The sequence below is a fragment of the Anopheles maculipalpis genome, chromosome 3RL (genome assembly GCF_943734695.1).
Source record: "Anopheles maculipalpis chromosome 3RL, idAnoMacuDA_375_x, whole genome shotgun sequence".
NCBI lineage: Eukaryota > Metazoa > Arthropoda > Insecta > Diptera > Culicidae > Anopheles > Anopheles maculipalpis.
In genome coordinates this window covers 5,587,137-5,830,929 of record NC_064872.1, presented here as the reverse complement: position 1 = coordinate 5,830,929, position 243,793 = coordinate 5,587,137, and the positions used below count along the sequence as shown (strand labels likewise).

Sequence of the window (243,793 nt, the reverse complement as noted above, 5' to 3'; positions counted from 1 at the left end):
AAAAGATTTCCCAACTAGAAAAAGGCTCATCACCCTCTGTCACTTTCGGCTTTTGCTCCCATGAAACGTGTATCGACACCAATTCACACTCCTTTACTCGGGAGTCTTTTATCTAACTAATTTCTAGAGTTTCTTCGTGTAACATCTAATTTATGCTTACCAATTACACGCGAAAAGAAACATTCGAAAATTGCATGCCTTCACGTACTCAATATATTGAAACTCGGGACAAAATTTACGAACCACAGCAACTTCTTGGTGGTGGCTGCGAAATTAGAAACCCTCCCCACTGTACCGGATTTATTTGCAATCTGTATTGTTGTAGCAGCGTTTATGTGCTCGACATGGGCATCGATCGAATGGAGCTATTGGTAGTGTTGGACCAATAACAAATTCAACACAATATTTGTGTTTGTGTCCATTTTGCGTTTTTTTTTTTTTTTTTGTTAACTACTAGTGGACAAGTGTAGTATGAACAAAAAACAAACACGTTCAAGAAACAGCTACCACATTTTCTTTCCAATCCAATTAAAACTTGCCGTGCTTTTTCATTTAGCTTCTTTCGTTCGGATTCGTTTTCTCACAATTCTCTCTTGTTGGATATAAGTTTCCTTTTTTCAGATCGCATTTTTTAGGAGGAGGTGTTGGCTCAGCTTCGTTCGAGATGAAAGCAAGATCTGTAATCGGAAACAGAATCGATTTTCGGGACAGAGGAACGAGCCACAAATTGTTAGAAAAAGGAAAGGAGGTTCGCAGTTTCTTGGGGGTTGTTGTGCAGATTAAAGAAGGATTGTATTGGTTCCGTTCATCAGAAGAATATGGTTGAGGTGTCAGTGTTCGATGGTCAAGAAGACGACACAAGCACACAAATTACAATCGTTCTCGGTGTGAATTGTCTACCACAAAAATGGCCATCGATGATTGGGGGTTTTCGCTACCCTAATTTGGTCCTTTAAGTGTAGACTCATTTTCGATTGATTTTCCATTCGAGGAGACGCTCATTGCCTTGGGAAAGGTCCCGGACGATGGTGATGTTGAGGATGAGGATGGATGATTTCACGTTTTTTCTCCCAAGCTCCAGTTCAGTTTCCCAAACGGTAATCAACTGGTTGGTACAACGCAAACTTGATGCACAAAAGACAGGAAGGATACGATCCTTCCGCGCTTCGGTAGCCAGCGTGACATGACATTGTCTCACCACCGGTTGACCTCAACTGCTACTACACAAAGAAAACGAATTTTGTTTGTTTGTTTGAGCTGAGTTTTTACCGATTTTTGGAGCAGAAGTTTGTTTCCTTTTCTCCAGGGTTGTGGCTGTTGTTGACCACGGCACACACAACCTACACACTTTTCGAAACAAACCACCCTTCGGGGACGGGACATTCGAATCGAGACAGTCTTCCGGCTGTCAGTCTCCGGCGACATGCGGGAGTCAAAACGTTGGAATCAAAAGTTTTTCGGCTTCGACCCGGAAGTGAACTTCTTGAAGGCAAAAACTTTCTTCATGGGACGATCGAATCACTCAAGTCCGTGCTTGGAAAGAATATTAGAAGACGAGCTAGTTAATGGTTAACATGTATACCAGCTGTACACAGACGTCAATAGAATATGAATTTTCCCTCCATTTCAAGTACGCTTTGAGCCTTGCGAGGAGAAGGATTTCTGAGCGGACATCCCGAGAGGCCAAAATTGACTTAATTTGATAATTTGATATGGATATCTCCAAAGGACATTGGGTGTGCGGTCGACAGTAGTTACATCGAACAGAGTCTGCTTTACACTAGCCCGGAGAATCGCCTGAATCGGAATTAGAATTCATTCCCCGTAAGCTCTGTAAGCCGGGATGCCTCAATATCAGGATTAAATAAATTGTGCTCCGGCAGACAGGAGAAGCGTGGTGACGGTGGGGTCCTACTCCTGGTTACCGGCACCAATCAAAAAGTCAGCAAAATCCGGCACCACACCCCACCCGAGAACGACGTTCTAGACAGCACACAACAACAACAACAGCAGAAAACACGCTGGCCGAAAGCCCCCGGAATGGCGCCACGCTGGCGAAAATGGCAGATTTGATGCGTCACGATGGCGCCCACAAACTTTTATTTTCATCTCCCACCCGACCGAACCGTGAGCTGGGTGGGCTCGCGTCGCGGGCAACGTCACGGTTTTTATTATTGTCCTTTTTCGCCCTCCCCACGGGTAGGTTTGCGGGGAGGGTTTGCGGGACGAAGTCTCTGGAAAAGGGATTTTTTTCGCGATGCGACGACAAGCAAAAGCAACATGCTGCCGTTGTTGGTGAAGCAGAAGAGGATGCTGGTGCTGCTGTGTGTGTGTGTGAGGGTTTGAAACTCGCCGATGCAATGGATGCAATTTTTAGATGAATAACCTGTTCTTTGTGAAGTTTTGCCTCTTTTTTTTCCTCTTCCTATTCTCTCGCCGTTTGCTTTGAGTTCCTAGCAATCGAGTGTACCGGTTTCACTATGGGATGCATGAAGGTGTTTATTTAAGTTAAAAAGTTCACCAATTTCAAAAGCTTTAACAGGTTCAAAGTCAAATTAAAAAAATGATTTTTAAAAATTCATTCATTTGTAACAAGTTAAAATTTAACACGATGTTTCCTCGCTCATAAAATACATATTTTCAATGGATTCTTTGCACACACAGCAAAAGAAAATGTGATCATTTACAGAATGGAGGCGCCCAGTATTTTGAAGAAAATTTTTAAATTATCCTTTTTGATAAGACATTCTAGTGACCTAATTTTTTTAATTATAAAAAGAGCATATTATTATAATTCATTTGGTTGTTTGTAAAATAAGTATGATCAGTGAAAAAAAATGTTTGTTACGAATTATGGGGTGAATATGAGCGAGAACGACGGTGAGCAATTTTTAAAAATTGTTCAATTCACCTAATGGTCTTTTGCTCGCCTGTTGTTCTGTGTATTATAAGTTTTTTCTTAAATATTTTTATAAGGTTGCTCTTATACTTATCATAACGCCTTCTCCTAGCATTTGATATAAATTTATCGTTTATAATTTTTTTTCATTTTCTCTCGTTCTGTCTTTCTTTCTTTCTTTCTTTTACTTCTATTTTTTTATGTGAATTGTATTTCTCTTTCTTTTTCCAATGCAGTTTCCAGAAGTGATATGTTATTGCACTTTATGAATTAATTATTGCATTTGTTATATTTTTTATATTAATTTATTTCATTTAGCTCGTTTTGTGATTGACCATTTCATAGTGCTTTTGGAGCGGTGAGTGATAAAACTTTCCATTTTTCATTGATTGCGAACGTGCTTAATGTTAGTTTGATTATTTTTACTCACACAAAATGCTCGGCACATCCTACCCGTGATTGATAGTTCTCCGCTAGCAGTTTTACCGTGCATAAAGTGACGAATCGTGTCGTTGTGTGCGGGAGATTTTCGAAATGCGAATCTATTCAACCGTAAAAAAACGATGCAATTTAGTTCGCTCTAATCGTTCTATTCCATTTCCTATTCCAACTGAAGCGAAAGTGCCATTTTACTGAACCATTTTTACCACGAATGCACGCAAAACCGGTCACAACAGTTGGCCACAGTTCAAAAAGTGCATTTACGGTGCGTAATCAAGTTGCGAACGGAGAACTTACTACTGACCTCACCCGGTGAACGTGAGAAGCTTAGAAGTGTGACCACTTCAACCAGCAACAGGGAAACAGGGCTCCAAACCCCAAAAATGGAAATGAACTCGCAATGAGGAAAGTGTTTGGCTTCCATTTGCCTTCCATTTAATTATGCAACTCTGTAATGAACTTTTGCTGACTTTCCGCCGGTCTTTTTGCACGCTGATCTTTACTTTCGTGGGTTGCAATAAGTTAGCTTGTGCGGTGTAGTTGCACCTCTCTGGAGCTGGAGGAATAAATTTGCCCCAAAAAGTTCTACACATGCAGCACGTGAGCGGTTAGTTTAGTGAAAATTCAATATCCCTGCTATCTGGGTGGAAGAACCAAAGCAAAACGGAAGCAAACGGAATTGCAGGTCAGTTTGTGTAAAGCTCATTTACTAGTTTGATTAAATTAAAATTATATGTTTTATATGGCACAGTACTAATCGGCGTGTTTCGTACTTCTTTTCTCGGAATTCAATTCACCTTTATACAAACCGTGCAACACCTGGGTGCATTTAATAGACCCACTAATTCCTGTTGCCCGTTCGGTGAGTTCCTGTATATTCTCTTCCAAGAATTGCATCACACTACCGGCTAGCTCTTGGCAATTCAATTAGTCGCCAGCTGCACTGCCATCATAAATCGAGCGAGTTATATGTTTGATTAAATATTTGCTGCTGGGTCACTAGTCCAGCATCATCTCACCCTTAAAGGGTGAGAAAATGTAGGATTACGGCTGGCTCCACTTGCTCATACCCGTACGTACGGGTAGCTTCAACCCGTCGAGAAAATTAGTTTCTGCACACCATACGTGCAAGCTCTTGTACAGCAGCTCTCGTGATCCGTTGACTGACACGGCGGCACACTGTAGTGAACGATGGAAATTTATCGCCCAAAGGGCTGTTGCCCTAGAAAATTTCACACCCGACAGCAGTCTCGATGAGGCTTCTGTTAGCAACTTTCTTCCGGACGGAAATTTATGTCCATGACCGAGTGAAAGAGTGCAGCGTGAAGAAGGGTGGGCCCGATGAGATGGAAAAATTGTCAACCAGAGCAGCCAATGTCGCCAGTTTTAATGAAGTCATAAAATTGGGTAGTTTCCCATAAATACTAATTCCCATATGCCAGACCAGGAGCAGCAAGAAGAAAGAAAATGGAAAAAAGCAAATTAACTTGGCATAGATAAGAGATTCGGTTTTGGATTTGTGTCTTTGGGGATGACAGCCACCGTAAAAAGTGTAACTAAGCTCAGAATGGAAAGCGATTGAAGGGAGTTTCAACAAATCTCCATAGTCAAGTCTTTAACATTAGGCGAATGGATATTTGCTACGGGGCAATTGTTTCAGAACCAACTACTATTTAACCAAATTGAGCTGGGTATTACTTCAATCGTATAACGTCAATATTTACAGTAAATTGATTCTTTTCAAATAACTGATATTGATAAAGGTGTTGCAATGTACATACAGCAAGGTTCAATTTGAGCTAATGATAGTAATTGAGCTATTAGTATAAATATAGGCAACGTTTCAAGGATGCACTATATTTTATTGAGTCATGATTTACTCAGAAACAGATTGAATACTACATCAATACTTGGCAATTCCGGTTAAGAAGTCCCATACGGACCACTTAAACTATTTCTTAAAGAAATGATTGCATAAATGCAGGCGCTGAAAACGGCTGGTGGATCTCAGCGAGAGAGAAATAACACACTGATACCGGACTATTTACGATTCTTTCGCTAATAAGGCCTGAATCGTATCATTTTGCTCCTAATGAGCGCAATTGAAACGACGTTTGTTTGATTCTTTTACTCGCCGTTTGGGTTCCGCTGGATCCATTCTCGATCACCAGAAGCTCAATCGAGGATGTCCTTTTTTCGCAGGTCCCATCAATACCTCGAGCTAGGCTACAACCGAATCTACGAAGTGTTTCATTGGTTTCTCAGAATTACTCTGCTCCGCATCTTCGACGATGATTTCTTGGCCACGCCGATCACGACCGCTTTGTTTCAGTTTTACGTATCGGAAATCGTCATCTCGCTGGGGGCAGTTGCGATGCACATAGTTCGCTACCGTACCGATCTCGACACGGTAATACTGAGCGTTTCGGCATTTGCTGCTGCTTTGGAGGTGTTTCTGAAACTTAACGGGATGGTGTACCGGCGAAAGGAGATCAGACAGATGATCGGTACGGTGCTGAACGATCGTAGCTATCTGAACGGTTCGCTGGAGGCCGCTATCTGTGGGAAGTATATGCGATTGGCAAGGTAAATAGGCAGTAGGAAAGCTACATCATAAAGGAATATTTTAAAGTGACATCTTTAACCCAACTTGCAGGAAGCTTTTGTTCATCACGATCCTGTCTTATCTTACAACGGCAACAATGCTATTAATCTACCCAATACTGTCGGGAGGACTTCGAGAACGCATCCTTCCGGTGGGCTTCTCGATACCGTTCGTGGATTACCGTAAAGATCCATGGTATATGCTCAACTACGTGCTACAGATCGTCCAGGTAAACTGGGTCGCTTTGGTATTTGTTGGGCTGGATGGACCATTCTATCTGTTTGTCTGCTACTCGGCCTCACAGCTAGAGATACTGATTGTGTATCTTCGTCAAATTGGTCAAAGGTGAGCATGGGTACGTTGTGACAGAACGTATGTTAATTGAATCTTCATGACTTTTTGTTTTCTAGTCCCGATGACGTAGAGGAACAAAGAAGATTGATACGGAAGGTGTACGCTATGCACACAGAACTTTCAAAGTAAGTCATCATTTTGTTGAAGGAAAAGTTCCAAATTAATCGCTCGTTTTTCGCTCTTTCTCTCGATAGATTCCTTTCGAAATGTTCCTACATATACCGGGAAGTTTACCTGATGCAAGTCCTCTGCTCGATCACGCACATCTGCGTATCGCTGTTTCACATCCAGCTCAAGCTGAAAAACGGTTCCTACGGCATGCTGCTGACCAACGTCAACAAGATGTGGCTTTTCTGCTACTGTGGCGAACTGGTCGTAAGCAAAGCGGCCGATTTCAGTACCGCTGTCTACACCAACCAATGGTACCAGCTGTGGAATCGTCCCGATCTTCAGGATGTACTCTTTATGCTACAAAATGCTCAGCGCAACTATGGCTTCAGCGTTGGTGGGTTTGGATTTCTTTCCTTTGCCCTCTTTACTGCGGTAAGCATTCGCTGGTGGTAATGGTCAACGAAACCAATTAACAATTCTTCCCCTTCACCACAGGTCATGAAAACTGCTTACAGCTGTAACGCGTTCCTGCACCGAGTGATGAACTAGTTTTCGAGGATGGCGGTAAGTACAGTGGACCGTTCGTATCTTCTTGTCCTTACAACTTTATTCACCCTTCACAAATGGGCATACCTTCAGCAGCGATGCCTAGACACCTTCTTCTCACCGAGTATTGCGTAAATAAAGTAATTTGCATAACAACCGGAAATTATTTCTTGCCAGCGTAGCAAAGCTTGCCCAAAACTTTGCTTCCTAGCTTCCACCGAAAGGTAAAATTTGGCTGGCGAGCTCCTTTAGGCGAAACTAGGAGCAGCAAAACGTTAATTTAGCAGGAAAATAAATTTTCCCGGACAAAACTACCTCGTCCTTGGAACTTGGCATTCGTAAAGACCGTGGATAGTGAGCGCCAGTGATAGGGGAAGTCTACAGTACGTTAACACCTAGAAAGACGTGATAATGAGAGCGTTTCTTGGATGGTAGGGTGGTCAGAGACAAACGGCCAAGTCTATCTAATTTTGACTCCATTGACATACGGTCGTTAAAATTCGTCACCAGCGCACTTATCACGCGTTCTCCGCTGACGTCACGAAGCAAACTTTAGCTGCCAAAAACTGCTTTGTTTGTCGTCCCAAAGTCGTAGCTTCATAAGTCGTCTTGTGACATTCCTCTTGCGTTTTTTCCCCTAATCCAACCACAGAAATTGTGACTTTTAAGTGAGCTTCAGGCGAAAAATATATGTTCAAACATTTTTCAATTTCCATCATCAAGAAGAGGTGTAATTTGTCTCCTTGCGGGTGTGGGGCGCTAGACTCTGGTCCACAAGTACCGTTCCTTAGGAAATAAATCGTACCCAAGATGCTAATCGGTATGGAGCACGCTTGTGGAGTATTTTTCTAACGCTCCTGCTCTGTCTCCTGGTGTTCTTCGACAACCTGTACCAGCGTTGCCTTCCGATATCGGAGTCGAGCACTTGCCGCCATTAAAATTTACTTACCGTCGACCATGACCGCCTTTAGAGGGTGGATGGTGAAGCATCTCGGGATGAATCGATTCCATTACTCTACACAAACAAAGTGGAAATCGCGAAATGAGAAGTGTCCTGTGTCGTGGCCACGAATGGCACGATTTGAATTGCTGATGAGTCTTGCGAGTCTGTTGTCTTTCGCGCACGCACGCACGCACGCACGTCGATTGGCGGGGATTGTAGTTTTTGGTCACATCTTCTGCGTACAGAAGCTCGTCGTAAAAGTCAAACTCCGGATTCCATCTCGAGCGAGCCAATCTGGCACCAACATGTGTTTGTGTGTCTGTGTGTGGTGTAAATTTATTCCATCAAGCGGACAGTGTTGTTAAAATGTGTTTTTTTTTGTTGGTTGGTCCCTAGTATCACGCTATGCGGTGTTTGAATCCTAGCACCAGCCCAGTGAGACACATCACCATACCCAGCACACGTGACACAGTGATCTGTGATCCTTCATTGCAGCCATCGGTAAAGCACTGGCACACCTGTTCCTCGTGGCCACCGTTTTCCACCTTGTAACAGGGTCGCCGAGCTCGGTCGTAACCACACTCACGTGTCACGCGCGTATGATCCGGTACGCTTCCACCGATCACTACAATCAAGCAAAAGAAAATCGAGGATTGTATCGGGAACATTACAGAATCATCCAAGGCTAGGCTTCCCAATTACTTCCAACTTACCCAGTAAGTTCACCTTCCTGCAGAATGGCTCACGGCCCATCTCATCGGGTGGACACTCGACCAGCAGTCGGGCCGGTACGGTACTGTTGTCCCGCAGATCCTCCTCGGTAAAGTTTTTCGGTGGTGCAAAGCATTCCGAGTTGTCGTACGAGTTGCAGGTGTAGCAACGGAGTGCACTTACTGAAATGGGAGGGAACGGGTCGGTCTTATCACACGTACAGGGTTTTCTCTTTTAAAGATCACAGGGATGATCGTACTCAAATGAAACCTCTGGAATATGGACCCCAACTCTATCTGAAGCACCAATAACCTCACTAATCTGAGCTCATCTAGCTTTGTTACCATTTCTGCAGATTGGTCATAGAAATGGATCACGAAAATCTAACCCATTCAGGGCTTTATCTTCTAACTTCGTCTGCTTGAGAATTTTGGGTAACAGGAGAGCATCAAAACGAGCAAGTAATATCTCGATCATCAAGCGAGACTAAGTTCGAGGCTGAAGGCCATGTTTGAAATATCTACAGTCGCCAAAGAAGTCTCTGAGGTGTTCGTGTCTAAAATTGACTTCAATTCCTTAGCCAGGATCTGTGCACTGATCACGCTAGGCTCTGGGCCGAGGGTACTAGCTAAAGCTTATCGTTTAGTGGTAGAAAAATGTGACCTTTTGTTCTTTAGGCGAGCGTTGCTCGGGCCTATTACTGGTCCTAACCAAATCAACTCGAAACCCATTAATTATTACGCGCAAAATAATAATACTCTCTCCCCGTGTGCTGTGTACCATAAAGAGTGACGCACTCGTGCCTAACAATTAGCTCCCAATGTCACGGTTTACTTTTATTTCACCACCGAAAGCACCGAAAGAAGAGGGTAAGGTAATTCCCAACGGTGTACTATTGGGCGCATGCTTTTCCCAATTTTTCTAGGGTGGAAATGGGTAAGAGAAGAGTGATAGTTAATTTCCAATTCATTGAGCATGTAGTTTAATCACGCCCGTTATTCAGTACGGCACACCTCAGTGCGAGCTCTAGCGAGGCTAATTCCTGCTAAGTTTGTTCTGCGTTCCTGCGTGAACCGTGACCCCGAACCGGAAGGTTCTCCAAGTCGCATAAAAAATTGTTGTGGTTCGGAGCATTAATGCGTGATGGAGCAGTGAAAATTTCATTACCACCGCTTGGTTTGAATAAGGGCGACATTTGAGTAGCACCCGATGGCGAACCAAGTCTAATCGAATTCTCAATGAGCTATTGTGCCTGTGGTCTGTGGTGAGGTGGACGACTTGAACACTGCTAAAAAGGTCAAATGGTTTTTGCAATGGAAAAGCGTTTTCACTAATCGATATTTTTTGCTGGGATATTCAATTGCGCCCGTCACGCTCTATCCATAGGGGGTGGCACGGTGGTCGATTCACTCGATAGCACACTGTCGATTGTTTATCCAGCCTTCTCTCTCAGGAGCTGAAACTCTGATATCATGAATTATTAATACGAAGGTAATCTACCACGCACACGTGGTCCTACCGACCACCTGTCAAGTCCTGTATACATACCGCGTGCCGGCCAAACGGCTGAAGTGAGTGCAAACATTTTTCCAATCATGAATTTCCAAATGAGTAAACAGAGAAAAACATTCCTGTACTACCACCACCAGGTGTCGATTACGGTGAGATCTGGTCCAGGCCTTCAACAGATCCAACAAAAAAAAAAGGAGAAACAAACCCACAAAACCCCGTTTTAACGAGCGCTGTGTGTGTGCACGGTGTTAATGCAATGTCACGCTTATCAGTCCGCGGACAATCTTCACTCCAAAAAATCCTCCGCTCGCAAGGGGCTGAGAAAATGTTGACAGCATGTCATACCGACACGGTTACACCGGCAAACATACGGTAATGGTTCGGCACGATAAACGGACATACGGCACACCACACTGTGTCGTGTACTTGACCGCTCATCAATCAAAACCTCTGGTCCATGGGGAAGGAACCCGTGTTGATTCCGGATAACGCGGAACGGTTATGACAAAATGGTCTTCCGTGAGGGAAAAAGTGATTCTATTAATTATTCACACACCGGACGACGGTGAAGGTGTGCCATACGGGAATGTGATCGTGTTAGCTGATAAAAAGACCTTGTCAAACGACCTTGTGAAGAAGGTGACAAGGCCGAAGGCCGTATCGTTCCTTCTTCCTGTATCTACACTTTTCAGAGTCACACACTTGCACTCTTAAACTTACCAGAACTCGCCGCAAGTACAGCAAGCACGACTGTGAGTGTAAATCCCAACCGATCAGTAGCCGTCATTGTAGTGCAGCAGGTTGGCTACGAGATGTCTGCAGGTCGACACCGAACAGTTCCGTACAGCACACACCGGACAACTGATCGGAGCAGATTGGACGATCGGCTATCTTATGTCGAAAATTCGATCGTACTAAGCTCGATCGCCAAATCAAATCCCCACTCCGAATAGTATAGACTAAAGCGTGGTGTTAATCATAGCTCCGTAGGACATGTGATTTTGTGCTAATGGGCGAATATGCTTAACAATGTTCATGTTATCCAAGATCTTTTTGGCTGTCCCTCCGACGAGTGGTCAGAAAGGAGGAAATGTTGTTAATTTAAGATCGAGTTTTAACCGACGTGCTTCACGAGCTTCATCGGTTTACGGATTAGACCTTTTATCCGTTAAACGTTGTCTTTCCATTACTAGGTTTGATAAAAAAATATGACGCAAAAAGATAGAATGTGACGCTGCCATCGGACATCGCATGACGTTAAAGTCAGACAGACATTTTCTTTCCCAATGCGCGTGCATTCCGAGTCCGAGGTTTAGTCATTCACCGGTTGTCACGTTACGGCGATGCTTATTAACGGGGAGCACAATTGCTTCATTCTTTTTGCAAACGATGCAAGAGTGAACCACAGTCCCTCACTTTGGTGGTGGTTGAGATGTGTATTTACAAACATACGTTGGGATCGAGTGCTTCTCTTTCTTCCGCTTGAGGCTCAGATCAGCATGGAAATATGAGATCCGATTGCGAATTCGTTTCCATTCCTGCTGCATGCTTACAGTTACAACTTGAACCCAACCACGACTGGTTTAAAGCCCCTGCTTGATCCAACCAGGCTTCATCAAGAGATCGTAGGGCGTCTTATCGTCTACAGAACCACATGCTCCACGCGAACTTCACAATTTTGAATTCACTTCTGGGCGCAGGTTTGTAGTAGAGTACTCGGGACAACAGTATTCAGGACTCCTATCACTCAAAGGTAGTGTCTAATGAATGAATTCAGTAAATTCCTCCACAAAGAGCTTTTACAACTCTTTTTTGATTCGAATCGCAAAAAAAGTGTTTAAACTCTTTTCCGAATATGTATTGTCAAACACACTCTAAACGAGTTAATATTCGCCAGAGGGATTCGAATCATAAGGACACCCTTCCAGTAGGGAATGAGTAAAAGTGAATCAATTCCTTAAAAGGGTTGTTATTCCCATCACTACTGAGAAGTTATTGGAAAGAGCCTCTTTCTCTCTCTCTCTCTCTCTCTTATCTCAAAGAACTATGATTGACTTTTTGACTTCATTTGCTCTGAGATATCTCTGATATCAGCTACCTGTTCGACGATTAAATTTTCTTCATTTTATATGTAGTTTTATCATAAAATTTATTGTGTAAAAATGTTTACAACAAGATTGCAAATACCGCGTACTTCGATGCGTACATCATCCGCCCGCCAAGCACTAAACTCGAACGTCGTCAAAAGATGGCGGCTAATCGTATGGCGTCGTCGATGTCGAGGTAGTATTATAATGTACAATTAATTATCAACAGGCCACGAATACCGGCGCAATATGCATCCGATTTACATAATTGTTAGTTGATGCTGTTCAGTTTAAGAAAATCCGTTAAGGAACGTGAAATGAATTTTGATGAATCAATTCTGCACCGAAAACGTGTCTACTTTTTTACCACCGACACTCCGACGTCAGTATAAGGGAAAACAAATTAAAATCGTTATAGGCCTATTCGTGTACTTATACGTCTAATATCTTTCCACTGCCGGATTGCGTTAGTCGATCGGTTTACGACACAGTTGTGCCCTCATGCTCATCGGCAAACTCGGCATCGTACATGAGCTGTTGAATTTGCAACCTAACCAAAGCGTTTCGCCTTCGCGACAGGCGCTTCATCGTGGTCAGACAGCTCAGCAGAAACTGTTCGTCCGTATCGATCGTTCGCCACGATACGGGCCGTCCTTCGTACTCTTCCTGTTCGGTACCCTCGTTTGTCGCGGACGGTGTCCCATACAGACCCGATGATGATTGGGCCGTGTGTGCGATTTTGACTTCCGTACTGGTCGTGGTAGTTTCCTGCGTGTAGCAATCCTTGTCAATACGCAAAATTTGTGGCTCTTCCTTCGTTATCGAATCAACCGACATTGCGCGTTCTATCGGTGTCGGTAGCTCCTGGTGCGCAGAGGCAGCTCGTGATAGATGAAATAATTCTCGCCTTTGTGGCATTTCGTGCGGTTCCTCGACTGCTTCCGGTTCAGACTCGGGCAACTCTTGTGACTCTTCCATCTCATCCTCATCCGTTATGCATTGGATCGAGTCTTCGCTGACTACTTCCAGCGATGCAGCGGGCTTGATCGAAGAACTTACAATTAAGAAAGCAAATAGAGCTTTAGCATCGAAACACGCTCGGAAGCAGTACAATAGCAATAGCAATATGGAAGTTAGTCAAACACTTACCGACTGTTGCGGAATGAATCGATCATAAACAACATATGCTCGCGGTACGGCCAAACCGAATGTTTGCTGTTAGCTGTACCTTTTCGCATGATCTGCTTACGGAAGGTTGCGCGAAGCGATTTCCAACGGCTCCTGCAACGGGAAACTGTGAACGAAACGGGTTGTTATTGCACCTAGATGCCGCTATTACTGACCAAGCTACACCTACCTGATACGTTCATTTTTTTCGCCAAAGCATTCCAAGCTTGATTCCATTCATGTTGGTTTGCGGCAAAGTTGGCCTTGCTGAATAAGCCGTACTCCTTTACAGCCATGATGAGCTTCACTTCGAAGTTGTTGGTCTTTGCTATTTTTCTGTTGTTCATGGTTTGCTGATAGTTTGCCGTACTGTTTCGCAAATGCTGTGCTGTTGCTGTGTAATATTACTTATCTTGTGCAGTATTTTATGTGCTCATCGAATCGTCCTCATCTCGTTTGGGAGGTTTTAAACTTCAAACACAAACAAAAGCGAGCAAAGGGTTGACAGTTGCAAGGGATCAAGGTGTGTATAAATAGGTGTGCTTATCGTGAACGAGTGTATGTGTGTACCTTGTAACGGTAAGATTCGAATCGAATATTCCGTTGGCGCGTATCGAACGAATAATTTTACTACGTTGGTAAAAATCTTACTTTCAGCTTGTACTAAGAGAAATCAATAGAAGAAAACTCGAAGCTAGTGTTTTACAATAAGTGCTAATACAACAAAATGAAAGAAAAATTCTACCGATAGGCCCAAAGCGAACATGAAAGAAAATGTAATTCATGTTCCAGGTGCGACTGGGGATGGTACATTTATTCTTATTCGAGATTAAACTATCTGAAACGGGAGAGATAAAGGAAGTTTTGTAGTATTTAATAAAAGAAAGATCGATTTTAGGCAGTTTTTTTTCGATGGTTGGGTGTCTTAGCGAACCACTTCATTATCCATTATTTTTTGTATCACGTCTCTTGTGACCAGATTTAAAACATAGCATCATCAAGAGATTCCAATCAAATGGGACATCAAAAAATAATCCTAGACCTACGTTCGGATATTTGTTTCTACGAGCTGCGATATCCGTCAGCGAAGCAGTTGCAACTTATCATAGTCATTTTGGATTTCACAAAGTGTGCTCCCTTCTGGCCATTTTTTTTTGGCGGTCATCATGACCGGTGGTTTCATTGTTTCACATTTTGCACAAAATGATCCTGAACAAGATCGGGATTGTTATGCAAAAGCTCCGAAAAATGTTGGTGATTGCGTTGTTATTTGAACATCAAGCGATCGCATTCTCTATATGAGGATGAGGAGATGAGGAAATTTGGGGGAATCCAACCATACTACAAGATATAGAGTGTTGCACGTCAAGTTGGATCCCTGAAATCATCAGTGATTCAACTTAATTAGAGATCGATCGAATCGATCGATCGATACGATACGAGATCGAATAATCTCGTGTAACTAGCACAACAAACATGTACGATTCCGGTCATAGGTTAGGTAATTAATTTATTTCACATCTCGGATTTTAACTGTAGCAAAAGGTGATTATTTGTCATGTTTAAAAAACGTGTTGGTGCTCTCCGGGGTCTCCCCCTGCAAGAGCTATCGTAGGTGTGTTGCGTGAAATGGCTTGTATCATTTTGTCTGTTGTGAAATGCAGTCTGGTAAAGTTAGCATTATTTGCGTTCTATTTCTGATGATGTTTTATTTTGTTAGATTGAGATCCTCTTTTTACCGACCATCCGACATAACAACAACGATGCAAGCTATCCCAACGACGTACCGATTCAGGGCGCTTAAACCAACTTAAATTTATTGCTGATTGTTCTATACACTACCGAATTTACTCATTTCTACTTTTTGGTTGTGCTTTGCTATTGGGGCTAGGTTAGTGTCTGTGTGTACTTCGGCGACCATTCGCCAACTAGTTCCTTCAAAAACATGCAACAAAACTGCAAACATCTTCCACCGATAACAAAAAGTAAATGTGAATATTTTTTTCCATATATTTTTCTCTTCTATTTTATTGAACTTCATGCTCCGGGGGTTTCCACCCGAAATCTCGATTCTGCAGTAATGTATGCGCAATCGACAACAACGTGACAAGTCGCGTTCCGATTGTATCGGTTGGGTAATTTAAAATCATGCTGTAGATCAACCTGCTGCCGACCATCGAAAACAAAAGAGACTGAAGCCGTCGGTACCCTACAACACTATACGCACGCGTGGCGAAGAAGCGATCCTGGCAGCTTAGTGTTTTGTTTTGTTTCTTCGGCCTTTCCATCTATAACCAAATTTCCCTTAGCTCGAGAGGGGCTCTTGGAAAAAGGACACGGTGGCGCACCTCAGTGACATCTGCATTTATTTGACTACATTTTATTTCTGATTTTGATCTTAAATGGTTTTTCTATTTTTTATTTGTGTAAGCTTGTTTCGGGTGTTTTTTTTTTTGTAACGGAAATCATCTAAACTCTAACTCTGATTTATTGAACACGCGGCAATCACGTTCTGCGTTTTTTTTTATCGTTTTAAACCAGCCGAACTACTTCTCTGGTTCTCTCTTTCTCTTAAAATAGCGTAACGTAGAAATTGTTTCTTTACAAAAAACGGTCATACCTCTCGGATTGTAAGGTATTTTTTGTATGTATCAAAAACTTTTCGAAAAAATGGGGAAACGAGCCTCGTGGAAATGGACATTTTTAGTCCGGAATCAATACACCCTCGCGAATTAGGACAAATTCAAAAAGTCCTAAAGGTGTATGATAGAAAGTGAAAACAGTGGAACAGTGTTCCTTCACCGATTAACAGCAACTTAAAGCTAACCGAGTATCCTCGAACGTATGGATTTCTTTCCATGGCGCACAAGATGGGAATCTCTATTTCCATATTTCCACCGACTGATCATGCTCTCTCGATTAGCGAAATAGCGAAAATCTCCTTACTTCGAAGAAAGGAGGATAAATTAGATAAACACAAAACTAGAATCTGTTCCCCATACACTACTAGTTGTAGGCGGCATCGGTGCGGTGGAGATATGTGCCGGAATGGAACCGTTGATTGGATTAAGCACGAATCAGGAAAGCGACTGCACCGAACAGCAGGACACCGAAGGTGACGGACAGTGTGGATGCACCATTGCAATTGTCGTCGTAGCAAGCGCACACCTCCTGACGTCCACCGAATCCGGAACGCTGGTAGCATTTGCCCTGCAAAGAGGATGAGTTTTTGTTGCTGTTGAGAATCAAAGAGCTAGCGGACAGCATGTATCGTACCTTGTAGGAGGACTCATCCCAACCGCATCCACGGATCACTCGGTTGTCTGGAGGAACTGTTGCCGAGGGGATAAGAATAGGATGGATATATTAATGGGACACACCATGACAGCAACGAACAGCGTCCATCTTAACTTACGATTGTTCACCGGGAACTCGATGATCTGGACGATCTTCCGGCAGAAGGTGTACTTGTTGCCATCCTTGTGATCGTTACAGTCGACCGACATCGTGTCCGGTGGGTTGTCGTGCGAGCAGGTTGAGTCCTCTGCACTGTTGCACTCAAAACAACGGATAGCATCACCTGTGTAAATAGAGGATAGAAAGCGAGAGAGAGAGATAGAGAGAGAGAGAGAGAGAGAGAGAGAGAGAGAGGGGGGGGGGGGAGATGTACTTCCATTAGTAACGCACACTCCAAGTTGGGTTACTTTTCGAATTAGCTACCTCGACTGCCGACCAGTCTTATCAGTCTCGGGCAAGAGGCTACATGTTTACAAATTCATGCTTGAACAGCATTCAATCGGAGGACACAAGAAAATTGTGATTTGAAAAGACCGCCAATAATCGGGGACAATCGGGTTTTATGTACGTGGCGACATTAAGATTACCCTCAGCTTTGCTACTGGTGATCTGCGTCAGTGAGGTCATTCTTCCAGGGTCTAATCTTGTCTTCTTCCCTGCATCAGAATTACTTCATTGGTCGACAGTTCGATTTGTTTCGAATACGAGAATACAATTAGCGACGACTTCATGGATGCCGGACTGAATAAATTTAGCGCAATGGCGGTAGAACAGTCATTCACGTGGGATCCCCGCTCCGCGCCAACGTAACCGATCGAATGTCAACAACACGACGTGCTTCAAGATAAAAATGTATGCACTTTTACACTCTCGAACACAGGTTATTGGTTAACATTATTCGTAACTTAGAGCGTGTACTTTCAGAGTATTGCTGATTATTTAGCGACCGCGTGACGCATGCAAGCTGTTAAAAAGAAAACATCGTCCACTTCCAGCAAACAAAGTTTGTAACCGTGGAGAACCAAGAACTAATAATTTCCTTCGGAAGTATGGAGAAGAGTTTTTTAATTGGTTGACATCAGCGTTAATCTAATCAACATGTCTTCTCGTTTGTTTAATTTTTAAAATGGGTGCTAATTGTACGTAATGGACGCAACATGACCTTGAAATACCCGAAAAAGGAGTTCTAGTCACTACTGAACAATGATAATTCCCATCGATCTAGTTACCATCGGAGAAGGTATATCGCCACAGACACTCATAGGCACATACACACTTCATCATATGTTTGCAAAATATCGATCCAAGGAGCTTAGGGTAGTACCAGAGTACGCGAAAGTACGTACCTCCAAATTTCTCTCCATGACCCCACCAAACCCGCCACCCGAAGAGAACTCACGGACTACCGACCTTTTACTACTGCTTACATAATCGGTCCTATTTTCTCTTTTTAGACCAGCGCTGCATTGCGCGAAAGGTTAGAAGAATACGCGACAAGACCACATCCACATGGGGGTCCAACAGTCGGGTTTTCATCGCCGTACTCTTGGGGCTCTCGAGATATTCCAAAAGCTCTCTTCTCTTGTGTTCAGAGCATCAGGGAACCAAGCTGTCTCCACCGTAGATGAACTGACCTCGTGTGAATCACGGAACTCGGTCGAACGTTGGTCCCGTTCTTTTCTTTTTTTCTCGCTTCTCGTAATATTCAATTAAGGCCTGAATTGGATAATATCACGTCACAGCCGTGCCGTCGTCTGTTTAGCCGTGGTCGGCGTCGTTCGTTGCAAGCATTTGCGATACGGGGAGACACCTACAAGATTGACCTCCGAGGGCAGTAAGACATAAATCACTGTTCAAATCTATATTTGCAAACGGGTATTTACCGCAATCTGGCGACATCTTTTTCGAAAATGATTTTTTTCTTTCTAGCTAGCTTTTCACCTTAGAGATAAAAAAGTGCGTTTAATCCACCTTTCTGCATACGAAATTTGTGTCAGGGTTATACAGAGATCCGGATGGAAGAGATGTGCTAACTTACCCTTGTGGATGAATACCGCAATCACCAATAAACTAACGAGAAACACGGACTGCAGCGAGGACATCATCATCATTCCGTTTGGTGCTACTTAGGATTTAGTACTGGAAACTGTGCTATAGAAAGGTGAGCCCTCGTTCTGTTTGGCGCCACTGGCCTTTTTGCACCTGCTTGCTTCCTTGCGTAACTACTTCGCCGTTAAACCTGCCAAAAGAAAGCATACAATACACTTACACACAAACACAACCACACACTGGTCACACGAGAGAACTCAGGATGTATTGGGATCGATTAATATTTCGTTTTTCCATTTTCCCAACCATGCGCATAAGCCACTAGGGAAGTTGGATAAAGGAAAACACCGACAGGAGGAGACAGGGGCCCACTACTGTTGCACAACTTCTGCTAGGCATTTTTCGGTTTGTTCAGCACAAAAACATTTTTTTAAACATAATTCGTTTGTTTCACTGGTAGAGAAAACTCTGTTGCATAAGACGCTAAAGTCCCAGGGTCGAGTTAATTCAGGTTGTATGGGTCACACCATTCCACTGACTAGATCCTTACGATTTCGTAATATGCTTGAACACTCAACACACACACACACATACCAACACAACTGGAATTTAGTTAAATGTCCTTCGGGGTAGAAGAAAAAACACCAAGGTGCTACCGTGCTGTTACACAACCACGAAGAATTCACCCGAGGACTCTTCGAAGTCTCATAAATTGCACAAATCGTGAAGATGTCTCTCAATGTTTTCCTCCTTTTCTATGCAGTGTCCTACGGATTCAAATTATTCCTACAGCTATCACCGGAAGAGTCACCCGCCCGGTGTGCTTCTACGGTGCAAGAGGTGTCACGAACCTTGAGAAGCACGACGCTGCCACGAGACTATGGGGTGGTCCAAAGCACAACCGTACACTGTCACGAGTAACGACGAACTGTGCAAATATGGCCACTACCGCAACTAACAATCGGCTCTCGGGGCAGTTCCAAGGGTTTGGACGAAGATTTGAGTGCACATTTCCCCGCCGTGCTCGAACTCCGTCTTAGAAGTTGAGATGCTCTCTCCATGGTTCTCTCGCATGGTGGGCTCTCCAAGATTGGAACCACCTTCTGATGTCATAACTTGTGCAGTTGAAGCAATCCTCGTTATCGCACTCCGACACGTTACACGTGATTTTGAGTTTCATTTTTTTTAAACATCTTCCCCAGTGCCCAGATCAAAAGAGTTCAAAAACTATAAACAAATAAGCATAGCTTATGCACATATTATAAATAACTTCTACTTATGATATTATCAAACTGCTGCAACCTCACTCATTCTGGTGGGTTTTCTCGTGCCAAACCTTAAGACACATTAGCACAACATACGGGGACGCTAATCGAAAGCTGGTTCATAATTATTACATCGAGAGCTATTTTTCTGCCTCGAAGAGCCAAACACAAACATGTGCTTGTTAGCAAATTGGCGGTGATAACCAAACCGAAAGCCTGTAAACACTTCGATTTGAAACAACGGCAGACGATCGATAGCTGTGTTCCACCCGATTAACACGTTTCATGATCTTTTTCGATCGACTAGCAAGTCGTGTGTGTCGTTTAGGAACGTTCCGATTTATTGCTACGAGGTTAAAGTTATTGGGAATTATAACAGGTCATTTAGAAATAGGAATTGAACAATTATTAGCTCCTTACTGCAGAGCGTGTGCTAATGATCAACTTAGTGTATCAATTCAATCATTATGTTAATTCCTGTAATAAGAAGCATGTAGCGTTCAATCATTCGGGTCAATATGTCAATAGCAATCCATATGTCGCGTTCAGTATCGTAAACTTGTTCTGAGGAGAACATTCATCCAAAATTATACCCGTTGCTGCGATTCGACACCATCATCCGTGCCACAATTAAGCGATCGACCACCATCCGTAACACGATCCACCATTATTGAGCGTTCTTTCGCCCGGATCTGGGACAACAGACGTTCCATTTTAGCAATAAAATTTTGAATTTTTGGAAAATTTTCCCATTCCTGTCGCTGTACGGGACTGCAACTGTCCGGAACCGAATCGCTCGGTGTCCAAATCTCGAACTCTGTTGACACTTCCACGTACCGCTTGCAGGTATCTACCATTTGCTGTAAATCATCAATCAGCTCAACCATCATCGTATACTGACCAGCATGATGCTTCCGATAAACTTGGCGTAAGTCTATCATGTCCGGTGCAATCAGATGGAAATCGGGAAACTGAAATGAGCGTTGGAGAATAAATATGCAATGAGCTTATCGAACAATGAGCAGGGAAAACTAAAGGAGAATCAGACATGGGACATGCGCTGAACAGTCTCCAAGGTTCCCCTTTTTGGCGCATACGCCCTCGGGAAAAACGAGAACGAGAAATTGGATTCTCTCTATTTTCTGTTAGTTTCTTTTGTTTGGATAAAATCCAGCAAGCCCGTCGCGATCAGAGATCAAAATAAATGCTGCTAAAAATATGATACTTACATAATTATTCGCAAAATTAATGCAATAGAAGTATTGTCCTTCCTCGATCGCCCGAACTTCATCCACCACCCATTTGATGCACTGGGATGAAGTTTTTCGCAAGAAATTCTCCATCTCCTGACGTGCATTGTTCGGACTGACTGTGTTACCGGATTCATTGCTATTGATAATCGTAGCATGCTTTGGACTAATCGAACCATCCGGCGATTCTTCCGCGCGTTGTTGCTGTCCAGTCGGTATTTTATCCTCGAATCCGGGTGGGGGATTGAATCGATAAATTCCCGCCTTAATGTATGATCCTTCGCCGAGCGTGTTGAGTGACTCAGTTTCTCCGATCTCACCGAGCAGATCGAGCTCACCCCCTGAAGCGCCCTCACCGGAAGATGCAGACGATTGTTCATCGGGTTTGGAAAACATATTCCCACCGCTGCGCTGTTGCTTTGCCAGCTTGTTCAAGTTAGTGAACGATTGTATGAGCGAATGAATGAGCTCGTGCGTTGCCTCATGCCAGCGTCCGAATGCATCCAGAAAGTTTGGACAGAGTTCACGCTGGATCATCAGCATGCCTTCCGGTTTGTTCGTTACGTACCCCTTGATGATAGTCCACGCGTTCATGATGCGGGTAAACACGAAGATGAAATCTTTCACCGCCCAGGCCAACCCCTGCGAGTTGATGTTGGACATTACGTTATCTGCCTTTAGCAGGTCCTGCTTGAGCCGAGCGCATAGACTATCGATCTTCTTAAAGCAGGGCCGTTTCTGATGGTTTTGCGCAAGTTGTTCCGCTTTCTTGCAGCCCTCCATAGCTGTCCGAATTAGCTCTGGGAATTGGTCGAGCAGACACACGGGTGATTTTTTCTCCAATGATATGGTGCTTCTACAAAATCGCTTAAACGATATTAGAAACACTGTTGCAGGTTCAGAGGTATGAAGCTACTCACATTGCGGTATCGGGTTCCGGAACGGTGGCAACCATGTTGGACGGATTGTTCTGGATCATGCTCGACATTCTGAATTCGTATGAAGACGACATTATCGATGATGACGATGGTCCGAGAGCAGATGCAACTTGTTGGTGGTTGCTTAGGAACGAATTACCACCGGACGAGCAACTGAAATTAAACCTACACAGAAACACGCATACAAATTCGAGTATTTTTCATAAAACCTGATTCCACTAATTTCTGTGCGTCTACTCACTGCATCCGGTCATACGCCGTGGGATTTGCGAATAGCCATATCGGAGACATTGGGGACGGAATCATCAGCAGCGGCACACCGTTTGGTGGTGGAATTGTAGGCGGTGGAACAGAAAATAGTTGCAAACTGCCCTGCTGTTCCGGACGATTGCTGGCACCTATAAGAAACAATTGTTTTAAGGTGAAGAATTCAACCTCTCTCTCTTCAAGTTTGATTGATTCTAGTAAGTACTTACAGGAACGTTTGGGAGTTGCATAATTTTGGATATTCATCGTCTCTAGTACTCGGCCCTCGGAGTGGAAATTGTTCTTGAACTTGGATGAAGCGTTAAGAAGAGCCGCCTGGACGAAACTGACCGCTATGCCGCGTAATATTGCCAGAACGTGACATGCTTGCCGTGGTTGCCATGGTAATGTGGAAGATGCTGCTACTACTAGCGGGTATCGGTGGTTTTTTCCAACATTTTCACCGCTTGGCAAAACTGCCCTTTGCTGCCAATATAGGTTTTATTTAGCTCATAATGACGCTCTTACTATTTTTTTACACCAATTACATAAATCCTCCCTCAATTAGAGCAAAACTCAACGTTGTAATATTTTTATTACAGCGATTACACGCCTGCCCGGTACCATTCAAACGACTTTCACGATGGACACCACAACCCGACGCTATAAACCCGCCGCACGCAACGGAACAAATCTGACATCCAGCCACAACTACACGCACAGGCATCTCGTTTGGGTTTGCGGACGGCCAAATAAATACGACAAGAAAACACGGTGGAAGTAACCTGGCCGAGAATATCGCTGGCAGTCCGGACAACCTCGCGATCGAAACAAACGTAGAGCACATCAAGCAATCAACAATACCTTTGCCACAGGCGGCTTCTCGCTGGTTTCCCCCGTGTGCTGCCCCACAAAAACCGATCAACAACTCAGCGGCAGGGTGTTTGGGAAAACCAAACTTTCTCTCCAGCAAAAAGAAGGAAAGCAATAAGAAGCGAAACCTCATCACACACTAAATATGCTGCTGCATCGTCTGTTGCCGTTGTGTCGTCGTAGCTGATTTACATTGGTTTTTAGGAATTAATGCTCCCCGGTTCCCCGGCACGAACGCAAGGAATCGATCGATTATTAGCAATAAGTTTTAGTAGGTGACAACTGATAGGTCAAGAAGCAGAAAAGGAGGTAACAATGAGCGACGTTATCAAGTCCCGGCGTGAGCAATCACAGAAACGAAAGATGCTGCTCGCTCAAACCGTAAGTATGGAGAATCGGTTAATCAGTGAATGGGAATCAAGATGCAAGTGTCACCTTTGTTACAGTTCGGTGTGTCCTGTGTGGAAGATCTGAAGCACGTACTCGGCACCGCGGAAGACTCACCAATCAACAAAGCGCAACGGTACGAGGACGAAGAAGCCAGCTCGTCCAAAACGTCCCAAACGGCCGAAGGGCTAGTGTATCGGGATTCGTCCACCTTTCTAAAGGTACGCCATCTATCTCCCCTAACCCCAATATAGACGGAACAATAATATGCAAAAAAATAATTCGGTCAATCCCCTCCCCTCTACCACCCCACCCTTTTTTTTCAGGGCACACAATCGTCCAACCCGCACAACGATTACTGCCAGCACTTTGTCGACACCGGCCAACGGCCGCAAAACTTTATCCGTGACGTCGGTTTAGCGGACCGGTTCGAGGAGTACCCGAAGCTGCGCGAGCTGATCCGTCTCAAGGATGAGCTGATCGCGGAAACTGCCACCCCGCCTATGTACCTGCGGGCGGACCTCAAAACGTTCGATCTTAAAACCCTCGGCACCAAGTTCGATGTCATTCTGATTGAACCACCGCTCGAGGAGTATGCACGGGGCGGGGCAGCTGTAGCGGCCGGTGCCCCGCGCAATTTCTGGTCGTGGGATGAAATACTCGCCCTAGACATCGGTGAGGTAGCTGCCCATCGAAGCTTCGTTTTTCTGTGGTGTGGCAGCTCGGAAGGGCTAGACATGGGACGTAATTGTTTGCGCAAATGGGGCTTCCGACGGTGTGAGGACATATGCTGGATACGAACAAACATCGATTCTCCGGGCCATTCGAAAATTCTCGAACCGAAAGCAGTTTTCCAGCGCACGAAGGAACATTGTCTGATGGGCATCAAGGGTACGGTGCGCCGTTCGACCGATGGTGATTTTATACACGCAAATGTGGACATCGATCTAATCATCTCGGAAGAGGCTGAGTTCGGCAGTTTGGAAAAACCGATCGAAATCTTTCACATAATCGAACACTTTTGTCTTGGACGGCGCCGGTTGCATATCTTTGGGCGCGATTCAACGATACGACCCGGCTGGGTAACGATCGGACCCGAATTGACCAATTCAAACTTTAACAGTGAGCTGTATGCTAGCTCGTTCGAGGAAAGCCCAACCACAGGCTGTACCGAGCGGATCGAAGCGTTGCGACCAAAAAGTCCGCCAGCAAATGGGAAAGTGTTACGTGGACGGGGTCGTGGTTTTCCTCGTATTCGGGGGAGATCGCGTGTGTAGAACTGGTAACCCGATAACAGAAAAATTCCTTCCATTATGTGTTTTTTCTTTCTTTCCATTTCATTTCATTTTAACAAAACCACCACCAGCATATAAGGAAGTAGCAAAAAGCAAGAAAAAAGGCGCGAAACAAGAAGCGAAATTACGCAAAATTACAAAATAAAAATTTAATATTTTCAAGAAAAAAACGCTTTATCCTGCTTTGGGCAACCAGAAGAACCCGGAATATACCCGGTTAGCTAGCAACTTTTAGAGGCTTTTAACTGTTTTGTACGTAATCCTTTATCATAACAATATTCTGACGAAAGTGAAAGAAACTCTTCTTCTTTCTATTAAATACGCTGCCTCAATTCGAAGTCATTCGTCATGGGACAAAAAGTTAAAAAAAACAGGAAATTTCAGTGCTTCAACAAAATTATTCAGCAACATGTTTTTGTAAACTACGGATATAATATGATTTTTTTCAGAATTTTACAACGAATCAGTAAAAAGTTAAAGATGTTTTTATTGGAATAAAAACCAATACATAAGATATCGTTCTTCATAGCGAGAAGAAACACGAAATTAAACAGCTCTTATTGTCAAATATACATTCTTTCCACATTTATTTCGCCTAAACAATTAAAATGCACAAATAACCTAAACGGCTCTTTAGTAACGGTTTTTATTGAAACAAAAATGCCGTAATTTCTTTATTACTTGTAGTAAAATTGTGAAAATGGCACACTAGGCTTGTGATATAATCATCTAACAGCTGTAAGAAGCGTTTAATCATGAAAATTGTGCAAAGCACTTAAATAATCATTTTTGACGTTTTTCCATTTTTGCAAGCAACAAAAAAAAACATGTCATCTTTGAATAATCATAACTTGAAAACGACTGAGAGTCGAGGCTACGCTTATATGTCAATAGATAGAAGAAAAGTTAATTAAAGTTCCATTAGAATGCAGCACCAAAATTGGGTTAAATATAAAAAAGCTACAAGCCTTCCAAGTTGATGGGTACGAAAAAACAATTCTAAAAAACAGATTTAACCAATTCATAAAAAATTTAGAAAATCTAAAGAAAATGATTACTGAAATCAGCTCATATAAAACAAATTTCAAGTCAATCGAAATTCTACAATCGAACAAAAAAGGAATTGGCTTGTGGTTGCCTGGAACAGGGTTAAACAAGAAAAGATTGGCCGCCCTCAATCATCACTATCGTACTCGCAGTCCGGATCACGGTCCATCGTGCTCACGGTGGGTTTGGCCGCGTCCTCCGCCGCCATCTTTTGCTGCTGCTCCAGATGCCGATTCAGATGGCGCATGTAAATGTCCAAATCGTCTTCACTCTCGTCTTCTTCGCCCGTTTCGATGTGCATCCCGGCATCCTCACCAGCATCCGATTCGTCATCGCGATTGAAGTACTTCTCCTGCTCATCGTGATCCACCGTGTCCAGATCGTCATACGCGCTCGAATCGTCTATCTCCGTGTAATCGAACTCTTTATCCTCGCCCGCTAAAAATCTCGCGTGCATAATGCCCACAAACACATCGCGCAACAGATTCCGCTCGCCGGCCGTCATCAGCTGGGCGGCCGGTATCGCGTGCCGTCGCGTTTGCTTGCTACGGCTCTTCAGGGCCGCGACACGTGCTTCCTCTTCCTCATCGAAATTACCCCACTGAGCTCGTGGGAAACTGGGCGAATTTGGACGCGATGGTTCCCCGTCCAGCTGTGCCTCCACCTGCCTCTGTTGCTGCAAATCTTTCTCCGCCTGATCTTTATCGATCTGTTTTAGCAAGATCCCAACGACACTCCGCGGTTCCAATGGAGTTGCATCCCGTGCATGCTTTTCCTGCTCGGTCAGATATTGTCCCACCAGCTGATCGTATAGTAGTGGATCGCGTTGCATCATTTCCGTCTCGCTGAAGTACGTCCCATCGTCACACATCCTCTGGAGTGCGGCATACCGCCGGTTGCGTACTTCGATCGCCCGTCCACCGTTGCGCAGTTTCCGAATTCGCTCCAAATGATGATCGATCTCGTACCGTTCGTCCGGACTGTATGCTAGCGTTTGCTCGTCCTGCTCGAAGTAGCGCAGATGGTCATCCCGCATGAAAAGGCCAAACCGGGAAAGGAATGTGCAGTGACTTTTGTTGAGCACATCACGAAGTATCGTTCGCTTTTCGCTCTCCGTCAGTTCGGGATCGCTGATTTGTTGGCTTTTGTAGAAAACCTGCGGATTAGCGCTGATGTGGTCAAAAATGTCGGATTCAATCACCGGAGCTGGTGGTGGCGATGTAACTGCGAGAGAACCACCATCTCCGCCTGTTGCAGTCTGCTGTAAATAGTAATTAGAATTATATTAGCTTTTGCATCACGCTTTCCTTGTATCGATTAGTTACCTTTGGAAATGTTCCCATCGTTTTTTCTTGGTTTTAAAATTAATTTCTTTTCACCTTGCCACTCTACACAACAACGAACCGAGGCGAGAGCATATCAAAAGATGCGGATTTGTTTACCAACAAAGTAAGCAGTTTTTACATGAGCAAGTGTCTGCGTATGTGTGTGATTGAAGCGTTTCTTCACAAAAAAGGAAGCGTTTGCGACATTTACATCGCATTACAGGCAGCATGGCCACAACATATTCGAAAAGCAAATTAAACGATAATCGTTTCCACACACACATTTAATTGCTTCACAACGAAACCGCACATCATACCGTGTGTCGTGTTTGTACATTCACGTGGTGCATAAATTAGCCATTTAAACGGATGTACTTCGATATTGCTGCTGTTCGTCGATTGAGATGCATGGTGATTAATTGCGGACTATTACCAGGTGCGTCGTATAGGTTCCCACGGCTGAAGGACGACTTTATGCGAGAATAAAGCGCTTGTGTTGGAAAACGATGTTTTAATGTTGTTTAAAATGCAGCATAATGTGTCGTATCGGAGGATTTTTCTGGCGATCTTAAAATCCGACTTTAAGCCATTCCTGCCAGTCTTCGTGTTGTGAAGATTTGATTGGCAAGAGTCAACAGTAGACATGATATATGTGGGGCTGCCTGGTAGGTTCAAGACTAAATTCAAGTCCTATCCCTACCGTTCGTACCTAAGATAGCAGTGAGGATAGTAAACCATTCGATAGCTGGCATGGCCTACTAGGTCGTTAAGCTAAGAAGAATTTATATTATATTATTCTATTATGAACAAGGAACAGGATCACTTGAAGATGATGTCCTTGCACGATGTTCATTACAGATAATCATAATTAAAAGAAATTCTTTTATCGAATTAAATAGTACCGATTCGATTTTTAATTATTTCTCTATGTAGACCAAATACTGAATAAACAATCCTCCGAGGCCACCTTCTATCAATCTGTGCAGATGTTGACGTAAATTGATCACATTGACATGCCTCATGCGGTTCGAGGCTCTCCAATTTAGCCAATGTTTGAATGAAGCCATCCAAAACTTTACCTATCTGGGGTCAAAAGTGAGCATCGAAAACCGCAAAGATGTTGAGATACGCGCAAGGGTGTTGGCTACGGCTTGAGGAAACTTCTCCACTCAAAACAACTGTCGCAACGTGGACAGTATAGAACGTTAATTGTCCTAGTATTTACATCTATTCTACACCGAAACGGACGAAATTCGCCAACCTCTCAGACACGCTGTGAGGAAGACACTCAGAGATTTCCGCGAGCTGAGCTCCTATTACATGGACATAGAGTGGGAATGGTAGGCCCAAACTGAGACGAAGTGATGGCAGCAATGCATTTATTGCAAGCGGTTGTACATCGGAGCGGTTCCTTATACTTATACTTATCAGTAAGTAAAGTGAGTAGGACATGACCCAAATTACGTAATACCGACTTCAAGACGGAATGTGTTAGTAATCCTAAGCTCATCTCCGAGGAGTTATATGATAGCAAAACACAACAATTAACAGGATAAGGCTTGAGTGTGACAACGTTCATTAACTTCAGAAGCTGGAATACACCGATTCACGCAGTAATAGTTGCCAACGTAGCTTAACGTTAAGTCTTGTTTCATACACCTAGACGTCTAGACTCAAAACGCTATACTCTAATTGATGATCTGGACCATTCTGGACCAGCAGAATAAGGCACGAATCCGGTAAGAACTGTTACAAATCCGCCCAGAAAGGCTGATCGTTATTTTTGCTTTTCCATCAAATGAATAGCTGTAGATGATTATTACTTCCGGGACCGGAACTAGATTCCTAATCTAAGTTGCAAATTAGGCGACCGGAACCGGAATCGAAAAAAAGCTCAGCAAGAGCATCATCATGAGAGACGCTTCAAGCAGCTTTCGATTAAAGGAAGAAAACTAAAACAAACACAGTTGTGTGACTAACGCCGCATTCTACAAACATTTCCCTCCCATGACGTTTGCAATTGAATTTTCCTGATTACGTTGATCGATGTAATGGACGTGTTAGGTGGGTTGTGCGTGTGTGTGGTCAATAATTAAGGGGAGAGAATAAAAGAAATCGATACATGGGTGCGTGGCCTGGAAATTGCCGAACAATTAATCGTGGGCACGACGACGCCTTACAGTGGTATTAGTTTCGCACAACAGCGGAGTAGTGGCCAACAGTTTAGTCAGCAATTACAATCGTACTAACGAGCTCGATCGTGGTTTTTGCTGCTTTTCATGCATGCTGTTAGAGCGATGTTAGCTTAGTACCGTTTCCCAGCATTGTTTCATGCGGTGGGAAAGTGTGCATCCGTCCGACCACCCGAAGAAATGTGTGCGTTGTGTTGAGCTCACGCACACCAAGCCATGCTCTAGAAATGAGTTTTAAGAAATCTTTAAGCAGGACTACATCACATCAATTCAAGAAAAGCATGGTCCTTTTGATAGGATATTACACCCAAAGATCCTCAACGTCCTAACAACTTAGAAGACATTAAAAGATTTTCCTTCACGCACACACTTCTATCACGAGAACCTGCGTTGCGCTAATGCAGCTGCTGCTTATGCGTATTGTTTATCAGCGCATCGCGATCGCTACTCGCTTCGCCAATTCATTCCGCGATTCCGGAAAACTAATCAATAAGAAGGCTCCCACCAGCGTCTGTGGGTTCTAGTTATCTCATCCAAGCAGTCTTCTCCCCTCGCACCACCTACCTTCCTTCCCAAAAAAAAAGCTACTTCAGATCGATCAGCTACTCCTCCCAGGCACCCTAGTTTACCTGCCCTGCAACGGATTGCGTAGTATAAATAGGGCAGCTTTACAACCGGATACGTTTAAAACTGTTTTAAAGCTTCCCCAACAAAGTGCAGTTCCTTTAGACCAGTGTATTGACAGGTTGCACGGCAATAGCACGTCCACTAATAGTGTTAACTCCAATGTGTTTCGCGGGAGATTTCATTTTACAGTAATTATGTCTTCAGTGCCAGTGCAAAGTATGTGTAAAAAATGATGTCCAAGGGAAGTTCTTGTTTGTTTTCCCGTGCTGATAGAGGATTACTTCCATTACAGGGATAATGACGTGTGCGGTGTTGGTGTTGTTGGTGGCACTTATCAGTCAAATTAGTGGTCAGACGGATTATTGTGATCCTACGCTATGTAGTAAGTGTCCCAAGCAAAACTTCGTTTTGTGTTGAGAGTGTCGTTGGCTCAATGTTACCTTGTGATTACAGAAAACAACTTAGTCCATGTGGGATGTGGCAAAAGTGAAAACTTTGGTCCGTACTGTCCGGTCGATCGACTACTGGTGCCTATTACGGAGGATGTAAAGGCCTACATCCTAGACCTGCACAACGGGTTCCGTTCCAATGTTGCACGTGGTGAGGTAACCAATTACGCATCGGCCTCTCGAATGCCAACGCTGGTAGGTGATATTGGTTACTCGAATTCCATCTGGTCAGAAATTAAACTCCAACCCTTCATTACGCCGTAGATCTGGGATGATGAGCTACAGAAGCTCGCAGAGTATAATGTGAAGACCTGCATCTACGGACACGATTACTGTCGCAACACGAAGCTTTTCCCACTGGTGGGCCAGAACATTGCGGCCAACTCGTTTTACGGCATGGAAGTAACACCTATCGATACGATGACCGAGCTCCTGTACAGTTGGTACGGCGAGAACGAGAATGCCAACCAGGATTACATCGATTCGTATCCGCTGCTTGGTCAGGACCCACCGTACGCATCCCAAACACTCCACATTCCCTATCAGATCCTGTTGTTAATGTCCCTATTATCATTGTTGCATCGATTTTATCCATCCCACAGGAAGGATATTGGACACTTCACGCAGATTGTCATGGACAAGGCAACGGCTGTCGGATGCGCCATGGTACAGTACACACAGAACGAGCAGGGCCACGACTGGGTGCACCAGAACTACGTCTGCAACTATTCGAACTCGATCGCCCGCGGACATCCGGTGTACGTGAAGGGTAATCCGTGCGAGCTATGCGTGACAGGTTGCAGCACCGACTATCCGGGACTATGCAACATCGGCGAACCGGTGCAACCGACGGCAGCGTGGTGAAGCTGGGAGATGTAATGTTAATTTAATTTATTTTCCAACAAACCGCAGACCGACCCAGACCTTTCTCCCCTAAAACATATTCATTTGCCTACACCAACTCCCACGAGAGCCGTAAGGACAATGACATTAAATGTAAACGATCTACGATACGAGCGCTTAATAATACGACTTCTGTCTCTGTTTTGTTCTGTTTGTACGATGAAGTTTTGCAAGAATTTTTTCCTCAGTTTCTAGTGACCAAGTCAAAGGGATAGTGAATGGGTGAATGATATCTTTTTCCGTCATGTTGAGGAGTTAATTTGCGTGTTTTTATATTTGATTAAACACGTCCATTAACTCTGGTACATGATGATAAAAGCGAGCAGCGAGAAACGTTCATACGGATAAATAGTGGGTAGGTATTATCCCTTTTTTGTTTTATCGAGTGAATCCCTAATGATGCATATTGTGTTCAGTAGTAAGTACAGCTTGGAGTCGAGTGTGGAGTACATTTACTTTTACCTACCTTTTGACGAGCTTCAGTGCAGTCCAAGACAGTTTCCATCACGTTTTGAGGTTATGCCACTTATAATGTTCATAAACTTTCACTAAATTACAGCAAAATTTAAAGAAAAAGCATTCGAACGACGCAGAAAGACCACACAAGGGCTGCTGCTTCTAAATTTGACACTGTGCGGCGCAAGCCGTTTGACAGGCACACCTTGCCTCTAGCGATCTTGTGCCCAACTGTCAAACGGTGCTTGCTGTTGTTTACGATTTTTCCCAACGCGGGTTTAGCAAGCAATTTGTGTTTATTTCAACCCAAAAGGCAGCTTGCGCGCGTATACTTGCTACCAGCCAAGAAAACATCATTTCTATCACAAAAAGATCAATAAGGAATGCAAGTAAGCAATAAATAGTTGTGTTAATCCTGATGCTTTTACCAAATGCGGCTCGTGTGAGTGTATTGTGCGTGTTTCGGTGCCGATAGTGCTGTGGCTTTCCACGCGCTATTTTCTATACCAGGGTGCTCTGTATCTACCCTAAGCAAGCCACAAAACATTGCCTGTTGTGGCGTCGATGCGGCGAAAATTGTGTAGGAAATGCAACGCACCAGCTGCGAATCATCGGAAGCAGCAACGGCCGCCGTGGAAGAGGAAGCGAACGCAAAGTTTCGGCAAAAGTACCGTCGATTAAAACGCTACATGACCGATATGGTGTTTGTAAGTTAAAGTGACCCAAACGAGGGTGACGCCTTTCGGCTTTTGTGGCTCACATACTCTGACCGGGCTTCATTTTGCAGGAAAATGCCGCATTAAGTGATCATATTGCACAGGTGCAGGAGAAAGTTGGTCAGGTTAGTGAAGAGCGACGGTTTCTGCTGAAGAAGCTGCTCGACCATGAGCACGAAACGGAAACGCAGCTTGGGCGAACGTCCAGTAAGCTGAACGAGCTGATCGCAAACAGTTTACCACCGAAACGACAGTACAAGAAGCGCGAAAAAAACGCTACCGTTAATGGAGCGCCGAATGCGAGCACTTCTGGTGAAGGTGGACCGGCGGATGGGCAGCAAGAACCTCAGGAAACTGTCCTGGACGGGACGGATGTAAAAGTGGAAAAGGACGATGAAGCGAACGGGAAATCGGGAGCCAACGAACGACACGGTGGCAAAAATGGTCATCGGATGGGTAAAAAGCGAGGACCAGCAGGGAAAGGCGAACCACCGTCGGAAGGTGGAAAAGGGCGAAGAAAGGGTCGACCGAGCGGTGGGACCGGTAAGAAACGTATGCAAAACATTACCGTTGACCAGTCGGGACATCCAAAGTACCCGTTTACGGTGGGTGGTTTTAGCGTGCAAAGTCTGGGGGATATTGTACCGGACCGGGCAGCTTTTCATACGGAGTGTACGATTTATCCGATCGGATATACGATTACGCGCCCGTACGGACACTACAAGGATCCGGAAAAACGGTGTATCTATACCTGCCGTGTGGTTGACGATGGCGAAAGGCCACGGTTTGAAATCGTACCCGAAAGCACCGATCCTTCCGGTACAGGTGGAGGAGAAACGGGTGAATCGAAAGATATGGACCTTGTGGAGGCGGACATAATCAGCGGTCCAACGACGGACGATTGTCATGCGGAACTGTTGCAAAGGATTAATACAGCGCTCAATGTAGGCTCGATCGATTCACGTCCGATGGGAGATTGGTTTTTCGGGTTGGCACACCCAACCGTTGCGAACCTTCTACAAAGGTTTCCTAGTGCAAAGGGCTGCACAAACTATAGGACCGAGGAAAGGAAGGAAACCGAAGCCAATATGGAGAAGGAGAATGATCCGGCCCTTAGCTACGATGCACTGATGCGCCACATAACCATTTCGACGTATCGTACCGTGCCGGAAATTAAGGAAGAACCACCGGACGAACTGTTTGACCATTCGGACGGCAACTCGTTCAGTTTGTCGGTGTAGAGGTAGTAGGTCGTGTGTTGCTCATATGTACATAGGATGAATATAGACGTTGTGTGAAGAATTTGATAGTAACGATGATGTACCTCTCTCTTCAGGAGTATCTTTTAAACGTGCACTACGCAAAGGGAAAGAACAAAATCTCCAACTCCTTCTGGCCTAACTATCCGATACCAAGGAATCCCAGGCGCCGCGTAACCGTAATAAAGGGCAAAGAGAAACTTTTTCTTTTGCAAAAACTAACTCGAAATGTGAACGTTTTATACGTTATTTTGAGTAAATTGATATATTCGTTTTTAATGGTCTGTTTCACAGTTCACAGATTACTTTTTTTTTGCGCAGCCTAAAAACACGGGCAGTCTTTGTATGTATGCGGCACAAAAATAGGAGAAACGCCACAAAAACAGAAACGATTTACAAAACCCACTTTCCCCCATGTACCTATAAATTCCCCACGTATTGGCGCAATGTGCTGTTGCAACGGAATCGAACCCTGTTTTTTGCATCGTGTAAGCGAAAAAAGGCCCCGAAACGATATATCTTTCACGTCACGTACTAGCTGCTACCGTTGAACCTTTCATTTTATACATCTCACTCCACCGAAAAATAACCCTCGATAAACACACACGCACGTGTTATACTATAAGTGCATAAACACTATGTACTGTTGATCTACTACTTTTTTGTATCGCCTGTTTTATTTCAGGGGTTTTAAGTCCAGTTCAAATATAACAAAAAAAGGTAACAAATTCGTAAAACGCAACATAAAAGAAGCTCGACCGAATTTAAGTTTGGAAAGCCAATTCAAAATCGTAAGTTAGCAGCTTAAAATCGTAACACTATTTCCCAAATCGCTTGTTTGGCCCCAAAAATCCAGTTGTTTGGCGGCTCTTAGTAACTATGGGAATAGAGGAAACCATTAATTTTAGATTTGAACTGCACTGAAAAACCCTATAATCTTTCACATAGGAAATCTAGCCTGCCGGTTTATTGTTCGGCCAGGGCTCAATCAATTCGACAGCTGAAAAGCTCCCTGTCCATTGTTTTTGTCTCAATGCGATTTGTTTGATTGTTTAACGATCGACGGTTAAGATTTGTTAGTACTGTAATTGGGGTAGTAAAATATCAAAAATTATTACCACCCTCAAAGGCTATTCCCTCCGATCACCATAAAGCGGGATCTATTTGTTGAGTCAAAAGAACGAAAAATGAAGTAAAATTGCACAAACGTTCCCGATAGAAAAAAAAAAAAAAATAGTTAGCGAAACCGACGTTTCTTGATTGCTCTCCCCTGGTTTTACTCGTCGTTTTGAGCTTTCGTTCTGTTTTGAGGAGCAAGACTAAGTTTTAAGCCTACCCTATCGCCTTAGCGGTCGATTTAGAACGGTTTGCTGCTGATGTAGCTGAGCCGTTTGAACGGAAGCAAACGATGACGATGCGGCCGACGGAGAGGGTGACGGTTGACGATGGTGCGATCGTTGGTGGTGGTGCTTTTGAGAATTGTGTTGTCGATATTGTTGCTGCTGTTGAAACATAAAAGCAGATGCTGACGATGAGAGGGGTGGTGTTAGGCCACGAGTATTGCTTCCAGCACCGGCACTACCGGGTGTAAGTGGTTGCGATAGGGCCGCTTTACTGGGTTTCGCTCGACCCCTGAAGAGTGCATTGGTAAGTGCAACCACGATGGAGAACAGCTTTAGTGGCGTTTCACTGCAAAAAGGACACAAAATAAGATTTTGAAGTATTTTGTATACGAGAGGTTGAATCCCTTAGTTATCAGATAAAGAAATTAAGCTCAGAGATCTATTTGTACAATCATGATAATTCGGGAATGAAAAAGTTGGAGATCGTGGGGTTCTTTGAGCTACATTTCTAGGGTCTACGATACTATTCTGCACCCTAGGCTCTACTATCGTCAGAGGATCAATCCAAATGATGAAGAAGATCCTGAACAGATTGTTATGTAGAAGCCCCGGTGATTTGTATCTGAACAGTAATTGGGAGGCCTTGAGTACCTCCCTGTTAGAACTCTCTTAGATCTTATCGAAATGGATTCTTAGATGATCACTTCCAACTCTTGTGAGGCTTTGCAAGAGTTGAAAATTATCTCAGGACAGCTCTATTTTTGGAAAATGCTTCTAGAACTTCGAGAGATCTCGACCTATCATATCTGATTTTTTTTTTACATTGACATAGCTTTCCCACTTATCAGATAACAGTCCCAAACACAATCTCTACTTTGCTTATTCTACGTGCCATACTTACCACACATCTACCTTCGGCGTTGCCTCATTAGCGCTGATAATGAACAGTGGAAATAAGACCGAAAACACACACCCACTGATGACGATCGAGTTGGGCAGCTCGGAAAGTACAGCTAGCGGTAGCCCAAAGCCCAAAAAGTAAGGCCAGTTCTGTTCGATGTAAGTTAACCGTTTGTGCAACTCCCAGCCCATATTGAACCACTTGTACTCAAACGCGTACAGCGAGCAGAGCAGACTCATGTGCACCATATAGATAGCGGTACAGGCAAACGGTACCGGAACGGGCAGGTACTTTACCAGTGTGCTCTGCAGCAGGAACAGTATCTGGATCAGCAAACTGATCAGCGTGTCGGCAATAAGTTTACTAATGCTGGCGATTAGTTGTGGACGACCCTTCCGGAACTTGTACGCCGAATCGGCAATGTCCTGAAACCACAGACTGTTGACGATCTTGCTGAGCAGGAACAGTGGTGCAACCCAGAACGAGTTAAATAGCAGCGAAAGGGACGGTTGCATCCAGCCCCAGACGGTTGTCATGGTGGTCGAGTTGCGGAACAGATACCACAGGAAGAGATGCAATCCGGGCAGGACGGCATACTCGAAGAAGAGGATACTCAGCATAAATATGCCACCGTTTAGTAGCGAGCATTGAAGGACACGCTTTAGCACCTTGGATTCTCTGCAGACAAAGGAAGGAAAATGGAATTGACGTTAAACATGGACACGTACAGATAAGGTTCTTCTAACGTCTTGACTTACTCGATACGCTTGGAAACGAGTGAATTGGATGACGGTGTACGTGGCTGGGATGATAAGCTTTCCTTCGTCCGGGGAGTTGATCCCGACAGAAGTAGCGGTTTTGTGGTGGGTTGGGACAGCTTCCGGTTAGCCTCCTTGTCCAGATAGAAGATCACCGTGATACCCTTGATGCTGTCCAGGATACCGTGCAACACGGTGGCACCTACTCTCTGCAAGACACACACACACACACACACACACACACACACAAAGGGATGAAAATGCTTTTTCCGAATCAATACAGCTCGCGGGAAATGTTCATTACTTACACACAACGTTTCCATCGTCTTGACCGGACACCAGTGCTAGTGGCATGTGTTACGCAGGATGATTACACACCGGGTTGTGACTCCTCCGGGTTATAACTTAAACGGGCTGGGTCCCTCGGGGGAAGTAATGTAACTTAGGATGATGAAAACTGCAAAGCCACGAAAGAAGGGAGATGTAAATAATGATGATGTACTACGGGATTACTGTTTAGCACAATGAATCAACAAACAACGCATGAACCACACGACACACACACGCGTAGGGACACGGCATTGAGCGTTTTTTGCGTATTTCAGGAACGAGAAGCGTTTATAAATAAAAATACGTCGTTGAAGATGGAAATCATACCAAAACGATGCAGTGTAATAACGGACACGACACAACAGGACAACCGAACACCTTGCGTGTGCGAGAGTGTGAGCGAGAGCGATACACACCCGGAGAGACACGTGTGCGACCGAGATGGATGACACCTTTGACAGCTTTTGTTTACAGCCAGCGCGGAAGATGAAATTGCGTCGAGAAGTGTCAACAATCTTGTGGGTACGGGCGGAAACTAAAGTTCCAACGAGCGTGTATGCTATTTTCAGTAAAAGTTTAAAACCTTACGGAAATCAGGAGGGAAAACAGTTTTCCACGGAGAGCTGCGTGTTTTTTGCGTTCAAATACAACTGAAAGAATGATCAAAACTATCTGTTTAGTCGACGGAATCCCATTCGGAGTAATTGTTTGGTAGTGTGAGTACAAGTTCATGTGTAGAGCGAAAGAGAGAGAGAGTGAGAGAGAGCGAGTGTTGCTCAAATTCACTGTCAACAAAAGAAATTGAGCAAATATTTAGCAGCTGACATCTGTCAAATGAGAGCGAGATAGGGAGAGAGTTGTCAGGCACAGTTTTGTTTACATTCTTGCGTGTTCCACCAGCAGGGATGTTGTGAAGAAAAAGCGATATTTTTGTGTGGAACGCGATAGTGAATTTATCTGCAAGCATAATTTCTACTACATTCACGGAAATGGTAATTTTCGGCGTGTATATTGTGAACAAATCCGGTGGATTGATATTCAACCTCGACCACAATCTGCCCAAAATCGAGACGGAGAAAACGTTCAGCTACCCGTTGGATATTAACTTGGAGTATGAGCCGAAAAGGATTTCCGTTGCATTCGGGCAGCGTGATGGAATTAATGGTAAGGAGTTAGATCCTTTGGTTTGGAGGAAATAAATACATTTCTATTTGTAGTGGGTCACCACTTGATAAGCGTGAACGGGATGCTGGTGAACGGTGCGGTACTGGAGGATGGGCGTGATGTGAAGGAAATTATAGAAAACAAGGACAGCTATCCATTGTCGCTCAAGTTCAGCCGACCGAAGATGACGACGAATGAGAAGATTTTTTTGGCCAGCATGTTCTACCCGTTGTTTGCCATTGCCAGCCAGCTAAGTCCGGAACCGAAGAGTAGCGGTATTGAGGTGCTGGAAGCTGATACCTTTCGGCTGCACTGCTTCCAAACGCTGACTGGGGTAAAGTTTATGATCTTTGCGGAAAATGTACAGCCGGGCATTGATGTGCTGTTGAGACGAATTTACGAACTGTACGCGGACTATGTGCTGAAAAATCCGTTCTACTCGCTGGAGATGCCGATTAGGTGCGAGCTGTTCGATACGAACCTGCAAACGTTGTTGGATCAGGTGGAGAAAGGTGGATTGGCTAGTATTTAAGGGGTGTCCGAGGGTTCGTTTGGACTTAAATTAATTGAAATAATAATAAACAACGCTAAGTGGGACGGAGTCTTTCCTTTATGTTAAAATACAAATAAAGAAATTTTGATTTGTAATTCAATAAACTCCGTGTAGCTCAAGTGCGAAAACCGTTCTTTTCGAGCATTCAACTTTGGAGAAAAAGTTGACAGCTCTAATCCGCTTTCTTTTTCGATCGCTCACGCACACACTCACGATACCCTGTGTGAACAGATGCACGCATACAGTGGCAGAACAGTTGCAAAGAAAACATGGTCGCCGTGGGTCTGTCAAAAAAAGAGGTGTTTTTTGTCGTTAATGAAAACTAAAGAGAACTCCCGTCGGATGAAATTTTGTGGTCACAAATTGACGCCCCAGCATCGTAGATCCCTGGTGCTACGAGTGCCGTAAAAGGTTCGTGGCCGTACTTCCCATTCCGGGCATCCCCAGCACAGGGACAGAACACGGTAGATACGGTATGTGTGTGTGTGTGTTTGTGTGAAGGGGGAAAGGGAAATCGGGGAAAGGTTCTCTGGCCTGAAGGCAGCGTAATTGAGTGAGGTGAAAAGTGGAACCCAGCAGCTAGCGGTCTGGTTCGCTGGCTTGGCAATCCTACGAAGAGATCGACCAGATCGGGGGGAAGAAAAGGTGATGCATTCAGCTGGATTTTTGTTGCGGTCATAGTAGGAAAATCAGGTGAATACATACGGAAGCGAGAGAGGGAAAAGAAGAGGGAGGGATGGGTAGGTAAGATGCACGTATCGGAAGTAGTTGACCGAATGTGATGTAGGAGGACTCGGAAGAAGAGGGAAAAGGGGGTGGCCACAGGTAAAGTGTGCGAATCGAAAATGGAATTGATTGTTCATCCCCCCCTTGAACATCGTCAACCGTTGTGCGTCGTCTGTGTGCGTGTGTGTGTACCAACCACCCCCCGAAAATGATGTAGCAAATCAAGCGCATGCTGCAAAATTAGCAAAAACGAGTAGAATTGAAAATCTTTACATACAATTGTTTTAATAAATGGTTGTAAGAGGGTTTTGCTCTTACCCATGGATAGGAAGGGGTGAATTAAGGAAGCAGGGAAGACTGTTCTGACAAAGTTGAATGTCAGAATGAAGAACGGCTGTATGTGTGGGGGAGGGGGGGAAGAGGTATTGGGGTAGTAGGGAAAGGAAAAAGGGGTTGGTGGGTGGGTGAAAGGAGAAAGGCGGAGGAACAGTTAGATGACGAGGAAAATGATTGTTTTTTGTTGCTATTTTCGATCGAGGTTGATGTTCCCTATGCGAGCCTCCGCAAAACCGATTGTGGCAAATAAATGAATACTCACAGTGTGCTACCTACAAGTACATACTAAAAACACACTGATAGTGTACTACACGTATAGTGTGAAAAGAAAAACATCTGCAACTGATTCATAATAATTTCTGTGCCAAATGGACCTTTCTTCCTTCTTTTCTTTGACCGTGATCCAAAGAAAGAAAGAAAGAGGATAAACGTCAACACGCACGCACACACACACACACATACACGCGTACAAAGGATCTACCAAGACAAAACTCCCAACCCACCCACCTACTACTCACCCTAGTTTCCTCCTCCTGGAGTCTTTCGTGTGCAGCCGCCATATTCCGTAGCACACACAATAATAAATAACACACTCCTTGGGCAAATCGTTCAACCCTCTTCCGCAGGTCTCGTGTGTCATTGGCCTTGCTTTTCGCGACCCGGTATTTTTCACAAAGAAAAGACGCATCACCCGTTACTACAATTCACTAATAATCGTATTTTCTTTTGCTCTTTTTAGGGACATCCTGGTCCGTACATATGGTGGAGGATCTAATTGGCGGATACATTTTGCCGATAAAGAATTGTGGAAAAAATAAAAAGGAAAGGGATTACTTTCACGATTACGAACGCGTTAAAACATGCATCGAATTATGATCAGGAACAGAAGCCGACATGATCGTACCGCGACCCTAAGAAGGGCACCATGAGATGAGATTTCGGGACCGTGAGAGATAGCACTAAAGTTGGGTTTTAGCGACATTAAATAGAAAAACACAGTAGCAACAATTTGTATAGTGTGAATAGAGTGATCGGCGACCGTCAGGATCAACCAATATCAAATCGAAGTATCCATCCATGGTAACGGGTTGTTCCTGTGTAAGCTTTCCTTGTGCTGCTCCGCTAACGACAATGTGCATAGTTAGGATCTACCAACGGTGTAAGCATACAGTGAATTCGTGTGAGTGTATGTGAATCCGTGATACAGTGGCTCCAAAGGATTTACAAGTGGATATTGCATTGGTGGTTTTGAAGAAGTTGAAAATCGTTGCAAAATAAACAACAAACACAGCTCACGATCAATAACGCCAGCTGGACAGTTTAAGCGGATTTTAAGGCATTCTGGTACGGGTGAATCGCACCGATAATTTAGCCAAAATGAGTCGTGTATCAACACAGAAAAAGGAAGGCAAAATGAGGATCCGTGCCTTTCCGGTAAGTATTGGGGAAGTTCTGGGTTATAATAATAGAGTTTAGTGATAGGATTGCTGTTAAATCGCGCCCAGCAATGTTTCCACTGGAGCTGGTTGATCAGCTGCCGATAAAAAAAATACAATAATTGATAATAGACAACACAATTTTTATCCTCGATTGCTACCACGTCCAAAGAATAAAAAGGCCATACCTTAGCAAAGGGGTCTCGTCTCGTCTCGTCTCAGGCACATAATCATTGAAAATGACCATACAATTAGAATTTTCACAAAAAATTCTCTCTTTGGGGCTGATGAAGGGAATTGGGCATCTCTTCGGTCGACGATGTAGTCATAAACAAGAGCGCTCTGAGCGACACATTTTGTGTGGCTACCATCTACTCGGCTGTTCGGTGGTCGAAGCGGGAGTAGCAACGATCTTCAAATGGCAGGAGATCAAGACCTCTTGAGGTTGTAGAGTCAAAGAAGAGAAAGTACAGCACTGCCCGTTCCGCAGCGTGCATCGTCCTGCAGATAAATTAGAATCCCTGCAGAACGATTATGACATTCAGCTTGATCGGAAGATGTTCTCTTTTAGTCGTCTTAAGCTTTCTTCAGTAGTGTTAAGATGTTGTAAAACCTGAATCGGCTGTAGTTTGTTGTCAGGAAGAAACTAACGATCATTAGCTGTACCGGTCATAGCTAACCCAATGCCCGGCCTTGATCCTACACTGCTTTCAATCTGCAAATTATTAATAACGGTGCCTGTCTACACACGGTAGGTTCGGGTTTAAATCCTTTCGTACCGTTCCCCCGTAGTGAGGATTGACTATCAAAACTACGTGGTATCGGCATATATAGTAGGCTATTCGATTGTCGGCGTGATTTACTAAGTCGTTACCCACTTTGGTGCGGAACACGCTATATTTTCTTTTTGTATGTATTCTGTAAATCATAGCAACCATTGCAGTCCCTTGAATTGGTTACTTTGACAATGTCCAAATCTGGTTACTTTCCTTCACTTCTGGTGAAGTGAAAGTGTTGCTACACTTTCGTTGTTGCTCTATAATCTTTTTAAGATCGACACTGTGTAGGAATATCTTGGGCCCAGCCTTTTTGTCTACATTTTTTGGATTTTTTTCTTTTCTTTGAAATCGTTCAGGTAACGCAATTCTGCTTGATTGCATTCTTATATACTAGAAAGCTTATAGAGGTTTGTGGGATTTTCAATCAAGACATCGATTTGTCAACATCGTCTCATCTTCTTTCACGTATTCTCTTTTGTATCTCTGTGTGTTTGAATGGTTGAAGAGAAGCAGAGAACGGAAAATTTCGCATAGTGTCCGAACACACACCACACATTCACACGCTATAGCCAGAGTGTCCGAAAATCCGCGCCCGCATGTATGCCCTTCGGGGCTGCGTTGGAAGTGTGAAGATTTGTCTGCTACTTCTGTTGGTCGATCGACGGCACAATGTTTCGGATCCATTGGAAGCGGAAGATGAGTCGCGGTACATCACAGCTTGCGATGAAATTTGTTAAACGGATAGTAAGGCAATTTGCCCGATAGAGCATACATTACTGTAGTTCCGTAGTTTTGTTGGTGAACAGATTCTCTAAAGTCTTCTATAACTGTCACCCTTTTTTCCATGCCTCAATTGCAGATGACAATGGATGAGAAGTATGTGGAGTCGATCTGGTCGCTGCTCAAGAGCGCCATTCAAGAGATACAGAAAAAGAACAACTCGGGACTTTCGTTTGAGGAGCTGTACAGAAATGCGTACACGATGGTACTGCACAAGCACGGCGAGCGTTTGTACAGCGGGTTAAAGGAGGTCGTCACACACCACCTGGAGTCGAAGGTACGGGAGGAGGTGCTGCGTAGCTTCAACTGTAACTTCCTACAGACACTAAACCAGTGTTGGAACGATCATCAGACGTCGATGGTGATGATTCGAGACATCCTGATGTACATGGATCGTGTTTACGTGCAACAGAACGATGTGGACAACGTGTACAACCTTGGGCTGAATATCTTCCGTGATCAGGTATGGAGCTGGATGGGTTATTATATTCAAGCGTTTTGCAAATTGCAAACAGATATCTAATCTTCCTCCTAACAATTACAGGTTGTTCGTTATCCACGCATCCGAGATCATATGCGCGAGACCCTACTAAACATGGTCATGTGCGAACGCAAGGGTGAAGCGATCGATCATATCGCGATTAAGAACGCATGCCAGATGCTAATGGTGCTCGGCATCAACCAACGCTGGGTGTACGAGGAAGACTTCGAACGACCGTTCCTGACGCAGTCGGCCGCCTTTTACAAGCTCGAGTCGCAAAAGTTCCTCGCCGAAAACAGTGCGAGCGTGTACATTCGGCGCGTGGAGGCACGCATTACAGAGGAAGCCGAGCGGGCCAAGCTGTACCTGGACGAAAGTACCGAAAGCCGCATCGTGGAGGTAGTGGAGGATGAGCTGATTAAGAAGCATATGCGCACGATCGTCGAGATGGAAAATTCGGGCGTGGTGTACATGTTGCAGAACACCAAGACGGAAGATTTGGCCTGCATGCACAAGCTGTTCTCGCGCGTTAGCGGTGGCCTTAAGACGATCGCCGACTGTGTGTCACAGAATCTGCGCTCGCTGGGGCGTGATCTGGTGAAGGAGGAGGAAAATGGCAGCACGAATCCGATCACGTTCGTGCAAAACTTGCTGGATTTGAAGGATCGCTCCGATCACTTCCTGTACCATTCGTTCAACAATGACAAGACGTTCAAGAACATGATATCGTCTGATTTTGAACACTTCCTCAATCTCAACAGCAAATCGCCCGAGTACCTATCGCTTTTCATCGACGACAAGTTGAAAAAGGGTTGCAAAGGGGTAGGTTTTTTGTCCTCTTTAAGCTAGTGTGTTCAAGCTAAAACTAACATCAAATGGGTTTTTTTTTTGTTGCAGATGTCCGAGCAAGAAATTGAAACCATACTTGACAAAACGATGGTATTATTCAGATATTTGCAAGAGAAGGATGTGTTTGAGCGGTACTACAAGGCCCATCTAGCGAAACGACTGCTGCTGAACAAATCTGTGAGCGATGATTCCGAGAAGAATATGATATCAAAATTAAAGGTATGCGTAACGTTATTAAAACATCAAGTATTGAGAGAAGCCATCAAATTAATTTAACAAAAAAAAAATGAATTTTTTCAGACTGAATGTGGTTGTCAATTTACCTCAAAATTGGAAGGAATGTTTAAAGATATGTCCGTCTCGAACACGGTAATGGAGGAGTTTAAAAATCACATCAACAACGACAATTCAGCACTGGAAGGTGTTGAGCTGACGGTTCGAATTCTAACTACAGGATTCTGGCCCACTCAGGTACTTTGGAGATAAGGAAGTCTGGAAGGAATAAGGAAGTCTCCGATGTTTATACTCATAGTTCGCTCGTACGTTCTCTTCTTTATTCCATTTTTAGTCTGTAACGCCAAACTGTAACATCCCGGCAGCACCACGGAAGGCCTTTGAAACGTTTAAACGATTCTATCTGGCCAAACATTCAGGGCGTCAGTTGACATTGCAACCTCAGTTAGGTAAGTAGTTAGGTACTTGGACCGTGCAGAGTGACGCACTTGCATCATCAACGAATTTTCAGTTGTTGTTGAATTTCGAACGATCTCCTTATGATCCAACTCCCGGAAAGACGCAATTTACACGACCTATATTTATTGCCGCTTTTTCTGTTCACCCATTTGCCCTTTTTCACCTGTTTTAAACCATCCGGGACCGCGGGGGAAGTAATGATCCAGGGATGGTCAATTTTAACCTGACAGTCCTATTCCTAGTATACATTTGAAAGGATGTCAGTCTCCTCTAGAAAGCCTTTCTTATCCTCCGAAAAGCTTTAGATGTTTCCCCATACCTGATTCTAAATAATTCTCTGTTCTGGTCAATTTGTTTTTGTAGGGACGGTGTACATGAATGCTGAATTCTACGGCGTTAAGGCCGAAAAGGAAAAATCGGAAGGCAACTGCAGCAGCACAGCACCAACGTCTGGAAGCAGTAGTGCGCCGGCAGCCGGTGCTGCATCTCTCGATGCTCCCAAACGACATGTGCTTCAATTATCAACGTATCAGGTGTGTGGTCTTAGTGCCGAAGTTGAGGCGCTCACCATTATTATAATCTGTGTATTCGTTATTTTTTATCCACGTTTTCACCAGATGTGTGTGTTGATGCTGTTCAACAACCGTGAACGAATGACGTACGAAGACATCCAGCAGGAGACAGACATCCCCAGCAAAGATCTGATCCGAGCTCTGCAATCTCTGTCGATGGGCAAACAGCAGCAGCGACTGCTCGTTCGGACACCGAAAACGTCCAAGGACATCGTCTCGACGGACGAGTTCTACGTTAACGATGCGTTTGTGTCGAAATTTCACAAGTACGTTTGGCGCCAACGGAAGGGATAAAGTTGTCGAGTAGTTGGGGTGGTCATTTGTAATTATCTTTGCGTTTAAAATTGCAGAGTTAAAATTCAAACTGTCGCAGCCAAGGGCGAATCGGAACCGGAGCGTAAGGAAACCCGAAGCAAGGTTGATGAAGATCGTAAACATGAGATCGAAGCTGCTATCGTGCGCATCATGAAGGCGCGAAAGAAAATGCCTGTATGTATATGGGGACATGACGGAATAGGAATTATTGCTAGAGGACGCATTAACGTTAACATCTTATTCTTTTTTTCTTTCTTCCCAAATAGCACAATCTTCTTGTATCGGACGTAACAACGCAGCTTAAGAGCCGTTTCCTACCATCTCCGGTGATCATTAAGAAAAGAATAGAGGGCTTAATCGAGCGTGAATATCTTGCCCGCACGCCCGAGGATAGGAAAATCTATGTGTATCTAGCTTAAACAAAGAGAGGCAAATTAAATTGTCTAACTCGGGAAAGAGAGCAAGAAAGATAGTGTGGGTTTATATATATTATGTATGTGCGAGGATAAATTGGAAGTGAAAGACAGAGACAAAAGAAGCAGCACAGCAAAACCCCACAAGTATAGTACTAAATACTAAAGCACACACACAGGCGTTCGATATTCGATCATGTGAAAGGCACATAAATACGACGGTATTAAGGAGTTCAAAATGGCTCTCTGCTAGCAATCTGAAGACAGATAGATCAGGTAGAGAGCGTCGGAATCGTGTGCTTTTTTATTACTGGCAGAAGCATCGAACAATTAATTTGTTTTTCGCTTGTAAAAGTGAAGGTACTACAGCTATTTCACAAAAAATTACAATGTTTTGCAAGTCATAAGACATGCGTCTACATGTTTGAAGCAATGCGCGGTTAAAGATCTTTGTTGTCTAGAACTTTGTACATTTGTTTTAAACATGTGAACGCTTGCTTTACGACCTTGGACCTTGAGTGATGTGGAAAGAGTTGTAAACGGCAAACACTCTCGGTTTTTGTCATTGTTTACTGACGAATATTGGAAGAGTGTTTGCGACATCCATGTAGCGAGGGCAAATTGATCCACAATTGTCTTTTTCTGAAGAATAGTCTCGACGATGTTCTGTTAAGCATTCTGGTTAACACATGCCACAGGTGCGCAGGGTTCGTATCTGGCAGGTAAAGCGGCACTTTGGGCGTGAGCTCATGTAAAGATGATCACGTAGAAATAATAACACGAAGAAGGCTCCCTTTTGGCGCCAAACCGCCCCGTGGTTGCATATATATACATACATTACATATAATTTTCAATCTTACCTCCTCCTGTTTCCTGTTCTTTGCAGGGTTTCGCGTGATAGTTTTTTTTATACTTATCAACCTGGCAGATGTCTATTTATGAACAAACAGTCGATAGTTTATGCTTCCTTTTTAATTTTTTTGTTTGCTCAATAAGTAGAAAATTCTGTTAGTTGCACGCCGTGTTGCTTCTTCTTTCTTCCCGTCATCTATGCGCTAACAATAGGAAGATACAAATTGGAGGTGTAAAACAGCTGACTTATTTTCTTTTCGAACTCTTCTAAATGAGAATATGCTCCACATAAATCCATCACTCACCTACCCTTCCCAGGATTTAAATCCACTTCGTTTAGATGTACAGAACTTTAACATTTTAAGCTTTGCTATGCTTTTTCAGCGAGGGCTGATTTACCGATACCCTTCCTTCTGTGTTTACGCATTACGATTGTTTAGCTAATTTTCTGAACAAAAAACTACCACCACCATGAATTGCGTTCTGTGCTTTAGGGTTTGTTTTTGTTTGTTTGTATTAAGTTTTGTAATTTGTAACGAGAGGAGCAGGCACTTTATACATAGATTTAGAAATCTTTTAGCGAGAAATTCTATCAAATTATCATTTTACTCTCGTATCTCCTGCACCTGTTGTTGAGGGGAATAGCAAGGGGAAGAGGTTAGAGAAAAAATGTCTAACGTAAAATTAAACGCAACATCTGTCACAATCGACAGATAAGAATCGTCGAGAAGGTGTGTCTGCATGAGTATAAGAGCGTCAAGTTTAAGTGCTCCTGAGGTAGAAACGTTTTTAAGAAAAGATCTTTTACGTGTTGATATTTTCTGTCGTCTCCCCTTAATTTTTAAAACATACTCCTCCATCGACCTTATCTTTCATCGCGCGCCGTTCACTCTCCAATAAACTCCGCTTTCGTGCGGTGTTTTAGATAATGAGGTTAATCTGTTTTCAAGGGGGACAGAAGAAAAATACTAGAATATCCATTTGTGCAGTAAGTTTGAGCTGCGTAAGCGTTAGGCTGTCTGTCGTCTCTGGCGGCTTGACCAATGCTGTTCAAATGTTGACAAGCTCGAGCTGATTAGTGTGTGCTGAAAAAACACTGCGAAAACCTAACTAAAACGCTATGTAATGTATTTCAAAACGGAATAAATTAAATAACTTATACTTAAGAAAAAAGGTTCACACACACACAAGCAGTAATAGCGAGAACGGCAGCAGCAAGCGTAAACGGTTGCGATTGATTAGTTTTTGAGCGATAGCGAGAGGTGGTGATTACTCAACGGAATGTTGTTATACGGAACGGCATAACTCTGCTACCCAATTGATCATCTTCAGACGTTGTTGCAGGAGATAGAAGCTGAAGAATGGACAGGAGAAAAAACACGAAAAAGATAATAAAAAGAAACAAAGCGAAAATAACGGCTGAAAGGAAAGATTGTTAAAATTTGTGGATTTTTGTAATTTTTGGACAGTCTTTTTCGTACACGTGGACGTAAAAAGCTTATTAGATTGGGATGGATGTCTCAATTGTCTAATAGCTAAGTAAGTAATTGAATCATGCAAACATTAAATTACCCTACTTATCTTAATCCATCGCGCTATACTGCGGATTAGTGTAATTCTTGATTGCGTATGGGACACCCCTGTAATCCCCCTTTGAATTTATCTAGTCAACCCGAGAGCAGTATAAACGCAGCCGAAGCTGCTGACGCAAACGTAAACAAAGCAAGCGCACGCAAGCCTCCCCCCTTTGTGAATGGGATCGAGTGTGCCTTGCCTGCCTGTCTGCTGCTCGGCTTGCACAGCAGTAAAAAAGTCGTCCGCCACAGGTGTCGAGGAAGAAAGAAAAAAGCGCAGCAAGCGTTGCAAGACGGTTCGGTGTTATTGAACGCCGTCACTAGTGCGGACCCCGAGTCCATTTCATTGTTTTGTGTGTGACCGATCGACAGTGGATGCGCTCAAGAGTAATCCGTATTCGGCGATGGAAACTGTTGGCGATGGACACGAATCCCATCCGGACGGTGGTGGCGAATTGGTACGGTCCGAGGTAACCGATGAAGCGGTTGGACAGGAGAGTAAATCCGCAGATGGTGGCAAAGATCCCGTCGATGATGATACGTCCCTGAATGCACGGTTGCTGGACAAACTGAACGAGCAATTCGAAAAGCAGATCCAGCTGGTCGAACACGATCACTTGGACGATGGCTTCAAGGTGAGTACTAGCATAGCAACGCTCCTACACGCACGAAGGTCACTCGGTATGGACTATTCGGAGGGGGATTAGAATCGCATATGCTGCGATGGCCAGCACTGCACTGTCGCCTCTGCCGGTCAAGGTAACCGCCTGACTGCTAGTGATGGGTAAATCCTCGTTTTTCCCGGAGTTGGATTAATCTGGAAGGTAACATAACCAATGATTGCGGTACAAAACAAATCCTTTTTTGTTCGTAAGATGGCGGTTGCGGCACAGGAATTACTCCGGAGTTGACAGCGATTTTGGGTTTAAATCCAAAGTTAAATCCCCAATAGACTCCTCAGTAAACCGCAGTTGACTCCGGAGCAATGCGGAAGAAGCTTCAATTGACTTCACAATCCACTCTGGAGTTGGATCCGGATTACTCCGGAGTTGCGTCCAAATTTTATGCGTCGGAATAGGAGTGGATTAATGAATCCACTCCGGAGTTCCCACCACTATTGCCTGCCTGCCTGGCTGCCTGGTTGGTTTTCTATTATTTATTACTTTTTTATTATGTGCGCCTCTTAACTCGTGGCTCCGTGCCGTGTAGTGTTTCAGTTCCTTCGTTGATTTTTTATTCTGTTCTGTTCCATTTTTGCCTAACGGTGTTATATTTCATATTTTACTACGTCAATTTGGATTTTAGCTGGATGTGTACGCCGAATGGGTAAACAGTTTGCGTACGCTCAACACCGAGCTGGTTCAGTCGTTGCGCGAAATGCAGGACACCTGCATGGAGCGGATGCAGGTGATGCGTGCGACTTATTTGAAGGATTTGGCACGTTTCGGACCGGACGTACGTTTGAAACGGATAGCAAACGCGAGAGACGCGAGTACGGACGGTTCCGGTGAGCATACTGTAGCGCTTGAGCTTAGTTCCAACTATCCGATTGTGCCGGCCACGGATGAGATGCTACTGCAGGAGCTGGACGCAAAAACAAGGTAAATTACTTGTGTTTTTTTAGGGGACCAAAAGGGAAACTTTACGCTATGTACATTCTTTACAGCATAATCGATCAGCAAAAGAAGCAACTGAAGGAACTACGTAAGCAGACGGCCGATACGGGATCCATGCTGGAGCAGTTGCGCAACATGACTCAGGAACGGGACAAACAGTTGGAGGATAAGAGGAAAGAAATTGCTATACTGCAGCATCAAATCGTCTCGTTGAATGAGCAGCTACAGAAAACCAAAATGGTAACGATCATACGTTTATTTTTTGTTCCCCGGAGGGTTCTTGTATTTTCGGGGATTTTTTGTTCAACAGTTCTACATAGGTCCCGCCAGGATTAGGGCTTCGGGTTCATTTTTGATTTCGTCTATTGAACTTTTCTATTCTTGACCGTTGAATTCCCCCATCCAACAGTCGACGACGGCTTCGATCGACAATCGGAGTCTTATATCGGAGATAACCGATCATCACGATAAGATAACGCAGCTGCGCAAGAAGCTGAAGGAGCAGGAGGACAAATTGCGCGAAGCGAACACCGCCATCCAGTTTCGGGATGAGGTGATTTCCGCGCAACGGCAGGAAATTAAACTGTTAAACGAGGTACCAGATATCCAGATATATTTTCGTGCTTCATTTTTGCTCTAACTTTTACTCTTGGTGGTGGTATTATTGCTAATATCATTTGTCCGTTTGTCCGGTTTTGTGGTTTTTAGTCGCTTGAGAATGCTTCTGTGTTTTCGGATCTGTACGATGATGGTGCGACGGGCAGTAGTAGCGAGGAAAGTTTTCCAAGTTCGCTGAGTGGAAGCTTTCGCCATGATGCAAGCCGCTCGAATGGTGGTGGAAAAAGATTCTTGAATCTACTATTTTAGTGTGTCTATATAACTTTTGGAGAAACTTTTTTAAAATTCGCTTCGTCCTGCTTTAAATAAATATTTGGCATCCATCTTGTGTTGAATTGTTTATAATAGTTATTTTTTTCCTTTTAAAATTTATTTTGTATCATTTTTGGGTGCGACTACATGTAGAAACCTACCATGCAGCAGCAAGCATCCTTTACCTCATTCCCATCGGCACAGTCGGAAGAGGACTTATCGTCAATAGTTGATCCCGGCCGTCCTCGATCGCTTCTTGATCAGCTCGGTGCGATACAGCAGGACAGCGAAACTGAGTCAGAATATGTACAGCTGTTGAAGCGTGAACTGGCCGAATTGCGTGCGCAACTGAATCGAAGCCACCGGGGAGCATCGGAACAGTCACTGTTTCGATTAAGGGCAGTCTGTGAGGAACTGCTTCACAGTACTGGGCGATTTTGTGAAGACAGTTGGAGGGAGGACTTCGGCGAGTGCGGTACGGGAACGGAAACAGGAAGTTCGCTCCATTTCGAAGGCGATGAGGAACTCATCAAGGCGATGCGCGATCGCTGTGACGCTCTGGGTCGTCAACTGACAGCATCATCCCACAAGACCAACTGTCCGATCGAGCAGGATGAAGGGATTGGCAGTGCGAGTACATCCCGGTTGGAGCATTCCGATCCTATTGGACAGCGAGAACAGCAGCAGCTGGTAATGGTGTGCATCGAGCAGCAATTGAAGCGATTGGTAAGTGTAAAGTAGATCACTAAACCAACCACACAAATAAGCATCGCCCCGGTTCCACGTTCGCAAGTACGCACTGACCCGGTGCCTTAGTTTAAATAAACATTCCATTTTTTTTTCATCACCTCCCCTGGGGTTTGTAAACAATTCTCCTCGGTAATTATTCTTCCATTCTTCTATCCCTATTGGAGCGTGTAACGCTAAAGGAAGAAGTATTGCTATTTTTGGGGACCACTTGCTGGATGCCTACAATCGGTTTTGGTGCGCTCCACCTAATTACCGGGCGACAAATCGACCGACGGACGGACGCTCTGGAGACGTGTTCGGAGCACTCACCGTAGTCATTGCGTAGTACTAACCCAGTTTCCCGATCATGCATGGACATTTCTAGTATAGCGAGTGTAGGGAGAACGCACGTTCTACACGACACGACGCGTTGCTGGTGTGACAGAGAGTGACAGATTCTATTTTGGAATCGTCATGTGCAGCGTACGGATATCGCTCTAAGCTTGGCTTGCCATTTCGGGTGATCCGGTTGTGTGTTTTTTTGTTGTTTTTGTTTCCATCTGTATGCATTTCCCTTTCGAGGACCCGGGTTTCTTGGAATGCGCCAAATAAGCGCCATTTGGATGATGAAGCTAGAGAATTGCTTCAATTCGTTGGGAAACAAAACGGCACGACAAGGCAAATGGGAGGAGGTTAAGTTTATTTTTACCCCCATCCCGTGTTTAACATTTGCGTACTAAAGGCGTTAATTTACAACCAATAATATCGAGCGATATTTGTATACGCAGCCATTAGTGCCATTTAGGGTGTTGTAGCACTCGTATAACGATAAAAACGTGTTTTGAATGGTTAACGACAAGCTGCAAGCTGCGTGGAAGACGTGGTGTTTGTCGGTGTAGATAGGGTGTAGGTTGCCTTTTTTTCTTTTACTATTTGTTTCTACGACCGCCGTTGGACTTTTTAGGTTGGTAGAGTATATGCATTTGAAAAAAGTAAAATGAATTTAAAAAATTCATTCCATTCTTTTTTGTTTATTTATAGAGAGGCTTTGAGGCTTTGAGACTACACTCGGTTCTCCTAACTTCATCCAATATTTTTTGTTTTGTAGCGTTTGTGTTTGTGTCGATGTTTAAAAAAGTCATCTAGAGATTTAGAAACATGTGAACACTCAACAGACAGTCGTGTCTAGGACTAAAATGTCCACTAATTGGCATAGGGCTCACCGACATGTTAAGTAAAATAATGCTTGAAAGGAGAATATTTAAGTAAGAATGTTTAAAATCCTAATTTAGCATCTGTAAGCTGCATAATACAATCATACAGTCTGTTAAAGGTCGACGTTGGAGACTTACTACCATAGAAAATCTCTTGACCCCTCATATGAATCTTCCTCATTATCCAATGATTTTGAAAACCAAATCTACCGACTACTTCTTACACATTTTGTCGCAATAACGCGTCGTCAATTAAGACAAATTTAGCTCCAAACTCTCTACTCCACAAGCGAAACTGATAGATCTGTTCACTTCTCGACAAGATCTTCGAAACAACGTAACTATTTTAAGCGATCTTCAAAACAACTCCCCCATTTACTCTCCAGGGAGCAAACTACGAGCACCGTACGAGCTAAGAAAAGGGAACTCTTCGGAACGATTCTCAGCGTTTGCTCCGGAGACCAGTTTAGAACCAATTAATCTGACTGTACTTTGGGACTGCGCCATCACCGGTACCGGGCGTTGTTTGTAAACGAACCGAAAGCGAAAGCGTACCGTACCGATAGGCGATGTCATACCGGCATCATGAACGCCCACATCCATCACATCACGGTGAACTCGTGCGATCTCTTCACACACGACTGCAGCAGCAACAGTAACAAACTGCAGCTAACAAATCTGACAGGGTTTCCCGTGTCCCAAGGGGTGGGGCAGTATAGGGCGATGGTGGTGTGTCCTAAAATAACTTCCTCTTAGCACGCGACTAGAACGGGACTTTGAGTATATTTTCCACCCTTTGCTGCTGAACGCGTTTAGGGTGAAAACGATGGATGGACATGTCGTCGTCGGCGTTTTGTTGAAGAGGTAAAGAGTTGATAAGTTTAAAATTTAACTAGTTATCATTCGATGCTGAAAAGACTATTAAAGTTGACGAATTCTATTCCATGCCTAGGAAGCTCTTTTGCGTGGGTTACTTTTCATTTCGCCCACCTGGGTGTGTCTGGCCGCAGCGGATAAGTTTTTCCCTTGTGATTTCTCACTGGCATAGGGTAGAATGCTTGGGTTGGTCTTTTGAGTGCCGCGATTCGACAGACGGATCAGTTTGTGCGTGGATCTCGGGTTGAACGCGTCGATCGTGTAGTTGTGCTCATTTTTTCTCGCTAACGGGACTGGAAATTAAAGTTAATTTGAGTGCTAGAATTAATTATTGACATTAGTTAGTTTATCAAAGTACAAGTGAGACACTTCAATATCATGACCGTTTTCCAGCTAGGAGGAAAGGAGCAGCAAAGCAACAACAGTGCCAGCGAGTCACTGAGCTCGCTTTCGCTCGGACTGGACGAGGGTTGCGCTCTCCAAGGATTGATCGACGATCTGAAGAAGGAGATCGAATCGAAGGATCTTGTATTGCGCGATCGGCACGAAGAAATGGAGCGACTACAGTCAGAGCTATCAAATCGTGACCGACAGTTGAGTCGGTACCGGGAACGCCAAGAATTGTTGGACAGTGAGAAGACGTCATTCCTTCAAAAGGTATGTTTCAGTGTGTGGACTACTTGCCGTTCAGAAACTAGTGGATTAAGCTTTCTTCACATGCATATTTTGTCAGATCGTCGAGCTGGAAGAAAACTTTGACGATCATAATCGTACGATCGCGATGCTTAACATGGAAAAAGTGAAACTATCGCGTCAAGTGGAAGATCTCAAAGAAACGGTATGTGTGCGTTAGTCAGTGATCTCTGTTTCGTGATTTTATATGTACATATTGGTGTGTTTTATTTCTGTCCTTGCCTGCTATCGTGTATGTATCTGCACTCTCCGCGGAAAAAAACAGCTGCAACAGTACCGGGATAATCTGCAGAAGACGAGCGAAGAAAAGGTCGCCATCGAAGACGAGGTGAGTTAGTGTAGGGATGTTGACGTTGAGTGGATTCTCATCAACTGGCAAAATTTGATGCTCTGCGCATGATATGGCGGCAGAGACGCAATCTCTTTTGTGCCAAATTTATTTCTACGCAGTTTTGTTTACATCACTATCTCGATTGGGCAATTGTTTGGATTATTTTCGGTTGTTGATGTTTGGTGAATCATCTACTTCTAGTGCTATGTATATTGATGTTCTTTAAGCTTAAATTTCATTAGATAACGCTAAAAAATCACGAAACAGCATCATCCAAGTCATTAAAACAATGCTCAGTTGTAAATACCAACAAAATGCCCCAGATTATTCGGATTGCTCTGATTTTGAACCTCCTGCCTTGTTTACAATATCTGGACACTTGTTCAATGACATATGGAACAATGTGGTTCTCTCTTGCTCAGGACATCTCAGGACTATTTTTAATTCCTTATTTTTACTCTACTTTTTCTTCATATCGTTGTAATTATTAGTGCAAAAATCTACTCGTCACCATCTCTAATCTGCGCGTTGCGCTCGAGGAAACGAAACGCAATGGCAGCTCATCCGTGAGTTTCTTTTCCGGTCTACGCTACAGTCAACCACCAACAACACCTCAGTCGTATCGCGTCAGTTATTTGCATGCTAACGGCAAGGATAATACAGAGAGCGTTGCCACACCTTCGCCAACCTTAACCAACACAACGGGACAAAGTGCCGTAACGACGGGTAACAGTAGTAGTAGTAGTAATACTGCGGTATCGAGCTCAGGTCCACCCGGTCCAGCACAGAGTGGTGATTATTGGTCCGCTATTGGGCGAGCCCTTTTCAGTGGATTTGAAACGTAGACCGACCGAGAGCCTTATCCTATCTGCCCTACCGATGGGCGATGTGCCAAACAATCCAGATGCCTTATTAGAGACTTTCTCTTACCATTAATACCGACGATGCTGTGAAGTGTTCCTTCGGCTTTGCTCGAGAGTGAACGAATGGACGTATCAGACACGATTAGATGATTAGTAATTGTACTAAACGATCCTCGTAACGAACCAGTAGATGATAAGTGCAACCGGACGTTACGCTCCTGCGTTAGTTGAGCGTAACGCTTTGCATCCTGATCGTTACATTAGCCCAATACTTGTATAGTATAAAATGTAAAGCAGTTTTCTAGTATGTAAAATGATTAGCATGAGTTTGTCTCCAAACTTCATGCTGCCTCAGCATTTGAAGTTTCAAATTGATTGATTTTCAAAAATAAATTATTGTTACAGCCCTTTGTTGCCGCTTACTAATTCCGTTAGATGTCAAGCGTGTGTTTGTCCTTTTTTAACACTCTACTTTACCTTTCCTTTCCTTTGCATGTCCTTGATTTGTTTAAATTGTTGATGTCTTTTGGTACGTTAGATAGTGCGAAAAAGGAATTCTGTAAACTGTTGTTTGATTGATCGTGTTAGGTTAGCGTTCTTCACGAATTGGTGGAAAACTTGCAACTGGAGGTGATCCTTCTCAGTGAACAGTTGAACGACGCTTTCAAAGAGGTCAGTACCGGACCTTTGAAGAAGTACCTCTGAATAGAATTCAGATACTGGACACATACAGCAATAAGGCGACCGGAGCAATTAATTACTTTATTTTGATTACTCAGAACATATCAAAAGACAACGAGCTGGACCAATACCGTGACTCCAATCTACAGCTTCGCTGTCAGCTGGCCGACCTTAGCCGCGAGCTTGGCAATCTGAAGGACATCTCCGATGCGGTAGACATCCGGCAGGAGGTAAGCGTGCTCTGTATCAATCGAAACATTTCTTAAGTAACTAATCTAACGTCCCGAAAAAAACAATAAGTCTCACATATTGCGGTAAAAGTCATCCATCACGGTCACGGAAAAGAGTGTTGGTTCGAAATTACTGCACCAGACCAATCGCGCGTCATTCGTTAAAGGTGTCACGCTGTGGCACTCTGTTTCCTTATACTGGCGGAGAGGATTTTGATTGAGAAATCATATTTTACGACCACCGTTTCGCTTTCCTGGTGTATGTCATTTTCCACTTGCTGCATCACATTTGGTGACGATATTGATGTTTAGCCATAAAATAGCCCCATGGTTGTGGTTTCGGTGTTGAACGTGAAATTTAATCGATTACCAACATGTTGGTCCTACCGGGTCGTCGTCGGCTGGAGCTTTAGTTTCCAAGGCATGCTTTGGGATTTGGATTTGGGATAGTTGCGGAGACTCTTTTATATCCTGCAGAGGAAATTCGCGAAGCAGGGAAAGAGAGAGAGAGAGAGAGAGAGAGAGAGAGTGAGGAAGAGAGAGAGAGAGAGAGAGAGGAAGAGAGAGAGAGAGAGAGAGAGAGAGAGAGAGAGAGAGAGAGAGAGAGGAAGAGAAAGAGAGAAGAGGTCGCTTGTTGCGCTGAAGACAGAATAGAAGTTGCGAGGGAACGCTATTGGAAAGTTATGCAGAAACTTTCTCCTTTTGTTCCTTGTGTAGCGCGTCCTTGCCGGTGCTAAAGAAGCTATCAACACCAATAGTTTACGGAGGTAGGAGGGAGCAGTGCATGCTAAAGTATAATCAGATGTTAATCGCACTCGCCCTCCCATTGGGCACTCATGACGCGCGAGGACGGGAGGACAGAGACTAGTATGTGAAAGGAGAACCACTCCAAGTGGGAGATTTTTCTCCTCCCTCACATTTTGGCATACACCTTGCAGATTGCGTGTCACAAGTGATCCCTCCTTCACCGCTCCAATTTTCTATTCCAGCATGGTGGTGGTTGTTGTCTTGAAGGATTTGGTGGAAGAAGTAATTTCCAACGCGTTGCTTAGTAAATACTACGGCATTGCATGGCAGGTTTACTTGCACCACGATAGGTGGTAAATATTAGGTGGTAAATGAATTATAATTTCTCGGTTTCGGTAGGTTTGGTTACGAGCGAAAGGAGCTGTCCTGGTTTTGTTTTGGTAGATGGTTAGCACCACCAGGGAACAAAGTGGCAGCACGCTAAGCTTAGGGATAGATTTGTTAACTTCGATATGACACGGTTGGGACAGTGGGACTTTGGGCGTTGTAATGAAGAAGCCTCGCTAAAGTTCTTGGCATGATATTGGCAACTGAAGTCTAGATATTTGGAGGTGGGAATTTTACAGTTTTGTTTGAAACATGAACAGAGGGCTTAGAGCAGTAGCTCACCTTGACCTATTTCTTCTATTCAGTCTATCGTTTTGATTTGCATATCTTCAGGTAGCAGGTTGACTTTCAATGAAATTTGATTCATGTCAACAAATCCAAATTGTAATCAATGTTTAAAATGAGCATCAGAGTTAATTCGAAACTTTTTTTGCATCTCGATAGCGATAAAAGTTTATCCATCGAAATGGAATTCGATTCAATTAGGTGAGACAAAGTTTTTAGCCTTGCGGAGCACAGGAACAAATAAAGGGCATCAAATATTAATGGAAAAACTTTCCCTCACATGAGGAGCGACGAGTTTGGTAATAAGTTCTTTGGCGGGGGCCAGTTACCGCCCATATGCATCTGTTTCTTGCACTTCATTCATTCGGCTTGGCGTTCGGCTTCCCAGCAAGGAGAAAGGAAGGAATTCAGGTAATCATACCGGCCGTTCCACTTCCCTTCGCTTCTTCTGGCTCACACGGGGTGCAATGTCCTCGAGCGTTTAGCGTTGCCTGGGGCTTGCGATTGAAATCAGATTTATTGGTACAACAGCAACAGCATGCTTGTTGTTTGTCGTGGTTTGTGCCGTCGTCCTGGTCGTCCTCGTGTCGTGTAGTGCAACATTTCCCTAGGGCACAGGAATACGAGGCGACGAAAACATTGCAACCCGATTTCCATTCCAGCCAGGTGCAGTATGGTTGGGGAATGCAGAGGAGGTGTTCCTTGCAGGATCAGAGGAGCTTTAGAGTGTGCTGGAATGCTGGCAAATCGCGCCAAACATCAACAACTTTGTCGAGGTATGTACGCGCTACGACATGCCCACGAGGACGACGGTTGAATGGAGAGCCGAATTGTTTGGAACTTTAGTAGGAGTTAGACGTTCGACGGGAGAGGACTCTTGCGTTCTGTAGCGGATTAGTGTGGTCTGTGGCGCGCGTGTACTGTGGTGTGTAGAGATATTCTGTACGATTTAAAGTAATTCTGATCGATACATAAAGTTCGCGGACACTAATATCTAACATCAGTGAGCGTTGTTTAAAATTCTAAAGAATTCTTCAATGTTTTTTTTACTGAGGAGTACTGTCATTCTGTTGTTGTAATGAACTGTAGAAACAAATAAAAAAAGAATACTAAGAGCATAAAAATTGTGGACTCTGGTGCGGGTGGTTAGCAAAAAGATATAGAGAGAGACAAAGCAGATTACAATCGGCATGCCATTGCCGTTCCTTCAATGTGCTGCAAAACCTTACGCGAAACCGTTCGTTTCGCTTTTAGTTTCGTTTAAGTTTAATATGTTTTGCACACCCGTCGTTGTCTCGTTCCTCGTTGACGCTGTGAGTAGGCAAATTGGAGTAACAAATCGTAAAACCGCGCGCGGTTCTGTGTATAGACGGTTAGAGTTGGCCAGTGTGTGATCATGAATCCTCCTACAGCGTATCGGTTGTCCTTGTCGGTTGCAATTAATAGGCTAGGGAGCGGGCGCGCTTCTACCAAATGGTCGGAAAATTATAGCACTGGTGCCCCAATAGCGGAGGTTCCTGCTGGATGTTTATTTTTCCAGGTCATTTACACGTTTCGATTTGGTGGGTGTGGGTCGCGTGGTTGTGGTGATGTGGCCTGTGTTGTTTACTGCAACATCGCGTCCTACCTCTCCGTACACGGTTCATCGATTTATTGTAGGAATTTGCAGCTCTGTGTTGGCGTTTTTTCTTCTCACCTTAGGGGAATTGGTTGAATCTCTTTTTTTACGACAAAAAAAAAAAAAAACTAAAAATCTTACGAACGGCTTTCCGTTTGTACATTTATTTACAGCTCGATGAGCAAAAGCATCGACTTTTTGCACTGCTGAAAGATGACGTGAAGCAGCTGCAGGATCAAATGAATGGTGTCCGGGGTGAGATTGTAGCACGTCAGCAAGATTTGGGCCATCTGAGCTACTTCCGGGAAAAGTGTGCCGAGATGGAGCGTCTGCACGAGCTGGAGATTAGTCAGCAACGAAGTAAGCATTCCAGTGAGCTGAAGCAGCTGAGGAGGGAGATTGAATCTTTAAGTAATCAGCTGGCCAGTAGTGCGGATACGGTAGGTTAGGATGTCGAGAATTTCTGACTTCAATTCTGATGATGGTTCTTGTTTGCGGTGCTACGATTTGCAGAGCAAACAGCATGACCAAATGGTGGAGTCGTTAGCAACTCTTCAGACCACCATTCTGAAGCTGAATGAGCATAACCGATTGCTGCAGCAGACTATCCAATCTTACCAGGATAATAGTGTCCAGCTGGAGCAACAGTTGGGTGGATCCCAGCATCAACTTGGATTAGTGCGACAGGAGCTGGAAGATCTCCGAGCGCGTAGCACCGAACAGGATAGCAAAATTGAGAGTCTAAAGGCAGACAGGGAACGTATATCCGGCGAGTTGCTGATGCAGCGGAAGATGTGCAAGTGTGGCTTCAACAACACCAGTGCTAGTGGATCGCGGGAAAGAGTGAGTAATTGAATCTTATTATTTCGCATTATAGATGTTTTCACCATTTTCTATGGATTATTGTAGGCCAAGGTACCATTGTCCCACTCCCTTCAAAAACAGCTGGCACAAAAAACCCTCTTAGCGACACGCATTCAGGAAGAGCTAGTTCAACGTACCGAAGAGTGGAAACGTCGCGAAACGGAATACGTTAACCATCGCGTTCGAGCGACCGAACATGCAACAGAACTGATAGAGCAGCTCAGTGAGCTGAAGGGCCGTTTCGGAAACGTCGAGCAGGTGGCTCACATGAAGGATGAGTTGATTGATCGTTTGCAGCAAAGTTTGCGTGACATCAACCGGAAGTTTACGCTCAGGCAGGATCAGTTTACGGAGCTAGAAGCGAAAAATGTGAATCTGTCTGAGGCATTGGAAAAAGCTCGACAAGAAGCGTTGCTGTGTGAGAAACGATGTACAGAAGAGCTGAGCAATGCACGACGATGTTCGATGGATCAGAAAAACCAACTTCAGCAGTACGAGCGACAGATCAGCCGATTGCGGGTCGAGGTGGACTCGTTGCGGGAAAAGTGTGACCAAATTTCTAATGAGGTTAGTTCGTGTGATCGCGGGTGTGTGTGTGTGTTCTTTAATATGTTATGTGTGAACTTCAATTTTTAGCGCGATGTGCTGAGAGACGATTGTCAGGAGTTACGCGAACGGTTAGCAAAATACGAAGGAAAAGAAAGTGCCCTGTGTGAGGTGATAAAATCGAATCAGGATGAGCTTGCCGTTAAGGCAACGCGAGTGTTGGTAAGGGACATTGAGCAAAAATCCGAAAATTTTATTCTAGATTTTCAATTATTTTTATCCAACTCAACCCAAAGGAACTGGAAGAAACGAATCGGAAACTGTCCCAAAACTACGAACACCTAAAAGATTTTCACGAGGATCTTAGCAAACAGTACCGCCACACTCAGCACGAGATGGAGCAGCTGCGGGAGTGTTCCAAAAAGCTGCTAGAATTTAAACAGCAAACCCTCTCTACCAAAGAACTAACCCGCAAAAGCGTTGCCGAATGGAAGGAACGGGAAGCTCAGTACTGTCAGGAGATAGGGCGGCTGAAGAAGCGAACCGAGCTGCTGGAACAGGATCGATCGAAGCTGATCGGCAAGCTGAATGCTTACCATCGGGACAATACAATTCTCGCCCGGCAAATGCAACAACCACAACCGCCACTTCCGCCATCTCGGCAACACTCGCCCTACGACGACAATCGGAGGTGAAGCGATTTTTAGCTAATGGTTTTATTTTATAGTGAGTTTTTTGTGTGGATACTAATCGTCCCAGAAACCGGCATGGGTATGATTAATTTTTTTCGCCTTTTTTGGAATAAAATCTAACCACGGATCTGCACGTATTTTAGATATGATATGGTTGCTATTGGTATATATATTTAGTCCCCGAATTTTTGGATTCTTGTAAGGAGGACTTTTGTTGTTGTTGTTGTAAATATGTTATTTAATGAATATATTTATTTCTCCATTGTTTTTCACTTTAGAAGCTACAATCTTACGCCACTTCATCAAACCTTTTACCCACCGGATGCGTTCAAATTGGTTCGATCGACTAGCGATCCCAACTGTAACGAGGTACGAAGTCTTAATGCGGATAGCTTAGGTAATGTATATCTATCCTTCTCTCTAACGACGAAATTTGTTTTTCGTTTCCCTGTTTTAGTCGGACGAATTGCTGCAAAAAGTAGAATACACAAGCAGTCAATTACAGCAGATAAGGAGGTTCTGGCACCAAGGTCTGAAAGAGGTGTTTCCAACCGATCCTTAGCATCGGCAGAACAGAGAGCGAGGGTAGTGATGCATGCTGGGGTACACCACAATAATTTTAGATAATTAATTTTCCCAAAGCATCTGGGGAAATTTTAGGATAAGTTAGGTAGTAAAATGTAAACTCCTTTGGAAATCCTTTATATGATGTTCTTGTATGGATTTTATAATGAAAAGGAATATAGGTAACACGATGTGGTATGAGAAAATGAAAATTATTACCGAAACAATCCGAATTCCTTAATAACGTAAAAGTTAACTGGAAAAGAATGTTAAATCTATGCCATTACCAGAAGCAAACCGGTTGATCACGTTTTTGGTGGAAATTTGAAAAGTGAACAGTGCACGATAAGTTTCGTTAAATAATGGTTGTTGTCAATGGTTTCGTTAAAAATCCGTCCCAACTACGGGGGAACGTTTCGGAAGATATTTGAATCGCGATCTTGTCCAGACTAAGTAATATTGAACTTTATACGCTAAAATTTCTATTGATTGTATCAAATAGAAGTAAATAAAGTTAAACCAGACAATACGGCACTGGACCGTCATAATTAATTATAAATAAATAAAGTTAGACCACTGAAAACCGTGGATTGCTCACATATAAATAAAAAAAAGCATCGAACAAAAGCTACCGCCCGCCGACATTCATACTTAACGAAAACGTCAAACGTAACCGGTCAACTGAACGAAGCAACATCGGGTACGCGTACCGTTCGTGCGTTCGGATTTTCCACGAACACCATGCAGCCGGTCTCAGCGATTCGAAACACTTGCCCGCACACCGCGTTTGATGCTGCTCGTGGAAGGTAGTTCGCGTCCGTTCGTAGTGCAGCAACGGCCTTTACTGAGTCTATTTTTTTTAAATAATAATATTTCGTTTGTTTCGCGATTGCGTGCCGGTTTTTTTTGCTTCGATTTCTTAAGCATACACAGTGTGTTATGGTTTTGCTGCAGAACATGTGAGATATGGGTGAGCAGTAATTCGGTTTGGAGTATTGTGATGGAGGAGTTGTACTGCAAAAAATGGTGTCAACAATAGGCAAAAAATTTACAAAATAATCGCAAAAAAGCAATAGATGGGGTTTCGGGAGCGCATGCACTTGCCCGCTTGATACGTTCACTTTCAGCTGGCGTTCTTCTTCACAGGCCGTGTGCAATCGATATTTTGCTTGCGGTGTAGGATGGTGTGTATGCCGTTGCTCCCGGTATCCTGGTCGTGTAGAGTTGTGTTTAAGGGTACATGCAGTTTAGAGAAATGTGTATGCGTGACCGTGGGAAATTCGTTCGCTAGTAGTTGAGTGTGGATGCAGGAAGTGGCCGATTCGATTTGCGGAATTGACATTTTAATATTCCGTACTAGATCCCGGCAAGGCCACAAGTCCTGTTTTTCTGGGTGTGATAATTGGGTCCAGCTGGTCACAATTTTCCGTATGATTGACCGTGATATCCCCAGCTCCCGAGACAGTGTGTTTGTGATGTGTTTATGATAATGTTCTTCCCATATTTTTCTTCTTGTCATCGTGCAGCTTTAACAAAGCAGTCCGTGAAGCAGAACCTGCATTGAAAAGGAGATTCCTTTTCCCCCCTTCCACGTGAATGTGAAGTGAAACATACAGCCACAGCGACCACGTGTGCGTGTGTGTGTGGAGATAGTGTGTCCCCGCGTAACATAAAATGGTCCAGGCGGCATATCAGCCCTCCGTAATATCAATGTTTGCTTAACTGATAGCCAAATTGATGGTTTTCGGATGATCTGTCCATCATCGCAGTACGCAGTGAGGCGAGTTGTGTGTATGTGCGTGCGCGAGTGTGTTTCAGCTGTCATCTTCCAGGGTGACACAAGTGTGCCTGCCGGTGGTGTAGTAGCGAAACGAATCTTTAGTAGCCTTTGGAAAGAAACAGATTCGTCCTCTCAGCTCACCATTATCCATCAAACGGTCGACTAGAGAAGATTTTGCAACGCGAAAGAGCTTAGAAGTGTCACGGTAAAAAAAACCGAAAGGAGTCCCGGTAGTGTATATTAGATAGCCTTCAATATCCGTGTGTGGTGTGTTTTGTGTGTGTGCGTGTATGTGTGTGTGTGTGTGATCAATCGTGTGTCCATTGTGCGTTCCGTGTCGCGTGAAGCCACAACAAGGATGCCTTAAGGGTCCGAGCGAGTCGTCGTAAATAAGAAAAGTCTCATTAAGATGACCGATCTCTGGGTTTCCCATTTTCCGGATGGCAATCGCAAGCATATCTCGAAAGTGATGGCCAAACTCCACGCATTAAGATCACCCGACCGAGCCGGAAGAGTGATTTGGGTGACAACGACGCCTGCATGTTGTTAGAGTCCTTGTTTTTGTTGTGAGCGCGACAAGAAAAAAAAAACGAAATTAAACTTCCTTTCTTTTCCGAAGCAAACTTCCTCTCCCATATACCGTCTCTGATGATGCCCGATAGTAATAGTAGCGTATCTTCTCGTTAAGACTCATCAGACCCAGAGGAATAGATGGCGTCCGAGACGGAAAATTCGATACCGGTTTGCCCTCCACTGCCGGAAGCGGCTAGCGAACGCACCGTGTACCGAAAGAAAGGGCGTGAAGTTAACGGTGATGGTAGTGAGCAACATACTGCCAGTGATAAGCGTTTACAGTGCCGGACGGAAACGGGCCCACTTGAGGGTGGTGGTGGTCCGGAAGGTTTAAAGTACGGCAAATATAGGGTGACAGCTCCCACCGGGGTCACGATGGCCAATGGGGAATGTAATGGGGTGGGAAATAAGGTGACGGTGGCAGTGGCTACCAGCCCGGTGGTTTCGGTAACGCTTGAAGAGATCCTGAAAACGTTCAATGCCCCCATATCGGAGGATCAGGCATGGGCGTTGATCTATCAAGCGTCCCGGATGTTTAAGGCGCGTCTGGAGGAACCTGGAGGCCGATTGCGTGACCTTCGGTTACCGTTACATCCGCACCAGCTGCACGTGCAGAAGGATGGTAGCTGCATCGTGACGGCAAGATCAGGTAAGTTCTCAAGACATTTACACTAAGGTAGTACAATTAAAGCGAGATAAGGGGCCGTTTGATGTTGGTGGGGAATTACCTGTGGGGCATAAAGTCTCTCAATATTTGTTTCCTTGTAACCTGAAGCCGGAGACGGTCACAAATCTGCGAGGGTGAATGAATTTTTGTGCTTAGGGCAGAAGTCTTTGTTCTGTAGGAGACACTTAAGCGTCTCTTTTGGGCTCGGGTTGCTTTTCTGTTTACCGTTTTACTTCCTACGCCTTGAAGAGCGTTAGCTTAGATGAGGATTAACCGCCAAAAACCTTTGGACTTGTTGACAGTGTTAGACAAAGTACCTGCATTATTACATCAGGGTTTAAGAAGTAGGAATCCTAATCAGGACTCTTGAAAAAAAGGGCTTGTTATTTGAAGCTTGAAGTAGTTGCAGATAAACAAAGTAACTTCTCTACTCTGACGCCCTTGCTGAGGTCACACTTCTGAAATACACTTCTGGAGCAGATGAAGTCATTGCATGAAAGAACCTTTTTTATCGCCACCGATCGGGGTGCTCTTGGCAGCGCGATCAGTAATCGCGCTGCACGAGCTTTGAGTAATTGTTTTTTTTCTCTTCTTCCGTTTTCACTATTGTCGCCAAATCTTGAATGACTTTCTTCTCGGTGTTAGTTTTTGCTGCATCGAAACGGCAATCGATTTGTGTTAAAAGGTAAAGAACATGATGTCAGCTTTATTGCGCTATACGTTGAAGGACTTTGTTCCGGTTATGAATATGACCTAATCGAGGGCAAACGTCTTTGCAAAAGACTTGGGAAAAAATGTCTCATAGAAATAATTGATGCGAATGGTTGGCAACAAAACTTAAAGGGAATTGATTACAGTCCCTCTCTCTTTCTCTTTCGTGTCGAGTGATGTGGAATTCCCCCCGGGAGGATTAAGACACCTCTTGGGTGCTTTTCGAGTGATGTGTTTTTGCTTGTTTTCCAATAGAATTCCTCAGTGAGACATATGTTGAGAGCGAATTCTGACACCGATATCTGTCACCCAGGGATGGTGCTAAGATGAGGCACATAAATCAGCTCCGGGTGTTTTTGGCTAGCTCGCGAGCGAGTCACTGGAGTGTGTCCCGACCAAAGACAGACTCCCGCACTATGTACATACTCGTATGTTATGTGTATGTGTGTGTGTGTGTATGTGGTGCAATCGATATAACTCTTCATGAAGCACCTTCCAGACACCGCAGCACTCCCAGGGCACAATTGGACGTCGTTTCTTATTTAGGACATTTTATAACGCCTCCACACCAAACGCCAAGAATTGAAAATTGAACAATAGCAGCGTGTTGTGTTTCGAAAATACGAGTTTTTCGGGGGTGCCCTGGAACACACCGTGCAATTGGTGCTGGGTGTGCACCACCACCTTCTCGTGATGCGTGAGCAGCAAAGCTAGATTGAAAGAATTGTTGGAATGGATTTTCGGAGTTCTATTTGGAGGTGTTGCTGCTACCCATCTGCTATCCACACAGCTCCATCGCAGGATGGTTGCGTTTTGCTTCTTTTAATGCGATAAGTGTGTACTTCCGTTTTTGTTTCCGAAGTGAAGCTCCCTGTATTTTTTTGGGTCTATTTTAAAAATAATTTGAATCGTGTGTTCGGGTTGATTGGGTCCATTTACTTCGACACCTTTTCGAAGGGAGCGCGGTACATATGGATGCCGTTTTTTTAGGTCTGTTCCAGTAAAAAAAAAGACTCACGGTAGAAAATAGAGTCATTGATTTTCGGTTGCGCATGATTTGAAAAATTTGGTAACCATTGCGTTTGGGTGCAGCTGTGTGGCGAGTTCTTGAGTTGCTTCATTCAATTATGTGAATAAACCCAAGACTTCGGAACGTGCGTGGAGTTAATTTTGAACTCCATTTGTGGATGCTTTGCGCGGGAGAAAGTGTTAAATTTTCAGAAGTAAAACATCATCGAGCCGGGAGAACACGGTGCCGATGATTAAGATCGAATAGGAGCAGAAGCAATTACTGCTGGAAGTGTGGTGAAATTAAGGCAATAGAATAGGTTTTGGAAGGTTGTTTTTTGCCAATTTATTTAATTTGTAGCAATAGGTTTAGAATCCGTTAGAATAAACCCGCTAGAATGTGGTCCGAATGGAACGAAATCTATAACATTCCCATCCAAAAAGACCTGGCAAAGGAAGGCTGGAAAGAGCTTAGAAAAAAAACACCACAAAAACAGCACATTTCCGGCTTTGGACACACATGTGGACGCTCGGCAGGTGTTGTTTGTTGTGCACAGAAGCCACGATTTTCCGCAACAACTGTAACTGTGGCCGTGCCTTGCCACGGTAAGTCGAACACAGAATCATCGGTACGCCAATCATATGTTTAATATTCCGTGGCTTGGTTAAATGAGCCCAATCGTTTTGCTGACCACGATTGGAGAAGAGTTAGAGTTAGTAAACTTCCTCTTTAGGACAGCCGTCCAGACTAATTTGGACAGTAATTGTACCGGGCCTCGTTCCGATCAAATGTACGAATTTCCTCCCTTAAATCGGTAAACGGTCAGCAAAACAAGGTAATGATAGAAAGGTGACTCGTGATGCACTTGCCTTCAAGTACTTGCTACTTGATGTTCATCAATGAAGAAGCCCATCGCGAGCATGGAACGTAATGGAAAACATCAATCAAGGGCTAGTTTATGGAAGCATCAAAGTACCTCGTATTGCAAGCAGTACTTTCGATTGCTCTGTGAGACCACATCCTCCGAGAAAAAGCTCTGCCTCCCTAAACCGTTTTGATGGGTCATGATCAAGACCGTGTGCCTCTTCTTGTACGTTCCAAGGTTTTGGCCAATCTCGGCAAGCTTAAGATCTAGCCTCATGGTCACGGTTTTTAATAATGACCGATCGATCTCTAGAGCTGAACCGACGGAGCCCATCCATACGCCCCTGCCTTTCACCGCATCCAAGTCCTCGTCCTGAAGCTCGAATCATATCTTGTTCAAGAATTGATCGACATAGCTGCGGTGCTGCTGCGGTGCTGCTGCGGTGGTGTTGAACTTTCGGTTTGGCCCTAATTGGAAGGAAGTGACTTCCCAATTTCCAAAAGCAAAACTGCTACCACTTCTGTGCCTACTTCTCGCGTGGTGTCTTTCTTTTACTTTCGTCCATTCGAGACGAGACTTCAGCGAGTTTTACGTCATTCGTGTTGGCTCTCTTGGAACGGTGCTGGCCAGGGTCAATCATTCTTGGGTTTTCGATTTTTCACGCTGCTCGTATCCGTCCGGCGTACGTATGCGTGGCTTTGGAGAAGGAGAAAGTCAAACAAAGCTAGCCGCTAAGGACACTGGCGCAGGTTTTGGTAATGAGCCTCAAGAGCAGTTGTTTCGGTCTTTGGAGCTTATTTGGATCAGTTGGGGCAATTTCGTTTGCCGATTTCTAATCAGCTTGATTGCGAATTGCGGAGATTCTTTGCTTAATTTAGAACCTTGGTTTTACTGCTCGAGGAGAATTCTTTTTTTCTTGATTCCAGTTGTCATTTTCCCCAATTTCCAAATCTCACAAAAAACTCTGGGGACTCTTGTTTGTTTCATAGGAACTGAATGGTGTAGTTCTTGCGGTTTCTTGCTTTATGAGCCCTAACCTGGATGTGGTTTTTGGTGTGAAATTATTCAGCATGATCTCTTCTTCTACTCCGAGTAGCCGGATGGGAAGCGAAACTATAAAATCTCAAGGTGAATGTCCGTACTACGAGCGTGTATGCTTAGCAGGGACCCATAGGGAACTACCCCTTTAGAGAGACACCAAAGTCTCCGGTGTAACTAGCACCTGCTACTTGCCCATCACACTGCACGCCCAACGTTTCACGCTTTCTCTTGGGAAGACATTCAAGGAGACATCATCACTTTGACACTTGTGTGGTGTTTTTTTTTCTTCCTGGGATGTGATAGAATATTTCCCCTTGTGTGCCCTCACCAGTAGGAGAAATACTGACTTCCCAAACCTGCTTGGATTGTTTTAAATCCCGCAAGATACTTCCAGGAACCCATATAAGACCCGACCTGACAGCATCTTACGCTTCCAGGGAAATGTAAGGGAAACTCCCGAACACCTTGAATGTCTGTTTGCTTTATCGCCGCAAGTGTCTCCTCCTCGACACCCTCGGGGAGGGTGGGTACTTGCGTTGAACGTTTTGAGTTTATGCCATCATGAGCCAAGTTTTCTAGCCTCATCTGTTGCGCGATTACATTAAAAAGTTCTCATTTGAATATCCGTGGGGTGCCAGCGGAATAAAATAAAAACATCATCTCAAGAATCTGCCGCACCTTACCTTCCGGCGTTTACGTGCGTGAGATGCTGGGTGCGTGCCTGACACTGTGCTGTATTGTGCCTTTGGAAAAAAAAAGTTTTTCAGAAAAGGTGCGTGAAAGCGCATTAAAATCTCAATGAGCTTAAAGTGTGAGATCGGAATGGGTAAAGCGCTACACCTGGCCATTACCTCCTCCCGGTCGTGTGGTTGTGCTTGCTTTTTGCCCTCGCGCCCTTAATTGTTAATTGTTAAGGGCATGCTTTTTTATGGTAATGGTAGTTTGATTTGCCTTTCCTCTTCATCTCTTGAGAGCATCACAAGTTTACGCGCGTCCTGTGCATACACACCAGGTAGCTTTTATTTTCACTTCGGTCCAGGTCGTCTCGGAGATGCCGCACTCGGGAAGACGTTAAGTGTCGTTGTAATCACCACCGAAACAAGAATGATTTATTAGTCAACGAGGGTACCCCGCGATACACTACTCGAGAAATTTACCTTTTTTTTTAAATAAAAAGGAAGTCTTGCCTCGCTCTGGTGCGTGTGCTTGTTATGTGGAGCAAAGATCATAGATCATTTCTTCACGCGAATCATGAAATCCATCGTATAAAACTACATATTTAAAAATGCATTTTGCTTCTCTGCTTTATGTCATTTTGGCACCACCCCGCTCTTAAGTGTACCTGGGGATTTATTGGAGGCGACCTCCCATACGCGTCGTTTTGATGCAAAGATGCCCTCAACCACTCTTGAGGCCGATTAAGTGTGATTATGAAATGTTTCGATTTTCGGGCCTGAAATCCAAACCTCCTCCTCGGCACGTGGTGGGGTGGGTGAATGCAGTAGAAATAGACACGAGATTGCGCTTCGCGAGTCGTTTTTGGGTGGTGGTGGATTTGTGGTCATCGTGTTGTGCGTGATGGTTGGTAGACACTATAATTTAGCTATTTTCTCTCGGTGTCTGCGTTTGATTATTCATCGAACATAAAGGCTTAACGATCGTTTGGCGAAATGCGGCAATATAAACTTCGCAATGGGCCGTAAATCAAACAGTGGGTCGAATGCATTTGCAAGATAAAAGTGTTTCAAAATTTCTCAACTGAAAAACAGTGATTAAGTGGACTGAAATCTTTTGGCAAAAAAGGCTTTCGGTTTACATTTGTACGCAATAAAATTGCGAACAATTTGGGTGCATCACGACTTTTATGAGTTTGACTACTGATGAGGAATTAGGAAGGAGGGGTTTTGAATCCATAGCGCAAGTGAATATCCGAATCTCCGGAACTCCAGACGAATCTATTGGTTTGACGAGAATACGGATTGAACTCCGGATTGAATACTCCGAAATAATCTACAGCAATTTTTGCCTTAAGGGTCCTCAGAATTGGAGTCCACAACTTGGCCTATTGCAGTCAACTGAGAGGACCTGCGATAGTATCTGCATTTTTGAAACATCATCTGATTGTTTCGACGCAATATCTGACGCCGTTGCGCTCTGTGTTGGTATAGTTGCATTATCACCAGTCCTCCCTCCCCTTCAAGTCGTTGGAATTCATCCAAATCTTGATGAATTAGTATTTCACAAGTCCTCACTGTTCATAAAACCATATCCGCGAGCATCCGCGATTTCGTATCCTCACCGGATACGATGGACCGTGGGCGGGGACGGAAACTGCGCGAAATGAGTCAGTGCGCAGCACCCGGGGGTCGATGGCGTTGTGGCGCCTTTGTTGCAGTTGAAAGATTTATTTCTCATTTCAGAGCAAACACATTGCGTGCGTGTGGGTACTGCTGCTCGACCGCTTTATTGTTATTTCTTGCGAGATGATCATCACACAGAGCGAGCGAGCGTGTGGAATTGGGAGGTTCGATTGCGTAGAAGTGCAGTTGGCACGGTATCGATGCGTGCCGTTTTTTGCTGTTTGTTTCACGCGTCTTCTCGCCATTGAGAAAACGGAGAGAAAAATGTGCGATTATGAAATAGTTACGCATTCCTTCGCGCCACACCAACCAGCCCAGCCGGCATCGCCGTGAGATGATGACGAGATGATGCGAGCTTGACGCTTCCTGCCTGTCCTGCTGGCGGCTGTTTCCTCATACCTCCACGAACGAACACTAGGGTGGTGGTTGAGCGCGCACGGTTTGTTGTCACATTTTGGGATGATGTTTTGTAGAAGATGTGGCTGTTTCTTTGCTTGTTTTAAATTTCACCATTTCTCGACGGTGTGACGAAGGAAAAATTGATTTTTCTGCCACTGCGCCTAATGTTCGGTGCGGTTCGTTACCGTGTGTTAATGTGCAGTTCGTTATCTGTCTTGTGGGGTTGATTTGGGTTAATGCAGCGTTATTTAAACAGCATGAAGACCCTTGACACAATTTCTGGCCGACTGTCAAGTTACATTTTTTTGTTGAATGTCTGATCCTACTCGAAGCAAAAGCAAGAGATTTATGGTGTGAAATATTTGGACTAATGTTCAAAGGCATCCTGTCAATTCCAACCAAAATACCTGAAGAACTAATCAAGCAACTCACTTTTTCAATCATTTAGTCTCTTCCTTGGTGGTCCTCACATATGGTGAGGAACTAAAAATATATGTGTCGAGTGTGAAGCTCTCAGATTCTTCAGAGCTCATACCAACCTAATGCATGTGTGTGTCAAACTGCAGTCAACTGCAGTAAATGATGCAATTTGTGACCTCTTTCTAACGAGTCGTAAATACGCTCAGTTCGGTTCGGTTTCGAAGGTGACGTGACACCCTAACAAGACACGGATGCTTTCGAAATTCTTCGGGCTTCAGAATATCTCTCAACAGATTTCTTAAAAGATTTTCTTCCTTCACTCCGATATAACCTTAAAAAGAGAGGACCTCTTAAAGGGGAAGAATTTTGAACAGTTTGAAGAAGAAATGTTTATTTTTTGTCGAATCGTGAATCGAATCTAAGCAATCGATCCGCCGGGTTCATAGATAGATGTTTTTTGGTAATGCTTAGCTGTAATAAAAGCTGGCGTCTTGATACGCCTTCTTCACACGTTCCCCTAATTGGAAAGAGGCTTATTTTAGCAGCTTTGTCGAAACATCTGAAAGCGTTATTCTCTCTCACTGCCCCTTAAAAAGGATCGTGCATCTTTGTTGCTGGCGGGTGTAGATGTTGATGCCTACTTTTTCACATTTAATAAATTGTTTGTTATGCATTTCGAACAATCCTCCGCATCTTGTGGTGTATTATCAGCGAATTATACGACGCGGAAGTCAATAAACCTTGGCTTGAGAGAGAGATAGAGGGACTACACACACACACACGCACAAATTATTGACTAGCGAATGAATTCCACGACGACGGGCGACGTTTATAACTGTTCTCCGTGTTGATTGGATTTTACCATAAATGAGCGATGGGAAGACTTGACTCATCCAGATTTCGCTCGTTCCCCGGCCGATATCGTATCAGAAAATATCGGTCAAACCATGGGGAGTGGGGCCGAAAAATTGCTGTCAGATGTGTTTTAGTTTTACTTTTTGTTTTTTTTTTTTTGGAGGTGAACACACCCGCCTACCGGCTGATCTCATCTCGGGCGGGCGGCTGCTTTCTTTCGCTAATCCCTTTGGCGGACCAGCGGAGTGGAAGAAACCTGACAGAAACGGCAGGGAAAATTTCTACTGCGGCATCATACGCTTTGATATTGGCTTCTTCATTCGCATGCCGGAACAATGTAACTTTTCTTCTCGGTGTTTCGTCACGTGATATGATACAATCCTCCAATGTAACTAGGCAAATATTTTTGTGTTTTTCTTTAGTGCAAAAATTGGAGGACGTATCCAGACTTAAGAAACTTAATGGGAGGGAGCCAAACATGTGCCAAAATTCTTTTAATTTAGATGGCATGAAATGGATTTTATTTAAAATAATTAAAAAGTCAATGACTCTAGATGCTTTGTCCTCCGAGTCCAGTTTTGCGTTTTGCTCATAATCGTGCACAATAACATGCGCCCATTGACCGGTTCTGCGCTGGGAAGCGGTCCATAAAAATGTCACCGGACACCCCACGGAACAGTTTTATGCTTAGTTGAATAATTTTTTTGTTCCCTCTCGCCATTACGGCTCCGACTTTAATCGTTTTGATGAGCTTAGCAGCAGGTCTACAATCCAAACGACGTCTCGTTCCTGTCTCGCGCTGGTGCTTGGAGGATAGACTAAATGCTCCACTAGTCGCCGAACGTGTGCAAACTATTTGTGTGATCCGTGTGTGATGTGATATGTTTCGTTCTCTTGTAAGGGGAGCTCGGAAAAAAAAGATCGAAAATTGGGAACGAAGATACTAGCAGATCAAATTCCACAGCTTCATGTGGACGTAGAGTCGAGATTTCGATATTCTGCCAACGGCTGCTCCTCCCCAATTATTATCTGTTCCCTTTTCTCCACCAAGAAGTATCCTTTTCGCGACCAGGCTGAAACCGGACTGTGTTATCGTCCGATGCTTTCCGAGCTTGCCTCTGCGCTGTCGACGATTATGAATGAAATCGACCAAAAGGTGTTTCATGTTTTTGTACGCTTTTTTCCTAGGTGACCGTTGTTGTTTTCAGCAGCGAATAAAGATAAGAAAGACGAGTGTGTGACAAAGAGGATGTCGTGGTGGTTTGAGCGTGTGCCTAAAAACAGTTATTGCGAATCGGCGAGAGCTCCAGAGAAGAGGGCATTTGATCGTCGTATCTTTCACTGACATGTGACGGGGCACATTCCGAATGAACACGTACCTAAACTCCTTAGTGTTGCTTCATGCGCCGGAGGTCCGCGTTGGGGTTGAGCGTTCTATCAAACCCGGGTGCTTCAGGAATTGGGGTCCGGTGGGCTAGATTTTGCCTGGATAGACATCATATGACTTCTTTAATTTGAACTTGCGAGAAAAGCAAAAGGCTGGCTCGCATCACAAGCAAACCCAGAGAGCATGTGACGTTCACCGGTAGGATTAGCTTTTTGAGGGTGCTCTAGACAAACATCTGATGGGCAAATAAATATGCGTGCAGGTGATGGAAGGAACATGTAGCGCGCATGCCGTTTTTTGGTGGGGGGGGGGGGTTTACTTCTTGGTTGGCCGTTACAAGCTGCGGCATTGCTTTTGGGAAGTGTGGCTCCTTTCCGCAAGGGACGCGATCCCGCAAGCGTTTGACCCAGTTCCCGAAAGTAAGTGAATTAATGGAATACAAGCGATGACGTCCGGGCAGACAGGCTGCGGAATCTATCATCTCGGTGTTGGAGTAGGGAACGAAAACAAATCCGGAGAAGCCGGTGTGTCGGTAACACCGTTGATGAAGCTGGGCGAAGCTCACATAAAGCCGAAACCCGACGGGCCGCGTATCACGAGAAACAAAGCGAAGGAATCCGCTATTGCTAGTAGTACTCCACCAGAACGGCAACAGAAGTTTGCTCCAATTTTTCCCCGATCGCGCCTGCATTTGGTCGCTATTACAGTATCCAAGGCGCGGGAATAGACGGAACCGATGAAAGAAGTTAAATTCGTCTTTTCCGCAACTAAATTTCCTGCCGCAAGCGGGCAACCAGCAAAGGCAGCAAAACCTTATTAAGGTGCTGTTGTTGGAGATTCGGAACAAGACGAAGTGCACAGCAAGTGGGAAGCCGCGCGGTGTGCCGTGTAAATGGTTTTGTTTTTGATCACTTAAGGTGTTGAAGATGAAAAGAATCGGGTGGCGATGGCCGGCAAAACCTGCCGGGAACCAAATTGCTGTAAAACTGTTTGACGAGAAGGAAATTTTTAAATTTTTCTGTGGTGAGCAAAGAAGACAGAGACAGAAAGCAAATCGCTCTGACTAAATCGATCTAATTCGTGGTGCGGTTGACGATTTGTAGTTTTAGTTTGTGGTGCCGATTTGCAGCTGGTGTTGTTGTAAAAAAAGGGAACCGCAAAAAGCAGTACACCGAACGGTGGATTTTTCGGGAAATTGATCTACTTTACTTGAGCGTGTTTCGGGCTTTTGGGGGACTTTGACCATGGAGAATGGTGTTGAGTAATGTTGGGTAATTACTCGGACTCATACGATCAGATTTCATAATTGGGGTACGATAAAGTCGTACGTTGAAATTAGGGTGTGGTTATAAAAAGTAATTCAGAAATTGTTGAGACTTTGCGACGAAAGTAAGTTAAGATTTTTGTTATTTTTGATAGTCGTCTCGACATTTTTTATTTAGGAGGACCCAGCAAGTGTAATTATTCATGATCATAAGCCAGCTAATGAGGAGGCCGCTCGATAGCGTTGTGGTTAGAGGGCCTGGTTTTTACCACGACTGGATTGGGTATCGAATCTTACCTGTGCCGTTCTTTTCCTTTCTCAGGGGCTACTATCCATTGGTGTGTAAAAAAGGAGTAAGGACCTCTTGTTATTGTAATAGAATTATCTCAAAAAGAAGTGCTCTCGTCATCAGGATACTAAAACCATCAGTCCGAGCTTATCTCTATGTTACTAGATTGACCATAAGAGTTTATCCCAGGTTAATTAAATACCCGTTGGAAAACCGATGGGCAATTACTTGGTAGTGACATGTGAGACTTCACTTCTACCAACGTCTTGATTATAGAATGTTAAAGAATTTAAAAGACCATTAGAATAGTCTTTCCCATGCAATAGTTTAACAGTCTTTTTGTTGAAGTAATTTTAACTGTATTTATCCTAACCACCTTCCCGAGAGGCAGAAGGTCGGGCGTAGGTTTTAGCGAATTCCCATGCCAGACGTTGCGAATGTCATGCTCCAGGTCCTCCCGAGTCTTTGTCCTCTATCAGCAACTAAAACGCTCTTTGTGACGACCCTTTTCCGACGGTCCGTGGTGTGTAAAAGAAGGTCCGCTAGGGTAAAGACGACCTCGAGCATTCGCGCACGAGACCTAGCGGAGCCATCGCTGCCTAGGTCGCATTCCAGCACACAAACACACACACACACAAACAGAGCAGCAATCAGAGATTTTCTTGCGCGAATCCCTAGCTTTAAGGCCTACATAAGTTAAGGGGAGGACACAAGCGTTATGCAATTTTCCACCTTCTTGCACAGGTAAACGATCAGTTTAGTTGCGCATCGTCGTTCGCTTCGTGCGCGCAGTTTTCTTGTGAGACGGAGGTCGCTGCGCTGGAGCATGATAGGAGTGGGATCCATGCAAAACCCATCGGACGGTAACGTGGAAAACAAACAAATTTGTGCTTCACTTAAGTGTATCCTACTCTGCCACCTGTGTTTTCGTTCCTTACCAGACCTCGTTACGCTAACGCTGGTTGATGGGTTTTTGCTGATGCTTTATTTAGATGCTTCCGCCGTTTGGACGTATTTAAAACCACGCCACTATCGAATGTGTGGTGAATTTGTATTTCGCTATCTTTTAGTTGGCTAAACAAAAATCTGTGTGTTGCGGTTGGAAAGAACAATGCCAAGGGGGGCGACTTGTTGTTGGTGGATTGCTGATGACAATCCGGAATGGTGCATCTGCTAGATCTCTCGTGTTATGTGGTGCAGGTTGAAGATTGAAAGAAGGATAAGAATTAAAAGGACCGATGTACCGGGACAATGATGCAAAATACAGTTATACAATCGTTTTTTGCATAAGAATCATATCACACCGGTTTGCTGAAATCAGACGTCAGTAGAATAGAGATCGTACGAAGAGATTTGGAAACTGAACCTATTGCAGTTGTTGGATACTGCTTCAGGCTCAATAAGGTCTAGGTCTATTAGCATGCTGAGTTCGCTGTTCGTGCATTGTAGCATTGCAAATGACCCCAAACTTTATGATACCAATAGATTAATTGGCTGTTCATTGCTCCAGTACATGCCCTAATTTACTCACAGAATATACGAAATTTTATAGCCTTAACAAGCGACAGAAAATCCAACATCTAAAAATTGTCCACCAAACTGGGCCTCTTCGTTTTTCATTCGCCTGCCGCTCACACGTTAAATAATGGCAGCTGGCACACAAAAAAAAACCTGCTCTCGCCCGTAGCGAAATGGAAATGAGCCGTCCATCGCTATACAAATTAAAACTCGCACCGCAGCACATGTTCCAGGTCGATCCATGGTCAAGGTCAGTGGCCTGAATAATATTGGCAGCGTGCGAATGACTGTCGCTGCACGGCCACCCTCACGCACCCGATGTTTGCCGATTGTTCGAACACACAAGAACGCACTGTAATGGGTGCTGGAAAGCAAAATTGTGAAGAATAATTTATGCTCAGGCAATTTCGCTTTTCGCAGACAGGGCAAAAAGGGCAAACACATCGACCAAGAACAATGGGCGATGTGCTAATTAGAGCTTTCACACTCAACCGACCGACTGGACAGTGTCGCTCATCAGACTGTCGAGTGTGTCTTTGAATTGTTGTCTTCCGGCGGATGAGTAGGACATGGGCTTATGCGACGTTGAAGCAGAAAAACCTAATAAGGATTGATGCAGAACGAACTTTAGAAGGTTTTTGTGAAGAAATTGAACGGAAGAATTCTAACCCTTTGTAGAATAGGGCTTTTGCTTTTAATTTGGACTTGATGTACATCGCAACGATTAGATCTAGTCCTGTCATGAAGGGTCGTTTTTGAGCTAATTAGACACCCCTTCTTTAAGTATGATTGCCCAAGTGTCAACTAGTCGGCTTAAGGTGTACAGTTAGACTAGGTGATGGTGTTGCGTATCAGACGTTGAAGATCTCGGAAGAGTACTGTGTGAATTTCTTTTATTCTAACGAACAGAGTTGTGTAGTTCTGTTTCGGATCTCTCTTTGCATGCTAGTTTTACGATGCTTTCTTCCCTTGGAAGTGTCCTCATAATTGTTTTCAATGGCGTGAAATCTTCGAACCCTCAACTCCCTACAAACGATAAGATCTCGCGACTTCACTGAGCATGAAGCTACTCGACGAAGTGCTTAAGATGATCTTGACAGTGAAGACGAAAATCGGGATATACCTTTGCTTTTTCACCTTTAAACCGGAATTTGGGACACCTTGGTCGTTGTTAATGGCTTTCCTGTGACACCGAACCTTTACCGCCCATTTGGACACTTTTCCCACACATTAAAGTCCGTACGCTCACGACACTGACGCGCTGGAAAGGCAGATCAACCTGTAATTTCATTGTTTTATTGGTATTATTTAATTCGTGTGATGCATTTTCATCCGCCCTGTCCGTCCCCCACTACTTCTGCGTGTTTGATTTTGGAGCAGAGCGCACATTATTTTGCGCAAACATCCGTAGTGGCAAAATGTAGATCTCCGATCTCGGATCACCTTTCGCCGGGTTGCGTGCCTTTGCTGGTGGTCGGTATGGGCCTTTTCCTGTGGCGCAGGGTAGTTAGTTTTACGACGTTGAGTGATTGCTCTCGTTTCATCGCTTCCGGACGAAGATTTGGGTAGTTGGTGTGCAACGTTGAATGGGCTAATGTTTGTTGTGTTGTGGGGATTGTTGGCTGTTTTTTTTTTGTTGGTGGAGTGCAAAATTACTAAGAGGTCTCTTCCGACATATTTACGTCATGAGGGACGTATTACAGGTGAAGACTCTACAGCCACGCTCCACCGTTGTCCATCAGACATTACTGGCGTGAGAAACAACGACTAGAGAGGCGCCGTTCCTAAAATCATTGAAGCATTCCGGCAGAGTGTATAGGAGTTTGGCAATTGAACGCTAACATTTTGGCTAACTTTGTTGCCCTCCGAGTGGAATATCATCTACCATTTCCACCGAGCATGGCGGTCGCCACGTGACGATGATGGATTCGAATTCCGCTCAGAGACGCTGGTGATGGACGACGGTGATGTTGGTGGTCCGTAAAGTTTTGTTGCTTTTTATGAGATCAATTAATTTATGAGCGCGGCAAGTAGTTGAACAAGCTGGCGAAAGAGACAACGGAAATCCTACAAATTACTGTGCGGAGATCTGACAGAAATGTATGATACATGAGCACTTACTGCTCCGGAGTGGCTTAAAACACCCTTAAGTGATGAATGCCGAAATCAGAAAATGTGATGGGCATGTGTTTTATGGTTATGGTGATTGCTTCACTAGACATGACGAAGTAGTTGATGTGTGTGTGGTTTGATGTTGGGGGTGACGATATTGTGCAATAAATGCGTAGGGAAAACGTCAGATTTGAGCACATCCGTTTTGTCACATGAAATAACTTTTGGAACCTGGGTGTGGTGTGGGGTAGTAAAGAAATGTTTCATTTCTTAGGCCCAACTTTATGAACATTGTCTTGGGGTGTGGAGAAGACCGGAATTTAATTTGGTCTGCTTGGAAATCCAATTAGGCGCATATACTTAGAGAGCGTTTCTGGATAAGCAATCTGAGGGTGTAGTAAATGCCATCTCCACAAGGAACTTCTGGTTCATTTTGATGATCAATCCCAAAAATTGTTCACCATTTCCCATAAGTCGCGCACGCATTCACCCTCCAGCACTTCGATGACACATATCGAGGTGTCCGGTAGTGACAAAAAGAAGGGGAAAAAGTCCCAAACCAGAATTTCCCGCCCTCGAGGTACTTTCTACACACAGTTACTCTTAACGACCTTCTCTCACTTCTCCTGGTGTCCCCACACTGCCCCCACTGGGGGCTGTTTTTTCCCTCATCGAAGCTCAACCAGACCCGTTGGCATGATTGCGTTTCGGCGTGATTTGTGGTACGTTAATTAACAGCAAGATGAGTCGCGTGGAATAGTAGTGTGTGGAACTAGTTTTTTTTCTGTGTGTGTGCCTCCACCCTCAGCTCGTCTTGACTGTTGACAGATAAAGATTAAAAGACACCCATGCATCACCTATCTACTACACTAGCTCACATGCGGACTTGACGTTGATGAGATTTTTTGCTGTTGTTTAGTGTAGTAGATGCTTTCTTTCGGGAAAGCCTGTGAAAAAAGATGTGTATGTGTGTGCGGTGATAATAATCGGGGGTGGGTGGATTTTTGCTGCTATCATATATGGCCGCCCTGTAATGCCCCAATCACCGTGATGATCATCCGAGCCAAGGCAGTCATGTTGTCACTCTTCGCCCTGCATGGATCATGCATTTTTGGGGGCGTGCGTGCGTGTTGCTGCTGCAAGTGAAAGCCTTTCACATCACGGCATGATATGTGAAAAAAGGGATGGGGAAGAGTTTTCCCATGGATCACGGTGCGTCATCTGTTTTGTCTAAACTTTTTTTTGTGATAGGTGGTGTGATCTATATATTGGGGCAGGAGCTCTAGGAGGAGGGGACAGGAGAGTACTTTCGCTTTTAAGAAGCTGGGAGGTAGATGACTCATGAAAATTGAGGAATATTGGATGTTGATGTCACTATGTATGACCCGGATTGTTCGGATTGAGAATTCTGCACATATATCTGCCCAAAACTCGTCCAATCAATTATAAAAATCAAGCCTAATGAATCGTGCCTCCTTGGAACGATCAACTGACTTGAACTGTAACCTTGAGACATAAATTTCGCTTTTCATTGCACGGTTCAGTGAACTAGTGAACTCTCAATTTCATTAAAAGGAGTATATTGGTTACCTATAATTGATTTTGTACCTCGTAATGAAACCTAGCCCATCTTGGAGCATCACTTTGAAATTTTTGTAAACAATTTTTCAACCGCTGAACCTTTCGCTCCAGGTAAAAACAAACTAAACTATGTTGCATTGATGCCACACTGCACACCCCATATCCTCCGGTCGTCACTGTCATGTTGGGGTGCAGGATTTTTTATGCTTTCGAATTAATTAGAAATGTCATTAGGCAATGGAGCTGCGGCTTTGTGGGCTCGAGTTTTTCCCCTCTTCCTCGTGCTTGCTTCAAATTTGCTCAAAGGTAGCGATGGAAAGTTTGAAGGTATTTATATTTTCGGGCCGGTTTGGGGCCGCGTTTGTTTAGGCTTTTCCATCGGCAGGTGGTGGCTTTGGCACGCCATTTTCCCTTCGCATTTTGACGGCGGCATGTTGCGGCTTTTTGTTTTGTTGGTCGTGCTTGGACGTGTTTTTTTTTTCTTCTTTATAAATTACAAATTTTTCACCATCACTTTTCTCGATGCGCGGCCGGTAGTAGTTTGTTATTTAGTTGCCCTTTTTCACTCCCTCCACCGGCCCTGTGCGGGTGGGGTTACCCTTTGTGCGTGTGGGAGACGCTCTTCGGAGGCGGTTTGTTGACGGTGCCGGTGTGACTAATGCGGCACTGTGGGTGATACAACTTTTCCATCCTCCATGGTGCACCTCCACCCGATCAGACTTGTGTTTCACTTTCGTTGAAAGTTGTTTTTTTTTTATCTCGACGAAAAACAAAAAAAAAAAACTACACGCTACAGCTTTCCCGCGCAATGGGAAAAGTGACCTGCGGCGATGAACATAGCCAGGCGGGCCGCCGGGAAGAGGCACGCGCAGTCGATGTTCACTGTTTTGTTGGACAGGTTTTAGCTTCGTCTGATGGTAGAGGAGTAAAGTTCGCGGCGACGGTGCGTACGAAAGCAATTTTTTTTTAAATGAATTTTCCCGCCATCAGTTGTAAGAGCTAAGTGTGGTTAGTTTTCTGGTCGTTAGTTTTTACGGCGACAGTTTCGGAAACATTGAAACCTCTATTTTTGTGGGGGGAGTCTGGGGATGTCATCTTTCGACTACCGTCCCCTCCTTCGCCATTCGCTCGCAGCCTTCCTGGTGGTGATGAAAATTTGTAATTAAATTGCTGTGGGGTTGTGGGTGCGTCTTGTTGTTTTTTTTTTCTGTTTGTACGTCATAAAACAATCAGAAAATGCATTCAGTGCATGTAGGATGATCGTTCAGGCCTCTGGGGACGATGGAGGTGGCGGCTATGGGCGGGGATGATGGATCCGAAAAGTTTCGGAAAGGAAAAGAATATAATTTTTAATAGCGGTATGTGAAGTGTCCATACGTGGGAGAGTTGCATACAATGTCCGGGAAGATACGCGAGACTGTAAAAAAAGTTACGGTGCGTCAAACATCAACATATACAGTTGAGGATTTTACTGTGATTCAAGTTATTGACATGGGACCCTAAATGTGCTTCGAGAAAAACATAATTGCTGGCATGGGGGAAAGAAGTTGAATCTGTTTCGGGGATTAGTAGCATTATATGTCCCGGACATGAAAAGCAGCTTAGGGACATGGTCGTTTTTGTTGAATTACTTGTTCCTGAGTGAAATAAAAATTATTTATAATTTTCCCAAAAAGAGAGAAATATTGGAGAGGTTGTACCGGGAATTGATGGAGAATATTTGTGTAGATGTGCACCAAACGTATCAGAATTGGTATTGCAGGATTCTTTCAGGTCGCAGAGCCAACGAAGACAAATCATAGAGTCGTAGTGTCATGTTGGATATTGGAGCGAATAAGTTATATTTCAAAATAGGTCTACTTTGGCAAAGAATCACGACAAATACGAGAATCTTCTTATCTCCAGAACTAGTCAGAGAACCATTCTACTCAAGCGTTAACTCGAATGATACCGCTACGATCAAAAGCAGGTACGTTCACCTTTTCCGTACGGGAAAGTTTGTAAGCCCTTGCATAAACCGGCTGCCCATAGTTCCTGTTGCTACCGATGGCTTTATTACAGCACTCTGAGTGCATTTTCCCCGGCGTTCTGGCGTTTTTTTTCCCGTCGTTAAAGGGCAGCTGTTTTCCGGTGTACGCGGCGTTGTTGTACGCGCGTTCATCAAAGCGTAACACTTAATGGGGACTCAATTCTATCTCGCCCCCTACTTGCATTGGTGGTTAGAACGTAACTTTTGTTCTGAACATGACTTTCCAAATGTGTACGGTTCCGCTAGCTACATGCATTTGCTTCTGAGCTTTTGGATAGTACCGCGATTCTTCGATGGCGCACTATTCACTCGCTCAAGTCTGGCGTGAAAGATTTAAAGGGTCACGGTCGATGTGTTGCTAAATTGTAATAGGGAGCTTGCAGTCTGCTACCATCTGATTGTGTGCTCCGATGCTCATTTTCCGTTGATAATGCTGTCAACGTTTACCCGTCTCTACCGTTAATTTCGTGGAATCTGGCCTAGTGAGTGCGGTAATGTTCACGAGCTAGCCGGTCCTTTTTGCCGAGAGAGTTGCACCGTACCGATACCACCGTACGAAGCATCCGGATCGTTGTGATGCGGTACTACGCATATGATCATATGCAGACGAATATCTTCCCATGCACCTGCAGCAGGAAGTTGTGTGACCTGATGCTGCATAGCACAACACTCAAGGAAGGACCGGTTCTTTTACCGGGGAGAAAGAATTTACAGAATGTTGCTGTTTGTTGTGGGGATGCGGAGAGGATGCTGCTGCTATTGATGAAGTGTGGTACATTCCGGCAGGTCGAGAGAAAAAAAATGCTCAAGAACAAGTTCTCGACTCATGTAACGAGTTTTGCATGCTTTTTTATGAAAATGAGATAGCGAGAGAGAGACAGAGAGGAAAAAAAGAAATGTTAAACATGAGTACAAAAATATGAAAAAACCGTACTAGCGGTCCGTCCCTGATAATGCTTCGTAGCATCACAAGAATGTTTCGCGTTGGATAAGAAGAAGAATTGCATAAAGGAAGTACAAAAGTGGGTAACGAAGGCAAAGTCCTGGACAGACTTGTAAAGGTGTTATTTTGTCTTGAGCAATAAACATAAACATTTTATTAATAGTGAGTATTAACTAAATATAGTTATAGGAGTTTTGAGATAAGTTTACACGAAGAAATAACAAATTTTTGGTTTATTCTTGACTGATTCTTTTTGCCCTCATAAATGTGTGGCCATTGTCTCAACTGTTGTTTTTCTGGTAAAATTATCCAAAAACCCTCTAATAGGAACAATCCATCAAATAATTCCCCTCAAACGTTGTTATCTGATTGCCGATTGAAGTCATAATTTGTCCAAATGTGTCGGATTCGTTCGTTAAAATTCATCTCATACTAACGAGCCATCCGGTCATTGGCGTGCAATGTAAAACAAAAGGAAAAGCGTGGCTACAAAAACAAACCACAAATTGCAATTTTCCGTGTTGCGAATAGAGGTAGTATCTGTGCACCCACCACCATTCAAAGTTTGATCATCTTCACCGTCTAGCTGACGACTATATTCTGCACTTGTTTTGTTCGATTTTATTTTCCAACACAACAAATGCATTGGAAACTGCTACTGGTGTGCGAATTCACTTGCTAGGTTGAAGATCCATCATCATCCGATGGATCAAACGTAAAACGGGAGAAACAAAATAAAACGGAAGCCTCCGGATGAACATTCATCTTCCGGGAAGAGGGCCATTTGCTAATCACTCTTTTTGCCCCGTTTAATTTCGCATTTGGTGGCCGAAGAAAAATCACTCCCACCCACCAATGTTTTCTCAACATTTTGCACTTCACGTTCGTTTGGTTTTTTTTTGCGTACCTCGGTGCGTGCCTTTGATTTTGGTGTAGCACTTTTTGTTTAAGGAATTTGGAATAAAACAAAAACAACTTAATACTTTAAGAAACAAAACAAAAAAGTCCCTCATGTAAACTGTGGCTTTGGAAAGTGAAATCTAAAGCAGTGCAGGAAGTGCTGATTTATGGCAAACGTAAAGCAATAATGATCTCGCTCTGGTCTGGTGCTAATAAAAGGTACAGCAAAACAAACTGGCAAACTGGTGTGCGTCCATAGCTCGTAGGACACTAATTACACATTTTTGCGCACCGCAGGAGATCGACCGAGCAAAAGAGAGGATTTATAGTTTTTATTCTATTTTTTATGTGTCCAAACTTTCATCGCAATGGAGGATGAGGCACAAAGTAAGGCTTTACATGATGTGTATGATGATTTTTATGTAGCTAAAGTAGGTTAAAGAGAATGAATTAATAAGTCCGAAACAGTTTTTGTTGTAAGCTGATCTGCTCCAAGTCTGTGGAGTGTTTGGACAGCTCTTGCGATCTTATTGACATGTTCACCTGACCGGCGGTAACTCGACACCCAATGGCGAGCCACAGTTCAATACGGTTTCCGTTTCCCTATCGGAGCTCGTCATTTCCCAGCCGGCAGAGATTAGCCATGGTCGATCTGTGACAGCTACCGAAAAAAAAGCACCCGAAGGTGAAGGTAACAACGACTTTTAATTGACTTTCCCCATGCGCCTTTCGGGTGTGTTGTTGGAGGGTTTTGGAGTTTTTTATGTTTGTTTGGGCCCAAAGTAAAAAGGCTGAGTCAAGAGAGTCAACACTCTTAGCCGTGGAGTGAGTTTTGATTTAACCGCAGTTAATTACTATCGCAACTCTCGCAGTAGGGTGTCATCGGATATCGGATTTCGGTTTCCGACACCTATTCTTGTGTGCGGGGAGAGGTCTTTGTTGTTCACATGGATTCTTCTGGTTGAAAACGAAACCTTTTTTCCGTGTCGCAGAAAAACCGTTCATCAAGTGAACGGATTTTGGACAAAAAACTGAAGGTTTCTTTAGATGATCATCCCGGCTCAAGCTGTGCAAAAGCGGCAGTTTTGTCTGTATCATCGGTGAAAGAAAGTGGTCTTTTCCTGTTCCTTTCCTGAACAAAACTCCGCAACAAGAGTGAGAGTGAAGCGATTGTGGGGCAACGGTATGTGTCCTCGCCCCGTTTGCTGTAACTACAGTAGCACACACTTGTTTTTAGCCAGTTAGCCTCCGAGCCCGACCGAGATTATTGCCAACGGCCTTTCGGTAAATGCAATTTATAAATCAATGTCAAGACCCCCGTTCGTCGATGTGTAAACCTCTCTGCGGTGGCTGTGACCTGACACGGCGCGTGTGACGGCTGCATGACGAATGGGTATTGTCGCACGGAGCGAACTTCACTTTTCCGAGGTCTGGCGAGAGATTGCTGCCGCCGCGTCTAGGTCGAGGTTGTCCCCGGGGCTGCTGACGAGCTGCACTTATCCAGCTTAACCGCACTTCCAGTCTTACACGGGTTCGGGCAATTACCCACGGATAAGTAGCGAGAGATGATGATGGTAGCGGCAGTTACATTTGCATGTCCCAATCAACTGACTGCACTGACCTAGCGAGAGAGCCGCCGACTTGTTTTCGTCGTCCGAGAGAACCTTGTGGACAAGGTGGGGTAGCAGGTCCGATAGAGGCTAGTTTAAGGCGCGTGGGGGAGAGGGTGAGAGTGTTGCTGATCGCATGTAGATCTTATCGATCGATCATCGAGCACCGATCGAACGCATCTGTGGTCGTGTTGACCAGTGTTTTCTAAAGGCCCTTGCTATACGACAGTTTGAAGTGTCAGAAGAGATTCCCGACAGCACCTGCAGAAAGGTCCAAATGATTCCACCTCGATTGGTTTAGCTAGATTTGTATCGGATCCGTGTGGTGTGGCATGTTAGCTGTCATCGGATAGTGGTATGTCTATCCATTTTCCTCCGCAGGGCATCTTCATTTAGTTCGGTTTTTCGATCAAGAGTACCTGCTCTGCGTAGTCTCCATGAAAACCAGTAGCAGCCAATCAAGGCAGGCAACAAGAGTTCCAGTTTTGTGCCACCCTAGATCGATCCGATTGGCGGAGGGACGTCCAAGGATTTATTTTTCAAATAAAAATTGTAATTAAATTGTAGCACGATGAAAACGAAGTTCGCAACGCGTTAGATTGGATGTTTCGAAACGGGATGTGATGCGGGAGAGCTTATCGTTAATCGTTTGGCCGTCAACTTTTTCTTTTGACGGCAATAAGGAACAGGAATCAATTTCGTTTGCTGCATACATTGTTTGTTGATTAGTTGTATTTTTAGTTCACAAAACTTTGCACCGTTCTATAAATTATCCTATCATATATTACCGTCAACTAAACATTTCCTGAACACGTGTGTGAACGTTGTGTAGTGATCCGTTTGCGCCCGTATCCTACTTAGTAGTTTTGATGTTCATTGAGTCATGTTTTATTGAACTTAGTCTCACTTGGGATACTTGCTGCACTGCTAAAATGGCACTATTTGTCATAGAGAGTAAAAAAAGGCAGCATTATCGGTGCTGGAGCTGAAAGATTTGTGTGCATTATAAATCAACAGCACATAAAACACTGCACACACGACTGCCAGGTGACGGAAGCAGCACGCTCTAGTGCTGGAGCAAACGAATTGGTTTTGAGTGTGCGGCGCTGTCAATAAAACTAAAAGCGAAATAATCCGTCATGGTTGTTGAGACACTTCACAACACAATCGTGTGTTAGTGTTTGTGTGAGTGGGTTTTAAAAATTTGTGTTTTTTCGCATAAAAGTGTAAATTTGCAAACTGTGAAAACAATAGCCGAAAAAAAAAACAAATACAGGGTTTACCAGCCCGCAGAAAAGGCATTAGAATAGATTAAGCAATGCGGAATTCAAGATAAATTTTCACATGAACGCCGGTGCAACAAAGAATAGTTGTAAATTTAGTGTAAAATGTCCAATCCAAGAACTTTGAAGGATAAACATAGTCATGATCGAGATGCCGAATCTGACTGCGTTCTACAATAATTGCAAGTTATGTTATGGGTTGAAATAGCTTAGCAAAAATTATGTAAGCCCTGTAATGGAAAAAATCACACCCTTTTCGGCTACTCTCTCCACATGAATTAATTTATAGTTTTATAGTTATAGTTTTTGATTGAACAAATGTAAAGCACGCATATCATGGCAAGAATTCAAACAAATAATAATCAAAAAATATGTAACACATATGCGTAGGTTGTAAGGAGGAAATGCCTTATCAATAAGATCATACAATTTATTCAACACAAGCGATGTTGACAATACGGCACTGGACCGTCATAATCAATTGTACATAAACAAAATAAATATGCGAAAGTTGTTCATTTAAAATGAACACTGTTGCTGAAATGGCACTGTTAGTTCGTTGAAACACCTGAAGTCGTTTTATTTTTAAAACTGGTAAACCCTGTATCAATTTTGTTTGAATGTGTAGGACCATTTTATTTGTGTTTACTGTTGACTCTGAGAATTTAAAATTTCACTTTTTTTGTGCATATAAATCGTGCAGATTTGCAGGAAGTTGCATTGTTTTGCGGTGTTGTCCTCATTTATACATCATTCCTTCGTCTGGCTTTGAGGCTTTAATGACCCACTGCACTGCACCAAAGCTCAGCAAAAAGTGTGCAACGAGGCGTAAAATTTATTCGCCTTTAACACAAGTACATAGCGCTAGAGTATTTCAACCAAAACGATATTGTGAGGTTTTGTAGTTATGCATTCGATGCGTAAATCTTAAAATTATCCATTTATAAACCAAATTTTTGTTTACTTTAGTCCAGTTTTTGTTTGCTTTATTGTTGGAGCCGACTTCCTTCTCGTGACCGGAAAAACCGGCTGCACCGTTTTGTTGGATGCAATAGTTTTCGTTCGCGTTCGCTTGGCGGGCTGGCGGTCGGTCTTTGGACATCAAGATGCATCACGCGATTTGACTGTTGATTGCGTACGTGCGCACACGCGTCCACAAACAAAGCTTTGGTTGCGCACTTGTGCACTTGAAGATCGTATGTAACGCCCGGGATGGTGGTGGAAACCGTAAATTCTTAAGTGGCCACTTAGCGAGGGTGACTCGTGACTTGGGGCGGCACACACAGCTGTAAACCACTCAACCGCCAAACTCCCGGTGCCTCTTTGCTCCGCTCGATCCCTGCTCACAAGATCATTATCTCCGTGAACATGATATCGATACGTGAGTAGTGTCACGAATCACGAATACCGAAGAGCCCTTGAATCCGAAACGACCTACGGGCCGGTTCGAGCACAAACACAAAATCAAAACAGAAAAAAGATGTACCATACGCATCCAGAAATTGGTGGGCTTTTCTTCCCGGCACGGGGAGCGATGGTCACCGACCCCCAAAGCTTGAGGGGAGAGTAGAGTGTGGGACCTAGAATAAACAACAATAAACAGAAATCAATGTTTCGTGTAAGGGGTAAAAGCGGTTGAGGCTGGGTCATGATCAACTGAGCGTCCAGGGTGATTGATGAGGTGCGCTTTCACTGGGTAGGAATAAAAAATCAAACACCTTGAACCCACAATATTATTGGGGAGAAAGTCACGCCCTAGAAGAAGTATCCTCCGTATATGCCATGATGCCCATGTTTGTGCTTAAATCGTGACAAAAGGGTGAAGTACAAAGTTTGGAGAACTATAATTCTGATTTGATTATGTTTATCGAGAACTAGAGAAAAAAAAAACGCTTCTCCAACATAAACAGGTGGGCGTACGATTCGTGTACCGATTTTTTATGTCTTAATTCGTTCTGCTCTTGGAAAGGTTGGAGTTTGTTTCGAGCACTATTTAATGTTTCACCCCTCCATTCGAGCTGTTTTCAAGGTCAATCGAGAAGGAAATTGCTTATGCCGTTTTCCGCATTCAGTTGTCGTATTGCGCAAGTGCGACCATTTTCCCTAACTCCAGCGTTTCCCCTCCAGCGTTTCCCCTCCAGCGTTTGACATTTTACGACCGAAAAGCATGACGTCGACCCGCCGATCAACAATGACGTCACTGTGTTCGGTGGTGTGGAGCTTCCAGACAACGTCCACGAAGCTGGGGCAGGTCCATAAAACGAAAGTAATGAAGTCGACTCGTTAAGCAAACATAACTAACCTAGGCAGCAGCAGCCAGCATAAAGGAAATATCGATTTCTCCAACAACGCACAGAACTGCACGTGCTTTAAACTTCTAAACTGTATTGTACCGGACATGTGGGGTGCTAGTTTTCCAACACCGAAGGAAAAACGATTGCTGGTTCGTTTTGTGTTACAGCTCACGGGCTGCTAATCGTGTTCCGCGAGGCCATAACTGTAGCGCATAAACTTTGAGGTTAACGTACGACAATGGAAAAGGGAAAGAGAAGAAGCGTAAAAAGTAGCTCGAACGGTTTTAAAACTGCTCGAAGTCCTTCGTTTTCGTTGAACGAGGCAAAAATTGCGGCAAAATTCGCGTGTCGGCCGGTGTATGTCGCCAGCGGCCTAATATCCCGTCACGGGTGGCCGGTCTCGGCTGCTTTATTGGATTAGATTCATTAGATTCGAAACGATTTGATGATTTGTTAGAACGATGATTGTTTGCAAGGAATGTGTTTTTATGATCAGTTTTTGTATGTCTTTTGTAAAGCTTGTTAATGGACCTTAATAGGCCGGAGAGTTCGTTTGGTGTCGCTTAATGCTATCAATTAGAGCTTGTTGATACAACAGCAATTGATTTTTGCTTGCTGAACTTTTTCTTCGCTTTAAATGTTGTTCTGGGTAGATTTTATTTCACGGGAAATGCGTCTAACCTTGAAGGGGTGTACTCGTTGTTTCATTGTGTAAGACGACCTCATGTTTTCTAGTTATGGTGTTTCATAGCAGGAAGTACGGATGGGATCGGAATTAGTTCAGCATCGTTTAGACACGAGGAATAAACACATAAAACATATTTACTCAATTGGGTTATAGAATGTCTTCACGGCTTTTCACGGGTAGGAAATGTAAACCAAGAGTTCGAATTGGTCTATAAATCGGTAAGGGATAGACGCACTTCTCATATTGTGCAAACGTGTACCTTACGCAAGTGCACGCGGAGCATGTTTAACATCGCACTTCATTTTCCATTCTGGAAGCTGGGCAGTGTAAGGGGGGGGGGGGGGGGACAAACGTTTTCCCAATCCGATGAAAAGTGATCCACACCCCAGTTGTGTGGATTTTTCTCGGCACCAAACACAACACACGCACCACAACTTGCTGCGATGCATCGTACGGGCTCTCGACATCATAATTATGGTTAAGCAGATGCATAACCGAGAGGGTGATGAACGATCTTCCCGCTTACGGAGAAGGAGAGGATTTTCTCCAACGGCGCGCTGCTTCTGGAGCAGGGTTTTCCGCATCGTTATGGAGCTCGGCGATGTTGCTTTCTTGGGCGATGCGCTGGGAAAGTAAAACGATTCGACGAACGGTGCTGCAGCTGCACATTTGTGTTTTGCATACGTATGCTGATGATGGTTAGCTGGCAAGGAAGATGCTAATCAATCATGTTTACCTTTCTATTAACCTACTGCGCGAAGCAGGTTATGGTTTACTTTAGAGCGCGCACAGCACAATTATGTCATGGGATTTGGGGTGCCTATGCTCCTGTTTTCATTGTGCATCAGATCTGTTTAGGTTTTCCTTTCGGTGTACTGTGTGAGCGTTTTGTTGATCTGTTCTCATTACGTGTCCGGGTTGTCAAATACAAATGAAGTAGAGATAGAGTACAGACTTTATGTGTGCTTGAAGATTGGTCCAGTTAAATGAGATGAAGCTGCTATGTGAATGACATCGTCCACATTTTATCCTTAACTATGTTCAAGTTGTGTCAGGAAAATATACCGCAGTGGAGTAGTTGATCTGAAAGCTTATCCTCTGCGTGCGGGGATATCTTCTTGACCATTAACCTTAATACCAGGATGATATCAGCCTCCCTGCTTTTTACTACAATCGCCAATTTAGTGTAAAAAGTTTTCGGTGAAAGAGAAATTCTTGGGCCACATAATTCGGAAGGAATCCATTTTTCTCCAACTCCCAAAGCCCTCACTATTGATGAAGGTACGTGATAAGAATTCTCTCCACTGCTGTGCAACCTGTGATTATTTTTCAACCCTGCTGCACTGCACTGTGTGCTCCCAATTCGACGGATTCCGTTCTCGCAAATGTAAAAGGTTGCACACTGTTGTTATGGGCCTCTTCTGTTGCACTTGTTGCAGTTTTTTGGCGAAAGCCAATTTGGGGTGAAAGTAGCGACGCCGCACCACGCAAGCAACTACCGATGGGGTAGATTAATTACATAAATCATTTCGACGGATATAAATCGTCCATATCCATGGTTGGGTGGGGGGCAGAGGTCTCTTTTTTCATGCCAAGAGAATAACTTAAGCTTTAAAGAGTGTTATCGCGGAAAAAAGGGAACTTAAAATTAATGCTCAGTTTATTACTTTACGTTCCATTGCTGTAGTGTGGTGGCATTCGTGGTGTTCTTGTTGCTGAATTGCATAAAGCGAATCGTAGGAACTGCTCTCACTGTAGCGGGAAATATCTGCTGACACTGGAAGAGGTGCGCTTAGAGTTACTTTCCTGTAACGGGGTACGGCGTGTAACGCGACTATGCGAAGAATTTGCTCAATGAGTGACGCGCCTTCTTGTAGCAATGGGGACTCGGTGAAACCACCTCGTCCAAGAAACTACTGAGCGGGCTTTGCAGCTGATCGATCCGTTGGCTGCACTGTGAAGTGGCGTTCTGTTGTGAGCTTTGCACCGGTTTCTAGAACAATGCAATTGTTGCGCTTTGCTGGAAGTAATTAATTACTGATATCGTAGCCGGGCAAGTGGAACAACTGCTAAGGCTTTCTCGCGGCATAAGTCGGGCACTCCAAGTGCACGTAACAGCAGAGCGGGAAGACTGGATGATGTCACTTTGATGGTGAGCGATAGTAACGAGGCCAGGCCAGGTTTTGAATTACGTGTCTGGCGTGGAATTATATTTTAAGACCAAATGAGTCCTCCAGTTCCCTGCAGAAACGGATCGATTAGTTGGTTTGAAGAGGTTTTGTTTTATAGCTCACCCTCTTCCCATCGATTGCTTCATGTCATGCGCGCACACTAAACGTCCCGGAGCTTAAAGGCTAAATGCTTGCAGGGGATGGTCAATAAAAGTGAGCACACGGTAACTCCGCGAGGTTAGTTTTTGTAGGTTGAGGTTAGAATCTAGGTTAGTGTGGAGATGGGTTTAGTGCAGCCTGTTACAGGCGAATTTCCTGCTTTGCCCTTCTCTGACAGTACGAGGAAGTTGAGAGGAGAAACAGAGAAAGAAAGAGTTCCAAAGAGCCCACTGCAATGTGAGGCTCATCAGACGAAATAGCAGTGATTAGCGGCGATACGATAATCGACGTACGGGCCACGCCAACTCTATCGATTGTCTAGGCGAGGCCAGGGTTTTTAAAATCGCTCAGCCGCGCAAATGACTTCTTCGCGAAGTTGTTGAGGTCCAGCTGTTTGGTTTGGAGGTTTGGAAAAGTAGCTAGCATTATGTTTGGTGGCGGTGGTGGTGGATGGAGCTTGGGCAGTTTCCGCCCCAAAAGTAGAAGATGATGTTTACGTTTTACGAAATCGCGCCTTACATTGCACTCGGTAAACTAGAGCAATGGCCTCCCCCGCTGATGGAGCCGGAGCTGACCTGCAAGATGTTAGGATTTTTTTGGAGGTTACGTTGGTTACGAGCTATTTATGGTACTCGTTTCCAGACGCTGTGTGATGGTAAATCATCAAATACGGGTGTAGAAAGTAGGTAAGGGCTTTCGGAAACATCTCTTATCTTCAATTTATTGTGCTTGCATGGGTTGAAAATGTAGATTAGAATAGCTATTTTCTTAGGATTTCTCATAAATCACACAACTCTTGACTATGGAATAGGTAATTTGATTACGAATTAATTACTCCACTCACACGAGGCTTACAAATGGAGCTACAAGATATATTTTGTCACGACTTTTTTCAAGTGATCAGCCCTTTAGCATCTCCGCAATGTCTTTTCTCGAGAAAACTTCGCTGCCAATGAACTTTAGCAGTATAATACCCACGTCACAGGAAAGACGAGTAGTTGCAGTTGCCAATGAGGCAAAAAAAAGAACAACTTGAAATGCAAAAATGAGAGATCGTTACACTGTGCACACCTCCGATGGCAACATTGTAATCCCACCGGGTAAAGTAAATAATCGTGAATAATTAAGTAAACAAACAAACAAACAAACAAGTCAACCAGCCGCCGTGCCGGTAACAACACCTTTCATTTTTAGCTCACCAACTGCTGTCAAGCTGTCGGTAGCCTTTGCGCGGCTTTCTGCGAGATATCATGTCGCCGTGCTGTCGGTAGCCTGTCAGGCACGGGCGAGGACTCCTGATTCGGTTTGCTGGAACTGCGACTGCGGAAAACAAAGCAACAAACCATGAAGAAAAGCTGTAAAAAAAACTCCTCCAGAACTGCTTATGAGAAGTGATTAAAGTGTTCGCGGTGTGCTGCTGTTGAATAAATTGTAATCCACGTCCGGTGAGGCTGTGTTATGCTGCCAAACTATCTCTCCTACCATCCTCCCGGATGGTGTGTGGGGGTCGATGCATTTGGTGTTGTCCCGGGACAAACGTGGACAGCAATAAATCAGCCCTCGGATATCGGTTGCGAGAGGATGGCCCAATCTTCAGAACCTCACGCCGGGAGGTAACATGAATGGTGGTGGTCTACGGTATCCGGTTTGGCGTCTTGCAACCAACATGTCCCGGTGATATGAAACGACCGGTTTTCCGATTTCCAATCCTTTTTGTGTAGTTCGCTTAATTTTGGAGTGCTTTCGACACTCGTCTCTGAACCCTAGTCGTCGGCGTAAGTTCACAGACAATGTCCACCGCTTGAGGAGAGTTCCGGTGGGCAAGAATTCTTTCTCCGCATGCTCTTTCTGACTTTCGATTGAAAAAAAGGGATTTCTCAGATTCGCTCTGCTTTATTCTTCTGTTTTTTCGGCACCTGTTCTTCGGTTTACGAGACCTCTGCCACAAAATTTAATAGGCGAAGGGTGTAAAAGGCTTCATAGAAAACGATCGAACCCACTGTGGTCTGGGGAAAATACAGCTGTCAGCACATCGCAACAGAGGAACCTTCCCGGGAGAACTGCATCATTACGATGCGTTTTATTTTAATGAGTCGCTCGCTTCTTGCGTGATAAAATTCTTGATTGAAGAAAGAATGTAGCATAGTGCGGGACAATTTATGGCCTTAGTGTGAGGTTATCTCGTACCTGGGAGGGTTGGCTAGATTCAAACACCGGTCACAGCAACGGTCGGAAGGATCTATGAGGCTTGTGTTGATGACTTTGATTGCCTTAATCCATTCTATTCACGCCTCATTAAGACCGTTACCGGGGAGCTAATTAATTAAATATTGAACATATCTTCCGGTTCCAACTGGTCGACAGGATCTGCCATCGATGTATTGTGCCGTTTTTCATGTGTGTTTTTCCAAATTAAAAGCACACGACATCGAAGAACAAAAAAACGCAACTCAAAGCTTTATCACTTGATATTATTTTCGTTGGGGAAGGTTTGTTGGTGTCTCGCTCTCTTCGTCTCTTGATTTTATCACATCCTAAAACAGCCTTGTGCAAGAGTGTCTGATATGTACTAAAGATTGTTTGTTTTCTTGCTCTGCTTTTTTCACCCACAGATAAGGAGCTGTGCATTCCATCGACCCAGAAAAAGGTGAGTATTTGTCGTTATTTTGCCACACTCGACGAAGATGATACGGAGATGGAGGATCCATGCGCGACCGTGCGAAGAGAATGGGGGCCCACATTACGCATTACCACAGATGAGATATGTCGGTATCGCATTCGAGAGTCGTCGTCGTTACTCCCTTCATCTGTGTTGTTATCGCTGACGAACGATTTCACCACCGCGCGAGACAAACATCGTCAACAAGTACGACGATCGCCGTCCTTTCTCAACATCTTCGCTTGCGCATCTACACATATGCGTGCACGCTCGACAGTACGGGACCAAAATCCCCATCAGTGTGACTGCGTTTCAATGTGTAATTAAATCACATCTGATTAAAAGTGGCAGATAAGCCACTCGCGCTATCGTGATCGTGTAATTATAGCCGCTGACCCCGGCCGTACTAAAACTGCGGCTGAATGCCGGACATTGGGTGCCGTTCCGTTTGCATTTCCCGTTAGACGCCGGAACGCGATGTGCGCGGAATGAACGGTTTTTGGTATTTTTTCGGGACTCCGGGACTCCATTCCGTCGTCGTTACCCGGGAATGTAACAGCTTTTAGCGTGCTTGCCTTCTCTCTTTTGGTTTCGCAAATTGTGGCTCATGAATTTCTAGTGTTAGTTTGTTGTTGGTTTGATCCGTTCGATTATTTTGCTAGAGTGGTGGGGGGGGGGGGGGGCGCTTATAGCCACAGGTCGGCGATACCTGCCCCCTGTGATGACCACGGGAAGTCGCGTTGAGTAAGCCGTCACGGTCAAGTTCGTCGTCTGATCGCGTCGAAGTTTCCAAGCCAACCGAACCGTTACGAGCCGTGCGTACGTTAGCTAACGACTATCGGGGGATCCTGAGCGCATGGCCCGGTTTAGAGTGCAATAAAGCTCGCAGCAAAGTGAAGAATGGCTAAAAGGATGGTTTCACTTTCCGTGGAGCGGATTCGCACAGGCAGTGGAAGAGTTGATGAAGGGTTGGTGGGCTTTGAAACACCGGAGTCGGCGTGGTAGCAGTGGTCTTCCTGAGCATACAGTTAGAGGTTTAAGATTGCCAATCTAAATTTCTTTGCAGTTGTTTTGTTGAATGAATGGTTTGCTCAATGGTTGGTTGACGGTTGGCTTGACTGCGAGACGTAAATCGGCGCGCGATCGGTTTACTGGTGTCGCTGGAATGATAATTGAAACAGCAACAACATGCGCAGTGGAATTCGGTGGTTGCGATGCTTATCGCTGATAGGAAAGGGCCTTTCGCTTGTGTAGTGGAAACCATTCAACCATTCAGTGCTAGAATGTCGTGAATGTTAATTGAAAAGTTAAATCCGTGTTAGCAACAACTTGGTTTTATATTTTGTAAAATTTAATGTAAGGTACTGTTAGGTTTAATTATTTGTTTGAAGTGACAAATGATTGATTTTATATTAATTAATTATTTACAGATCCTAATGAATAGATATTAGCTAATTGTTTACAAACAAATATTTTTTGATTGAGGTTAGACGCCTATTATGGAGAACTTCCTTTTCAACTGGTTCCCTTTGAGATTGAGACATTCTTGCCTAAACATAGGATCAAAGATCAAGAATCCGAAGGATTGAATTTTACGAGAGCGATAATTCCAATAAGTTATTGATTCTTTGTCCCTCCTCAAGCGAATGACCTATGGATGTTGAAGGAACACATACAAGATTTAACCGTGGATAGGTCAAGTTCAACAACAAAAAAGGGTTGGGTCCGTGTGAATGCACCAATCCCCAGGGTTGGTTGGATGCTATGGGATAGCGGTAGGCACCTGTGTGTGTGCGTGTGTGATCGTGGAGAAGGCGCGACCGGTCGAAAGGAGAAAGGTCTTAAAATTGGTTGAAATATGGCTAGATTTTTTATGCGTCTAATTGGATGACTATATACCGAAGGATTGTCGTCCCGCAAGATGTTGGTGGTCGCAGCTCACCGGCGTGACAGGTCTCGTGGGTTTGTTTCATCCGTTCACTTCTCCATTTTCTTCCCTTTTTCACAGGCGCTCCAATGCATGCCCTATCGGCGTTGGCCATTTTGTTCTTGTATGTAATTTCCGGTGTACATGTAAGGAACGTATTGATCGTAAAAAGAAGTCCACAACATCTTCGTACTCGTCGTTATTGCCCACTGGTTGGTTAGGACTCGTTTTTGTTTCGTGGCAGTAAAATTTGAAACCTGTAAGGTTATCATTTTATGGCCTTAAATAATCCATTACCGTATTGGATTGATTTATTGCAATGTGTTGGAACCCTTTGGTGGTTTGGTGGGTCAGGTAAAATAAATTTCTTAACGATCAATAATGATAAAATGCATAAAAAAATTGAGTGCAACGCGCATCCAATCATCTGTACATCCTTTCACTTTTGATAGCTCCCAGGCTTGGCTAATCTTCCCGTCCGGTTTTACATAGCCAAGGTTTGGTTTTGAGTGATGAGCAGAGTTAGTGTCTATATTTAGGTAAATTAGTTCGTAACAATTCTGTGGTTTGACTCCTCTCGACCCTTCGACAAATCAGGGTTACATTTCTTTTCTCCATAAACTGGGCCACAACAGGCTGGGGCAATTGTTCCCTCCGGGAGCGTTCATCCTGGAGAAGCAATAAAATTAACCAACTACAGCCATTTCACAACCAATCTCCTTGCTGAGTGAGGCTTTCTTCCTTGCATGGTCCCCAGTCCCTCGGATGACCTATTTATGATTACTGCTACGTGCACCAATCGTCCCTGTGTTCCCGAGACAGTGAGTGGTCCAAGACGTTGATAGGGCGAACAGGTTGTTTCCTGTGCGCGCGTGCGCGGACAGGTCCTTTGTGTGCACAAAAAATGTTACTTTGTTTCTGTTTTCGGTTTGCCCCACAGGCAGCTAAAGTTGCTGTGTGGCAGCAGTAATTGAGATGAAAATCAATGTTCATTGGAGTGTTGTGTAGAAAGCAGATTTGCATAGACCGCTAGGTTGGATTCAAGATCGAGCTCTCTAAAGTGCTGTACTTTCAACGTGCAAGGGCTTTGATAACTGTGCGAGCCTTCTGATCACATTCAGGTTAAACAATCTAGGCTGCGGAGGCGTTCGGTGTCTAATCATTGTGATTACGATGGCATTTAAGGTTGTCCGCAGCATAGACAACGTCCGTGCGGTGTGTTATTTTGAATTTCGATAGTGAACGATACTTCGAACGGGAGTAAAGTATCAGAGTGTGATAGAGACGGAGGAAAACTAGCCAATGACGCGCGTGTATCATTGCCTGTAATCTTGAGCAAAAGGTTCGATGAAGCATGGAAAAAGCGTGTACGAAAGGGAAAGGAGAAGTGATCGAGACTTTGTGCTAATGTGTTTGAAGTTGGGCTTCACAGGTTTCTTCGCTTGTCGATCGATTCTGCCCCGGAGCGAATGGACGAACACCATTCAAGCGGGGAGGGTCATATAGTTTGGAGAGGGGTAGTAATGTTCGGTCGGGGATATACGCCGGACGAACTTCAAAATAGAGCTCCAAAATGCCTAGGAGTCTCAAGACGGTTCGTTCAGGCATGATTCTCGCTCTCCGATATGGAAGAAATAAGTTGGCGATCGGAGTGTGTGCTTCGGCAAAGGTATGATGTCCAGCGAGTGTATGGGAGTTTTGTTTCTAAACAGAAGGAAAAGAAAGCGGTAGAGTCCGGCTACATGAAGCGAAGTTTTCATTCCTGAACATGCTTTTACTGATCTGGACGGTATTGTGTTGCTTCTGGCTATCGGCCAGGGTTGGTAAATGACTCACAAGCTCATAGCGCTGAGAGAAGGAAGGTCTGGTGTTGTTGATCGGTGAAGATTCGCTCGCTGTGTCGATCGATGATGAAGCAGACGGTTAAGCAAGGGTTAGGCATAGTATCGCTGCTCTATGGGAATCAGCAACTTTCTGTCCCCGGAGCTATATGCCTGCACTAGCTGTGTTGCGGTTGGATTATTTCCATATTTTTCTTCAATAAAACTCCACTCAACGGTTTATGGCAAAAACTAGCACTGTACCACCAGGGGCACAACATCAGCTGCAATGGCGTGTGGTTCCAAATTAGCCAGCACACCAACACACACACACACACGGTTCAACTAGTGTGCAAGGTTGGCTCGCACGGGAGGACAGAAAGGCTTTTCTTCTATACCCCTGGGGGCATCTAGAGAGGCTGTGAAATACGGTCCCAGTCAGCTAGGCCGGAGTGAAATTCATGATACTGCTTCTTTCCATCGGTTTGCTATGCATGTGTGTGTGTGTGTATGTGTCGTATCAGAAACTTCCCGAACCGAAGATAATTTCTCCGTTCACGTCCCCAAGGCGCGCTCTTGATCGTTTGGGGGCGTGAGAATAAAGATTCTTTTGACCCATATTTGGGATCTGGCGACTCACGATTAACCATATCTTCCACCAAGAGGGCTCGATCGATTGTTGGTGAGTGTTCGTGGATGGCAGTTGGACTTTTGCATAGTCTGCTAGTTCCGTCCTAGCCCGAACGCGTATCGTGAATGTCCATGCCCATGGGAGCACAATGGTTGATTAGATGAAAGGTGGTTTGGGGGCTTTCGATTCCTTTTGGGGGTCTCACGTCATCGATGCACCGCAACCACGACCTCACTTTTCTCAGCCTACTGGGAGTTGTGGAGGATTGCGGGTGGGTTGTTTTATTTTTATCGATTTAACGACCGTGTTTATGGCCTATTTCAGCCTGCGTTGTGTGCTGTGAGTATGACGCTGGCGGTTCAGGGATGGTCATCGTAAAAGATAGTGTAATCGTGTGGCGTTTTGCCCAGAGTGTTTGGTGGTATATGTATTGATTTTCCAATATGTTTGTCACGCTGACCTATTGGGTGATTCACGGCACCGATTGATAGGATTGAGTGGAAGGGGTCAATTTCTTGGGGTCATGAGAATTATTAGATTAAGTCGTGCATTTATCATCTGTATTTATAAAAACGCACGTTTCAATTCATATAATTTCACTTTTCCGGCACGTATAGCTGCTGCCAACATACTTGGTGGCAAGTCACTGTCGAATTCGTTTAATATCCAATGATGCATTATGGTCAGCAAAAGCGGTAAATCTACTTTTTCCCATCCGAGAGTTCCCCGAGAGAGCGAAAGTTTCCACACAGGAGGACGTTACTCGACCGGGTGTGCGGTCTCGAATTTCTAGATGCACGTTTTGCTGATGGCACAGTTTTTCCCTGATCGTTGTCATCCTTGTCCAGATGGCAGGCTGGCTTTGGCGTGCGTCCCGTTTCGGAATGTGCCGGCTCCTGCCCGCCCGGTCTATGCCCGGTATGATCGAATAGGTCGCGCGATGCATTTTTTTTTTGCATCGCGCAAACGCAAACGAGCGTGATCACGAGATCATGACATGCACTCACACACAGAGTTATGGGTGAAATTGGAATTAAATTCAACCCCAGCCCGGAATTGGACGCCCTGCAATGATCACCCTTCTGAAGCAGGGATGCTGTTTAGTGGTGCGATGCGCGTGAGTTGACACGTACTCTAAGCGCTCCCTACGGGGGCAGTTGTCTTTGCTTTGTGCGCATGTAAACTCGAGTAGGCGAAAGTTCACGGTCATTGTATTGGAGGGGGAGGACCTCTGCTGTAGCGTACGTCGTGGGTAGGAGCAAAGGCGACCAAGGAGTGCCAGCGTATGTGCATGATCGGTGGACGACGACGTCGCTTAACCCCCAGTAACATGCTGTCCGTTCGCAACAATTAGTTGTGGAATTCCAGTGTGTGTAGATACTGTTACTAGCGAGCACACCCCTCTCTAGGCGAGACGGTTTAGGTTGAAAGGTACTAGCGATCAAACTGTCGAGCATAGACTAGAAAAGGTGCTCCATTACGGTTGTCAGAATCCAAAGTGCACAGGAGTAGCGTTAGACAGGTAGCCATTAGTTAGTTGGAAAAGAAAAGTGAAACGTCAAAGGCATGGCGAAGAAATGTTGTCCAAATACTAAGGATATTGTGAACACTGTTGCCGAAATAGTGAGATGTCCTTGCTTTATTCTTTGCAAGAGGTCTCGTTACAGCGTTCGTTAAAGCAGGAGAGAGTCTGCTGAGCACCTTTATTGGTGGTAGAGTTGGTTCGGAGCACAAAGGATGTGAAGTTAGCCTTCAGGCATTCGATGCATTCACCATTAAAATACTATGATTAATGATTATTTATACATACACGCGCGCTTCGCCACCTTCGGGCTTGCCAAGGAGCACTTGCTATGCGGAGCTTCAAGGAGTTAAGGGTGTAGCCTATGGCTGCCGCATTGTTTGGTGTAGAGGTGGGCGCCTGCGAAACAGTTGCGAATTTAATGCAATAACCACGAGCGTACGAGACATCTTGTTGGCTACTGAATTGCTAGGGTTCGGTGTAGTGTGATTATCTCATTGGTGTATTACCACACGATGTTCAACACCGCACACCCAGCTATTAAGTAGAATCAGTAGCTTTCGGTACGTTAAGTGTGGATCTGTTGGACACACACTCACACACACTCGCTATGGTTGTTACCTCCAGATAACGCTTTCTGTGTGCCAAGACGCAATATCGCGCAAAAGCTTCACCACCCGGAGAAAGCCGAATTACGCTGGAAGCTGTAAAAGCATTACCAGCGGTTACACGCACGTTCTACTCACTTGTCTTTTCGCGTTTGCCAGCCGTACTTAAACCATCAGCTTGTGGTATAATTTGGTAAGGTCTCGATGGCCGATCATTGCTCGGTTTGTGTGGTGCATCATTTATTCGCTTATGTGCGGTGTGGTGATTTTCCCATTCCGCCCCTTGATTGGTAGGGTCCGCCCGCCCGGGACAAGACATTTCAAGGGTGCGCATTAGTGTTTGCTTCCATGACGGTGGTCTCCCCGTGTCGACGGGTTAGGAAAAAAAAAAGATTTTGGGGGCCAAGGTGTAGGCCGTAGGTGTAGACACATGTAACGTTCGGCTGTGTTATCGCAACCAAGGCGAAGTTCACTTTCGTTTTCGATACGAAACCACATGGAACCATAGCTGATGGAACTTTGCTGGTTATGCATTTGCGAGGCACCGTGCGAGGTCTTCCGAAGGCAGAGCCTGGGCGATACGATAAACGGTACAACTGCTCGAAAATTGGTCACCGTTGATGATATTTTGCAACACACGAAATTGCGGAGCATTACGCTCGGTGTAAGTTACTCGGAGGAAGTTGGTTGGAAAATTGTTTGCACACATGCGAGCTCTGCTTGCTTGCCTCTTCATAGGAGGGAGATACAACAATGCGGCGGATAATTTCGTGTTGGTATGTTCGACATAATAACATCCTTCTGCATGCTGCATACCGCACCAGATGCTGGATCCTCACTCAATTTCTTGGCCAAAAAAGAAAGTTAGGCTCACGACGTGTGTGTGTGTGTGTGTGCGTGGAAAAGCCATCGTCCATTACATGTAGCCAGTCCATCTTTACCGGTAGGGCGGACACATCCACGAGGACCGCAAACCTTTGTTAGGCGCACTTCCGCCTAACATTTCCGTTGGTCAAAAAATGAAACAGGAAAAAAACGTCCATCTTCGGTACGCAACCTCGTATTACATTACACAGCCGCGTGGAGTGCTTCGTGTGTGTGTGTGCGGGGTTGGTATCAATTTAGCAAACTTTGCACAAACAGCCAAAATAACCTTTTCCGCAGTCGTCGCAGACGCCCCTTTTTTTGGTTGGTGTCGAGCGTCGAAGGCAGGCAACACGGTAGCATGAAAACGCGCAGAAAGTGCGCAATGCAGAGACTAAACATCGGTGGGGAAGTTTGCATTTTAATTGATCACGACAATTAAAATCGTGCACTTTCGATTTCATTGCTGGCAGCGCGCTACGATGGTGCGAGCGAAGAAGAAAGCCCAGCATTTGGCAAAGTCGTCGAATGACCAGCTCGGTTTTGCCGTGTTTCGTCCACGAAAGGGTCCCTGCAAAAAACTGTCGGGGGAGAGGCTTTTGGCTATTGCCACCTTCTGGTCTGTAGGCTGGTGGCCCGGTGAGGTAACTGGTGTTTTTTCGCCAAATAAACACTGCAAAGTATTACCATTTCAAAACGCGAACCAATAGTTTAGCCGCCGATTGATGCCGCTACAGGGTTTTGTGTGCATGGATATTGGTAGCCGCCGGCGTGGAAGGCGTTACGGTCCTTCTTTCGGAACTTCCATAGGTCCTGCCGACCGCCCTCAACTATTTCTCTTTTTGCTGTTGTCTTCCCCAATCGGATCGGTATGTTTGCCAAACTCCTATCTTTGCGAGTTGATTGTGAAGTTGCGCTACCGATCAGGGAGGGGGTGGTCCTAAGCGGGGCTCAGTCCAGTGGGAACTAGTGGTGGTGTCCGGTGGTATATCGGTTAGGAAAATTTCTCACGGGCTTCGACTGCTCGCCGCGACGCAAAGTCATGAAGCTTGGGGCCAGTTTCGGCTGGAGCTACTCAAACGACCTAAGTGTCGCTAAACATGCATCGTTCAATAAGAGCGCTCGGGAGCGCTGCTTAAGATGCCTCCCCGAACCTGGGCTATATCTGCAAGCGAAGAAGAGAGAAGCTCGTTTAAGCGTTAGGTCATTTGACCTGGCGGGGACGAAAGCGAGCAATTTCTCCATCACGCTAGAGCGCAAAAGAGCGCTGCCAGCGGCGGCTACACGATTTTTCATCCAGTGTAGTAGCTTTGGAAAACGGATCCCGGTGCCGGTTTTCTTGTTCGGGCCGCGGGTAATGAGGCTCAAAAGCTGTCAAGCTTTTGACAGCGTCAATGACGAAAGATTGCCTTACTTTGCATTTTTCGTCAATATTGCAAACACAAGTCCGCTGCAGATACTTTATTTTTCTTTTTCGTCTAGTAATACAAGAGGCGGGCCAAAGTTTGGTGAAAAAAGTTTTGATTGAAACCGCTTATTACTAGCCGCATTGCGCGGGTTTTGGTTGTTGCTGTTGCGCGTAGTGAGAGTAAATCAATAATGCTGTTGCGATTCCGGTGTTCCGACATTTATAACACAGAATCAAATTTCACAAATCACGGATCACGAATGCAAAAACATTCCCCCCAATAATATGTCTCTTGCCAAGAAGCCATATCAAATGAATATAATCCAATCGCTCAGAACTCCAAAAATCGTATGACTTACGTGTTAGAAGCCTAGGTTGGGAAATGGTAAAGAAACGATTCGTACTTGGGAGGTCAATCGATGTGACTATTTGTCACATGTTCCAGAAATAGTGTTGTACCTCTCGGCATATGGGTAGACCGTTAGTAGGCCAAACGTGTCCCCAAAATACACCAATTCTCCAAGATGCAATATCTTATTGTGTCTCCGTGTTGCTTGCGTGTTGTAAATGGGGGAAACCACTCGCCCGTTCCGTCGGATATCCTCGCGTGCGTTACATACCGATGGGTCCGGGGTGTGTTCGCTACCGATGTTCGATTAGCCGATGGGAACAAATTTATTTTTAATACCCCAAAGCGAACACTAATTTCACCCCACCCAATCCAATAGAGACCAGTTGGCGGTGTCTTCATCCTAAAATAGCACTTCAGGGAGGTGCGTTGGACTGTTCAAAATGTGTCTTGCGGCACGGTTTGCATTTTTGTTGTACGTCTCTGAAGCACGTGAAGGTGTTTGGGAAATTTAGTTTTTTGTCGTTTTATTCGTACATAGTCTGCATGACATTATGGCAAATTGATGTCTTGTGCGACATTCCGGGAATCACAGTTGTTATCTCGATTTGTGCGTGTTTTTCTCCTGATAACGGAACGTGTGACGTTGTTTATTCTGTGGACTTTTGGAACCACGATGAAAAAACACCAAATAGCAATGATTGATTGTCGTTTTGGAATATCCGGAATTCGGATCGAAAATTTCCTGAGTTTCCTGAAGCAATCATCAAAGTCACCAAAGTGACGTACCGGAGATGATTGTCATAAATTGTTGAAGGAACATGTAGCGCTTCCACACCTTGAAATGGTCCCAATCTGGGCTGGCTGGTCGATGTGTTGACATTACGCTCAGTAGAATCCAGCTTACGGCGAGAATGATGTATTTATTTCGTGATCTACAGCTTCATGATTCATGAGAGTCTCGTTTTCAATTGACTAAACTTGGCGCCAGCCCCAAGGCGCGAGAATCGTCAATCCCGAGCAAAGTTTGTCGGGTCACGCCACTGCTGACCTTTATGCGTCGGGAGTTTTTGCGGCCCCTGGGTTTGCTTGTAAGCCGTGTTGGGGCCGTTGGGGTTTGTCGCAAACTAAGGCGCCAAAAATTGTCACCCAACCACTGTGTTGAGTGTTGCTTTCATACCTCGAGTCGGGCATTGGTGGAAATGGAGTTGGACGTCGTGGTGGGTTTTGCAGAATGGGTTACAGCAAACCCTTGCTAAGTTCCTCAAGGTGTACATCGGATGTGGCGTCCCTGCCGCTGAAAACCAATGCTCGCTGCAGACACGAAGTAAGTAATGGTACATTAAAACAGCAGCATAAACAATACGTCCCTTTCCGATCCTCAATACCTGCCCGCGACTTCCATTTCAGTCACGTTCGGGCAGGACAGTCCGGGGTAGCGAGATGTGAGTTGTGATTTGTAAATTTATGCGTTTTTCTCTGGTTTCTCTGGTCTCTGGTTTAGCAGTCAGCAAAGCATATCCAAAGGTGCCCATCATCTCAAGGGAGTTTTTGGATTAGTGGAAGTATCTTGCCAACACTAATCAGGTCCCATATAGATTTCGTGCTGTGGTTGGATAGTTATTCTCCCAAAAAAGGCGCTTTATGGGTTCTTTGTGTTATGCAATTTGTCTCGCGTCTTCACCATTTTTGTTGCCTCCAACCGGAACAGCAGTGGTGGATATTGACTTCAGGCTATCCTGACGATGGCATAATCGTTCGGGAGAAATCGATTCGGTCGTGTTTCCTAGTTGCCCGTTGCATCATGCAGACAATTGATCGGGACAAAACCAAACCTCACCAGTGCGGTGTGACGATGCACTCTGTCGACTGGTCTGGACGACGGTAGCGAATGTGATCTTCATTTAATATTCTGTCCTCTGGGTACCGCGTGATGTGCATTTGCAATTAAATAGCAAACTCGTGTGTAGCGAAACCTGTTCATTACCTCTGGGGAGCTAAACAATCTATGAGAACTCTGAGAAATGGTCATTTAACTCTTTAACTAGTCTCCCAAGACCGAGTTGGTTCACCTGCGGCGTTGGTGGCTGATCGTGTTCGGGCGGAACACGACCGGACGAGGCGAAGGTTCTTGCAATTTCTAATGCCAAAGAAAGGGATTTGGTGTGGGATGCTGTAAAGCGTTTTGTTTTGAAGATGTACTTAAATTCTTAATGAGTAGCTTCAGGACGCTCTTACTGCTGCTGCTTCATTATTCAGTCTTTAAAAAAAAAACAAATTTGTGCATTACATTTAAAAGGAGTGCTTTTGCTAATTCATTACAATGCTGCATTGTGGCGGCGATGTAAACTAAGAACGAGGATGCCTGGACTGTGTTGATGTTTGATCTGGTAATCCTAAGTGACCATTGTTGATCTTGTCTTGAGTCGAAAGAAACGTGTGGCTGGTACTTCTAAAAGACCAGAGAAGTGTTTCTGGCGCGGCAAGAATCCTACTTGCGCAATCCTGTTGGTAGGTCTGCCAGTTCGCGTTCCTTGCATCGCGTTCAACCCATTACGTCAAAAGAGCTCAAAAGGAGACCGTGTCGCACGTGAATGGTTCGTGGCTGGAGTTAGTTTAATAGTTGCGGTATGAATCATTCTCGCCGTATGTGGCACCACGGCATGGAGGGAAGTTAGGTTCTTAAGCCAATCTCCGGGGAAACCCTCCCAAAAACAGTGGGCAAGGTAATGATCGGCGCCGCTTGGGCTTGGTGGAGGCACGTGGAGGATATGTTGTGTGTTGCTGAAATGGATTCTGGGCAGAAAAAACCGATGAAGGTACGCTGTGTTCGGTGGTCATTGTACGGCGACCATTCGCATTGTTTCGAACGGAAAGCTCAATGAACCCATTTACATGTTCTTGGAGTGCAGCCCCATGCTGGTTGAGCCTGGTGAGATCTGGCGCACATATGGCAGTGAGGCGCAGTTGAAAGAAAAAACACCTCCAATGAACGTTATTTGGCATAACAATACGGATTCTCGATCTGTTTTGCAGCAGCATGCATCGTGGTTGGTAGCGCGTTCGGAACGCTGGATGAAGGTGGTTTACAAATTTTGTAATTGGTTTCAGATTCGTACGCCCCGTATTCTTTAGAAAGGCGAGGCACACACACGAGGCTTCAAGTTTGAATGGGTTGACGCGAAGGAAATAGAAATTGAAGGTTCTTGAGTGCTTCTCGACTTTCCATCTGTGCTATTAGAATGTGGTTGTTCGGTGGTACGATTCGTTCTGTTTGATTTCCGCACTCTTTGGGAGGAGGTTTCCCTTGCTCCTAATTTAGTCGATGATGAGTTCTTTTACCTTTCGTACGGGGTGCTTTTTTTTCTTGGATGGAAAGCCCCAAATTATCTTACTTTTTCAGCTCTATAATAGACAGGCGCCTTATAATAGCGCTCCAAGTTGGTGTTCTCTAAAGGTTTGGAGTTTTGTGTTTTGAGGGGTAATAATTTGGTAAACATAAATTATAGCACCAGTGATGAAGAAGGAGTGGGGTCTGTTAGCTGGACAGGGTTCTAGAAAGTTTGTTCTATGTAATTGTCTCGATTATCGTTCTGCTGTTAGGAAGAAGGAAGTCGTATGTCTTTTCCATTACCACTCATGACTGTGATGTTTTTGGATGTGAAATGTCTGTATTAGCATTGGCACAGGATGCTATTATGATAGTTGAGAGATAAGATGTCCTAAATTATTTCAGATTTCAGATATTAGTTGGCGGTGGTCTGAATTGCTATGTCGTAATACCTGGCGAATAAAATAACTCTTTCTTCGAAGCGAAAGAGCATCAACTATCAACTCCTCTCTGGAGCTTGGGTAATAATTATTAGCCACAAAGCAATTCCAGAGAAGAGCCTTTACGTTTGCCAATCGATAACTAGCCATGAATAATTATCAATCAGCGATCAGCTGATGAGGCAAATGGATACATCTTCAATCACATCTGCAGCAATTGAATCCATCTTACTGGAGATTGCATCATGTGTATTGAGGAAATCGGAGTCGAAGTCGACGTTGCGTCGGATACTGTGCCAATGGACTAGATCCGTAATGAAATTTTAAGATTTGGAGTTGGAGTTGAATTTGCTGATGGTCTGTTTTCGAAGAAATCACCATCTGTTTAATGAATAAGCTGTAAAAAATCGTACATTAAAGATGACGCTGGTTTGTCTAGAACTACCAAATCAATGCTGTTAATGAGCGAGATAGTGTAGTCTTATGCCAACACCGACTCTGAAACAACTCTGTCACTTAATGCGTGCATGATAAACAAGCAGTTCCTCATATAGATAAGAGCGTTGCCAGAGCGGTTGCCAAGCGATCGCAAATGGGTGCGTAGTAGGCAAATATTAATATCACTTACGATATGGCTGCTCGGTTGTGAACATTCACGTGTCAATTATCAACAACACCAGCAGCAGCAAAAAACAAAACAGATGGCCAGATGGCAGACAAGAAGGCCACACAGGAAAGGCCACAATGTTGTGTCCCTTTTCCTAAGACCCTGCTATCGCAATTCTACCTCGTTGACCATATCTTCCAAACTTTATCGTATCAAAACATGTAACGTACACTAGCGGTCGATATGGATACGCAATTTGGCGCTCTCAATCGATCAACTGTGCCGAACTCTGTCTGAAGAAGATCGATTTAGGGCGGTCTCGGGTTGCGCATACACTGGACCTTCAGAATGACAGTCTGTCATTAGGCTGTCATATAGCGGCGGGGAGTCTTCAGCCTACCCACAGCACGCGACGTGCGTACCGATATCGATTGATTGACAGAACTGGAGCTCGTTGTTCCGTGCTCCACCGGGGAAGGAAGATTTCTTTTGCCCAGTTTAGGTCCATTTATCGATTTGTTGTCTTTGTCGGTGGTGAGTTTACGAATGGCGATAAATGTCAATGTCAAAACAGCCCTCTGCTGTGGTACCGTTTGTTTGTTGGTCGTTTGCCACACGCACATTCAAGCCTAGAACCGTTTGCAAACGGAAGAGTGAGTACAATTGTGAGCAATGACCAGCTGAGCACGCACTGTGTGTACACGGACAGAGCTTCCCGCGATCGTTAAAAACCATGACGGAGCTTTGGTGCTTTGCGTTGGTGGTGTCGTTTTGTTTTGGGTCTCGGAGCCTCGGAAGAGACAGGTCAAATCGATCACGGTACGCAAATTGGAACTCTGCGTGACATTTGTGAACTCACGATTTGTGGTTAGCGCGTACCCTACGGTTCATTGGGTGAGGAATTCTGTGGTCCTCTGAAGCAAAACGCCCAAGCACCATCTGTCACCTAGAAAATGTGTCCTACTGACCCGTAAGAAGAGGTCCTGATGGAATAAACTACCAGTCGATACGATCACACAGCAGCCAGATAGCTAGTTAACGGTGGTGCAGTTCCCAATAATCATCGCACGATAATTGAGTGTAGACAGACCACAGAATTTCTGAAAAAAAGAAAAACAGCAACACAGTACACAAAAATTATGGCACGGAGATGTGAAACACCGAACGCGAAAAGGGTGAATAAGTTACCGACAGATACGATCATAAATTATCACGATTGAGTCGCCGCCGTGAGCTCATTGTTCCTTTAGAGTTTTCATTTCTTCCGCCACATCCTTCTGGACCGCACCATCATCGTCACCATCATCCTCGGTTGTACTTGGTGCTGCTAGACCGGAGAGATAAATATACACTCACAACGCGACATGTCTTGAATTGGTTGGTAGTGCCCCAAAGAAGGAGTGATGTTAGGGGTTGCCTGCTTTCAGTGAAGGTGGAGGTTCGGAAGAAATATGGCCAGAATGGTTTCGGAACGTCGAAATTGAGTCGAAATTTCGTCGTAGCCTTTCGTAGCAGTGTTATAAGGTTTCGCAGCATTACAACACACGGCCCAAGGAAGCTGGGACACGATTTCCAGCCAGTCTGGGTTTTGTGCATTTGGAGCGCCGGGTTCTAGCGAGGAGTTGAGTCACTTTACCCAAACATTATTGCCATCAAATCCGAAAAATTATGGCAAAGGAGTAGGGGAGAGTATATTAAAGTGAGCGGAGTCAGAAGTTGGGTTGCGCTGGATAACTTCATCGATAGCGTAACCTTTTAACCTTTCCTTAAAGAGTATAACTATCTACAGGGCATAGTCGCACATTTCGGCTATAGAGCTTGACCCTTATTTAATCTAAGCCGGTATTAGAAAGATCAATATCTTCATCCCCTTTGAGGCTCGAAAAACTATACTTCATCGGTTGCTGATGGATCGAACTTCTCTACCATGAGTCGGTGTGAAATTTTGTATCAATTTCACTTTGAGTAACTTCCGGTTTTACAAGTTTGTTTGATTTTCTTGAAGCAGGCAGGATACCTAATCTTATAGAAGTTGTCTCAAGTGTGCCCCCTTTGTGAAGGGTCGGGTCGGGAAGGTTTTCTCTTGCTTTGGAGACATTTTCCGACAACGTTTGAGAAAAGTGCGGTGAAATTCGAAATGCAACACGCTGGCTGAACATGGCGGTGCTCTGTCGATGGTTTGCTTTGGATTCGACACATCATGCCTTCGGTATCTATGTCCCTGGTTTGTTGTAGGTTGTTACGCTGGATGGAAGCTACCGGCACGCTGCTAGAGTGAATGGTATGAGAGGTTCGTTCGGGGAGCTAGGTTAATAGTCGTCGTATGTCACTGGCCTGGTGAAACGCCGTTTGAACTACGATGACGGCGTGTACGAAGCGCATCCAATTACCATCCTACGGTCTGTTTGCTGGAACTTGCGTACTAGCTTACCATGGGCATGAAGTTGGCACTTCGGTGCCATTCACCTTGTATGTTTATGTAGTTCCGGAAGAAAAGAAGAGGGATTGTTGATTTTTAAACTGAGCCTAACTGTTGTCTAGGAATTATTTAGAAACTCGTGTGGAATATTTTGTGGACAACTAGACAACATTCTCTTTGAAGTTTTGTTTCAGTTTAACAGATGTTTTAGTAAATTGAGTTATATAAATCCACGGAAATCTAAAACACTCTCTATCTTCATCCAACCGATACGAACAGGTTAAGGCCATTAGCGAAATCTATACAAAAAATTCCAAGTGATCAGAAGTTGGCAATCATATACACATGTACAGCACCTAGATCAAAGCAGATAAACCCATGCCACGATTTAGATATCTACACTCAGATACCGACAGTGTTATTTGTAGAAATTGCTGAACTGTGAAAGACCTCATCAAGCCGCGATTGTTTTGCTACCGCGCTACTGCTGGCGCAATGGTGCATCCGTTTGTTTTAGCAAACGGAGAAAAAATGGCGTCTTCTGCGTGCATTACCGCCCGACTTTTACGATGCAACACCGGCACTTGTGCTATGTTTCCCTTGCACTTCTCTATCCCCTCCCCTTGTCTTGTCTACTTAACCTCCATTGTTCGTTCCGCTTGAGGAAAAACAATCCTTTTCAGACCGTATGCCACGGGTTTAGAAAACACGGGAATTGCCACATTTCCTTTGGTATTTGACAAAACCAAAAGAGGCTGGTAGTATGTTCGAGAGGTCCCTAAAGCATCATGTAGCGTTTGCAACGCTGCAAACTTTGAAGATATTTGACCTACGAGATGATGGCTGCTGCTGCCGTGTTGGAGGCAACCGCGAGTGTAGAATTATTGGAGCGAAGAGGTCAGATTTCCAAAGCTGCCAAACGAAAGTGATCAGGCCAGCCCGGTAGAGGTGGATTGTAGGCTGAAGGTGTTGTTTTGGCACTGCTACTGTTAATCCGTACCAATTGGGGCGTTCAGCCGATAAGAAGATGCAAATCTTTAGTGATGTTGCCATTGTGTTGGGCATTTCTTTGTACACGTTGTTTGAAGTGTGAATAATGCACTGATTATTTTGCTATTTCTCTTAAACACGTCGATCTGAATAGAGTTTGAGCCCTTAGGATATTTGAGATATCGACAACTTCTCTACCTATAATTTCTGAAGTTCCAGCACCATAACTGTACGCTTCCCGGCGAGTAATATCTGGGGTGCTAATTGAGTCACAAAGATGTAAACCGTTAATTGGTCAACGCAAGATTATCTAACCGGATTGTAGCCTGAACCTCCCAATGTATCCTGGTAGGGCGGGAATAGCTCATTAACGTATAAGCGTTCTGGTCGTAAATCAATAAACCCAGTCTATATCCAGTGACGGTCAGACCACCGTTAAACGAAGGAATCTAACTGTACCACGTTCAATGTTGTTGATGCTTTATGTAAGGGAATCATTAACAGTTCTTTTGCATAGCTGCATTTGAAGTGGTACGTATAAGAGGTGATTTTACGAAGGTATTCCTGTAAAGATCTTGTATGCATAACCGTTTCGTTTAAAATACAAATGACATCTCTTTTGCCAGTGTTTCCCTCAGTACACCTTGCGACACTGTTCAGGGCCTCTGCTAGGCCATCTCAAGAACATCTAAGCAAATATGGTTGCAAATTGCCGTCGACCTTCTTAACTCCCTTGCCATGCTTCAGACATTCGGCGGGACTCATTAAAGGTGGTCCCAAAATGGAGCCTATAATTTTCTGATGTCTAAGATATTATCCTGCAATCTTTGAACCTTGTTGTTTTTTTCTTCTCGACGTTGTTTTATTCTGATGCCCAAGCAGCCCCCGAATATGCTAGGGCCAAATTCTTGATTGCATAATAATAGACATCAGACAACTTGATACCTTGATGTGCGCACCGGTTAATTTAACGCCACATTGCGCGTTTGTTTCTGCGCCCGCCGCCAATTATGCCTTTAAAGTTGACGAGCCTCAGATGTTCTGGCCGTGGTTTTGTGTATGATTTAGCATCATAGTATTGGGAAGTTTTGTGAATGAACAAAAGCTTACCGTCATGCTGCTGTGGAGCAAGAATGTTTAGGCTAGTATGGTACGAGAATAGGATCACGCGTGCCTGCCTCTTTCTAGTGTTTTTCTCTAAAACTGTGCCAGCGTTCAGTATGAGTTTGCGGTTTTTGTGTGTTTCCGTTCTCCGCTATAGATTGTTACCGCCTTCATTTTATCGTGCTCGATGACTTTCTTGATGGTGTTACGGTAGAAGTTTTTCCCGAAAATTGCGTGCCCGTCGCCATGATTGATGTACGGCTCACGGTGACCTACAACGGAAAATGGCTGCGGTTGCGTGTGTGATTTTACTAACCGGTGAGATGAATAGCAATATGACGATGATGAAATCGAACCCTGGGATAGCTAACGGGAAAATGTCTATGAACAGCTATTCTGACCAGCCGCAAGGTTCAACTAGGTTTGGCGTGAAAATGTTCGTAAAGGTCCGATCCGATGGCTTGTCTGGCGAAACGGTTTGTGCGATTAATCTTTTCAGATAGAAATGTTGGCCTGGTAACGAGCATGTGATTAGAGAGAGATCTGCAATTTTTGGATGTTAACACTGTAGCCACTGTAGCCAGCCAGAAAAATTGTACCAACTTTATTCAAAAAAATTCCAGCGGATCACTCGATGTTGTTCTTCAATCCTCAGCCAGGAAAAGATTAAACTCTCAAAACATCTCAAGGTCTTCTCTTAAGCGGCAAAGGAATGTCTCAATGGATCAGCTCAATATCAGTTCAATAGCAGTACACTACCACTCCCAGTTCGATGGGAATATTCTCGTCTGGTATTCTCGACACACTCCATCCAATCCTCGAGACACGTTTATCTTCTCGTTTGATCATGCCCATCCATCAGCCGGTAATCAGTCGTCGTTGATCGGCTGGTTCGCTTCTTGTTTTACACCTTCTTGGACACGCGGGTTGCTCTTGACACACACACACACACCCCCCCCCCCCCCCCCCCCTATGAACGTGGTCGATATTTACCACCTGCTCATGATTTCTGGTCTGTTTATTCATTTTTCAAATTCCTCGAGTAGAGTATAATCCGTGCAGAGGAAGTTAAAGTTTGGTGGTGGATGAGGAGAGAATGCTTTTCCAGACAGATCAACACGATTGTAGCTTTGTATGTTGAAGAATTCGTGAGGAGGCGTGTTTTTTTTTTCGTCGATGAGATTTTTTAAATTGTGGATCTACATTTTTCACTCTTACTGATCGACGAGAGTCGTGAGATATCAATCGACAAGAAGCTCCCGGAGCGTTTCGATTCTGTTCGCTACGGTATGAAGCAAGTGTTCTGCATGCTGGTTTTAGTTTTTAAGAGCATCTCACACATAAAATTGTGTGGTATATTTTATGATAAATTTACGTTGAAATTGTTTCAGAAAATTCTTTTACTAGAAAACAAATTGCCTTCATTCGTGTTTGCGCCTGTTTTTATGCAATGCGCAATGTGAAGATTTTTAATTTTCAATTTAAATGCTGACGTTTGCGATGTTGTGATACACATCATTATAATTAATGATTGGTTGTGCATAATTTCACTTTCATTCATAAATAATCTTATAATAGATTGTTCATAGATTAAGTTAACATATTAGGGCTTGCATATTGATCTTTTGTTTTTGTGGCTTACAAAGGTAAATTTTCAGGGTTAACGAATGTTTGCCAAATTTGCTTTATTAATGTTGCTTAGTGAAAAATCAATTATAAACTTATTCCAGCAATGCAATGGAGATTATCTTTTAACCATACACGCTTTCTTAATATTTTTCTCCTGAAATATTTTTTTACTCACCAACTTTTCCATTTCAACTTTTAATAAATGAATCGCTACAACGTATCTTATTTATCTTGCTTGATGCCCAAAAAAAAAAAAATCGCCTGTTTTGTGTGCGTCAAGTGATTCATTGCATAGATAAAATTCGTCGAACAAAAAGTATCGGCGAGCATTTGATACCACAAAAAAACTCATGCCTAGTCTATTAATTAGCAAGATGTAGCATCTGTTAATTGTCAAGAGCGGAATTAAAGATGTTTGGATAAATTCGCGCATGAAGACAGAAGAGGGACAGAAGAGGATCAAGCACGTACAAGTGGCTGTTTATGTATTTTTTTTCCAAGTGGTATTTTGGGACAAAAATTATTATGTATTGAGCAAGCAGGTTGAAGGTTATAGAATTATATTGTGCAATAAATGATCGAATACAAAAATTCTTCGATTAACCGAAATACAATATGGTGATTGTGAAGCTTTCATACTAACCTCAGATTTACATTTAGTATGAAAATAAAAATAGAAATTTGGACCAAATTTACTAACCTTAAAAAGTAACACAAATGCAGTTAAAAAAAATCCGAGTGTGAAGCTAATGCGTCACTTATTCGTTCTAGTTAGTTGCCCAATTTTCATTGATCAATTTGGAACGATCAATTTCCGGACAATCGCATAGAAAACGTGCACGTACAACCTTGAGAAAGAGAGGAATAGAAAGGCAGAGGGAGGCTTTGTGAGAAGGGAGAAGGGGAGGTCCATTTGGTATATCAGCCCGAAATCAACCTTGAGGCCTTAACTGGGCAGTGAAATTCAATCCCTAACAAGCTCCGTTCCCGATACGCGCCTTATTTGTGGTTTCGGTGCATTTTCCTCACTATCTGAAGTTTGCCGATTTGTGCTAACAAGCTCGGAAGAAAAAGCTCGGAGAAAAGAGAGAGAGAGAGAGGGATGGAGAAAAGAAAAACTTTGGTGGGTCGCGATACGCTTTCACCTGTTTGCTGTTTGGGCGGGCGCACCACGGTATCGGTCCGAAGGGCTTGCGAACGTTCGTTTCTGCTAGTTGGAAGTGTTCGGTGGCTGCGAGTTTACCTCGATCGGATTTTATGTGTGTGTGTGCACGACGTTTGCTTTACCCACTGACCTACCGACCGGTCGACGATATCTTGATGTTTGTTTATACACCTTCCTGCCCATTGCTCGCTCTTATCGATCGGAGTTTTCACCACTTTTTTTCTGTTCTCTGCAATCCACAGATACTGCTGAAGCTGGGCATCGTCGTGTACCGGGCGCTCGACTACAACCTGCCCACTAGCGAAGACTGCCAGATCTCGCACGAGCTCGAGGAGCTGATTGACTTCATGACATCCGAAGGTAAGTACTTCGTTTCGGGACGAAAAGCAAGCGAAGAGGAGGTTCAGAGTTAATGGATGTCCCGCGATGACCTAATTGTGGACATGGATGAAGGTTGATGATGGGCTCAACCTCATACTCTTCCTTCAACCTACCATACGAAAGATCCTTCACTAGCGTGAGATATATTTTCATTCAAACTTTACAACCGTCCCGGTTGAATCTGGGGAGTTCTTCTTGACAGTACGAGAAACGATTTATTCTTACGCTTTTCGACTACACCATAAACATATGAGTAACAAATCGCGACAACGACTTGACGCAACATGAGGAAATAGCTGCAGGCGCACGTCGCGAATCTGCATTGTGTCGAGATGAACCACAAAAAAGAAGGCGAAAAACAGCCGCCCCATTCCTCAGAATATCCGGACGAGTCCTGCAGTTCGTAAAGTGTGTTCTGGCCTCGACTGCATAGATTTTGTGTGGTGTGTGTGGTTCACCACACAATCTCTTTGCTTTCTTCGTTCCCATGTTCCAGAACGTGTGTCGTGTGAGTAGTTGGTGGAGGTCAGGTACACAGCCTCAGGGTCTATGTTTCAAGCTTGTACCCGTCAAGGGGAACCAAAGAGGAATGAGAGAAAGGGAAAACGAAGAGCACACATTAGCTTTCGTTAATGATCAGCATGATGAAAATGATTACAGGCAAGTTACAGCCACCAAAAACAAAGGGAAAGAATAAGGGAGTAGGTTTGTCGGGAGAGAACGTTCGTCGCTTGCCGTGCGTTGATGTCTTGCGTTTGCGTGATTTCTTTGTTGTTTATCATCCAGTTCGGTTGGTGGTTTCTGTTTCTTTTTTTTGTGTGTACTTGTCCCAGACTAATGCGTTCATTTTTCATTTTTAGCATGAAAATCGTGGGAAAATGAGAACGGGCGAGTACATGCAACGCTGGAGGCTTCTTACGCTGCACGGTTCGGCTATTTCCGGCAGTGTTCCTCGGGGGTGTTTTTGTCTAATGATTTTACCCACATGGATAACTGCAACACCTACGGTCGGGAGTTAACGAGTTGAAGGTGTTTGAATGTGTGGTTTTTAATTAGTTTTACTGCAACACTCTTCTAAACTCAGATTATCTTTCCCTGAAGATGTCAATGAAGCTAATTATACGACATGCACTGCTCGCTTGTGTTGTTGCGAGGAATTATTATGTGTGAACTATGCGAAACTACAGGTCGGAGTTTTCGTAGCATCTTTAAACAAAACTCGAACGAACTCTTGTGGAAAAGTAACGTTTCTCTCATTCTCAATGTAGTAAGAGAAGAAAACACACGCCCCCCTACCGATTCCATCCTTTGGTTTTTATTCTGTCCTTGATTTTCACCACCTTCTTTGTGGACTTGGAGACAAAAGCGCACACCATCAACGACCCGAAAGTGCGCGCGCGCGTGGTAATGTATTCCGTTTGCCAGTTTGAACTGCAGGTGTCAGATGAAGTTTTCCAACATTTCCATAATTTGCCACGAACCTTGCACTCGTACGGGGGCGAAGTTAATTTTCATACACACCACTGATTTCATTATAAGTTTGGGGAGTTTTTTTTAACATTTTCTATTGCGTGGCTGGAACATGGACGCGCGAGTAGGCGTGAAATTCAATGCCGTCACCGGCGAAACCACTAACTACTACTGCTTTGCTGCTTTGCTTTCGGCGAACGGGTTGCCGGGAGAATTTGTTATGCTGAGTAGAAGCTTTCTATTGTGGCATCATGTCCCATGCGATGTTAAGGTCGGCAACCTTGTGAGTGTTAATATTTGAAATTTTTGAACTCCCCCCACTGCTCTCCCCACGGTGGGTGGGAAAATGGGGTTTTTCTATCATAAGTAGCATTAAATATGGATGAGTTTTCGGGGAAGTTCCTTTAGTTGTATGATGCAATGAAGCAAAATCCTTTTAAGGTATGTTTGTGGACGGTTTTGTTTTGCTTTTTTGAATTCCACTGGATCTGAGGGTGTAATATAAATTCATTCGAAAAGAATATGTTTATTAAAGCATAGAATGTGCAAACAAACCACGATCGGAATTTTAATGGGCTGCTCCTAGTCCCAAGACTGTTGTTTGGTTAAACAGATCGATTAGACCACACACAAAGACCGCTCGAGTTGAAAAGTTGTTTACCAAGCTTGATGGAAGAACTCGATTGTCCTCGATCGTTGACCAACGAGCGTCAATATTAAAATTTTTGAATAAATCCCTCAGTCCATAATCAAAAGTCTAGCATTTTCGGATAGAAGTGTACGGATAGAAGTACTAACTGAAGAAGTTCGTCTCGAAAGCTCTGTAAAATCATAATCTTACACAACGCTGAATAACGCAAACCTGTACCTGTAAGAATTTGCTTAACTTCGTCCTGGGTGCTTTGAAGCAAGGGCGAGACATTTTGATTCATGTGCTCACATTTGCGCGCACATGTTGTAGCGCAATTTATTAAGACCTTAATAAACTACCCTACGACGTGTTGTTTTGCGGTGCTCCGATTGAGTAGGAAGGACCCTTCAACCGCTCGATCAATGGTCACGATCTTTTTGGGGCGGTTGTTACTCCGAGAATCGATCGGTATTGGGTGGGTTTTTGCCTATGTGTGCTTTGCTTTTCCCCAGGGGTGTGGTTCGTTCTTGGCATGAGTGGCCGAGCCGAGCTAAGTATATTAGTAGTTAAAATAATTTCGCACTTTCAATCACACGGACACGGCGAGCAATAATCCGCACCAGCGCCAAAAACCGGGAAGGTAAATTGCGGTGACCTTCACGATAATGGAAGCCTCAGGGTAAGATCGATATTTTATTTTATTCACCGCGCTGGCGCTGGGGCACATGTGTGTGTGTGTGAGTACAGTTTGTATACCTTTTTAATGTTTGTTGTACCTAGTAGCCTTGGTTGTGATTCGACTCGGCCTTATTTGGTAGCACAGTTGATAATTTTTTCATCGCTTGCCATTGAAAGCAGTATATTAATTACTTAATGGATAATGTTAACAAAGTTACAAAACAAATTGACATGGGGTGTAGTAAAGATTGCTCATGATATTTCCATGCTACGGAAAAGATAACCTTTAGAAGGTGTGCAATATTCTCGGAAGGTCTTACAAACTTATGGTGATGCCTTGGTTGGATGTTGGAGGCAAACAACTTTGGCTATTATTATTTTTCTGAATGTAAATTCTCCCTTTTGTGCCTGTGTTCTACCTCACCTTGCAACATTGATATAGATGAAGGAGGGAAGAGAAAAAAAAAACCGAATGCAAAAAAGGAAACGCAATCCTACATATCCCCGTGCAAAATGCATTCAGCAAGTGACATGCACGCGAATAAGCGGATGTGGAAGCAACAACAAAACTAAGGGCCATTCAAGGTGGTGCAGTACGGCGACGGTGGTTTGTTTTGTAGTTGCGCGTGCTGTAAAAAAAATGGGCAAAACGATCTAATGAAAACTGTAACAATAATAAATACATCACACACACACACACACACACACACCGTCTGACTGGGTTGACCGAGAATCCCATGGCATTGCATCCAAGCGGAGCGACAGCCGCTTAATCATGCGCCGTTGGGTACTAGGGCAAGCCCATCATCGCGCCCAATAATACTGCAGGTTCCTGCCGGCAGTTCGAGCGGCCAACCGGATAAAGGGCGAAATGTGTGTGTGCGTGTGCGCTAGATGAAATGTGCACGTTGCGTTTTATATGTTGCATGATGCACGATCGCACGACCCAGACCCAGCAAAACGTTCTACAGTGACACATAGAACCGTTTGCTACAGAGTGTACCGTTTAACAGGCAGGAGGAGCAGGCGGTCTTTGCGGTGGGGTGAAGAAACTTGAAAGGCAAAGTTTTGCTATTTTCTTACACTTTAATGCTGGGAGTATAGTTGTTTGTTACGGAAAACAAAAAATAACAAAAAAAGCAAAAGAAAAACAGTTGGAGTTCGTAGCTTAGCCATCATTGAAATCTTTCATTTAAACGGTAAGATAGGTGGATAAAAACTCGTTCACCAGCGTTTTGATCGCCAACATGCACCGTCGCGTTGCAGTGGATCAGTTTGTTTTTCTTGGCTTTTTTTCCTGCGCTCGTGGAAAACGTTTTATGAATGAGTTGGGCTTGCTTGAGATTGTGTATGTGTGTGTGTCAAAAAGGGAAAGAAAAACCGTTGAGTCTTTGAAAAGTGACAGCTCACAAGATGCATTTGCCGTTTCCGAACCGTCTAGGCCACGGTAGTCCATTTTCCCAAAGGTTAGTGAACCTCGGGCAGCAACCGACAATCGTCAGTAAAAGCGGTAAAGAACTTGTTGAAGCTCTTTCTACTCCTTCTGCTGTCGGATGCCGCCCGAGGTTGCGCTGTGGTATGATTCACTGGAATTTGGAGCGTGTGGTGTTTGGCGACAATTTGCATACATTGCACAACACCTATAGCATTTGCGTTCTGCAGTGGGTTTTTTTTTTGTTGTTGTTGCTCTATCTCCTCGGTTTTTCGTATTTGTGTGAGCGCCACAGGCGGCGGGTGTCAGCGAAACATGAAAATAAGTGTGTGGTGCACAGCGCCACAAGCGCTTAAACAAGAACCTTCGCGGGCGAAGGAACACGACTTGGCAAAGTTTCTTGCACGAATAGAACATGCGGGGCGTGAATGTGTCCATGTGCGAGACACTGCACATGCTAAAGATTTATCGATTTTGGCAGGTTTACCACAGCGAAAACACACACACACACACACACACACACACATGCACGCAAGAGCAGAACGTGCCGCGCTGCATGATAATGGCGTGTTGCAATTGCCCGTGTCACACCGAGTCACTTAGGATTCGGTTTCTTCTGCAGGGCCGGTGTAGGAGTGCGCGATTGATTGATCTTTTATAAGCGGAAAGACATGATGGAAGAAAATAAAAACTCACGGAGATTGAACGGACTGAAACCACCTTAGCCGTTGCAGAGTGTGCAGTGTGTGGCCGAGAGTGCAAGCAGACTCACCAACCGCACAAAATCAAGCCGTTACTGGCGATGAAAAAGACGAAAAAGAAGGGATAAAAACGAGCGGTGCAAGGGTTATTACTCAGCGCAAGTAATTGATAGATATTGTGTGCCAATGATTACGTACGGTGCCCATTATTTGTAATGGCGTTAAATAGACTATTGTGAATGAATTTGATGTTTGACGTTCTTGTTGTCACTGTTTGTTTTGTCGCCGGCGCGGATCGCGTACGGTTAAGTGCTTGTAATCGAATATTTTTTTACTATCAATGACACTACTTGTCGGGTTTTTAATGGTGATCGTAAAATGGATGTGTGTTCGGTGTTGGGTTTGTGTAAGCTTTGTGGTTTTACTCATTGAAAGCAATTTATTAAAATTAATTACGTGGGAGTTCGTTCGTGAAATTAATTTTAAAGTTCCTAGACAGTGAGCGATACTGGAGAAAATGGTGGTCAGTTCCCAGCCGGCGGTCCTCTTGTGTGAGGTCTCATGTTGAGGGGCTACACTAGCATACTTCAATAAACTACCGCTTCCTAGCATTTAGAAATCTGGAAAAGCCATCCGTCTGCTAAGGAGCTAGAAGGTAACTTAGCAACATTGTTGGAGCAGGACCGGAGTTCAAACCCTATCTGGACCGTTTCCCTGTAAAGAGGACTGGAAATCTAACTACGTGATATGAAAAAGTCTAGTAAACCATTCGATGTTAAGCCTAGAAGATAAATAAATAATAGAAAGATAAATTAGAAAACTTTTTTGAGGCGACTGATAGATCTTCACCGAGCGATAACTTATGGAGAAGATTGCAAGGCTCTGGCTTCACACAGGGATATGAGTCCTAGTCAACGTAGCGGTGTATCTACTAGGCTTATTAGAGAATGACACTTCCTCAAAAGTCTGACGCTAGAGTGGACCATTCAAGACACAAAGGTGAAAACCTCAGGAACCATTCAATTCTATCAATCCTAAATCATCCAGGAATCAGTTCAGATCCTGATCTGATTTGAGCCTTTCAAAGTAACACGGAGTAGTAGTAAAGTAAAACTCACCTATTTTGGGTTAATAGTTGACATCGACAGCAACACAGATGTTGTGGGGAGTTAGCTATCAAACAGTCACACTCAGTAGCCTGAAGAACTTCTTCATCCAGTATTTTTATGCGACGAACTGTGTAAGACAAAGTCAAGTCTTAATACTTGTATCCGTCATCATTGTAAAGAAGATTAGAAGTAAGTAAGACAATTAAGAAGGATAGAAAATTGGATAAATTATAAAGTAATGTACCCATTTAGTTACACATTGTTCCATTTAAAGCTATCTGTGCTTATCCCAGAAGCTGCCAGAAGTTTCTTTAACTGTTTTCATGATGCTTTCAATGAATTGAAATGTTTTTTTGCAGTAGACTTAATGTTGTATGCGTTGATTGTTAGAGCTGCATTACTCCTCACCAGCAACTTTTTCCCTGCTCTTTCTAACCAGCTAAAAAGATAAATACAATCTCCCTAGCTTCTCACAGTGCGATGAAAGATACATATGTTGCTGATTAAATTTAATATCTACTTAATAAATACCGAGTCATTTTGGGAGGGTGGCTAAGGGTGGCTTATATTTGTCTCTCGTTAGTTCAAGGTGAGTTTGTTTGGGTGATGTTTGTTTTGTCCTGTGTATGTTTTTATTCACCCCTTTTTCCCTGCTTGTTTGAGGCTGGTTATGAGTCGACGTATTCCCTCGACCGTTAACTGTGCAGCTTCTTATAGCGTAGTTGCAACGTATAACATAAATAATGCATTAGTGCTGTTAGCTCATACCATTCTCCATTAGCCAATTGGACTGAACTCCACCTTCTCTACTGGTTGACTGGTTGTCTGGTGTTTGAATTGAGCGCCTTAAAAACAAAAAAAAAAAGGGGGCATTCAGGAACACTCAGGGCTATCAAGAAATTTTTCGTAGCAATTTCAAACCCCTTTAGCGTTCCGCTCCTCAGGCCAAAAGGAAATCGCTCCTCGATCGCTCAGATGAACCCCAGTCGGTGTGGATAAAAATGTGCGTTGCTCTATGTATCTGGAGTGTGCAGGGGCGTGCAGGGGCGAGTGACGAGGCAGCTACACTATCTGGAATGTTAGGACGTCGTTTATCTGCCTATTTTCAAATCAACGGCCTCTGCAGTCAATGGCGATAGCGAGGAATAAAATCCAAGGAAAGGATCGCCGAGCATAAGCATCACGAGCGCGGTACAAGTTATGGGATCATTTATTAACATTATCGCTCTCAACACGGGGTGAAAAACGGTTTCCTCCTTCGACGATGTTTAACGTTTTAGTTGGTGCAGGGGTTGGCGGTTTCGGTTTCGCAGTTATCTGCAACCTGTGCTTGCTATACGGCCGGTGTGCGACTCCCATCCAATCTGCATCTCAGTAGGATCTCTGGTGTTGATTTTGAATATTGTGCATCATTAACCACTCTGTGTGAGTGAAGGAGAAAGGAATGCAAATCTACATTAGGTGAAGGAGGAGCAAAGAGGGGGGGGGGGGGGTAGAGTCTAAGGTGTGGGAAGAGTATGCAAGATAATAAATTCGATCTAATCCAACCAATAAACACGACCGTTAGTGAACGTTTCGAGGCGATGCGCGATGGGTGATATTTAGGTGGAACGAGAAATTCTTTCTAAACTACATATGGGGTTACAACTAAGCACTGGTGTAAGAAATAATTGTCTGGTGCCGTGACCAGGATAAAAATCAGACAAATTGGTAGAATGCACTTGAACGAAGGAAATAAAACCCGATGATTAATCATTATTGGAGTTTGTTTATTTCGTGATGTCGGGGTAGCATCATCTGCAAACAAAGATGAGCCTGAATCGATCTGTTGGAAAGATTTTCGTAGGACCCAATCGATCAGAACCACCTTATCGATACGCGTCAATCCGATAGTGATTGTCTAGTTCAAAAGCCCGCTCGTTGCGTTCTGTTTTCTATTCTCGAAAAACTGCTCGAAAACATCACTTATTTTTCTTTTGTTACTCTCCTCTCCCCAGATAACGACGACGAAGGTATCGAGCGTGACTCGGAAGAAGTGGAAGAGGACCTGGTGACGGTCGACAGCGACGACGACTGCAAGCCCGGCAAGGGATCGCTCGGCCTGGAGGTAGTAAGCGTAGCCGCCAACGGTTGCGGTGGCGGTGAGCGAAAGCATCTCGAAACCAAAGAACTGGATCACGTGCTGGAGGTGAGTGTGAATATATTCGGGGTCCTGTGGTCTGCAACAACAACAAAAAAAAAAAAAGCCAAACCCCGCGCGTTTTTCGCCGGTCCATTCGGTCGATGAATGTGGCCTTTCTCTCAGCGTTGCTTTGTAATCGAGCGCCCCGCATACGGAGGGTGTGCATGGTGCGATTGATCTTCGAATCGTAAGGCGTCAGAAGGGTTGTGTCCACCAGCGCCCAACTACCAGTCAGAGAAATGGTGAAGGTGTGCACACTAAAAGGAGCGCTCTAAATTGTATGGAAATTGTGTTGTGTGCGTCCTGGACGAGTAGCCAGTGAAGTAAGCTACCGGGTCGATCATCTGTGGGGCGGTGAAAGCACGTCTTCACTCTTGGTCGAACAATCGTATCGGAAGGCAAAAGTGTTTTTCTTGGCGGTCCTCGTCAAAGTCGCGCGTCGTATGAACGATTAATTACGCGTACAAAAGATTCGACCCTTTCTTCCTCTTGTGTGTGTGCGTGTCCTTTCTCTTCGTTGGGAGATCGTTGGTTTCGATGGATTGAAGCACCGGTGGCTTAGAGACATACTTTAAGTGTGCTACCTCCTAAACTGTGTATGTATGCGTGCTCTTTATCTAAGGTTCGGCGATTCCTAATCTAATTCAAGGAACCATCCCATTCGTTTGACCATGTAGGTGACATGCTGTGCTTTTATGTCTGTGGGTTTTTTTTTCTTTCTGTGTGAAGTTGTTGCGCCTGCTTGTATGAGATTAAGATGAATTTATCTTGGGAGACTGTTCAAAAGCCTTCCAAATGAAGACATAGACTTTAGTGTTGTGATTTTTGGTGAGGATAATTCTTCTTGGGTAAGTTTTGTTGGCTGATTGTGGGTTGATAGATATACTCGATCTACTAAGAAAGAACGTATGGAAGCCAGTGAGCACACATTGTATACGATATGCTAGAAATATTGGCACACTTTCCCTGAAGGTCTTGTGGACTGTCTTCAGCCGTTGGTATGGAAGTGGAAGTGATTGAAATTGAGTCTTCACTTGCAGCTAACGACCCTAAGTGTTCTATTTCGCTCTCAGTCGCAGTTCTCATTTTTCCCACCCATGCCATCACTCACCAGCTTGTCACTAGGTCTGCAGAAACGGGAAGAAGACGCCTCGCTCGCTCGTCCGAGTCCTTCTTTTCGGTATGTGCCACATTGCCCGAAGCAAGCTAATTGGGGAGCTGTTTTCGCTTTTATTTCATTTCGCCCGACAAAGCGAAAACCTCTCCGATGCGTTTGTCTTGTTGCACCCTTGATGGGGGGATCACTCCCCTGTGTACAAAGTTTCGCCCCCTTGCTCGTCGTGCACCAATTTTCCCGCGTTCGAGTGAGAAAAAGTGAACGGGTTTGCTCGTCGATTTTGTGTTGTTGTCAACGAGTGAAAAAGGAGGCTGATCCACACGTAAATGAAGTTTCGGTACGAACGGGGCCGGGCAACTCATTTTTGCTGCCGCTCTGGTGTGCCACAAACGCATCCAGCGCTTTTTTTGTTCATGTGAACAGTCGAACTTCTAGGTAAAGGGAAACGTGCACTAAGGTTACTGTATACAACTTTTCCCTTTTTTCGTACGAGTTGATGAGTGGAGTTTAGACGTTAGGAGGAAAATACAGATTACTGCCAATTTCCTTCTCCGTTCGGGATGCCTTGTTTGAAATGAGCAAACGATCTCTCGTAACTCTTTACCAGAGTTGTGTGAATGGTTTTCTAAAGTAATCGTGGGAACCTTAGACATCACCAGCGCAGGATGAGACAGGCCTGGAAGATTCATTTCCGGACGTTAACTGATGGGAGGAAACATTCAGTAACGTATCGTCGCGAGGATTGTAGAGGAATTGTCTGACAAATGTTACATAATATTGAGTGACCAAAACAGTGCTCACCTTCACGGTGTCCTTGGAAATCTTTTTTTTCTGAACTTGACCAAATAGTAGGATTGTTTGTAGTCACTTAGCGTGAAACAACTTTAAAAGTATTCTCCATTAAAGTTGTCCTACTAAAACTGGACGACTCTGTTGCATAAAAATGATACCGACACGTATTTTTATTTCGCGTCTACTTCGCTTGTACGCCTGCGGCGCTATGACACGGTTTGTTACTTTGGTGGTGTTCCTGGGTATTCTGCTTTCATCCTAACCGTGTGTGTGTGTGTGGTAGAAGATGTGACCGAGGGAAAATCAAACAATCGGTCTTCACGTTTTATCCGCAACTTCAGCGCTTAGTGAGGTGTGAAAAGGTGTTGAATGAACGTTGAGATATTGGTTACGGTTGGCTGAAAACGAGATGGAAAACTTTACGTACTGGACGCTGATCTCATCGCACTGCTCGTATCCAAATCTTCTAAAGCTTTCATTAGATTAACCTGACGTTTCTCCAATTGATACGGGCGTTAATGTTGGCTAGACACATTGTTTGTTTAAAAAACTAGACAACCAAACTGTCTTCATCACTTTTTCTCTGGGTTTTATTGTTCTCAGCTTCGTACCAAGCTATATGCTCCTATGCTAATGAGCATATAGCTTGGTACGATCAAAAACTGTACGGAACTGTACACCGGGCCGCACGCAAGCCTATTTTATGCAATCCTTATGCAAACAAGTGAATCAGTTCGTACATGCTACTGACTGATGCACCGAAAAGGAGCACATATAGCGAACAGCTCTTTCCATTTTGAACAGCTGTAACGAGGCTTGAAGCATGAATCCATCGGGCGAAAGATAGCCATTCTCCCACGCATCATTGTCGTTTCGTTCACGAAGCTAAATTGCGAAGCTAAGGCCTCTTTTGACTACCACTCTTTACGACCCAGTAGTATGTCTGCAATCGAAAATAGCTACTGATAATGAGCCCACCCGTCAGCCGGTAAATAGGTGGTGGGATTGGATTCGAAGCATTAGTCCTTCCGTTGCCAATTTTAACAATGAAATCAAATCAACCACCACACCTCTGGTGGTGGGCGGAAAAAAGTGAAAGTGAAAAACCACCAGCTGATTGAAAGCTGTTGGTCAACGCCAATAAAAGAGAGGTAGAAAAATATACATCTCGGGAAAACATAAACGCAACTCCTCCCCGCAACACTTCCACCCGAGCGCGCGCCCACCTGGAGAAGCATCTGTGGAAGCGTTCATCCACTTCCGTTTAAAGTTAGGCACAGGCGCCAGCTCATTACGTCAGCGGAACCGTTTCCGCGCTTCCGAGATGGCCTTGGAATTTGCGCGAATGATTGCGAAGCGAAGAGAAGAAAAGCGGGAATGACATAAAAGTAAGTTACGTGTGTAAGATGTGTGCGCATCTGGTGGATTGGCTTCGTAAGAGAATTATTCTTGTGGAGGTGGCCTCATTGGAGGCATTGGACGCTGTACGCATGAGGGCGTCAAAGCGCTTTGCCGTGGAACGAGGTGTCTTTCAGTGTCTTCTGAAGCTGTTGTTCGGCATTTTGGTAGCGGTAAAGTACCGGTATGAGTACAGCTTGTACGCATTGTTTACTATTGACACCCCCAGACACCGGGTTTGGAGTTCTTCGGGACGGTGGGCGATCGTAATAAAAAAAAAGGCAAACAAACGGGCTGCAGTAGTGAGCTATCTGCTGCATTGGTAGGTCAGCTATATGGAAGATGTTTTTTTTTTGGAACTCCTGTGGAGATCTCTGGAAGCCGTTCCCACGTATAGTCAATTGTTTGCTGTTCCATACTAACGGTAGAATTATTGATTTAGACGTTCCCGGACACCTTGTTTGTCCTGTAGCATCTTCAGTTTACCTTCTTTTCTGCGATCAATAATAGAATGAGTTGTTATTGTGGGTCATTTAACAAGCTACTCTCAAGTACAGAAATATTTGTTTTATGGCAGTTGCGGCACACCGTAACTGGGCAGCTCTATCAAGATAAAATTTCTGCAGAGTACTTATTCATAGTTCCAAGTGAGATGTTGCACATTCCAATAGCCAATCTAATAAGACTATGTTAATTTCTTAACGTCCTGGAACCTATCCGCCGTCTGTGAACTATGTTCACGGACTTACGAGGACGCAGATAAATTACATATTAATTATAACCATCAACCACTGTGCACCGGACGGCTCAATTTTAGAGCCACTCCTTTGAGGCACGTCGTCAGCGATTGGCGGCGCCGCTAGCAACGGCGAACGAACGCAGCAGACATGTTCGCGGTTAGCTTAGTATCCATATCGTTCTCGTTCTCCTTGCGTGCCCAACCTGTCGACGATTATATTCTAGGCATGCGGAAATCGTGAAGCGCTTTGTACGGTGTGGCGACAGTGATTTATGACGGCGTAAGGCGACGCTTCGTTGGAGCCGGCCGGTGGGAACTTTAACTTTCTATTTCTACTGTTCGGAAGAATTTGTGTTGATTCTCCGTCGTGTGGTGTTCAATATCCAAACGCTTCTCGCGTTGATTCATTATGTTTGTCTATTAGAAGAAGAAAAAACCCACTCCACAAAGTTAACAAGACATCATCAGGTCGTTTGAAGTTCATATCATCAGTGTGTACAGCGAAACCATTATGATTTGATGTGCAGGAAATATTTTATCAAGCCCTTAGCCAGCCAGCCTTTCCTGCGCAAACAGTGTTGACCTACTTTTTCGATCCGTTTAACCTTCGACATCGATGGAACCAATCGGTTCGTTACGATTGGGGTGGGGGGAGGGGGGTACCTCAAACTTCCAAGTAGGTCCACACAAATCGATTAGCAACGCTGTACCGAAGGAGAGAAAGCTGTAGGGAAAACTTCTAATGAGCCTTAGACGAGTACTGCATTCGAAGAAGATATATTGGTTGGTTCCGTCGGTAGAGTTGCCCGAAGAGCTAAGTGCTTAATGAAAATAAATTACTCATAAATTTCCCATCGACGTCCGAATCCGGTGGTTGCGTATCGATCATCACAAACACAACTCAAAGCAGAGCTAAGCGCATATTGACCTCCTCTTAGGGCTGGGGCATGATCGGTGGTTTGAATCTCGATTGTGGTTTTGCCTATCTCTTATAAAAGCAATTCCGATGGTCTATATCTTGTTACAAAATTAATTAGCAGCAGAATCCGACCACTTCATCCGGTCCGTTCAGATTAAAGTTTGATGTGGTCCAGAAGTAGGACACGGCTAATAATGAATGAGTTTACCGCAGGAATCATGTGCTCACCCAAACAACAAGTTTGAACGATAGCAACCGCAGAACAGCACACGTTTTCCCGTTTTGCAAATCATTCATCTCCAAATCAGTACTAGCGTCGCCTGCCGGTAAGAGATTAAGTCATAAACTTTCTCCTAATTCGATCAAACACCGATCGTCACGGCATGTTTGGCATGCATGGTTGTTGTGCAGATTTCACCTTCTCCCGATCGTTCGATGATGAACGATCTGAATGATTGATCAGAAATAGGTCTGTCCAATAGAGACAGAGGTTTGTCCAAGGTTCGTTGGAATATTTTATGCTTCATTAGGAGGTGCGGGTTTTATATTTGGCTCTCGGGGCACCACAACATAATGAAGATATCTTGTTCCTTCGTTGGGGTGAGATGTGTGAGGGTGTGCTGAAAAGTAGAACATCTTCTGGACTTGAATAGACGCATCCGGAGGTCATTATGATCACTCGGTGACCGTGTGGGGCAGATAATCCTATTCCTAAGTAGTGCATTTTGGGGGGCTTGGTAGTAAAGTGGTTATTGGCCTATTTTCGTAGGTCATCGTGGATGCATCTTGCGCGGTAAACTACCGTGTCCAGATTCGTCTTTTCAGTCAGACGTCTTGAGCAAATGAGCGAAAAGTCCGGTAGCTGATCGGATCGGATTTTTATGGGTAATAATTTAAAATTAGCATAATTTAATGATAAAAGTTGCCCAAGCCATTCGTACAAGATTTGTTGTTGGTAGAAAAATCGCGGATCAAGCTCCGGCAAACACCACCATCATCGGCCGTTTCGGATCGGATGGTTTTGCCGGATAGTTTCGGAATGATTTCTTAGTTTTGACGGGTTTTTATTTTCCACCTCGTGCGATGGTCAATGTTATTATGCTCGTTCATCCAAAGCTTGGAAGTTATTTTCGTAAGATTTACGACGGTACGAACTATTCGGATCCGGGGAGTTGTTCTCCGGCGTGAAATACCGGATGCTGTTTTGGAGTTGGTTGAAATTGGAATGTTCGTCCGTGGAGTTGAAGTTTTTGAAGTCTTGTTTGGCGCTTTCCAAGAAACATGACATCCTCAGCTACTGATTGGAGGATTTAGACTTTACCGACTTTATCGACGGTAAGGCTTCGGCGGCAGTTTTTGAGGGATTAGGTTGTTTGCATAAATTTTCGGAACGAACTACCCGAAGTATGCCGATTTCGTCTTTCAAATTTTAGGTATTTGTGTCTTGTGTACGGATTTGTAACATTAATGGATTTTTTTTTTGTAACAATGATTGGTAGTGCAATACAATCAGGTGAACCAATGTGTGTATGTAATGTTTATATCGTTTTTTTTCCGGTAGGGAGTAATGAAGAAGTTTTCCGCTCGCTTGAGCAGCACTGATGTCTCCATCACAGAGAGGTTTTTCCTTAGTGAACATTTGATCGCTTTCTTGTCTTACATTTGCATGTAGAAAACATTTCATAACGGAACTTGTGGCCACTAAACGCCCGTACAACCTTCCATTTGATCATACTTAAAAATAGGCGGAAAACAATTTTCCCAAAACGCGAAAAGAAAATAGAAACACATTATTCTTCAACGAAAATTTATTCCACGGTTCCGTTCCGATAACGTTCACAATTGTGCGCCTTGCTTTACCGTTTTTCTTTATTTTTTTTTTGCGGAAAAGTCTTCTGGCGTCTTTGCTGTTGTGGTTGAAGCTGCGGAAATCTATTGTTCGGAGACAATTTTACTCCAAAAAAAAAACCGTTTTTCCATCAGCCGCCGTTGTAAAGTATGTCGAATGCTGAACTTTGGAGAAGGAAATTTGGCCAGTTCCCAACTGTTGTACAGTCACCGAATCGGTCGAATCACTCAGCCAGTGTGGACTTGTTTTTCTTCTCCGTTTTTTGCTGTAAAAAAGGGGAGTTTGTTTTCTTTTCTCTTCAGTTTTGTTGATTTTCCACCCACCTCTGGGCAATGGTGTGTTTGACTCGTGCCGACAAACGTAACCGAAAATGGGAAATTACCTGGTTTTTGATTTAAATTACTCAATCGGTACTCTCGCTCCTGGCTCGGTTCCTCCCCACGCCCATGCCCCTTTTTCCTTGTATGACTTCACCATCTTTCTTCCCGCTCAAAAAAGACATCCACGCCCTCGAGGAAGTTAATTCCCGGTGTTCTTGTTGGCCTTCAAGGCCTTTGTTGATGTTTGAGAAGCGAAGCAATATAGCAAATGACTTCTTGTGCACTTCCTGGGTTTCCTGGTTTGAACTTTGGGTCCACGTCTCCCCTTTCCCAACCTTTTTTCCCTTACCTCTACGGCGCTGTTGTCTTTGAACTTGAGTGGTAAAACCGTAATTTAAAACCCGCCCGATCGTACCAACTGTGGGGGGTACCGTTTTTGGGCATTTTTCTGGCGCTGTGCAGTTGTTCTGGACGGTTGGTTTTCGCGCGTCGGCGGCGTCGGCGGCGTCGTCGTCATCATCGTCGGCTTCCTTTAGTTGGTCATTGATGTGGTTTGATTGTTGGTGTGCTGCTGCTGGTAACGGTCAACTAGGGCGTGCATGGAAGTGTCAGATATTTAGTACTTCCAGTACATCGTGTAAGAACCGCTCAATTCAATTCAATTTGATGGAAAAAAGCGGTTCAACTCTTTGCAAGGGCCGGTGTTACTAATGTGCTTGACTGAAATGTGTATTTAAATTTTTTCCATTCCTTAATCGCAACTTACCTCTTTTTCTAGACAGTGGAGAGAATTATTTTTATACACTAAGGTGGGGGGTTTACCGGTAGTTTGCTAACGGTTCGTTCCTATACTTTCGATTGTGACAATGGATGCTGCTTTATTGTCTTTGAGCTGGTGGGTAGCAATGTCTGGAGCAATTCACTGAACCGAAACGCATTTGTTTGATGTGGCGCGCGAACAATCGGTTTGTAGCACCAAAAAAAGTACACGAGTGTCTTACAGTTAGCATTGCTTTATGGAAAGGAAGTGATTGACTTGTAAATCAGTTTGGTTTGTTTTTGAGATTGGATTGCTGGAGGTATTGAAAAGTTTGTTTTGCTTTAATTTAAGAATGAATTTGGGTAAAGGAGGTTAGTTGACATTGTAAATGATAAAGTGCAGGGGGTTTCTATATGTTTATTAAGAAGAGAGACAGTTTTAGGCAGGTCACACATTTAATTTTGTAAAATCAGTTTATTAGACCCCGATAAGATCGCTTTAAGATCGACCGAAATTCGTCTTAAAACCGCCATTTTTTTTTTAATAAAACTTAAACCAAACTGTTTAATATGTGACACCATTCCCACCTTGACTAATCACGTTTTACTGTAGACTTAATATAATTCTTCAAAAATATTGTAAAATCATCCCAAAATACCTTTATTTGGTTCAGTTCCATGCTGCCGTACAAAAAAGTTTAAAGTCTTGAATGGATTTTAAATTATAAATTCTATCCTGTTTTGCCTGTTAAAAGCGAAAGTCATCTCAGCTGTCACGTGACCAATGAGTGTTTCCAATGTTATCAAACAGTGATTAGTTAAATTGAAAAGCGCTCTAGTAGCGCATTTGGATGATTAGTGTAGTCCACGGGGAAAACAACAATGTAAACGAAAGGAATGCCAACTCCCTACCAAAGGAGGGAGGCTGTGAATTATGGTGATCATTTCCGGCCCCAACCGAAAAAGCACAGCTGATTCAGAAGGTATTGAGCACCACAAAAAAAGCAGCCCATCTACGCAGGCCTTCCGATAGTGGAAACAAAAGCATAGCTGCTTCTGCAACTGTGTCTATCCACCGGTTTCGGCTAATAGACACATTTTTTTGACAGTTCTTCTGTATCTGTCGTCCAGTGTTATGCGATACACAGTGTTCAATATTTCCCTTCCATTTCTAAGGGTATTCTCTGACTGATTTTTTTCGCTTTTCTGGTATTTGTTTAGTTTCGTTTTGCTTTTGCTTTCATTTGGCGCCCCAAAAGCTATGAGGCCACCAAAGCTCTGACATAACCTTCGAACATGGCCCAAACACGTGACATATTTTTTTTTGACATCTGCTTTGGTAGCCAGCGCTTTAGGGCAGAGGGAGAGAGATTGTGGGTGGAGAGACGGATTTACCACACCAAATCAAAAGCCGCAAAACAGTGCGGCTAGACGGAACATTCCCTTACACTGTCCTACGCGCGCGCCCGCGTTTGGAATTCGACCTAGCGAGGTCGTTGTCGTCAATGTTGTTGCCGTTGCCAATGGTGGCAGCCGTGAAGACCAGTTTCGTAACCTAATGCCCTACAGTGGACGGAAAACGAAATCTCGCGTCCCTTTTGCAAGTGGGAGGATACGCCACACAACCTCCTCCATCTTCGAGCGGGTGGTCTGGGAATGAAGTTTGAATGAAAACAGAAAGAGAGAGAGAGAGAGAGAGAGAGAGAGAGAGAGAGAGAGAGAAAACGTTGACTGCACCCTCGCGTAGTTAGTCATAAGGAAATAAGACGAATAAAGAGAAAAAAGAAAGAATATTAAGCAGGGCAAGGTTCAACAAACAGGCACAAATTTCTCAAAAAAGCCTAGCAAGTGAATTTCGCGCCTGAAAGATGCGTTGCGCACATCATGGCCCTGTGGCCCTACAGCAGTCATCAGGGCGATTCCACTTGTATTACGCCACCGTAGCAAACCGAGCGAGAAACGCTCAACCGTCTTATCTGCTTCCTGGTGACGAAGATGGCGTCGGTAAATGATGCCACTGATGTGCCCGATGTCACCGATACCGCTTTTAACGGTCCATTTAAATAATCTAGCTCTCGATACGTTTCTTTTTTTTTCTTTGACATCACCACCTACATGCGCGCATCACGGGAATGTTATGATTATTTGTTGGAGAAAAATTTAAAACGAAACTCCCATTACGCACCCGTCTCAATCAGGAGTCTGATGGGTGCAATAAATTGGGAAAAATGCGTCGAGCGAGGACCTGCCTAACAACGAGACGGCCTTGAGTCACAGTTCGAAACGCTAAATCGTGTAAGGAGTGATAATAATATGTGTAATAATAGATCTCTTGTGGTTTCGCCCCCCAGATCTCGTACGGGTGAGCAAAATTAGGTCAACGGAACACCGATCACCCGGGAACCTTATGCGCGCTGATCGGCCATATCGAAATATAGCATAATATTTTATGTCGCCTTATGCCCCCGGCCAGTAGGGTTATGGAATGGTGCGATTATGGCAATCGGGAGTTTCGCTCTCCCGATTTGTAGTTTTGGAGGTCTTTTTTTCGGTTTCGGGTTGTTTTAGAAAGAGAGAGAGAGAGCTAAAAGACTGAGTTGCAGCAGCAGTGAAGCGATAAATAAATTGCATCGTTTACACACTCGGCCAGGGGCATTATTGTGCGCAGGGCTATGGAAATTTAATACCTCAAAAAGAAGCAAAGTGGCGGGCAACGAGGACGCGAGGGTGGGCGGTTCGATTTTATGATTGTTGCGTAAAAATTCGAAGTCACATTACAACGGGAAACTGCGAGATCGCGCTCCAGTATGTGATTGTGGATTTTATTTTAAATTTTTTTCTACATGTTGTATGGTAGCGAGATTTGCAAGAAGACGAGACACACTTTGCCAGCCAAGGTAATGTTTATTGCTTTATTTTCAGCAGAATGCTTTCCGAACATTGTGGTGTTGTGTTTGTAAATAGTTGTTTGTTTTTGGTGGTTGTGCCCAACAGCCCAACTTGCAACGTACGATGGGAACGAAACCGTGGTTTTGTGTTCAATAGTTATAGCTGTTCCGATCACAGGCCAACGCCAGTGCGTGGTTTAAAAATAATATCCAATTTAGTGAATGTTCTCAGTATGTTCCGCCTTAATTTTTAATGGTTCGTGCTCCAAAATTAGGTTCCGTTTCAGATGCATTTTTAATGCGCTCGTTAATGCAGCTCTATTGGACCGTTTTCATTATCGCCTCACCATCGTCACCACAAAAGATTGCCTGTTTTTTTTTACTCTGGCCATCAAAAAGTCTCTTTGCCCCGTTGCCCTTGGTAATGAAAGACGCATGGAGAAGATGTGTATCGCTTCAAACGCTGTACCTTCGGGACCGTTTTCACTTTCCGGAACGGAGATGGTTGGGCTATTTTGGAGTAGTTTTTAACAGCTCCTCAGTAGAAATGTAATGTGACTCCAGAATAGCTTATCAAAACAAAAATTTTAATACCAAATTCAGGGACAACCTCTCAATGGCGATGGTGAACATTGCGACAAAGAGCGAAAATTGTGGGACAAAATTTAGGTTAAACAATAGGATAAAAATCACTATAAAAAAAAGAGATAAAAGAGTCACTAAAAAGAGTCAATAAGAAAAATCGTACATTTGAATAGGACTTCAAAAATCCATATTAAAAGTAAAGACAAATCTAAATTTGTTGGACATTTCAAAAAATAATTTCCGTTTACGTGTTCTTCGCTTTCCCACTGTGCGAGCGATGCGATATAAATCATCCTGTTTACATGTGATCCGATTTTTGTTAAAGGCCACAATTATGAGGGTATTAAATATTTTACTACTTGATGCGACAAATGCACCGCGTCACGCGTCCACCGACTTGGTATCACGCTCACTGCTACTAAAATCTCGTCCAACTGAAGCGTCGCAAGGGTGAATAAGCCATAACCTACTTCAAATCACAGCATCACAACGTTTCGGATTTTGATGAGCAGACCTCCATTTGGACGTCTTATCGTGCATGACACCGAGAGCTACGAAGGGTCCCGTGGGTGCCAGTTAATCCTCACGATCAAGCTTCACCTTCAAGCCGCAGAAACTCGAGAAAGTGAAGAGTTTAATTTTGGAGAGAGATTCTCAAAGGGGGGAAAAACACAGCAGTTAACTTACTTTGTTCACGTTAATCGTACTCAAATCTCAAGGTTATTTTCGGCAGAGGATATCGTTGATACGATAGCATTTCGGAGGTCCATGGGATATGGGATACATTTCAACCACAATGCTGCATAGGTCGTAAAATGGCATCGTTAAGCTAATTTTCCCTCCCATGCAACGGTCAACCGGGTATAAAAGCGCCATAATCTGTGAGACCAGGGCACACTGGGGCACTAGGGCCACACCATTCTTCGCATTTATCGTTAGCACATGTGTTTTGAGATTAGCGGAAGATTTTGACACTTTTACTGTTGCATTAGGCAAGCGAAAGAACCGAGGGTGTGCTGGCAAGCGGCCAGAAAGATCATGTTTCTAAGTGAGTAGCATCGATCGTGCCCTGACTGTGCGCGTGTGTGGGAAATGCATTAAAATGAGCTTCTAAAGGAAGAGGTCATCAGAGGCTTTAACCGAAGGGAGGTTGGGTTGGCCCTAGCGAAGTGAAAGGAAGCATTAAGTGATATTCGAGGCCCTCCACTCAAGCGAAAAGGGACAGTTTTTCCACACACATATCTTCTCTTTACATGTGAAGCATATGCACTTGTTGCAGTTTATATTTTTTTTTGTTTTAGATTGCTTTACACTTTCAATTTTGACAGGCAGACGAAATGTAATGTAAAGCAAGATTTAAAAAAAGCTGGTAGTGGTAATGACCCAAGTGCATATGAAACATACGCATGCCACGAAATTGATGTCACTGTTAATTGTTGACAAGGTTTTTGCACGTTTTGCTCTCCACGGCATCCACCGTGTGTATGTGTATCTGCAGGCACGGTTACTATCGACACGAGTGACAAGCTGTTGACGACCGGATGAACTTTCTTTACGATTCAGGTGGCGGAAATAGATTTATCATGGCCGTTTTCCGTCGTCGTATTGCAATCATCCACAGCAGTTGAAGAAACAGTTTTTGGGTAGTTTATGACGTTTCTTAATGATGCTTGAAATCAATACTCCGTTTTGTAGTAAACGCGTTTAAGAGCTCCTCGTTCCATTTTTAATTTCATGACAGTCCTCTTCTTGGGGGAGTTCCCTGCATGCTCTCGTTTCGATTTTATTTTCCGATAATCATTTTTCACGCAATGCTTTCGTTCCTTCTTTTTTGCTTACAGTACTGTTCGTCACGTGTATCACCCTCGAAGCCGGAAGATCACTATCGAGCCGTGTGCCGGGCGCTCGTAACGGAAACGCTCGAACTGAGAACGTTCCTGCAACGGGTATGTCAAGGAGAGGCGGAGGTCCTGCGGCTAAAGGCTCAGGCGGAAACGACCGGCAAGGAGCTCGAGAAGATCCACTTCAACGATTGGGTGAGTTTTGCTGCTGATATAAAATTTTGTTTTGGAACGATTGCCTTCCAGAAATTGTAGGTCTTAGAGGACTTTAAACATTTGAATTGTTCTTCTACAGTTACAGTTTGAATCGAAGTATGTAGTCAATAGGTTTGTTTGATAGTAATCTAAACTATTTTCAGCAACCAAACTACATACCACACAATAAATCGCTTTGGTTGCCAAATTTCCCATTTGCTGCAGATTCAAATGTTATTATGTGGAACAATTTAAAATTGGCAAACTTCACCCCATGTCTGTCTGCTTCTCTTTGCGTTTACGAACCGGCAAAGCAAACATGGCCCCGCAATCTTCCCATTTCCACCAAAGTTTCCCTTAACGATGTATTTTACTGCAAAAGGTACAGCTTTAATTGAATTATCAATCAAATTGTAGCATAGAAAGTGAGTGCCGTCTCCCGTTTTTGCCGTGTAATGAGATGTTCGACGGAAGGTTGGGCTTGTCGAGGTTCAGAAACGGACATGGAAATGAGAGTTGGAACAATTACAGTGCATTTGGCAGAAAAATGTTATCCTTCCACATGTTTTTACTGTGATCGCTAGACTTGCCTGTGATCACTTCTACGCCTGATGTGCTTGTTTAAAGTGAAGTTCGCGTTGGGAAATCTTTTGGTAGGAAAAAGATAAAAAAACTAACGAAAACGTTTGATTGCAGAGCTCATACTCTGAACTGTGTTTTATTTGATTTGCTTCGTCTAGCTTGAGGGTATGAAGTCTAACGTAAGGGCATCTCTACTCTCCGATGCAACGGGCAGTGTTTGTTTGGAATTAATTTAATTTAATTCAATTACTTTAATTGCCCGTTCAACTCAAGCCCCTGCCACGGCCCCCCCCATGCTAACGGTTGATTGAAAACCGAAGGGTGATGATTAAAAGGGATCGGTTTGCTTTCCTTGCCTTTGATGGTGTGAGTGTAGTGAACGAGCAGTGATAGCGAAGATAATTAAGACGATTGCTGCCTTTACTCGGTGGTGTGTTTCTTCTGCTGTAATCGAGTTTTCCAATCATCTACAACCCGCTGCATACGCTTTGATACGATTGTCTTAAGGGCAAACAAGAGATTGGATCGAATTTGAATGATAATCAACCTTATATTTACTTCTTTTAGGCATTTAAAATTTTATTAATTTTCTTTCAACATGGAGGATTATTTAAAAATTTTCCTTATTATTTCATGAAATGAAATAAATGACATAATCTCGGTAGAAATGGTTAAGTAACGTTTGCCAAACAAATTCACCGACCGCACAATACTGTTTGCCGAACCATGAAAACAAAATAACATAAAAACACAATCCACAACCGAGCCCTTGTTCGCGCTCTTGTTTCCGCACCGGTGCTAAATCGCGATGATAAACAGCAGACAAAAAATTAAAAAAATACCACAAATACATACAAACTCAAAATCAGCACCGCGAAAAGGCGTCCGAAAAATGAACAGGCAGATGGTAGATTGCTTTTGTGAATATTCACAACACCAAAACCCGTGTGCATGCTCCTGCTAAAGCTTCGTGTAGCGGAAGAGATTGCATTTGAAACGCTAACCAGCAGTAGCCAACCTTTCTGTCTCCCTCTCAGAGTGAAAGAATAGTGGCGTGCTCGAAACGTATGATGAAGAAAACCGGGGAGCCAATATGAGTCCAATTTTTGACTGCAGCGAAAAGGCATGGGACAAAACGTCATTACGTGAGTCCTTATTAAAAATATTCCACCATCCATGATGTTCCTTTTGTGACGCCTTCGGTACATAGGAGGACGGTCCGGATGAGGACACTGGAGTACGGGGGCTGTAGCATGTGGATGTGAAAAATTCCATAACTTGCATATCGGTAAAAATGAGTTCATAAAATTATATTTTACTACACTGTATAGGGAATGTGGAAAGACATAACTTTTTTGGGCGAAAGAGATTTGGCAACATTAGCACAGCATGCGATCATTTCCATGACTGGAAGGCAATAGAGACCAAACGTAAGCAAAAAAGAAGAATATGAAATGCTTAAAAACTGATCATCAAATGTATAAAGATACTTACAACATCATGCAAATATTCGTCACTCGTGCCGGCATGCTCCGTTATGCTTTTCTGTTGGCATTATTCACGATCATTGGAGCATGGCATAATTATGCCATTCAGTATGGGATGGATCGAGAGACATAAAAGTCATCTCATAGCCATCGTGGCGTGAACGGTTAATTTATCTTGCTTGCTCTCTGGTGTCCAAAAATCGTAAAATTATATCGTGTCCGCAAATGTATGAACAAGTGTGACGATTGTTAAGATAGGAAGGAAGAGAAAGACAATACCGAGAACCAGAAAAAGTGCTTTTTGAATAATGCAAAAGGTATAATATTTTATTAATGATGAATTTTGTATGCTACGTTTGATTGAAATGTGTGCTGTAAAGAGGATCAAAATTTAACTCAAGAGATGTACGAAAGACTCCGACTCGGAATGCAAATAACATTTCGTTTGAAGTTGAAGCTTGGGAAGCTGTGATGAAAGGTAGCTACAAATAAGGCTCATTAAGAGTACTGTTTCATCCCATGACATTGACTTTGAGGTTCCAAGTTAATTTTCCCAAAGCGATTCCGAAGAAAGGAAAGGTCAGGAGCAACCGAATAGCAACCGAAATCAAAAAGCTCAGTTTTATCGAGCGGCCTTTAAAAGCGGTACGACACAGCAACTACTACCATTTGCGGGGTTTCGCCTATTTGCAGATGCTCCCAATAAAGCTGCTCAGCTCAGTCGGTGTCGGTGAATTACCAGCAGTAGCAATTAAGGGACCAATTTACCTAACCATTTCCTGTCCAGTTCCTAGGTTTGCCAAATCATCTGGGCGTGCTGTGTTGTGCATGGTATGTAATGTTCCAGCCCACCGTTTGTCGAACGTGAAAGTGGCCAACATACATATGTACATCGAAACGCACCAGTTTGACCAGAATTATGCTCAATTACCTTCGGAAAAAGCGTCACTCTTATGATTGTTGTACTTTGTAGCGTTCGTGTGCAGTCCGTCGTTTGTCGCTCGTTGAAATCCATTTTACGTTGGAACTAGACAGTCTGATTCCAGACTGGTGAAGATGATTTCCGAAAGCAAATGAGCCAATGGAATGTGTATTAAAACCAAAATAGGCTGCGTTATTCTGCTTGCCTCTAGGACATAGAATTTAAGGAAGCTTTTTTTTTGTATTTTTACTGGACAATGTAGTTTAACAGCTGCAAAAGGGATTACATTGGTATTGGTGTTTATTTAGCTTAAATTTTAAATTTATGCTTCATTTAAAACTAAAACAAACAGTTGTAGAATTCATTTTTTCCCATCGCGCAGGTGCTATAATTGAACTCGCTTTAAATCAAAAGACTTCAACGAGTGGATTGTGGGGGGCAGAAGACGAACCCGGTTTCGTCTTTCTGTTGAGAGACATCCACATATTCGCAATCAAAAAGACTTAAAAAAAACAACAATATCAATGTTGACAGCTGACCAACCCTGAAGTTGGCATAAATTAAGCTCTTTTGAACGAAAATGAATGTGTCATGTTGATTGGCGACGCAGAAGGCAAGCGAGAAAAATAAAACACAAACTGAATTCCTCCTTTCAGACTTTCCATTTCCTTTCGTTTCGTTCGAAGGAGCTGTAGAGTGTTGGGTTCCATTTCTTTTGCCCTGGAACGAGACATTCGTAAAAAGGAGAGCACCTACTGCAAAAAAAAAAATAAAAAAGGATTCTGATGTCCAATCTTTTGCCATCCGTTCCAACTTACATTCCAAAGGATTTTTGTGCTTATGCGATGTGTCCAGCATACGTTCGGTGCTAGCCTAAAATAAGTCTAAAGGCTCCAGACTGCTCCGGTTCGGTATGATGGCTCTATTCTTCTGTCCAGCAGTTCCAGGATGTGTGTAAGGGCGAGCGTGTAAGAAGTTGCATAAAAGTCCGACGCAAACAGAAAGCACCAGAAGTCTGTCTGTCTGTCATCCTGTAGGCAGCCACCGCCACCTTCACCTGTTCGTCTTCATTGTTCCGTCGACGGGCGACAGCACGCGGGTGAAGGTGAAAGTCCGGTTCCATTTGCAGACATCCAGCACCGGTAGCGGTAGGCAGTGCAACTCTTTTGCTGCATCCGGTAATTAAAGGACTTTGTTTCTTCTCGTGCGATCGCTCGTGCGAAAAACGAGGGGGGGGGGGGGGAGGGAAATACATTATTAAGAAAACAACACGCGTAAACGGGAAACTTGTTCGTTTGCAAATGCATAAAATGCATCCAAAACGAAAAGAAAAAAACCCCAGCAAACCGCAACCGAAAAAAAAGTAAACAACACTGCAGAAATGCAAGTTGCATTCACTTGCATCGTGCAAGTAGTGCCACTGACGAGCGTAGACGGTCGCGGAATCGAAAAGAAATGTTTGCCGATTTCCGAGTCTCGTTCAGCAGTTCCCAGTTATTGTGTATCTCTTTTCTCGGACGCGCGACGATAACGACACGCGAAAGCACCCCATATCGGAAGAAGTAGATGAAAGGAGTTAAAGCAACAACAAAAAAAAGGCGAAATAAAAGAAAAACACACCTCCACCCGCCCGTTAATGCACCGAAATTGTGTGAACGATAAGGTGCCGGACGAAATGGTGTGTAACGATTGCGAAAGAATGTACTTTAATTAATCTTTGGGGTACAAAGTTTTTGCGACCTCTTTTTTATTTCTGGGATGGAGTATTTCAAAATTACTTCAAAATACTTGAAGTAACTTAAAATACAAGAATATCAAGTGTAAAATTGAAAAATTATCAAATACAGTAAATCTGTTGTACTGTACAGCTTAGGATGTGTCAAATAGTTCCTTTTAAAGTAGATAAAGCAATCAAGAAAGCAAGAACTCTACAACTTTTGAGAGTTGAGTCCTCTGATACCTTAGTACTCGTTTAGGACAAATGTCTCTGAGAGTATGGAGAGCTACCTTATAATGACAAAGCTTCAAGGTAGTAGGCGATAGCAGAGCTGTTCTTTGCACGGCAGGACCGATGCACAAATCCCACCCAGACCTTCTCTTCGCAGTGAGGACGGTCTATTCAACTATGTGATACCGGCAAGTCTAGAAAGCCATTTAATCGCTGGCATGACCTAGAAGTTTGTTAGGCCACGAAGAAGAAGCTTCAAAGTGAGGACACAGGTACTTTGTAAGGTCATAACTTTAAAGTCAGGGCAGTGTCTTCTTGCTTTGGGTCAGTCCTAGGGGGAAAGTTTCGGTTGGGATTTTAATCCCGGTCCTGCCGTGTGAGGGCTAGTGCCGCTGTGACCTCTATCTTTAGAAAACTCAAAAATATGCCGTAAAACCCTGTAATTTTTGTTAATGCTTTTTACGATACTTGTCGATTATACTGTGTCTTCTCAGTGTGATCTCTCAAGACAGTTGACGATCGTTAAAAATCAGGCTGGTCTGCGTTTACATTTCCTGTTTTATTTAACATACAGTCACACCGGCTTTTACAGCTTTTTTTCTTTCCTCTTCCTGGGAATGCTGCCCGAATATCTGATTCTCCACTCTCTGCCTCCGATGCTGCTGATTGGTGATGGTAATACATTCGTTCGTTCGTTCATACGTTCGTTCTTCTGTTATTATGTTTCGACTTATCGCCGAAATTGAACCAATTGTGGACTGCTGCTGCAAAACAACGATGTGTCTGGATCCGTTTTATTGTTCGAATTTTTAACCATATCTTTGTATCTGCTACTGCATACCGTATCGAATCCAGTCGGACGATCAAAGAATCTGGCAGGCACTGCAAGTATGAACTTTTTTGTACATTACATTCTTCGGTAACTACATATTCATACAGTGTTCTGTAGAGAAATTTTATGTTCAGTTTTATTTTCTTCTTCACTTAATTCCTTATCCGGAATCGCAAGTTCCACCTTTACCATTACGTTTGTTTAGTTATGAGTTCATATCGGATTTGTTTCAGTGTTATGTTATTTATTATCTTCGATGGTGCAATTTCCTGCTCCAGACGCAGCAAACAAGAGTAGACTCGCATAACCTCACAAATTAACGATAGAAAATAGAACCCTAGGGTGGCATTAAACCAGCATTCCGACCCCTATCTACCCGACTAGACGTTGATTTATAGCGGTGGATCTGGATGAAGCTTGATTAAAAATAAATGACAACCTTCTACCAGTGAGACGATGATGAGTGATCATGATGAAAATCCTCCTCATCCGCTGTTTGGAAAAACTTCGCCGATCCTTATTTCTATTTTTCCTTCCCTACCGGAAAACGGAGTGCACACGCTTGGGCGGTATGTGTTCCATTTGTTTGTGCGCATCGAGTTGACTGGGAAATGATGGATTATGATGTGCGAGATGCTGCTGCTGTTGTTGCTGGAAAACGGTTCTTTTTTTTCAACTCATTCTGCGGATGCTGCTTTGATGTTGAACGCCACCGGATGATGGGCAATAAATAAATGAATTACTACCGGGATTAAGCGGTAACATTCCCTCCTGCGCTTTGGAAAATGGGACGGAAATACTGTGCACGAATCGGTATTTGCGTCAAATGGGATGAAGTTTTCATTCTTCCTTTTTTGCAGTGATTATTACATCTCGTTCTTGTGTTCTATTCTCATGCGATTGAACCGGTTATGACATTTTATTGACCTTTTGGTGAATTTCGTACCGAAATATACCTTCGTTTTTCTCAAACTAATAAATAATAGTCTCGGGGCTCTCGAGGTTTGCCTGCCTGCTTGCGTAGAAGAGAAGTCCCGATTCAGCAGACCGTTTATCTGCCCACATAAAACTGTCCGGGCGTATTAAAAGCTCACCGATGACGCGCCATTTAATGAACCATCCAGCTGCCTAGAAGTGCTAGAAGTTTTGAGTCACTAGTAGCATTTTCGTAAGCGGCTTATACTTAAAAGAAGTAGAGAGCTTTGGGGGTTTATATCTGAGACTAAGCAAACCAACGGTAGGACCCGATGAAGAATGTTTTGCCGAGTTTAGTTTTGGGCGACGCTATAGGCTTCTTTACAGTTGGTGAGTTCTAGATTACGTTCACTTTACGCGACGAAACAGACGAGTTTGGTTTGGTGCAGCGGCATAAATCGCGTCACTGCTCGCTCGATACAGTTCCTAGCATAACTATAGAAACATTGGTTTCTTTGGGACATTTGGGAAAGGCTAGAGATAATAGAAATAATAGTGTTAAGTATTTTTAGAGCTTACTACAACATCATTATTCTCCATCTCTTCAAGTGTACTGTTCCAATCTCTAAAAAGCAGCACTTGTACAGTCGCGTTAGGCACTGTAGTAGAATGTAGACGTTTGGCAACATGCGAAAGGAAACGTTCGTTCGTTTCTTTCCCCTTTTTCCCGCAAAACGGTGCCCATTTTGAGTGAGTCGGTCTGGTTTGGCAATTCGATGATTCATCCAGATTTATGGTGGTGAAATATTGAACGCCAGACTTTGGGTATAAATGATGTTGATAAAAGCAGCAAAGGTTAGACGGAGAGTTCCTATTCGAAAAGGGCAGTTTAAAGCTGATGCTCATTAGTTTTTGTAACTTAGAATACTAGCAAAGGTTAAAAAGCTTCAAAATTCATCTTCATCCCACAAATCAGCTACCGATCGGGTATAAAGCCCCTTGCATTGACAGGGAGGAATTGCCTTCTGATCGAATTCCATTCCGGTTCGAACGGCAGCAGTAGAGTTGTGCTGCCCAGTTTCATAACTATCACAAATTCCATAAATTCTGATACACTCTACTGTCTTGTGACGCTCGCGATCGAGATCAGTTTTTATCGTTTTTTTTTTTTGTGGTCCATCGATCGACGGTGATCGTGATGGAACGTTTCGCTACGCATTCCCCAAGAAGTATGTGACCAAACGAAACATGAGCCCCTCGGTGCATAAGCGCTGCGCGGCAGTGGTAACAGTTTGTGGTTAGGCGCCACTTTGTCAACGCGTGGAGAACACATGCTGGGCCCCCTCCGATGTTGTCATTCGGTTATGATGTGTTGTAATGCGGGTAGAGTTAATCAACGAGATTGCATCGAATTTATTAGTTTTTTAAGTTGGTTTTTGTAGTTTCGATTCTTTTATTTGTTTATTATTACATTTTCAATACAAAATACTTTTTAAAATAATTATTCAGGTTAATAATTCTCATTTGATCTCCATTTCCAATTTTAGGCCCGCTTTTGGATGCAAGTCGTTGATGAGTTGCGTCGTGGCGTACGGTTGAAAAAGATCAGTTTCTCCCGAACACCGATCGAGTACGAATTGACGCCCTACGAAATCCTGATGGAGGATATCCGCTCCAGGTGAGTAACGGTGACACTCGGATCCAGGTCGGGGTCAAGAGCAGTGCTCTCTGTGGTCAGCTGCTTTCGAAAGGGACCAGTGCTCACGTTCGAGTACCCCTTTGAACTTCTCCTGGCGAAACATTCCAAACACAATCATCCAACCATGGGCTTCCAATCACGATTTGTGAGATAATCATATCGATCGTATGGTTCACTGTCGTGCCGTTTTCCCTTTACCTGGACCGATCGACCTTCAGAAATAGAAAACCATGTTTACAAACACACAGAAACGATTGATTGTTCTGTCGTTCTTTTTTTTTGATTGTTCTGTCGTTCTTTTTTTCTGCTCCCGTTTTTTTTTTACAGAAAGTACAATCTCCGCAAGGTAATGGTGAATGGTGACATTCCACCGCGCGTCAAGAAAGACGCACACGCAGTCATATTGGAGTTCATCCGTTCGAGGCCACCGCTACGCAAGGTATGTAAAACAATTGCTTCTAGTATGCAGTTAGGCGGGACCTTTGGACCAAAACATCTCGTCTCTTCTCATTTCAGGCATCGGAAAGAAAGCTAGCTCCAGCACCGCTCAAGCGAGTTTCGTGTCCTCGCGAGCAGTTGCTAGATTCGATACGGAAAGGACGTGTGCTGAAGCCGGTACATCCGAAGCTGAAGTCAAGACGTATGTAGAACGATGTTGAACATTAAGCTTGAAGTTTTATTTTTATCATCTTACCCCTTACTCGTTATAATGATAATCCCAGTCGTGTATAGAATTTGTGTACTGGACATGATCTTGATTTTTTTTTTATACGACTAATTACGTATATCCGTGACCTGCTTTTGTGTCATAAATGATAAATTCCATGTGCGAAGAAGATGAAAAAAGGAACCTCTGTCTACGACTGTTATTACAATATTAATTACGTATAATGTGTTGATCGTTCGGGCGTCTTCTGTGTCGCTGTGGCGCTTAATTGAAGTTTAATAATTTAATTCCATCATCGGCGTGCGCGGATGGTGCTTCCGTAATGGTGGAATGAAACAGGTTTCAACCGGGCTTCAGTGCAACGGCCAATGTGTCGTCCCGTTTTTTTTTTCCACTGCACCATTGGCGAAGGCGCCATTTCCATTTCGGTGTGACAAGACTGCAACGCACGCATGCACGCACGAGACACATGCATCGAACGTGTCAATCAAGGCACGCACGCACGAATGCTTAGTATGGCCGCACGTGAGTGTGCGCAAGCATTGGGCAGGTTGGCTTGAGTCGTGTGAGAGTAAGAGAGCGCGCGGGAAAAGGGCGTAGACAGAGGGCCGAGGGATTTATTAAATTAATAGCAAACCGTCAACAATTTCACGATGATTAATTGTCTCACTTTATCTGACCCTGGAGCAACTTGCAGGGGGAGGAAGTAGGAAAGGTGTGGGAAAGACGGATAGATTTACGCCTCCCTCCACCCCCTTTGAGAGAGGCAAAACGGATAGGCAAACCTTACGCTAGTACCGTTCGTTTGGGCACAGGTTGTTGAACGGAAAAGGGAACCAGTTTTCGTACGATTTGTTTTTGCATGCCCTCGCCACACTCTTTCCTCATCTTTCCCTCTCCCCTTTACGTTACCCTTTTGTAACTCGCTCACCAGGCTTCGTTTTACACCACCAGCATCACCACCGCCGACTATCGCCTTAGGGTAATTGGGCGGCCGTCACTTAGCAGCATTGAAACACGTTTCCTGTTTTTATCCGCTCTCAGAGACCTCGGGTGCGCCGCTTTTACAGCCCTTTTCCACTCATTATCCCGCTTGGCTTTATTTTGCCACCGAGAGCGCAGATCCCGCAGTGTTCGCGTAAATGTACCGTTCGTCGCTTGTTCCGGTGCGTCGTTGAAGTCTTTTGTAAGATTGGCATATATTTTGCAGCCGCACGTGTGTGTGTGTGTGTGCCCGCGATGTTTCCTCTGGTGTAGTTAGTGTCTGAAAGCGTTTATTCATGAATGGAATGTTTCGTTCATGAAGCTCTTAAGCTGTAAAAAAATATTAAAATTAAAAATGAACAAAAAGGAAGTTTTCCTTGAATATCAAATGTCACTCTGGATTACTATATTAGGATAAGGAAATGCGTTTTACTCTGCTCCTTCGGTAGCTGTCATTACTATTGGAAATAACTCTCTGCCGGCGATGTCACTCGGTCGTATAAGAGGATTTAATTATACAGATGCTCAAAACCTTTCACTTTCTACGATGAATATGTAAAATATAAAAAAAATCACCTGAGATACGACAGTTCCCCATACACACTCGTTTGCATATTTCTCACGCATGCACGCGCAATAATGCAAAACTTGCACTTTCTACACTTTATCTGCCCGGCATCCAGCTCAAGGGGCGATTTAATTTCAACTTCGTATGCATACGTCAACACTCATCATAGGGCTTAATTTTGCTTCAAAGTAAGGATGAATTTAACAAACCTCCCCGATGGATGGATGCTGCTCCATATTACTTTCTTTGCTGTGTTAGAAGAGAGAAAGAGAGAGAGAGAGAGAGAGAGAGAGAGAGAGAGAGAGCGAGTGAGTGAGTGTGAGAGAAGATAAAAAAAGGATGCACCGAAATAAATGCGTGGGAAAATGCATGCAAAAAAGCCTAAACAACACATCAGAGAGACACACACACAAAAGCATCCGCCTCTTTCTTTGTTCCATCGGCGAAATGTGTCAGAATAAAAATAAGCTGTTTGCTTGCTGCAACGATCGCTTACGAGCATGATGATGTTGTTAGCAACATTGTTGCACATTAGCTAATCACCGAATGTAAGCTACGATGGGAAGGGTGTTGATTATGATGCCAGAAGATTGAGAAGAAATTTGCAGAACGACCGTGAAGCACTTTGGCTCGATTCGATCGGGCGCGCGCTCGCGTCAGTGTGTGTTTTATTGTACTGCATGTGTGTGCTCTTTGGCTTGGGATAAAGTGTCGAGTACGCGACGTAATGACTTCATTAGGCAGAGCCAGCCTCCCGCTTTTTTATATCTTGCTTATCCCATCCATCCATCCGTCCCGTAGCAGTTGCGCAGAGACTGCGGTTTTCTCCGTTCCCGATCACGCATCGTACAGCGTTATGTGATTAGCATATTTTCATACACGAGTGCGAACGTCGGTTTGTCGGTTGTTTGTATTTCCCATCCCTATCATCATCACCGCAGCTTTTCTCACCGCACATTTTGCACCACTTTTTGGAAGTTTATTTTACCTGTCTCCGGGAGAGAGTGAAGCTCTGCTGCTCGTTGAGGCCAAGGGTGAAACTGAAAGGGTCGTTAGTTTTTGGTAGATAGATAAGTCTGATGAATGGTTGTTGCATTTTTAATTAATCGAAATAGACATCGTATGAGAGATCGTCCTAAAATCAGCTCATTTTGTATTTCTGTTGCAATACGGTACAAGCAGATAATAATGCATGCATGAATTTTGGCACTAAAGAAAGGGAACAGCGCTCTCGTTCACTGCTTTTCATCATCATTCATCGCCATTCTTCTTCATTTCCCCGTTGTCTAGGGTGCGGTTTGTTAGCATTTTCCATCACTATACCACTTCATCCATTTCAGTACATCAATTACAGTAAGTATCGTGTTAGTATTGCGCTGTGCTTGTTTTTGTGAATTGTGTTATAGTTTTGTAATGTGAAAGTCATATTGATGTAGAGTAAATTGTCAAGTAGATATGTGTTTGTTTCGTCTTTACCATTGATTCAACCATTCCACAGTAGCATGCAAATGCATTCTTGAGCCAAAGGAGAGGACATTTTCCATCACAGCACAGTTCTGGTGTTCCAACACACGATCACCATAAAAGTCGCCAACTAATTGTTCCTTCAAGCTAAGCATCGACCAGTCACTAGATGCACCTCAGATGTAATGCTGATGACTTTGACATCGAATGTCGATCAGAGTCGGCTCGAACCGACCTAGGGTGACCCAGATCAGGACGCCTATATGTGTGTTGACGTGCACCGGGGCTACCTGTCAACACACCGTCAGATGTCGAAGGTTCAGGTTTCTGAGGTCTTGTCGCGAGAGCAGCAATAGAAAAGCAGTGCACAGTGTTATTGTACGCGTGTTAAACCATTGCATAAGCCATCGGACTTGCCACAGAATGTGGCAGAACACACCTTAATTTTTGGGATGGGGAATGTTTGGAACGCGGGTGATTGGTGCAGTATGCAAATGGGCGACCCGTTGCACAGAATACTGCACAATACTACTCTGCTTGTGTGTGTCTGTCTTATTGCGTTTGTTTGTCGCTGTTTGACGTGTGAAGGGACGATACAATCAATAGGTCCAAAAACAATCGGCACCCACGGAAGGGACTGTACCATCAAAGTTGATGAACCCCGCGATCAGTGTTCGCTCGGTGGAGGTCAATTTGTGATGCTGCTTTCAGAAAACCCAGGAACAACAGCTCAATAATCATCGGAAGGAAATGAAGTTCCAAACCAATCAATTATAAATCGTGAATGGTTGGAAGTGAAAATTGAAGACCATACCGTGGAAGGAAAGAAGATCATTCCGGTATATCGTACCGCGACATTCATTCGAACAATCTTCTTCCGGTGCTAAACATCCTCAGTGTGTTTCTTCCGGGTCCCCGGGTGTGTATGTGTGTATTGCACCCGTTTTGCTGCCGGAGCTCTTGAACTTCGGTTTTTACGTCTCCTGCTTTTCATCTCGAAGAACATCGGGAGCATCGGGAGATTAATTACCGCGCGTGTACTGCTTTGGTTCACTTTCCCCTTGTAGCGCTGCACGTCCGAACGGATGCTCCGCGTGTGTACGCGCGTACCTTTCATCGAAAGGCATCCGGAAGATCGATGGAATCTAGACGGCCGCAGGAAATCATGATGAACCCCAACGTCTTGTTACGTGTGTACCCTCGGCCGTATTAGAGTCGGCTTTATTATATTGGTCCGATGGGCTCTGGTGGATGTGACTGTTGTCGGAAAGGTTTACCTTCCTGCTTTCTATATTGCCGTATTGCTCTGGACACAAAGTTGTTCGTAAGATGACAAGAAGATGACACTAGATGCTGACACGGTAAATACTACCGGTTTTATATTGGCGGAGGAATTCGACCAACCGAGTGAACAATCTGTGTATTTTAGGTGGTCCTCAAACCACTGAGATGAAGTTCATGTGCCAATTTTTCCTAGAAGTTTGAAGATTTTTTCTCCGGATAATCATAAATTGATGCTTGACTACCGGGATCTTTTGAATATTGGATATTCTTAAACTTCTATAGCATCAGATGTACTTGATAAACAGACGACGAACCCTCATTTCTGCTGAACAATTCTTTATGGAACGCCATCCAGTGTTGTTAGCTGATTTTTCGCTAGAAAATGGGCAGCACACGGTACGGTTCCGTAATGTCTGCCCGTGACTTCGTGTCTCTTGTATCTGCACTTCTCGTGCTTTTCTTCTTTCTTCTACCCATCTACCTCCTCAATCACAAAGCATCTTCAATTTCTCCTGTTTTTCTGCTGTCGGAATGCTTGACGCTTCATTCCTTCCTCCCCAATAACTCTGGTCTAGGTCACTGGGGTGCTTCGGTAGCATCGTGATCGCGATCGATGGCACTGCCACGGCAAAAGATGATGTAAGAGATTGTGCACCACTGTCTGTTCCCTTTTTGCACTTAATCGCTTCGGGAAACTGTGGGAAAAGCTCGGTTCTTCCCAGATTGTGCTTCTACTCGGCGACTCGTCCAATAATTCACGAGTTATTTGGCCGCCGGTCGTGTTTTTTTTTTTTGCAACCGGATTTTACCGCCATTCTCATCGCACTCGCGTCAAGGTTGACTGATGAGAAAGAAAGAATGGTTATTATATAAGAAAGCACTGGGAAGCCATACTTCAAAGAAGCACGCGGGATGTGCTTCCAGTTGGAAATTATCAATTAACCTCGCAACAGGAGGGAGGTGCAGTGCGCAAGGATGCGCTGACCGTGGCGAGAGATAGATAGAGTTAGATAGAGAGAGAGAGAGAGAGAAAGAGAGAGAGAGGGAACGAGAGAAAGAGAGAGAGGAAGTGAGCAAAGAGTTTACAAAGGAAAACTTTTGTATGCCGGGCGGGAAGCACACTGATGCTTGGGGAATAATGATCGAATGTGATTGGTGGTGGAGGAAATTTTCTCAGGGATATTTATTTTCAATGAATCGCGCCGCGAGGTTGCATGGGACGACACGAACGCTTTTCGGAAGCTTTGATCCAAACAGGCAGAGTCACATCATAGTTTTTGGGTAGGATTCGGGTGTTTTTTTGCCGTAGTTATTATTGTGTAATTTGAGTTGTGGAGTTAATTTCATATAATGATGATTGCTTTATAGAGTGGGGGTTTTGCACAGCTAAGGAAAAAGACATTATTTTATTTGTATTGAAGTAAACCCCTTTTCCGACCGCGAATTGCAACTTTCTTTTGTGCCATTTTTATATTAAAACAACCACTTAAGAAGGTTCGTTTCGCGTAAGACAAGAATGAAAATGTTATCTAATCAACATAACCGGGTTTCAATGTTTTCCAATATTCGTTCTCCCTTCATTCGACGCTTAATTAAAACATTTACAGTCAAACGAGGTAGATGCCGTCGAGAAGCCGTGAAGAAATAATTAGAAGCGTAAAATTTATTGACAAGACACCGATGCTGTTCATCGCTTATCATCCCGTAGAAGTCTTCTGTTGCCAGGAGTCTCCCGGAACCCGTTTATTGGATACGCGTTGCTTTCGTGAGCAAAAAAAAATCCACATTCGCATAAATTAAACGTTTTAATTTCATTTGGAGTGAAACGCCACGACGGAGGCACCATAATTTCCACCGTATTATGTGGCGCACACATGTGTGTTTCAGTGTGGTGGTGGACGAGTTATGATTTTTAATATTTTCTTTGCCTACAACGTGCAACAGTGAGGAGCATTGTGGAAAGGTGCTTTTTGCATCGTAATCAAACGATTTCATCAAGTCGAAAGTGAAGCGATGTTTTTTGGGGGGAAGCTCAACAACGACACCTGGATGTCAAAACGAGATCATGTAGAGTGTCGGCTACCTCCTATTGCGCTTTTGAAAAAGAAAAAAAACCCTCCAAACGATGTGTCCAGCAAACTAATCGAACGGGCATCATCTGCTCAAATGCTGATGACCGGTAATTGATGTTCGTGCGTTGTCTTCTACCCGAAAAGCAAAATCGAAAGCGACGAACCCCTTAATGATGATGGCACGCGTCAAAACAAGATTGAAAAGGGCTCTGTTCGGCGTTCGTAATCAACAGCTTGCATCCACTTTTTTTCAGGATGAATTATACAAAACCCTTCACGAAAGCACGTGTGTTCGTGTGTGTTTGTGTGTCTTCAATTTTATACACCCTCCATGGAAGCAATCTGGTCACCAACGCCGATTAAGCTGATGTTGGAACACATGATAATGAAGGTCGTAAAGGTTGCCACTTCGGTGTGCTCTGGGTTTGGCAAAGATGTCAATGATACGCACGCTCCGTTGGCGGCGGGGTCTTACATTAGCATAAAAATGTGCTTTTAATGCACGGTTTGTAGTTCGATCTGTTGCGCCGCAAGTGTGCCAAAGGGTGGTGAAAGAGCACATGTCATAATGCCATGCATTTTGCGTGCTGTGGTGCGTGTGACATCATGCGCGTAAGATATCAAACTTTATCTGTAGCTGTACCAATGGTCTTAGAGTTTTAACGCATTCGGTTTTAATTTTTAACCACCACGACTTGCTCGTAAAAAAACAAAAAACATTGGAATAAAGAAAGGCAGAAAGCACGAAATAAGCACGAAAATGTGTATGCAGATAAGACATTGCAAAGATAACATCAAAACACAACGACTGCAGGAAAAAATGGAAAAGAAACAATAATAATGCTCATGTGAAGATGAAAGAATGGTACAACATGACTCCATCGGATTAGCTGCTCCTCTCGCCAATCAAACCCCAACCCACACATGCTCTGTTGGAATGTGGGTAAAGATATTCGAAGAAGAGAGGGAGGTCACACGTTTGCAACGATGGCGATGCACCCAGTGTGCATGATGCCGGCAAAGCCTCCCTCCCGGTGGAGAGTTGTGCCCCCGGTACCTTGATCGTAGGTCGGGATCGGAGAGAAAACTATTACACACTCGAAACGACACGACTAACCTACATATCCGTGTCATCTTTGTTGCCCCTTCCACACAGCTCCCTCACGGCGCAAGTTCACCGTGTCTCACCGTGGTCTGCTGATTATGATACCTCGACTCATCCTACCGCCAACCAGACATGGGTCGTGGAGTAGGCTCCGGTGAAGGATTTCATTTCTGTTGCCTTTAGTCTAGCTTTCCATGGCAATCTGTACGGTTATGATTCATTATCATCTTGACTGTAGGGAGCGCGTGTGTGCTTGACTATTTTCATTTCCATCTGCTTTCGTGCATTCATGAATATATACAGCATTGTACAAAAGAAGTAAAAACAGGTGAAGTAGTAAGAAAAAGATTAATATAACAATAGCTACTCACTAAATAATTGAATTTATAGTTCAAGTTGAATGATGTTACATCCCGACATCGTGGATTCAATTCGATGTCTCAACGTTCTATACTCGATTCTCCAATGTTTCGTCCTAAATATTTCGTTTTCAATATTTCGTGCTCATCTCAAGAGTTGCACTTGCTTTGTAGAACACTGTGCTGTTGCTTCTTTCGCTCTGTTTCACCATTTTGAAGTGCATTCCTGAATCAGCTTATCGATTATCGTGGATACACATCGTTAGATCTTCCCTGTTGGGAAGGGTTGACGTTAAGCATGGAGTTCCCTTTGGATGGCGTGGACACAGTAAGAGAGCCAGAGAGAAAAAGGGCGCGTGTGATCTTGACATCGTCTGAATCGATTATCGAGCGCTTTGTGCGGCGTATCGATGGATCGGCGTTCAATGATGTTTTGTCCATTCATTCCTTTGACGTCTGATTTGTTTTCCCTCCCCAGTGGGAGGAGAGAATAACCCTTGGGATGGAAAGAAGTTTTGAAGGACCAATCAATCATCGTTTTCCTATTCCTCTCGCCATGGTAATCGTCTTGTAATTGAGAATGGGTCTCCATTCGCTTCTTTTTTTCCTGCGAATTCATGTAATTGATGAAAGAATAATATCGGCTGTGCTTTATCGCCATTTTGCCTACGTTGTTCCTTGCATCATTCGTATCATTTTCTGCATTTGTGGTCAATTTTATCGCATCCAGTCCCCCAACACCTTGACCAATTTTACGCCTTGCGAAACATCGCTCGGTTTCGCGAAAATTGACGAGAGCTTGTTACTTCAGTGTAGTACTAGGGTCAGAAAATGAAGGTTATTACCAGTGGCAGATTCGCCCTTCAATACTCCTTTTTTGCAGGTGTTGAGATGTACAGATGCACCATACTCTCCGGCCACTCGACAAGACACGATAATCGAGACACGAAACGCGAAAAAAAGGGAAAACGCAATGAGGATTTTAGGTTAGCCCGAAAGCAACGTGAGAGAAGCAAACACACATGCAAGCAGACGCGCGCATCTGCATCATAATCAATTCGTAATCAACCTCGAAAAAGGGACGCGTGGTCGTCATGGTGATCACGGTCCCTTGGGATATGAGTGTCTCTCCCACTCCAACAGCAATGGCTACAATTCAACATCAACAACATCATTACCATAAACACCGTCGCTAATGATGATGCTATTTGGTGCTCGAGGTTGTTTGTAACCTTCGATATCTTGCCGCAGATGCATCCTAGCTTCACCACTTTTAATCCTCACCCGTTCTCCGTGGAACGGCCGTTGAGTTCGGAAGATCTTCGAAATTACACCAAAATCCAATCCAGGGAACAATGCACGAATCGAGACGCCCGGGCACTATGTTACTGGGTCTGTAGGTCTCGTGCGATAAGATCTGCTGGAAGGAAAGGATGGTGAAAGAAAGAGAGAGATATATAGAGAGAGAGAGAAAAAGAGAGAGAGAAAATTTCCTTGCTAGCGTGGGTCGAATACGATTTGAAGGCCAATCCCTACCGGCAGATTCTTACACTCTTCCCACCCAGAAAAAGCTTACCGTGTTGTTTCTCTTCAATGTCTCTCTTTCTCTCTCTCTCTCTCTCTCTCTCTCTCTCTCTCTCGCTCTCTTCCCTTCTTTTCGAAGATGCATTTGCATCTGATGTTCCCTTTTATTCTCCTTTGTTTACAGCTAATAATTTTATCTGAAATTATTGATCATAACAAAATTGAATTCCCTTTCGATTTAGTAGGGAGACCCTTTTAGGCTTCATTGGATTAACACACTTCTAACGAGCGTCTCGTGAAGGCGAGAGCGTTTTTCTCCATCCCCAATCTTTACCGAAACACACACATGTAGGGGAAATAAAGGGACCGATGTAAAGATGGGACACGACCGAACCGTGCCACGTGCCACCTTACTTGGGTGGCGTGCGCTTCATCGCGGGTTTGATCAGTTCCACGAAGAGAGATGCGATCGAAATCGTTTCTTGCGTGTTTCTCTACGTCTTCAGTTTGGGAGTTTGGAGTCTTATGGATCCCCGGAGACGGTATTGGAATGCTGCGCGAATGAAGAGGGATGGCTAATCTGATTAATGTTACGATGGGACACTACCACCGCAGGTTGCTAATTGATGTACCCCCGAAGGAGACCACCTTCTTCGCCTGGTATGTAAATGCTTTGCTTTGCTAGAGTGTGTGGTTTGACTACGTTCCTTTGGCTGGAACTAGTTGCCAGATAGTTGCGGGTGCCAATTTAGAGCGAAACCATCGATTGTTTGATTTTGGAGCTTCGATAACAGCTTATTCGTGATCGTGAGCTTGATGTTTATGTGGGACAGCTAATGACCGTCTCAGAATGTCTTTATTTCCGATCGATTTCTATTTTTGTGTCATGGAAAAACGTAGCTTCAGATTGGAAGAATTGAAAATGCAAAATTTTTGTCTTGAATTTCTTCATAATGGGTTAGAAAATGGGAAGTTTAACCAAATGAGGATTCTAGTTCGTTCTACGCCGTAGAAAATATTTTCCCAACATTCTTCACTACAAACATCCCAGGCGCAGAATACAATGTTGCACAATCAAGCCGTCTTATCTAAACATTTCCGTAGCAAAATTCCATATCCATGTCGGTTTTCTTTACTTTTTCTGCTGTGCATTTCACGCGCTCTGTAAGTCACGCTTGTCAATCATATGCAGCCGCAGCCGTGTCTCGTTCGTTCTATTGAAGCATCCATCAACGTACCATCATATCGTATAAGGATAGATGGGAATGCTATTTTCAAACCGCTGCAAAGAATAGCACCAGCTCATCGTTACACAACCGCGCACCGTTGGAAAAAAGGTTCTTCTTTGATCGATGATAGCCATTTAATGTGCAATTTCTTCCCGGGTTCGTGACGTGTCGAAGGGAACACCTCACTTAGCAAAGGTTGTGAAGAGTTTCTTTTTCCTCATCTTAGCGCTCCTTTAGCTTTGTGCGCACTTTGGGAGGTGTTAATTAATTATTAAAAGTGAGACAGGAAAAAGAAGTTTTTTTTTTACTCTCAATGATTAAGACAGTCATCACACATCATCCGTTCAACACCACAAATATGGATAGGAAATGTCTTAATATACTCTTCGTACGTGAAGGAATACGCCAAGTGTGAGAAAATGCATCCACACGATAGAACAACTTTCACCCTGCCAAACAAGGCCTTGAATGCATCGGCAAACGTCAATAGCAAGAAAGTCACCCAAACCTCAACTCATTTCCGAACGAAATTCCGCTGCTTTATGTCCCATGCGTTGGGGAGAGAGGAGAAGTGGGCTTGCAAAAATATTCCACCCAGAGGTTTTGTTGATGAAACCTGTTCATCATCAATATCGGCCGGCTGCTGCCAATCATCCGTATGCAGAAAAGTGCATTTACCGAAGAGTGGCAGGCCTGTCCGAGAGGATGCTTGATGCTTACTTTCTGTTGCAAAGCTTAGCTTCGCGGGCATCTAATGTAGTGATCCCCGTGTGAGAGGTTTGACCCAAAATCGGTCGTTCATTTTGTGTCGAAGCGTTCGGTATGGACATTTATTGACCATTTGTTGGTAATGAGTACGATAAGTGCTATTTGGAAGCCCAGGATATTGCGAATTTAAGAGGACTGACTACATTTAAATATCCTGGCAGTTGCATTCTTCTTCTTCTTCTTTGCATAACGACCTCTATGAAGTATGAAGACCGGCGCCGTTGTCGTCTGCACCACCGGGCCGCCCAACCGCCCGGGCAGTTGCATTATAATCAGCAAAATCAGCTTGGACTGAACTTGATAGATGTTTTATGTGGTTTAAGCAGTTTTCATCTTTTTTTAGAATGTTTTATTTCGTTGTCTTGATAATTATAGACTCGAGATTTTGACAAAAAATTCCAAATCGAGCCTTTAAAAGCTTTCGAATTTATTTGGTACAAAAACTTTACCATGTTTTTGTCCATTTCCATAATATGAAATAATTTCTGAAAAGAGAAATTTATTTTTGTTGACAGCATTTTATGTTCCTAATAAAATGAAAATCATTTCGATGATAATAAGGAAAATTCTTCAAAAGAATGAGAACATATGTGCACCCTCAATTTGATTGCTTACCAATTTCGATTTTTTTACGATGCAAGAATGCAGCCAAATGCATACACAGTTCCCCCCGCTACCCTGACGCCAATCCCAAGTGTCACATTTTTACGATCATCATTATTTAATTCCCAACCCTTAAATTATTCATGGTAATTTGGATTTTGGGAAAAAGATTGAATTCTTAGGCGTGACATGAGAATTGAGCGAAAAAGCATAAAGTTGCGATCGATGCATGGCCCAAATTTTACGACCCTCTGAATGAGCGATTGACCATCCCATTGCTTGCTGCTGGAGGACACTGGTTTGTCACCCAGTCGAAAAATTCGACCTTCGAGCCACCCATGTAAAGAAGAGAAGGGTTTCTTCGCGCTTCGGCAAACCTACCGTAAGGCGATAACGATGCAGCCTGGTCGACACTGCTGCCCAGCAGACACTGCTGTAGGGTCTGGTTTATCATAAAAATCATAGACTGTGACGTTTATGGAAGAGAAAGACGGTGGCTTGTGCTGCAGTCCACTGATTTTGATCGCCCGGGTGGTTAGTTTTTGATAGTTAAATTAAATTAGTAATGGTTTCGAAAAGGAAAAAGGAAGCGATTCACAGAAAAAACGCCTCAGTTGAGACAGCTCATTTAATGCTTTTATGTAAATGATGAGAAAAATCAGTTCTTATTCTTAAAGAAATGAACATACGAAGAAAGCAAGAATGACGCCAGGGGTGCATTAATTGATATTTTTACAGTCTTTTTTAAATTTAATTTTCATTTCTATTACTTTCGCCTAACCTTTAAGAGCCAGTGTGGTTGGTATGCAAATTGTTGCTTTCAAAAGCGAACATCAAACGGGGTGGATGGCTTCAGGCACCGTTATCAGTGAGGTTCATCATCTTGATGGATGGTCAGGTTTGTGTCCGAAAATGTCCCATTCTTTTCATCTCTTTCCGCTGGCAGAAAGGCAATTTTTGTTGTGCTAATAAACAGTGAGACAGTTTATTTTATTTTACTGTATCTTTTGCTGGAACAGAAGACGTCCCAAAGATATAACGCTACAAATTTATTTAGAATTACGAAACGCGCGCACTGCCGGTAAGCGATCAACGTTAATCGTCTCATCACTCGCCTTTTTAAGCGTGCGTCTGGACGTTGTTGCTATCAACTGTCTTTGGTGAATCGATCTTTTGCTTGGAAGGCTCTGTCCTTCAGGGGTTTCGCACGCATGGTATGGGTCGCTCGCAAAAGTCATCCGTGTGGTACATAACCCCCTGGCCAGGAACAATGTCTCATAAACATGTCAAAGACTTTTGCTCATTGCACGCTGGCTTGGCTCATTTGTTCCGACTGGTCACAAGCTCTTTTTTTTGCCGTCCATTTCTCCACACGAAGACGAGCAATTGCAGAAGTTATGTAGCTTTGTGTACGGGTGGAGGCTCGCAGGCTTCATAAATCGTTGGCGGCAAACGCTTGGTACAGCTTTCGGCAAATGGGAAAGATAAGTTAGGTTTTGTCCCGAAAGCGAAAGGGAAAATGGCATCTGCTTAGAGAGTATGCAAATTAGATGCTAATCGTGTACAGAGAGCGTGTAAATCGTCTTTCGAGTATGATATTTTAATTTCAGCTTGTAACACGCGGCAACTAGACGTCGTTTAGGGCAGATAAGATTGATGGAAGGTCTCCTAATAGCCTGTAAATCGTACGTTATAGATGGGAAATTGGCGAATTAGTTTTTGTGCTCGTAGGAATTTCGCTCTACCATTGGAATTTCGCTCTACCATTGGAATTTCGCTTATATTTTGGTAGACGACCAATATGTTTTTCGTTATACTGTTCAAAAAAACTCTGTTAAGTGTGCTAAAAACCATCTTTTTAAAACCCCCAAAACAAAATGCTTAAGTATTAATAATGGTTAAAATCTTAACTAAAAAATAAAAATAAAATAACGTAAATGAGAACAACCCCGTGAACAACATTCCATCAAAACAGAAAGACGCTTCTCTTTTACTACACTAGCGCCACCATTGGCAACGAAGCAAACTATAGGTCAGCGGAAGCTTTCTCGTAAAAGCTTTCGAATGTAGACGCCTGGTTGTTCATCAAATGAAGTTTTCGCAAATTTTTTTTTACCCAAATAAGCTTAGTTGGGATTTTTTGATTTTTAATTTATATTTTTCATGTTGACAATATTTAAAACATTATCTGTTAAAAGAGAAACACTTGAATCCTGCATTAAATAATTTTTTTTTCTAGTGAATTTAGTGCAATCCTGCAGGAGCGTTTAAATGCTCACTCTGGCAAATGCTTTGAATTCCTTATTGCTTCCCATATTTGATTTCGCTCAGGATCATAAAATTCAATTATCCTACTGGAGCGTAGGCCGTTGCTGCTGCTGCTATTTCTGCGGATGCACAGTCCAAGTTCAACCTTAATCTTTCCCTACCGGCGTAACGTGCATTGGATTAACGATGCTAGGATTTCTTCTAGTCGATCCAGGCGGAAGAAGAAGACGGAAAAAACAACATAGAGGAAAGTGAACGAAAACTCATTACACGACAAACCGCAGAAAACGAATCGAATAAATTATTCTCGTTTGCCGGGGTCGCGTTTATTGGCTGTGTGTTGTGCCGACATTCACTTATCCTTTCCACCATATCAAATGGGCTTTGCGTGTTTAGCGTATCCGTTGAAAGGATGGGCTGGAATGAGGTGAACCTCCTTTTGCTTGCTCATTGTGGACTACTTAAGCTGGAGAGGTGAAAATGGAACGAAAAGTGGTTGGCCGCCTACAACGACGCTTTGAAGGACGACGTTAATTGGCAGCCACGAAATCAACCGTTTGCCATTACGATTGTGTAACCGAGGTCATTTTTCTCGCTTCAAGTTAAACCCCTTTTTATTGTTGTAAAAGAAGAAAAAAACTAAACTTTTATGTCCATGTAATGAAATTAAGCTCGCGTGCTCGCGTCATCGAATCGGATCTGCTCGAAAAGCTCGCCCGTTTAAACTGCGCGAATGTAACGAGCATGAATGAGATCGCACAAGCTTTTTGTGCTTTGCCTTACATTCATGCTGCTGCTGTGGCAAGTTTCCCGCGTGGGCAAGAAATTTATGCTTCCCGTGGTATGCCGGTTTCGGTTGGACTTTAGTCGTGGCTGAGATTTGGATCGAGCGCGTGTTCGTGTTGACTGTCTGTTGAAGTTATGGCAATGAAGCGGTTTGGTGCGTGAAACTACAGAAATTATTCTTGTGATTGTGAAATATGAAGTGATATTGTGTTGAATGTAGAATAAAATATTATTAACAACAAGTGCTTCATGAGTGAAACTAAATACATTCCAAGATTTCCACAGTTTCAACTGTACGTTCGTAGAAACATTGTGATGTGATTGCAGACAATCTGTGAAGTGCAGCAATCTAAGAAGATCCAACGAAAGTCTACGATGGATTATATAAACCTCAACGCTAAATTGCGCCAGCTGGCCATGGGTATGACAGGTAATGTACTCTTTTTCCGGAGTTATTCCACTTGATTCTACCCGTCTCAGTGAATCAATAATACTTCCATGGGAATTAGCTCTACAAAAGGGCGCCTCCGAATATGACAGGATACTTGGGGCACGTAATGGAGAGACAGACAGAGAGAGCGGGTTAAGCGGCTTAAATGTCACGTGAAAACACCACGTTGTTTTCCCCCGATAGATTGCCCACGGAGAAAGAAAGGCAGAAGTTACGCCAACGGAAGCATTGGAGAATGACACGTGCTCTTAACGGAGTAAAATGTTGTATCATATGCTCACTCCGAATCATTCCCTAAAAGCACCTTAATCTTGGGGCTCCAAAAATTGGGGTCATTTAGATCTTGTGTGCAAGACAACGCAACATATATTCCCACCCCAGGGAGACACAAACACACATCTCCAGGTGAGGAATAAAAATACTTTCCAAGCATCCATCCGGACGGAAGGGTGTACACCTTTCACTCTTTTTTCGGCAGTTCAGACGAGAAGATAGAATCGGACAGCCTTCGTGGTCCGGGGGCTTTATGTTGGAGATACTACGCAAAAGAGCGGTTTAATGTTCCCGAACCCCGAGGGCTATTTATCGTGATGACCGCGTGTCCCACCTTCTTTTTCGACGACGGGAGCTACATTCGAATATTTAAATCTCACATCGTGGGACAAAGAGATCTGTTTTGTTATTCTTTTATTTCGGCGATTGGAAGTGAAGAGCGTTGCAAATTTTGCGCTTTTCGTTGCTAAATTTCATGCTTTTTTGGGACCAGTTCCTCCGGTTGTGCGGTTGTGTTTGGAAGTATGGGTCAGGTGTCGTCCAACAAAGTTCAGTCTCTTAGCTGCCGGCTTACCAGAAGTGAAAGTGATGCTGAGGTCGGGAAGGATGGCATCCAGCTCGTGAAGTTATGTTTGGAGTTCTTGAACATATGGCGAACGTCGTACATCGTTGATGGTTTATCATCGGTATCTGTTTGTTTTGAACAAGGTTTTCGTCTCAGAGACATGAGGCTTTGCGGAATAGCACGTGCTTCACGGTAAGCTCTTCCATCGGTGTCGATGCACCTGACTGACTCACCGATGGCGACAATAACCTGTTGAAACCAGTTGTGTTTCGTTTCGTTTCACTAAACCCCTGCTAGGAGCGGTCGTCATTCGTTGTGATGCACTTGAAATGATAATTGATTAACACTCAAGCAAGTGGTTTACGTTAAATTGTAACCATCGATTAAGCAGACTGGTTAAAGGCGAGCAGACAAGAAGAGCGGTGTCACTAATGATGATTGTGCGTGATTGATTAGGGAAAGTGCTTGCATTAGAACTGTCTTTAAGTTTGTACAGCGAAGGCGAATGAAAATCGATTTTCATGATAATACAGTGTCTTGGAATTGCCGAAATAGTGTTACGTTTCATCACGTTAAAAAACGCAAGTTTTGTTTGCTCAAAACAAAAAACGCTGTTAGTCCCATATATTTATCATGAAGCATTGTTGCCATTTTGGATCAGCACATAATCTATTTCTTCGCATGGATAATCCATCGAATAAGTTCGTAAAAATGTTAAGCAACTTTTTGTGGCATGGTATAAATCCACGGCAACAAGACGTCTACGAAAGCTCTTTATCCCAAACTCCTTTAACATCGTCCCCGTGGGATGACCTTATTGCGTGAGCATACAATAATAAATCCAATCTCTCCGATATAAAATCCAGGCAGCAAAATTTGCCGTGCCGGGCATGCTCTACGGTCCCAATCACATGCAGTATTATAAATTCGTACCAAAATACCCAATAATAACACCCCCCCCCCCAAAACAAAACCCAGCTTGGCATGTGAGACGCGCATGAGTCCAACAACAGCCTTCGTTATTGTGCCCTTCGATAAGGAGATAAACTTCTTTTTACGAAACTATGACCAACCAACCAGTGGAATAAAAACTTTCACCCGAAGTCATAGCCCGGGTATATTACGAATCGAAAAAAGGGCATCAAAAAGAATCCAAATTTATTCGTTGGAATTTTGGACGAAATTCGGATGATTTGAACCGGGAACTTTGAGTTGGTTCAGCTGGTTTTTTGAAGCAACAACAAGTTTATGTACCGTGACGCAACAGGGAAGCGTAATATGGATGAAAAGTTTCAGACAACTTTAGTCAAGACATCCGGAAGATGCTGTCTTTGATGTATGCTTGATAAGGAACTAAGCTCAACTAAGTATGCTGAGCACGTGTCTTATCGTCAAATCCGATAACTCACTTTAGCGTTGAGATCTGTGCTTTCGAGTAGAGCACCGAGCAGTAAGCTGGATAGAACAGATAACTAGCGTATTCTTGGAAAGAGCAAAAAGAGGTTGAAATGCTATCAATACCTCATAGAATTTGTAACATTGAACAACCAAAGCAACCAAAGTAATACAAATCAAATAATCAGTTGTCTTGCTTCCTGTACGATACAGTGTTAACACATGCTTTACAATTTTATGTGCTCGATAACGGATCGCCGGATGCTTTTTGTTGAAAATCAAAAACAAAAGTATCGTAGCTTCGATAACGATAAGTCTCTGATGTGTTCTGGAAGTTTTATTTAAGTTCAATTGGGTTATTACATGTCTATTATTGTGGTCACTGTCCGTGTGTTACCTTCTCGTTGGAAGGATGTTGATAAGAGAGTGAAGTGTGTCCGGAAGTTCATGTAGCGTGTTGTGACTCATATCAGTCTGAAGTACGTTTGCCGTCTATGCCGACTGTCTGTATCTATATCAGCTACTATCTTTTTGGGGAAACCCTGCCACTCTCATGCCCACCAAACTGTCTGCTTAATTATTTATCAGAATAACCAACACGAAAAGCTTTTTTCACTGTCGCTGTTATTCTGGAAGAAGCGGTATCTCTAACGAAATGCATATTTTATCGATTCTGTCATTCGAGGTTTGCCATCTCGTAGCTTTTCTACATGGAATTTACTTCCCTAGGAACGGTAACATTTCTTGACCGTTCGTAGCATATGGTAGTAGAAGAGAAATTAACTACAGAATGGACACGTTATTGCCAACTAAATGTAACACACCTCCCTTTACATTAGTTTATTGAATTGATTTTTCATGTAAAGTGTGAAAGAGATGTCGATAATGGAAATGCATCTTCTCAGTTGCATAGGGACAGCTTTCGGATCTAAATGCCAAGGTCACAAACGATTGCCAAGCTGGCAAGAAAAGCGCATCCTTGCTGTGCTGGTGTGGGTACACATCACACACACAAACAACTGTGTTGTATGCGCAGGACGTCCTCATTTCCTGGTATTGATTTCCAAGGCATCAAACCATTGACCATGCGATGACGTCATGAAAGGAGCACAAGATGTTTGTTGTTGAACTACAGTAGGAACAGATTTTTTTAATCTACTACTGGAAAAATCACTTCACGCGTTCATAAGTGGTTCTACTCTACTATTGGATTCATTTAGAAAAATCGATACAAAAACGATTGGTTGAACACGTGGGTCTGCCTTGTTATCACATCCGCGAAGCAATTAAGATAAGCTTTGATATGGCCGGCAAGATGTGTAGAAAGATTACAGACAGATAAAATACATGCTCTGGGGTCAAGTATAAATAATGCCATCCAGCGTGACCAACGGTAACAGACCGATACTGACTGTCGTTCTGCAAAGAGAAAACGCCTCACGATGGGACGTCTCAAGGTTCGGAGCGTGTGTAAGAGTGGCCTTACTGTACTATTGTGTTTGAACCTTTTGTGTCAAGTACTCGTAGTGAATTGTGAAGCAATAGACAATGCAACTTTGTTATCATCTGATGATGCAGTTCCGATTGCGATTGATTCATCAGAAAGTGTCGATGAATCGGTAGTGAAGAATTCATGGAACGTAGATAATTCTTCCTCGGATCCGGCAGACACGACGCCTTCATCGAACTCCACAGATATTTCAACCGGTTCCACTCCGAACTGGAATGAAACGACTCCTGGTGGGAATTCTCCTGTGTGGAATGTAACTGACCCACCGTTGAACTGGACGACTCCTGATGTTAACTCCACGTGGAATCCTACATCGTCAACTCCTCTGTGGAATACAACTGACCCACCGTTGAACTGGACGACTCCTGATGTGAACTCTACGTGGAATCCTACTGGATCAACTCCTGTTTGGAATGTCACGGATCCTCCTCTCAACTGGACGACTCCTGATGTGAACTCTACGTGGAATCCCACTGGGTCAACGCCTATCTGGAATGCAACTGACCCACCGTTGAACTGGACGACTCCTGATGTGAATTCTACGTGGAATCCAACTGGATCAACTCCTGTATGGAATGTCACGGATCCCCCTCTCAACTGGACGACTCCTGATGTGAACTCTACGTGGAATCCTACTTGGTCAACGCCTGTCTGGAATGCAACTGAACCACCGTTGAACTGGACGACTCCTGATGTGAACTCTACGTGGAATTCTACTTGGTCTACGCCTGTCTGGAATGTAACTGACCCACCGTTGAACTGGACGACTCCTGATGTGAATTCTACGTGGAATCCAACTGGATCAACTCCTTTGTGGAATGCAACTGATCCGCCTGTCAACTGGACGACTCCTGATGTGAACTCCACGTGGAATCCTACTGGATCAACTCCTGTTTGGAATGTCACGGATCCCCCTCTCAACTGGACGACTCCTGATGTGAACTCTACGTGGAATCCTACTGGATCAACTCCTGTGTGGAATGTCACGGATCCCCCTCTCAACTGGACGACTCCTGATGTGAACTCTACGTGGAATCCTACTGGGTCAACGCCTATCTGGAATGTAACTGATCCACCGTTGAACTGGACGACTCCTGATGTGAATTCCACGTGGAATCCAACTGGATCAACTCCTGTATGGAATGTCACGGATCCCCCTCTCAACTGGACGACTCCTGATGTGAACTCTACGTGGAATCCTACTGGGTCAACGCCTATCTGGAATGTAACTGATCCACCGTTGAACTGGACGACTCCTGATGTGAATTCCACGTGGAATCCAACTGGATCAACTCCTGTATGGAATGTCACGGATCCCCCTCTCAACTGGACGACTCCTGATGTGAACTCTACGTGGAATCCTACTTGGTCAACGCCTGTCTGGAATGCAACTGAACCACCGTTGAACTGGACGACTCCTGATGTGAACTCCACGTGGAATCCTACTGGGTCAACTCCTGTGTGGAATGTCACGGATCCCCCTCTCAACTGGACGACTCCTGATGTGAACTCTACGTGGAATCCTACTGGATCAACTCCTGTGTGGAATGTCACGGATCCCCCTCTCAACTGGACGACTCCTGATGTGAACTCTACGTGGAATCCTACTTGGTCAACGCCTGTCTGGAATGCAACTGAACCACCGTTGAACTGGACGACTCCTGATGTGAACTCCACGTGGAATCCTACTGGGTCAACTCCTGTTTGGAATACAACTGAACCACCGTTGAACTGGACGACTCCTGATGTGAATTCTACATGGATTCCAACTGGTTCGACACCTGTAAATGTTTCAATTCCAATCGAGACTTCCTCGCAGATCCTCTCAACACCACCTTCACCACCAGTATCTCACCCTCACAATGTTCATTTGGATCGCAGACCAACGAGAAGAACTACACTACCCCCAACAACGAAAACTACGAAGCAAGCAATCCGGGTAAAACCCGCTGATCGTACGCCGACTAAGCGCGTTCGCCCCCAGCTCTTACGATCAAAGGCACATTTCGATAGCAGAACTAGATAAAAACGAATACGCACACACATCCGCTTCGATGTGCCGTTGGTTGGCAGATGCATCTGAAGTAGCCGATTCTTTGAAACATATTGGTATCAGATTGATGAACTGATGCGCCAGCGATAAGCAATGAAAGGGGTGACCACAACAGATAGGAAACGGAAGTTTGATGGCGCGTGCAATTGCAAGAAGTGCCTTTAATGTTAATTGAATACATCTTTATCTACAGCAATACACTGGTAGTGCGTAATGTGGTCGGTATGTTGATGGACGAATGATAATTATGATACATTTTGTTTGAGGCCAAGCGATCGAATCGAAAGAAGTAGCAAGAGGGCGCTCAACAGATTAGATGTTGATAAGGTTTTCTAAGTAAAAGAATCTTCTGATAGAGATGTTGTTTACGATTTATGTAGTGTATAATATACGAGCTCCTTAAAAATTGCATAAATATTTTTAAATATTGGACTATATAAATTGTTTTCTGCTTCTTTTTATGTTTCACACTGTAATACATCAGCGCCGGCGCTTCACCAATCCAAATATGTTCACGTTTTCCCCTTCATGTGTTTTCTGGCCACAATCCCTTTGTTGCTGCTACCTTGTAGTAACGGGAGGTAATGTTTTGTTTATGTTGTGCGCTTAGGCGCGAGGCGCTCGTGGAGCGGGTGGCACTACTGATGGGGGTGTCACTGTTGCCACAGACACCAACACCCGCTTCGCGTTACTAGTAGCGACGACAACGACGACCACCACAGTGTTCTACGCGCTCTGCAATCAAGATAATGTGGTAGTTGCGCACGCGCTTCACAGGCCAGCATCAGCTACGCACCAACACAACACTAGCATTGGCATGTTTGACTATTTCAGCATAAAATAAGGCAATGCTCTCTCGCTCTCATACGGTATGCGGCCATTTGTCTCTCCGTCCGAAGGGTTGCAAACAATTCACGGGAACTCATCGCGTACAGTCCGCGAAAGAACGTGAACCACGCGAGACACTAAACTTCCCCCGATCCGTGTGTCCGCTTCGTGAAGCTTTTTTTTTCGCCCAATTTTTCCCACTCGAGGGAAAGAAAAGGGTGCTTGCTATAGAGAACCGGGAACGGTTGTATAGTGAGCTGTGCAAGTGCAGTTGCAATAATTATGGTGGCGTTTGTCCGTGCCCCTGCACTACTGCTCAATGTTCGCGTTTACCTCGACGGCAGCAGCTTCTATTTCTCAAGAGTTGGTTATGTTTCGCGCACTTAATTGGTTTGCATTGGGTTTAGCAATAATTTAGAACAAAAACCCTCTCACCCCAGTTTGTGCTGCTTCTTCCGTTGCTTGTGAGTGAATGGTGGTTTCGTGAATGTAAAGTATATCCAAGTTTCTGTACCATATTGCACAAAGAGGGGTGGCATCATGTTCGTTCCGTACCTGCAGATAAAAAGTTGGAAAAGCAAGTCTACCGTCCTTTTGATTAATCGATAAAGTGTCGTGTCGTGCGGTGCGTGTAGATTTTCCGAACCAACGCAACGCATTACGGTGGTGTCCCTTTTGCAGTTCGCCGTACTTCCCAGTTGTCCCTCACGTGGTGTATTTCTGGTGGTGTGATGAACAACAAGAAAAAGTCACTGCATTTCTGCTTGGTCGTTTTGTGGGAGTGTTTGTGATTTGATGCTACAGTGTGTATGTGTGTACCTTTAAGGAAGAGAGAGAGAGAGAGAGAGAAGGCCAGCATGGATAATAAACATATCCCTCTAGCTTTTTGTTGTGTTCGGAACCTAGGGGCCTTCGTGTGCGGTTTTATGAGTTCCCCAAGGATACACAATAGCACCACGATTGAGTTGTGGTTTGTGGAGTTGGAATCCTGCTGTGCATTCCACCTTGATCCCCTTTTTATTTCACACAGCTGACTCACCGGAGCTGACTCACATCTTTACGATGTTCATCCGTGGCAGGATGAGGGATGTCTTGTAGGTTGCACATGCCAGCAGGATAATAGTTATTTTAATGAAGGGAGCAATTTTCCGATACATCCTCAAACTACATCCAAAGAGCCTTTTCCTTGGTTTGGTATGTTTGCAGCTTGATGCAACTTTTTCTGTCCAGGGAAAACTTCAGGACACGTAAGACCCTCCCTTAAGCGATCCACCAACAAGACGATGACCGGGGAGGGCTAGTTTTGCGATGATGTCATCGTTCGTTACTTCCTCCAGAAAGGGCTTGGCGTTCGGATCAGTCCGTTTTGCCACAACCGACCGGCACGTCGTAACAAGCAGTGTGGACTGTGTCGACCGCAGGTATACACACATCGGTCTAGGTGCATTGAACGTTTGACTTCAACTTTTAGGATCACTTCCTACTTCATCAAACCCATCTCGTTTATCGTTTAGTTTTGTTAGTGACTTGTTCATGAACCTTAGCTAGTCGTGTTTGCGTTTGCATTGATTGCACATTAATTTACACAAGTGTTCGAAAAACAAAGTTACAACCAAATGTTTGTCACGGCGACCGCAGACTGTGAATCACCCGACGGCGACCCGTGCGTTGATGCGGTCCGCGATCTGGCGTACTGTCCGGTGGATAATCCGGCCACGGTACCGATGGCCCCATCGCCACGGAAGCCACCGACACCGGCCAAACACAGGAGCAACAGTATGAGCGGTGGCAATGCTGGTTTGCCACCGATCAATCGTGTACCGAAGGCGGCACCACGTGCAACCCAACAGCCACCAACGCCAAAACCAAGATCAGGTATAATTTTGTTTCCTTTTTTTGGGGGAGTTCTAGGAGCAAAAAAAAACCATCAGTCATTCACAGTTTGATGTAGAAGAAATAATTGGAAGAAGAGTTCTGTTTCTGATTTATGCATGTACCATAGGTTAGTGTGTTGTGTTGAGCGTTTCAAGCATAATTCTAAAGAAAAACGCTCCTAATTTGTTTTGTGGGGCGCGGTGGCCCGTCAAAAATGATTACCCTAATTGCTAAACATGGCACGGCAATCAACTGTAATAGCGTGCAAACAATTTATATCCCGACGGAATTAAATGACGCCACGCGTGTGGAAGAGACAGAGAAATTTGTGTTAGGATTTTTGAGTTTACCTTGCAAATAACTGGAAGGATTTCTTGGAGACAATTAAGGGAAACCATGACTGGAATATCTACCAGATTATTTCGATACGTAAAAGAGAGAAAGATCTGAATTATTGATTCTTGTTGTTGAAGAATGTTTCTCAAGAATTTTTCAACGAAGCACCCACACCCTTGACTGTACAAAGCCATCATTAGCTTACGGAAGCAGAAAACGTAGCGGACTGATGCTAATCATTCCATTGAAATGTACGTACAAACTGGAAATGCAGTTTGTACGCACCCTGCCAAGTTCATTGGCCTGACTGCTGGCCGTTGGTTGAGTTGTTGCTGAGCGCCACGTTAGTAAGTTCCCACCTATGTCCGGGAGTTGCTCTTTTTTTTTTGGTTTGTCACTTTAATTTCCACGACGCTTCTGCTCACAGCCACAGCCGCATCATAAAACGTGTCTTGTTTGGTAATAGTGCGAATCGTTTGGGGCTTCTTGGGCGCCGCTGGTTAGCCATCAAATGCGAGCGACATACGCTTCGACATTTTGTCCCGTCATGTCCGTTTAAAGACGACTCACGTCATCTAAGCTTCACACGCTCAATTTACACGTGACGTCGCAAGCCAAAAATCAAGCTCGTTCCATCCTGCACGATTTCCAAGACGAACGGAAATCTGGTCCATTAGAGGTGTCAGATTTGGTACGGCCATTAAATATGCATTCGTTTTTCCGAATCGCAATCAAATCACGCTTGGTGATGCCGCGCAATGCGACGAAAGTGAGTTGTTGTATGAATCAAACCGCTGCTCGCTGTGACTGTGCTGTGGTGAAAATCGATTGATTTATGCAAGTCCTTTAAGGGAGGAAGATGGTCCCAAATAGTCTGCCAGTGATGCGTTTAGGAAGAGGAGCAAACATCAGGATGCGAAAGAAAAATGAAGCTTTTTCATTGCTTTTCAATGTGCGTAGGAAATGGGGTCATGTTTATTCTGCTCCGCTCATTGATTGAACGATTAGAGCCGTCTCTGCTCTCGAGCTTTCTGCCTTGAGCCTGATTCAGGCCGTACATCTAATGAATATGATGATGTAATGGGTGCTATGGATGAGACATAATGATACGGCAGAGAAAATAGTATCAATGCCAGGGACTTTACCAGAGAGTTAGGATGGACATATGCACGCTAGGGAATAGGTAGAGACTTGTTGACATACACAGTCGCCAAGAAGCGAAAGATTAGCCGAAAACATTGCAAAAGCAATTGAATACGTCTTGGAGCACTGAGTGAGCACTGTTGCTCAATGGTGGTGTACCATATGGTTGGCGAAATAAAGAATCTATTTTATTATTTCCCTCCCTTTTTTTGTACCAAAAGCACCGGGATCGATTCTTCCACACGGTGCATATTGGCAGTTACCCAAAACTAACATAGAAAAGAATCCTATTCTCAGTTTGCCAAAACAGGAGTTCCGGCAAATTGTGGGTACTTGGAAGGCTTTTTCTTTTAGTGCAATGTATCCTCGACTGGCATATTCTTTGCAACTCGTTACGACATCACGTCCGACGAGCTTTTCTCGTTCGTGTGGTTGCACATCCCGATCAACGGAAGTGGAGTTATGGCAAGTGTTCCGGACCACGTCGTAAAAGTGCAATTTTATAAAAATGTAACCCATTAGAGAATTGAGTTCAACTTCACCGGAAGTGAGATGTTGTGCCTGCCACACAAGCCCCAACTCCCATGCTCATGTTGGGTGCTCCGGGAGAAGACATCCACGGATGCTACCGTATTTCTGAGACGTGCAGTCTCGGGGTCCTTAAGGTAACAGATCTCGTTTCTCAGAAGGATCCGTGTGCTCCCCATTTCCAGCACGGTCATGAATTTGTAAACCTAATCGGCCCTAAAACATGTCCGTAAGTCTCTCACGGGTTATGTTGTCCTCTTCCTGGAGGAATTCTTACTTGAGCTAATTTTGTTTTTTCTTTCGCTTACGGAAAATCGAATTTGTGGCTCCCGGGGGTATTGCCATGAAGTAAATGGGTGGTCAAGCATATATGTGGGAGTTTCCATGTTTCGTATGTAAGAAGACGACATCATGGTTTCATGGTGCCCACCATAAAAGCTCCTGCAATGAAGCTAACACTGACAGCAAATGATAATAAATTCTCTGTTTATATAACCTCCACCAAGCACCAATGCGACGAGCAATCGGCAAACAGTTCAAGGGCTTTGTTCTACTCCGAAAACCCCTCTAGAGGAGGAACGGAAAACTATAAAACAATTTTTGTGGGTGTCAGAGCAGTTAATGACTCATTGTGGTACTGCCAAACGTGGTAAGTAATAGATCTTTTTTCCATTGCGTTAACCTTGGAGAAAGAAAACCTCACCGTACCATTGTACATCGAGCGATTTTACACTTGTTGCTTTTGGTCCGGTAACATGATCGATCGACATGAACGGTTATGGTGAAAAAAGACACCTGACCTCAAAGACTTGCTCTACGGATGGGGTTGGTGTAAAAGGAAGCCATTTTTTGTTGGTGTTGCCTAGAATGCCTCCTCTGAGGTTGACCCTCAAGGCGTGTACTTTATAGGCTGCTCTGCCCCACGTTCTCGTTCTAGGCCAGGGCTGATCGAGTGACTTGTCTGTATGTGTGTGTTTGGATAAAACCCGCAGACACAACAACTTGACATGTTCCGCTGGTGGCGGTGATAAAAAGCCATAGGCCGACTGTTACTACATTTATTGATGGAATGAAGGTTCGAAATGTGGCTCTTTTTACCCGCTTTTCCATCGGATCATGACGTAACTAAAAACGTACCAAAGAATTGTTGGTACGCATCGACTGAACTGATAAAAATTAGGTTAAATGTTTTTGCTTCCTTCGGGATTTTTTTCTTCGAGGGGTTCAGGTTGTGTAGCCTTCAGTTCGTTTATTGCATGGTGTGGCAAATGCTGTTCAAAGTTCCATTAGATTAAATGTATAGAGTTTGTTTTTTTGTTGTTGTTGTTAGTCCGTTAGCAAAACAATCTCAATCTCAAATGTGTGAAGACATTGTTTCGCCAGCCGTACAAATGTCTGTACGTCTCGGTAGTGTAGCCTTCACGCTGCAACTAAATCGATCGCTGTTCTTCAACTGCCATCTCTAATTTCTGCTTGTTTCTTTATTTTCTCTCTTCCTATCTCTGGTCTTGTTGCCTGATTGCCTTTACTTTCAGTTTTACCTACCACAACCCAAGTAGATAGCGTAAAGAAATCGTGTGATGATGAAATCGACACCAGCGGTGGTGCACACAGCCTCGGCGGAGTCAGTGGCAGCGGCAGCAGCAGCACCGGCAATGGTAGCAGTAACAGTGCCGCCAGCTTCCACCACGGTTCCAGCTATATCGGCCCAAACTACAAGACGATGACGCTGGGTCGTTCGAGTTTTTCGCACACCAGCGGTACACCCCGTAACACCCTAAGACTGATACCAGTAGACTTTTCGCTGTTCAACGTAAGTACAAGTAATACATGGGGTATGGGATCGTGGGTGGTTGAGCGAAGGGTCGTTCTTGAGCTGAGTTGAGAGTTTGGACAATGTTAGATAACGCTTAACGTTTCGGTCACGAGTTGAAAACTCTGATTATATAGATGTCGATTTGCTCGGTGATATCTGATCATGGATATCTGCAGGCCCTTTCAAATACTAATTTCTAAGCAAAACCCGGCACGAGCGAGGTACTCAGGTAGTTGCTCCACATTTGCACATTCCTTCCCCTCCTCAGTAATGCTAATGAGCTCTTTAACTTCTTTCGGTAGGAAACCTCCTCTTCATCTTCAAGAGCAACCTCCACGAATGATCAAACGTTTAGCGGGACGATTTTGTACAAATTGTGAAGCAATTCGTCCATTATGTGACCTGCCAAAGCTTTTCTCACCGGACCGTTCGTTGACGACAGAAAAGCGAGAAGAACTAGGCGCGTGTTGGTGTAGCGTATGACGCAATGCCACCGTTGTTGGGTCGTTTTGTTTCTGGAGTACTGGAGTACGATACAATCCAAGGTTGTCCGTTATGTTGTGACTGGTGCTGTGAATCGTTTAAATTGTCCGAAGTGAAGGGACCATTCGCTAGAACTTAATGCTGAAGTATAATCCAGATTGAGAAGAAAATCTGGTTTAATGAAGGCTCCAAAAAATCCACCAGTGACCTATGGTGCTACTTAATACCTGATATAGGCATGAGCTCATAATGTAGTAACGTTCTGCTTTATTGTTGCAAAGTCCAACTTTTGAACTTTGTAATATTAGTCTATATGCCCCACCTCGCATGAAGAGAACCACCAGCCCAGGGTTCAAATGGGAGCGTGGAAAATGTTGCATTTTGTGCCCTAACAACACCCCAAGTGTACTGGGAAAGAAACAATTTTCACACATTTGCAACTCACAGCTCGCTTCCGTTTGACTCCGACCGGTCTTGCAAAACTGTTTCATAAATGTTGAGGTCGACCGGGGTAGTGTTTTAACCTTTTTAACGCACACACGGGACGGGAAGCAGCATTCTTTCGGGTCGGGGTGGTACCGCTTTTGCGTCCGAAACGTGATCGGTTATATTTTCTGTTTAGATTTCAGCTTCAACTTTCAAAATGCGTGACCGTGTTCTAAAGCACAGCACGGCTGAGATATATTGTACAAAAAGGTTCCGAACCCTCTTTTCCCACCCAACGATTACTCCAAAAGACTGTGCTCCCAATCTCGGTCGGTCTGTGACGGTGACGTGACCTTCGCTTTTTCGGGCGAACCACTTTTATGCTAAGCGGCTATATTGTTTCGAAACAACAAGCCATTTTTATTTTGTGCTAATTTGATTTTCCCTTTCGTCTTTTTTTTTTTGTTTCGGCATATTGTTTCGACAAACATGGGACCGCGTCCGTAGGATGATGACTTCATTGATGAAACGGCGAACGATGGCGCAGATTCTGGCACGTGCAGCAGCAGCAGCACCAGTGGACAGCTGCAGCGAGCACAGCAAAATGGAGGCCACCGGATAGCGTACGGTAGCGTTGGTGGCAAGCGCAGCAGTACCGACGATCGTGGAATCACCAACAGTGACAGCAACAGTACAAACCGTCTGATGATCGTCAACAACGAGAACAATCAGAACAACATTAACACCGTGCTGCGGAGGACAAGTAAGTCAAGCGGGATTTTTCGGGAAATTGAAGGCTTAGCTTTAAAGCAGCTATGTCCGTCCCCAAATCGTTGTTTTGGTCCCTATATAACTCGATTGTTCCTAACTTCCTCCTGTTGTTTCCTAATGTATCCTCGAATACCTAACATACTTGTTGTTCTTGGATTCCCTAGCGTAATGTCAGCCTAATGATCATCTTTCTTCTACCCTCCATATCCGCTACTAATCCTTCTTTCCGCCGACTACACCGGAACTCTCGTAACTTTACAGAGAACATCATCACCCACGACGAGTATCATCGGTTCTGTGATAAAGCTCTCGAAAGTAAATATTAACTCTCATATCCCGCATGTGTGTGTGTGTGTGTGTTTGTGTCTTGCTTGCATGTGTGCGTGTTTATGCTTTCCTCTGGACATCATTATGCTTGGCTTTTGGTTATTTAATAAGAAGAGGAGATGTTGTGCCGGGTCAGCTGCTCCATTTTGTTTCCCATTTTCATCACGAACATCCGACCTCGCTATGCCGAAAGGCAAGCTGGTTTGGGGATAACACTGGACATTTTTTTATTAGCTTATTTCACCAGGCAGGGAGGGGAGTCGCTAACGGACGCTGGACATCCGTAAAATGTCACGTATTTGTCCGGTTATTGTTTCACGTTCATTGTTCCAAGAACTGGTTTAATTTCGATCGCCATTTTTTTGGTCAAATCATCATAATCGTCGTATTACACAACAGACGGAGAGAGATAAGGCCGTGCATGAGTTAATCACTCCTATTGTCATGTTGATATTGCTGTTATGGATTAATATTTGCTTCTTTTTCATCAGCTGTTTCTCCATTTATGTTCTTTTTACAGCTTGTGTTGTGTGGTTTGACTTCCTTGCACGTTTTTAAATTACACATCGGTTTGTTTTTGGTTTTTCAAAATTGCACTGTTTCACACCAAAAGCTCAATTTCGTTGTGAGTTCTGATTAATTTTAATCTTTCTGTTCTTATTTCTTAACCCACCCCAAAAAGCGTACGATCTTGCCACGCAGTGCGAATCACGACGAGCATCCATGCGCCGGCACACCATCATCGGATGCAATCAAAACTACAAACTCGACCCACTGGCAAGTCACTCGATGCCACCATCGCGACCCGCTTCCCGTCAATCCGATCGTGATGCGCTAAAGAGTGACACGCAACCTGCAACACTCACCACCACGAACGGAGCTAATGGAGTTCCGCCGAAGGAAAAGCCTTCCGCCGTGGTAATGCCACACGTCGTGAATGGGACGTCCCGACCGGCACCGATCGGAAGTGTGGCGACGGTGGGTAATGGAAGTAGCACCACCATCGAGTATGTCAGTGCAAGCAATCTGTCATCGTTGGACACCTGGACCAAAAATTCGCTCGACGAGCACCAGTGGAAGGATGCGTTCAATCTGAACGATCGATTGTCCCTGACGCTGGAAGAAATCGTACATATCCGCTCAGTGATGACCAAGGCCGAGCTTGAAGGGCTGCCGGTGGATGTGCACATTAAGGAGGACGTGGAAAAGAGGAAAGTTTGCTTCCTGTGTTTACGCACCCGGTTCACGCTGTTCGCGCGAGGGATCCTGTGCAAACTCTGCCAGAGGACGGTTTGTAACAAATGCAATACGAAGGTAAGTCGTTGACTTGGATCTTATTTTTAAAGGATCTTTTCCATCTAATGATCTAACGATGTTGTGATGCATGCTACTCTTCTTCAGATGCGAATACCTACCGAACATTTCCGCAATGTTCCTGTGGTGCTGTTGTCACCTTCGCTCATGAATAGTCCGTGTACATCCAATACACCTTCGCCGAGTCATCATGCGCACGGAACTGGCTCGGGTCCTACCAGTATGGTGGACGAATCCTTCCCGCGATCCCTGATGGAGCGACTGTTACGGCCTGAGTTAGATCGAAAGGTAAGTTCCTCCGAAATTTGCAACTCCGTATGGCACTTTTTTGTAATGCATTCTAATTTCCTTCCACTCTTACTAAAAGACTCGAAATACGGTCGGAAGTGCTCCGTCTTCACCAAAGAATCAGCGTTCTGCCTCCAGCACACCGGGCACCACCCTGCATGGTACCGAAACCCTGTCCCTCTCCCTATCGCATCACGTGACCGGTGCGAGCAACACCGCCAAAGACGTCACAGCTCCGGCGAACGTTATCTCTTCCTCTTCTACAACGGTTCAAACCGCTGCGCAGAAGTGCTCGCTCATGTCCCGCAGCATGGAAGGTCCCAACAGTCTTCCACCGCAGAGTCCAGCAAGACCACACTCGAACTGTAGCACGCTGGACAGAAAGTAAGAATTAAGCTTAACAGCGGTTCAAGAGTCCTTAAGGTCAATTTCTAATATGGTCGCCATTTTGTTATAGGAATCGTTTCGCCAAAGCATTTACGCTCACGGCGTCCGGTGGTGGTGGACAAGGTGCCGGTGGACTTGACCCACAAAAGGAACGACTTACCGGGGAGTTGATGGCCGTGTGCAATGACTGTCGCAGCCTGGTGCTGGAAATTATACGATCCTCGCGACAAACCCGAACCACGGCCCGGAACCAGGTGCTGCGCCATCTAACGCTCGACATCTCGCCGGTGTACAAGTAAGAGGTTTTGGAGGTGAAGAAGATTTTGGAGGTGAAAACAAAAAAAGTCACACACTCACAGCGCACAATTGAGGCGGCAGTATTCTGAAGAAGATAACTTTTTTTTACCTCCACAAAATTTTCACTCCAAAGTTTACTCTTCACCATCGAGAGCGAGAGTCAGCAGCGCCCAAGTGTCGCTCCCAACCCCTGTACGTTTAATGACGTTGTATTTATTATACTTATTTATTTAAATCCTCATCAAATCCTCCAAAACATTAGAGCAACGGCAGGTGGAGTGTTACCTACTCCTTCCGAAGTTTACGAAAAGAAAAAGCGCGTTGATGTGGTGGATGCCGGTTTTTGAGGTTTGCCGGCGCAATCTTCGAAACCCAAACATGTGTAAAGACTGGCCTTTGTTGCTATAATACCTCCATGGCATTGTGATTATTATAAGGTTTTTTTTCGTTTTTTGTTTTTGATTTTGTTTGATCCTCCTCTGAATTCCGTATGCGAGGATCGCTGTTTTATTTGTGAAGAAAGAGTTTTAGAAAAACACCCACGGGCGCTTACAAAGAGGGCACAAACAAATGATTTAAAAATGGTGCAGTCATCCGGTGGAAAGGACCTGCATTAGACAACATGGAAACACACACTCACATATAAACGATTATATTAGCCTGATCGTCCTCGCTTTATCGTGTTTTTATCGGATTTCCCTGCTGGTGCGAGAAGTTGGTTAAACGACGTTGTGCCTGAAAGATTGTTTTATGTGTTGTAAAATATGTATATTCAGGTATATTACCGGTTTTGTGTTCCATGTTCTAGCCTTTGCCAGAGGTTGAGTAGGAGCGGTTTCTGTTTGCCCATTCGAATAATCCAAATCTTCCTATGTTACGAGCATAGATTCTATAACGAGCAAGGTTATTGATTCCACCTCGATCGAAATGGTTTAAGCTTTTTTTTTGTTAAAATCAAGTCTACCCTGCATAATGCCTGGAAATCGTTTTGTAAATGTAAATGTTTATGTTGAAATAAATTAAAAAAAGAACAGTTATTTTCTTCATAGACGAAGTGTGGTGGCCGGAATCGTAAATATTACCCAAACAGAAGATTTAAATGGTTAAAGTTAAAAAAGAGAAGAATCCCCATAACAATTGCAATAGTTGAATATTTTATTGAAGTTCTTAAAGGGAGCAAAATAATAACCTAACTAACTAAGAAAACATTTGTTCCACATGGCAGAAAAAAAAACAAACATGGCAAAACATGGTAGAAGAATCGCATTTCGAATCACATATAACAAAGAAAGAAACAAAACGAAACATTTGCTACCAGCTAAACCATATTAGCTACAAAGCAGTTTTCTGGTGCAGATATATGCCAATGAAAGGTTACACGGCGATTAATCATTTAACAAAGATGCTTAGGCGTGTTGGACGAGGTTGGAGGAGGATCCATCCAAAGAAGGATGCTAAATGGGGGAGCAAAAGAGTGACAAAATTACGTTTGCTTAAAAACAATTTTAACTGGTACTCGTATCCTGTATAACCCCAGAACACACACGCATATATAGCGCCCCAAAAAGAGCGCCGAACGTTGATGTTTTTTAGCTGTTTGCGATCCTGTTTGTGGTACACCACGTGGTCGTGTTTAACCGCCATTTTTCTTCTTGGCGGGGTAGAGATAAATTAACGGAGAAAAATTATTTGAAATTTAAACTGCACCTAGTGTAATAGTCTCAGGCAGTCTGAAGAGGGAGAATCAATATATCAATCACAAACAAATATAAAACAGGCTGTCAATAGGAAAGTAATAGAAAATCTTCTTCCATCAGTTGATAGAAATACACTCACACACAAACAACCAGCAAATTAATCATAGAAAGTAACCGTTTTAAACAACATTCGAAATGTCCTTCGGGAATTTCGGCAATATACTCTCAACCTCGTGAAGGAGGTGTGATTCCGGAGGAAGGAATCATGTGAAAGGTAGAACGGATGAAGGAGCTTGTGTGATGGGCCGGATCGTGTGCAGTTATCCGATATAGACATTTGTACAGAATCAGGAAGGATTGCTATATCAGTAAAGAAGAAAATGAAATTAATTATACTTATACTATAAACTATTCGTAATATCTACACCCCCAGGTAAAGAACAGCAAGTAATGTGAAAAAGGCGTAGTGAAAGAGAAATAAACAAAAAAAACCATACTAAACTTACTGAACAATATTTAAACATGTACCAATGAAGGAACAGTTTGCTGCTCCGTTTGTTTTATTACGACGGCTTTTTTTCTCTGCTGGTGGACTCTCAGAAGGTAAATATAATCCATGCTTCTGTTTTCTTTTCGTTAAGCAACAATTAATAATGATAAAAAACGAGTAAATAAAAAAAAACATACAGACGCATCTTTCTGAAGGTTTAACCGGTATTAGTGGGAACGGATGTGAGGATGGATTTTCCTAGCCGGATGATGCTCCTTTTTCTTGATACGATATGATGCCTTTCTCTATTAGATCTGGGACTTCTACCGCTAACCAGGGGGATAGCTGAAAAGGAGCAAAAAATAAACGTATCCTTTCGTTAGTTTTCCAATTTTTCTATTTAAGACTATTCCAGGCAAGTGGGCTACACGGGTAGCTAGCAGACTTGGGGGCTTATAACTTTGGAATACGGTATTCAATATCGATGCTCTATTTTGATGAAAGTTGTGTTAACTCTTCGTCTTTCCATTGATGTAAATGAATGAATGGTTAGATTCAACTCTAAATCGTTTTCGTGTTCTGGTTCTTCAAAGTTGGCATTTGAAAAGTTATAGCATGAAAATGACTAGGATTAGAGACGACTTCTCTGCATCAATAGAAAATAAAACTTTCATCAGAAGGCTCCACCGATATAGGATAACGTATTCTATTAGCTTCCAAGGTTGTTTTTTCTAGTTGCCTTTATGAACGCTAAGGAAACATTTCATCAGTACTCACCCCTAAGGCCATTGCGTGTGCAATACCGAATTTGGGCACGTTTCTCGCCCACAGCGGTTTGAAGTGATCGGTCAGACAGATTTTACCGCCCCGGTACATTTTGGCCGTCTTACCGTCCAGCTCTGGTAGTGCAATTTCGGGCGATGTTGTCGGATACGTGATTGGAATCTATTGGAAAAGCGTCAGAAATTGTCTTCAGCCGTGTTTTAAATGGCAAGCGGATCTAATTAATCTAACGTACATCAAACTCCACATCGAACTCGTACTTGTGTAGATTGTGCATGTACCAACACTTGCCGAACCATTTCGTACCTTCCTTGTTCGACTCTAACCGGAACCAGTCCATGTCTGAGGCTTTGTTATTTTGCACGTACTAAAATCAGTTGAGAGAAGAATTTTATTACGCACTGATGATGTGATTTGCTATTCAATCTATCCTATTACCTTAATTAGTGCCTGGTACTCCTCCTTCAATCGTTGCACCCACAGCTCCTTATCTCTCGGGCCTGCTTTCGTTTTGAGCAGCGGGATGCCACTCAGCGCTTTACGCGTTCCATCATCAACCATGTTGAGCTGTTGAGCTGCTTGAAATACTAGACAAAACAAGGGAATAGTTAACTTTCCACACAATATGCAACACAACACAAAAGTGAATGTTTTCTTTGCGACAGTTCCGATCGACGTGTCAACACGCGATGGAAATCAGCGCACACACACGTCAGCATATCCATAAACGCGAAAAATAACACACAAAGAGAATACGGAAATACTTTTACCTTCCTGAAATGAATAAATGTTATTTCGAGCAGAAAACAGTACGTACCACGTTGGTTTTTAACTAAAAGAACTTCCCTAATTCTTAAAAGCACCAGAACTGCTCACTTTCAGCTGATTGTAAATAAACACAGAGCCGTCAGGCCAGTCTGAAGCAGCGATTCCATGTAAAATTACACCTCACAAAACACTGGCGCCATCTTTCCACAACAAAACGCCTGCAACACCGCAACTCGACGCTATAAACGCATAGCTTCTCAGTGACGATACGTCAGTCGGCCAGTACGGATGGTTCGTGCGCTGCAAAAGAAACATCGGGCAGCAGGATCGAACGAGATTTAGTTGCAAGAAAAGGCAAAACAATAGCGTCGCGAGTGAAAATAACGGTACGGTTTGCCGTGCGGAAAGGGTGGAAAACTCTTTCCCCAAAAGTGATAATTCGGCAGCAAACAAAACCGGGGCGGATCGTTTTCTACGCGCTGGAAGCACGGAAAGCGCAGAATTGTGTGTAGAAAAACCCCGTTTCACCATCGTTCCACACACGTACACACGTCCTGCTGTGGCTGCTGCTGGGTGTTTTAGTGCGAATTTCGGTCGATCGGTCGGTGTGATGTCGGTTTCGGACCGTACACATTTACTGTCCGCGAACTTATTTACGGAAATGTAACACCCGTTCAATTTGTGTGAGAGCAGCGGGAAGGGCGCCCTTTTTCGCGAAATCCACCCCATCGAGAGGGTAGTTTTTCGTTCGGTTTTACGCGGCGAGAATGCGAATCGGATGATTTTCCTTGGCCCGGTTGACAGAAACCACCACCCCGCTTCTCGGCAGCTCCTTTTTTGCGTGTTTGTCCGCTTTTCGCTCGTCCAAGTACGGAAGGACACGGCCGTACCTGCTGCTTCTTCCTTCTACCACACCGTCCTGCCCTTATAACAACTTTTTACTCTCCCCCAAAAATCCCTCGAATGCGGTAAGACCGCAAAAGCTGCCAGGAAAAGCGCGTGCGACGTGAAAAATAGCCATCGCGAAGGCAACTGGTTGTTTGTCGTCGTGCGAGAAGGTCCTACAGTAGCAGACGGCGGTTTTGGGCTTCCGAAAACGCATGGCCGTGTGGTACAGGTTCTGTGTAACTCTTTGGTAACCTCGCTTTTTTACCGAAAAAAAGCATCGCCTACTTTAGTGAACGAATTTCCGAATTTCCAAGAAATAACAGCACAAAACACACACGCTGGAGTGTTTTTTGTTGGTCGAAAATCCAATTGCGTGTGCGTAAGCGCGTGTGTGCGTGTGTGTGTTTGTGTGTGGTTTTGTTTGTGTCACTTCGACCTCGTGCGCGATTGTTGTGTGTTCCGTTTTATCTCATCATTTTACACGAGCGCTTGCTGAGCACAGCGACTGGCGCTATCCTTATCAAGCTTGTTATAAAAAAGTCTTCCCTCTCCCTCCCTCTCCTTTTCTTTGCACAAAAATTACAGCGAAACAACGTGCGTGCGTGCGTGCAAGTGTGTGTGACATTGTTTTTTTTTTTTATTAGCAAAACCTACAAGGCTGTGCTGTGAATCCAACAAGGAACAACAACGACTGCGCGCCATCTGGTCTCCCTGAACCGCGAAATGCTGCTGGATGCGGTTTAACGTTCCCGAGTCAGAGAGTTTTCCTTCTGTAAGCAAACGATATCCGGACCACGCTGTACACACTACGCGTCAGCAGCAGCCCGGGTTGTCTGTGGGGCAGAAAATATGAGCTGGCTGTCGTCGTCGTTAGCAGCATCCCGTGACCAGCGGCAGCCACCAACACTGACCAACCAAATGCGGCGAAGTTTGCCGCCTATCAGCTGCACAGTTTTAGTGAAAAAACGCAGCAACCGCTGCAGCAGCCTGCAAAATAATTGCCGGCATAGCGCGAAGGGTGGTGAAAAGTGAATGACAAATATAAATAGGAAAAGCAGGCAAGAGAGCTGAAGAAGAAAGTGGTGTGTGAAACACAAACGAATATATCCCACACAACAACCGTGTGTGCACGCGTTTTTGAGCCCCGCCGAGTGCATCCTTGACAAAATAGGTCTCCCTGTGCGTGCGTGTGTGTGTGTGCGTATGTGAGTGCGTGCGAGTGTAGTTGCATCCGAGCAGAAGAAGGCAACAGCAGCAGCATCAGTAGCATCAGCAGCTGCTGCCTGAGTGTAAATTGAGTTTCCTTCGCGTGTGGTGACAGAGAAAAAAGTAAGGAAGAAAGAAGAATCAATTAAGAAGAGGTGAATCGTGCGTGTGTGAGGGGGCGTTGCGTGAGGGCAAAATCGACCACGCGGTGTGTTTCGTACCCAGGAGACCACAAGAGTACCGCTCGATCTCCTCTCATCTGTTCCAAGACGGCGTCATCATCACCAAAGCACCACACTTCAGCATGTTCTCAGTAGGCAGTGAAGAGAACCATGGCAGGACGAGCCGAAGCAACAACAACAGTCGACACCATCGATGGACGGCACGATTCCTTGGACTAGTACTGTTGGTCCTGTTGCAGCTTGAATCGCAGGTGCACTTTCCGCCAGTTGCAGCCACACCGGAAGATACATCTTCCACCTCTGCTTCCCCTTCCTCCGCCACCTCCAGCTCCAGCACATCTTCATCACCCCGGGCAACACAGTCCGGTGTCGGTGCGACATCCGGCTCCCAGTCCGGTTCGTCCTCGCTCATAGACGGGATCATACTGGACGAGAACAGCTTGCTGCTGAGCGCGGGACCGAAAATACTCAGCGAGGAAGCGGCAACCCATCTGTTCTTTCATCCGCCCCAGCTTAACTTTGCCGACCGATCGATCGGCGACCCGCACAACCAGCTGGTGGTGCTGTTTAATAGGCACAAAAACCGTAGCGTCTATCTAGGCTCCATTTCGGGCAGTACGGCCGAATTTTCCAGCTCGTACTTCAAGGAGAAGGTTATTCCGCCCGGTGGCAACACCAGCTTCAACGTGGTATTTCTCCCGCGGAAGCTGGGCCCGGCCGATGGATCCCTGCTCGTGCACACCTCGTTCGGTATGCTCCGGTACGTTGTGCAGGGCGAAGGGATCGAATGTCCGTACCGGTTGCGGCCGCTCGTCGGGCTGCAGGCCCCCCTTAACGCAACCCTATCGCCCGAGATCACACTGTACAACCCGCACGACACACCGCTCCAGATAGTGGAGGTGTACAGTAGCGGGGGCAGCTTTCAGCTCGAGCTGCCGAGCGGAGCACAGGAAGGCCCCCAGGCGCTGTGGGAAATCCCGCCACACAGTACGCGCACGGTGATAAGGGTGCGGTTTCATGCGCGCACCCCCGGCAATCATATCGCGTACGTACGGATCAAGATCTCAGGCGGAGCGGCCAACCCGTCGCTCGTCGATAAGATGCTAGTCGTGCCGATCGAGGTAGAAATCTCGAAGGAGACGGGATTGTACTCGCGTATACCATTTCTCGAGCTGGGCATCGCATCGTCCCTGTCCGGGGCGGAGATGGTAAGCAGCACAGCGGCAAGACGTACTACAACGGCGGCGACTGCACTGGCGGCATCGGTAGACGACAGCGAGTTTGGACTGAGCGTACGGAATGGGCGCAATGTGACGCGACTCAGTCTGGACCTGTACAACTCGGGCAGTCAGGTGGTGAGGGTGAAGAGTTGGGTGGTGCAAGCGGATGATGTGGAATCGGTACGATGTTTGCAGGTGCTGGTGGCGGACGGACCTACACTGCATGTAGAGTTCGATTGGTCCAAGTTGTCAAGTGATCGGCGACACATAAGTGGCCGAATATTGCTTAAGCTAGAACGTATACTTTCCTCGTCGGAGGAGGGAGAACAAGCGATGGGAGATGAGGAGGAAACGGAAGAGGATGGAGACCATCATCAGCAACAGCACCAACAGGAGGAACTTCAGAGTCCAGAAGAATCGACGAGTCGGAGTACGTACAAGTACGAACAAGGCGTTATCCGGACAAGCACGAATGAGTATGAAGGTGGAACTGCTACTACCACAGAGGAAGGAGGAGCGGAAGGGGCGGAACGGGCAAAGGTTGTGCCGAGCGTCTACTATATACCGTTTGCCGGTGAGGTGCTTAAAGGAAGCATCCAGTACAATGAGGAAGCGTTACGGTTTCTGCTCCCTTCGTCACAGCACGATCAAGGCACATCCTCCGATGGGAAGATGGATAAGGAAGAGGAGCGAGGACGGCCACTGGTCGTCCGGAATCACTTCAACGTGCCATTGTCCATCACGAACATTAGCGTACCTGAGAACTGTTCGCGATATTTCGCGATCGAGAACTTCCGGCCGGTCGTGCTGCAGCCGAACGATGAGCGCACGCTGCTACGGATTCACCGAATGGCCGGCGTTTACCACCGACTCCTAAACACCTACTTCACCTCGCTTCGGCTCGCGACCAACATCAGCGACTACGAGCTGCCGGTGCTGGGGTACAGTGGACGGTTGGAGCGGTTACTGTCGCCCACGGTCCGGGACGCATCGTTACTAACGCCGACCCGGCTTGTTCAACCGTCGAAGATGGCGGTGGCGGAGGTGGACGGTGATTCGCAGGAGCTAGACTTTGGCGTGCTGCCGATCGCAACGATCGGCGAGGCGCTAGTCGCGTTCCGCAACCCCAATCCCATCCCCATACCGATTATCCACTGGAAGGGTGCGATCACGTCGGAGGCGGCCGTTGGGGCGCCCACCATCACGGTCATTCTGCGGGGCTGTGGGCCGCTCCGGTTGGATGGGTTGGTGTTTTGCCACACGGTGCAGCCGGGCGAGTGGATCGTGTACCAGATCAGCGTGCAGAGCGGCACGATCGACAGCTACCAGGGTCGGTTCACGGTCAAGACGGACTACGAGGAGATCGTGACGCCGCTTCGGTTTACCACGGCCGTCGGCGAGCTGCACCTGATGCGTGAGCGATTGCGCTTTGACGATTGTTTTCCGGTAAGTTGTATGAGCGTTTGTATCATGGGGGTGGGGGAGTGTGTAAGTAGTTGAGCAGAGTGCTACCATGACGAAGCAGTAGTGGCAGATAGCGACATTTATGGCAAAGCTGCAATGTGGGCTAATTGATCAAGGATAGTTCTGGGACCTCTGGATTGCATTTCTCGTTAAGCCTAGTTGTTATTCTTGTTTCCTGAACATGGATTTGGGCGTTAGAAATAGGTTATTTGAGATAGGTTCTAGTGAAGTTTCACTTGGACAGACACAGGATAGTTTGTTACGTTTATAATCTCTTGGCCTTCGAAGTTATTGTTGAGTCTAGAGATAAAAATAATAACTTCTCAAGGACTTTATATCTGTCTGATCAGTTATTATTATAATTCAAAACTTTAACTAATAACTCTTTTGGAGTTTTTATTCCGGTTAAGGATTCTAATCTGTTTGGCGAATAATATCTCATTTACTCTTATGATTGATTTGGGCACCGCTTAATGAGTTGAGCGTAGTTGAGCAATAAAGAGTGCCTCGAAAGTATAAGCACGATTGAAAAATTAGACAAAAAATTAAACCTGTTCTAAAAAATGAATGTTTATTTGATAAACAGTGATCGTGGTGTGTTCTGGACTAATTCCCAAAAAAATAAAAAATAATATTAATAATCAAAAAATTAAATCGTATGCACAGACTTGTCCCGAACGATTTTCGACACTTTCTTCCAATCTTTTTGAAAATTGTCGATGTTCTTCACAGGTTTGAAATGCGATTTTTTGGTGTGCCTTGGTAACTCACGGATCTCGTTGTCACAAACTGTTCGGACATCATTCCGCATTCGCAAATGGCTTGCTACACCACCGCCTTTTTCCGATTTTTTCGAGAAATATAGATTTGTCGGCTTCTTCGACATGCTGGCTTTCAGGTACGGTGTATGATAGACTACCCGTAAGAGTTTTGTAGTCAAAAGTTACTTACGACTCACCGTCAAACACGATGCATGAGGATTGGCGGCACAGCCAGCTTGTCGTACAGCTTCCGAGTCCGAGTCGTTTAGAAATCGCGCTTATACTTTCGGGGCACCCTTTAACTCGATCATTTCTTGTAATTCTATTATATTTTCATAATAATTTTGGTGAGATGATCGTCTTGAGACCAAATCTGATTTGTGCCTACTCCAAAGGAAAGCAAGTATTTATCTTCTGGCTGCTTGATACGTTTAAATCTTGCAAGTCATTAAACGGTTGAGATTATCTAGCACATCGTATCACCAAATAAGGAAAAATCAATCGTCATCCTTGTCATGTGTTTTGGTTATTTATCAACCAAATTTAAGTTATGACGAGCAAAGCACAGAAGTCGTTGAAAATGAGTATCGTTAAATGGCTATTTTCATAAACTGTAATAATTGGAGTAAAAGTAAACTGTAATAATTGGAGTAGAGTCAGAAGAACACAAAGAAAACAATATGGAGTAGAAATGTTGCCCCATTGCCACAGAGTAGTAACTTGACGCTAACGACCAAACCCGTGTGCGTTTGGCTTTCCTTGATCAAGTCTCGATCGGATCAGCATCACCTTCTCTCCACCTCCCTCACCACTCCATTCCAGCGTACAGCATATATCTCCCCAAGATCCGTTTCGGCATTATTTTTAGTTCTGTTGCTCGCTCGCTGAAAACTGCGGTAGGACTTTTTTTCTCCACCGTGTCTTGTTGGAGTGGTTGGTTGAGTTTTTTTTGGGAATGTATTCCTATCAACATTTTCAAGTTGTGTTACAGATGTAGAGAGGAGTAAAGCATCCGCAAGTGGACATAAAATAGGAACGAGATAGGAAAGCGGTGAACAATACTGGAAATTTGGTTACTTTTACGTTGGAATTATTAATAGTCGATACAACTTCATCGGATAGTATATTGGCTTACACAGAATAATGAATTATTCTCTTTTGAGTACTTGTTGATTGTACCGGGACTTATTCGATTAATAATATTGATAAAGCCTGTGATAAGAACTGCGCCGGAGAACGACCCCACTATGACCTTATCGAACGATAAATGCGTGTGAAGAGATGGAGGAAAACACAACACTACAGACCCTTGTGGTTTTGAAGTTCTGGTGCATGGACTTGCGGTTGTTGCGTTAAGGTTTTCCCCCTTTTTTCTTGATTATTTACTCCGATAAAGGCTTCCTTGATGTAGTAGGAAGCACCCTCAAGAAGCTTGGTGGGATTTTTAACTGCTTTTAAATAATTTATTTACTAACTTCAACTCTATTTTGGAGTTTCGATTGAGTGGCAAAGTGTAGGAAGCTTTTGGTGAAGGAAGGAGATCACTCTAGTGAAACTAGTTTGGATGTGATTATAACGAACAGAATGCATTTTTTCTCTTATTTTGCATACTTATGATAAATGGGTTTTTGTTCAAAATCACACAAGAAATCGAATGATACGGAAACGAAACGAAACATGACATTTTCTAGGCCTCTGAACCCAAAGCTGGACAGTTTCAGTATGCAAATTCGTTTGCGCAGATGTGGTTTCCATTTTGAATCCTTGAAAAAGGCAGCCTGCAGTTGAGGTTGTCGTGTGTGTGTGTGTGTGTTCCGATCGTCGAGAGTCTAACGTTGAAGAAAAGACGCATTTTACTATCGAAATCATGTGTGTAACATGTCAATATGGGCGGACTCACGTGTGCGTATTTGATCAGCTTTGTGATGAGCGATGAGGTCTAAAATTCGTGCTGGATTTTTCCCTCGGGCAAATACGCAATTCCACCAATTTTGCACTTGATGATAAATGGCGATGGCGCAGAAGATAGAGAGAAGACTCAAACACTCTCAAACCGTCCATTGAGCGCCGTCTCGAAAGATGGATCCCGGAGAGCCTTCAAGTGGTTGGTGGCTGTTATAAATTATCACTTTTTTGCCTTTTAAGTGGGTGAAACGACACTTATCATTAAGACATGGAGATCAATAGGTTGTAGGGTCCACTCCACATCCAGCTCGAACTGGAATTTCGGCATCGATCTCTTTGAGGCCCGGTTGCCATGAGTGTGGGAATTATGCTACGTGTGTCACCGCGATCCATTTTTGGCTTAGTTTTTAAAGCATACTCACGTGCTCTCCGACATAGGCACGATAAAACACACCTGGACGGATAATGTCTGGTTGCATTTTTATCGTTGTCGTGCGATAAGCGCCATACGGTGGGCGACAGATGTGTGGTGTTGAACGAATTTTGTGTCCCCACTTTCCCATAAACGGGTGCTCTGTCCACTGGAAACAGTCTAGACGAGGCGAAGGTTCAGCCGCACATATCGGAACAGACCAGGCCATCTTATCGGGTAGCGACAGCAAACCATCCCAAAAAAGGAGCAACAATCTGGTGTGCTCAATCGGTTTGCACTTTCAGATGAACTCCTGTCCATTCTGTTGCACGACCGTGTTCCCATTTGCCTGGTGCGTTATGCGGTTTCTGTGTGTGTAGATCTTCTGGAGATCGTGGTTTTGCATTACAATCGAGAGCAGTCGCACGCTCGTTGTGTGATGCTTCCTTATATATCGGCATGGGGGCACGTTTTGTTTGTTCTGGCGATTATCAGCTCCGAATCAAACCCACAGCACAGAGACGCTAGACAACAACAACACAAGTACATGGACAACGAAAAAGAATCGTTCATCTAGCAGACTAGTGGATGAGATATGGTGGCCGAATGGTGGACAATCTAGAAGAAGTGCGCCAAGAGGGGCCAGGAGTGGGGAGTTTTTACGAGGATTGATAAGCGAGGTATGTTTTCGTAAGTGACCTTGCAAGTGGTCATACTTCACACTGTCTCTGTCTCCGTTGTTGGTTCCACTCGGGGGAGCTGTTTTGTAACGTCTCAAATCAGCCATCAATTCGAGCTGATAATGAAGATGATGATTGTAGCACGATTGATCACGGGATTCGCATAGGATTATCAAGTGAACGTCTCTTCCGGGCTCTGCCACTAATCTGCGCCGGATCTGCTAACCCGGGCGCTGTTGTGGATGATGCTGATGCTGACGATAGAAACTGGGCCATTCGGTCCAAAGTGTGTATATGGACTTCGATGGGGAGATGAAGTACGATGGGATATTAGAGCTGGAAAGGGAAGAGGATCTTCGTCTATAGCACTGATAATGATCGTCGACAACATAACGATGTAGATTGTATGGTTGTACGGCGCAGAGCAGAAGGAAATGACTGTTGTCAATCAGGGGACACTTGGCGCCAGGTCCTTGCTAAGCAACATGCTTCAGGCAAGGCAATCGATTGTTGTATTGAATCATTTTGGAGCAGTTTTCTGACCATGGACATCCCAAAATTCTTTGTAGGATCGCTTAAGCTCTGGATGAGTTCTGATATTTGTCAAAGTGTAGAGTTTCTCTCACTCAATGTGTCTAAAAGACGGTGACGAAACATCTTCTTAACCTCAAAATTTTCTGCTACAAGGAAGCCCTGACCATATTGCTGTTTGAATGAGGCATGGAGGTCAGTGAGGAATAGTTGTTATGGTTAATTGAAATTATGACAAAAATAGTCGACGTACGCCATCCTTGGAGCACTTATTGAGCACGAAAAAAAAAAATTGGGTTCTTTTCTTTCCATTCTTCATCATTAATCAATTGCAAATGAACAAGGAGGCAACGGTCAAGTAGAATCGATTTCCTATCGGGCGTTCCTATCGTGGGCTGTAAGTAGGCTTTAAGGCTACGCATAAGAATGTAGTAAGCGAACGTTAGCTTTGTTTTTGAGGTTAGTTCTATCGATTTGATTAATTGTTTTCAGAACAGGGAGACCACCCCCCCGGACATGTTATGCTTGTTTTGTCACCAACATTTTCTCTCACCTTAATCTCGCCCATCGAAATCAAACTGCCGTTCACATATAAATGTGGCAAAAAATAAAGACAATCACGGCGAGAAGATGGCGACAAAAATGAAAAAAAAAAATGGCAATATGTAAATGTCCCTCTGCGCGCGGCTGCATTTCACAATTGCTTTCACTTTTCTCAAACTGGTTTGCATTTGTGTGTGGGTATCGGATGGCCGAGCTTCATTCTCTTTTCTTTTTATTTCCTTTTTTCCAGGGGAAGCTATGCTCACTGTCACTGTTGGCCGCCTCCAGCTTTCCGACCAAGATCCAGATCGAAAGTATCCGAACGGATGTGCCCGGTCTTAGCTACGAGTTCCTGTCGCCCGACAAGCAGCGACCGCTTGCACCGAACCAACCGGTCGCCCTCTATCCGGACACGGTAACTAGCATCGGTCGATTAACGCTCGATCCGAAGGCTCACTGTGGTCCGTCAGATTGTTACAGTAGCTTCGATCTGCTCTCGAAGCCGTTCGGCGTGAAGTGGATGGCCACGTTAGATTGTTATGAGCAGTACAGGCGGCTCGATAGTGATAAACTGTTGCAGCAGCTACAGCAATACGCGGAGATGCGACAGCGGTTGACGAGCGTCCACTTTCAGGTGTTGGCCGAATCGAGCCGAAGGTTCGATTTTAATGCAAGCGTCGGGTTGGTGTGGCCTAAACTGTTGGACGAGAATGTGTTCTTCCCGACGCTCCAGGTAGAGCAGGAAGCAGTCCGACTGATAACGATCAACAATCCCTCGGATCAGATACTGTTCGTGCATTTGGTACTGCACGATGTGGCCCTTCACGGTCGGCAACCTATCGTGGACGGGGGTGGAGGTGCGGGTGGCGGTATCAACTTACCTCCGGAGGTGTTAACCGCCTGTGACAACTGTACGCTGAGCGAGGAGAGCGTGTTTTCCTTCTTCCTGTTCGACAGTGACGACATCTACGTCAACTACGTGAAACCTCAATCGTTTCTGCGGATCGCGATTAAGTTCAGTGCCCAGCTGCCCGGCACCTACTCGACCGTCCTGTACATGCGCAACAATCTCACACTAATTGATGCAGCCTGGATACAGGCACGGGCCGTAGTTCCGCTCTTCAAATTCGGCAATCGGCGACCCGGCTCACCAACGGCACTTCAGTTTGAAATCACGGAAAAGCATGCTCAACCATGTTACGATCGGTATTATCGACAGTTGCGTTCTGAGGGCCGGTTGCGGGAGTACGAAATAGACGCCGAAGGTCATCGGCATGAAGTGGTGCGGCAGGATGAGGAGGCGGCGTCGACGGGTGCAGAGAAAGAGAAGAAGGACTTTATGGTGGAAACGAGACGAACGTTTACGGCTCGCAACTATGGCGAGGTACCGATCCTGGTATCCGCCATCCGTATCGAGGAAACACCGTGCGAAGGTTTCGGCTTCAAGGTGCTGGACTGCACGCCGTTCGAGCTCGCGCCAAACGCTAGCCGAAAGATTGAGATTGCGTTTGCGCCCGACTTTACGCTCTCGCGCGTCGTACGCACCCTGCACTTTGACACGAACATTAATCAGTTTTCGGTGAACTTTACGCTGCTGGGCACGGTACCAATGCACCGGTTGGATGTGTGTAATCGGGCTCTACCACGGCCCTGGTTCGAGTACTGGTTCCGAGCGGTGCTGTTTGTGGTGCTGCCGACCGTATTGTTCGGAACGCTGGCCGTCGCTGTGCTCGACTCGAACCGTGTTCTGAGGATCCATTTTTTGAGCCTCGTGCGCGAGAAAGGTCCGCTGCAGCCGCCGCTTGATCTACGGCAGATTGCTCTACAACACTCGAACAGTAACAGTGCGGAAATGGCAGGAAATACTGGTGGAGGGAAGGAATCCACCGGACGAGTGACTGTTGGATCGGCGAGTCACAACGGTAGTGTACTCAACTCTTCCTCCACGGTGATATCTCGAAACAACCGTAAGCCGGAACGTAAAAATGGAACACACTCAAAGGGTACCGGAGGAGTAGGAGGAGGAGCATTCCAGAACGGAAGTGCGAGCAGTGTAGCGTCTTCGGGGGAAAGCGCGTCCAGTCGATTCAATCGTAGTTGGACGGATTTTACAATAAAGCTTGGTGCGACGGCCAAACCCATTCTTGCTGCTTCACCCACTGGTCAGAAGGCGTTGTCTGGCTCACTGCTGGAAAGAGCTCTTCCTGCATCCCTGTCCAAGAGTCGTCGCTCAATAACTCCGTCGAAAGACCAGCAGCAGCAGCAGTCACAAAGTTCGGAAGTGAACTCCCAACCGGCACCAACCACTAGCGATAACACTGGAGCACCAACCAAAGACAGAACGAAAGCATCATCCCCAACGTCCATATCCGAAACGGAAAGCCTGAAAAACGTGAAGAATGGACCGCTGTTCGGTGGGAAATCGGGATCACCGAGCAGCACTTCAACCAGTGACTTAACCGGCGTGCTTGAATCAAATTCAACCGCCAGCAGCAAGCAACATCACCATTCGACTTCGTCGTCGTCCTCGCTATCATCATCGTCCTCATCATCGGTGACCGCAGCAGAAGAACAACCAGTCGACGTGCGGCACATTTCGTCCACCACCGGTTCGATGTCCCTTTCTTCCTCCTCAACCTGCTCATCGTCATCATCATCATCCTCCGGGTCATCTACGACATCCTCGTCGTCTTCGTCACCATCACCAACGTCGAAGCAGCAACACTATCATCAATCGAAGCAACAGTCCGCAACAACAACTCCAGCGACAGCAACCACCAAAACGAGCGTCAAGAAAACGAAAAGCTTACCACCGGCCGTGAGCTATGAATCGGTGGTAGTCTCATTAGCATCGGTGTTTGCCGTCACCAGCAGCGAACTAGCGCGGTCGGGCAACACCATCACAACCTATACTAGTCAGAAACCGGCGGCGGAAGTAACTACATCGACGGTGGTCACAAATTCCTCCATAGCGTCACCCACTGCTGCGAAGGATGGCGTCCAGATGTCGTCCAAGGAAACGGCGCCAAGTAAGGTACGCACAGGAGCATCCATCGGTGCTAATGGGAAGCAACTGCTGAGTGCATCAAATGGAAATGGAACCACAAAGTCCTCGGTGACTTCCGCCAACAAACAGCAAGAATCGTCAGTGAACTGTATGAAGACGGGCAGTGAGAAGATCAACCCTTTCAGTGGTGCATCCGGAACAGCGGACAGTGTTGGAAAGGAAAACAGCTCCAGTGGCAACATCATCAGCCAACAGGAGAAACTAACCATCGGAAATGGAAATAGCACACAGGTAAGAAGCGTTGCATGGATGATTTTCCATCACTTTTACCTTTAACTGATAATGGTCCGTTGTTTCTCAAAATTGGCGAGATTCAAGTAGGGTTTTGGAGCCTCGCATAATATGAGCCGAAAGTTTCTTTCAAAGATTTGACGTAACTTCAAAACTTCATTGGTTTCTCCGGGTTCAAAGCCGCAATGAAAGTGATAAGGGCTACCACTTCCCTCATGCACTTGCATCTCCATGTGAATATAGCGCATATGAACCCTTTCGTTTATTTACCTAATATGTCACTGCATTGTCTAGTAGGATTTGAAAGGGAGATGGAATCCTTCGATAAACATTTGTCACCAATATCTTCTGTCGTGCCTTCTGAGTGTTATGGATATTAGACTGAACTGTGCTAGACAGGAGCATTAGTTTAACAATATCCATGTTATATAGGATTTTCTTCAAACATTGTAAACCAACGATCAGCGAATATCTACGATATTGTACTACTTCATTCTAGAATAGAGTTGAGTACAAGAACAAACTAAAGAGTCGATAACGCTGTCAAATTTTGTGTGTACACCGACAGGGTACACCGCTTGGAAAATTGCAAAAATCAATCAATTTTAAATGCATACATTATTATAGCTAATCTACAATCACCGGTAGTTCGATTTACAACCCCACTAAAAAATGTGCTAGACAGTGGTGGATTCAGCTGCATTTGTCAATGATAGCTTCATTTATCAGTCGCTTGTTTGAGGAGAGTAAGAGACGTAGCGGGAAACCTCAGGGCTGATTGACGATAGCCGCGAAACGATTAATGGCCCACAATCGTACTCACGACAATGTTTGAGCGATGTCTCCCGGGACTCGCGCGCCTTCGCTTTGTCAGTCGTTTGTTTTTATCTAACGATGCGTTGCTGCTAAAATTGCTGTGTGTGTAGGTTTCATTTTTTGTCTCTCGATTTCGCGCTACTGTTGTTATTCGATCGGGGTACGCATGCGCGCTGCCGGTGTACGATACTGAACGACTCTCGTGCGTGTGGGATGGTGCCGCACGTGAGCGCTCTGATTGCGGGGATGGTTACAGAAGGGGATCGTAGAAGGGTAGGATGGGGATGGGGAAGGATGACGCACGTGGTAGGAGGTAGAGCAGCGTGTTTGGATGGTCATCCATGTGCGCTACCTTCATGGAATGTTACGCGCATTCAGCAGTTAGGCCGCGAGCGCGCGCATACATGCTAAAACGAAGAAACGATTCTTTACGTCGCACTAAAGAGAAGAGCCGTCCGCCGTTGTGCTCTGGCACGATCTCGTGCCACAGAGTCATGCGGTCGTTTATGCGCTAGATTACGCCGCCTGTCCCTGGGTAGAGGAGAGGCATGAGTGTGTGTCACAAAGACGATGGAGTCGGCTATTGAAGAAGGAGTATAGGCAAGTCTTCCAATCACCAACTATATCACCGATCTCACGGTGACATAGACGAGTTGTTGATGGCTTGTGCACACCAAGAATGTTTTTATTTATTTTAGAACTCAAAAACAAATAGCACAACACTCACACACAAACACCAACCAACATATAGTCATGCTTTCTCGGTGGCATTAGAATCGATCCCTCTAGTACAGGGATCGACAAACTTGAAAAGATTGAAAAGGATTGGTTGCATGAGCAGAAATAATATCAGCAAGGATTTTATGGTTTAATCTACAAAATATCACAGTAACTTAAATAAAGTGTATTTTGAAAAACAAGAAATGATAGAAGACGAATACTATTCTACGTTTTTATACGCCGAATAGCCAGTCGAGCCCTGGTGTAATCGATTCGAGGTTTATTTGTTCTGCTTAGCATACATTTAGTGAAGGGCGAAGGAACTCTCAGCTTAACAATCAGTGATGTTGATTGTTACTCGTATGTGTTCTTTGCAGGGTTTCTTGTGTTATAGGACTAAAATTTGGAGAAGTATTGATCTGCTAACCCTTGGTGAGAGCCCTGAGCCCTGAGAGATTAAAATCCACCTTCATCTGGCTTGTTGATCAGTCGAAAGTGACAATGGTTTAATTAAAGTGATCAATTTTGCCTCCTTACAGTATTGTGAATGTTGTGCATGTTGCACAATCCTATGGGAGTCATACGAACACTTCTTGTTTGTGCTGGTAAACTCTGTGCATGTCGTGTATCCGATCACCGAACGCTGCAACATAGGTTTTTCCGATTTCTTTTCAATTGTCGAAAGAAGGAAAACACTGTTGTTCTCTTCGTAATGTCAACAAACTCGAGGCCTCTGATCTCTACTACCGAGCAGACAGCATTTTAAGCCTGCAAAACGGAAGAGTGAACAGCGCAGCGCCGTGTCTTTAAAATTAGATTTCATTTCAGCCTTCATTCTCCTATTTCGTATGGTGATTCTGTTTTCTCTCTCTCGAAAGAGCTTTGAACTTTGATAACATTAAATGCAGCGTGTTACATCATGCATCGTTGTAAACACTATGTTTTTGCTGAAAATAACCTAGCTTGATTGATAAAGCATCAGTCGATAATTCTCCGTGTTTTTGTTTACCTTTTTTTGTTCATCGTTTTAGGCTATCGAATCGTCACTGCAGCAGCAGCATCAGCCACAATCGAAGAAGTTCAGCAAAACACCTGGCCGTGAGCGGAAACCGAACCAAAGCAAGAAAGGCACGAACGGCGGTAAAGGAGGAACTGCGACGGGTTATAAGGGAACGGCGCTACAGTTTAATACCCCCGCTCAGCAACAGCACAAATCGATCACGCTTGGCACACTGCTGCAGAATGCTTCCGTACCAGTGCCGTCGACCGGTGCCACGGTTTGGGGAGAAAACTGTGCCCGATTTAGTGATGTCGTTGCCCAAACTCCGGCTATTACTACTTCTACGAAGTCGCTGGCAGGTGGAAAACAATCCACGGTTAGTTCCATCATGGAAGCTTTGCCATGGCTTTCGGCGGTTTCCGGCAGCAGTCAATCCGCTGATAAGTCGCTAAACCATGCACGTTCTCATGCAAATAATGCGAGTTACGGAACAAGTTCGGCGGTTTCAACTGCTACAGGAAGTGCTCAAAACTATCGAAAATCGTTGCATTCGCATCAGGATTCTATGACCAATGGGCTAACTACTTCCAACACGAGTGGATCGAATCGGACGGAACAAAAAGCAAAGGACGATAGCTATATCGGAGGTACACTCGAGAAGGAATGTTCTGCACCGTTTGTTGCTACCAGTGCATCGCCCGATCTTGGACCTATTGGAACGTCGAAGAAATCGCCTACCGGTGCGAACGGTGCCGATGGCGACGGGGAGGAAATCGATGGAATGATGGGTCATATGGGAAGACTTGGATCGAATGTGGCCAACTGCTGGGAACCGTTTGTTGGTCCCGTCATCCACAATCCGTCACAGCTGGCGAGCGGCGGTTCCGGCTGTGATTCTGGTGGTAAAACGATGAACGGTGGTGGCCAACAGTCGGATAGTTTTTTCTCGCAATCGTTTGCCGATTATCCGCACCGTCAGAGTGATCAGTACCGGGGCATTGCTTCGATGGCGCGAGGTTCGACTGGGATGATGAATGGTATCACTACGTCGTCGTTACTTTCGATTGCTGCTGGGCATCCGTTTACTACGGCTAATGGTGGTGCTAATCAACAAACGGAGGGTAGTGCTGGTAGTTCAGGAGGCACTGTTGAGAATGATTTTATGGAAGCTCACTTCCATTCTTCCGGTCAGCAGCAGCAGCAGCAGCATCTGCAACATCAGCAACATCAGCAGCAACACAATAACCATCACCACGGTGGTTGGAACAACACGAGCACAATGGATGATGGACATCTGTCGCAATGGTCACTATCTTCGCACAAACCGTTGTCCTCTACGCAGTCGAGCGGTATGAATCAAAGCTGGCGCTCGACGGATCTTTGGAACAATCTGAACGCTCAACATCAGTATCAACAACAGCAGCAACAACAACAAATGGCGTACGAATCGGTCCTTCACTTTCATTCTCAACTGGCAATGGCTGCGGCAGGAGCTAATCAGCTTCCGGGGACTTCTCATCCGCTTCAGCAGCACCAACCGCAACCAGTTCCGGATGTTCGGCTTGCTCATCGTGCTTCGAATCTTAACGATGCGTGGCTAGGTTCGGGCGGAATGACTTCCGGTCAGACAACCGTAGCTCCACCGCCTGGTTTTTCCAATCATCACGGTTTATCGTCGAGTCGGATTGTTTATCAAGATCATCAGCAGCAAGCTTACAACATGCTTCTTCAGCACCGATTCCAACAGCAACAACAGCAGCAGCAGCAGCAATCGCAACAACCACAACAACCACAACAACAACAGCTTATCCGTCAACTTTCATCCGAAGAGCCTTCCGGTGCTTCTTCAAGTGGTAGTGTTTCGGCATCCTCTACGGTTGACTCATCCTCTGGTGGGCAGACATCGGGCGCAACGGCAGTAGCATCATCAACAACTTCAACATCCGGAACATCAACTTCCGGATCCTCGTCGTCGACTTCCTCGACGTACAACCCGTTTCAGCTGCCATCGATCTGGTCTCCTGCCAACAATATCGATGTGTGGGCTGCATCTGCTGGACCGTCGGAGGAACTATAGGATGGATTGGCCATTTGCGCCATTTGGGCCGTGAAGACATACAAATATTTAGAATGGAGGAGCTTTCTTTTTAGCTACAACAAGCTCCTCGTGGTTTTTTGGTAGATTTGTGCTGTAAAACGAAACATTTTCTATCTTTTTCGCTCGAGTTTATCGCTCGAAATCTTTCTTTCAGTAGCAGCGGTATGGTGCGGCTTTTGTAAGGCACATCATTTGATTATCATGAAATTCAATTTAGTTGGCCCTTTTTGGCAATATTAATTTTCACAAAAAAATTTTTCTTTTAAAATTGATAGGAAGGAAAAAAAAACTTCGCCTTGCAATTTACACCACAATCTAAGCGCACAATCTAGTTTTTCTCTTAAGCTTTTGTTTTGTTTTTTTAACTTCTTATTTCGTTCTTTTCTGAACCCTCATTATATGGCAACCTCCGCTAGGGCGCGCCGGTCAAACAATATTTTTATACTTTTTAAAATTCACCTTTTCCTTGATGGGAAGAGCGAATTTTAATTTTGTTTTTCAATTAATTTTAGTTTTTTATTCTTTTTTTCTTTAATTCTTTTCTGAGCTTTCGATGCTTATAACACAAACACATATACACGTTTCTAACACGAAGATAAGTTGTGATTGAGTTGCGATAAATAATTTGAATTACATTTGAAATGAATTATGCTGTGTCTAGGTAAAAGTAAATTTGTTTTTTACTCTGATACCGAGAGGGAAAGTAAAATTATAGCTACGATATACTTTGAACAATTGCACAATTGTGTAGAAGAGATACTTTTAATACCCTCGTTTCACGTACGTTTGTTACTGAATGTCGCCGTAGCAACTGGATGAATTGATGAATGTTGTGTTGCACGAGAAACAGCCACTTGAGATAACTATACAAAAACACTATAAGCAACTGAATTATTTGTGCTATCGAACAACTGAACGGTAAAAAAACCCCGCTCTGACCATTCACCCCGAAAGTAACGTTCGTGCGGGTGGTTGTGTACAAAAGCACGATGGCAGAGCTGAACGGGTGAACAAAATATCTACAAAATACAACACACAATATTACATACACAGAATCATAATATTACAGATTTGCTGCTCGTGCTTAAGCATGTTGCGGGCTACTAAAAACAGAAACCTGATGATGAATGATGAGATGAACTTAAAAGTATCGCGTGATGGGAGAAGAAGTGTTGTGGACTATAAACGAACAAAACTTTCGATAAATGATGATACGAACCCGGCACGGCTAGTGGTGCGTGGATGATACTGATACTGATGCTAATGATGATGATTATGAAAAACGGACGAATAATGCGAACCATTGCGCTGGCCCCTGTTGCAAGCACAGTCGGGCACGAAACGATTTGGATGAAATAAAAAAGAAGATAAAAAACGCATGCACACGAAAAGATGTGAAAAAGACGAAATAACCTGCAAACGAAAACATTAGCCAGGAATGGAGTTTATTTTAATAGATTTAGTGGGACAAACAACGAGAAAAAGGGAATTGAATTTTTGTTTTGAGTAAGAGTAACGGTGAATTTGTTGATTTTCAAAAGAGTGCGTTACGAAGCGTTACGCCCATGTTGACAGGTGCACGTTACTCAACATTGTACTAAAAAATTAATTATTATTTTGCTCACCTGTTTTGGTAAGAGTTAACTTTTTCCAATTTCTTTCTGAAATTTACTTAACTGTTCTTTTTTATAGATTTTTCCCCGAAACTTTGTAGAAAAGTTGTCAACTTTGTTGACCAGCTGTGATTGTTTACGTTTGTGAGAAAATGTCAAAGTGTGCTGGATTGTTTACAATTCGCAATGGTGTGAAAAAACGCACAACATTCCTACGTTGCTGCAATTTTGTGTTCCCGTGTGCCGTGTGTCGTCGTTTTTATCGTTCTATGTGTTTCCTCCGTGCGTGATTGAAAACCAGTTCGAATCGAATAATGTTACCGGGAATCGGAATGTTCGGCACTGGCGAGGTGACCCACGTGCTTGTGCCCATTCTGCGTGACAAAGGTTTCAACATCGTGGCGATATGGGGTCGAACGGGCAAGGAAGCGGAACAGGCTGCGCTCGAGCTGAAGATACCGTTCCATACGGCCAAGATCGACGATGTGCTGCTGCGGAAGGATGTCGATCTGGTGTTTATCACCTGCCCACCGTTTCTACACTCGCAGATATCGGTGAAGGCGCTCGGCATCGGGAAGCACGTCGTGTGCGACAAACCGATGACGCTGATGCAGAGCGATGCGCTGAAGATGGTACGCGCGAGCCAGTATTATCCGACGCTTATTTCCATCGTGAATCACTCGTTACGGTTTTTGCCCGCAATCGCGCACATGAAGCGAGCCATCCAGGAAGGTTACATTGGGCCACCGGGACCGTGCCTTGATCAGACGCTGATCGATGTGAAGGTACGAATGGGTCCGTTGTTTAATCGGAAGCGGTACGATTGGCTGTGCGATGAGTCGATGGGCGGTGGAGCGCTCAATCTCGTCGGGAGTCATGTGATTGATTTGGTAAAGTTTTTGACAGAGCGGAAAGCGGTCCGGGTGCACGGAACGGTACGGACGTACGCTATGTACGCGTCACATGCACACACCGGAATAAGGAGAGTGGCGGCACCGGATGTTTGTACCTTCCAGATGGAGCTCGAAAGCGACGGAAGTACTTCGAGTGCGCTCGTAACGGTCAACATAAATTGTCACGAGTCTAATAACGCTTTCCAGCAAGAAGTCGTCATTTACGGGCCGGCGGGTCATCTAACGGTACGTGGAGGTGATCTGGTTGGGCACCGGTTGAATGCCGAAACGGGCGCCATCAAGGAGGAAATGCTTTACGTGGATGTGCAGGATCTGCAATTTTCCACCTCGGACACAACGCTTCCGAGACCGTACGTGAAAGGTCTCTGCAAGCTGGTCGGTGCACTGCGAGATGCGTTCCATCCGAACAAGGAAAGTGCCGGCTGGATTAAAGAACCGGTACAGGCAGCGGCAACGTTTGAGGATGGCCTGTACGTCCAGGCGGTGCTGGATGCAATACGGAAATCGAGCACTGAACGATGCTGGACAAAGGTGAACATTAGCACCGAATCACCGACGAACCAGCAGAAGCAAAATGTGCTCGCCAATGCTGCCGCCCGTATTGCATCCGTGTCGGCTATACGGGCCGATCCCAGTATTAATCATACCGGATACTTTTGAACGTGTATTGCCCGGGTACAGCCCGTCAGCTTGACTCAATCATTTTTTTATACAATTTTGGGCTGGAAACGTGGAAAGTATTGTCCTTTTTTTACACACACACACACACACACACACACACACACACACACACACACACACACACACACACACACACACACACACACACACACACACACACACATACATACAAACACATAGAACCACAAAACTGTGCAAAAATCGATCTATTTATTATGCATTTTTGTGTTATTTTTGCTACTATTACTTCTACTTTTACTAATAACAAACTAGTAATAATATAAATGATGCCTTATGCGAACAACAATGGGTGATCGTGTGTGGCAGCCCATCGCGATCGCGTTTTTCTTAAGTCTTCTTTACACTTGTTCGTCTTTTTATACTCGTGGAGTACAAAACTTTTACAATCAGTTATTTATTTTCTTTTTAAAGAGAGTATCGCAATTTGTTTCTTAATTTATATGCTTGACCGTCCATATCATTTCGTTAATCTATTCACTCATTTCCTTTTCCGTTGAAAGGTTCTTTCTTTTAAAATACCATTGTTTTGTTCGATTTTGCCGTTAGTATTTTAAGGAAGTGTTTGCATTTCGTGTTCCTTTTGGAATGATTTACGCTTTTCCTGTATTTTTTTTTTTCTACACGTAAACATTACAGAACAGAACATTTACAAAAAACACAAAGTATAATAAATTATATATTTATCACCATATTACTAGAATTTTGCCTCAAACGAGCGCGCGGGGCGGGGCTCTTGATCAGTTCAGTAGAAAAGCGAAAGAACAGAGCGCGAAACATGACAGTAAAATGCGCTTTAAGTTAGTTGTTACAAGGAGTAGTTGGTGGTGCAGTCGGTTTACGGGATGCTTGAGCAATCATTTCCGCACGCAACGTTTGATTCTCGTTCGCTAGGGCGCGTACCATTTCCTCCAATTTGGTCAGCTGTTCGCGGTGATGGGCTTCTAGTGCATCGCGATCCTACAGATGATTCGAAAGAGGAGGGGATGGAAGGTAAGTGGAACAATTTAAACATGACTCACTGGGTCAAGTGCAAGCTTTGTTAGTTAATATATTCATGCTGTAATTATGGGGCAGGTGGGTGGTGGCTTTACATTAATCAATTCTGGTGTTGGTTTATAAATTGCATGAATTAGATGCAGCGTGGAGAGCAACACAATATGGGAAATGCGAAGCATTTGCATCCAGATTGTTCCACCTGTTGGGTTTAGCGTTAAACAGATCGATTACATGGTTACATCGCCACAAATGAGTCTAGCTAATATCTCCTTCCTAGCACTAGAACGTTTTAAAGAGCCATTTTGGCTGGTTTAAGATTTTTAAACACTAAGACGATTAATTTGTGAAATGACCCACTTCGGTTGTACTACTCATGTTTGAAGGGCGAATGCGTCGATTTTTTTGTGAAGAAAGGGAATTCACTTATTAAAAGCATGCATAAGAGAACATTTGATCAAAGATTTTTATGCCCAGTTATGCCCGAACGGCTGATTCTGTGAGTGATTGTGTAGTACACTCACTCACAACCAGGACGGCCTCTGCTTGGGAAATTGTGACAAAAAGGTCCATCTTACCAAGGGTCTTGATAACTTTAAAGACGACTGCTCTAACACATGGCCCAAAAATAAGGCAAACACAAGGGTATGGTATTTCTGGGTCGTATTTAGATCATGTCTAGTAGTAGCGATCGAACCAAACCCATTAAGTGAACTCGTATTTTCGTCGTCGTCAGAAGAAAATATTGTAAAAGGTCATTCGATTACAGTTGGTAATTAAGAGCTATTCCCAAGATCTATTTCGATTTCTATTTCCATTCCGAGTTTTTTTTTTACAGTTTCTCTAATATTTTTAAATTCATAAATTCATGTATTTAACATGAGCATAATTAAGAATAAAATCTATCTGGGAAACTTCGTTCATAAAACCTCGGGACGAAACCAAATACCTTTACCAGTCAGAATAATCTAACAGGTCGTTCTAGTGTTCTAGTAGCGAAATTTCGCTGGATGATTCGTTCCTCGAAAAGTTCTCATCGGTACCTATGCTGAACATGGCGTTTTATGTTAAAGGCAAAGGGCCAGATCGACCCTCAACCACAGACCAAACACAATATCGCCTTGCTTGCTTGGAAGTGATCCTAAGGGCTTTAGCATACCCGTGAATACTTACATACTAACATACCTGCCCAGACGGGTATGCAAAGTTTCAATCTAGAATTGGTGTTCCAATTCCATACCCGATAATACTTGGCTCGTGAGAATTGCTCCCGAGGTCACCGCCGTCGAGGAATCGATGGGTAGGTAACTCACCTTTACCACCACCGTACCAATGCCTCATCGCGCTCATTAAGAAAGCAAACACATCAACGCATATCATTATCATCATCATGCTCATGATGGAACAAGACGAATTGATTAGGCGCCGGTGTGTGGGAATCGGTGTTTGGTGGTGTGTTGTTTGGAAGATTCGAACAACCAAACTCCACCAGAAGGTTATCGGACGTGGTACGGAACGGTCGGCTAAGATCATCCGATCCGAATCTATTCAAAATGGTACTTCAAGGGAGCTATTTCGCGTTGGGAGTTGTTTTTGTGTTTTACGTCCTCAATAACGCACCTCAAGCTGATGCAGCAGGATCTCCACGAGGATCACCTTACAGGATTGATCTAGGTGAGTTTTGGAGGGAGAGTGCGTTTGTGTGTGTGTGCCTGCTTAGTGCAACTTTCTTCTACACTCTCCATGGATAGCTCAATACAATCAAGCCCTTCTGCCAAGGGTGCGAACTATCCTAGAAGCGGCGGAGGTGGCCGAAGATCAATACGTTCCCTTCTTCGAACTACTGCCTGAGTATCGGGAACGTTTGAGTGGCAATTTCCTGATCGATGGATTTGCACGTGCTCGTGACGCGACCCGTTGTCTCACCTGCATGTCCAGCTCGTACCTGTTCTTGAGCTTTTACAACGAAACCATCGTAAATGGTCAGGGCGACACGGAACGGGTGTGGACGTTTGCCAAAAGAATCTGTCGACTGCTCGGCTTCAAGCAGTATCTGTGTGAGGGAATTGTGAATCTAAATGGGAAAGTGATTGAGTATGTGCTTCGCAACCGGACACCGTTCCCGGAGCCGGACGATATCTGTCAGGTGTTTCTGCAGGAGCAGGATTGTGTTCGTGACGGAAGAAGTATTACGGAGGCAGCATTGTATCGGTCAGTGGACATGAGTCCTCCGTCGGGCATTCGATGGGAACTGTTTGCATCGTACGAACAGTCTGGATCGTGTTCGAGAGATGATTTGCCACCTAGAAGAGCAACTGGAACACCTTTAACCATTGTCCACCTTACGGATATTCACTACGATCCGGAATATCTGGTCGGTGTTAATGCAGACTGTAAAGCGGAAGCATGCTGTCGTACGCTACCCGATCTTGCACCAGCGACTAGTGCGACTGCTGCCGGGTATTGGGGAGATTATCGTGACTGTGACACACCTTGGCACGCTGTGGTGGATGTGATGGAGCACATCCGTCAGCAGCATCCAAAGATCGACGCTATCTACTTCACCGGAGATATTGTGCACCATTTCACGTGGAATACATCGATCGAAACCAACGAGGTGGCGATGCGTCATGTGTTTGATCTGATGAAGCGAACCTTCCCGGATGTTCCTCTGTATCCAGTGCTCGGAAACCACGAATCTCATCCTGCTAATTTGTACGTAATATCCAACCACTGACAGTAGACATGAGACTAAAGAAGAGATTCATTTTTTTAAAGGTACGCCCCGCATAACGTAGATGAGTCATACCGGACCACCTATCTGTACAATTTCATAGCCGAACAATGGGCAGATTGGCTACCGATCGATGATATTCGGCCAACCCTAGCTGAAGGTGGTTACTACACCGTACGCACTCCTTATGGTGTTCGAATTATAGGACTCAACAACAATCCTTGCTTCGTACACAATTTCTGGCTCTTCTATAGTCTGGATTACTTTATGCCCCAACTGCAATGGCTGCACGATACATTGCTTGAAGCGGAACAAGCGAACGAACGGGTTCACATCTTAGCCCACGTTCCTTCGTACGATAATTCTTGTTTTATCGGTTGGACACGCGAATATCGGAAGATAGTGGAGCGGTTTGCGCATATCATTGCGGGTCAGTTCAATGGACACTCGCACGTGGATGAGTTTAACCTGTACTTTAGAAGGGACGATCCTTCTCAGGTGGTCAGTGTGGCGTGGAATGGTGGATCAACCACTACGTACACCAAGCTTAACCCGAACTACAAGGTGTTTCAGTTTGATCCAGTTACATTTGTAAGTGTGAGGATAAGCCTGTTTTTCTGCTGCTAAACGTCAGTCTTATTGTCTTTCCTCGTAGGTACCTCTGGAGCAAGAGACCTGGATGCACAACCTTACCGAAGCGAACCTAACGCCCGACCGACGACCTTCCTGGTATCGGTCGTACTCTTTCCGAAACTACTATCAACTGCCAGATCTTAGCGTTCGCTCTCTGCAACGTCTTGTGCAACAGTTAGCCTTTTCCGAGCAGGCACTTCAACGATATTGGCAAACGAAGCAAAAATACTCGGATCCACTAGTGCAGGAAGGATGTACGGGGGCTTGCTTAAGGAATGCGCTCTGTGCGATCGTTCGTACCGAGCATGACGACGAAAGAGCATGCCAGTTGTTGTACGAACGTGCCGCAAACGTTACGTCCGCCAATACTGGGAAATAATTTTAAACCTTATGGTGCTTAGTCCGCACTCCGAGGTGAGAAGATTGTAAGAGTTTTTGTCCAAAATGTGTTTGAAAAATGTTTTTACATACCGCAACTGCCTTCTCCAGCTTTTCTTTCGCTTGCCTTGGTGAGATCGCCTTACTGGACAGCCCCAACAGTGCTTCCATTCGGGTACAATCCCGCTGTTTCTCATTCAGCATTTCACGCAGCATGTTCAACTCCGCCAGGAGCTCCATGTTTTCCTTCTTTAGCTTTAAAGATTCTCCCGCATCCTTACGCTGACTGGAAGCCTTCTGTTTGGCGCTCTTGGTTAAGCGTTCGAGATATTCCCGTTGTCGTAAAAATTCGTTCTGAACGTCTTCGTCGAGTGCGAGGGACTTTTGAAGCTCTTTATCATTCGAGTATCGATGGCAGAGATCCTTGACGCTGCGTTTCAGTTGTTCTGGGCGTTGAATTAACCCGGACACGTTGTAAATTTCACCGCACAGCCGTTGGTACTGTGCTTTGGAGGCGCGGAACCGATTCCGTTCGCGACGCAACTCCAGATCGATACCACAGTACTTGTCGCGAAATTCCTGTAGCTGCAGCTCGTACTGTTTATTGTTTTGCTGCAGTTCTTCCAGCTTTTTCTCCATCTCGAGAATGAACTCTTTCTTCTCCTTGATTTCGCGCTCTTTCGGTTCTATCTGTGCCTTCAGTTCAGTTATTTTCATCGAAAGGACTTGTTTGTACTTTTCTAGCTCGGAGTTTTTCTTTCCCAGCTCAAACACCTTCCGATCTTTGTCGCGGATTGTACCGTCACGTTCGGCGAGTTCTTTGCGGAGTCTGTCTATTTCGCGCTGCAGCTCACGGATGCTTTGCTGGAACTTTCCGTGCTGGGCTTGCATCGTTTCAATCTCCTTGCGGTATGCTTCTGCCTCACGGCTTAGAGTGGAAAATTTCTTCTTGAGAACGCCTGCCTCGCCCCGCCATTTGATCGAATTTTCCTCCTCCTCTTGGAGCTTCTTTTCGTACTGAAGTTGCAGCTCCACCTTGTGTCGATCGTTGTCGACGTCTACTTGCCGGCAATATTCGTCAAATTCCGCTCGCTTACGATCCATCTCCTTCAACATATTGTCAATGATCTCTTGCTTCTCGTTCAAGAGTCGTTTTTGGTCTGCTTCCATTGATTCTAGTGGGAAAAAGATAACAATATTGTTGGGTCTAAGAGATTTCTCTTCTTGGCTTAATGACCACTTTTTGATGTGAAGACCGGTCCCCGGTCTAAGAAATTAAATAAGGGAGATTATTCTACGTACCTATAGTGTCCTGCAAACATCCTGCCGAGCGACGCAACTTCACCTCGTACTCCTCCCGCATCGCGTCCATCTTGTTCTTCATGCTCGTCAGCTTATCATACTCGAGGATGATCTTCTCGTGGAACTGTGCCTCAAAGTCCATCATCTCCTTTTGGTGGTCTTCCTTCCCTTGCGCTATGCTGGCCGTGATCAAATTGAACTCTTCCGTGTGGGCCTGCTCCATCTCTATGTTCTTTTTCTGGAAGACGAAAAAAAAGGAAACTTTAAGCGAGCGAACATATTCTTGGAAACACAAGATCCCTTACCTTAAGGTTCTCGATGGCAGCACAATAATCTTTGTGGATGTCACGCATCTGCTCCGAATGAAACGCATCACCCTGCTTCATCTTGTACTGAAACTCCATGCTTTGTTGCTGGATGCGCATCTCCAGCGTGTTGATGGATTCGTTCTTCTCGATCAGTTCTTGCCGTGCGATCAGTACATCCGAACATTTGCCGAGTTCTGGAGCACTGCGAGCCGTTTTACCTTCGTTGTTGAGAATGCGCCAGATGATGAGCGTTCCATCATCCGCCGCCGTTATTAGCGTGCAATCGTCGTACGTGATGCAGATCTTTGTCACTTTGGTGTTGAAGAAGCGAAAGTTGGTACAATTTCCACTGCTTGTGTCGACCAGCGGGACCTGGACGTTGTAGAGGTGACCCTTGACGCTTCCCACGAACAAGATCGCATCGGAACGAGCCAAAGCCATATCGGTGAGCGGTGTCAGCTCGGGGATTTTGAACTCTCGTGCCTTTAGGGCGAAAAAGAAGGTCATTTACAAACTTCCAATAGCAAGAGACTCAACGTACTCACAATATCCGACTTAGCAACTTCACGGATCAGCCCAGTATTGGTGATGGAGTACACCGAGTGTGCATCACTGGTTAGCGCAATCGAACGATACTGGATGCCCTTCTGTACGACCTCCTCCAGCCGCTCACCCGTCACCACGTTCCACTTGTAGATCGCTCCATCATTACCTCCGGACACTAGTACAGCATCATCGGTAGACCATGCCAAGCTAAGAATGCTACCATTGTGCCCTTTCAAATTTTGGACCACTTCGAATGTGAAGATACAGATGAGTGTGATCATTTTCCCGTGGGCAGCAGCCAGCAGGTGTCCTTGGTTGGAGAACTGAAGCTGAGTACAGCTGGCCAGATTGAAGCTCTTTGTTTCCTTCAGGTCGTCGAGTTGGATTTGAAGCAGTCGGAGCAGATCGATAAAGCCAACGGCTGCAAAGAATCCGGAAGGATGTAAGGCGATCACACCAATCTCGATCTGATACTTTTTGACCAGTTCCACCTTCATCGTTTCGTAGTTCCAGACACGGATCGTCAAGTCGCGAGCTGGAATGTAATATCCAGTTAATTATATAGGAGTTGGGCGATCCGTTTTTGAATTATCTTACATGCTGTGAGTACGATCGGCTTCCAGGAACACACAGCCATGCCGATAATACCGCTTATATGCAGTGGTTCGCCCAGATTCTGAAACAATAGCTCACTAACCTTCAGCGTCTCGGGCACAATCAGCATCCCGATGTAAAGCTGCGAATGCATTGTCGCCACCACAATCGTGTCCTGTTCCTGATTCACCGCCACATTCATGATCTTATACTCCTTCTCATCGTACAGCATTATCGGCACTGTTATAACGGACTTTTTTCGAAAGTTGTAGTTCGATTCCCGCTCAAACACGTGCACCACGTTATGGATCGCGTACAGGAAACCCTTCTCGAACTGCGTCAAACATAGCACCTCATGCTTCAGCCCTGCAACTTCCGCCGAAGTGGTGGCACCCAGATCCGTATCTCCTTCCCCCGACAGATCCACCGTCTCGATCATATCCGCCCGCTGCCTTATCTTCAACTCGCCCGATTCGACGAAGATGATTTCCGTTTCAGCCGTTCCGGCGGCCAGCACATCCGACGATAGCCACGTCATGGAGGTGATCAACAGATCGTCTCCTTTGATCGTACCGATCTGGCCAAACCCCTTATCGGTACGGTTCATAATCTTGAGCATGTAATACCCACCGACTGCGACAATCGTGGCATCGTTCGGATTGCAGGACAGATACACGGCCTGGCCCTGCTGGCTCGAGTTGGACGCCCGGCCAATGATGAGCGAATCGTTCTTGTCGAACGAAAAGATCGAGAGGAAGGCGTCCGGTTCGACGGACAGGACCGCCACTCCGCGAGAGTCATGCGTGAAGCAGACGTTACCGATTTGCGTGTTCGGACAGTCGGCCGGAAGTTGGAGGGTTTTCCGTTTCCGGAGCGTTTCGATCTCGTATACGTTTACCATCGATTTGCTGAGATGAGGAAGGAAATTGGGAATATTAGTACATCGGGTCGATAGGATGCCTTTTTGTTGGGCGATTACTTATCGTTGGTTCTTTCGACGACGGCAATGAACTTCCGGTTGGGGCTAAGCACGATCCGTTCCGGGTGACAATTTTGAGGGAATCTGTAACGGATATGGAATAAATTTAAAATTGTATATCTCATCTTTGTAAGTACGTACCTTAAAAATTTCTGCTTGTTGGTGGTAAAGTCGTGGATGGCCAACACTCCCGCAACCGGATAGATGATTTCCTGCTTGAGCGTAAAATGCACATTGCCCTGTATATCCGTTCGTAATCCGTACGCATTTTTCGGAACTATTGAGATCTGCTTCGAACGGTTATTTTTCTCCATGATCAATTATTTTTCGATGGGAAAATCCGGTTCAACGTGTTTCGGAACAGTTTGGCAAACGAAGTGAGCAAAGTTTGAAGAAAAACCAGCAATATAGGCCAACATGCCAAACAAAGTAACCAACAAAAAGTAGCGGAAATTTGTATCGTAGCAACCACATTCCACTGGTTGCTAGTAACAGTAGGGTTCGGTAAACGACTTCCAAAGGAAAGGTAGCAACAGAAACAAACAACGACGAGCAACACGCAACAAGTTGTTTCTAATGGATGCTTTATTAGGGAAGAATAATGCGTTATTTAGTAGTGTGTGTTCGTAAAAAAAAATAATTCCCCTATTTCTTTAGAAGTTAATACTCGATGACAATGATTATGGTTTTACGTTCTAGTAAAAGTACAATTATTTAGTTGTAACGGTTGCATGACTCATCCATCACGCCTGCCCTAGCGGTATGAGAAAACTGATGTTATCGGCAAACTCGCCCCATTCGGTCCGTTTCAGCTGGAAGGTGACAACCCACGCAATGATCGCTACGATCCATACTAACGAACCTACCAGCGAGAATATAACATCTGAAATGAGGAAAATGGAACGGGATTAAGGAACGCAATAAGAATCCCTTCACAAAACAGTATCACCCGTTTGCTTACATTTTTTAATCTCTTTCTGCTCATCGTATGCTGGTTTACGGAAAGCCTCATTGAAGAACCAAATCGTGTTGATTGACCACAGGAAGGGAAGGAGCGCAAATCCGGCTACAAGCGAAACATCACAATAGAACAGTGAGTAATGCACGTATCGACGGAATAGAACAGTGAGTAATGCACACATATAAAGTGCTTCTGGAAGTGGTTTCTACATTTAAACATCTTTACCTTTAAAGTACCATTTACACAAATACAATTTCCTCTCATTTGGTGCCCGAGATAAATCCATTTCGCTCTATATTTTGCTAATTATAAGATAAATACGAGTTTTTCTAGAGGTGAACCGAGAAGCTTTTGTTGTTACTGTGGGCAAATGTAAACAAACACAGCCGTTGTTGACGTTCAGGATTTGACAGTAACGACATGCGTAACACCTCTTGTAACCCGATGTAACGTTTCATTTCAAAAGTTTATGAAATATTTCACAAGGAAATGAAACGACGGTTGGAGCGCTTGCAGCAGCGGAAAATTGTTTGTAAAACATTATTTTGTAAAAAATACATTAATTATTTTCTATAATAAAATTCAGCTGAATCAAGTCTTTTCAATAGTATTTTAAAAAAATTTAAATCAAATTAAATTCTACATATTATTCTCTATTTCACTGTCACATAGCTCTTTATCGATCGAATCGCTTTTTTATAGAGCAAAGGATTCTCTTTCACTCCGAATCAGTGAATGACACAACGCAAAAAGCTGCGATCCTTTATCTTCGAAGCTCTTTTCCAACATTTTCTCCTTCCAACAAAAGGTCAATGAACGATAATGTACTACCGACCGTGCAGGGTGCATCCGGTCACAATCCATTTGCTTTACGCGCGCGGCATACATCCGCAAAATTATTGTTCCATCTTCCCCTATTGTTTGTCCAGCGGCACCGGTTTGTGGTGCCTCCGAAAAACTCGATTCCGTGGCGGCAGAATCGGATTGATCTCTCAAACTGCTGGGTGCGGCCTGTTTTAGCGCGAAACGGAACCACGGGATTGCACACATGGCCGTAGCGCTCCTCAGAGAGATAGAGAAAGAGAGACAGTGAGAGCGACCGACAAATCCTAACCCTCGACTGGAAGTCCAACCGATTCCAGATGCAGAGTCCGAAAAATAAGCAAGCATAACCATAACTACAGGCGTTTCATCTTGGCCAATGCAATAACAATAACCATTACAATATATCTTGCTTCTTGGGGGCTGTTGTTGGTTTCTCCCGGTTACTGTAAGTAGTTTTCAAAGTTTAAAGCTCGGTTTCTCTTTTTGGGATCAGTTTTTAATTCGTTTTCTCTTTCACACACAGACTACTTCTACTAATTCTATAGCTATCGAAATGGATCCTTTAACCGTTTGGGAAGCGTTGAGGGACTTTTCCCTATTTATTAGAAGCATTCCACATTCTTGCTTGATGTCGCTTTTAGAAGGCTACCTTTAAAATGTGTTCAACAGCCAACAGACGATCGTTAGAATGAGTGATGCAGGATATAGCCATTACGGTAAGCACCCGAGGGCCATGGCGACATCACCTTTAAAGTCTAACCTAAAAACCAAAACGATTAGCCCATCATTTAGCTGCTTAAAGCGTATCGGTTTGAGTGTGTGTGTGTTTTTTTTTTCGAAAGACAAATCCCAATCGTAGAAGAAGATGTTTCCTAAATTATAGATTTCTCATATTTCGTCGTTAGTGGCGATGAGTACCGTTCCGGCAAATGGATTTCAGCTGTTTAGTATCCTAATGTTCGGTACAACAAAAACTCAACCCATCTGAAAGTCATGAAAGATTAGTGGAAGATCACAGCCACAGTTACGGTCATCTTTGTTGGGTGGAAAAAATGGCAATACAATCGAGCGCGATCACTGTTTATCTGCGTGTAAAAGTATTGGGAAGCAAAACTGCATCAAAACTGAGGAAGATACAGGTGAGGTGGGAGATATACAGTGTGTGTGTGTGTGTGTGAGAGAGAGAGAGAGAGAGAGAGAGAGAGGGGGAATGCGAGTTAGACATCGTGGTTGTTGGTGTAAAGCTGGGAAATTATTAGGCTCATAAATGGATTAGAGTCGTGATTTTAGGCAATCAGTTAGGCGAAGGATGGTGCTCGATCGGGGTGAATGCACCGTTTCAGGGGAGAGGAGCGAAGGAAGGGAAGGGTGTTGGGACAATAAAATGCAATGGGGAACCGGGTGGATGATATCCAACGGCGAGGGATGACATCCGTCTATACACGCGGAGGACAAACACGAGCTTCCCCTTCTGTAGATCTTCAAGTCAAGTCTTCAAGGTTCAAGTCTTTCGTTTAAAACTAATATTTTGTTGGTTTTTATGGTTTCAGTTCAAAGCTTTATTATTGTAGAAACCTAATTGTGCTTACATTTCAAGAAAATCTTGATTAAAAAACAACAAGAAGTTCGTCGCTTTCCGTACATAATCGTCGAAGTCTTTTCTAGGAAATCACAACTTTTTTTTATAATTTTTTGCGTAGATTGTGGTCGAACATAAGGTTCTTGTCTTGCTGATTTTTTCGGTCATAAACATCCAAACTTAAGAGTGTCTAAGAACCTGATCGAACATGTTTTAGGGATGTTACGTATTGTAAAATTGTTTACATCGAGAAAAACATGGCCGATTATTGAAGTCTTTCGTAAGAAATGGTTATAATTTTTAATTTGGAGCGTATTTAATTAATTCTTAAATTCAAAATTGACTACTAAATAACATACAAATTAATCCAATACACTAAAATTGTCCAAAAGTTCGAAAGAACTCGTTTGAGTTTGTAGTTTTGTAGCGTTCAGGACAAACAAGAACTTCATGTCTGTACGATCATTCAAGTCTTTCTATTAAAATTCATATTTTATTAATTGAAAAAAAAATTGCAAACAAAAAAAAACGACGAAAGCTAGTTTCAATCCTCATCATAAAACAAGATCTAGTTTAGATAAAAAAAAAAAAAAACAGTTTTCCAGCTGATCCAATATAGATCATTCCCCATTAACCGGTCACCCCATTCGGCAGCTATTCATCCCATGATTCCCATTTCGGCAAAACCCATTTGCACCACGAAATGTGACCACAAGTCCGTAAAATTATTATGTGCATATAATTTGCACCGATCCCCTTTCACCCTAGCGCCCGCCCGGACCCGGTCGCTAGTGTTGTTTTTTTTATGAACCTTTCTGATACGTTTGTTGACGAATCGTTTGCAATCGGGAAGCAGCACAAGCGGGAGCAGCAGCAGCAGCAATACGCGGGGCAGTATCGGTTGGCAACGATAGTGAACATTAAACATCCACCAAACCAGAGGGTCGCAAAAACCTGGGAAAGGATCACAGGCAAAAAAATATGGAAGGCAAACGTAAATATACAGCAGAGGAACGGCTAAGCCTGTACAGAACATTAAATGATCGGGTGAGGGTGAAAAGCACGAGCAGAAAAAAAAACAGACTTGTTCAAAAGGCGACTGATCGATACGAAAGCACCCCCGGGACTGGAGATGAGAAAAACATTTCTGGTGTTTTTACTACATTTTTATAGAGCGATATAATATGATGACCACGACGACGACGACGACTACGACGATCCTCTGACGAGAGAAGCTGACGATGATGAGGATGATGATGATTCAGGGATCGAAAGGGAACGCTAGAGTGAAATGTGGTGGGGTAGTCTGGGAGGGAATTGAAGGGGAGAGGGAAAAAAAATCAAAACAACAAACGCGCCAATAAACAAACGGACGGGACGGGGATACTAAAATAAAAGTTTGGGCAAGTGGCCTGCATACCTCCTACCCGTGCGCTGGTCAGCGTCAACACCGATGCACCTCAACGCAGGAAAGCTTTCTTCCAAAAGTGTTGTCATTTCTACACCGTTTGATGTTTAATGTGCCAATCTCGGCCGCCGTCCTCGCGATTGCGAGAGTAAGGGAGAAGGCAAACGAATCATAAAATCGGATATACGACAGAAAAGCCAGGATTGAACGTGTCATACAATATCGCTCATGTCCTTATCTTTATCAGCCTTGTTGGTTGGATTGGTGTTAATGCACACAAAAAAAAATTTCGGTTTGGAAAAAAGGTGAACAAATAGGTCGAATACAGAATTATCTGGATATGTTTGATACTTTCCCTTGGATGCGAAAGCTTCACAATCACCCGCCAAAGAATGTTCATATTTTAATCAGCTTACTTAGAGAACACCTTCTCTGAACTGGAATGGGCATTTCGCCCCGGTACTCGTGTTGCACTCGCTGCTGGCGATAAAATATTTATTAGCATACGACGGGAGCTTCACCCTTCAGATGGATGAGAATTTTTTATTTTTCCTTGCGCAACCGGTTAATGTCTGCTGAGGTGGCGCTTCTACTAGACCACTGGGGTAGTTTTGTGTTTATTGGCCCGGCAATTACACGGATGGATCGATCTGGAGTCTGGTAGGCTGGCTGGGATGTTAATGTGTAATTGATCGAAGGATATTGCTTTGATTTGCTTCGTTTAAATTATTCGCTCTGAAGGGAAAACGGATAGCAGAGGAAGAGGGACAAACTAATTTAATTTACTTGATCTTCAAGAGGTGGTATTGTTGAAGGCTTATGAAAAGAAAAAAGAAAAATACTTCAGATGGAATAATCGACTTATAAAAATAGTAAAATAATTTTAGGTAGGTTCAAGAACGCTAGAACGACTAACGAGCTTTAAAGAGTTTGGAAATTTCAACTACTACTTCACTTCAAACTTCAGAACATCAGAATGTGCTACAAACGGATCGTAATTTCCCTTTGAAGTTATCATAAAATTCACCTATCATGGTGGTTTAATGCGACGAAGATACCTAAAAGTACCTCTCTAACGTAAGCTCTGATCGTGATCGTGCCCGACTCAGCAGAGCATGTGGAGAAGGAGAATGAACTACGAGCTAGTTGAGCTGTTTGGCGGTGCAGATATCTTGACGGTAGTCAAAGTCGGAAAGATACTATAGTTGGAGCACGAGATGATGATGCCCGACAAACAAGGTGCTCGTCAGCGACCTGTTTGACACGAGGAAGCTGACGAGACCTAGACTGAGTATCCCGGCAAAGGATTGAAGACCACACCATGAAAAGAAAAAAATACCTGCCTGCCAGAGACTCTGACCGTGATAGTGTCCGACTCGGAAGCAGAGTATCAGTTGATTGCGACGATCTCGAGGTGGTAGAGGAGTTCTGGTAGCTTGGTACGATCTTACCTTCGGACAACAACGTAAGCAACGAAATCCGAAGGCGCATTGTTTAGGGGAATCGTGCATACTACAGACTCCACAAACTACTGCGATCCAGAAGACTCCAACAACACACGAAATGCTCGATTTACCGCACCTTGATACGACCGGTAGTCCTCTACGGGTACGATTCTTGGACTATGCTGACGGAGGACGCCAATGCACTCGCCATTTTCGAACGGCGGATGCTAAGGACTATCTTTGGCGGTGTGTGCGAGCAAGGCGTGTGACGAAGGAGAATGAACCACGAGCTAGCTGAGCTGTTTGGCTGTGTTGATATCCTGACGGTAGTCAAAGTCGGTAGGATACGTTGGCTGGGGCACGTGATGAGGATGTCGGACTCATGCCCCACCAAGAAAGTGCTCGTCAGCATTCGGCATGATGCTTAGAGGAGCACTGCAAGCTCGTTGGCTGGATCAAGTGGAGTCAAACCTAGAGTTAGAGTCTTGTTAGAGATCGGATTAAGTCGTGGATGAAGGACTGCAGCCCTAGACTCAGGTTCCTGGAAACTGATTGGGGATCGGGCCATGTCTTAGCGACGAGCTCAACCCTGAGCATGCCAAGAAGAATACGAACTACTCTCGTCTACCTGAGCTACATATAACTCAAGCCTTACTCGTTTGATAGAGTAGAAGAACTTCGATGGTCTAGTTTTGTCTTAAGAATGTGACCAGACGTCTGTTAAATCTCCTAATGTTGTCCATCCATAGGCAGAATAGCAGAGGTGTAGAACGATGGGAGTATGACTATTTTTGAGCAACTTCCAGACCTGTATATAAAGTTTACAGCGAAATATTACTACTGAACTTTGCTATTTTTGTGTAGTATGTGCAGGAGTGCTAAAATAATAATTTTAGCACAGAAATTCATTATCAGTAGACGAGAAATAAGAGCCAGTATCAACAAGAATCTAGTTCGAAATTGATCTGCCGTATTAGAAACGTCCAGAGACACATCCCTTCTCATCAAGTTGGTGGCAAAATACAGGTGAATTTCAACCATCGGCAGATGAGTTTGCCAAACTAACGACCCGTACGCGTCGGTACCAAAGAAAGTCATGTCAAAACGGCGCGAGGAGAAAGAATGAGTGAGAAAGGGAGAAACACTAAACAATTTGTCCCAGACTCAAGAGCCAACCACCGGGAACGTTGTTAGGCTAGGCAGCTAGTAAGCCAAACAAACAACAAACGAGTCCATGTCCACACCACACGAGTGACACGAGACAGGCTGTCCAGAAGAGCCACCGGGCAGAAAAAGCGGAGCGAGGAGGCAGCGAAACAGATCGTTTGTTTTTATTAGCGTACAGATTAATTATTACCATCAAATTTTCTAACGATTGCTGCGGAGTTAATAGTGTATAATTTGTCACTAAATTAACGGAAGCCCGTTAGGGTTCCGGCGGTTGCGCGGTCGTTGAAATCGTTCGTTCTGTCGTGGCCTCTTTCTCCCGCTTGCTTATCTCGTTTTTTTGCCCGTATTCTAAACGAGCCGTTTTGGTGTGCGCTTGTTCGGGGTCCAGTGCTAACGGGGGTCTGGTCTGATTGAGATGGCACGCCGCAATCGAGAGTTGTGTCGCGAATCGTGCAAATTACGACGCCGTTCGAGGTAAACTGAAGCTACGTACGAAATGTCAATAAAAATGTGTTTTACAACAGTTTTCGGCTGCCAGCGGTTGGCTTTTTTTCTTGTTCTTGCTGCATTCTCTTTATGCATTTTGAGTCTGTAAAAGGAAAGACTTGCCCGAGTGATACAGCGACGAACCTCGAGCTTCGAGTTGGTTCATTTGCGTTTTGGGTGATCCCACTTGATTCCCACCGGCCAGCACCGGCGAGTTAATCGCTTTGTTTTTTTTTTTGAAAATTGTGTATGCTCATAGCGTTCTATTCGTGCGATCGTCGATCTACACGCTGCAACAATGTTGTCCTGCTTATTGTTCGCGGTGTTGAGATGCTTTCGAGATGCTAAGTGATCGATTAAACGATTTCGGATGCAGATCCAGAGGTGGAATAGTGGAACAGGAAGCCAGAAACAGAAGAGGTAAGAACATAACATTGATTTCTTCATACTCTTCCTCCTTTCTCTTCCCTTTTCTCTTATCTTTTCCTACGAGTGCCTCTGTGCGATCTTCCTCACACGCCGGTGACAGTGCGATGATGTTAAATTTAGACAATTAAGTCAAGCAATTAATTGCTGTCGTTTTGCTGTCGTTCTTCTTTTTTTCGTTGTGCCCCCTGTTCTGCGCCTTCCTCGTGCCTAAAACCATCCAAAGTCGATCGCATCCCGAGTCTGTGCTGGATCTTAATCGCACCAGTTAATGACACACCTTTGACTTTTTCTCACATCCCCTGCCGATTCTCGCACCACCGAGGCATGGACTTGGTGGCTTGGTGCAAAGCACCACTTCTGCTTCTGTTTTCTTCGCACTCTTCTTACATCCTTACCGGTGACTTTTTGCTTTGCATACAGGTATACGATTTGGTTTGATGTTCGTCTTCTGGTTCTGGTCGGCGTTGCAAATGAAGCCATTCGCAGGCGGGCGCATTGGACGGGCGGCTTCGACACGAGCCTCTAAAAGCCACACTTAGCAGGTAGGTGTGTAGGAGCCGGGCATTGGCAAGGGTTAGGATGCTTTACAAACATGCTTAGCGGTGGGTAAATGAGCGCAACTGGAGTATTTGATCTGTTGGTGATGGGAGCTGGGGGCAGCTAGGAAAAAATTCATATTTTTTCTTGCTTGTAGCCATGATGGAACTATTTGATGTAATTTTTATAAAACATTATTGCTGGAAGACCAAATTCAAAACTGCCTAAAGCGTTAGTTTTATATGAAATTGTGTGAGAGTCGGAAACTCTTTCATTTTTCATCATATTTTCAAGTAGTCTATTATGAATTTGAAACAGAAAAAGATAAATGAAAAATGCAACAATCTTAAGCACTCGAACTCCCCTTCTCTCACTGAAAGTTTACGTTCTAGTTGGCATATCTTTAGCGTGCATCAATCCTCATTGCATCTGCGCTGGTACGCTTTTGGGGAAGGGCAATAGAAGCAAACACAAATGCAATCACATAAATACATCTCCACAAATTGTAACGCTGGGTCCAAAACTGGGTCCTTCCACAGACAAATAGTTCAAGCCAAACCACCCTCGCAACAACGTCATCGCCATTCGCCTTCCCGTGTAATAACAATAACAATAATAATAATAAACAAACCCCCCACCCCCTCCAACCTTCTCCACCGCTTCCCTCTCTCATCTTCCCCTCTCCCTCCTGTATGTACATCACCCCATCATCATCATCGTCGTCGTCTTCTCAGCGCATCTCGCGCACTCATTGTGGACAGTTTTGCACCGGACGGTACATATTTTATTCGAACATTTATTATGTCGTAAATAAAAGCACATTATCTCTAATCGCACCGGAGCGAATCTTTTTAAACTCCCCACCGCCCGGTTTCATGCCTTTTGGCAGAAGTTTTGAAATGCAATTATCAAGAGATGAGAGGGAGGGATAGAGAGAGAGCAAGAACAACGGAGCAGAATCAAACGTTCCCGGGGCGATGATTTGAGCGGGCGCATAAGCAACGAACGACATTCGCTCGACCGTTCGGTTGGTGGGAAAGTCGAGCGTTTATTCCGGGGTCATGGATTGGGGGATGTATGCGTGAATGTGTGTGTACGGGGTGGTTCTTAGCAGTTGGCATTCTTGGGATTATTGTGCTGTGGGTGGAGAGATGAGATGGTTTTGCAGATCAGTGTAGGTGCAAGGAGTTGATCGAAAATCGTTGTCTGTTTGCCATGGTAAGCAGGATATGTGATTGTGTGCGGTTGCATTAATTTGTCGACAAAAGGATCTTTGAAAAATGGCGCCTGGAAACAACTGGTAGTAATATTTATGAATTTAAAAATTTCAGACTCGATATTAGCTACTTTCTCGAGTCCCTCGCAGTAGAAAATTGACCCAAAACGGATTGAGTTTCGATGCAGCAACATTTGATAGCAGGCAACAGGAGAACATACCAGACGAGGAGGTAGCAAGTCGAAGTTTAAAAAGGTAACATAATTTCTTTCCATCATGAAAACATTCCCGTGGAAAATCGACTTAACGAACCTTAGATTCAATGTAATAGAGGGCCCCATTTTCCACTCCACAGAATAGACCTTTTCAAAAGCAAACTCAAGTGCAAACAAAATTCCTGCTTATTGATATTATGGGCGATACAGCTTCACAATTAGTGGAATCTGCTTTCGATTTTATTTCGATATCTTCCCTATTCTCTCCTGCAAAAGAGCAGAGGAAAGTGTGACGCATCATGTCGATAAAGGCGATGTAAGTGATCACCGTTTGGTGGATACTGGGTGGGTCAGGTGGTGAAGAAAACAATTTTCTTCCCACTTCTGGCGAGACACCGACTCTGGTGCGAAAAACCATTGAATGGACCAACGTAAAAACCGAAACGACTGCAACTTCGAACGCAGATGAGCACACAGTTCTGTACGGGGTGGGTGAAACGGTCGCGAAAAGAACAAGAAAAAAAGAGAGCAAGCTAGAAGGGATGAAGACACAGGGCACATAATTATGCAGTGATATTTATCATTTTATTAGCATAATATGTTATTCAAAACCAACGATCGTCCCAGAGTCCGAGCGTGAGTTTTCTCTGGTGATTTTATTTTGCTTGTTCCACCATTCGATCACCACCAACCGGAGGGGCGCTTTGCGTGTTTTCGAGGTTGAAATTGTGTGTTGTGTGCCGTTTGTTGTTTCGACAACTGCTTCCCGAGCGGATCGATTGGATTGGTCGCGGTGGGCCGCCTGTAGTGCTGCTGGGTAGCGCACAGTCTATTCGACGTTTGGTTCCTTCTCGCATGCACGGCGGTGATCGCGCACGGTGGTGATGCAGTTTTTGCTCAATTACACTCGAGCAGCGAGTTACGATGCAAGGATAGATCTTCTTCACCATGGTACCACGGCGACCGGGGGCGCTATAAATTTTATTCATGCCAGATCGGCAGGCAGAAACTACATTGTAACATAACATCGCGGCGATCGCGATGTACCAGAATGCATGTGTGTGAGGAGCATGTGTGGGAGGCAGCGGGAGAAAGGAAGTTGCGAAAAAACACAATGACCACCAACCACAACATACGCACACACATACGCGATACAGGCTCACACCGGCAGCTCTATCGGCAATTGTTAATCGAAGTCATAAATGCAATTGAAATATAAATGTAAACACAACATCATATAATCGGACGATTTAGGAGAGGAAGGAGAGAAGATTGGGGAGCTGAAAGAGGGAAGTACCAGCATGCAATAGCATGCCGTTTTTGCATCGTGCCTGCGTCTGGTGATCGCCGTGATATCTAAAAGTGTCTTTTAAATATGATTCTCGCAAAGAAACGTAAACAAACAAAACTTGCGATCCCCCTGTCTGTTCCGTCCCCATGCTTCCGGTACCATATGCGATCACACGGTGCATCATCACGGTGGAGATTGCACCGATTAGTGCGCATACACATACACACATCCGAACAAGAGGGAGGGAAAGAGTACTCAAGCAAGGGTAGAAGAGGCGATGGAATTGAATGATTGCGTTCGGGACGTTTCTACTGGGATGGAGGTTCGTCGCTTCGCGCGCAGCACAAGTCACGCGAGATGGGTCCTCAGGGAGCAATGTTTTCCTAGCCTAGTCTAGCCGTTTATGATTTGATTGCTTCAATTCGCGCAAGGGGGGGCTTTTGGTTTTATTGTTGTTGTGTCCCTCACTGCAGCCACCCTGCAGTAAGAGGGAAGGGATATGGTCGTCTAGCGATAGTCGGTTGTTTGGGGTTCGGTGTGATCGATTGGTTTGTTTAGATGGGTGGAATGCACTATGTTTAGTAGGCACCGGGAGGTCAGGCAATGTCACGAGCCGAAGAAGCATGGCTTCAAGCACACACACACCACAGGACCAGGATACACTGCGTCCACTTGCTAGAGAGCCATTTGCTTAAGTATGTAATGTAGAAATGGAACTTATAATTATCAAAAAATATGTATTATAAGTGAAATAATTAATTTCTTAATATTACTAAATTAACTTCGAATGTTTTATAATATCAAATCGATATAAGACTTGTTTGAAAAGAATAATTTCTGTTTTCTAACCCATATCTTTGGCTCTAATCTATGAGTCGAATAAGATTGAGCATCAAAAGCAATAATTTACAATTTACTTTCTCAGAATTGATTTGTGTGTATATATAATTATTTGATAAGCCTTGGACGTAGAGGGCGCCTCGAAGACACAAATTCGAGTTTTTAATTATGGGCTTTCATGAAAATTACATCAAATAAATCGATGAACTCTGATCGAAGCCGCCAATTTTATAGCCCATAAGGACGTCTCCGAGGCAATTGTGGCCAGTGTCCGTATTGATAGGTCAACATGTTGGTGACCCTTTCTCGGATGGATATTTCCTATGACGCATTGCTGTTTAGCAGCTTTCTACTCCCTAATGCATCGTGCAGAATGTGTGTCTCTAAGAAACGGGACGGGACACGGGAGGAATAACATATTTAGCATACCGTAGGAACCCCGAACATGCTTTCTCCACCCGAACCGGGCAGCTCGTTTCCCGGTGGTATTCCTATTACGGGAAGCCAAAGTACAGCTGAACCGTTTTTTTTTTCGGGGAGGTTTATTGTGCTGTCCATTCCTGGGCGATGCTCCATTCGCCCAAAGTAAGGATTCTCCCTAGCAAGAAAGGCAGCCGCATTGTGCGATGAAAAATGAACTTCCCGCCGACGGTTGCAGGACAGCAAGAGCAGCAGTGAAAGAGAAAGAGTGCACGCACGGCGATCCACGGGTAATGTTGGTCAATCGAGCAACAATGTTGCATTCGGCAATGGAACGATTTTTCGGACGCAAAAACGAACCAAAAAGACATCGCAATGCGTTTTGCAACTGCGGGCCCGTGGTATTTCGAGGCAGATCGATTGCATGTGCAATGGGTCGATTTTCGCACCCGGGTCTCTTTCTCTCGTTCGCCGTCTCTCTGATGCACCGACAACATTGTGCGGAAAGGAGGACTTGGTGGCTGATGCGTGGTGGAGCGAAACGTTGTCACATCAGCCGCGTGAGCCGTGAGTAATGATTCGGCGCCGCTTTTTATTGCGAGCATCGTCTTGCTGTTGGCCGCGCGTTCGCGGGATAAGGCGGCCGGAAAGGGTGGACGGGTGGTGAAGAAAGATTGATTTTTCCTCTTTCGAATGCAAGTGTTTCGGTGTGTTTTGTCGAATTGTAAGTGGTTGTAGAATGGTAATGGGTTCAGCAGTACACGTGGTGAAGGATGCTGGATAAGAAAGAATCCGAACCGGGCAGACTGTGTTTGATCGTTGTGAAGAATTTAAATATCCGTGTTCGATCTGCGTTGATTGGAATGAGGAGGAGCGATAATGAAAATCAATCTTGAATATTATGTTTAAAAAATATTCAAAATCCAGTCGTTTGAAACGGTGCATCTCGGGCCAGAGACATTCATTGTTTCACTGATCTTAAGCAAACGATTAGTAGAAGCGATCGACTAAACAACCAATCGCTCCAACCATCCAGCCAGGGTAATGGCAGCCTCCAAACAAAGAGGTAGAGAAGCGTTTACACGCCTGTCAGGTTGCATTAAATGCGAAATTGATCGAATCGAAACGGAAATTGGCGAGCGAGCGCGCGTTCCTTCAAGTGGCTCTTGCTAGATATTGGCCTCCGTGGTTGTCGTTTGTTGCGCGTGTGGTCTCGAGCCGGTAGCAACACGCCGATGCTGGTGTTAGTTTTCTGGATATATTGTGCATGGAATACTCAAGCAAACAAAACGAAGAACGGATAGCAAAATAAAAAAAAAACTCCAAGGCCTTCGAAGCCTTCGAGGGAAGTATCAGGAACGCTGGAGCACTGCAACCTAACTGCAAACAACAAGTCACGAAAAAAAAAAAACGGTGTTGCTTAGAAGGTTTCTGCGGGACAGTAATGGAGCTGCTGATGGTGGTGCCGCTGCTGCTGCTGCATTGAAATTGCACGAGGCGCTAAACTAGTGCCGCGGCACCGGCGAAGACAAGCCTCCAAGGGAAGTCGGGTTAAAAAGCAATTAATTTTCTGCAATCCTTTGCTGCCCGTTGCCTCCCGCTCGACTGGTGCAACGGTCTGATCGTCCCAAAAGGGGTGTCGGATTTGGAAGATCGTGCATTTTCTCGCGTGCGGGTCAGATGAAGTTGGGCAATGTTTCGCTCAAAGTCATCGACACTGGGATGTGCATGTTTTTCGGTGCATTTTGATCAAATTTGAAGCGTTATATGCTCCCCGGTAGAACAGGGGAATGGAACCACGATTTTGGTTGGTCAATATTCAAAAAGGTCTCATCAATCATCTGCTAACAGTCGCGATTCTGATTGATGAGTGAACGGTCACAAGTGAATGTGTGGCATTACATTGTAGCTGTTGTTGAGGGATAGCCTGGGTTCGCCGATAAGTGAGGTAATTAGTTAATCTGCGTGCAATTTATCTTCAGAATTTGTACATCCATTCAGTTCACATCCATGTACACATTTACATCGACTAAGCTACTGTAACTTGCAACATTTGAAAATAAAAATATGGATGATTGGAACCCTCGGAGAGGAATGAAACTTTTCCACTTAAAGTATCCTCTTCACGCGAAGCTCAAAGCTGGGGCTATACAGAACATTTACAGTCCCAATGCTAGAGTTGCACTGGTGGTAGAAGTAGCAGCTCTTAAGGAGTATCTATCCTTCTGTCCCCTATAAAGTATAGTAAACCTTTGGATGGCCGGCATGACCTTTAGAAGGTCGCTGTTAAGCCAAGAAGAAGTATAAAGGAGGAGGCTTGCTAGGCCTAAGTTGAGATAGGCGTTGATGTAATCATGTAATCAAAAGCCGGGATATCGTATCGAGAGACGATCATGCTAGACTGTGAGCGGTGCTTAGGATTTCTGCATCACATCAAGGCCGCATAAAACGCTTGAAAACTAATTCTCGACCTTATAAAGTGTACGAAGCTCTAGCTAGTGGTCGAAATTCCATCAGCTGATTTTTACCTTTTACTTTAATTTCCTTTGAAACAAGAAACAACTTTAGTGAGAGTGTTTAACACACACAGCGCCCAAAATAGTAAGCATCATGCATTTGCAACCTTTTTGCAACGAAAAGCTCCAAATAACCATTAAAGTTGTGTCAAACTTAAACCAAGAGCGCCAGTACAGCATATTAAACGTTTTTTCTTCTTCTCCTGTAGAATCACACATGTCCGTGTGTCCTCTGTTGTGTTGCTGGTAACATCGAAAGAGCGACCAGTGTCCTTCGCCGTCATACCGTAGCACACTAAATTTCAAATCCATGCTCTAATGTACATGTTTCGCAGGCGAATGGTGAACGTGCCAAATGGTTGCACGGTTTGTTACGGTTTTGCACCGGGTTTCGGGGTTTTTGTTTTAGCCTTTCTCTGATGGGCAAGCAGACATGCGCAGCAATAAAGAGACATGATGAGGGCAGATAAATGAGAGAGAAAAAAATGTAAAAAAAAACACATAAAAATGAAATAAAACGCTTCGGAGCGCTAGGTGGACCACACAGCGATAGCTGCTCTTATGTGTGGAATGGTGGTTGAGTTGTGCTGTGTTGATTTGCAACTTAGTAACAGAAGATACTATTGGAGAAAGGGTCGAAGCAACAAGAATCGAATCCCCAAAGTATAGTAAGTAGCGCAGCAATATTCACATAACTTCTTGCTAAAAGATGTTTCCCACTCATTGCATTCACTGTCAGTGCCACTCGATCTCCTCCCAAAAAAAAAGTGTCACCAACGTGATGCATTGGGCGTATGTCCGCCCAAAGTGTCATATGGAAAATGTATGCCGTACTTACTGATATTGCTGCAAAGTCATCGCTTGTCCCTGCCCAAAAGCCATTCATCTCCTCGTGCTGCGGTTCGTGTTTCAACGGTTTCGTGTGGTCTCGCCGGTCTTTCTAATGACCGGCCATGCCGAGCGGTTCTACATGTGGTTTCGTTCCCGAGTTCCAATTTTTTTTGCTGCTTCCACCGCCTGGTTTGTTGGTTGCTGGATGTAGCTGCGAACGATCGTTCGCATTTGTTTTATTATTTCGCATCGTGTCGTCTCGAAGCCATGTGAGCAAGGGGACCATCATGAGTGTCATTTGCCCGTCGGCAAATGGTGGTGTTTCCTTGGCGGGTGGTGACCCTACGGTGGTTCCCGTTTCCTTGTCACTCGAGGGCAATGATATCGCGATTCTCTTCCCGGTGTGTGCGTGTGTGTGTGTAGCTGGTGGGAGGAAAAGCCAGAAGACGAAAGATAGCACTGGTGGGAGGCTGTTGTTTGGCCCCTTTTTGCGTACATGACCGTGGCAAATGTTAAAGGCACTATTAAATAAAACACTACTCACACACCGTCCATCCCGAACCACACACTTACAAACGAAAACGAGCTTCCAGAGCTCGGAAGAAAAACGAATCACATTCATTACATGTGCGCGTCCGCGTCACGCGTCCGAATGTATGTTTCTCGCAGGTGAGCTATGGCAGCATTAATGGTGCAACCTACCCTGACAAGACGGTGGGTGGAGGGTTGCAAAAGGGAGCTTCAACGCCTGTGCAAAAACCGTGCGATATAGAGTGCGTGAAAATGAGTGAGTGTAGCAATTGTGAGATTGCGGGATTGCGGATTTACCATCCCAGGCCTTCATCTTGGGGCATGATGTCCATTGCTCGAGAACCCGTCGGCAGTGCATGTAGATGGAGGCAGGGAGCAATCATTGTTCTGGTGTCATTATAGTGTTTTTTTTCTCTTACCCTCGTGCGCTCGATCCACCCGCAGAATGTGTGAAGAGAGAGTGTAATGTTTAGACCTATTCTTGGTCCTTTAAATGCGATTGAACAAATGGTTTTCCTTGTTCGAATAAGAACCTAAAGTACCTTAGCGATCAATGGTATAAAAACTGTTAAAGGTTTAAATAGCCGCCAACATACGAAGATCCAAAGACTTGCTAGACCTAACTTAAAAAATCGGTATAGCCTTCAATATTCAAAAATCTACATATCTGTCGCTCTATTGATGCTTCTGAGCTATCGAATCCTTTCCTCTGTCGTTAGTTTTCGGTGTGATCTCTTGTAAAGTACGTAAAATAATGTAAAAATCTGTGTCCTAACTGCTGCACGCTGTTGAGAGAGCTCAACAGTCCATCGAATAAGCAAGAAGAAATAGAGTAAATAAATTGAACATCTACCATTGAAGGCGATCTACTATAGCGAAGCATTCCTTGGACCCTTTTTGATATAAATTTTGACATAAAATTTTACATAAACATTCAAAAAGAGGACCAATGCCTTTTCTTCGTTTCGAAAGGTAAAAAGGCACAATTTACCATCTTGGCCAACTGGTATATTCCGATGGGATCTACACAAGGAAGGGAGACGGATTGAGGAATACGTAAAAAGGGAAACCACATATACGAGGTATTAAGCGAGGAGTACAATATCAAATGATGTATTTGCGATAGGTTTCCATCCCATCTGCACGAGTGGGCCGGTTGAGCGTTTACTTTGAGGGATTTTCTTGAGTGGACAGGGGTGTTAAAGTTAATAGTGGACCTTTTAGAGTCTCGAGAGCAAGAGATGCATTGGCGAGCCGACTTGTCAAGATACGAGTCCTCGGGAAGGTGACATGAGAGAGATGCACTGCGTGTGTCGAAAATACTCTTTCTAGGAGAAATTTCACTCCATTTGGCTGGAGGTCATGTGTGACTTCAGGTGTGACCTCCGCGGCGAACAACTCCCAAAAGTCTCTTTTCAGCTCAATCATTTTAACAACGAGTTTTTGTTTCCCCCCGAACAGTAAAAGGATAAGCGTCGGTGCAACAGGAAACTCTCTGGAAAAGGAAACTGCGAGCAAGAACAACGGCAGCAAGAATAAGGGCGCAACATCAAACGTCCCGAGCACCACGACCCTGGGCACGAACTGCAAGCGGTCGTTTTCATATCTTGATTTGATTGTTTTGTCCTGGTTGCTGTGGTAACTCTCGTAGCGGTGCGGTCGCTGATACCCCAATGTCCCAATGCCGCACAACCTCCACGACGACGACGACGACGACGACGACAGACGCTGGTTGCCGGATGGCATCCTGGTGTTCCACGGTGTTTTGACGTTCATGATCGGGCGAGTGCGATATCGAACCCTAATGAGACAATTTTGAAGCCGTTTGTTCACACCAGTGCCAGAGTGTGTGTAGGCAGAAGACAGAAGACCCACCGCTGCCCACCTCTTCTAGTCAGACCTTCACGTACTGGAAGGGTTGTTATTTATTTTTTAAAATGACTCCACTCACATACGGACACTTTCGCGTGGTTCCTCGGATTTTTTCCTTCCCTTCTGCCGTTATCGTTTGCTTCAGCGCTTTTGTTCACCAGAAGAACACATCCGTGGAGGAAGTTTTTGTTGTTTGTTTGGTTGTTGTTGCGGTAGTTGTTGTCCTGCGTTCATTTTTCCTTTTTCCCAACCTCGGCAGCCCTCGGCCATGCAGCCAGAGTGAGCGGAAAGGGCCTTTCTTTACCTTTTATGTCGTTGGTCGGGATTTTTTCGGTCCAATTTTGTCCCTTTGGCCGTGTTATGCGTTTGCATTATGCTCTTTTTGCCTGCTCTAGATTTCCCTCTCTCCTTCTCTCTCTTTGTTTCTTCTGCAATGCGTCATCTGCTTTTACGGGAACCGATTGCGTATCGATCGTTACGCGGTCGGACATGCGCATCGTGCTCGCGGAATATGATATATTATGTCGCAGGATCAGCCATTTAGTGTCCGTCTGGCAAACGGTGAACCGAATGAAAGGAGAAGCAAGAAGTGCTGAGTCGGTGGCAGTGTGATTGGGGTTTGTTCTCACGATCGTTCGATGCATTCGAGGTCCCCAGGAATGCTTCCAGTGTAGAAGACACAGGTTTTTTCGATGTAGAATGTGGAGCACCTTTTTCTGTTTATTTTTTTTTGGGGAAGGATCGGTTTTTTGGTGAAATATGAGTTCGTTTAAAAGCTTCCAATGCATTTTCTTACTTGTAGGATGAACATCTTTTGAAGCAAGTTTCGCATACAATGTGATAATATGTTCCTTAGGTTGCTTAACCTATTAGGTCACCACTTTCTGTCTTGCAAATGCACCGTAAAACGCATAATCTCTCCACCTAGATAGAAACAACCCTGGTGCAAGAGCAAGAGTCCAAAATTCCTCACGCTTCTCGATGCCAAACACCGACCGGTTCTACGACATGCCGACCACACCGAGTGACCCTTATAAAGCGCAGTTGATGGACCCTTCGGCTTTGGCGGAAGATTTCTTCATTTCCGCAACCAACGTTCAACCAAGACCGGACCGAGGATGCTCCCAACAGTACCTACCAGCACGAGTAGCTAGAAAGTACATATTTTAAGAAAAACAACGCATCCCAATGCTGATCCTAGAGCCGGAATGGAGCCGAAAAGGGGGGAAAGAAGGCAAAAGTGCGAATTGAATGCCGCCAAACGCGGCATTTGAAATGCGTTTCTCGACACCTTCGCAAGCGGCTTCGTCAGAGAAAAGCGGCCTGGCGGCCTGGCATGTGAGTGTTTACACTTTTACACCACGACCTGCCAATTGGGACACACACACACGCACGCGGGCTGGTGGAGGGAGTCGGGTGTTTATTACGTTAAAATGTAGTTAATGGTGCCGTGGTGCAGCAAAAAAAAAAACGAACCCTCCGCAAATGTCCACGTGGCCTTGCACGCCCTCTATCGGCGAGTGCTTCGAGAACGAACCGAAGATAAGGAAATAGAAATAGGAAGCTTAAAAGAGAAACGACCCCAGTGTGGGGTCCCTCAATAGGCAGTTCCTGGTGCTTTTTTCTTCTCACCATGAACAACCTGTCCACCCGCCCATCGCCACCCATCCAGAGGTTTCAGTGTTGGAGCGAAGGGAAGCTCCTTAAGTTATGCGCTTACATGCATTCTTTTGTTTTGTCTATGAAAGATTTATAGCTTTGCGATAAAACCAGGCAAACCGTAAGCGACCGTGAACGGCACCAACCAGCAGACCTCTCTCGATCTTGGTGTGCAGTGTCTCTGTGTGTGTGTGTGTGTGCGCGCCCGCGAGTACCCGTGAAAGCAAAACCATATTTTCTCGCCCGATACCTCCCCCTAATCGGTGAGGCTCACATGCTGAGGCATTAACAAGTTGTCACAGGGATGTTTATAAGTGTTTTGACCGAACCGGTGGCCTCCTACTCCCACCGAATACACACACACTTTGTGGTGAGGTGCGTACGATGAGAGATGATGCGTCCGGTAGCGGAAGAGGATTGGTGGTAAATGGTAAATTGAGGTTGAACATTCCATTTTACACAACGCGATGCGGTCAAATCGAGTCTCAACTCTTAAACCCTTTGTGACATTAGTTGCTTCGGTTGCGAGTTTCACAACACGAGAGAGAGAGAGAGAGAAACAGAGTTCTGTCACACAACGTCACGAGAATGTCCAACTTGCTGCGCCATAGATCCATAAGGTTCCGAATGGTGTCCTCAAACTGCTCGTCGGAATCTTCACCCGACTGGGCAAACGATATAGAATTCGATATTTTAATCTTAATGACTTCATTATCATATCTTTAACGATAACTATTTGTCATAGGAATATTGGAATATCTTGCTAGGGGTGTTCGTGTCTGTGCTGGTGTCTTCTGGTGGTGTATTGGGGTCGGATTCTGACGTGTGTTTTGCTATGCATCTTCTCGCATTCATGGGGTGGATCCGGGTTTTCGGTTCTGGACTAGATGTCGTGAAATCGGAGATGTTGGAGACAACACGGCTTGAAGAGGAGAACCCGCCATCCTGAGCAAGTTATTTTTTTTATAGCTAGCGCTTGAACCGTTAGATCAAATGGCACAGTTGCTGGATTGTCTGTTATTGAGTGGTTAAAATTATGAAACCCATAGTCGAACCGTGGTTGATCGTCGAATGTTAGAAGCGCACACTGTAACTTCATGCCAGTCACTAGTTTCGTTAATCTGATCAATCGCGATGTAGGATTTGGCAAAGCCCAATGACAATTCTACATGATTGATCGTTGATCTTTACACCTCTTTCAAGGTGGTTTATGGATCGACAAAATAAGACAACTGTCAGCAAAGGTTGATTCATTTTTGGTCACCACTCTTGTAACACACCTGTTTTTTTAGTCTGAAATTGGGAAGGTACATCACGATTTCCCAAAAGAATAAGTGTTGATGACGCTTGACATTGCTCGCGGGAAGAAGCTGTCCAGAAATCTGCTGTCTATCGCTCTCATTGAGACATTCGTTACTCGATCGGATAAATCTTTCTTGTGACGTAAGCGAACTGCAAAGCTTGATCTTCGAAACCTTTGGTTAAAATGTAGCTGACAAGGTTTTCCTGTGACCATTCAAATCTTACCCGCTCAAGGCAATCAGTCAGTCAGCCTAGTTCAACCTACAAAGGGGAGAAGCAGTTCACCTGGGCGGGGAGCAAAGGAAAGCGATTTTATGCAAATCTAGCCAACCAGCGTCCAACAACGTCACAGCAGGAGATCCTCCAGATTCCAATACCCAGAAGTTCCTCGGTATTTTTTTTTTATTTGCGCAAAAGATCGATTTGCGACAGCTGCGTGTGATCGCGATTCGAGATCTGATCTGACAGGGACTTAGTCTCGAACAACTCCCGAACCCCATCGAAAGGAGGACGAGGCGGAGCACAATAAATCGACCCCTGTGTGTGCGCTTTTGGAACCTGTATCGGAAGCCACAATCTTCGATCGATGATCGATTTGAGGTGTTTGCCAAAAGATCGAGTTTAAGCGAAGGCTATAAGGGCGGCGAGCCTCATCCCATTGGAGTGTCGGGGGAGTCGGAGTTTCGGTACGAGCAAACTGTCAGTGTGTCTTGTATATCCATGTCCACCACCACCTTGTTGACCGGATCGTAACGATCCGATCGACAATGGGCAACCATCCCCCGAAAGCCCCGAAACAATGGAAGTGCGAATGGAAAGTCAAACAGCAGTCGATGATCCATAAAATGAGCCTCCCATGAGCCCATGCGTTGAAGTGCGCGGGAAAAGCAAAGTGCCAAAAGAACCATCCGATTCCCAGCCATGCAGGCAGTGCTTTCCATCGTAAAAGCCGAAGTTTGTTTCTCTCGTTATGTGAAACATAAACAAACACCTTGTCCGGGCCCTGTTGGAAAACATCTCGTGCACGGGCCGCAGAACGGACGGCCCGGTGTCTAGGCAACCAAAAGTGGGAGAAACACGGAAAGCCCGGAGCGCGAAGAAGAAGTGGGCAATGTTCGTCCCCCGGGAGATCGAAACCGGGGATCGGATGATCCCCGGGTCGCCAGCAGTTGCCGATCCGATCGCTGTCCCTTGCATGGATGGGTCAATCATCATAAATGCGTGTACACAAAACGTATGCTTTTTTATGATGCCTCTAGCTCAACGCGATCGTCGTCCGCTTGGGAATGGACGACGGTGAGAAGGGGCGAGAAGAAATACCGGGTGGAAAGGAATATGTTAAACGCAAACAAGACAACATGCTGTCCATCGATCTGTCTTGGCGAGCTGCTCCTCTCGCGCGGACGCTTTCCTGTCCTGTGGGCTCGCGCTCAGGTTGTGAAGTCAGTGGATCGCTTCAGTGAAGTATTGGACGATGATGGATTTATGGTTCGGTGTTCCAAACCGGGTCTGGATGTGTGTGTGTGTGTGTGTGTGTGTGTAGTGGTGGTTCAGGAATGCCAGTGCTAGAAGAACTATGCACACACAGACAGAAACACACAGGGATGGTTTAGGTGCTTGCTCCTCATCTACGGTGGTTGCTCCGTTTCGAATAGTATAATTGATTTAGGGTCGATCGGACGAAGATGCCTATCACGCATCGATGGATGGATTATCGGAATCGGAGGACGAGAAGTGAGGGGCAACAGAGGGAAAGGTGAGTTGAGTAAGGTGTTTGGAATGTGTCTACGGGGGCATTCCAGGGAGGGAAGTCGTTTCGGACCATTGATACAGTTGTTAAGGTCAACTGAAACAATCATTCTGGAACTGCTGTGCTTAATGTTTGGATAGGAATTCTATAAAACTGTGTGATAAAACAATCTTTTATGAGACGTTATTGTTATATTGGACATTTTTTCTTCTTCTTCCCAGTTTGACACCTTCTGGTGTCATCAGTCCATTGTGACCTCCTGGCTATAGTAAAATTCTTGGACGCAACGAGCTGCTTTGGAATGCTTCGTAATTTCCTCTCGGTAAATAAATATATCCCTTGAAGATATTGATTACAATCAATCTGTACTGACGTTCAGGGTAAATACATAATTTTGGAGACCTTTGAAGTCAAGATGGCGCCATTCACGACGCGAAGTACTGAATGACCTTCTTGAGTCGATGATTCATTAGATCGATCCTGGATTTCAATTTTTTCCTTTCAATTTCCTGAACCAACGGCCTCTACCTGACAATCATCTCAGTTCTATTCTAAAGAGGTCTACAATGATTTAGTTGATTAAGCAATTCTGTAATAAACGCTTGTAATACCCTCATCATAACCTGTAAAAGTAAATCCAGAAATTCACTTTTAGAAATACTAGTCAACAATGGCATTTAAAATCACGTACAAGCTAAATGCTATGTCCGATTTCCACACTCAGTTTCTGATAATCGCAAACCCTCCCTGATCCCAACGGACTCTTCTTGATCAACAGTTTGACCAGCGTCATGGTATGGTGTTTAAGAATTCGAGAAAAAAAAGGTATGATTTATGACCTCACATGTTGTGATCGTTCATCGTTCTCATCGCATCGCCGATCTAGGCGCACACTGGTTGTGCTAGATGCTGGCAAGAACTGTTTGTGAGACTGTCAACGGAATAGTTTAAACTGTCTCCCAGTGACGCTCATATCCCTGGCTGACATCTACACAACCAGCAACACAACCGGCACCGTCTTAAAGATCGTTGGCATTCGCGGACGCTCTTGCGGACGGGTTTTCCACCTCACCCGGCCACGACCCGTTCGACCCTTTTATCATTATTATTATCATTAGTGTTATTGTCTGTATTATTGTCACACAGCGTTCGTTGTGTGTCGTGGTTTTGTTGCTTTCCGCTAGCACCGGACACCGATCACACATGTTAGCGGCGTGTCCCAAACCGTTGTTAATGTGCCACGGTGATGTTGAAGTCATCGTCGTCCGTGCTGGGAACTGTTTGTTTGCTGCGATGGTGGATTATGATTTAGCGTGTGACTAAAGGACGTGAACAATTTTCTCTCCCGATGCTTATCTGTTGACTCCATTCTGACCCACTGAACTCGCCGTGTGTTGAGGGAAGCGGGGTTCCTAGCATCCCGCTGCAAGGAACGGTACACGAGTATCCGGGATTGTACCAGGAGATTGTTTTCACAACGCTGTGGATGCACCGGATTCTTACTCAACTGTAACAACCACCGTTAAACAATCACAATGGGGCTTTTATCACGTAAAGTGGAGAAAGAAAGAGATTCACTTTTCAATTTGTGGGGCGTGAATGAGCGTGAAAGAAGTGGAAAATAAGGGGTAGGTCTTTAGTCTACTCCGATGTGCGCTTTGTTTCTTCAGAGGGAAAGCGAACGTTTGGAGATTGTTCAAGTGTAGGCTAGCGGGAAAATTTGTCACCAGCTTTTATTCGTTGTTTTAGTTGTTTGTTGGATAGTTTGCGACATGACTATCCGATAATGGACCTTTAATGGCTTCATGTTGTGATTATTTGTACCGTGCACACACATCCCACTTACGAATTAAACAGGGAATTTAAACACATATAAGTCATTTGATCGTAAAAAAAAATAATAAAATAAAAAAAGTAGACAAAACTATTCACCAGGTCCATTTTAAAAATAACGCACGCACACCGATGTGCAAAAAGGGCACACACAGCATCACTTAAAAATGCATTTTTCTTAAGTGCACTTATCCACGGCTTTTGTCATCGTCATCGTGTTTGTCCATGCAGTACTGCACGTCGGTTAAGTGTTATCCCTTGTCAGCACACGTACAACTTCCGACACAAGCAACCAGAACCCATCTCCGATTCCAATCGATTGTCGATCGTTTGATCGCGAGTAGAGGAGTTTTTTTTTAACGTGCACCAACCCTACGTGATGCCCTGTTGCCCATTGCGCTCGCAATCCAAAAGGAACGAGTTCTTCGCTGTCGTATGCGGCAATGAATACGGGGTAAACCGGTAGCATTAGTTGCTTGTTGTACGGGTTGTCGAGCAGTAGAATTTGAACTATTAGTCAGGCGTAGAATTGCAAACAAGCAGGAGAACAGGATAGGATGGACAGAACCATTCAGTGCAGCATCGGTTTTGGATGTGTGTGTGTGTGTCTTTTTTTTTTGTATGATTCCCTTTTCTAGTTTCAAGGTGACAATCACTCGGGAAGAGCAAGATTGTTTGCGAGCAGGATTGCTGCTCCTGTCCAGCCTACCATAATTGTCACGGGGATTGATTTAACGAGACAATGACGAGTGAAAAGAAGGCTTGTAATCCCGCCTCGAAGAGTCAATATGTACGAATGAATTAATGAATTGTCTAAGGGGTAGTGGCAAAAAAGGAGACAAAGGGTAAGGAGAGAGGTGCATCTGGTGGCATGTAACTGGTTGTAAACAATAATCCGACAGGACTTGTACATGACGGTGGTGATCATGGACTGCCATATAGAGTAAAAAATAAGCAAAAAATAAATAAGAGTAAAAAATTACTAAAAGCTCACAAGAACAGATTTTGTTTAATTATAGCTACGCAAAATCAAGAAACTTTTGCACTAAAAACATGTTTAGTATGAAAAAATGTTAATTTATTTGTAGAAAGCATGCGTTAAATAGCAAAATGTACCTTCATTTCGTATAAAATCAATCACCAAAATGAAAGACTTCGTTCGAAACGATAAGCGACGAACCTTTCGCTTCGAATGGATTTCATGTGCACGCCACCAACGTGGAGCACGGTTTTCGTCATTCACTTATCATTTCTACACCCTCAAGCTAATGGAAACACCCAACACTGTCTGTAGGTGTGCGCTTTCGACGTCCGAAAGGCACGGAACAGCACCGTGGAAAAATCAATAATGTGCGGAACGATTGAAAAATATGCAAAATAGATCTCACTACTATGTCTTTTTTTTTGTTCTTTCTCCCTCCCGAGGGCTTCGAACAGGAAGGGCCATGCAGAACACGCAGACACTCGGTGCAGTTGGAGATGAATCTAAGCTTCGGTTTGGTCAAGTGCATCGAACTGCTGCATAACGTAAATAATCGAATGCAATGAGGTTCAAGCAGAGAGTGGAAGAGAGAGAAGGAGAGAGAGAGAGAGAGAGAGAGAGAGAGAGAGAGAGAGAGAGAGAGCGAAAGTGGAATCAATTTTTGAGAGAGAAAACAGGACACCTGTAAGATAGCTTTCTTGGTTGGAATGGCTTGCCGGTTCCTTACAGTGCTCCAAACACAAATCCGGACCCTGGGAGCTGGAAAAGTGCAGAAAGAAAGTGTTTATCTTTAAGTATTAAATTCAAATATTCCCACAAGCAATAGTTTTAACTCATCTATCAATAATACAACTTTAGAGTCCTAAGATTGCAAAACATAAGCCTGGAATATAAAGTCTCAGTCTATAAATCGCCCAAAAAGCCTTTCAAATTTTCTTTTTCATAGTATCCAAATTTGTACACGGAGAACTGTGTTTGGATCATCAAAATCGAGGTAAAAACGGTTACTTCCCCGAGTGTGGTTTTTGCTAGCAAAATCGCTAGTTTGTCCCGTTTTGAAATACCCTGACTCAGTGTCGCACGTTCAGTATCAATTTCAATCGCACACCGTTTGACAAATCACGTTTTAGTTTTATCTATTTTACCATAAGAGAAAGAGCCAACGTGTCTCCTCTAGTGGGCGCTGAAGAGGCGAAAACAGAAGAAGGAGCTCCCACTGACCTAGTTCGAATCGAAGAGATTTTTGGCTTCACCGTCTGTAATCGGATGGAGCGAGTGTAATTTCCCGCTGTTCCTTATGGTTCTTAAGGCATGGTGAGTGAAAGAGATAGAGAGCGAACTTGCACTAGCGAAGCTCAACAAACAAAAAAAGGTCTTCCGTGAGATTATTTCAACAACAGCCCGTAGATCGCCCAGAGGATCATGGCAATGGTTTCGCTCGACCGGGATCCGGTCCGAATCTAGTTCCTCCTGGGGTGGTTCCCAGGACTGAACGTGAGCAGTAGTGGTCTGCCGGTCAGGATCTCTCCCAAATCCCTGACACAGCCGCAACGAATTTCCATGGGCAGTTGCAGTAATTACTGCCGATAGTTATGCATATCGACGATTACACGAGCTGAGAAGGTTTGCTGCTGTTTTTTTTTTATTTGCTTTATTATTATTTTCCCTTGGCATGGAAGTATGCAGAGCGACGAAGGAGCAGTATGAACTCGGTATGAATTAAGAACATGCACGCTCGGTGTGCGGCGTGAGCAGGTTTAGTGCGTGTCGATGTGTATGTGTGTGTATGTCCACTGTGCCCTTTTGCGCCAGCACTAGTTTGTTCTCGTGTTCTGTGTTGTTGTGCCGGTGAACCCTTTTTCCCACCTCTGCTAGCTCACCGATCTGAAGGAAACGGGGGAACCAGACACACAGCCAGACGCCATCAACCGACGCGTCACCTTCCGTCTCGCAAGCTCCAAACAAGGCGCTCCAAAGAGGGGGAAAGATTCGCCGAGGGTGGTTTGGAGGGGTGGAAGAGCGAGGGAGAGGAAAGAAAAGACGGGAGGGTTAATTTCATTAGGAAATTCCTTCGGGCAATCACGGCTGCTCTCATTCGCAGGCTCCAACGCCGAGTGTGTTCGGCCGATGCAGTTTTCTGCAATTTCTCGCTCCATCTCTCTCTGTCGCTATTTCTTGCACCATCTCACATCAGGATTTTCTGGGCAGTTTTATGCTGTCCGATGGATTAAACTAAAAGCCCCGTCCCAACTCGTACACCAACCCTTTCCCCAGTCCTGTGGCGAGTCCTGCACCATCGGGAAAAGTCATCCCGTGGAAGCTCTGGTTTTCTTTTCTTCTTTTCGTAATTTATGATTTATTTGGTTGGTTGATCTCTTTCCTTTCGTAGGTATGTGTGTCTGTGCGTGCGTTTGAGCGTGCGCGCGTGTGGCTTAATTCTGGCGTGGCGAGTTTCGCTAATTGGAGCTCGCTTCCCTTCGCGTGGTCGTATCGACACGATATTCCGCGGGGCTCTCAAGAGCGTAATGTCACCCGGCCAAAGAGGGAAGGAGTTGTTGACCTATAAACTGTATGTGTGTGTGTGTTCATATTGGACGCCCTGATAGCGTCACTCTCTAGGCTTACGGGTCAAGTACCGGAGTAGAACCTCGAGTACAACGCCGCTCGAACCTGAAGTGTGATTGGAAATGTTTTATTACCAACCGCGTGCGTCCGTTTATAAAACAACTCCCTCGACTTTCCTTTCTTCCCCACCCCTTCAGAATCGTGCCCCCGGACACTGAGTCGAGACCGGACTGTGCCAGATTCCTGTTATATCTTAATGTTTTGTCGTGTCAATAATTTATTGGACATCGTAAAACAAATGATTTCTTAATAGTTATTATTTATTAGTCAATCTCTCATTAATAACTTCACGCGGTGCGACTACGACTCGCTGTGTGTACGTGTGTTGCGGGAGTGCGATTCTGGCGTGATATTGAAGGGAGCAGCCGGTCGTTGTGAGCAGCGGCAGCAGCAGCTAGAAGATGTACGATCGAGTGCGTTTGATGCTGTGTTCTAGTCATGCCTGTACGGGAAACACTGTATTTCCCTGTTTGCTCTTCTCGTAAGCATCTCAACGCAAGCAAACGCAAGGCTGCTCAACTCAGGTAATGAACTATAGAGTCGAGGACTGTTCCAAGTGGCAGTGGGAAGCTCTATTTTATTGATCTTTGGTAGCGCCATTCGATTGGGAGAGGGGGAAGGAAGGCAAATAAAACAAATCGAACAGCAGCAGCGTGATGGACTCGACCGTTTTGCGATTGAGGGAAGCGGACTAATAAACTGGACTGATCGTTTGAGTCGGTGTTGGGAGGTGGGCGGAGGCGGGTGTGAATGAAGATGAGATGAGTTGTAATGATCGGAAAATTAAAATGTATTCATATAGACAAAAGGGGTGTTATGGGAACGGAAACGGTCGTGATCGTACAGTAATATGTTCACTTTGTACGAGGCGTGCCGTGTGCGTGTGATAAGAAATAAATCTTTCGGGTATTTATCCTTGTTCTGAACATGAGGCAAGCACCACAGGGATGAATAATTTGCAATCAACGGGCATTGTTTTAGTAGCAAATGAAGATGGAATTTGCTACTTTCTTTATATTTTGTTTGATCTGGATCGACGGGTTTCGTTAAATGTTTGTATTTTAGTTTGGTAGATGGACAACTCTCTGTACTTCAGATAGTTTACTTATTTATTTACAATTGTATATGACGGTCCAGTACCGTATTGTCAACTTCAGATAGTATTACGTATGTTTTTACAGAGAATATTTGTTTAAGACCGTGACTGAGATTGAATCTGGTTGAAATGTATTTTATTTAATTCATCACAAATAGTTCGTTTTTATTTATTTAAACCTTTTATTAAGAGTTTAAATCACAAAAGTTTTAATAAAAGAGTTACATGCCGTCACAGTAAAATGGTCAGTTCGGTGGCAGAGGCTACATCAGTCTCAGTCTTCCCATGGTATGATCTAGGTTAAAGGTCACAGAGCACTAGCATACGAAGATTTCATTTTGAAAATCCACCAAGCGTCCAAATAAAACGAAAAACCCACCCACCAAGATGTGATGTATTCCTGCTTTATACGCCACGAGCCGTAATAATTTCCTAAACAGCGTATAATGCAAAACATGGCTTAATATCTTCATCAAAGCATTTTATTACTACCCAGTCGAATCAGAAATGATTACTCTGGCTATCTGCAACCCGTTTGGCGTTTAGAAAGGATCGTATGTGGGAAGCATAATCGTACAGAAATCCATGCAACAACGAACCGTTTTCACTCGATTTATGATACATTCGTGAGTGGTAGCTTACAGACGTTCGAGTTGATGCCCAGTGAAGTTAATAAAGCTTCCATAGCCTTTGGGAATTGGAAATA

At 44.4% G+C, this 243,793-nt stretch overlaps 19 protein-coding genes and 1 long non-coding RNA gene across 29 annotated transcripts; 10 read left to right on the top strand and 10 right to left on the bottom strand.

The window, feature by feature from the left end:
• The first annotated feature begins 5,525 nt into the window (after positions 1-5,525).
• On the top strand, positions 5,526-6,959 carry LOC126560342 (odorant receptor 30a-like). Its single transcript, XM_050216305.1, has 5 exons — positions 5,526-5,926; positions 5,997-6,290; positions 6,356-6,424; positions 6,494-6,842; positions 6,906-6,959. Exons 1-5 carry the CDS (start codon positions 5,526-5,528, stop codon positions 6,957-6,959), a joined length of 1,167 nt encoding a protein of 388 aa, XP_050072262.1.
• A 1,338-nt stretch (positions 6,960-8,297) lies between these two features.
• On the bottom strand, positions 8,298-10,909 carry LOC126566028 (uncharacterized). The gene is made up of 3 exons (XM_050223228.1): positions 10,843-10,909; positions 8,613-8,792; positions 8,298-8,524 (listed from the first exon to the last, which is right to left on the bottom strand). The coding sequence occupies exons 1-3, from the start codon at positions 10,907-10,909 to the stop codon at positions 8,298-8,300; spliced, it is 474 nt and encodes a 157-aa protein (XP_050079185.1).
• A 1,778-nt stretch (positions 10,910-12,687) lies between these two features.
• LOC126566027 (uncharacterized) lies at positions 12,688-13,723 on the bottom strand. The gene is made up of 3 exons (XM_050223226.1): positions 13,567-13,723; positions 13,359-13,503; positions 12,688-13,263 (listed from the first exon to the last, which is right to left on the bottom strand). Exons 1-3 carry the CDS (start codon positions 13,721-13,723, stop codon positions 12,690-12,692), a joined length of 876 nt encoding a protein of 291 aa, XP_050079183.1. The 3' UTR covers positions 12,688-12,689.
• Positions 13,724-16,412: 2,689 nt separating this feature from the next.
• Positions 16,413-18,784, bottom strand: LOC126565573 (uncharacterized). Its single transcript, XM_050222764.1, has 4 exons — positions 18,712-18,784; positions 16,792-16,956; positions 16,653-16,708; positions 16,413-16,586 (listed from the first exon to the last, which is right to left on the bottom strand). Exons 1-4 carry the CDS (start codon positions 18,782-18,784, stop codon positions 16,443-16,445), a joined length of 438 nt encoding a protein of 145 aa, XP_050078721.1. The 3' UTR covers positions 16,413-16,442.
• Positions 18,785-20,452: 1,668 nt separating this feature from the next.
• LOC126566026 (protein mitoshell) lies at positions 20,453-22,688 on the bottom strand. Its single transcript, XM_050223225.1, has 6 exons — positions 22,652-22,688; positions 22,417-22,573; positions 22,158-22,340; positions 21,217-22,093; positions 20,581-20,958; positions 20,453-20,464 (listed from the first exon to the last, which is right to left on the bottom strand). Exons 1-6 carry the CDS (start codon positions 22,686-22,688, stop codon positions 20,453-20,455), a joined length of 1,644 nt encoding a protein of 547 aa, XP_050079182.1.
• Positions 22,689-23,609: 921 nt separating this feature from the next.
• On the top strand, positions 23,610-24,958 carry LOC126564826 (N6-adenosine-methyltransferase non-catalytic subunit). Its single transcript, XM_050221941.1, has 3 exons — positions 23,610-23,675; positions 23,741-23,902; positions 24,008-24,958. Exons 1-3 carry the CDS (start codon positions 23,610-23,612, stop codon positions 24,956-24,958), a joined length of 1,179 nt encoding a protein of 392 aa, XP_050077898.1.
• Positions 24,959-26,150: 1,192 nt separating this feature from the next.
• On the bottom strand, positions 26,151-27,366 carry LOC126566025 (coiled-coil domain-containing protein 97). Its single transcript, XM_050223224.1, has 2 exons — positions 27,349-27,366; positions 26,151-27,281 (listed from the first exon to the last, which is right to left on the bottom strand). Exons 1-2 carry the CDS (start codon positions 27,364-27,366, stop codon positions 26,151-26,153), a joined length of 1,149 nt encoding a protein of 382 aa, XP_050079181.1.
• Positions 27,367-30,324: 2,958 nt separating this feature from the next.
• On the top strand, positions 30,325-31,480 carry LOC126565226 (antigen 5 like allergen Cul n 1-like). The gene is made up of 5 exons (XM_050222383.1): positions 30,325-30,383; positions 30,460-30,549; positions 30,621-30,811; positions 30,881-31,128; positions 31,219-31,480. The coding sequence occupies exons 1-5, from the start codon at positions 30,362-30,364 to the stop codon at positions 31,478-31,480; spliced, it is 813 nt and encodes a 270-aa protein (XP_050078340.1). The 5' UTR covers positions 30,325-30,361.
• Positions 31,481-32,538: 1,058 nt separating this feature from the next.
• On the top strand, positions 32,539-170,740 carry LOC126564726 (transforming growth factor beta regulator 1). Its single transcript, XM_050221820.1, has 3 exons — positions 32,539-32,682; positions 32,763-33,946; positions 170,731-170,740. The coding sequence occupies exons 1-2, from the start codon at positions 32,563-32,565 to the stop codon at positions 33,930-33,932; spliced, it is 1,290 nt and encodes a 429-aa protein (XP_050077777.1). The 5' UTR covers positions 32,539-32,562; the 3' UTR covers positions 33,933-33,946; positions 170,731-170,740.
• On the bottom strand, positions 35,285-37,310 carry LOC126564753 (etoposide-induced protein 2.4 homolog). The gene is made up of 4 exons (XM_050221853.1): positions 37,261-37,310; positions 36,953-37,161; positions 36,195-36,872; positions 35,285-35,639 (listed from the first exon to the last, which is right to left on the bottom strand). Exons 1-4 carry the CDS (start codon positions 37,273-37,275, stop codon positions 35,288-35,290), a joined length of 1,254 nt encoding a protein of 417 aa, XP_050077810.1. The 5' UTR covers positions 37,276-37,310; the 3' UTR covers positions 35,285-35,287.
• On the top strand, positions 38,272-123,344 carry LOC126565370 (trafficking protein particle complex subunit 4). The gene is made up of 3 exons (XM_050222540.1): positions 38,272-38,446; positions 38,500-38,983; positions 123,333-123,344. The coding sequence occupies exons 1-2, from the start codon at positions 38,272-38,274 to the stop codon at positions 38,976-38,978; spliced, it is 654 nt and encodes a 217-aa protein (XP_050078497.1). The 3' UTR covers positions 38,979-38,983; positions 123,333-123,344.
• LOC126564148 (cullin-3) lies at positions 41,388-46,404 on the top strand. Its single transcript, XM_050221095.1, has 10 exons — positions 41,388-41,495; positions 43,136-43,519; positions 43,601-44,359; positions 44,435-44,605; positions 44,687-44,857; positions 44,955-45,069; positions 45,443-45,612; positions 45,697-45,917; positions 46,002-46,140; positions 46,233-46,404. Exons 1-10 carry the CDS (start codon positions 41,439-41,441, stop codon positions 46,383-46,385), a joined length of 2,340 nt encoding a protein of 779 aa, XP_050077052.1. The 5' UTR covers positions 41,388-41,438; the 3' UTR covers positions 46,386-46,404.
• On the top strand, positions 49,210-62,638 carry LOC126563962 (myosin-J heavy chain-like). 2 transcript variants are annotated; one of them, XM_050220833.1, is made up of 18 exons: positions 49,210-49,440; positions 50,111-50,406; positions 50,472-50,661; positions 50,831-51,016; positions 51,445-52,021; positions 54,511-54,767; positions 54,844-54,948; positions 55,069-55,131; positions 55,626-55,700; positions 56,586-56,669; positions 56,777-56,908; positions 60,119-60,385; positions 60,459-60,788; positions 60,855-61,376; positions 61,446-61,577; positions 61,652-62,046; positions 62,326-62,416; positions 62,505-62,638. In XM_050220833.1, exons 1-18 carry the CDS (start codon positions 49,210-49,212, stop codon positions 62,607-62,609), a joined length of 4,038 nt encoding a protein of 1,345 aa, XP_050076790.1. In that variant the 3' UTR covers positions 62,610-62,638. The 2 variants fall into 2 exon arrangements, with proteins under 2 accessions (XP_050076790.1, XP_050076789.1); XM_050220832.1 differs by lacking the exons at positions 49,210-49,440; positions 50,111-50,406; positions 50,831-51,016 and having other exon boundaries at positions 50,484-50,661; positions 62,505-62,632.
• LOC126563913 (protein spire) lies at positions 65,103-180,120 on the top strand. 4 transcript variants are annotated; one of them, XM_050220706.1, is made up of 16 exons: positions 65,103-65,613; positions 96,132-96,166; positions 117,235-117,352; positions 125,392-125,582; positions 138,784-138,978; positions 147,212-147,342; positions 147,691-147,802; positions 147,880-148,003; positions 171,758-171,994; positions 175,537-175,814; positions 177,234-177,489; positions 177,759-177,812; positions 178,507-179,138; positions 179,226-179,426; positions 179,506-179,810; positions 179,884-180,120. In XM_050220706.1, the coding sequence occupies exons 1-16, from the start codon at positions 65,103-65,105 to the stop codon at positions 180,110-180,112; spliced, it is 3,609 nt and encodes a 1,202-aa protein (XP_050076663.1). In that variant the 3' UTR covers positions 180,113-180,120. The 4 variants fall into 4 exon arrangements, with proteins under 4 accessions (XP_050076663.1, XP_050076665.1, XP_050076666.1 ...); XM_050220708.1 differs by lacking the exon at positions 171,758-171,994 and adding an exon at positions 150,873-150,935; XM_050220709.1 differs by lacking the exon at positions 171,758-171,994.
• LOC126565914 (uncharacterized) lies at positions 167,531-169,022 on the bottom strand. Of its 6 annotated transcripts, none has more exons than XR_007607090.1 (7): positions 168,882-169,008; positions 168,639-168,800; positions 168,477-168,557; positions 168,315-168,395; positions 167,991-168,071; positions 167,748-167,828; positions 167,531-167,666 (listed from the first exon to the last, which is right to left on the bottom strand). It is a non-coding gene; the product is annotated as an uncharacterized LOC126565914 (long non-coding RNA). The 6 variants fall into 6 exon arrangements; XR_007607088.1 differs by having other exon boundaries at positions 168,639-168,719; XR_007607091.1 differs by lacking the exon at positions 168,315-168,395 and having other exon boundaries at positions 168,639-168,719.
• Positions 180,121-182,555: 2,435 nt separating the features above from the next.
• Positions 182,556-183,647, bottom strand: LOC126565507 (ubiquitin-fold modifier-conjugating enzyme 1). Its single transcript, XM_050222689.1, has 4 exons — positions 183,519-183,647; positions 183,316-183,447; positions 183,075-183,242; positions 182,556-182,642 (listed from the first exon to the last, which is right to left on the bottom strand). Exons 1-4 carry the CDS (start codon positions 183,639-183,641, stop codon positions 182,556-182,558), a joined length of 510 nt encoding a protein of 169 aa, XP_050078646.1. The 5' UTR covers positions 183,642-183,647.
• Positions 183,648-186,244: 2,597 nt separating this feature from the next.
• LOC126566023 (transmembrane protein 131) lies at positions 186,245-201,551 on the top strand. The gene is made up of 3 exons (XM_050223223.1): positions 186,245-188,790; positions 193,891-196,938; positions 199,506-201,551. The coding sequence occupies exons 1-3, from the start codon at positions 186,247-186,249 to the stop codon at positions 201,549-201,551; spliced, it is 7,638 nt and encodes a 2,545-aa protein (XP_050079180.1). The 5' UTR covers positions 186,245-186,246.
• Positions 201,552-203,492: 1,941 nt separating this feature from the next.
• On the top strand, positions 203,493-204,762 carry LOC126564750 (glucose-fructose oxidoreductase domain-containing protein 1). Its single transcript, XM_050221848.1, has one exon. It carries the CDS (start codon positions 203,500-203,502, stop codon positions 204,757-204,759), a length of 1,260 nt encoding a protein of 419 aa, XP_050077805.1. The 5' UTR covers positions 203,493-203,499; the 3' UTR covers positions 204,760-204,762.
• Positions 204,763-205,599: 837 nt separating this feature from the next.
• Positions 205,600-213,590, bottom strand: LOC126566022 (cilia- and flagella-associated protein 57). The gene is made up of 8 exons (XM_050223222.1): positions 213,410-213,590; positions 213,269-213,352; positions 212,293-213,197; positions 211,695-212,230; positions 211,147-211,632; positions 210,842-211,079; positions 209,633-210,714; positions 205,600-205,758 (listed from the first exon to the last, which is right to left on the bottom strand). Exons 1-8 carry the CDS (start codon positions 213,580-213,582, stop codon positions 205,600-205,602), a joined length of 3,663 nt encoding a protein of 1,220 aa, XP_050079179.1. The 5' UTR covers positions 213,583-213,590.
• A 421-nt stretch (positions 213,591-214,011) lies between these two features.
• Positions 214,012-214,557, bottom strand: LOC126565685 (gamma-secretase subunit pen-2). The gene is made up of 3 exons (XM_050222887.1): positions 214,455-214,557; positions 214,230-214,334; positions 214,012-214,151 (listed from the first exon to the last, which is right to left on the bottom strand). The coding sequence occupies exons 1-3, from the start codon at positions 214,513-214,515 to the stop codon at positions 214,012-214,014; spliced, it is 306 nt and encodes a 101-aa protein (XP_050078844.1). The 5' UTR covers positions 214,516-214,557.
• Between the last annotated feature and the right edge of the window lie 29,236 nt (positions 214,558-243,793).

Coding starts and splice junctions, on each gene's coding strand:
- LOC126560342 (XM_050216305.1), top strand. CDS start 5,526: ATGTCCTTTTTTCGCAGGTCCCATCAATACCTCGAGCTAGGCTACAAC. Junction 5,927..5,996: donor AAGTATATGCGATTGGCAAG/GTAAATAGGCAG, acceptor CCCAACTTGCAG/GAAGCTTTTGTTCATCACGA. Junction 6,843..6,905: donor CCTTTGCCCTCTTTACTGCG/GTAAGCATTCGC, acceptor CCTTCACCACAG/GTCATGAAAACTGCTTACAG.
- LOC126566028 (XM_050223228.1), bottom strand. CDS start 10,909: ATGACGGCTACTGATCGGTTGGGATTTACACTCACAGTCGTGCTTGCT. Junction 8,793..10,842: donor TGTACTTGCGGCGAGTTCTG/GTAAGTTTAAGA, acceptor CTCCCATTTCAG/TAAGTGCACTCCGTTGCTAC. Junction 8,525..8,612: donor CAGGAAGGTGAACTTACTGG/GTAAGTTGGAAG, acceptor GCTTGATTGTAG/TGATCGGTGGAAGCGTACCG.
- LOC126566027 (XM_050223226.1), bottom strand. CDS start 13,723: ATGAACAACAGAAAAATAGCAAAGACCAACAACTTCGAAGTGAAGCTC. Junction 13,504..13,566: donor GAAAAAAATGAACGTATCAG/GTAGGTGTAGCT, acceptor TTTCGTTCACAG/TTTCCCGTTGCAGGAGCCGT. Junction 13,264..13,358: donor GATTCATTCCGCAACAGTCG/GTAAGTGTTTGA, acceptor CTTAATTGTAAG/TTCTTCGATCAAGCCCGCTG.
- LOC126565573 (XM_050222764.1), bottom strand. CDS start 18,784: ATGATGATGATGTCCTCGCTGCAGTCCGTGTTTCTCGTTAGTTTATTG. Junction 16,709..16,791: donor CGAGTTCCCGGTGAACAATC/GTAAGTTAAGAT, acceptor CCTCGGCAACAG/TTCCTCCAGACAACCGAGTG. Junction 16,587..16,652: donor GGGATGAGTCCTCCTACAAG/GTACGATACATG, acceptor TCCTCTTTGCAG/GGCAAATGCTACCAGCGTTC.
- LOC126566026 (XM_050223225.1), bottom strand. CDS start 22,688: ATGAATATCCAAAATTATGCAACTCCCAAACGTTCCT. Junction 22,341..22,416: donor ACGGCGTATGACCGGATGCA/GTGAGTAGACGC, acceptor GTTTCTGTGTAG/GTTTAATTTCAGTTGCTCGT. Junction 22,094..22,157: donor CCGGAACCCGATACCGCAAT/GTGAGTAGCTTC, acceptor GCGATTTTGTAG/AAGCACCATATCATTGGAGA.
- LOC126564826 (XM_050221941.1), top strand. CDS start 23,610: ATGAGCGACGTTATCAAGTCCCGGCGTGAGCAATCACAGAAACGAAAG. Junction 23,676..23,740: donor AGATGCTGCTCGCTCAAACC/GTAAGTATGGAG, acceptor CCTTTGTTACAG/TTCGGTGTGTCCTGTGTGGA. Junction 23,903..24,007: donor ATTCGTCCACCTTTCTAAAG/GTACGCCATCTA, acceptor CTTTTTTTTCAG/GGCACACAATCGTCCAACCC.
- LOC126565226 (XM_050222383.1), top strand. CDS start 30,362: ATGTCTTCAGTGCCAGTGCAAA. Junction 30,550..30,620: donor TTGTGATCCTACGCTATGTA/GTAAGTGTCCCA, acceptor TTGTGATTACAG/AAAACAACTTAGTCCATGTG. Junction 31,129..31,218: donor CTGCTTGGTCAGGACCCACC/GTACGCATCCCA, acceptor TCCATCCCACAG/GAAGGATATTGGACACTTCA.
- LOC126564726 (XM_050221820.1), top strand. CDS start 32,563: ATGCAACGCACCAGCTGCGAATCATCGGAAGCAGCAACGGCCGCCGTG. Junction 32,683..32,762: donor ACATGACCGATATGGTGTTT/GTAAGTTAAAGT, acceptor TTCATTTTGCAG/GAAAATGCCGCATTAAGTGA.
- LOC126564753 (XM_050221853.1), bottom strand. Junction 36,873..36,952: donor CTCGTTTCCAAGCGTATCGA/GTAAGTCAAGAC, acceptor CTTTGTCTGCAG/AGAATCCAAGGTGCTAAAGC. Junction 35,640..36,194: donor ACGCCGAAGGTAGATGTGTG/GTAAGTATGGCA, acceptor TCCTTTTTGCAG/TGAAACGCCACTAAAGCTGT.
- LOC126565370 (XM_050222540.1), top strand. CDS start 38,272: ATGGTAATTTTCGGCGTGTATATTGTGAACAAATCCGGTGGATTGATA. Junction 38,447..38,499: donor GCAGCGTGATGGAATTAATG/GTAAGGAGTTAG, acceptor TTCTATTTGTAG/TGGGTCACCACTTGATAAGC.
- LOC126564148 (XM_050221095.1), top strand. CDS start 41,439: ATGAGTCGTGTATCAACACAGAAAAAGGAAGGCAAAATGAGGATCCGT. Junction 45,070..45,442: donor GACATTGCAACCTCAGTTAG/GTAAGTAGTTAG, acceptor TTGTTTTTGTAG/GGACGGTGTACATGAATGCT. Junction 46,141..46,232: donor AGGCGCGAAAGAAAATGCCT/GTATGTATATGG, acceptor CTTCCCAAATAG/CACAATCTTCTTGTATCGGA.
- LOC126563962 (XM_050220833.1), top strand. CDS start 49,210: ATGGAAACTGTTGGCGATGGACACGAATCCCATCCGGACGGTGGTGGC. Junction 50,407..50,471: donor GAGCTGGACGCAAAAACAAG/GTAAATTACTTG, acceptor CATTCTTTACAG/CATAATCGATCAGCAAAAGA. Junction 56,909..60,118: donor CGGTAGACATCCGGCAGGAG/GTAAGCGTGCTC, acceptor ATTTATTTACAG/CTCGATGAGCAAAAGCATCG.
- LOC126563913 (XM_050220706.1), top strand. CDS start 65,103: ATGGCGTCCGAGACGGAAAATTCGATACCGGTTTGCCCTCCACTGCCG. Junction 65,614..96,131: donor CATCGTGACGGCAAGATCAG/GTAAGTTCTCAA, acceptor TTTCACCCACAG/ATAAGGAGCTGTGCATTCCA. Junction 138,979..147,211: donor AGATCCACTTCAACGATTGG/GTGAGTTTTGCT, acceptor TTCCAATTTTAG/GCCCGCTTTTGGATGCAAGT.
- LOC126565507 (XM_050222689.1), bottom strand. CDS start 183,641: ATGGTTGATGATGGAACGCGTAAAGCGCTGAGTGGCATCCCGCTGCTC. Junction 183,448..183,518: donor AGTACCAGGCACTAATTAAG/GTAATAGGATAG, acceptor AACTGATTTTAG/TACGTGCAAAATAACAAAGC. Junction 183,243..183,315: donor AGTTCGATGTGGAGTTTGAT/GTACGTTAGATT, acceptor CTTTTCCAATAG/ATTCCAATCACGTATCCGAC.
- LOC126566023 (XM_050223223.1), top strand. CDS start 186,247: ATGTTCTCAGTAGGCAGTGAAGAGAACCATGGCAGGACGAGCCGAAGC. Junction 188,791..193,890: donor GCTTTGACGATTGTTTTCCG/GTAAGTTGTATG, acceptor CCTTTTTTCCAG/GGGAAGCTATGCTCACTGTC. Junction 196,939..199,505: donor GAAATGGAAATAGCACACAG/GTAAGAAGCGTT, acceptor TCATCGTTTTAG/GCTATCGAATCGTCACTGCA.
- LOC126564750 (XM_050221848.1), top strand. CDS start 203,500: ATGTTACCGGGAATCGGAATGTTCGGCACTGGCGAGGTGACCCACGTG.
- LOC126566022 (XM_050223222.1), bottom strand. CDS start 213,582: ATGGAGAAAAATAACCGTTCGAAGCAGATCTCAATAGTTCCGAAAAAT. Junction 213,353..213,409: donor AACAAGCAGAAATTTTTAAG/GTACGTACTTAC, acceptor TATCCGTTACAG/ATTCCCTCAAAATTGTCACC. Junction 212,231..212,292: donor GCCGATCGTACTCACAGCAT/GTAAGATAATTC, acceptor ATTACATTCCAG/CTCGCGACTTGACGATCCGT.
- LOC126565685 (XM_050222887.1), bottom strand. CDS start 214,515: ATGGATTTATCTCGGGCACCAAATGAGAGGAAATTGTATTTGTGTAAA. Junction 214,335..214,454: donor GTGTAAATGGTACTTTAAAG/GTAAAGATGTTT, acceptor TTTCGCTTGTAG/CCGGATTTGCGCTCCTTCCC. Junction 214,152..214,229: donor GCAGAAAGAGATTAAAAAAT/GTAAGCAAACGG, acceptor TCCTCATTTCAG/ATGTTATATTCTCGCTGGTA.